Source organism: Megalops cyprinoides, chromosome 11 (genome assembly GCF_013368585.1).
Source record: "Megalops cyprinoides isolate fMegCyp1 chromosome 11, fMegCyp1.pri, whole genome shotgun sequence".
Lineage (NCBI taxonomy): Eukaryota > Metazoa > Chordata > Actinopteri > Elopiformes > Megalopidae > Megalops > Megalops cyprinoides.
Genome location: NC_050593.1, coordinates 19,537,160 through 19,822,226, shown reverse-complemented (window position 1 = coordinate 19,822,226; position 285,067 = coordinate 19,537,160). Strand labels below are relative to the sequence as shown.

Sequence of the window (285,067 nt, the reverse complement as noted above, 5' to 3'; positions counted from 1 at the left end):
GAGAGAATCAACTTCAGTCATTTAATTTCTCTCAAGAGATGATTAGAGGAAGAATGCATAACTATTACAAAAACCTTACAAAATACATAGCTTCATAACAAAAACCTTACAAAATAGAATTTATAATTTCAAAAACAAAGGACAGGAAGGTGGAGTTCAGCTCCTCATGAATTACCAAAGAGGGCTGTAGGATCCTTCACCTTCTGAAAATATTGGTGGTGGGGGTGTAATAAATGTTCATTAGAGGAAAAAACCCTCTAGCACAAGAATTGGGAAAGGATGTTTCAGAAAAGATTTTCTGTGTTTTCCCCTTTTTCCATATGCTGGTAGATCTTTATCATTTGTCTACCAAAATGACTGTAATGTGCAAATTATATTGCCAAAAGCTGTTTATATTCAGCCCAACACGAGTATCACATTTCTCAGAGGCAGCACAGTGACTGATTCTGACTTTTGCCTGTGTTACTTTTCCTGTTTTAGCTCATCAGTCTCTATAATGAAAAGTATGCTCCAGGGCCTACGATATGGACTTCAATGGCACAATAATAAATGTAACCGTGATACCATCTCAACAACCAAAAATAACCAGTTTTGCAAAAAAGAAAAAAAAGGCAAATATATTTCGCTTACTCCACACAACAGTGCACTCATTATTCTTTCAGCTGCTGATGAAATAAAGACACTCATTTATGAGAGGTACAGAGGCGGTCAGCAACATTGCAGGTCTGAGTGTTATTTGTGAGGATCTCATCAGGAAAGCTGTCGCAGGCCCTTTTCGCAGCGCACCTCTGAAAATTTAGTAACAACTACTCATCTGCTTTCCCTGGTAAGGGACTGCAGCTGCCAAATGAGCCACACAAAGATCCACCACAGGGACTCTGGGACCAATAGACCGTCCATCTTCCCCCTCTGTCTTTAGAGATTTTTTTTATGTGTATGGATGTCAGGGTCATATGAAGGGGAAACCTGTCTGAAGTGGAAATAAAAAGAGTGCATATTTCTTGCAATAAATGAAGGTGAAAGCCCAAATCTCATTATTTTACTTTTGTGGTTCAATATGATTTTTGCAGATTATTTTTGTTTGTTCCCCAGCAATTATGGAGGAGGGTGCACTCGGCATGCATCAGCTGATGTGGAGTGGGAGAGAGTAACATAGCCAATTAAAATGAGAGATTATTATTTGGCCAGATTGAAAGAGCCTGATTGGGATTTTGGCCAGGACACGAGGGAACCCTTGAGTCAGGACCTCAGTTTATAATTTAATTCAAAAAACAGTGTACCCTACAGAACTAAATACCCACCTGTCACGGCAGTGTGGCATTGGTCCAGAGTGAAGACTGCCCCTTACTGGCCCACCAACACCACTTCAATTTGCAAAGGCACTAACCTGACCTCCTGAGAGGCTTGAAGACCGGTTTAGCTACAATGTTGTGAATAAGGTTATCTGGTGTAGTGGCACAGACAGGAAGACAAGCCAAGAGAGAACTGTAGTAGTATGTAGTGAGAAACAGTAATGAAAGAATGTATTCTTCTAATGTTGTCAAGGAAGAACCTTGTAAACTTACTATAGGACATGCAAAAAAATCAGGTTTTTAATCTAGACAGTGAGATTTTATTCAATCTTATGCACAACGGAATAGACTATTCAACAATAGGGGAGCTCAGAGTGAAAAAGGCTATACAAGATGATTTAGTGTTTGCTATTTTAGGAATAAGCACATGGCCACTCACAAATGAATCGTTATAAGGAGGTATTGCAAATTTGCAGATTCAAGTCAATTTAAAGCCTTGTAAGTTTAAAGGAACAGAACAGCTATGTTATTGGCAGCGTGTGAAGCACTACTAAAAGTCATTAGTCATCATTTCGATAAAATATAAAATTTTTTTATTTGGTCAGGAAAATGTCAGTGTGAAATTCAGAGGACAGATCAATGCTAATTGTCACCCACATGGCTTTCACAAACAGGCTTCTAAACAGGTTATATTGTTTAAGAAGGTTAACTTAAGGAATTTAAAGGCCTCCAAGCTTAATGTCCTTAAGATATTATTCCATTAAAGAAATATATACATCTTCACCTGGTTTCAGTCAATTCTATAAAGCTGTTTATCTTCTGTGTTACAATGGGAATTAACACATGTAGGTATGGATAACAACTCCAAGCAGCAGGTATAATGAGAGGAGTACAGCCTATAAGTCTGACTCCTGCAAGATGGCATACCAAACTTGTCAGAAGCATCTTGATTTGGTTATAAAAGCTGAAATCTGTTGGATAGGAGAGGCATGAACCAGGAGAGAATGCTTTCTCTTAGACCAAATGTGCTTTCAATTCTACACTAAAGGATCTGGTAATCTATCATGTCAAAGACAACACTCAGGTCAAGGAGCATTAGGATAGAGAGACAACTGTAGATAGTGGAGTGGAATGGAGTATGATAGAGAGAAATTTTTCTCATGTCATAACCAGATGTTTTTTTATTTAAATTTTAAACAAAACCCATCAGGAATTTTTGCCGAGGAACTGATAAAATGCAGTACTGAAAAATTTTAAAAAGGTCTTCATTGAGCACACTGAGCAGCGAGAAACAGATCATTCCCATCAATATCTTCAAATGTGTATAAAACATCATCTCATAATTGATAGAAAGACAAACTTAAGGCCTACAGTAACAGCTTCCACAACTGAACCAAAGATCAAAATAATAACATTACAATGTGGTCATTTTGACAGTTTGGATGAAACAAACAACACAAACACAGACAAATTGCATTGAAATGATCCAATAATAAACAGTACATTTCTCCTGCATGGAATTTCTCCTCACGAGACCAAAAGCTTTGGAGTGCAAGGCTGGTTGGACTCCATAACCGCTTTTTATGCTGAGCCAAAGAACAGTGGTGCTGGTATTTGGCAGCAGTTAAGGGGCAAACACCTTTTTGGATAAAAAAAAAATAAGCTGCTTGAGAAATATTTGGTCTGAAATTTGTCTGCAAAAACATTTCTGGAACAATTCAATTCGCAGTCAAGCAATGTTCATCTCTGTAGTATCCCCTCATTCACAAAGCATCAAAACAGACTCAATTAATACTTAAGGCAGCAATGTTAAAACTTTAATTCTGGGTCCAGTGGTAAGGCACATTGTTCTGTGAACACACAAACATTGCACAATTCACAGAGAGATTTTGAGTATGACCTATCTGGACAGGTTCTATAAAAAGGCCATCAGAACTCGTACTTGAAAATACATATGTACTGTAAATATATTCATATAGATTTATGTCAACTACATATTCTTTACAACATTACAAATAATATACACAACAGTTTGAATGATCTCTGGAACTTCTAATGTAGAATTCCAGAGGGAAATTGTGGTGGGCAGACGTATTGGTCAGACATTTTATAAACAAAGATCCCTTTGACAAGTCAAGGTCATTCAGCAACCTCTGGATTTGAGCTGCTGGGCAACCCTTCATTTGGTTTCTGGATTTCTGAGAGCTGACAAGGCACTTTTTGAAATGCTAATACCTTTACAATTCCAGAAAACAACTCCGTATTCATGGCTACGAGGGAGTTGAAATACCTGGTCTGTTGAGCTGATTATTTTTAACACTGATGACACATACAATTGCTCAATCAGTGCAAGTTACCCTTCCCCAGTGAAGGTATGCACCTAAAAACTGAATCAATATTATAGTCAGCATTAACCCATTCAACCAACAGGCAAAACATAAGAAGGCACAATATCCCTGGCACACCACTGCATATGCTTAAACTTTAACCTGGAATTCTCTACACGACCATATTGCCCTCTGTAAAGCAATGCAGAATAACAATCCGTAAATTAAGCATAAGGTCCAGATTCAGTATAAATGAAATGCACAACGTGCAATAACAGAATTAAGCAAGAGTTCCTCTTTTGTTGCTTACACAATGTTTTTAGGATCATTTCAGCAATATAATGTAGATTACAATAAAGAAAACTTTATTTTATACATTGAAGGTAAGGAAAAAAGTTAATTCCAGTTAGACTAAACCAAAGCTATCCTGAAACATCAGTAAGCAGGACATTTTCTTCTCTACCAATGTTTTGCAGAATCACATTCCGCGTAGATATTTAGCACTATTTTATATGAATGATAACAACAGACTCTTGATAATCTAACTGTCATGCACTTGACTGAAGTTCAGTGAAGAGTTAAAAGAAGCGTTACGTTCTTTTTAATTCTTACACAGTGTTTGATGGTACGAAATAAACTAAAATCATTTCTAAGTGATGAATAAACATGATGCTTGAAGTACAGTATTTGTATTAAACAGAGGCCTTGTAGTGCCTCCACAGTTCCAGGGCTCTTTGGGGCCTATGGGTGCACTGGTGTGATATTAGCTGTGGTAGGCTGCACGTTTCAAGGAAGTTGCCGGCTGTGCCTCAGTGGGAGAGTTTGGGGTTGCACAATGACACGCCACTGTGGTTTGAGGTTCTTTGAAGGCTAGTCATAAACACAGGAAGCCCTTCATGTTTCTCCCTGTGACAGGCAGAAGAACACGATCTTCAGTAATAATACTAATAATAATAATAATAATAATAATAATAACGACTCATTTAAACTGTCTCAATAAAACAACCCGTACTTTCACCCTCCCACAAAAACACAACCAGTTCAAAGGAACACTGTTGGAACTATCCCAAATGTTTTTACAGGTTACCTACAGAAGACGGTGCATGATGGATGCACAATTTACAGGGCCCTCCATATTTATTCATACCCCTGACAAAACAGAAAAAAAATAGAAGTAAATTTTTTTATACTTTACTCTTAAAAGGACTGCACAGTGCAGATTCAGATTATTCACAAGTAACAAATTTCCATCCAGAAAACATGTAGGTCACATTTATTCACACCTGTAAGAACTCTAAAACAAATGTACGGCAACCTTTCTCCTTATTAGATGTTCAGAGGAAGCTTCTGGAGCTATATAAAGGCATCCAAGGACTTCCTGTTTCCCAGTAAGATGCATTATCATGTTTAAGGTCAGAGAGCTCTCTGAAGACTGCAGGTAAACAGTCACTGACCTCCCCAAGTTGGCAAAAAAACTTGGTTTCCTCCACCAAAAAGCTCAAATTTGGCTGAAAATGGACATTCCAGCATGAAACCAATTCAAATATATTCATCCAAACCTACAAAGAAAGGGTTAACTGAACATAAAATAAAGGTTCTCAGGTAATCATCTCCAAACCTCAATCGATCATTAAGGGTTGAAGATGAGAACAGGTCATGTATTACTGAAAAGATTGGAAGACTCTAGAACAATTCTTCCAGGGGACATGATCAAAAATCCCTCTAAGAAATGCCATAAATTCATAAAGCACCACATACTAACAGGGACCACCGGTACTAATTGCATGGATGTGAATAAATGTAACCCTTGTGTTTTCTGGAATAAAATGCACTACTTGTGAACAATATGAATGTTAAAATGTTATACTTCAATACAATTAATATTTAAGTTTAACATTTCAACATTTTTAAGCAGAAAAAAAGATAAGTACATTTTTCGTTTCAACAGTTTTTCGTCCTATTTAGAGGCATGGATAAATATGGAGAGTCCAGTAAATAAAACCTGTGCATTAATTAGAACCCTGTTTATCCTGATATCCAATATAAATGTTGAGCTGTTTCCTGTTAGGACTGGTTCCAGTATTTATATCTTTTTTCTCTGACAGGAGAGAGGGGCGTCATCACAGACAAATGGATTCAACAGACCAGAAGGGAGAGAGACACCAAGTATCGGAAGTATCAAATGTCCTTGACATGGTGGCTTCATCCTAAGTCACACAATTTTGTATGGGGTATACACATTCCGGAATACAATTTAAAGCTCTACAGGTATTCAACCATTCATCGCAATAAGAAAATAACACAAAATCACCAAATACTAATATGACACTGGGCTCATCTGAAACTGGATCCCAACCCAATCATATATATATTAAAAAGAAAGACCTTTCAGATGTAGGCTGCTCTATAGTTCTACAGCTGCAACTCAGTCTTACTGCTGAGTTCTCTTCCCTCGTTTTAAAAATTGTACTCCAAGATACACGACTCCTACTTTTCTGGAGGGAATGACCACTGCAGCCTTCAAACCTATCAATCAGAGAAATGTCTCCAGCTAGAGCTTGTCTGGGAGTTGAAAGAGTCTTTCCTTTTTCAACAATGACTTTGTCGCTAAGGCCCAAATTCAATCTGACCAAAAGATGTTTGCTTTGTTTTTAACTCTGAATCATGACATTTAGCTAGTGTTAGTTTTGTTAAATAACATTTTTTGATTAGTTTCCTCAAGCTCGGTGTAGAGTAATGGATAGAGAAAAAAGTTCTAAATTCTTCATTATACCACCACATGTGTGTTCAACATCAAAAGGAAAAACAAGACCGCTAAATGTAGATTGAACTTGGGCCAAAGTGTGGGTAAACTACAATACATGGACAGCTTTATATAAAAAAAAAGATACTAATGAGATTGGTAATTAGCTGAGCCATCTTGGTTCTGCTACTATACTAATCATTAAACGACAGAGATTACAGAGTACAGAGAGATTTTGGTTGCTGATCATACGGCATCAGTTTGATTAAGTGACCATTCATTAATGACTGTGATAGGCTTTCTGTGAAACTATGCCTCACAGTCTCCCACATCATGGGCTATTGTTGTCAGACTGTGTTTAGCTGTAACCTACTGCCACGTTTAAAATGTCTGGCACTGAACACGGACTACAGTAAAGTGCTTACTTCATCCAACCTCCAACACACAGATGCCACAAGGCACTGCTCTCTTGGTAAATGGGGCATGCCACTTAATTTATTTTCTGTTCTGTCTAGATTTGCACCAAGCTTAAAATCAGCATCTTAAAAATAGGTTAAATTATCCAGTCAGCTATACCCAGTCAACTCCCTATGTAATGCAGCAAAGTACATAGAGCAGCCAGTGTCTTGAGTAATGAATGGTCAGTAATGAATGGTCAATAGATTGAATTGATGTCAAACCCATTTAAAGAGCAGGCAATATTCACTCACTTTATTTTTATAAAAATGTGCGTGCTGAGTCATGTGTTTGTTTTGATGCTCAGTATACAATATAGCTAAAGAGATATTTAAAGGAATGCATATGATACTAAAGCCAACTTATTGTATCACCAGTGATATTTTTGCATAGGATAAATATTAACATAACCATTTCCAAATAAACTGAGAGCAGAAGACCACTTGATAAAACATCTACATTTCCTCAGAAACACATTCTTCCTCTACTCTATCCAGTTGCATAAGCTTTCTAACTCTCAAAAATACTTTTTACTTTTAACATAAAATATATATATATATAGTACCTATTTGTAGCTTTATAAAATAATCCTCCCGAAAGACAGAGTTTGATACAACTAACGTGCAAATTTGAATTTGAAAATCATTTCAAAATATCACAATAGTGTTGTTTTTAGGGAGCCCTCTTTGGTAGAGTCTGAGGCGTGGGCCCTGTTTGGCCTGCCCGCTTCTGAGCAGAGCTGTGGTCTGCACCCCTCCACCTCCTCACAGTTCAGTCTGTTTGGGGTGCTGGGAGGGGAGCGGCCAATCGGAGGTGTTTCCATCAAAGGCACGCAGTCTTGCTGGGTAAGAGGGGTAGACGTCACCCAGTTTACAGGACTCAAGTCAGAAGGGTTTAAGACTGGGTTGGGTAGGACGCTGTCCTCCACGGGCTCAGGAGGCTCTTCAGGCTGGGTGTTTGCCTCCGAGGCAGAAGGGGCACTATGGTTGGGACCCCCCTCCTTCTTTTCTGTTGCCCGCGGCGGATTGTCCAACCTCAGCCTGCAAACCTGTCCCCTGTCTATTACTTGCTTTGGGCCTTTGGGACTGTCCCACTTCTTGCAGGGGTGGGACTCTTCAGCCCTGTGATTGTAATCCTTTGGAAAGGGCCTGGAGAAAGAGTACGAGGGAAGCTTGGGACCAAACGGCGACTCTATTTTGAAGTTCCCTTGGCTGAGGATGCTCCTGCGGGATTCTAGGGAGAGCTTGTCCAGCTGCCGCCCTGCTTGAACTGGACTGGGGAACAGAGAGCCCTGACACGCCCGGTAGAAATATCTGAGGAAAGGAGAGTGCAGCCAGATCAGATATATCATGAAAAACACTAAAGACAACAGTGCGACAGAAAGACCCAAAAGGCTTATTGGCCCCAACATCAAAGCTCAGCTATATTTCAATAAACTATGGCTTTTACTACAATGTAAACCTGAAAGCACCTATTTGGGACAGCCTTCCGTTGTTACTCTAAATTTTCAGAGCCTGAGGATGTTTCAATATATAATCGCATATTCTCATATTCTTATGCAAGCACATTTCAATAGGTCTGCTTTGCCTTGGTCCTGGAGGTCTGCAGTATCCTCAGGCTCTTTTTACATTCAGGTCCTTACAAATATAAAATTTTGAAGCTGAAAAAAACAATATTACCTTATGGTAACCTTAGTTAAACTTAATATTACCTCATGGTAACATCCAAGGACTAAATTTGTTTTTCCTAAACAAAAACAATTACAGATCTGACTTGAAAACAGAAGAAAGAAAACAGCTTTTAAATTTTGAACATTGGACAAAAAAAAAAGAAAAAAAACCAACATGGTTTCAACATGCTACTACTTGCCAACAGTTTGTGAAACCAGTGTAATAATTTCATTCCACATTTTTGCCTGTTATTATTTAATATTAACAATTCAGAGCTCAACTGTGTGTAATAAGAATAATCAAATAACTGTAATACTGCATAAAGTATATGAAAATGGAGGCTTATTTATATATGTGTGCATGCTGTGATTAGAAAAGGCATTCATCTGGTAATCTGTAAATCAAAGATAATAATATCCATACAAATGGTTTATTTTCAAGTATTCAACTCACCCTGAAGTGGCATCAAGCTGCATGAAAAATTAGGATTTTATGGAATTAAACATGTCACTAATACAAAAAGGCAGTAAAAATTCCAAAAGAAATACGTTGTGGCTGACCACAAGCTTTCAAAGATTACACTAACCACTGTAATTTTACTGTAGTGTGACTTGAATTCCAAGGAAAACACTGATGTACAGATTAGCATGTTTAGAGTGTTTATAAAAACCTAAACTAAGTTTGTGCAGACCCGTCTTAACCTTAAATGACAACATCCATGACCTTGAAACCAACCCTGGATTTCCAATTTTACTCTGCTAAAATTTTTTATCTATGTTCTGTATAAAGGTTTAGCTCCATGGATAAATACAGTTATAGATAAAGAAAAAAATGGAAACATTTTTATTTTGGATATGAAAAACATGAGTTAACCTATGCATACTAGAGTTATGTGGTACCACTTAATTTATTGGTTTAACAATACTTTTTAAACAATGCAATTTACAAGCGTTTGTTTTATGTGTCCCAGACAAACTGTGGATTACATGGAAGACCTGCTGACCTTTAAATCCAGTTAAAAAAGTAGAATTTTACTGACAAAACTGAGTTGTATCTCGCCAGCAGCCACCTCCATAAAGCACAGATGCCTGGGATGAAGCTGCATTTTAATAAATGAATGTATTTGCACAATAAAAAATACTTTTAATGATCCTTTTTTACTTTGAAAATTGAACATTTGTAGAGATGCAAGCACACACCAGCAAGATAAAATGACTACTTTTGCAAGTACCTGATTGTGAATGTCAGGAAAAATACACTAATATAGGCAATTTAGCATTTTATATCCACTGTATGTTACACTTATGGTGTGTACTTGGTTTTTTCCCCATTTGGTGCCCATAGGCACAAAGTAGCAATTATTCAACCAGCAATTGTGTTGACAATTTAGCTTCCCTCCTATGTTTTGAGGAACTAGTTAATGTACAGTAACAGACAGCATATTCAGGACCAGCAGGCAGCATCACCTACAGTTCAGTAGCCCTGATGTACTGCTGCTACTCACCTGGGCAGCAGGGCAACCACAGGAGTGATGACACACAGCAGGTAGAACAGTGGATCTCCCAGCAGCCTCTGCATGGTCCAGTAAGGGTTGGAGGGCGAGTAGCAGGTGGGGCAGGATGCATTATAACACAGAGCCACAGTGAAGAACAGGGTAATACTGAAGACAATCGAGGCCCAGTTCAACCAGGTCTGTGGGGAGGGAATCACAAATCCCCAATCAGTGGGGATTCAGGACCCAATCAGGACTGCATAAACCATACCATTTCCACAACATGCCAGTGACACTAAAAACAAGTTGCTGGTTAATTCACCATGCCCCAGCATAAGTGAGGAGAGCACAGTTTTTTCTGACACACAACAGAATACATGCTTAACAGGGAATAAATCAGCATGGTCCATTTGATTTACCTTGGGCTGTTCCTGCTGGTTTTCCTACCAGGGCACCAGTCATCATGTATTTTCCCTAAGCATGCTGGGAATACATTCGTGTGCATGTCTAGTGTTATAAACTGACACTTACGTAGCCTTCTGCGATAAATAAGACCTTCTTTGCAGAGGAGGCCATCAGATCAAGGACAGCAGGAACAGAGGGAACACTTATCGGTTAGGAAAGAACGCATGGCGATAAACTCATGTGTAGCACTGTGTTTCTGTTAAAATGGTTATAAAACACAATGCGGTGGAGATGGTTTGGGAAAATCATTAAGGCTCCACACTCTGCTAGTAACTATGTGGACGTTATGAAAAAAAATGTGTTGCTTTATGTTCCTTACATAATTACAATATTGTTAAAGTGGAACAAAGTAAACCATTTAAAGGCATTACCACAGAAGCTGATGGCAGAAACATTTCTTAGATAGAATAAGTTCCATCACTGTGGGCCCATAGTCAGAAATGGGAGCAGCCTTAAGAATGGTAGGAAGGTATGCAGTTCATGTAGTTCAAGGTAGCTAACCTGAATTGCCTCAATAAATATCCAGAGTAATAAATAGTTATGTAAAGATGTGAAAAGTGAAAGGACAGTGTGTAGCAATGCAGGCCTATATAAACACATTTTAAAAACCGAAGTAGTAAAATATGCATTAAAATCTAAATTTACACTTACTCATGGAATATTTAAGGGAAAAACTATGACGACATGAGGTGCTTTATGAAAATAAACAACAACAGGGTGGCATGAGGCGGCCCTGAGGCATGGACCGATGAAGGTTATTTTCATACAACACCAAAGCCAGGAATTTATTTTCTTGTTTTGCCGCATTATATATTCTCCACTTCCCCAACTTATAACGTTTGAAAAAGTGTTAAATAAAATCAGACACCACAATGTACCTATCTTATTAAATAACACACTTGAACACACTTTTTAACTGTCTAGCTAGCTACCTGGTGAGACCCGCCTTATTGATTTTGGTGAAAATGTAGCCTAAACAGTTCAATCCCACTGCTTAACATGCACCACCGTTTAAAGCTCCAATTGCTGAACTTCTAACAAATTAGTGCAGATGGGCATCTAGGATCACTCGGCCTCACAAATATAAATTCCAGCAGTTTCCCTTGCTGAGAATAGCAGGGTCTTTATTCTTTATTTCAACATGCTTTACCCCATGTTCATCTGTTAAAATGGTACACAAGGTTCTTATCCAGTCATGGACAGATTCATCTAAGCATCTAAGCACACCTTCCTCAAAAAGAGTATTTTCTTGAGTATTGATTTAATGTATTATTTCAAGGACCATTAACACCATTTGCTATGCTGTTGTTTTTGTTTTTTCTTCATGTTTCCTCTCTTCATTTTCAAACAGATCCTACATATCAACACTAACATGTCCTTTTCAGCAGGACATGTTACACTCACCCTACACTTACTCTTTCTTCAGGGCTGTCAGGGAAATAGGCAGCATCAGCTAGATGTTTAGCTAACATTCACACATGACCTCTCATGTGAAATAACCAGAAATAAAAAAAGGTGTTGACTTTTACATCAATCTATGTAGGCACACCTTTGTCTAAGAAACCAGGTTTCTCTGTACCTGCTGATGTCATATCCTTTACTCATCTTATACTTCATACAAGTATATTGCAAAACCAATATCAAATCAAAGGTAATCTAAGCTGAAGACGTTGTGTTCTCTGACCAAAGTCACCGCCCCCCAGCTTCACTTTAGACTGCATGTGGTGCTTCTTTGACTCTTACCCATGTTTTGGTCTCAATGCCCAGATGCAGCAGGATGGTGAAGAGGGCCAGAGTGGTAATGGGAGTTCCCCATGTAAACAAGTCCACATCAGAGTCTGCATAGGCCTGGGACAGGGAGAGAGTGGAGACAGACCAGAGTCAGGAGGGAACCATAGTCATGAAGAAAACATGAAGAGATAAAAAGCAAACTCACAAAATAAGGAATGAAGAAGCAGACAAGGCTTTGGTAGAAGGCATCAATCATATTCATCCAGAACATGTATGGCTTGTATTCCTGAAAAAGAAAAGACATCCCAGCTTTTCTCAGGCAATTCTACCTGACAATGAACAGAATCTCAAAACGCAATGCCTAAGATACAGTGTGCATGAAATGCTCTCATAATAAATATACAATTCTCCATACCCAAAGAAAAATTGTAATTTTCAGAGACAATATTGAAAACCATATTATACAATATATAATAGCACCACCATGGCCATAAATTTGAGCATCTTCATTTGGCTCTGTTTTTTCCATACTTAGCGCTCAATCATGTCAGAAGCATGAGCATGTTATCACTATTACACAAGATATGTTATAGCCCAGTATAACTTTCTTCAGCTAACACATACCCTGACATAAAACTTCCACACAATTACACGTAATGGGAATGAAAGAACTGCCTGGGTAGGGGGTGCGGAGGTAGAGACAGAAGACCTACCTCGCACCACTCCCTGAATTCAAAACACATGTGGTGTGTCAGCACCACCACTACTGTTACAGTTACAGACAGGGAATTCACAGAAGATGTAAATCCTCTGTTTTGACACATCTTCCACTGTAACTAAAGCTGCACTGGGGCAAATATGACTATAGTCTACATTCTACAGTCCAAAATGTGAAATCAGGTCCTCATCAGAAATAAGGGGAGGACACAGCGGGAGAGAGGACGAGGAAGTGTTTCAATTCAGGATAAATGTATACTGCAAGATATTAGTCGTAGAAATTCTGAAGAAGTATTTACATAGAGCACACACACATAAGTCCGGGCACAGACACACACAGAGCTCCTGTGGCAGGTACCTCTGAGTTCTGCCCATTCATATAGAGTTGAGGTAGGTCTTGGAGGGTCTCTGCCGACACATCTTTGTCCAGGGTGCCAGTGATGAGTTGAGGGAATGCAGAGAACATCAGGTTGAAGAAGATAAGATACCACTGGTCAATCATGGCTGATCCCGAGAACCCAGAGTAGAACTGATACCAGAAGATGAGGGCCACAAACATCTGTGATGATGAAACCAGTGAAAACAAGATTGCATTAAATTGTAACATTCACAAAATAAAAAATCAAGTCTATCCATGCCGTACATAATGGATTATTTTCTTACAAGGTGTGCATCTTCATTAAATTTTAAAGACTTCATTAAATCTTCATTAAATATTAAGGCTTTGTGCAAGAGAAGCAAACATTTATCTACATCACCAAGTTAACAAATTACAGCATGTAGTGTTGTCTATTTAGGGACAATCTCTAAATATAAGTTTGAAAACAACCAACATTGGGAAAAACAACCCTGGAAGTATTCCAGAACATCTTTAAGGCCTCCAATTTTGCTTTACTAAGCGCTAGTCACACAGGCTGTCATTGAAAATGTGTCTTGCATCATCTTCCAGGCAGATAGTAACTTACATTTACAATAACTCACTCTGTCTCTAAACACAATGAATGCTGCTCATGGGTTGCTTGATCCTATGCCTAACCTTTAATACCTTACTGGAGCATGGTTTTTTGAGGCTTTTGTGATGTTGCAGACATTTCTATTACCTTCCATACAATGGGAAGTTGATGCAGTTATTGAGATGTTTTCAGATGACAATAAAGTACGTGAATAAATCTCTTAACTTTTTTTTAAATAATACAACCTTTTGTCAATTACTCACAGCATTCTTGTAGAAGAAATAGAGGATCATGTTGGCCAGACGGGAGTAGCACCAGTGCCCATGGACCAGCAGAAGCTTCTGCAGGTACTGAAACCGTGGGATGGTGAAGTCGCTGGCCATCACAGCCTTCAAAACAAGTGGAAAGATTTTTATCTACTGTGATATTTACCACTACCAGCTGTGATCTGCTCATTTCCCTGTACAACATGTGGATATTTACTTCAAATGCAAAAAGGGTGAATGGTGCAGAACATTGGTAAGCCTTCAGAAAGATGACCTTCCATGGTCCTGTTAGGCAGTATAAACATGCATCAATGATAAGAGCTCTATATCATAATGTAGCTCTGAATCACCTTTCAATATTCAGATTATCTCAGAATTAATTTAATTTCATTTGACATCAGGAGCCCTTAACTACTGTCATTATCTTATCTTTTGGTGACAATGAAGTGAAATTACAGAAAACATTTTACAATACTGTAAAGACAACAGTGAGAGGGAGTAAAATATTATGCGGAGGTTCAGTAAAAGGGGATGCATTCTGAAAACCTGAATAAACAATTAACAGTAGAGGAGCTCATTCATAATATTGCTCCTGTAAGAGCTCAGGTAAAGACACTGCAGCTCAGCATACTGTGGACTGTCTCATGAAAGACAGCAGACCCATTTAGCTCAAATTTGAAAAACTTTCATTTGTAAACTTTTAATTAATTGAGGGCACGTTTAAGCACAGGAAGCTCAGTCTTTAGCAGATGTGCGGCACTGTGCCTGCTGCAGCTTCTTGCATGGGGGGTTAATTGGGGGCTCTGCTCATTGACATGCATGATCACCTCTCCATCCACGTGTATGCGGATTGGTGTCGGCTGTTAGTAGTGCTCCCCTTGCTGTTGAGACCTCATTATTTAATAGAGCTCCTGTGTTGAGACAGGGCCAGAACAACCCACAATCCCCCACTTTTGCTCCAAACGCCGGCATACGCTGTGTTTGAAGAGCCGGTGGATTTTCCTGTGTACAGTTGGGACCCCTGAGGGCTTTTTGACTGCTTCATGCTTCAAACACTGCAGCCGGACAAGATGTGGCCTGCTCTGTGTGATGAGGCATGACGAAGCAGGTGTAACAGGAGCAGGTCTGCTGTGTTTAGAACAGCTGCCCTTGCCATCTGCATGCATGCCAACAGGCACGATTAATTCTTAAGGTCCCCAACTCAGAGGACTAATCGTGCAATCGTTGTGGGTCTAAGGGGTGATGTCATCTTCTGCAGCACATGATCAGGTGCTTGCTCACACTTCTGAATTTCACCACACAAACCTATGCAGACCCAGATTCTTGTTTTCTCTATTGCTTTATTGCTCTATTGCTTTATTTTATCCAATATGACTCCCTCCCTTTTCTAATACTCCCTCCCCGTCTTGCCCTCCCCCACTCACCTCTCTGCCCTTTGCAGTTTCATGTTCTGCCTCAGCAACTTACCTGCATGCCCTCCTGTCCAGAGATCCCGACTCCCACATCGGCTACCTGGATCATGCTGACGTCGTTAGCCCCATCACCTAGGGAACGATGCAAAACACAGGAAAAATGCCTTCAGCCCCCACTTCTCTAAAGTCATACGGGATAAGTGCAGATACAGCAATGAAGACCGTAAAAAAAAAATCCTCATCAGCAGAACTGTAGCTACAGTGCACAAAGAAAGCACAATCAGCCACTAGAAAGGGAGGGACGAAATAATGCAAGTCATAACGCCGCATTCACATCAGCTCTCTAACTCTGACAGTCTGGTAAGCAACGAGCTCAGTGTGCCGTGAACAACAATTTTCAAAATTACTAAAGGCTTGAGCTGACTTGTACATTTCAGGATGGACATGATGATACTAAGAACAATTGCTAGTCCTGCTTGAGCATCTGCTGTGGCTACGGTGATGCCGAATGTAAGATCACGTTAATCTACTGAGGTCATGTTCAGCAGAGCTGCTCAGGGGGAGTCTCAACATCCAAAGAACTCAAGCTGTCATGCTTCAGGTAAATGGAAGATATTTCTCTGAAAACAGAACAGGGGATTTGTCAGGGATATGTGGCCCTCTAGTTTCTTTAAGATTCTGAAACAATCCAGTGGTCATGTCCTCAATTGCTTTCAGAGAATTGCCAGCTTCAGCCACAACACGCACCTCCTGTTTTGCTATACTCGACAAAAGAAATTCATGGAATCAATGATGTCTGCTCTGGGAAAGTATCACAGCTCTGATTCGAATCACCAGCTGACCTCCATGATCTTATTCTGCCTTAATCTTTTAGAACCACCACACACAATGAATAAAGTCAGCTTTACAGTCATTTTTTAAACCTGTAACAAGATGTCACAAAACGAGGCACAGACAAATCAGTACCCTAAGTTTGACAACAAAGACAAACAACCCCAGCGAAGAGCAATTGTCCATTTCTGTACTTCAAACATTGAAAAAAAGTCAAAGTGTCCTTTTTGACAGCCACTACGAGGTGAAATTAAATTCGTTGAAATAATGAGCAAAAGGATGACAATGTGGCATAATGGCCATGGGGTTAGACTTGTATCATAAAAGTTTTCATATCAAACCATAGTTATGAGACTGCTGTTACACTCTTGACCAAGATAAATTACCCTGAACTGTTTTAGGAAATATCTACTTACATCAGTCATTGTGCCTTGAGAAGGGCTGTGGAAGGGACTCTATTGGGTATGGTACAGACTACAAAGTAACATGTAGACTGGCTCATGTTCCTGTAAGACTACATTTCATACTTAACATCACTCTTCCACCTTACATGTGCAGCACTCAGCAATGTTAGGCATTGCTATAGCTCTCCTGAACTTAAAGAAGTGGTTTGTATGCAACTTCACACTGTTGTAGGAGGGCAATAAATAGCATTGTTTTGAGTGTCTGTGACTTGTATGGTTTTCTCAATACAAAAACAACCAATCAGCACCCTTCAAGATCGGACCACTTTCTTTTGCCTTTGTTTTATTTTCCATTTGTTTAAGAGTGGCACGGTCATTTCTCATTTGCTGAGCCAGCAGCCCACTGAACACCACATTAAAAAAAGATGAAGGAAAAAAAATAATCAAGGTTCCTTTGTGGCCTAAAATAACTTCTTTTCATGCTTGCGTAGCAGCTGAAATAAGTGCTTCAGGTTCCCTGTGCAAGGAGGTGTGGCTGGGGCAATTAGGAAGAGAATACCCCTGTACCTTGAAAAACTCAATCCTCCAGGTTAGTGTGGGGTGTCCTTCCCTGTCACACCTCAGAAATTACTTTTAGCTGGTTTTATCTAGAAAGATTGATATTAGAATCCAATTTGGGATGCAAAAGAAAAAAATTACCATCCACTACACATAAATTGCATCACATACAAATCTTTTCTGTATGCAACATTTTTAAATTGATTTGCATTTCAGAGCTCTTGTCACAAGCCCCTTGGTGTCAAGCCAGAATGATGCATGCCACTGTTATAAATCATCTCATCCACCCACACAGGGTATTTTATTCTCATTTGCACAATGTAAGATTGAAGAGATGGAAATGTACCACACCTATGGAAAAGTGGAAAAAAATGGAGAAGCCTTTTGGGGAAATTAAAGATGCTTTCTATGTTTGGTTACTAGCCTGGAGATGATCAAGTTGCAACCAGAAAAAAGTTGGTGTGGTGTGTCTTGGCTTAACACTCGTCAAAAAAGGACTGAACTTTGTCAAAGTTCATGTTTACGACTCTGGATTTGCTTCCCTCAAGACTATCTCAGGAGCTACCCTGGAGCCAGGCCAGCAGCCCCTAGAACAGAATACTTTTTACTTTCACACATGGCCTATGCACCTCAGCTCTGATGTGAACTGAACACGAGCACGCACCTATGGCCAGGGTCATGACCTTCAGCTTGTTCCGCACCAGCTTCACCACCATGCTCTTCTGCAGGGGTGTCGAGCGGCAGCACAGCACAGACCGGCAGCTACGTGCCACCGCCAGGAACTTGTCCTCCAGGCTCTTGTCCAGGGCATAGGCCAAGGTCCTCCCATCAATAACCAGGCCTAGCCGATGGACCAATGAGGCGGAGGGCGTGGAGGCGGGGGAGGAGGAGGAGGGGTGGACCTCGAAGGCCGCAAAGTCGTCACGGAAGGCCCTGGCAGTGTGCTCTGAGAAGTTACAGAGGAATTTGGACTGGATGTAGTGTAGACTCTCTTCCAGCAGCACAGCACACGCTTCCTGGGTCAGAGAGAGACAGGGGTCAGGGTCGACAGTCTGAGAATCGTCACGCGATTTACTGCATAACCATGGTTGATATGATTTGCACTTGAGATGATTTACAATTTATGTTTTCATTTTTCTGTCTCACAGGACCTCCCTCAAAAAATGTTCCATCTCAAGGAGTTTATCTTGTACAAGTTTCTAAATAAATAAGTCAGTAAATAAATAAAAAGCTGGCCGCTAAATTAAAGTGCCAAGCTGACTGATCTCTGTTCAAAGCTACCCTGCTGGGCCTTGTCCTCATCACTCAAGTGTTCTTTCCATTGCAATGTATCAGCATAAGTAAATGGTGAACTAACTTCCTAAACATAAATACACAGATGGACTGTTTTCATGACACATTGTCCAAATATATTTTTTAGCAGACCCTGTTTTCAAGGTGTTGACAATGGTAAATATGTAAGATGCACAAACACAATGTCACAAAAAGGAAACTCAACATGAAACAAATCAAAAATGCAAATGGCATAATTACAGTCAGCTTGGATCATACACACAATTCTGTACAAGACCTATACTGAAAATTTATACTGTAACTATACACCATGTACTCTTAGACACTTTGATCTCTATGGAACACATACTGTATATTGATACTGTACTGATAAATGAAATATGCTGAAGAAAAAACACAGGTGTGCTCGGCCACATTTACCTGCGTTTCTGCATTGAGGGTGATGATCTCCTCTTCAGGATCCAGTAGCCTGCAGGCGTAAGCAATGTTGATTGCTGTCTCCTGCTTGTCTCCAGTCAGCACCCAGATCTGCAGCCCAGCTTTCCGCAGGGATGCAATGGTTTCAGGCACGCCGTCCTGCAGCCTGTCTTCAATACCAGTGGCCCCTTTGTACACAATAGATACACGGATGCACACAAACATTCAATTTCAGCACCCAGAATAAGCTGAAAGTCTTTGGACCTTGGTATCTCTAAGAAACTTATTTACTGTATTTCAGCTAATCATCTGAAGTACATTTAACTGGTGTTTGAATTTAATTTCAATATTTTGGAACAATATAAAAGAGTGTGGGTTCTCTAATATTTTATGCTATGTTTTAATATATTTTATGTATATTCTTGCATCTCTTTCTGCTTAGGAGAGCTAAACAGCATCTCACAAAAAACAGACATTGAAAATAAACTATGGTAAACTGTGGTAAATAGAATTTCAGACATGCTAGAAATTAACTCCTAGATTACCAGTACCTGCAACAACAATTATTATCTATTAAGCACCCGAGACACCGCAGTTTGTAAAATTTTAAGTCAATATACCAGCTATGTAACAGCTATGACTAGGCCTAAAGTGTAAAAGTGTTGAAAACATGCTGTGTGTTTTCAAGAACTATTCAACCCTGATTTTAGAGATACTATCCTGTATCATTTAGTCAGTAAGATATTGTAAAAATGACTGATTTTGATATTTTTTTGCATGTTGTGCAATGAAGATTCATGTATATTAATGGAACAGAACAAACAACACAAAAGACTATAGTTAGTAGCTACAGTACAACATTAGTAGCTATAGAAAATTGCCAGTTAGCCATCTGTTGATTACATTTCATTTCTTATATCTCTTCCAAGAGACAGTTTCCAAATGTGTCTACCGATGTGTACTTCTGAGCATCTGAAATCATAGTTTCTTTTCGAAGGGTCACTGTCTGATGATTTGAACGCACAAACCATGGGACTGTGTGTAAATAAGCTGTGACTCTGTGGAAATGTTTACCTACGAAAGGACTGTTCTTACCTAAAAGATGGAGGTTTGTTTCCAGTCTTAAGGCAGACTCAAACAGCAGCTCTTCTCTTCCCTGAATGGCAGTTTCTGCCTCTAAGTGGCTTTTCAGCCAGCCTGCATATTCTTCTTTACTCAGAATCTGACAGAAAACACACAGATGAAGCTACAGTGAGATACATACAAAGTCAGAGAACTAGAAACTTTCAGATGAGTTTCCAAACTCCGATACAAGGCCTTTCCAACACATAAAAAACAGTAGCAACTGGTATATGAATTTATGTGAGACCTTGAGAAAATATTTTCTCACATCAGATGGCAATGGGGCTTTGCATGAGAAAAGCAAAAATACGGATATAATGAGTTTTGGCGGTGGAGAACGATGAACAGCAGAGCATAAATTAACAGTGTGACAAAAAAGCACAGCTTGAAGCTGAGTCACTGAGACCACCACATTGGAAGGGTGATTTTCATGTGATCTTTTACTCCAAGCTGTGGGAAACGTACAAGGAATAACTGCAATTAGAGACTGGATTAGGCTTTTTTTTTTACTTTTTCAACTGTTTATACATCATATACATCAATAGCAAATGAAATCTGAGATAGATGGTATTAATGTGGAGATGAGTTCAGGTATGTATAATCACAATCTGACATTGAGTTCCCTCTATGTTTCAGCCCAGCGTGAACCTTGGTGCTAGAACCTTGCCTCTACATTTCTTAATTACCTTTTTGGCAATGCAAAGTGTCCTGAGGCCATCTGCAGCATAGAGATTGAGATAATTCTGTGTTTTATACAGGATTTTTCTCTGACGTTTACCTTTGGTGTCATCTGTAGGAAAAACAAGATCAGAATTATGCACAGACTATATCCATCTTCTCTACTTATCTAAGAAATGTGTAATATTTGCATCAGGGGAAAAAATACCAGCTGTGCTTATCTATTCCATTCCTAACAACTGATTTAAACCTATAAATACACATCTGATCTATGACAACCTGTAGCCAAAGTACCCTGCAACATACCTCTATATGTATATAAAAAAAATCTGTTTTATCAAGCCATATTTCAGATGTCTCAGGCAGTTGAAGCAGTGTAGCACTATAGTTAGGAAACTAGAAGCAGAGCATTACAGGTTACAGGTTCAAATTCCAGGTGTGACACTATGATAAGCTTCAAGCAAAAAACGGTGCTTGACCTGAACTGATTAAGGAAAAATGTAATGTATGAAGTAATTTACATAAAATCTATGCCAGAGCATCTGATGAGCAAATAAGCAGTGGAATACAACCATCATTCCTCATAGTTCTCACACTTATTAGCATGTTCTCCATACTTTGAAGGGCACACAATGTCACATTATTTGGAACACCTGCACTACAAAAAGAAGAGCCTGAGGAATAAAACCTACCACAGTAAAAACTGGCCAAGGGTGTACTATGTTCTGAGGTCTGTTTTCTGGCTGAGTAAATAAAATAAACATCTTGGGATGATCACTTCCCCACATGGCTGTCTGACTCAAGCTACTTGGCTGAGTCGCTGGAGAAGCACCAAGTCTTTTCACATTTTCACTCCCGTAACTACAGCCTTGGTGAAGCTGCCACAGATTCCTCTTGTTGTAAGACCGAGAAACTGACAAAAGCACACTCCAATTCGCAATAAAATGGCAAACATCTTTTTTTCCTCTGCACATTAAATGTGACATCTGCAATGGTTGATTTTGTCACCCCTGTACTAAATTCAGATCTCTCCTTTGACGTGACATCATTTTCCAGAAGAAGCAAAGCATCAATTTTCCCTTTACAACTTTGGGATGAAAACATCCTTGAGACTGGCAGGTGATTATCAGATTAATGGCTTCCCCAGAATGCCTGGGATCCAGCACCGTGCCAGAGCCAATACTCCTAATTAGCTTTAGTTCAATATTACGGTAGAGGAGGAAATGACTAGTTTTGACTACTTTTTTTAGAGGATTCAGAGAAAAAAAAAAAGGACAACGGAATCCTTTTACTCTCCTTGGGCTTGGAGTCGCTTCAGGAACATTTGAAGCTTGCCTTGCTTGAGAGAGGGTGAAAAGAACAGGAAATGAAGGCTACACTCTTGAGTGACATGCGTGTTTGTTTTTCGACTCCTTGCCAGTGCCTAGCAAGGCCACAAAACTGCGTTCTTACAAGGTGACACGTGGCGTTTCATACACCTACTCCAAAGTGACAAGTGACTGGCGAACACAAACTGCCCACACGAGTGTATGGCTGTGTTGTGGGAGAAGCATGTACTACTTCCTCGTGTCAGTGAAAGGGGGCATTGTGGGAATGCGTGCAGTGAGATGGATGAAGTGCGGTCTGCAGTGGCTCTGTGTCAGACCCTGTGCCTGCAACTCGACTGCTGGGCAACGCCTTGGAAACACATATTACAGACTGCAGACCGGGAGGAGGCCCGGCATTCAGATCGCGTGAATGCTCTGCATTTTTAATACAATTACCACAGTGACCACACCTTTGCCTCACACAGAGATTGGGTTTGTTTTGAACCCTGAAATGCACTTTGTCCTTAACTTTGAGCAATGAAATCAAAGAAAAAATAAATAAATAAAAGGAGGAAACACTGGCTGAAGTTCTTGGCTCAAGGTTGAGGACAAAGTGCACTGAACTGAGAATGAATAGTTTCCACATCTTCAGAGAGGTTTTGTCTACAACAAGCTGAATTAAGTCATCCCAAATACAAGATTAGCAGCAGATTCTTCAATGGAAAATATCAATCGACCACAGTGGAAGCAGGTTATATATTTTAAAGATGGCATTACCTTAGCCTGCCTCGCACATTGTAAGGTGCTTAGTAATTCATCATCATTTTAATTTTAATTTTGAATGTGACTGCTCTTGAAAGTAAAATTTAAGAGACGAAAACAATACCTTATGTGAATGCCCTTATGATTATGAATAATGGATTCTCAGATTTCAGTAAGGTTATCTTGTACTCTTGCAGTGTACTTCTCAACCAAAACATTATACAGCTTGTGACACTAAATCCTTCGCACGCTCTTCATTTTGGAACAGAAGGTTTTACATTTGTATTTCAAACAAGAGCTACAACACCCAGAGATAAAGTGAGAGATGGAGATTCACAGACAGCTCAGATTTTCTTTAGATCTAAAGTATCTAACAATGCTTTGCCATAACAATTTTTATTTTTACAAATATTTCAGTCTAAGGCACCTTTGCAAGGCACTCCTGGATGGGTGCATTAATAAAAAGCGTCAGTGCGGCTCTTTACATGCTTAGAATACTAACAACCCAGCGCACTTTTCCATGAGGCCACTGAACAACCTCTGTAGCTTTCACTGTGAAAGTCATCACTTTGGTAAAAATGTCCTGGCGACCTGCATCATCATGTCACACGGCAACCACAATGAGGTCTCATTGCCAAAAACGAAGAAAGGTCTGCCAAAAGGTTAAGAGGTGGTACTAACTAGGCGTGCGATGATCATGGGAAGCATGAATAGGTAAGAGAACCACTAATTTAAATTCACAGTCAGTTACATAATCATCCTCTCCACGTCAGAGCTTGTTCTACTTTAGGCCTGCATTTGAAACATGTCACAACAGGTTCATCTTAACCTGTACTATTAATCTATGGCTCCGAGACCCAGCTCTTTAGACTGCATCTCGGTTCTACCTCAGTCCCCACCCCCTTACACCTGCTACTTCTATTGCATGCTGCTTATTTTATATGTTGTATCAACATGTGTTTTGGATTCTGTTGCACAAGTTAACTTGTGGTAGGACTTGAACAGTGTTATGCTTACACTCACTGGTCTGGGAGAGTTGTTAGCCTGGTCTGACACTATTGCTCATTCAACTTGGATACACTTCTGCTCTTTTGTGCTGGAAGTCGCTCTGAGCATAAGAGCATCTGCTAAGTGAATGTAATGTAATCAAAACCTGAGCTTATCATAAAAAATGAAGAAGCAAACTGCTTCCTTGCAATGACCCATTATTCTCATTACAACATGTATTGTTAAATCGTGATTGTAGTATCACTGCAAAATTGTAAGAACCTTTATTTCTAGTTCTTTTATCATAATGACCGGCATTCATCTCCAAGGCCTTAATCTCCAAGACAGGGTGTTGACAGCACTGCCCTTCTCAGCCAGACTGTGTGTCAGTTTTTAAAGACGTAATCAGTTGCCAAGAGATTTCCACAAAGACAGAAATGTAGACATGGGTTGCACAACTAACCCAATGTCACAACTTTAACAACATGACACTGCACTTTTCTAACTGTTGCCCAGGACAAAATATGACCAAAGATTAGAAGCAACTAACCACTGGGGATTTACCAGATTTACTGAAAGTATCTTATTTGCTAAATGCGGGCCCTGTTACTTTCTGGAGATGATGTGTATAAAATGTATGGTCCAGAGTCAGGAGCCAGGAACGCAGTTTGAGAATCAGCGGTTATTTTCAAAGATTAACACTCTTATCATGGAGGTTAAAAGGAGGCTTTGGTGCTGTCTGAATTGTTACACTAGATATGGATGTTCTCTTTTAGACTATGGACCTTCACATGGAGCTGACTATCTGGTCACTGTACAATATCTCTGTAGGCATACTGTTCAACTCTCTCACTTCCAAGATCCAGTTTTCTGAGAGTCTACCTGAGGAGGGAGGCCTGATCAGGTCCATGATGACCGAGTCGGCTCCTTTGGTGTAGACGGTGATCTGGTCCGTCAAAGGGTGCCTGACCACCACCGACATGCGCTTCCTGGTGGAGTCAAAGCTCAAGGTGTGCAGGAGCTCAAAGTGCAGCCTGCCCAGGTGAGGCAGCTCCACGGCCACCTGGTCTGGCAGACGGCCCACCAGAGAGCACCTGTAAGCCCTGGCGGCGTAGACCAGGGCGGCCTCGTCGGGCGACTCCGCCTCATACCGCAGCTCGCCCTCCTCGGCATCGCACGTCTTCCCCTCCATATCCAGGGGCACGGGGCTGAAGGCGTTCTCCAGGCCCTCGTGGTGGGTGGGGTGCTGCTCCTCGTTCAGCCTGATGAGGGTGTTTTCGCCGCAGGGCGAGGGGAGCCCGCTGGAGCCGGTCCTCTGGGCCGAGCGGTTGGCGGCGAGGCTGGAGGAGCTGCTGCTGTTGGAGCCGGAGGTCAACCGGCTGGGGGTGAAGCGCTTAATGAAGTCCTCAATGGTCTTCACGGGGGACTTCAGCTCGAACCTCATCCGCACCTTGAGGGGAATGGAAAGAGAAAGGAGTTAGAACAGCATCACAGAAAGGCTCTCTTTAATGTAAGCCCTCCTTCATTCGTTACTGTAGTAAACAGTCTGTTAAGGTTTAACCTAATATAGCACTGTTAACAGGAATTTCCATGAAGCTCTTCACAGAGTGTCCTGCAAAAGGGCAAAGCACATTATAGCAGACATTTCAAGAAAAGTAAGAGCAGGGACACTTTTTCAACAGAGAAATCAACATGAGCAAAAGCAGAAGAAACAATGAAACTTATTCAAACTGCCCCACCATGTGAACAGACAGATGTTCTAATGATACACCTTACAGCTACATTCAGTAATGTGTCATACGTTCCAGGAATAAGAAACAATGTCTAAAGTAAGATGATACAGCTGAAAAACTAAGGAAAAATAAGGGTAACAGTCATCAAATATGTTATGTAATACTTTCCAAAACACATATCTTTTCAAAATGGTGTAGTGCTGAACCATACATAGTTTCACTTTAACAAAATGGGCTCATGGCATGGCAAGAGGAGTGGGTTTGACTGTACATCAAGTATGTACAAAATCTCAGAAATGGTAATCAGACTGTTTAAAAGGAAGTTGCGAAGTTGCGCAAAAGGACAGTCGGCAGCAGGGAATGTGGCTAGCAGATATAAATGGCAGCGATGACCTCTGGTTTATCAAAATGCTAAAATGCTACCAAGTTGGGCTGAATCTCCATGCATGCTAAGGAGGAATGGGGTTTAATGTGTACACAAATCAGAAAACAAAAATATAATAAAATCCACAGGTGCTACAATCTTGGTTTCATAAGAGGGAGTAGGTTCAACACAAAAAATCTGCAAACTTTTCATACTGACTTTCTGTGCACAAAGTTTTTCAAGCATACTTTTTTGACTTCTTGTCATTTGAAGTATAAAACTTACTTTAATAAAACTTCATAAACCCTTAGAAGAGACTTTAATCAGGAATACAATTTGCTCTTGAGAGGATGAAAAACCACACAATAACCATAAATGAAGGAAAAGGTAGGAAAGTAAGTAGAAAATGAAGGTAACTAAAAATACTATACGGTGTAGCCAATGTACACAGTCAGCTATGTTATATGTTAACAGCTGACACAAGATAAAACTGCCACAGAACCTGTTATTCTCCAGAATCAGGGATTGAGGTGCTTTGCATCAATCCAAAAAAAACGTCTCCAGGGGCAAACTGAAGATGTTTCCTTCTTCCTCCATTTTTTGCTTTCAGTGTAACAGAATCAATGTAATCATGGTAATTTGGAAATTCGATGAATTCCAAATTGGAGAAGCAGAATGCTGGTACAAGGACATTGTCATTATCATGGTTATGTTGGTTGACAGTCAAAACTTTCATGGGACATTTGCAGCATCATAAAGATTCACTGAATTTCCAGATGAAAACCGAACCGTGAAACAATATCACCTTTCCTTCTGGTCCAATGGAAATCTGGACACAGCCTGCGCATGCTCATCAACGATAGAACAGACACAGACAAAAGGGCTTGGAGGGAGGACTAGAAATGGACCACAATCAATAAATGAGGACAGTGAACGTAGTGTAGTTTTATTTTAAATTATTATTTCAACAGCAAATATCCGGCAAAAATGACACATCACAAGTCTTCAAAAAATGACAACACCTACACCTTCCATAACGTGCATGACAAACACATTGCGTCTACGACGACATACTGCTGATTTAAGTAACAGCTTCATATGCACCTGCTTGGGCTGGCAGCACTCTGCAGTCATAAACCCCGTTTACAAGAGGTATATAGGTGCATCAGTTATGACTGTTGAAGGTGGGTCAGCTGCCAGAGTGCAGCTCTCTGGCAGGCCCTGCCTTGGGGTCACTAGAAAGAGTGGGCAAACACTGGCAGGATATCCCCCTCCACAGCTGTTCTCTCCCAGGAAAACACACACCCATGCTTTGAGAATACTGAAAGGCACACCACCGCTGGGTGGGACAATGAAGGGCCGGCTACACAGAGCATGCTGCCGGAAGCACACAGTCACAATGGACATAACTTCTCTCAAAGACCACATAGGGACATTTTCTGAGAAAGATATAATTCATTTACCCAAGAACTACCACTTATCATGTTTATTCCACTAGACATTTTTCTGGAAAAAGTCAATGACATATGTGAGTGGCTGGAAGTAACAGGCACACGCCAGGTCAATGGCAATTACAAGCCTGATTAACATCTACACTTTGACCTGGATTAGATTTTCTGAGGTGCACTCTGACAAGGATATTAGAATCTCAAATATACTTCATTAATTGCAATTAAACTATTGAGGAACAGTTTTAATTTCGTCAGCTAAAACTATGACCAGAATTATTTGTCAGTTACATTTTTTCCCATAAAGAACAGCTGATGGTTAGTAGACACAACAATGGAAATTTTCACCATGCTTTTGCATGGTATCTGTTCAGTGCAATCATACAAATACACACCTTGCAACAAGTAAACCATTCGCTGTGTTCTCCCCTTATGCCATTCTTTCCAACTCAACTGAACAGCTGCTAAAATTAACTGTTGAAGAAGGTTCAATTTTTCAAAGGTTCTAGGCAACCACCCAGTTTCAAAAAGTGAAGTGCTACACTTACTATGGAAAATGAATATTCACATTCAATGAGCTCTAACTGGCTTGGGCTCGTCACTGCGTATGAATCACCAGACCACTACTGGCAAATTAAAACACACAATGCAGATGAAAACCCGCACATAAATTTTTGGTGAATTGACTGAATCTGGATCTACTTCCAACTAAAAGATGCAGCTTACCTTTTGTCTGGGCTGATTGGGGGAGGAGACCACCACAGTGTTGCAGATTGTGAGCGCGATGAAGAAGTCGATGATGTCAGACAGCTCCGGGGTCAGCTGACTCAGGGGCTGGCTGTCATACCGCATGCAGTCAATCTGGCTGCTGCAGTCATTTACCTTGTCCAGAAGCTGTGGGTCAGGAGTGATGTCTTTCTCCTGTTCAACAATCAAGAAAGCACATATTTCCAAGGCTGGAAGGGACAATATCCAGAAATGAGCATGCATATATTTCACACACAAAAGCATCCGAGGTCAGGGAAACTGTTAGGAATCATGCATCCTCCAATATCAAAACAATAAAACAAAATCATCCCACAACAATAAGCAATCACAATTTTTCCCAAAAAATCATTACTACACACAGTAAGTCTGAGGGGTGGTACTACGGTAACCGGCAGAGAGTTGGTCAAACACTGACCATGGGGCTGCTGAAGGCTGTGTGCTTGGACAGTATGCTTGCTCTCTTGGCCTCCGCTCGGCTGCCTGTTCGGCGGTGGGACTTGGTGCTCTGGGAGCGCAGCACCACCCTGCCGCTCTGGTGGCTGGTCACGCTGTCCCGACGTGGCAAGGTGTCCCCATGGGAAGTGCACTCCTCCTCCTCGGAGTCGATCTCCTGGTATGTGGCAAGCCTCCTCGCTAGGGCGATACGTTGCATTGAACTAAATCATTTTAGCATATTTTCTTAGCAGATGCAAGGCAAATGATAAAGCTTACATCCAGAACACTGTGTAACCTGTTAACACGGATACACTTTTTTGAAGGTAATGCTCCTTACTCCAGTGTCCCACCCCCACAACCTTCTCACAAGGGCAACACACAAATGGTCGACATCCCATGGCAAAAAATTCAACAGGACATCATTCATAATATGAACTGTCATCACTGGTGATGCAGTCTAGCTACCACCATGCCTTAATTTACAATAAGAGCTTCACTGTCAATCATTTTGGACAATCCTATATCCCTTTTACATATTCAAAGCAACACTTCACTCTTCTGGGAATCTTCAAGGAAACAAAGTGAATACTAACATGGAGACTGAGAAATCCACAGCTCTTCTTTGAGACTGGACCCCAATGAATCATTAGTCTGAGGAAGCAAGCACTGGAGCAACGGTCCTTTATTCACACATGCCATTTACAGGTATACAGACCATGCATATCTTAGGGGCCCAAGTATTTAGAAAAATCTATTTTATAAACACCAAGAACCCTATGGTTTGTGGTCTTCATAGCTATTCTTTGAAAATGATCTAATTTTTATAGACAATGGAAGCTCATAACCAAGGAATGCCACTTTTCACTTTTAGTGAGCACTTGGTGGACACATACTTAACAGCCTCTCCACACTAAGAAGAAAGTCCCTAAAGAGCCAGGACTGGCGATTCTTGGGGAAAAATGACCATTCTGGCATGGTACACAGCAGGGCAAACAGGACCAATGCTTTATTTCCATCATCTGCACTGAATCTGTGCTGGACAAAACAAAGACAAAATAAACACTCTGGAAAAGAGCGAATCTTCCAAATTCAAGGAAAAAGAACTTACATTGGTCAAACTTCATACATTCCCGCTCTGTAAACTGCTGTACTGGTGAAATGTGGGTAATGGGGAAGGCTGAGAAGGAAAAGTAGTGCCACAGACTTCTCGATTTTTCTCAAACAACGGTCCACTGAACCATATAATTTGAAACAGGGCCCATATCATGTGCCCATTTGTATTGCATCATCTGTGTAAAAGCAATCCAAATTTATGGTGGCTTAGACTGATCGTCAGACTACCTCACAAATGCTTTGCCATTTTTTAATCAGGAATCCCTTCAATCAAGTGCTGTTTCTGCTACAAACTTCATGTCACGTGGAAGCTCAAATGGCCCAGTCACACCCTCCTCTCTTATCAACTCAGCGGTAGGATGTGGTATACTGGCCATCAACCAAAATTCTAAATGTGCACCCAGTAAAGATGGTTCTAGATTGTGTCCATACATGACCAACTTGGCAGATGGGGTAGGTTTTCTGGGCTGGGTTATTCATTGCTCACAGTACCTACAGTTAGTCATGTTATTGGCCTTGACCTTGGTAGCAGTCAGAAAAATCTAAACTCCAAAAACAAACCTAAAATTGATTCTAACGCTTAACTGAAGTCACTACAAACTCCAGGCTTATACACAAATACAAATTAGGAAAGAAAAAACTTAATATAAATGTGATTTCTTTTGTGAAGATCAGAACAAGAATGCAGATACATACCCTTCCTCATTATATATTTGCTTGTCCCCATGCAGTCTAAGAGAGCATTTAGGAAGTCAGTCCTGTGTGCACTGGCAAATTTTGTTTTGCATAAAAGCAAAATGGACGCCCTTGAAATGCAAGACCTGGCTCATAGGTGTAAAGGCCTGTGCCGTGATTCACGAGTGACAAATTACTCTCTAACCACTATACAGATCATACATAATGAGAAAGACTGCACATTTCTATTCCAGTTAATTAGACCAGATTGTACTTAAAAAATATGCATTTGAATTACATCTCATTGGGATGAGCTCCTTCTGGAATTACAGCTTATATATTGCTATGTACACTGAAATATTGCTGAGCCAAGAATTCACACCCCACTGAGTGCCTCTGTTAGTGGGCCCCAAGGACACTGCATCTCCACTAGGATTAGCAGCCATATATGAAACACACATTCATTTTCTTACCGTTGGCATCATGAGAATATTCAACCCCAGCCACGGTGCAACGGCGGAACACCATCTTGTTTTCGGTAAGGGTTCCAGTCTTGTCTGAGAAAATGTATTGCATCTGGCCCAGGTCCTCTGTGATGTTGAGGGCACGGCACTGTAGATGTGAGTCGGTCTCCTCGTCGTAAAGGTCTGTGTCTTGATGGATGAAGTACACTTGACAGATTTTAACGATTTCAATTGACACAAAGAGGGAGATGGGGATCAAAACCTGTGATGGACAGAGAAACAAATCACAAAAAACAACTTTGGTTTGGGAATCTGACTAGTGCAGATCAAGCTCAAAATCAATCAATCTCCAATAAATAAATCAAATTTAACTTAACACTATCTTCCTAACAACTGAAGAAGCTTTGAGGAGTTCATTCCATGGAAACAATCTACATTATCATTAATATAAGCTGGATACAAGCTTTCAACACCTTAACGTCTGGATCCACCAGGTCTGTTCACTTACACATAGAAGGTCTACCTATACTAACAACAGGCATTTCAATGCACAATAATAGCTCATGTGAGAATGATGTACTGTCCTAGCAACATCACTGACTCAGCTAAACCCACTGAAATTGAAAGCTGGATTGGAAAATTTAACGATAGATGTTAAACACAAACGCACTCTAAATAAAATTTCAGTTGGCAAAGTCCCAAACGCTTGAATGATTGTATGCAGCTTTGAAGAAATAAATGTTTAAGGGCTCCCGAAAGACACCAAGCTGTTCACTGGAGGCTGTCAGCCAACTCTGGCACTAAAAAAGCACCGGACACCACATTCTATCTACACACAATTTGCATTTTTAAAAGGTGCATAAAAGTTATTTACATTCACCAAGCTCAAGAAGCAAATGATGATGGAATGAAATGGAAACACACTCAATATTTCAGTGGCTTGGCAGAAGCATCCACTCTAGTACAAGTGAGCGAGAGCAACAATGCTGATGAAGAGGGGTGCAACGTCATAAGCAAGGATTCTACTCGCTGCATACTAACAATGTCCGAGGTATATTACATAGTCATTTAGCTGACTTCTTCTGAGGAGGCTCACCTCAAATTGAAGGCAGTGGCTTTAACATCTTTAATGTTGGCATTGGACTCACCCAAACTAGTGAAATAAGACTGATGCAACCAGGTGGGCAACATCAAGGACCAGCTTAGGCTTTACACTGAGGTCATCAAAAATCCCCACCAAAGAGAACACATCTCAAAGAATAAGCAACCATCCACCTCTGACCTAAAACTGGTCGAATTATCTGAACTGAAAGACAAGGCATGCCAGATGTCATATTTGATGCGTGCAGTTTGGCATCATCCATTACAAACATCAGACCATTCACAGGCCTAACAAAGCTGTCTGAAAACTGAGGGAAAATTTTGTCACCCGATATGTAAACATCTGGGACAAGATAATAAATTGAGGTTTGTCTTAAGTAGACATTGTGTTGATGAAAACGGAGGGAAAGTTCTCAACACTCAGTATTGAAAAAGGATTAGATACACTGTTGGAAGTACTCATTCAAGAGAACACCCCACCCTGACCTGGCTGATGGGATTTGCAACAAACATCTCGTAGCAACTTTTAACTGAGAGTTTATGATTGGACAGGTCAACCAATACATGTGTAAATGACAGTAATTCACCTGTTTGATGCTACTAAGCCCACAAAATCTGTGACTGAGAAATGCCAATGAGTGGAAATAAACACTATCAAATACCATTATATACCAAAATGTTTTAGTTTAATATTTATATGTGCATCCCCTGCAGCTTAAGTATGTCTTTACATCTACCTATCATGTTTTTGGAATGAGGCATATCTGTGGCAGTGCATCCCATGCTGTGTTTACAGTACTCTAGATCTCCCACCATGTCCTCTCTCCAACATGTAATGAAGACTTAACACAGAGCAACAAGTGGCAACATCCTGGTATGTCTGCCTCGAAAACCTTCTGCCACCTATTTCAGGAGGGTCTTCAAGTCACTTGTACAGTAAAGGTCATAAACATTGTTTAGTATATCTATCATTTCTATTATGAGTACTACTGTAAGTAATTTGCTGCCAGAGCACTGTATTGGCATTCAATGTTAGGTTGCATGTACATGCATCAAAAGTACAAAAGCCTATACAGCAAAAGGTGTGGAGAATATATACTATTAACATAATAAAATAATAATTAATAATTATTAATCTGTGTGTTTTATCCATATGAATTTGTATGTCACATTATAACTTTTCCAACAGTATGTGAAGGTCAAGCACGTCAGCACAGAATATCACGGTTATCAATATACATGCAGCATACTGACACCTATATGCCAAGGACAAAGAATCTATTCCATACATTAAGGTTATTGTAGAGCAGGCATGAAAAATTTCAAGGTCATGCTCTACGTAGCCTTGGAAGCATATGAATTTGTGTGAAAATGCATGCAAATATGGTATGTCCACATGCTACAAGAGCCAAGGGAAAACTGCTGTGTGCCAAAGGAAGACTGCTCCAGAATATTTCATATGAATCAGAATGTCACGATAAGTTATGAGGGGGAGAAAAAACAGGCAAAAAAGTACAAGTAGAACAGATTTACAGTTCTTTGGCTTCTAAAAAGTCTAAAAACAGCCCATGAACATCAGAGCAGTGGGCCAGATTAACTATTCATGCATACAAATGATTTTATGCATATGAATTTGTGCAACCCTCATATCCTTATTATCTGGAAATAAAAAAGTCCACTGCAAGAAAAAAGGTTGCTTGCAAGTGACATGCGAAAGTGCAGAAAGTGAAGTTCACATTAGAAAAAAAATTGGTCAAGTGAACCTTCATCAGTGCTATTCTGTTTTAACACAGTTTCCTGCTGGAACCCTGGCTGATGACAGTGCTGGTCAACCTGCAGACACCACGGAAGGCTGCATACAACCACATACTGTGCACTTGCTCAGTGATGGAACACACTATCTCTGTGCTAAAAGACTGGTGTATGTGTTCGGCAGCAGCAGACAGCACAGTTTTGTACACAGCTCAGAACATGTGTAAGATTACACTGGCCTGCTGTGTGCTCCACAATATGTCTATGACAACAACTGTCTTCTCTAACTAGATATTGCAGTTCTTTCAAAGTCATGCTTATTTAAAACACTAATTTACCAATGTCCCAGACACCCACCTGCTCACACTATGAAACATATTCTTTCCCAGAATCCAGCTTGGAATATATTACAATCAATCTGAATCCTGAGAAAGTATTTTCCTTTTTTCCCTTTTGGGAGAATTTCGTTTATACCTGGATCTCAGAAATAAGAATGTCCTTGTATGGGATTGCCAGGCTGTTTACTCATGCTAATTCCCAAGGTCTGGGAAGCCTACTAACACAGTTGGAAAATGATGAGTGATTTAGCACTGTTCTATTTACAAATAATTTTTCATGTCATGTAGGTATTATTCCTTCAATACAATTGTTACAGTATTCTGTATCTGCAGCCTCAGAACCACACCTGAAAGACAATAATCATGGTAAGGAAGAGGTAAATCGCTGACAGGGCTGGTGATAAGTCAGTTCCTTCTGGGCTCAGGACATCGAAGACAGGCCTCTGATCTCCATACTGGAACATCCACAGTCCATGACCTGAGAGAATGTATCGAACAAGGTCCACGGTCAGCAATGACATTTGAGAAAATGTTTTAGATCACAATGAGCAGTAATGCCCGAAAACAAGGTGCAAAAAACAAGCAGCCCTCTCAGCGTCCCTGCCCTAAAGATGTCATGAAGTTCAGAAGCCTTTCAGGAAGGTACTAACATGTGGCAAGAAGCTGTGAAGCAGGCTTGACAACGTACCAATGGCTGAGAACAGACACATGACGAGCAGGATGATGACACACCAGAACACGTCCACGTTCATCTGCCTCTCCAGCTTGCTGCGCTTGTACCGCGGGCCATTGTTGTTCAGCATGGCTTTAGTCTCATGACCTGAAATGCACCACACATACAAAGAGGTGGGTTTGCAGAGTTGGGGGCAGCCAGCTGCTGAGTCTTCAGGGGCCTTTGTGTGTGTGTGTGTGTGTGTGTGTGTGTGTGTGTATGCGTGCGTATGTGTGTGTGTGTGTGTGTGTATGCGTGCGTATGTGTGTGTGTGTGCACATAATCTCTCACCTGCGTAAATGACAATTCCTACAGCCTCTTCAGTGTTCCTGACAGTGCAGCCTCTGAGCAGCAGGTTGTCTTTATACAGTCCCTCTCTTCTCCCATTCTGATGAATTCTGTCAAATGACAAATTCAGTCTGTCTCTGCACATTTGACATTTGGGTAAAATATAACAGACATCAAACAATGTTAAATACTTACCGAAGCTACTTTTATTCACTCATATCACTGCACAATTTGCTTTATTGGATAATTAGCGATTATGCATATTAGTACTTTATCTTCTACAGATACAGTAAGTACTTTTACATCTCAGCAAAAATGACTTACACATTTGAAATAAGACTGTAAGAAGAAAATGACCTACTTCAGACAACAGTATTTGGTGTTAAACCCCTAACCTGGTAATAGTTTTACAGTGTTTTAGAGTGATATTTCCCCACTAGGGACTATTATCTCAATTCAAAATTCCTTTCAAGGGGATCTACTGATGGCACTAAAATTCTGAAAGAAACCAATTGCCAAATTGTACAAGAAAGTACAAAGGACATACAAAGGAGTGTTCAATCAAGACATCACTTTCTTTCCAACCTTTGGATAAGAACAAAAAAAAATATTAGGATCACTGAATACACTGCCTACCCATTTTTAGGTTTTATTTCCCATCATTGACAAAACCAGACCACCAGGAAAGTTCAGAAAGTTTCCAGGTTTCATCAGGCAAACAGGAACTGGACTGTATCCAGCATAGCTGGTGCTGAATTTCCAGGTGTGAAAGAGCACATTTTTACCACCTAACCCCACTGCTAAAACAAGGATTGCACTGACGTTAGTTAAATAGCCCATGAATCTTTGCTGATTTCAGTCTGTAGCCGTCTGTTCTTTAATCGTTAGTTAGTTCAGCTTTACACAGTCAGCATGTTTGCAAGGAGATGCCGGGCTGAGCGGTACACTCTGAGGATGAGCAGAGTGCTCCATTTCGGCCATTAGGGATTAATACATATGTTCCTACCCCTTTATAAGTGTTTTCCATGGTTCACAGCCTGCCCGGATAATCAAATGGATCACACTCAGGGGCATTAAGTGATTTCTCAGAGCTTGATGAGACCTGGCCCCATGGCTCATACTGTAATAAAACACATCTGACTGAGTCTCCGTGTGCAACGTTCCTTGGTAACCAGGCAATGGTAAACTACTTGGACATGGCTAGCATATGGGATCGGTGAAACCTCAGTCTAAATGTCATCATCATTTGAGTTCCCACTGACTGACTGCTGGGCCCATCTGCCCTGTAGGCCTTTACATTTGCCAGTTATGACAAAATAAAGGGATTCCCAAGCATAAATAGGAATTACATTCCCGATCCAATCACACAGATTCTCCCTACTAAGTTCTGGGGACAGAATATATACAGGAACATTGAGTTGGTCAAGGCTGAGACGGGTCCTGTCTTGGTCTGATCTGATTTGATGAGCAATGGTTACCAGTAGGGATGTAACGATACCAAAAGCTCACGGTACGATAATGCAATGATAAAAAGTCCACGATACTATATTTATCGCGCTATTAAAAAATGAAGAAAAATGATGACTTGAAAAATGATGACTTGAAAAAAAATTATATAATAAATCAGCATTTTTTATTTGTATAAAATTTGTTTTTCATTTAACTTAAAGTGCTTCAGCTTTCCTTCTTTAATAAAATAAAATAAAAGTAGCCAGCCATGACCTAAGCATGTGCAAAAATTGGCATGAATTGTCTTTGGCAATGAATGATTGAACTATGTATGTACAATTCAGTGGCGGCTCCTGCCAAATCTCTCAGGGGGGCAAATTGTTGCGATGATGGCTAAGGTGACCCGTTCAATGGCTAAATTAACAGCTAGCTAACTAGACATTGTCACATTGCGTTGTGCAAATTAGTCAGATAACTAACTTGACATTGTCACATTGCAAACAAAGTGTTAGCTGCTTCGCAGCTTGCTAGCCACGTTTTCCGCTCATCAGCTCTGCAAAATTCCCGGTTACACGATCCCCCTCCCCCTTTGTATATACTTGCTTGATGTTTAAATTTGGTCTGGGTGGTCCTAATTCAAGCATTTTTATTACACACCCCTATCCAGATCTACAAATGTTCTGCACATCCTTTCTAGCACTACATTACCCGTAAGCAAATTCTATTTAATGTAAGCTCTACTAAGACCTTAAGGACTTAAACTTCTAGCACTTTTGGGTAATCTCTTTGGTAACCTTTAAATCAACCCACAGGGGCTTTTTTTTTGAGAAGATAAAATAAAGAATAAATAAACAAATTAGATAATTAAATTAAGAGGCACAGCTATGAGTCCAAGTCGGGAGACCTGATCTGGGCTCACACTCAGATTCACTGACCTTGCTCCTTTTTCCAATCTGTACCCAGCAAGAGAGACCCCTGAGCTCTGAACTCTGCAGCACAGTGGGTGCATTTATTCAAAACGACGTGCTGGCACCCACTACTGAACATTCCATGTCTCCTGGTACAGCTTGTTTCTAATAAGACGACCTGTCAAGGTTTCCCCAACAGAACACACACCCAACCACACTAATCAAAGAGTTTACACCCACTTCCCAGTCCTAGCAGATTTCAGCCACTTTCTGTATAACTGAGATCCTATTACCATGACAAAAAACTGGTAACTTTAAGTCTTAAAGCCTCAAATAACCTACTGCACTGGGAAAGAGACATAATAATTAACTGAAAAGTCATTTAACTATGCTTGTACAAAAACGTACAAAAAAGTGAACTGAAATTCAGTATGCAGGTTAGGTATTCACATTAATTTAATCGCTTGGATTTCAATCACTTGTGGTATTCTTATCACAACTGGGTGTAAACTCAAGTAAGCTCCAGTGGTTTTCATTTTCATTGCAGACTTTGTGTCTGAATGGGTAAAAATAAATATCACACACTTTCATTCTTTGTTAAAATACATAGTTAAAATGAAAGCATGAATCTTCTCTCAAGACACCCAGGTTGTAAAACAACTCATACTTACATGTAACCACGAAACCTGTTCAGGTCATTATTTGGCTTTTCACATTCTATGATGCTGTTGTATTTTGAGGGGTCAAAGTCGCAATCCTACAAAATCAAAACAGAAAAACAACAATTATAGTTACATAGTACAAAATGCCTCATATACTGCAGTAACAACTACATGTACATCATTTTAAGAAAGGGCACAGCATTTGCTATAAAGACAACTTTACATCCCAGATGTATATCCTCCCTTGTGCTTGAATGATTCAAGTGGTCTGGGGTCAAGTGTCAAGTTCAGTCAACTGAAACTAAATGTAGTTTATATGGCTGTTCAGAAGTCTTTGTGTACAGTTTTCCAAGCAAAATGCCTTGGTAATAGAATTGTCTGCACAAGGAGCATGTAGTTAATCTGTGATGGATGTGACCCATTTTTTAACTACAAAATACCAGACAACACCAGCATAAAACAAACACTACTGCGCCCTCAAGTCTCCACTAAACACAGTAGGCTAAATCCAGAACCTCCGCACATTCACTTAAGAGCTTCCCTAATCCATATGGAAAACAATCTTTTAGAAAATTACCACTGCTGTCTTCAAGATGGATGGAAAATATGTCCTTGTGTCACTCAAAAGAAATGATTCCCCAGAATAACTATTCTTCACCAGAATGGCTAGCGTTAAACAAAAAGGTCTTCATTTCAATTATTTGTCTTCATTGTAGTAAGCAAACGGAACAAGCAGGTATAAAGAGTTTGCTGTTATGCATTCTGCATGATGTTTGTGTAGAGTCTTAGGTCAGTATGCATATGTATTCACTGGAGGAGCTTTGCTTCCACAGTGCATGTGTTAATTTAAGTAATTACTCAATCAATCTTGAACTGATCGTGGTACAATTTCAGATACTGGACAAGATGATGAAAGTCCCCAGGCTCTTGCCTCTTTTCCAATATAGGTGACACAATATCGCCTTGTTTTCTTCTGCTTGACAGAAAGATTATGATCAAACTGTCATTGCTGCTTGTAGACTTCCATTTTTGTTTTTTATGACAAGAGCTTCTTCCCGAACAATAGAAGCAATGCATCTTGGTGAATGGTTTTGTATGTCAAATTTCAGATATAAATATTTTCTGATGTTTGGAATAAATTTGCACCAACACCAGACTTGGTATTCTAAGGGCTTTAAACCTCAAATGTGGTCTGCATCAAAGCTTATTCCAGAGCATAAATTTCCCCAAGTTAACTTTGGGTTTTGGAAATGGCACAAAAATGCTCCCTCCAACCTCTCTGGGTACCTTGAATCACGAAGTGCCCCCAAAGCACCATTTAACCATAATGTTTAATCAATGTAGTTTAACCTGATAACAAAAAACTCTGCCTTATATGACGCAATTCACTAGAGATGCCATCAGAATGATTCACTGTGCAAGCCCTGCATCCATCCAAGAAACAGGTGAACGTCATGAACCAGCAAACGATGAAACATTTAATACTACTACTGACACCCTGCTGCCCTAATATCTACCCCCAGCTTCAGCATGCCTTAGACCTACACCGAATATCCATGCAATACTTAAGGACTACTTTCTTTCTTTTTCTGATATGTTAATGTTCAGTATGTTAATGTGCTAATCATTTTGTAACCTATGCTACACAAGGAGGCATTTTTGGATCCCACTTACCTTGGAATCACCTGGGTAAGCTATGGCATGTTAATGGAAGAGACTGGCAGGAAAGAATTACTATAAGGACCCCAAGACTGGCATGCCCAGAAGGGCTGAATACCCTGTCCCCTTCATCAGACAAGATACTGTGATTATAAAAACATTTTAAAATATCTTCTGTCTGATCTTCTGCACTGGTGGCATCTGTGACATCTACCATATATGTAAAATGTCAGATTAACAGTAACAGCACATGCATCACGCTGACAGCCGGACACATTCCACTTCCAGATTAAGGTGGGATAGACTTCATCCAGTAAATAAACTGCTGTGAACATTACCCATCAGTGCAAAGGTCAGTCAAATAGGGGAATTACAAGACTGATTCCTTTCAAAATGTAATGATGATTTAATCGATGACACCTTTAGCAGCAGAATAGAAATATTTATAATTTCTAAGCCCCTTGCCCATTTAATAAGCACGGCAGCACCAGCAGACCTATGACAACAGAACATAATTCTGTGAAAGTAAATTCATGTTTCCAAGAAATGTATGGTAAACTAGTATCTTATGACAATAAATTCAATCAGAACATGAATGGTTGAAGTATGGAAGCACAAGATTTCAAGACATTTCAAATCAAATTAAAGTGGAGGAGTACTATCCTCAATCTACATGATGACAGAAACATTCTACTTTTGCCTGGGCTGCCAGCTAAAATGTGTTCTCAGGGCTCCAGACTAACTTTTCCACTGGTAGCACTGGTGCTACCAACTTTCTCAGTTGGTCGCACCAGCACATGATTTGGTCGCACCTTTTTTTTTTTTTTTTTTTGGTACCCCATGGTATTAATCAATGATCTTGCATGCTGATGAACAGTTGTCTTAATTTGCATAACCTAGTTTTGCATTGATGTAAAGATAGTGACAGTGACTCGAGACTTGATATTTGCAAAATATTTTAATCTGAAAATTAAGTTTCCCTCGTACCGCAACCACAGGTACTGCGTTAGCCATTGTGGTTTAAAGTAGTACTTTTTCTTCACTGGCTCAGTGGGTCTCTCCCTGCCTGCACCTGTACTCTCATCATCAGTTGTGTCTGAGTCGGGCCCTCTCGTTGGCTCTCCCTCTCCACCAGCCTCCTCTTCTCTCTCTCACATAACGAACCATGTAACGTAACACACGCGCTGCATAGCATAAAATAAGTAACATGCGAGAGGGTTCAAATAATTAGCTATAAACCGCTTCATCTTTGGAACACGGTAACAGCTAAAATCCATTGTTTTTTCGCGTTTCATCATTAGTGCACGTGTACAGGCAGGGAGAGTGCAGGTGCAGGTGTGGAGAGACCGACTGAGCCAGTGAAGAAAAAGTACTATTTTCAACCACAATGGCTAACGCAGTACCCATGACGGAGGGGCACCAAAACAGCCTAATGATCATCATGCACTCGCATGAATGCAACCATGTGAAATTTTAACTCGCACACTGTCAAAAAAATGGTCGCATATGTGGGCATATTTGCAAGTTGCACTGGTGTGCCTAGTAGTAAAATTTAGTCACACTGTCTCCAAAAATGGTCGCAAAATGTGACTAAATGGTCGCAGTCTGGAGCCGTGCTTCTGGTTTCAATCAACAGCACACAGACCATTAAACTTTACAAACATTGTTTGCAGTGAAGAGCTATTTTGGTAATCCTTGAAAATTTTGTCATTCCTTAAAAGAACATCTTAGTACATTGAAAGAGTACCATGCACCTAGAAAATGCAAAAAACCTGCACTTTCACTATATTTATGCATTATGCACACAGAGTACATAACCCAAGTCAATTTTCTGTGACAAACCCTACTTTTTTCTCCCCTCAGTGAGTAAATGCTGAAGAAAGTTTGGAACTGTCTGAAGAAACAGCTGGAATCCAAATCAATCTAACCCTTTTAAAGACTGTAAAAAGTATGTTTCATAATATTTACTACAGTTGATATATAGGTTTTTTTAATAACCATGACTGATAGGAACTAGGAATTTGTCTTCCTTAGAAAACCACAGACAGGTTGCCTGAAACCCTTGATATAATCGGTTCTGCTTCTGAACAGCTGTGAGGGCCATTAAAATATGTTATCCTCTTGTCTAGATTGAAAAATCTTGAGTGCTACTGGGTAAGCCTGTCACTGATTTTGGAACATGGATGAATGAAATATACAGCCTCTGTGGATGGCGATGACAATATAGTGCATTAGCCCTAATGATAATGGTCAAATGATCTATAATACTAGGCAAATATAGATCATTTCACCTTATTTTAGAGGTGACACATCTCTCGGTGTGGAAGTCCCATTAATGAGATGCCAAGTGTGAGAGACAGGAAAATGAAGTTCGTATTTTTCCTTCATTCAACAAAGAATATTGCTTACAGAACATGGTGTGAAATGTTTTATAATTAAATCTTTTAATCACAGACCACTCTGACAACAATGTAACTTCAAGGACAAGTTTTGGGGACACAAATCTATTGAGCCAAAACTAACTAAGTGACTAACTCTTTGAGATAACTTTCTGCTTCTCATTCAGATCAACTGATCTACATGTAGCTGCAGACAAACTGTAAAATGACCATGATGTTCCTATGTAATACTTTAATGACATTTATTCTATGAAACCTTCTCCACTAAGCTATTAAGTGTTGAAGCCTCTGTCTGTTCTGGCCCTAATATGGTGGAACCAGTGTCTAGTAGCCAGCAGAACAACAGAGTCATAGACCATGTTCCATCACAAACTGAAGACTCACCTCTTTAGAATGTACCTTGGTTCCCACATGATTTCTGTTCCCCCTTCTGTCCCCCTTCCATCCACAGTTTTGCTACAATTTTAACATTTTTCCTCTTAGGTACACTGTAGCCTTACTATGGAGTATCTGCATATAAATCAAAGCATGTACTCAGTAGTTATCTCTGCAGTGTTAGGGGCTGACATATATTTGAACGTGATCAGTGGTGCTGGTGTCCTCTGTGTACAGCCGTCCAAGCCACTCAGAAGCACTTTGTGCTCACACTTTGTAAGTCGCCCTGGATAAGAGAGTTTGCTAACTGGCAAAATGTAAAAAAAAAAATAAATAAAAATAAGTACCTGGTCGATGAAGCTGCGCACCACCTGCCTCTGCTTTAGGTTGGTCTCCCCGTCCAGCGTGGCGGTCTCGATGTGGCATAGGCGATCCGGGTCGCTCGAGCTCAGCAGCAGGACATCGGCAGGAAGGATCTCATTACACCGCAAGCGGATGAAGTCTCCCACATGGACCTCTTTCCAGTACTTCTCTATGTACCTCCTCTCATTCCTGCAAGGTATGGCAGCAAACCTCATTGACTGCATGACCAATCAGGCCTAATCAAATTTATGCTAAAAAACATTTAATTAACTGTATACTTTATTATTCTAAAATTTACATCTCTAAACACAGTTCTAAGCTTGAGGCTTGATATATTCTTAGATAAAAAACCCAACTTACATTAGAACACCAAGCCCTGCCAAAGGTCCTGAAGGTGTCATTTGACTAGCACTGTTCATGCAAACCCAAAATCCTTGGAGAAGCCTTAACACATATGATTGCAAGTCTAGCTACACCAAGTAGTGTGGCACACTACTGCTACCATCCACCACAGTCATTACACAATGTGACACTACGAACAGGTGGGACAGGAGGAAACTGGGTTAGCACTACAACCCTGAAAATAAAATAAAAATAAAAAGGAGATTCCCACTGAGTTAAAGTAACACAACAGAGCTTGGCCACACCCACAGCTAACCAAAGTGAAGGCTCTCCACAATTCCATCAAAAAGCGAAAAAAAAAAATGTTTGTAGATCCCTGTCAAAATGATTTATTGCTTGCAGTACATGGAGCACCATCTCCCCTCTTCCAGTAATGAGCAATAGGAAATCTAATCTGAAATATTTTATTTACGATTTAGACACCGCTCAAAAACTAACAGAGAGAAACATTTTTCTGCAACCCACCTCCCACCCTGCCAAACCCTGTGCACTCTTCTCTGCCACAGCGGAAACTTCTGAAGCCAAACTGAAAACTACTTTCAAATGAGTCAAAGGGTGTCTGGGGAGATGTCATAAATGCACCTATTGTTTCTTTAGAAGTGCAAGAATAAAGATTTATGCAAAAAAACTGTGTCTGGGAAATATCCATCTTGGAGACTTCATAGACAACAGTCACACAAAGAATAAAGTTTTCCTGTGACATTCTTTACAGTGAGATGCACTTTTTTGCATTTGGTAGTCACTCATTGCTCATTCCTTGACATCATGCTGCTTTAATCATAACAAAAGTCTCTGAAATGAATTTATTATGATTCTGAATTTAAAGACCAAGAATCCTATAGTCATGTATATTCGTATGAGGGTGAAAAATTAATAACAGTTTCCAGAAGTATGAGTATGAGTATGCCTGAGGTCAAAGCCACTGCATGTGTGCTAATGCATCCCACAGAGTATCACAATAACATGCCACCTGTGGTTTCACACTCCTGTGCATATGGAATGTATATCAATGCAGACGTTGCCTTGATATGACAGAAAAACTGCTGTTTAGGAGTACATAAAATCATATACCTGAAGTTTAGGCATTTGACTAACCACTTTCCTTATTTCTGATTTGCACATCATTTAAGAGATACACATTGTCATTGTCAGGATATTACTGTAAAAATCCAACACATAGCCATGACTTGCTTTGAGCAGGCGGAGGGCAGCAAGTAAGTCTGGAACAGACAGCTATGACTTGACTGTTTGCAGACTTTCAAGAGAAGTGATCATTTGAAGTAGCACTAAATGAAAATGACCATAAATAAAGTAAACAATAGTCATGTTGCAGTAAATCTCAAGATAATGGGTCAAACTACCGCTGTAGCAGAGCATGACGCACAGAGACCTGTGTTTTCGTGAAGCACTGTGCACTCCGGTGTTGTGCACTGGTCAGTGCTACTGGTATACATTTACAGTTGAATGTCACCCTGCATATGGACTATCGCTACATTAAGCTGCACTAAAAATGCCAGTTCCACTCTCAACTAAAGAGGCCGAGGAATGATATTGCAGATATTTGACAGGCAATACCGAGCCACACCTTCACAGCAATTCATAATTCATGGACCTGAATTTATTGCCAAATAATTCAACGCCCTATAGACAGAAGCAGCAGCCTAAAACTCAAGCATGGTGCTGATTTATCACCTCGGTATGAAAGCACTTATGCACAATTTTTTTAAAAGCAATTTGACTGGTGCCCAAGAGTTTCGGCACTGAAGTACAGGTTTCAATGTGTAAATATAATGCTAAGAATTTTGTCATTCATATATAATAACAGTAACAAATTAGTACTGGAGATATGAATGGAGACTGAGGGGCAAGGAAAATGAGGAAATGTGGCCATCAAGCTGTCACCTCATGCTCATTGATAGACTTATAGGTGTGTGAAAAATGTACCATCACTACCTACTCAAAGGAGAGAGGAAAACATCCTGCCAGATCCCACTTTCTACAGAATTCATTTGCAAATGCATCTCCTTGCGGGAGGCCTAGACTTTTATTTGATCAGACTGCGCAAATGAAGTTGCAATCAATTAACATGGGTAAATGTGAAAGTGCACTTAAAAGTTTTACAGAAACACCTCAAAATATACTGACAGTCAATCCATAACTGTCCACGTTTGTTTGTGGACACTGCCATAATCTTTTGCACATATCCAGGAAAATGCACAATAGCCAATGTTTGTTTGATTGTCCATGAAAAATGGGGTGCCTAAATCGAGCAATGATGTGGATGACCACACAGATTTTTTTGTGGCATGGAAAGTTGTTTATGAATACCCAGAACCAGATGGTGGTGACAGATAACTGTGACAACACCACACCCATCACTACCACCTCAACATTACTGTAGTGTGATGTTGACTGTATAAACCCACCCATGTCCCAGGAACCGCTTACTGGATTAGATCAGACTCTGCTTTTGAAAGTGCAAAACCTAAGCATTCATTGTGTACTTTTAAAGAAAGTCATATGGTAGACTATTATTCAGTTTATTCCAAAAGACAGTTTATTCCAAAAAACCCCTGATAAAATTCTGTGAAATGATTACTCTTGCATGTCACTTTCACAGCCTTTTGAAAAATCTGGAAATGATTCTATGAATGAAAGAGACAGACAGGCAGATATAGATGGATAGATAGATAGATAAATGGATAGATGGGTAGAGATATACATTCGAACTGAAATACGAAACATGGACTGTAATTTACACATCATTCATACAAAGGGTGGAAAAAATCATTTTAGGGCTGTGCAATGGGAACAGTAAGAAAAAAACATACACAATATGATTTGATCTGTGTTACACTTCTTAAAGTCAAGACTTATCAATTATGAATAAGCTACAGTGTAGGCTGCAGTTCAGATACACAGGTACTGACATCATGATAACCTTTTTTAAAAAAAAAAAAAAAGATTAAATACATACGGCTTCATCTACTGCATGGAATCTGTAGATGAACTTTGAATGTTAAGTAAAAATCAGTCAAATCAGCCAGCTCATGATGAAACCTTCAAAATAGTCACTCCGAGGCAACACTAACACAGAGGGCTCTTCTGATGGAATAAATCTTTCAAGATAGTAGGTACTATAACTGTTGGTTTGCATGATGCAATTTACTTGAGCTAAGAACTAAAGCTAAAAACACTGCAGGAATGTTAGAACTTCTAATAGTGTACGACCATCTACCTGAGATGCCTTGAGTATTGGAAACGAATGCCCCCGGCTTGCCCTAACATTCCTCTCCATGCAAGAATAATGATATAGCGAGTACAGGAGTCATCACATGAACACCAGGCAAAAGTCAAGAATTCAGCCTCAGGGCAGAGTTGAAATGCTTTGTGATGTGTCAATAGCTTAAGGGGTAAAGACAGGTTATCATGTTGTCTTTGTGTATGTATGGGTGCACGTGCATGTGAGTGTGCTTGCAACATTCCTTAGCTGCAAGGCTTGTTTATGCTGCTGAGTGTGAATGTGTCACAGAGATGTCAGATGATACAGATGTTCCAGCATGGCCAGCTGTCTTTCTGAAGGAGAGTAAAAGCTGTTGGTGTGTGTATGTGTGTGTGTGTGTGTGTGTGTGTGTGTGTTGGGCGGGGGGGAGCCGGTTGTTTACATACTAATGCTTTTACTGTATAAGGTATTTGGAAAAGCAGCCAACTGATTACATCAATCTAACCACAGTAGTTGTTATACTTCAATACAAGTAAAGCTGATGTGGTAGGTAGCATTAGATTGCTATTTCACTGAGCTAATGTGCTGTGTTCTGCTCTCCTTTTGTCCTTGAAACTTATTAACTAGGTGTATAATAGTTAACAAAGTTCACCGTTTGGTGTGTCCCTCAGTAAACCAAGTTACATGTAGAGCATTAAAAATATACAGGTCTACATCTGGCCGCGTTTCTTGAAACCATATTCCATGAAAAGAGAAACAAATCCCATCAATCAAAAACAAACAACCAAGTAAGCTATCTATCCATACATGTAAGTAGTATTACAAGCCATTCCGCCTGTAGTGTGCAGTTAGAATATCAGCAGAGAATGTTAGCTGAGAACTGTATGTTCTTTTTGAGATCATTTATAACCATTCACCATCCACCATTTTGAAATCTGGTCTGGTCTGAATAGTTAGAATAATTATGAATGAATAGTAGGAGCGCAATGAATAATCAACGTAGTCGACTGAAATCGATGACCAAATTAGTTGCCAAAGAGTTTAACTGATTAGTTGGTGACGTCATCACGTGTGTTTTTCATGCTGACCCAGAATGCTCATACATGTAGCCTAAGCTACATTGCTTTACTGGAGCGAACAACAGAGATGGCAACACCTTCATGACCAAAAACCTCAAAAGTGTGGCAGCATTTCACTCTTAACCCTTTCGCACGTAACTTATTTTTTATGCTACGTAGCGCACGTGTTACGTTACATAGTTCGTTATGTTTTCATTAGCATTATTAAGCTTCTCATAGTTTTCAGTTAGCATTTGCTATATTTTTATGTTAAATTGCTGTTTCCTCAAAGCTAAAATTAGCTAGAATTTTTCCAATCTAGTTTTCTATTCACACTGGTGCTTAACGGCTTACGTGCTTAACGGCTAATCACACTGGTATGACCGTATGCGTGAAAGGGTTAACTAAAGGTTGTGAACTGCAACATTTGCAAACCGGACTTTGCCTGGCATGGGAGCACAGTTATGCTCGAGCATCTGAACAGGTGGCACGTTGACTCTTTGGATGATGAAGACTCATCTCGTTAAGTCAGTTAGCTAGCTTAGCTAATGTTAATGTTAAAAGCCACGTTACTTCACATTATGAGCTGTAACGTTTTCTATTTTGAAATACATTTTCTCTTGATCAATATATTATTAATAACATTGAACATACAGTGTAGCAAATAATAACCTATTATTCACAACAATCCTGTTCACATTCCAAATGTGCCCTAACTTTACAATATTAAACCAGAGCCTGTCTGCTGTTTAGAAATTCTATGCTTAAACGTTACATCGTTGTCATGGCGATGTTTATGGCTGGAGATAGTGTTGCTGCCGAGTGCACAAGTTCAGAACACCGGAGAATTTGATACTTTCTAAATCGCGAAAGATTTCTACAACTTGTGCCTATGCGTGCATGTCCAATGTGGGTTGCATTCGAATTCATTCAAACGAGTTATGGTTTTTAAAACAACCTCAAGCTAAATTTAACAGCTGATAGATAAATAAGAGCCACTGAGTAATTCTGCGACTCATATAGTTGATTATTCATTTCAATAATCGATAGATTATTCGAATGTCGAAACAGTCATTAGTTGCGGCCCTAATGAATAGTGAGAATAATTGCTGCAGCCTGACTTCAAACACCAACAGAAGTTTCATTTCAAAAGCATTTTATTACAGAAGAAAAATGGAAATCCTGGAAAAGAATGAAAGCTACTTGGGAGGTCTACAAACTGCTTCCATGGAGACCCCTTTTTGGGTCAGCAGTGTAACATCGTGTTAGGGAGCAGGGAGTGTAATTCCCAAGTGGGTCATTACTGTTGTACCCTTGGGCAAGCCACTCAATCTGAATTAATGTTCAACTTTACACATGCATTACACAGATGTGTAAAATATTTTGCCATGGATAAAAATGTGTGCTAAATGTAATGTAATGTCATGTGTCACTGTTCAACACCCTAATGCAAATACAAAGTCTAAAGACATGTAAATATTCAGATAAGAAAACTGAGTTAAGTTAAGCTGGTTCTCACAAAAGATCCATTACCATTGCTGGAGTTACTGGTGTAAAAAGTTATTGAGATAAACAATAATTAAAACACTGTTGAATAAATCATTTAAAGTGTTAAAAATTTTAGATTTTGAGTAACTGTTATGAAACAAAAATTCTCATGCACAGGGCCTACAGCTACATAACCTTAGTGAATACAGGTCACCTCATCACTGTCACCTAGCCTGCTAGGTGTATTGGCAATGCTATTCTGTGTCTACCATAAGAAAATTTATTTATTTTTTGGCAATGAATTAATTAATTAACAAAACACATGGAAATAAATGTTCATTACAGCCAATTTTCCTGTTGCTCGTTAATAAGCAAAAACAACAGAAAGCAGCAGACAATCTCAAAACAATAAATTAATGAGGATTCAGTCCAATCAGAAGTGCAATCAGAAGTGATGGGTTGAATCGCCAATGAAAATGTGGAACTGACCTTTGGAAATTGAACATGCATTGTGAGACTGAATTCTGCTTAACTACTGAAACAAATACACCATATGGACAAAAGTATTCGGACGCCTCACCATTACACCAACAGGGACTGTAATGACATTGTATTCAAATACATATACTTTAATATGGAGTTGGTCCCCCTTTTGCAGCTGTAACAGCTTCTACTCTTCTTGGAAGGCTTTCCACAAGATTTTGGAGTGTTTCTCTGGGAATTTGTGCCCATTCATTCTGTAGAGCATTTATGAGGTCAGGCACTGATGTTGGACGAGAAGGCCTGGCTCGCAATCTCCGTTCCAGTTCATCCCAAAGGTGCTCGATGGGGTTGAGCTCAGGGCTCTGTGTGGGCCAGTCAAGTTCTTCCACAACGAACTCATCAAACCATGTCTTTATAGTCCTTGCTTTGTGCACTGGGGCACAGTCATGTTGGAATAGAAAAGGGCCTTCCCCAAACTGTTGCCACAAAGTTGGAAGCATAGCATTGTCCAAAATGTCTTGGTACACTGAAGCATTAAGATTGCCCTTCACTGGAGATAAGGGGCCCAGCCCAAACCCTAAAAAACAGGTGTGGCCAAATACTTTTGTCCATATAGTGTAGGTTCCACATATATGTAACGTACTGTACAGCAACTAGTCTAATACAAATATGGGGAAATATGCAACTGATTCAACAATTAATAAATGTAATACATTAACTGACTAACTTTGTGTCTGGGCTTGGCGCACAACTTCCTCAGTACTGATACAATTACCATGTCATTTCATGTAAACATACATGCAAACATATTCTTCCAGTGACTGACGACAGCAATGGCACCTAAAAAAGTGAGAGCACTTAGAGCACTCAGACTCCTACAATACACTGTCTGTTTCTTCTCTTGAATGGCCAAAGTATGTTCATTTACATACCAACCAAGCAAAAGCAAGCTGCAGCGCAGGGTCTTCGGAATCTAAGAATTATACTTCATAAGGTTCAAGTAAGCCCTACTGCGCATTATTTTAAACAGGAATTCATTAGGACACAGGTCATCATCTGACAACTAATACTGATGCAAAAATATATCTGCAATGGCAAGCTAAAAAGAAATAACCCTTCAACCTCTTTAGTCATCACAAGGGGACCCTGTCTGCATGCCGATGGTACAGTCAGGGCTGCATTAAGCCTCCCTGGGGCCCAGGGCTAACACACCTCCTGGGGCCCTATGTCCGCGATTTTCAACTGGAAAACTAAAACCCAAGTAGCAAAGCACGTTATTTGAACCAAAACCAACATTTGATTTGGGTTGTATTTTGGTGTTCAACAAAACCGACGTGTAAACTACGTCCACCAAACGTGTTTATTGACACCAATGGAAGGAACCCAATAAGAAATGTTTCTTAACATTCTATTCGGGTGTTAAACACAACATTTAAAAATGAACGCATCTGACAGACACCGATTCCAACGTTTAACAAAGGTGTTGATTTGGTGTCAACTTACAGCAACTGTGGAAGCCCAATAACCGACATAACTGACACATTCTAAATAAGTGTTAAACACAGCGTTAAATACAGAAGTGAAAAACCCTGGCTTCAGAAAGTAAAAGTCCTGCCACGTATTTGTTCCACCCATGCACTACACCAGCTGAATTTAATTAGCAGAACTCTTCAGCCAGGTAGAGGAGCTAATTTGTGAAATCACCTTGTTTAGTGAATGGCTAGAACAAATACATGGTAGGACTTTTACTTTCTGAAGCCGGGGTTTTCCACCTCTGGTTAAATAACGAACATATCTGAAACCTATATCTAACATTTAACAGTGGTGCTTATGTGGTGTGATTTTTAGACAGAATACCGACGTGTTAAAAAAAGTTTCATAAACGTGTTTACCACATGTTAACACGTTGATTCGGGTTGTCAGAATCGCGGACTGAATCTTTAACCCTTTCGCTCATAACTTATTTTTATGTTATGTAGTGCTCGTGTTACGTTTTCATTAGCGTTATTAAGCCTCTCATAGTATTCAGTTAGCATTTGCTGTATTTTTTATGTTAAGTCGCTGTTTCCTCAAAGCGAAAATTAGCTAGAACTTTTCCAATCTAGTTTTCTAGTTGCACCAGTTTTAGCATACGTGCTAAACGGCTAACCACACTTGTGTGGCCGTACGCGTGAAAGGGTTAAATTTCTTGAGTTCTTTTCGTCTTGCAGCAGATGAACACATACGTAGGCTACTTATGGTTGAGTTGATGTAGATGCACGTACTTCCCAAAAAGGTCATCATGTTTTTGTTAGAATAATACTTGAGAATTGAAAGTTACTCTGGCTACCCCACATACACTGGGGTACAAAATTATTGGGACACTCACTTTTTTTCTGAAAACCCATAATATTTTTGCTGCATATTCCATCAGACATTGGGAAAGTCATATTTATGTCAATATCAATTTCAGCTTCATCTTCTGTGACCATGTTCCAACCTTGTTAGGTTTATACAAGCTTCAGTATGAGTGTTCAATTAGGGGGCAGGGGAACGTTCAATCAGGCCTAATTGAAGTGATGGTCATTTTTGTTCACTTGTCTGCACTCAATAAGTATGTAGGTACCTTTTAAAATTAAGTTAATGTCATGGAATTGTCAGTTTGTTTGGCAGAATTCATGTCATACATATTATTAAAATGTTGGAAATAAGGGTAGTCATCAGGCAATCGTGTGCCAACCACATAAAGAGATGTTTTGAAAATGTTAATAGTTGCCAAAACATGTAACTGTTTTTACCACACCATAAATTAGGTTTGAGTGATAAAACTAATAGCTACATGGACACATCCACACTTAACCACAAAATGCCCAGGTGTCCCAATAATTTTGGACCCTAGTGTACCTACAACAGACTGAAGACGAAATAAATGAATCACATTCCACACGCATAAGTGAAATGTCTGAATCAATGCAAGTGCCAAAGAACCTTTTATCATATTTTCTAATAGCCTCATGAGACATCGCTGTGAAGTGATTTGCTTACAAACACCACTCTCACTGACACTGACAATTAATTGTTGCCACAAGACAATGTAGGCTACTCTACAGGTGGGAAACTGGACCAACATGTGCAGTATACAATCAAAACACCATAAAACCCCATTAAAAAAAAATCAACGTAATCTGCTGTTCCCAGGGCCCTGGGCTGCAGCCCATGTTGCCAATAGGTTAACATGGCCCTGGGTAGAGTTTGTGACAGTCTGTCATTTCCCCACTCAGTTTATAGTGTTTCATCTATTCCACAGCACAATGATGTTTTCACTGTGACCACACAGGTCAAGGGTCACTAAAGAGAGCAAATATGTTCACTGCATCAACCACTCCCAATCAGCAGTGGCAGACCTGTTCTAAAGGGCCCATATGGAGCAGAGTTTACTCTGGTCTTAACACAGAGATGCCAGACAGAAATCAGACTGTCACATTATCTACTTAGATCACACACGTACACACACAGCTCAGATCATGAAAGCACCTACATTCCCTCTGCCTTTATCTGACAGGCAGATGAGGAAAATTAATAAGCAGGCCTGATGAGATCTGAGACCAACCATGCCAGATGAGATTCCTTGGGGAAAGAGCAGAGTGAGGGCACTTTCACACCAAGTTAACTTACAACTGACTTTCATCCAGGTACACTTTCACAAGTTAGCCTTTGCATTAAGGTATGCTTCAGTACAGATCAGGGGAATTTAAAGAAACTTGACTTCATTTGCAAACAAATTCAAAGCCCACTTGTTGCTACATGCTGATCAGAATTCCACTTGTTTAAAATCACATTATTCAATTGCTCAGGTCACTTTCTGCCTACTTGTAGTGGCATTTGTTTGAAGAATCCAAAGGTGTCATAGAGAATACAGGCAACCTTACAGATACTTGCGGTGTTCTGACTTATTCTGTGTGCTACTTTACCTATTAACTGCAAGACACCTAGTGTTCTGACCGTATGTGGACGACACACTTGTTTTTGGAAACATTTCAAGTGTGACATCTGGAGAGCGTGACGTGGCAGTAGGAATGTCAAATAGAGCACCTCACTAGCTGTCACTTCCACAGTTTGCGGGCTTTTTTGAGTGACTGGGTTTCCAGTAGAACCTAAATATATTTGCCTGCATAGTACACCAAAATTTGTGGGCCAAAATTGCTTCAGTCAACTTTCTGGTGGGACCAAATCACTGTCAACTGTAACAAATGCAACTCCCAACAAAATGCACAAAATTTTAACTAGAATCAAGATGCCAAACAAACTAGTCATGGAAGTGTCCTGATTGTCTAACGTCTTCAAACTGGCATGATAAACACTGTTAATGATACAATCTACTGTCATCAAAACTCACTCAGCTGGTTAATATAGCTAGTTAGCTAACTACCTACCAAGTTATTTTCAGAAGATGAGAAAAGAAGAACTGACTTGGTTTTACATACAGCTGGTTTAGGCACTGATAGAGGCTCTGTGTGCACTGTGGTCTGAGATTTAAGGTCTCAGGTTAGGAACCAAACACCCTTTCTCTCAGATGAGGGGAGTGCAGTGACAATTCTTTAGGTGTTTTTTTAAAGAAAACAATTCAATAGGATTAATCATTTTCAGCAGAGTTTGAAAAATTACATAAAACAAAACCTAGAAACAACCCTGGGACTATACATCCAATGAATCTCTGCATGGGGAGAGTAAATCATGAGGTGACCGAAATTATGACAACCGTCACTTTTTACATGCTTTAAATGATTTAAATTATGCCATATCCGGGCAAGTGGAAATTTAGTTTGGACAAGCAGATTTCTGACCAACTTGCCCAACCGGACAATTGAGAAAAACCCTTAATATTGAACCCTGCAGTGCTCAGCCATTTCTGGCATGTACTTTTTCAAAAATAAAATCCTTTGATATGTGAATTCAAGGCTAAAATGTACAAACAGGCTATATAATGTAACTTTTCTGTGAAAAGGTCACATTTAGACTACTACAATACCAAGAAACAAGCTGAGTAAGACAGCTTATTTACAGCAAGTTGCAGGAAAAAAGCCCCAGGTTTTGGAATGATAATCCAGATCTGAAAGAGAGACAACCAGCTATGTGCCACTGCTAGTGGAAGGAGAGAAAGAGGGAAGGAAATTGGGAAGGGGACCAAGAGAGGGAGGGAGAACACTTTTGTTAAACACACCCCCCCAACATTTACAGAAACACAGATGTTTTGAAGAAACAGTAGAGAAGGAAATGGACGGAACATTAAGCAAACGCAAGTCAGTTTGCTTCAGCTGTCAGCCTTTAAACAGGACAAATTAATTCCATGGGGCTCTTATTTTTCTGTGACTGCAGAATCAGTTCATTACTGGTAACTCCTGCAGACAGTGCCTGGTGCGCGTGACCCCTCCAGCACACAGAGAACCCGCTGATGGCAATTACCGTGCTGTTTCACGGGACACTCACACGAGAATATGGCCAACTGTCATCATCTGAGAGGCTAAAAGCTTGACCGCGGTGAGGGGGAGATCACGCCTCTTTCTCCTAAACCTCTCAAAAGGTCGTGTCCAAGGAAGGGCAATTAGAAGCTCATTATACCTTCAAAAACTTAAAATGACTGTTTAATATTACATTTCAATTTTGTATTTCAAGTAAAGTGTTTAAGGTTTGATATCTTATTGAAATACATTCCAATGTTAGCAGATTGAGTACTTGACAGATGTGTCTTAAATGGGAGTACAAGTGTCCTGTTAACACTTGCTGTAACACTGGGAATAGTGTGGATTTGTTGTTAAAACTGGAGTTTATATGCTACAAGCTTGCAACTTTTGACTAAAAATCACCTTCCCATATTTCCAGCAAATATTAAAGAGAAACTGCAGTCATATGGCCATTCAGATCATAGCCTGCAACAGTCAAAGGCTGTAATGACATACTGATTCTTCTGGATCTTAGTGTGGTCTGGATGCAATCTTCCTATTAACACTAAAAACAATTGAACTAACTGAAAGGAGTCTTTAAATCATTGTAATAAATGATCCCATTTTCTTTTTTAATCATAATATCTGCATGGTTGCTATGTGCTTTCCCCCTTATTCATAAAATATCATACATACATCCTAAACAAATAATTTCATATTTAAAAATCATATAAAATAAAATTATCCTTATAGACATTCATTTCCATATTTTATTTTCAAGTTTAACTGCTGTAATCAGACTGGCTGCTTAATTAACTTCAGTTTTGACCTTATAATACTACCCTATATCTTATATATTTAGAATTTCATTAAAAAACAGAGGCTGCTAATCCCTAATTTTTTCTTTTAAGTCATAAATATGATTATCCTTCAGCTCTTGAAGCCAAATTCTTATTCACCAAGATCAGTGATTACCTGCAGCAATGCTCATACCTTTCCCTCCCTGTCAGGAAATCACCTTGAGTCACATTTTCACTAGGTTGATGTCTCCAATAATACTGAAGGTTATGTTCAGAAACCAAATTATGGAATGATGCTCTGACAATAAATAAAGGCAAGGTCAAGCACTGCAATGAGTCAGTCTGTCTTCATGATGGAATTATGGCTGCATGTATATCCACAACCCAACTCAGGTGATGTTTATCAGCCAGATAAATTTTGTGACTAAAGGTGAAATGAATCTAATGAATCTAATCTAATGTTATGTTAAAAAAATAGAGGACAGGGTGAGTGTCTGTGCTGCATACAATTTCTACCAGCTGAAATTTGCATTTTTCCTCCTTTTGTGTTGTAATTTGTTTTGTTTCCATCCACTGATTTTGTTTGTGAATTTCAGACTGTTTAATGCACTTAAAAATCTTTTACATGAATACTTTAAATTGGTATTCAATCCAATCCTCCATCCATCCTACAATGCACTCCTCCAGACTAGCACAGAGGAGCTTATCATATGGTATGTTTGTTCTTTGGGTTTACAGATTACACAAAAAGCTTGGCCCCTTGGAAATAATAATCTAGAGGGCTGTAAATAGGACAATGGACACAAAAAATGTGGACAGACAGCAACAAGAATTAAAACGAGTACGCACGTCAGGGTGTTTAAAAGGAATAATTATAGCACACTGAAACAAAGGGGAATCATTAGCAGAGCTATTAACCAGTATTGGGTTGGGTGGTGAGATGTCGAAGATGTGTGCTTTGTTTTGTTTAAACATTACCATACAAGCATAGTGGTGTACCACCAGCTACCCAAGATCATAAGAGCCATGACCTTGAATAGCCCAACACTGCCACAGACTCCGCAGGAAATTAGAGCAGAGAAACACTTTGAATAATTTGTTAATGAGAACAGTTGTTTTCAAGTTTAACTCTATGTTGACATACAACAAAACACAAAATACAGTCTTAGCACCTTTTAGTGTCATGCCCCATTTACAGAAAAATACAGGAAAAAAATGACTAAGGTAGTTCTATTCATCTTGCATTTCTATGAAACTGCTGCAACATGCAAATTTCTCTTTTTTCTTTTTCTAAGCATGATTGTTCCGTGTGTGAGAGAAGTGCAGACTTAAAAAGAAATGTTGGACTCATTGATAAAGATACAGTGCACCCCTGTGAGCGATATTTTCTGCACGATCAGCTGAAGGTCTCCATCTCAAAATGCACCAATGTTGCTGTGGCTTTTCAGCTGCAACCCCACCCCCCTGGGATCTCTACCACAGAGGGCAAGGGCACAGTGAACATTCGGATTGGGCCATGAGAACATCCTGTATTTCCAGCAATGGTTTTGGCTGCATGTGGCATTGGAAACTCATGAGCTCTGCCCGAAACATATATTTCAGCTAAAATGAAAAAAGTGGCTGATTTGAAACACATATCAGATACACATCATTGCTAACACAGGGTAGCATTATTGCCACAGTCTGGGCTATGTGCAGACAAATTCCTTGCAGGAGTGGTTTTATAGTTTTGTAAAAATGAAGCCATTTATCATATGGATACAAAATCCCATGTGCCCCTTAATTTGCTTTCAGTTTGTTTTCAAATGATACACTATATACGTTAGAGCAACTTGAAAGTAGTAATTTATGTATCCTGCAATAGCAGCATTGCTGCCGGTGTATGCAATAAGCACAGGCGATCCCCAGCAAAGCAATGCAACTGGAAAATTGGGAACTAACATTTAAATAGCCTATGTGAAAAAGTAATTATTTGATGCAATTCCCTAAGATAATAAATCTTTGCACACACTGCACACTGCCTGGTGGTTCAGGAATTTCAGGACAGAGCAGACAGCAACACAAATCTGTGGACAGGAATTTATTTTCAGGCCAAATAAGACAGCCCACACACTAAAAGGATAAAACAGGTAAGTTTCTGCTAACCCTGATGAGCCCACTCAATGGAAAAGACGCAGAAATAACTAAGCTAATTAAAATGAATTAAGTCATTAAAACAAAGACTCCCTCTCCAGATTGCTTTTTTTCCTTTGCTGCTCTTCTCTTGCTCTTCTTCTCACTCTTGTTCTCACCCCCTAGTCTCTCTCTCATAGAGAATCAGGAGTTGGCGTCATAAAACAATTAATGTCGGCATTTGTATAAACGGCAAATGCAGACTGCTGTAAACTGGATTTCTGTAAGAGCTGGACAGCTTTTAAGAAAACCAACAATAACTTGTTTGGAAAATAAAACATCCTTATGACACAAAATCCTCCTAATAAAAATCTTTCACCATCCATTCAAACCACCACACAGTATAAACTTTAAAAAGAAGGGAAAACAAAACTGCACCAAAAATCTTGAACGACCCTGACAGTAACTTACCAAGGTTCCACATGAGTAAGTGGTTCTTTTTAAGAGTGCAAGTGAGTTTGTGGGTTTACAATTGTTCTTTAAGGCAACATTACATCATTACTGCTCACCAGCATACAGTTTCCTGAGATACATGTGATTAATTGCATTGTTAATTTCATCAATTAAGATCTGATCACACAAACACACTATTATGTAGAATGAATACATAGCTAAACTGTTGTTTTTGTTCCACTAGATAACTGTAATTATTTCTGTCTGAAATTACATTCCACAATCCAGGGAAAAGAATCAGTTTCAGGAGCCCAGTACAGTTTAATGGACCCATATGCACTTAGTTTGATCAGAAAGATAGATATATTAGTCCCTTGCCACCTAAATTTTACCACATTAAAACTATATTTGGGTTACACCACCCGTAGTCTCAAACTTCAACCATCCACGGCTCAATGCGCATTCAACCAGTCCAAATCTCTGGGCCCAGGCTACTTTTCCTCAGTTGCAGACTCACAGTTGGGCTTGAAACAGGATATGTTTCAGAACATAATTCTGCATTTATAAATGGAATTCAACACAGGTGAATTCCATTGCCAGGTAATTTACTGCACTGACATTAGTTATACAACCCAGGAATCAACTACAGTAATTTTAAATTACTGTAATTGATTATAACTCACACAATCTATATCTGTTTGCTTGACCAATTATCAAAAAAACACATTTGGAGAACAAGATCATATATGATCAATCTTGTCGAAAACAGATGGGAGACCAACACGACAGGACCTTGATCTTGGTAATCTATCCAATAAAACTAAATATGTAAATGATATAATCAATAGAAAATTTCAGAACATACGAAGCAATCCCAGCCCATAAGACTGGACTGCACAGCGCTCTAAAAAATCTTTCTTCATGCTTCACAGTGTGCTACAGGGCAATACCTGTCATTATCTTAAGAGTGCACATCAATATTATGTACTTTATAATCAGTTTCATGTAGTGTTACTTCACTACTTTCACTAATGTGACTAGTTAAGTCACTAATACCTACACTTAATTATCTTTAAAATCTAAAACATTTCACATGTAAGTTAACTTTGTGGCCACTCATCGTTAATTTTTTTAGTAATGCTGGAGGGGCAAATAGTCTTTATATTTTAATATTTTCCATATATTGCTACCATGCTTAATGCATTTCTTCCTTGAAATTTTCTACTAGGAACTGGATGACTGATGTGTGCCGCAGAAGTCAAATTTTCTGGTTTTCACCTTATAGCTAAGTCATTAAAAATCTCTCCCTATATTCACTACAAAAACATACAGATGTTCACAGTAATTTTCACTTCCATCTCCCACCGAGTGCTGAGTACTTCGGGTGGGACCAAAATATTGACTGTGACATAAAGCACAAAAGAAAATTCAATTACTTCCAACCTTGAGAACAGCCTCGGTACAGTCCAGGCAAGAATTGTGGAAAGCTACAAAACACTGACTCCTTTGATTACCATGAATTCATGCCCTGTACACAGCTGACAGTGCTGCTTTTCATTAGAAAAAATACAGTCTCAATAAAGATGTCCTGACTGCTGTAAAGAAAGAACATGCTTCATGGTCAGGATATCAGAATGTGTCCCCTTCCAGGGACATTTTTAAAGTGGTCATTTCCTGGTGACAATAAAACGTTTAAAGAATAACACAAAATGCTCAGGCTTAGTCAGTGAAAACATTAGAGCTCAATTAAGTAATTTACCATGATATTCCCAGAGACTCCTTGATTCCTGCATCTCTACCAATGACTAATATGGATGTGCCGATTTAATTCTCATATCTCACTGAAGAGGGGTTACACTGGTACTGCGGTGACAGCGGCTGGAGGCTAGCTCATCTATCCTGACCCATGTTCTCCACCAGGGGGCAGCTGGATGCACAAGGTTTTTTGCTAATTAAATGCTGCGTCTCTACTCTCGTTTCCACTTCAGAATCCCCCTGAACATTTTCTGACATCACTGGGCCACTGAGTCAGCAAATAGTGGGAGGGGGGAACGCAGGAGACCTCCAATCCTTACTCAACATTTAACAACAACTGCATTCTCCTGTATGACAGACTTGTTCAAAAGGAAAGGCTCTGCTAAATGTGTTTACATGCAAAAATACAGAGAAAAATATTCAGCTTAGCAAATATCAGGCAATCGCTGGCTTGCAAGCCACCACCTGGTTACCATCTATTGCTAGCAAGCAAAATTCTGACTGCTGTTATCAATGAGCTGGATAGTTAACTAGGCAGTTATTATAGCTAGCTAATTATGTCACAATTTAGCTAGACAAACTGCCAGCTAACTAGAAAGCTGCTGTAACCAGACAGCTAGCTAGGGAGTGAGTTCACAACAACAGCTGTTACTTGTGTGTCTATAGCTAGCAAGCTTATCTGGCGAGGTAACTACTTTATTTCTATAACACGTACTACACATAAGTAAAATGTTCTATGTGGGTGGTGAATTAGTGAATATCATACACTATATATTAAACTCATAATGATGACATAATGAACATTAACGGCTCATATGCTGCATTTGAACAAATATCCACAATGTCTGATTTGAATTTTTCTGTATGTTTATGCTACTGACAGTAGATCAGTGGATTGAGTTGCCTCCACTCATAATGTAAAAGGTTATGGGTCACCGTTCCTCTCCCACTGCATTCTGCAGAGGAAGCAGTACGTGGAATGGCAAGACCCCTCCGCAATTTTTGGGATGTAGCAAAAATTTGAATTTATTGGATATCCTACTATGTGTTCGAGTATATAAACTTTATTGATCAAAGAACCACTTAATTTGAATTCCTGGAGTTATGTACAGAGCATAACTGCTTGTAATTTTCATAGTTTATTGAGAGAGCGACAAGGTTTTGAGCACACTTCATTACATTTGCATTGCATTTGCTTAGCAGATGGTCTTACCAAAGCAACGTACAAAGCTTACGGTTTTTACAGGTTACGCATTTACATAAATGGATATTTACTATGACAATTCAGGTTAAGCACCCTGCCCAAGGATACATACAGCAGTGGCCGATCTGGGAATCTAACGAACAACCTTTGGGTTATGAGCTACGCTCCTTGTCTCTATGCCATGGCACTGCCACTTTGTCTGTCTTAAGCTTTTAAAATGCATTCTTTTTCAAATAGGCTTTTACAAATTCTTTCAATGACTTTCAATGGCTTCCTTTGAATGTGTCACTCATTTACAAATGAAGCTTTCCATCTTTCTCATCTTGGGATTTTGTAACAACACCAGTCCATGTTTATTGACTATTTTTATATTGATCCAGAGTGAAGGTTTTGAATAAATTATGAACATACCGCTGTGGACATAGTATAATTAAGAACCTTCGGTTCTGCAAGGTAAAGGGTATAATAAACAAAAGTTTTAATCCTTGGTTTCAAAACCTGTCCTTGAAGAAAAATATGTGGAGAAAAACTTTACAGATGCTGTATCAACAGTATTGAACGCCATCACTAGTACACCACAATAAAAAAAAGATGTTATTGTGATGTTATTCTGATACTGTTATTCTGACTACAGCTGGAAGGCTAATCAGCATGTGATATCTACTCGTGAACACCGCTAATTAGCAAAAATACCAAAACCTTTTATAAGTAAACAGTACTGGTCTTCTGCCACTGATAGTTGTCTTGAAGATGGATGCATGGATAACAGATCCTGATTGAAGACATCTTGCTGTTCAAAAGCCATAATAACACTGAGGCTTGACTGAGGTAGCAAACAAGCCAGACATTTCACCCCATCTCCCACAGACACTGCACTGGAAATTTCACCGACAAATGCTTTCATTTTCTACGCACCCAGTCAACTATCAGCGACCTCTCACCTCTTCCTTTACCTTGTGTTTTCTCTTGTAGAAACGCAGTTATTAATTGGAGTATTAAATGACATTTCTCTGGTCTGAGACCTAAAAAGTGCAAAATTATTTCTCTTGTCGCTCCTGCATAGCTCAGCAGTTAAGGCCCAAGTTCGATCCCAGCAGTGTTCTGCCCTGGGTAGGGGTGGGTCGCTCATCTGCCTGCTCTTGGATACACAGTTTCAACAGGTGCCTGCAGGTTGCAGTGATGACATCAGTGAAGCCGCACACATCCTCAAATAGACATTTAGCTCACCATAGTGCTTTGGGCAACTTTCAGTGATTGCATAAGTGGACCGCATTCGTTACCAACTGCTCCTGCATAAAACCAGTGGACACCGCGGTGAAAGACAACAGTGTCTAACTGGTGATTCCAAATACGGAGGGGTGCATAAAGAGGGAAAAAGCCAAAAATATATAGTGTAAAGATCATTTAGACTGATATCATTACACTACCATATCACACCTCAACCATTCCAGTTTGTAAAACTTGAGGTGTTCATGATGTTTGAAACACGATTCTTACACTGAATACAGACATTTGTGCTTCTTAGATCCACAAATGGGAATTGTCATATTTTGCTTAGTACTAACTCAGTAGGTTTCATTATGTAAATAAAGGACGGGGTAATTCCAATCAAGTAAAACTTCACAAACACAGTCATATACATAATCATACTTTAACTCAGAATTCAATTAAGTGTCTTCAGTTTGCTAATGCCTGCACATACCTGTATGAAATATTATTTTGTATGAAATAATGAAATATGAGTTTAAGAGTATATACAGCAGTGACAATAACAAAACAAAAAATGTTAAACAATATCCTCTGAATTTAAATGTAAAAAATAAAATGTTTTCCATACCATGCACACTGATTTATCTGTAGACTATTCATTGTGAGTAATTGAGAAAACTATCTGTCTCTGTATTATAGGGGTGCAACGAATAATTGACGTAGTTGACTAAAATCGATGACCAAATTTTAGTTGCCAACAAACTTAATTGTCAATTAGTTGGTGACGTCATCGTGTGTGTTTTTCGTGCTGACTCTGAACACTCAGACATGTAACCTAAGCTACAGTATGTTGCTTTATTGGAGTGAACAATAGAGATGGCAACACCTTCACGACAAAAGACCTCAAAAGTGTGGCAGCATTTCACTCTTAACCCTTTCGCACATTACTTATTTTTATGCTATGTACGTTGTTACATTACATGGTTCGTTATATTTTCATCAGCATTATTAAGCTTTTCATAGTTTTCAGTTAGCATTTGCTATATTTTTAATGCTAAATCACTGTTTCCTCAAAGCTAAAATTAGCTAGAATTTTTCCAATCTAGTTTTCTAATCGCACCAGTTTTAGCATATGTGCTAAACGGCTAATCACACCAATAATCAATCGATAATCAATAGATTATTCGATTATCAAAATAGTCGTTAGTTGCAGCCCTACTGCATTATGTGTGGAGTTGGCAAAAATGTCCTGCTGATTACCAGCTGGGAAAAAAACAATGCGTTTTTGTAGCATCTTATTGACCAAATCATGGACAATTCACCAATCTGGTATGTCACACCTTTTCCCAAGAACTGATGCAAGCACTGCTGATTCTCCAAGTTTTAGTCCCTTTAGTCTAATGACACCATTTCCCATAAAACATGTTTATACATCTGTATTTTTTTCCATTTCATTTGCAAATTCTTTTCAGTGAGGGAGGAGAAAGCCCATCTGTTACAAATGACAGAAATTTAAAACTTCATATTTTGCCAACAGATCAGACGTTCCACCCATCTGATACACTAGTTTACATTACAGAGAAAGATACAAAAATAGCGTCGAAAATGGCAATGAGCAGTTGTCATACTTTCCAAGGCCTTTTGTCTTCATAAGAGTATAACTGATTGACCACAAAACTGAACTGGGCCAAAACTGAAAAGCATTCTTACTATTCAAGCAAACCAAGCTGAAGTGTGAAGTGCTAGTAACATTAACAGTTGGCAAACATACTGTAGATATGGGTTCATTTCAGTTATATCTCATTGCAAATCTGCAATGCAAAAAAAGAAAAAACAGCACAAATTCTTCAGTTACCAACCTCACTTCACACAGGGAGTACATCTGTTCTCCCCTTTGACTGTTCATAGAAATGGCTGAATATGTTTGGTGTCAATCAGCAAAACATTTGTTCATGCAGACCCAGGTGCAAAATTCTTCATCCATGTCAGACATGCAGTGTGATTTCCTAAGGACTTCTCTTTTCAATTGAACAGCACAATTTGGTGATCATCAATATCAAGCTGGGTGAAGTAACTGGTAAGAGTAGAAAGTTCCTGCCTTCGTATGGGACCTGGCCTTTTAGCACTGTAGTAATGTCGCTGTGCTGTATACCGGGTGACAAAGGTTGGTTTTCAGCTCTGACATGGAGGCTTGTTATCTCCCCTAAAACTCCCACTTGCCACACAGGAGTTAGGTGTGGGATGTGCCCACATGAATTAGCAGCACAGAGACATGTTCAGGTAAAGGTGTGGGTGGTTTAGCAGTCAAATCTGTAATACCTTGATAGTATTTCTGCACTATCAAGTGGGACCAAAGTTCCCAGCTCTGGCAACTCTGGCTTTGCATCTTCAAAAACTCCTGCTAACCACAACGTATTTGAATGTGTAAAACTTTGAAGACTAAAATAATCACACCAAAATGAACAAAAGATATTGCTACAATTCTTTATTGAAAAGAGGTCAACACAGCAACAGTGGTGCCACGAAATCTTGGAAAGAATCTTATTTTCCCACCACTAATTCTAAACAAACCTGAAAAAGCTAAATCCAGTAAACACAAGGTACTCAGATCAACAGGCCATTTCACAATTCTGAAACGATCTCACACTCTTGCTCTCTGCCAGTGTCATCACATCCAGCCTGACACAGCTAAGACATTTTTTTCTGGAACCGGGTAATTTACTGCACAGCACAAGGACAGATGCATCTTTATTTCTCTCTCTCTCAGTCCAGTATGTAAGTATGCATAATTCTTTGCAGCTTCCAACTTGCGAACTGCTGACAACACCTCAGAAATGTTACTGAAAGAATTTAAGTTATTAGCAAATGAGGCCCCTGGCCTTAGATGTATGCCAAGGCCTTGACACTAGCTTCCAACACCATGAGACTACTGAAGGGTACTCCATGCTTCAAAAAGCTGATGTACAGTCTGTTTCAGTTCCCAGTGAAAAGCAAGGGACATCCATAACAAACAAAGCCGGTGAGACAATGCACTGTCATCATTTCACTTTCTGCCGGGATTGAGTCATTCGACAAATGGGTGTCTGCAGCATCATCTCTGTAGCCGACTTTGGTTTGCTAAGCAAAACTCCAAATCTAGGGTGCCCAAGGACTTTTTCCTTTATTGTATGACAATATAACTGGTACTTCTGCGACTGCTTCTACCACTACCTTTGTTATTACCAAGATAATAATAATAATAATAATAATAATAATAATAATAACAACAATAATATTATTATTGTTGCTGTTCTTGTTGTTACAATATATACAACCCATTTACAGAGCAGAACTTTTCCTGACGCAATTGAAAAGGATATCCCTGAAGAGCCTGCAGTCACGTTGCTTCCCAAAACTCAAAAGCATTACGTCCAAAGTTACCCGACCACCACTCCTTACAGCTCCTTGGCGTTATTATGTGGACGTGTTCATCATAATTATAGTTGACTGTCATTTGACGGTATGCATAACACAGTGTGCTTTCTGCATTGCTTAGAGAGAAAATAACACCAACCGCTGTGGACCAGATCCGCGGTGACACGTTCTAAAACAAACGGACTGTATTTGCATGCGCCCAAATATGACAACGACAGCATAGGTAGATGAAACCGCCGAGGAGACGTGTCCAGCGTTGCCTCTCTGCCTCGGGGGACATCGGAAGTCAACCAGCTACACTTAAACGTGGATCGTTGAAACAACAGGTAAAGAAACTCTGCTCCCCCCGCGAGCACCAAAGGTACAGGACTGAACCTGAGGCCTGAAACGGAGTACCGCCAGCTCGACTAGTTAAAACTATGGGCTTCTAATGTCCACAATGTAAAAGCGATCACTTTTGTCAAAGCGTACCGAAATACAGGCTTGGTGTCATACAAAAAACATTAGGATTAGTGAACATGACATTTAAGTGTTGTGTGTTAGGATCTGTCGACAAAACACTGAAACAGAACACAATATAACACGATTAAAATACTTAAAAGCTTAATAAGAGGAGTGGGCTGGTGATATTGGTAAGTAAATCACTGCTACTATACATATTAATGTCCAAAAAACTCGGAAGATAAAAATAAAACAATTACACGAAAACATACAATGACATTATGCTAGCTACACTGTAGCCGCAATAACAATGTTTGAAAACAGCAGAAAGTAACAAAACTTCTAAAAGAACTGTTTTTATGTATAGCTAAACGTAACGACGGCACACAGCGGTTCAGCCAACCAGACAAACAATGCAATTATTTTACCAACGATTAACACTTAGACACATACCTGCTGTAAACCAGACAATCCATGTGATTTATTTCTTTATCCGACCGGTGTCTTCTGTAATCTTCCCATAGATCCTTGATAGCGGTAACTGACAGTATAAAAACCACCGGAGCCAACGCTAGTTCCGGCTGGAAAGCATTGACAACAGGCACAAAGTTCAGTAAAGCGATGAAAACAAAATACACGTTGGCAAATCTGTGGAACTGTTCGAAAAGATTCTTCGGTAGAAAAGAAAGCAGCGTATATTTGGTCGTTTTAATCTTATTGTCTGCGTAGTGTCTGTTCGGGTTATCGTGTCCTTTGGGATGATCGTATAATATGTTTGAGTACACTGTCCTGGTTTTATATTCTTTCTTGCTTTTCTTTTTGCTCCGCTTCTTTACTTTAGACCGTTCGACCCCTCCAGATTCTCCAAACTCTCGCGCCATACTTTAGCTACCCCAAACTGCCCAAACTTTTCTTATTCGTTCTTTCGAGTTTAAACAAAAGGGGAAAAATGCTACGTTATCATGCTGCTTTGTGTCGGTTGCGATGAAAATGCAAGGCTTTTCCCCGAACTAACTTCTCATTCTTTACCCATTTCGATTTTCCGTTGTTTTCTCTTATTAGCATTGGAACGTTTTCATTGCATCCCTTTTTTCATATGCAGCTGGGGATGCCTTGAAACACATATCCTCTCGTCATTTCTGACGAAATCCGACCCGTAGGCCCGCCCCCACTGAAAGTCTCTTCGCAGCCTTAGTGCCACGCGTTATCATGGTTCCATGTCCTTCCGTGTAGCAAGTCCGTTTTCACGTTATGTAGCCTACTAAAGAACGTCGACCAGCGATGAAGCGTTTCATATAAAATTGTTAAACACAAATATAAACACTTTTAAAAAATTCTGAAAACAATACGTGTAATACCTACACGTATCCTATGTGAGTTATTGCAAGTGTTTCATGCATACCAGACTCCTTGCATATGTATCATTGGCTCCAGGGTCATACCTCATTCCAATGTCTGTTGCGTGACACAGCTTGGTGTATACAAAGAACAACCCAGCACATCAAGTTAGACACCTGTATGCCCATGTAGAACTTGCACAGCAAATTCTGGGTCAGTGCATCACCAATGTGGCAAAGGCAGGAAATTAATGGATGTTACTGATTTTATGCAATATTCTTGTAAACATATTTTATGCTTTTTGGGGCATTTGCTCCTTTACATCACTGCTTAACCATGGCATACTTAGAGGGCATCAGACAGAGGATGCAAAGGAGCCTTATGTATTTGTTTATTTATTTATATATTTGGTGACAAGGCATCTGTGTTGCAGGAAGCATGTTGTTATTGTGTGAATATCCCTAATACTAAAACACATATTTTTAAAGTATACATTTGCAGCTTCCACCATATTAGAATTTCCCCAATTTTGAAAAATTAGCTTAACAAAGACTTCCAATGAACCTCCAATAAACTGGGAATCCTGTTCCCACAAAACATTACATGTACTCTAAGGGTGTATATTTTATTTCTTTATTAGCTAATTATCAAATTATTCAGTCAATACACCGAGCTAAATTGTATTAAGCAGTATGTATTTAACTGTTTTGGCTCATATTTATGTCTGTGTCATTGTCTATGGTTTGAAGCATATTCATGTTAGCTAGATAGATAGCTAGCAAAAATTGGCTATTTTACAGTTACCCCAAAGATGAAATTCTTATTTTTTCAACATGTCTAACACTATAGCCAAACTCAAATTCCCTGACAGCAAAATCTAAATGTCAAAATATATGTAACTTGTAATCAGTCAGGTAGGCAAAATGATTAAATAATACCTGCAAGTTGCTCATGTAACATTAGTGGAGTAGAACCCATCCTCCAGTTAATACCCACTTCACTGTAGTGCACTGAGAGATGTGCAACAAAAAATGTCATACTGGTGTGTCCGTGTGTGTATTGGACAATTGCATTTGCCTTGCACTGTTGCCCCACATGAAATCAGAAGTTGTCATGTGTGGGGGAACATAATGTATGCACAGCTGGCAATCATAAATGGTTAGATGAAAAAATTGATTGAAAAAGAAACATGATAAATAGCAAGTCTTTCAGATCATCAAACTCCAAATTCAATAGAATATCAAGTCACAAAACTTCAAGTCAAGCCTCACATTAAGATTTTGGGGCACGTCAAGTCCAAAGTTGTCTAACGTGACTTGAGTCACACTCTAATCCAAGTCATGTGACCCAAATCCAAGATCCATATCTGATGTAGCACTGGCGTACAGCTCAAGATGGCCACAACAGGCTACAACACCAATTTGTTTGTTGATGCAATGCCTCAGATTTCAGACAGATTTCACCTTCCCTTGCTATATGCAAGTGAGGTAGCAGTCCCAAAAGATGGTGACCATAGGTGTACAGGTTGTGTTACTTATCATAACAGATTGCATTATATGTAATTGTGGGAAGAACAATTACATATAATGCAATATAAGAACAAGAAAAGTCTGTTTGATATTATGTATCTGTCTGTCTTATATGGTTAGAACTGTCTCATTGTGGAACTGTACACATCCTGTCCCCGTACTGTCGCTATACTTACTGTCGCTTTGGATAAAAGCGTCTGCTAAATAAATAAATGTAAATGTAAATGTAAATGTTAGGTTGTAACTTTCATGTAGCTCAGTGAACAATAAACCACATTTCAAGCTAATGAACAAGGCCAGGGTAACCTTTGCTGAATGGAATGTATGAGTAATCAATTCCATAATAAAGACATCCAAATTTATCAATATATTAAGAGGCTGCTTTCAGATTTGTATATCTATTGAAGGAATCACACCTAAAATATTTAGATCACTGAAAATAATCAGTTAATTAAGTATTTTGAATATATGCACAATCTTCAGTATTGATTCCAAAGCCTTAGACAACCAATTAACAATCACCAAACTCCAAAGTGCAATTTTGGCAATGCCTTACTGAGAATGTGGAATGTGGAAAATATCCTCAGTCTAGTTTCCAGTCAAATCACAGTACTGACACAGTCATCATTAAGGTAGATAATGACTGTTTAGGATTGCTGAATTGAATTAAAGTCCTGTTTTTGCTCTCAGTCCAACATTTGATACTGTTGATCATGATCATGTCATCTTAATCCATTGTCTGAAAATTTGGTTGGGTCCTATGGAAATGTACTAAGATGATTCAGTTCCTATCTGTCTGGTAGACAGTGTCCTCTACTGCTCCGATTACCTGTTGAGTGCCTTGGGGATCCATATTAGGGCCAGTTTTGCTCTATGTTTACAGTATTTTCTGTGTTTTTGGCAAATTCTCTTAAAGCTTTGCACTTCTTTTCACTTTTCACATGCCACACACAGCTCCTCTTCAAGCCTGGTGACCTCAGTAAAATTACTGTTCTGCATAAATATCTTAGCAACATAAAAATTAGATGGCGCAGAATTTTCTCCAATTGAATTCCAATAAAACTGAAGTTCTGCCAGTGGGTACCAAGCAACAGTCAGATCTTATTCATGCGAGACTGGGAACCTTAATCCTCAGTGTAATGTCTGAGGTAAAGAGCCTTGATATCATCTATGATTCAACGCTGGGTCTTGAGCAAAATATTAAGAATGCATGGCAGGTGTGCTACTGCTGTTTAAAAATATATTTAGAATGAGATCTTAGTGTCATTGTATAACACAGAAAAGACATACATGCTCTCAACACCTCAAGACTAGACCATAGTAATTCAGGTCTAAAAGGGATTGGAATGCTGTATCTCACCTACATTTTATTCAGAATGCTGCTAAACTATTAACCAAAACAAAAAGAGTACTGAAATTACTCCAGTTTTATCTTCTAAACTGGCAACAGATCTTTTTTGGAACACATTTGAAGTTTGTATTAGTTGAGTTTAAGGCACTAAATTGACTTGCCCCTGACTACATCTGTGAGCTAGCTACTCACTCCCTATCAGAAATGAGTCTTCAGGGCTTCAGAAAAGGAATTTCTGTGTCCCTATGATCAGCTGAAACAAAAGCTTGATCAAGCTGTCTCTGCAGAGGCTCTCCCAGAGAGTATCAGGACTTCAAACTCCATTTTTAAACTAGCCTTTTCAAACTTGCTTTTTGTTCTTAGTAATTATTATTTGTAATTGTTTTCATTTTATTCCTGATGTGTTTATTGTATAACATGTAATTACCATTGCTCACTATGCTTTCTGATGTTTTAATTTGTCTTCTATTTGTTTAGTTTTTGCTGTCAACTTTTATTTTATATTTACTGGAAAGTACTGTAAAAACCTGTATGAGAAGCACTCTATGAATAAAGTTAATCCCCAGCATGTTTACACATCTTTTTCCACAGCAGGAAGCTTTCATTGTAGGAACTGCAGCGTAAATTGAAAGCGCATGAAATATTTTCAGGATATTACACTACAATAAAATTCAAAAAAAGCAAATTATCAAATGAAATGAAGCTCATATACCCTGAAGTATCAAGACTGGTGTCAAAAATATACCATTTCCTTGCAAATGTAGATGGCATTTCAGCTTCACTTGAAAATGGGTGAGAGATACCAATGTAGCATACCATAATGACTACACTACTTGGAACAAAATATTCACTAACAAGTTAACAGACTCCAAAAACTCCAAAATCGAAATAGTTCAACGCAAAGTCATCCGCTGAGCACTACTCTAACAGAATATTATTTATAATGGGACATTCAAGTACACAACTCTGCAAGAACTGTCAAAGAAACACAATGGATGACTACACCCACACATTATGGTAACGTACTGCTTTTATGCACTTGTGCAAGGCACTTAACCTGAATTTCTGAATTGTGAAGAGTAAAATATTCAGCTGTATAATTGGATGATATGCAAGTTATGCAAGTCACTCTGGATAAGGGCATCCGCTAAGCAAATCATGTAAAATAATGCCATGTAATGGACAATTATATGAAATTACTGGGGGAAAAGTACTCACTCAGTTCACTTTTCAACATTCTAGAAATGCATCAATCACTTTTACCTGGTCGATGCATACTTGAGTGCCACACTAATGTTGAAAATCTATTAAAAGAGTAAAAAAGAAGTCATTCAACTCCCTTACAATAACAAAAAAAATCATTCTGATAAACTGGAAAATCTAGGTAAGCATCATGTTACATATATTTTTGAACACTTTTCTCCTAGACAATTAATTGAAGAGTGCTGATAGCAACTTGTAAGTGTCACAGAAATTTTGTATGTGCGTTGTACTTGGTTGGGGCACAAGGTTTAGCAACCATACTGCATGTGGCAAGTAGTGAATGTGCTTATTGCGATTAATCCTGTTTCTCTTTGAGATCATTCACATAAACTTTTTACCTTGCAGAAGTCTCATAATGTTATAAAGGCATGGTTCAGATTTGGCCATGGGTGGGGTCATACCTTTTGGCAAACTATAGCAATATGGTGAATACAGAATAATGGGGTTATTAGTCCAGAATTGTTACTTGCATTATCTGCAGGCTTTGAAAATGCTTTCCTAATATTATATCATTTTGATGTCAACAAGCGTTTGATATGTATTATACAGTTACCTGTGTCATAAAGTATTTAAATTGTATGGATGCCTATGAGTTGCTTGTAACCTTTTGTTCTCCTGTTGAATTCATTGTGGCAAATTCCATGTGCATTCAATTTTTCAGATAGTGAAAACTGCAGTATACTGTGCCAATAACCTTATTTGGAGCAAGACGAACTTAATTAACAGTGTGGTCAGAAGGAAATAATTCAAAATAGAATTTTGCTGTACAGAAAGCACATGCAACAGTTGCTGATGAGGCAGCAAGTGTGTTTATTTATACAATTAATCACTTGTTATTGTTATTGGAACGTGTATCATGGCTAATTTCCTTTGCAAACAATGGCAAACAATAAGGGAGCAATACTGCCTGAGTTTTGGATGCCTTGCATTTGATAGTCAGTCAGGATGGTCCATCCAAGACAAGCAGAAAATGAAATGCTAGCCCTCCTCTTGCCAACAAGATAAAGGACAAGTGTATTAAAAATTGCTGATTGGTCCTTTCCAGGCAAGGGTGGTGTGGCGGGCAATCCCCCCAGATGAATAGATGTCCATATTTTACTCTCAGTTCCCATCAGCACCACAGCCAGGAACATGACTCAATACCTCCGCAGGCCTCTCTCTAGCAGGGATCAGCCTCGTAATTCAGGTCCAGTCCTTTTGTCATCCATCAAGGGAAAACCAAAATGCTGCTCCAAGACACCGCTGTGCTCTATCAACTATTTGGTGTTAAGCATAACAGTAGGTATGGAGGAAGGTAATATTCCATATCACTGGAGATATCCTTGCAATCTGTCTGTGATTTATTTCTTCTCAGACCGCTGATGGGCTAAATGGCTAGGCTCTCTACAACTTAAGCTGCTGATATTATGGATGTTTTATTGCACAGGAAATTCTTACTGAAGTAATTCCTGGACTTCCATTTTTCATTATTTATTTCTCCTTTAAATTTTAAAAAGGTCTTCTTATGAAATGTTATGCATTTCGGCCAGTGATTTCAGTATGCACCAACATGAGGTCATTATTACCATTATGTCAGCAACCATTGTAATTGTAGCCCTTTTTTGCTGTCAGCAGGTGGAGCGCTATAATAGTTCTATTATTATGTTCAGGTGACATTTAAATAATAGGTGCCCCCTAGTGGTGTAGTAATTAATCACCACTTACATGGCACTCTGGCCAATGGTTGTCACATGTTATTATCATAAATATGCATTATTTATCTCTCTAAGATGAGGAAAATCTAAGAATCTGAATCTGCATATAGCCTGATAATAAATACAGAGGCATTTAATGAAAATGTACCACACCACACACCAAAACCATTTATGATTAATCATTTATTGTAGGATGAGCTGCAGACAATACATCTGATGCTTGCAATGCACTTTCTGCTGTTCAACTGCCAAGTCTGATACCTTAAGAGAAGACTTCTGCAGAAACCACTTCTCTGATCATTCTTTTTTTCATTTAGCTTTGCAAATGAACATGGTTTGTTTCAGCAAAGCTGCACTGTTTGTAAAAAAGATATGTGTTTTCTGAGTCAAAGTATGTACTGTAAATAGCAAATGTAATTAGTCTCAGATGCAACAGTTCACAGTTCAAACAAACACTTCACACAAAACAAACCATCAGCATGATCGTACAATTAGAATACCATATGGTATATCTCCCTTAGTGGGACCTTTGAAAGAATATGATGAATAGAATAGATGCAACTGACTAATCTTCTAGGAGACTGCAAATATTAATACAGCAAAAAGTGGAATAATTACTCACAGTAGCATTCCATGAGTTCCTTGGAATGTATTCCCAGGAAATGGGAGGAATCGTACTCCAAAGGGTAATCCTTGAGCAGTTCCTTTAGAGAAATTATACAGGGAAATTTCAAAGAAGCAACATAATGACCCCATAAATTCAGACTTTTTAGGGGGAAAACCAACTCCTAATGATTAATGACTGACATACTTTGAAAAGACATAAAACTACCATTTGCCAATATCATTTGAATTCATCATGTGTTCACAATAAGCTCATTGTTGAACAAAAACACAAGAATAAATGTTGAGCTCATTAAAATATTTAATTAATGGAAAATTCAGAGCCTTGGGGAAGAAAGCTTATTTTCTAAATGTCTCCAGCTCTCAAGTGGGACTGTAGCAGTGCCACACACCTAGTCTGGAAGGCTTACAATATTTATATTTTTTTGGAGTGAATGAACAATTTGTTGGATCAATGAAATTTCAAATTAGCTGATTAGTTTTTCAAGCATGATGTGAGGTAGTTGGGTGTGTCACAGTAATAAATATATAATGAATATGAATGGATTAAGTAGCGATGGCTTTGTGCTGGAAATAAATTGGTTTTTTGTTTACTTTTCTCATCTCAGATGACACTGTAATTGTATAATTCTGTATTCTGATGAAGAAGGATTACATTCTGGTAAGGCCACATAGCTAATCGTATCATGTTTGGCCCTGGATGTGTTTCAAAATGCAAATTTAAGTCAGTGTTAAAGGGTTGAGAAAGTGCAGCCTTATATAATTCAGGTACACTGGTTTCATGTCTTTTCTTTTCCTTTAACATGAATTTCCCTGTACTTGTAATCTAAAACTGTGAATCAATCAAAATTTTCAACACATATCTAAACAGAGTACAAACATTTGAAAACCAAGTACTTAACTACAATGAAGACTTTCAGTATGTTAGTAATGTACATAGAAATCATTTCACAGTCTGTTCACAATATATATGAAATTAACAAACGGGCCTAACAGGGCCCACACAAGGCTGAATGCGGCCTGCCCACATTAAGTGAACAAACTGAAGGCTGCCCGAGGCAAGTCTGGGGAAGGTGTGGGCCTGGTGTGGGATACCAGAACTGGAAGTTGGAAAAAATTTTAGCTGCCCACATGGGCCTCCAGCCATGGTGTATGTGGTGTGCATCTGTGCATGATGTCACAGTATCATACCATGGCATATCGTAACATGGCGTTTTAATGGTTTAAACAGCAGCCATTGGCAACAGATCTGTGTGTGAATATCACTTTTAATTAAGTCTTTATTCTTCACTTATCACCATGGCAGATTTGGGTTTATCTGCTGCATATAACAGTAGTACATTAGCATTACTAGGCAATTGTCATGTCCTGCTCAGCCATGCATAATGATTTTTATTTCCTGTTAATAATTTGATTTAGTCTGCAACATATAAACAGGGAGGAAAAGGATTGTTCCTGGTCAGTCTCTTCCTTTATGAAAGCTGTCATTGTAATTATTCCAACAACTGAATAAAGGATATGTAAGAAATAATATTAATGTGTTGGAAAATAATGTATTGGCTCTAGGGGCCATTTGGGACTATATTTATTTAATAAATATTGCACAATTCTTTGTTATATTGAAAGGGGGCACAGAGATCACTTTCCAATCTGTGTAGCCTTAGAGTGGACTCTAGGAGACAATTAGTGGAACGGCAAAAAAAAAAATCACCCACAGATTGCAGTTCAGAATTGTTCATCTACTTGGCAAAACAAGACAGGCATGTGGTAATTTAAAAATAGTTCATACCCCAATCTTCTCGATGCCATATTTTTCAAGCCACTTGTCATGCACCATCTGAGGCCATGTTTTTGAGTTCTGTTGTGATGGTTTTAATCCAATATCCAATTTTAATACATGCGGATAATTACCTCTACTCTTTTGCATGTGCTATCTTCCTTTTCCCCTAATCACATTCAAAGCATTACTGGATCCATGATACCACCATGGAATTATCCTTGGATTTTGTGTGGCCTGAATCACATATTTAATATTTCATTATGTTGAGTTTGTGCTCTTGCAAATGCAGCCCTGTATGGTAATAAAGAGAACTAATCATCTGGCAATTACAGGGGAAATCAATGATGCTACGGCTCTGAAACTACATGATGGAACAAACATGTGAGCAATAATAACATGCATAGCATTATCAGCAAGCTTCTCGCAACCGAGGCACTAGCACAATTTTAATTAATGTGATTTTATTTTTTTTTTGTCTAATATGGTCGATTTTACCTGAAACACCTGATTTGCAAACTATTCATACTCATAAAATAACCTTGTTTTCACTATTCTAAAGACTTATAAATTCAGTGCTTGGAACTGACTAATTGCTTGTGCATGTCTCGATCACAGAGGGAATTCTATATTGCAGTGGTAATATTTCTTGTTGAAATCTACCCTGCTTTTCATATGATTTAAGTTTTAAGTCAATGTTACAACCTATCATGAATCACACCCATGTCAGCATTTATAATGAGCAAAAATGGTGAAGGCAGTAATTTAGCTACCTGAAGTTATTGGTCTCGTGGAGTACTTGCTAGAAGATACCCTTTGGTTCTCTCTTACTATTCTGAGAGAGGGGTTTGCCCTGTCTTGGTTTGATCAGGGGATCCCCATTTATCTGTGATATGGGCTTGAAAGAGAAAACAAATTTTCCTTCACCTTCTCTGGCTATAACAATGTGATCTCAAGTAAAAAAGGTTTGTCTTTGTCACATTGTTGCCTCTATTTTATTTCCTTTAAGTTATTGCAAAGAATTAGTATGAATGACATTGCAGTTTAATATAACTAAATATATGTGATGTCATGATGGGTACGAACACAACCATATTTCTCGCCTGGAACATAATTTGAGTGTAGATATGGGAAAATTGATCATGGGTTGCAGTAAGCCATTTCCTCCTTGAAATTGCATAGTTGCAGAAAAGGTAGCATGTTGTATATGACGTCATTAGAGAGACAGTGGATATTTCAGAGGTATTACAGTGGAAAATGATGGAGGTTTTTTTTACAACTTTCTGTTTGAGCTGAGGAAAATCAACTTGTGTTAATCTTTAATTGAGATGTTCTTAGAGAAATGATGAATTGGAAATATTTGCCCTGCAATTTGACCTGATGTAAAGGAGCTGAAATGGGTAATATGTGTACCAAAGAAGTAATCTACTGCTTTTTAAAAAATGTTGCTTCTCAAGTGTGCTGATGTATGTATCCTCAGACACAATATACTCCGCTGTACTGTAAGAGAAAAAAAAATCATTTAAAAACATGTTTCCATGGTTTGCATCATTGTGCTGTTTCTCCATCAAGTCTGAGAGAAATCCTCTTAGCATATTCCCTGATGTTACAGCTCTGATGACATAGCTGCTTTACAAAAGCACCACAGATTTTTTCCCACATATTGTCAAAACTACCTAATGTTGAATTTGCAGGCATATGTTCAGGCAAATGAGGGATATGTTCCACAAATGAGGGATGGATGCTTTTGTGTTGAATGACTGGAATGCCTGTCTTCCTGTGTCTCTGTTTGTTGGTCTGATTATTTTTTTTCCACCTTGGTTTGTAACGATTAATATTACTGTCTTTTGATTTTTTTCCTATCTAATAAATTCAGCCATGTTGACTCATCAAAACTAACTAAATTATTTGTCCTCTGAAATATAGGACAAATATAGGACAAATATAGGTTTTTCTAGAGCTTGTATCAATGTTTTATTGAACCAGGTCTGTTGCAGTGACTGTGACAAAAACAGAAATTAGTGAACAGAAAATATGTGCATCAACAATATTATAATTTTTGTTTATTCTAGTGTCCTTGTTCTATTTGTGTGTGTTTTAAATCACGGCCTGCTTAGACTGCTGTAACAGTGTGCTGTTACAAATGTCATTTGACCTCATCTCAGAGAAATGGATGAGGAACAGCAGGAAATGTTCTTTCATTCCAGGAGCAACATTATTAATACTGTAAATGATAATGTGCTAAATATTTTAATACTCCGAATTGTGCAGATTTTTATTAATTAATCTGATTTAGTGTGTGATATTTTGACAATACGCCTTCTTACCTACTAATTTATGATAGCATCTGTGTATACTTATACTCAATTGACAGAGAGACAGGAAGAGAGAGAATAGGCTTCCAGCAGAGGGAGTAAGACTACAGACTGTCTGCCCTTATCCCCCCCTCACACACACACACTCATAAATTGTTAGCCACTGTTACTGGCATTGTACAGAGTTCAGATTCATCTCCCTTTTGAGTCTTTCTCATCTCCTCTGTACTGCAAAATCTCTTAATTCCACAACACACTGATTCTCAATCCCGCTCCTGGGGGCCCCCTGCTCTGCACATTTTCCATCTTTCCCTGCTCTACCTTCCTGACTGAACTCATCAGTGGCACTTTTGATTAGCTGAGCACACCAGATTTAATCAAGAGCATGCACACTAATTTCAATCAGTTGTGTTTGGAAGGATAGATGGAAGATATGCAGGACAGTGGGCCTCCAGGAGTAGGATTGAGAAGTTATTTTGACAGTTGGTTGTTCCAATTAATTTAGAAAAAAAAAAACGGAAGAACTTGCATTTCAACCAAGTCTTTTAGAACAGATAATGATGCTGCATATTTAAATAGTACACTCATAAATGTGCTCTTGTTGCCTGGAGACTGTGGTCTGTGTTGATGTGATGCATGAAAGCTACATGCAGTTGGGTTGGTTAAAATAGGCCTAATGCAATTTGAGGGTGCTTGAAATCATCCTTAGAAAAAAACATTAATGGCTTATAAAAACAGAACTGAAAAACATAACTCTTATTCTGTATGCAAATGTATACTGCATGTTGCTTTATTCTGCCACAGAGCTGTCAAATATTCATGCACCTGGTGCAAAATGAAGTGGCACATTCAAACAACTTCTAGTTTTAAAGTAACTTAAGAACTGTTTATGGATAATATTCCCATTCTGCCAAAGCCGGCATGGCTACAGCTATGTATTTATGTAATAACTTACTCAACTAGTCACCCATGAGAACCATAAAATAACAAAAGCTATATTTCAGAAGAGCAGATATGTGTATTATTAAATGGCCTGGTTGCTTTCAGTATTGCACCTGTTTATTTTTCACCGCAGATTCTCCCAGTATTGTACTTTAAAAAATGCAAGATGCAGGCCAAAAAGTGGGACTAAGACTATTATAGGCTAAATGCAAAATCTTGAATTCAGGAATGTGTTAGACAGTGGAGAATGTATTGGAATGTTACTTTGCTGTGCCCTCCCCTTTGTTTGTTACCCCATAGGTCAGATTGCTTTGCAAATAAAGCAGACAAGTTTTAATAAAACATAAGTACATAAAACAATTCTATTTATAATGCATAAACAACATTCTGTAGCCTAACCCTCGGGGTTACCCAAAGATCAAGCCCAACTGCTCTCCTGCCGTCTGTCTACCACCAGCCAGAGCATGTCCCCTTTCAGGAAAGTGTATAACCACACACTACTCCCATGATATATGGTTCAAGGTACTCCACACATATGTGATTAGATTTCACTCCACTACAAGTTCAACTCTTACCCACCCCCTTCAGGCCCCCCCCCCCCCCCGATAGTCTGGCCCCAACTGGCCACTGCAATCTACCAAAGCATACACACACAGAACAAGAGGCAGCTAAGGCTGAGATCAGACCAGGCCACTGCAACAATGAATAAATAAATAAATAAATCCAAAGTCGAATTCCTGCAGTGCTGCTGCTGACAAGCAGTCTCTGGTTCCCTCTCTTTCCATGATTTGCTGCCGCAGGACAATGTCTAGATCCCTTTTGCGTGATGGACAGCCCTGATGAACCTGCAAAAGTAAGAGACTTTTCAGAGGAGGGGTAGGTTAATGGAGGTGGTACACAAACTGAGTAAACAAAGAAGTCATTCCTTATCTGCCAGGTCACAACACTTTTGATGCAATATCCTCGGCTTCCATTGATTGTTACTGGTGTACGGCCCTAATGCCGTCAGCTGTCTTGTAGGTTTCTCTGGCTTCCTGCTGGTTTCTCCCTTCCCGGCTCTAGCACTGTGCTGACGCAGTGGTAACTGTGGATTCTTGGCCACTGGAATTACACAACACATAACATTTAACAGAAGGTAGACTTGCATACTTTCACTTTTAAAAAAAGGCAATCTCAAAGGCTGTTGGACAACAGCTTTCTCACTTACCAACCTCTCTACTACTGATGGTCACTCTCCTCTGTTTAAGATGTGCCCCATCAATCACCACAGATGGCCCACACAAGCCATACTGCACATGTGTCCCTAGTAGCCACAGGTAAGTCTGTCCCATTTCCCTCCCATTCTCACAAGTCTTTATCCATCTTATCGGTCGGAGATACTTACCTCCTGACAGGCAGTTATGAGCCCTTTAGTGGTATGAAAGTTGTGTCTGCTTGTTGCGTCCTGTATCAAATTCGCTACCATTGTTTTTATTGTCTTAACCTGAACGCTGAGCATCAGACGTGTGCTGTCTTGGTGCACTCCACCTCAAAACAACCTATCAAGGTGGCTCTTCATGTTCTACTACTGATCATCAGCATTTAAAAGCTGATATTTACCATGCACTAAAGAATATATGCCCCCAGCTATTCATAGACACACAGCATTGTAGGTGAGTATTGTAGAAAGTTATGCCTGGTGATGGTTTCATGAAACACAAATTCCTTTCAGCGTAAATGACAGGCTCGGATTCAACTTGCCCTCTGAGAACAAAAATGAAAACAAGCAAAAAAGTACATTGCAGGCTTTGTGGCAAACTGATCTTTTTCATCCTTTCCAGCTATTGTTCTTTTTTAAAATTTGGTTTCTGACACACTGCACCATGGTTCTTGCAGTTCTCACTGACACCACAAATGCATATTAAAATGACAAACTACAGTAAGTAGAGTCACATCAGTCAGAAAAACACTTTCATCAATCAAAGTTGAGGCAAAGGCCTCTTTCCACCCTTTTGCCTCAACCACAGTGGAACTCCCTCTCTGGTCACCCCCGGTGAACTTTGACCTCAAAGCTTAGAGTGCTTTCAGAATTTCATTTGGAATTGGGGCGTTAAAGTAAAAGGCAGAGGTTTCTCAATTCAGCTTGTCTCTGAACCCTCAAATGTGATACATTTTAATGCATCACTGAACAGTGGCTTTACATCAGGGTAAACTTTGATGCATATGCCCTGGGGTGTCATTCATTTTCCCACATTTTTGCACATTATAGAGAGCCTTTGAAGTGTGTCTAAGAAATGTCCCAAGCTTGATAAACAAGCTTTCATAAGGTTATGTCTACCTCAATATCTATTTCATACATTAAAAAAATAATAGTAATAATAAATAGGTGTGATACCAAATACAGTGTAAATTGTTCTGTATGTAATTAAAGCATATGCGGAAAATATGGCCTTATATTCAAGTTAAATCTTGTCTTGTCGCTTCAGGAGACACAGGAGTATCACTAACAGAGATGAGAAATCAAAAAGCAACAGTGTGAAAAGGATACATCTCCAATGAAGGACACATCAGAGCTCTGAAAGATGAGTTCTGCAGCAGGCAGCTCCCTTCACTGCACCAAAGCTGCTCCATGGAATCAAGGCTGCGGCTGGCACTTCAGGTGAGTGGTAGCCTTGTGCTGTGCTGTGCTGGATGGCCTGTCTGTGCCATTTATCAGCTCTTACTGCAGGAATAAATAAAACCAGCTGAGTCTCCACCGACCATGTCTCCTCCACATTCCTGCCAAAGGAAACAAGCTTCCAGCATCATAGTGACAGGGGTTATGGTAGAGCTTCTAATTGGATTTAAATTAGGGACCATCAATGGTAACCTCCTACCTAGGGCAATGCACATCTTGAGATTAGCTATTACTCATAGCCACACATGATGTACTGTAAACTGCAAGTCAGTCAAACAAAACCTCAGAATGAGAGCTTCAGAGTTTGAATCATAGTTAATTTACATCAATTTCCCTGGCAACTACCCTTAATTAGCTGGCATTGATTATAAAATGAGCAAAAACAAATTGTGCATAATATTCATTTGATTATACAGTCAATTGATACTGACTCTGGATGTCACAAAGAGATTTTTCACTTCAAGAAATCTTCAGCTCATCAATTACACTAGACCTATACTCTACACCTCACACACGTGATATAGTAATGATATAAAGTGAGCACATCAATACCCGTATCTGATTACCATTCTGTAGACTGTACCATGTGCTGTGGGAATACTTGTGCCCAGCTGGCCTGCATCTGGTACTTTGCCCCATGGAAAAAAAAAGTTGGTGGCGGAAAACACGGACAGATTGACACATGAAGATGCTGGAGACCAGCGGGGGAGGCAACAGATGACGATCCGCGCGTGGGAGTGCTGAAGCGCTGCATGAGAACAGATAACCGGCTTTAGTCCTCATCAGCCAAAAATGAATGGGAACGATAATGAGATGCTGAATGCGCCGCGCTCATGTATGGCCGTCCCTGGAGAAGCCTCGCAGCGCTTGTGTCAATCAAATTACCCAGCGCCCCAGCACACTCATGCCTGCGAGAAACTGTAATCGTCTATGACACAGTAATACAGCCAGGGGTGGGTTTCATCTGGCCATGAAAAGGTGAGGTTTTAGACTTAATAGACACATATAGGTCACTTGTAGATTTGTTTTAATTCATCGCATCATTTTTAGTTAACTGATCCTCTCATCCAGCCCAGTTTAAATGGTTTACTCATCATTCATTTGTACAGCTAGGCATTTACAGAGGCAACCCAGATTGAGTGCCTTGCTAAAGGTTTAAAGGGGTGATATACATCTGGGATTAGAACTAGCAACCTTTTGGTTTATAAGACTTGCTGCTTAACCACTACACCACACTGCTGACATCTTTTTATTTTCATTATTTGTGCTGCCTATTGATACTGACCCTCAGGTTTAACGGAGATGTAGTCGGAATCAGACACTCAAAGTGGGAAACTACATGTCTGAACTATAAGTGAGGCCCCAGATAACTGTTGAGTATGATACACCCTGGCCTGCGTGCCCCCTCCTCTGGACACACATAAGCTCGTTTGCTCGGAGTAATCCAAAAAGGACTGTCATTATGAAATGCTGCCACTGTGTTGAGGAAATCATTTGAGGGCTGAATGTAATATCGGTGGTTGGCATGTTAGTTCAAAACCTCGCCAGGTGCAGTATATCAGAACAAGCACTGCACTGTGAAATTTAGAGTGCAAGATCTGCACTCTGAGCTGTCTTTAACAGATGAACAAGACACTGCTGTTTTCTGTCGCTCTCAGAGTTAAACACATTTAACAACAAAGCCTTGCTAAATCAACACATCTCACTATTTTACATTATAATATTTTATTTATTTTTTTATATTTAATGGGTCAATTAATGATTTTGCCAGAAAATGTATATTTGAGATACAATATCAACAGTGTTGGCATCTCAAAATTTCAAAATCTATAGCTTTGTTTCCACTGACCTGCCTTAGAAGAATGTCAGCTATACTTGAGGTAAGCTAGAGGTATTTCCCCAAAATTCAGCCAGCCTGACACTTTGATGGCCATCCCCAGTTAGCATAACAGGGTCAACCTGTGCCCAGGTAAGTCAAGCAGCAGTATATTTATCCTGTAAAACAACCAAAAAGTGTCTTTAACTACTTTGCTTATTCCTGCATTGGTAGCACTAACAATGTTTCATTGACTCACATACCAGCAGTGGTTCATGATGGAACTAGTTCATGGTCTAATGCTTTATAATAAATCTGTATATGAGAACCAGAATCATTAATTGCAATTTTTTATTGTGGTCTATCCACAACAGGAATACCAGAAGCACATGTTTAAGGATTTCTACAGCATCATAAGAGAACTAGCAGGTGAGAATCAGTTACTTAGAATGTAAAACATTGGGTCATATTTCAATGGCTTGCACGTTCTGGCAGGGCAAAAAGTGGCTTACAGCCAAATGAATCAGTCTTATGTGTCAAACATTGAGCAGCTTGAATCAAAGGTAGCAGTATAAGCAGTGTAATCTATTAAATTGATTATGGTGATGATTAAGATTAGGTCACAACAATATTGAGTGAGAATGTCAGAGGGAAAAAAAACATACTTACAATTTTGTTTTTAAAGCAAGCCATGGGAAAAGATGTTTGCTTCTGAGATACAGTGACAAATTCATCACTCTCCACCCAATGTTTTTCTCCTGTTTTATTTCAGGATAGTGCGGGAAAGAAGGATTGGAGGGAAACTTACTCTAATATGGAGGGATACATGAGAGGCTATCACTGTTGCTGTCAGTATTGAGTGCATTCCAGTGGCTGTCACTGTAATCTAGATTGATTTGTTCCTGATTTATGGCTGGTATTTATCAAGACGTCCCTGAAATAAAATCCATCGTCACATTTGTGATCCTGTGGAAACACCTTTAAAATGATAACACTCTGCTGGTACAATGTTCCCTACCTCTGGAACTTGGATTTGCCATCAATAATGATTTATAATGATTGATGGAGTTGTGTGGTCTGTGCCTTAAGAGGGGTCAATACCACTGGACTTGTATCAAATGCATGTTAGTCCATTATTCAGGGGCATTGCTTCAAGCACTTTAAATCAAAGCACGGTAAATGCAGGATTCAGACAGCTTGATGCATGCGGTGTTGGTGTTGACGGCTATATTTCTCTAGTACAGCTTGTGATCGGAGGGAACAATGATTAAAAAATGCAAAACAGGCCAAGAGCTCGTAAAAAGGGTGACTTGCAGAGATCCTCTGCAGTATGGGTTAGAGGCCTCCCACTCTGCCCACTGGCATCATGAGGTCGTGCCATAAATTAAGCTGGAGACATAGGGTGATGAAACAACCAAGTGATTGTGACTAATTTATGGAAAATTACAGCAGAGACAGCACATTGATTAATGGCAAGAAATTGATTTGATAAAGCCAGTCCCTAAAGTGATCACAGCAGCAGCTATATCACCTCTAGTGGTGTCATCACCTGAGCTGACACCTCAACACTGGGGCACCCAGCACCCTGAGTAAGTAATCTGCCTCTATTTTTTGTGGGGTTCCCAAAGTGTTTGCAGGAAAAGTGCCTATTAGCAGCGATATTGAAGTTTAATGAGAAAATGCCTGGGTGGAATGTGTCCCTGTGGGGCTTATGAAGCAGTCAGTGGTCTGCTTAATTAAAGAACTATATGCCCATTTAAATTGAGCTCAATTGTAATACTACAGGGTTCCATTTACCAGTAACTATCCATAATTTACCAAATTCTGGAATCTAGGACAGAAAAAATAAAAGCCATCCATCATTTGAATTGACAAGAAAATGCCTGAAAGATGTACTGATCAGCATGACAAATGATGAGCCTAAAATTCTTTGTTTGTCTTCATATACTCCTTCCTGTCCCTCTTCTCTTCCTCTTTGCCCTCCCCATCCCTCGTACTGAGGCTCACTCTTTCTCGAGAAAGAATGGGTTTGGGACAGACACCACACCAGACTTAAAATCTAGGCTTCAGTACTTTGTAAATGTGTAATGTGCCCTGAACTATATCTTTTCCAATGTAAAATGATACTAACACATTCTGAAATTCATTCAAGAAACAGTGTGTTTTAGTACAATTCAGGTAAAGATCTATGTCCAAGGGCAAGGAATCAGTGCCCCATTCAGGTACTGAAAATGAGCAAAGGAGACTTGACGTCAGCTTGGGCTGCTGCTATCTGACATTTGAATCTGTAACTGCAGACCAAAGATAGAGGTATAAGCCTGGATAGGATGGGAGAGAGGCTATAAGAGCAAAAAGACCAGAAAGCTGAGTAAAATCAGGATTAATCGGATATTCAAGAGGCGTGTGGGAAGGCAAATTGAATGAACAATGAGAGCTGGTCAAAACACAGTGGTGGAGGGGCTGGCAGAGATGCATTTAGGTTGAATGTTACAGTGTCAGGCACTATTTATTTTACAGGCTCAGTATGATAAAACAGACATTTTGTATTTAATACAAAGGCAGTGTTCCCCATGGAAGGAGTTGGATTATTTGAAAGGCCAGATGCAAATTGTGGAGAGGGGGAAGATGGATCATGGGTTCTGGCTCATTTGAATGGAGAATTCCTGTTGATAAATGTGAAAAAATAATATGTTTCTTTGAAGGAGGAGAAAAAGGAAACAAATCCTTGAGTCCTAAATGTTCAGGATCATCTCTTTCTGATATTTTTCCCATTTGTTGAATAGTTTGATGACCTTTACAGCCTTTCCTGCACATACACACTGTAACTGCTTCCCTAAGATGTGTGCATAATCTGAGACATCACGCTGCCAAAAGTTTGTAACATTAGTCTGTTGTTATGCATATGAATAAGTTAAACAATTTTAAAATTAATACGCTGTATTACATCTGCAGGTTATTCTGGCACTGTGGTTCTCAAAATCATTGTACTGATTAATAATCCATACCCCAGTGCTCTGGTGTAGCTGTTGATCCACAGCAATTGAAAAGCACCAGTCAATCGCTGTTGTGTGCATGATCTGGATACTAAAGGATTAAGTCCCCTGTGTCTTGAATACATAATGCGCTAGAACATTTCCAGTGCAGAAACCAAAATAAATTAAAGTAATGAACTTTATAATTGGTTTTCTTTCTTCCCCCTCAAAATGTTGCCATTTGACAAAATCTGCAGAAGTCCACTGTTTGGACAGTTTAGGGGAGCTGAGTAAAATGAGGTCTTGCATAATCAATCAGAGTATTGCTGAGGGGCAAGTCACTTTTTAATTATATACCAGTGGTGCCCAGGGACATGTAGCAATGCCTTTAATCAATGCGTCAGGAGCTACCACATGCCAGACTCGCACGCCAATCAGTATCAAAATGAAGGACTGTGTATTTGTTTCCTGTGTTGGCTGCATATACAATATACCTGATTTGTGAAGCCCCTATGAGTCAGGTTTGTTTTACAACCTGGGCAATAGCCTTTTTTCTCCTTCCCACCATCCTTACCCACGTCCTTCAGTGACAATAATAGGATCTGATGCGCAGCTATTCAAAACAGGTCTGTAAAGCTGCCAAGAGACCAAATAAGGCCGAATAAGAAACTGAACCAGTTTGAAGCTGACAGCTCTGTGCACCATTGTTACATTGCTATGCAACCTTCACCCAAGCTTTACCCCCATGAAGGATCATTGACTATGCTGCTGTAAGTAGCAATTGCAGTCAGTTGCAATGCTCTTTCACTGTAAGCCCACAAAGCATACAGTACATTTGTGTTTGTGTGTGAAGACTGGCTTTTCTTTATCACACACATTTTGGTCAAAATACATCAAGTACATGCATGAAAAAAAAACACTTTTTAACATTAGAAATGTTATACCTTACTGATGTGGGCCAGATACCTATAAAACTGACTCAGACATAAACAGAATGGGGTATTCTTTTTTAATAACTTGCATGAAAAAAATATAAAATTCAGTCATGTCCTTTGTGCACTAAGCAATATCCGACACAAATGTTGTCCAGGAAATAAGTGGTATTTATTGGTTGTATCATACCAGTTCCATGTCAGGGAGACCCAGAACGATCATCACATCTGATAGGAGTAGAATCAGATGATGTCATTATGAGTCATAACATGTGCCGCTGTGTAGTCATTTGTCATATCTCTTGGGAACCTAATGGCCTGGGCATGTGGCGAAACAATGAGGCTAAGGTCCTTTCTATTAGAACCTGCAATATCCACTTTTGATGACTGGGTTCCTCACAGAAGCCCTTACCTCTCACTTTCTTTATTCCAAATTGCTCATAGCAGGTAATTTTTTAAATACTATGAGCCAGCAGTTCCTTCTCTTTCTATTTTTTATGTCTTTTCCACTTTATGCGCCACCATTTTAAAAACACCTATTGTACAATGTTGTTTGTCACTAACCACTGTACTCATACAGGAATGCAGAGCTCAGTAAATGCAATTCTCCAGTGCACCCACACGCCAACCACTTCTACTTTTCATCCTGCAAGTTTCCCAGCTCACTACAGTGAACTAAGTGCCTATGGGAGGATGAGTGCAGCTTCACTTATATCATCTGGACAACATTTAATATATATATTTTTGTGCAGTATATATTACGAGGCACTGTATGACATCTTTCATATGTTTGCTGTGCTGTATGGCATATCGTGTCAGCATACATCCTGGATCCCAGCCTCCATGCTGTGCCGTCTTATTTCAGGGCTGGGGGGTGATGGGGGAGCACATATTGAACACAGACTTCATCCCATGGAAATGGACAGATTGTAACCCTTTTCCCTCTGTCTAGTGAAACAGAAACAGCCCCTGGAAATGACAGTGACATGGGAGTAATTTAGTGCATACTGCAGCTATGGGAAAAATTATTTAATAATTAAACCTGGAAAAGAAAAACCTTGAGATGTCTCAAGGGTTACTCCAGTCCCTTGGTCCTGTCCAGCAAAACTCTGTCTCTCTAAATTTTTAATTCTTTACTGTGGTTAAATCTAAATTATATACAGTTGACCTTCTTGTGTAATTAGAGTGTCATATCTCAAGGTATGTTTTTAGATATACAAGGCATCAAAACTACTGCCAACACAGCTGACACTTAGGCTTAAGGGACAACCACTAAAGTTCTTGGTACAGTACATCATATGCCAATGGTGTACATTACCACCCCACTGCACATCTGCAAAGATTACTGTTAACACCATCCAATGTATTTACCTATGGTTTTAACAAAACAATGGAATGGCTATCAACTTTGCCTGAATGAACTAACAAACAAAAACAAGGTGATGTAATGATGTCCTAATTTATGTGATGGTGGAGGGCGGCGGGAAAAATATGAAGAAATAAAACTAAATATACATAATCAGAAATTAATTATTATGTGTCTCTCGGGGATTTCAGAGGAAACACAATCCTGCAATTAACATACTTTTTCTGAAATAATATTTAATCCTGAATTCCTTAATGTTATGACAGCTATTGATTCCACCAAGACATGGTGCAGTTGCTGTAAGCCAGTCATTAATAAATTAATGTATTTTGTCAGACTTGAATTCCACACAAATCTTTGTGTGAGTGCTGTTTTTTTCTCCGTGGAAATGGAGACAGGGTACCTTTTCAGCATGGATGGAATGCACTAGCTCGATTGTGAGGAAAGCAATTTATCCCTTTCGCTCCTCCATCAGCAAATCTGACCCTGGAGCTCACGGATAAATCCATGGCCAGGCTGCACGCTTCCAGCACTATGTGAGGATGAATGATGACTCTTGGGAGTGTTCATCGACAGCGCAGTGATCAATCACTCTGCAATTGATCCTCTAATGAAAATTGCATGCTCCCACCTATGGTCTTAAATTATCACCAATGATTATTTTCTATTTCTTGTTACAGTAAAAGTAAAAAAATCTCCCATTTACAGCAACTAAACTGTGCAAATGGCAGGCTTGACCAGGTGATGCATTCCTTGTCTTTAGACATAGTGCACACTAGATGTTTTTTAAGACATAATGATCAGTTTTTTCATGCCCAGGTAGGTGACAAACACAAGATAAGTCTTTACGAGCTTAGCTGACTGGAAAATCCCCTGAAATGTAAAGACATTTAATCTGAACTGAGATGTGAACAGTGAATGAGATATCATAAATCCTAGTCACAGTCCTATGTTCTTTGTGTTTTACTTAGCACTTTGGTAGGCCTCATAAAAACAATTTTATCGCTGTGTCTGCAGCAGAATGTATACTTGCTACAGCTGTCAGCGCTGCACCTCAAAACTTACTTTGAACAGGTTGCATTGTGCAAAAAAGCCAGTTTTATTTTGAATAGTGTCTGCACAACATGTTTTTTTCTTTTCTCTTTTCTTAACTTTATCATCTTAAATAAATAAATGAAATAAATAATCGATACATAAATAGTCAAAGACAGCTCTGAGGGTGTGTGAAAGAAAGGGAGTTGAGAGATCGGGGCTTAATGTACTGCTTTTGGGCTGTGCCACCACCCATATAATGCTGATTCTGTCTCTGTTCCGGTTAAATGCAGGGGAATTCCTTCTATGATAATAAAGTCTTGTCATGTTATTTTAGGTTTCTACAAAGCCTACACTTAACATTGGGATAAAATGCAGGGAAAAGTTCATGTATATGAAAAAGGAAGGTGAAGAACATAATTCAATACTCAGTAACTTACTTTGAATGGAAATATACTCCTGTTAGGATATTGCTACCTGACATGTAACTGAGCAAGAATTCTTGACATGTAGCAACAGTCAGCAGTGCATTTATGAGGAAATGAAAACATTATGGACAGGCATAAAATGGCTTTTACCCAGCTGAAGTGTGTCATTTTGTTCCTGAAACAAAAATGTCATCAAAAGAGAAATGAATGGAGAATGTATTCCCACAATCACAAAAAGAGTATTTAATGACGGAGAGTTTTTTTTTCTCCTCTCTCCTCTCCTACTCCAATCCAGTCGAATTCAAAAAAAAAGTCTGTTAGTTTGGAATAAAAAAACATGATGAGAAAGTTCAGAGACAATTTATTCTGCAATGACCTCTGAAGTCACAGAGCTCTATTTCACTGGCACGAATAAGATTGTTGTTATCATTATGGTGTGACTCAGGCTATTCCAAGGCAGTCTTCATGACTTGATAAATAGGAAGCAGTGGTTTAATAAAGGAGTCAAAGGCCCAAACGAAATGCATTAGTCCCTTATAATGTTAGTTTAATTTGATATTATTAAGGGATTAAAAATAATGGCAAAAATTCCACAAGAAAGGATAATGCAGATTACAACTGGCATATTAAAATCAAATACTATTATTTTGTTTCAGCTGTTATGTTCCATAGTACAAAGTACAATAAACTAGGTATCTTCAGTACCAGGTTACATATTTTCTGGAAATATACAGTAGAAGAGACAGAAATATGTTGATTATGTGATGCTAAACAATATAGTATCTAGCAAAATAGTTACATTATTACTTTACATGTAATTTTTAATAATGTTCATCAAAATAACTTAATGGTAATTCTTGTTAGGGAGGAATACTATCAATATCATGGTTTTGCTCTTAATACAATCAAACAGTATTTCAAAGAAATACCAAAGATCAGGTAATCATTTGACCAATGAATCTTCTCCATTTATTTTACTTTACTGTATGTGCATGTAGTGTATGCTTAACTTATCACCATTACTATATCATCACTTGTCGAAGAGGTACTTGAGAAAAGACAAAAGACACTGAAGGGTGTAACTATACGTGGAAATATGGTGCTAGGTGACACAGACGAGTTGGTGCTGGCTTATAACAAATAAGCCTGCATTTAATATGTACAAATCCTATTGGTTTTATATGCAAAGATGAGATGTTGTCTTCTTTGTGTAAACTATTTAGTTGTGTGCGCGTGTGTGTGTAAGCAAAATTTTATGCATTTCTGATAAGGATATAATGTCTTGTGGATTTTTGCCCAATAAGCAAGAAGACATGTTGAATGCAGCTAAAATTTGTGTCTGGTCGGCCACTCCTGGGATGAGTGCAAATACGTAGATGTAGTTTATAAATCACACAGCATATTTCAGCCTAGAGTGGGTCTCTCTGTTAAGGTTCCCACTGGTGCATGAGGCAAAACTTCATTAGTCATAGTTCTATTTTGTCACATTTCTAATACATGATCGTGGCTCTGAAAAAGAAGCCCTTCCACTTGGCACAACCAGCTATGGCTTGCTCGGCTCCACCTCAAAGCTGGTACTTGCTGGCTTGACTAAGTAGCTCCCCAGAAATGTGCACACCAGAAGGCTGTTTGTGAATGAGCAATCAAATGACAAATTTGTCTGAAGTTCAGCCTTCAGGCAGATCTCGTCTTATTTAAGAGTACATGGTTGTTGTACAAAACAATTTCAAAGATGAATAATCCCAGCTATGGCAAAATGCATTTGTTCCATGATTTTTGCTGTTGTATGAAAATTTGGTATGTAAAAGAGTTGCTGTGGCTGTGTCATGCGTTAAGTACTGCCAGATCATCTGTCTGCAGGCAGCAGAAATGAGGAATTAGGCTGGCATTGTAAACAATAGCAGTACTAGAAAGAGAGTATTAGTAAGATATTAATGACCATGGAAATATATTCAGAACAAATCTCTCAGGATAATTCTGTATAAAAATACCAATATTATTGAATTGTAGCCCCACATTGTTATTTTGTGAGCACACTATTTGAAGACCTCACACAAAATAATCCTGCCTTAAATTCCTATTACCCACATGTCATTTGATGTTGTTAAATTTAATTTGCTACATTTGCCTGTCTGGCAATTTAGCCAATTTGCCATTTGCTAATTTACCAATAAAATATGATCTGATATAATCAGATGTATAATTATGCAAGTAGTCCCCTCCATATTTATTTATGCCCCTGATCAGATTAAATAATGAAAACAGAAACTATTCATGTGTGGGAAACTGCTTTTCGGCAAACAAAACAAAAAGTGAAATGGTTCTCCAAACTTAATACTAGAGAGTAAACTCATATTGCAAAAAGACCATTTAATTACAGAAAACACAAGGGTCAAATTTACTGAAACCCCCACAGTTAGTATTTTGTAAATCCTCCTCTGTCATGGATTACACTAGTAGAACCTCAGAAATCCAGAACCTCCACCATCCACAGGCAGAGTTACAGGGAGATAATTATACAGCTTGGAAGCTCATAGATATTTCAGCAATGAAATATCTTTCCACTATATTTCTTTGCAAAAATACTTTAAACATAGTGCAGTTACTGTTCCAAATGTAGCATTTAGAATTCATCTTGGCTCCAAAGGTGCCACAGAGGAAAAGAGGAAACTGGAATCAGATGAATTCCAAATGAGTAAAAATGTCTTGAAAGTTCCTGTAGGCCTGGAGCTATGATGGCCAATCAAGAGACAACCTAGGTCAGCAGTATTGCATAAGGGTAAGGAACAGGACATCTGATTCCCATGTGACACACTGCTATCATACTTCTGACAAGGTACTTAACCCATTTTGCTTCAGTAAAACATTTAATTGCATAATAGACGATATGTAAAATGTAAGCTTTTTCAAGTTTCTCTGGATAAGCACATTCCCCAGTCCAATGGAAAAGCATCCATAGCAGTAGTGGTTGTCCTCTCTATTATTAAGTCATAAGATTCTCACCCCTGCTCATTACAAAGTCTATGGAAAGAGCCAAGATGGGGGCTCTTTGGTTACATTTGTATAAGCTTCAGCAGGACTACATTTAGTGGCAAGCACTATAGTTGTGAAATAATATGCAATCTTCTCTGTATAAGTGAATGACAAGATGTGGGTAAACAATTATTAAAAGCTAGCCTCTTCATTGTCTCTTTCCTCCCTGGAGAAAAAAAGGGCTGTTGGCTAGCTAATTGGCTGGACTGTTACTGCCATGAATTTCAATCAGTGCCACTGTCACAATTAGAGTTGCTAAAAATATCTAGCTAGTATGTCTTTGTCACTGAGAAATTGTCCACAGAAATTTCACATGTTTAGCTAGCAGATAGTCTTTGACTGCTGGCATGGCTACAGGCTTCCTGTTTCCTTATGATATAAAAGGAAGTAGCACACAGAATAGATTTATTTTTAGCATGCATCACCCAAATTAAAGTTGCAGATCTCAGAAATGAAAAGAAATGATCATTTATCTCAACAAATTGTGAGATGGCCTTAAAAGAATTCATAAAAAGCTGAGTACAACTTTTTCTGAAATGTTCATTATTAAGAATTTTAAAGCTAGTAGGACAGTGATAATACTGCTAGAAAAAAGACACAAGTGTCTTACATTCAGTAACTATGAGAAAAAAAAAACCTTTTGCCAAAAGGCAACATTTAACAGCCCAAAATAAAATGGCACCTTCAGGATACAATGTGTGAGAAAGTATGACTGAAAGTTACATCCAGTACTGTGCCATTCCTGCAGGGTTGTGAGGAAGAAGCCTCTTATGAAGATAAACCAGAAAAAGATGCAACTTGATTTTAGCAAACTACATCTGAATAGCATCAGATGATATAATAATATGAAGTGAAACAAAACAACTGAGCTTTTTGGACATGCTAAGCAGTGGCTGTTTGGTGTAAAAGAGCTTATGTTGAGAAAAAAACATCTCAATTGTGAAATTGGTTTGTACCCACAGGTCCTGTAGCCTTTTTTAATATAGAGGATGTCAGAAGATCCAACACGTACTTGGAAATTTGAGCAAAAACATGGTTCCTTCTGCCAAGAAGCTCAAACTTGGCTGAAAAATAGACATTCCAACACATCCTAAGCATTCATCCAAAGAAATTGATAAATGAGCATAAGATCAATGTTAACAACTGACTATCTCAATTTCCAGACCTCAGTCCAATTTAAAATTTGTGGTTTGAATTCACGAAAGTAGTTGTAGTGAATTAACACCAAAAGATCTGAAGATCTTAGAGCAATTCTGCCAAGAAGAAGTGCCCCAGCAGTTTTAGCCATGCCAAAAGAGGATTTACAAAATGGTGACTTCAGGGTTGTGAATGAATGTGATTCTTCTGTTACATCATGTTTTGGTTATTATTTAATTAGGAGTACGAATGAATATGAACAGTCCTGTAATCCTTACTTCGGACACCCAGAAGACTCATTTTGTACTGATTCACAAGTTAGCCAAGATAATCACAGTTCACTTCATACACTGACCTTGACACATAACATAAGGGGAAGCAATTTCTGCGCTCCTGAATCTTGAATGAAATATTTATACGCATGAAAAATGAGGAAGAGAGAGAGAGCAAGCTAACTTTAATTATTTTTGACTACTTTTTACTTGTTACACAGCCAGTATAACATGAAATTAAGCCATCCCTGTAAGTGTTTAAATGATTTATTCAAAGTCATCCTCTGCCCTGTATTTAGCCTTGTAGCTAATATTGTCAGCTATGGTCATACCGGTTAGCACACATACTTAAATATACATGAATATGTATACAAATGCCTTTTAATGATCCATATGCCTCAGGTAAAATATTCATGGTTCCTTACTCCTCAGTATATGTCAACATTTATAAGCTCTCCATATTATACATGTACACAGATATGTAGGAGTAATCACATGCTGTAGGCCAGATGAGATTAATTCAATAATGCATTCTGGGGTGATTTTATTAAACACAGGTTAACTTTAGGTCACAGTAACCTTAGGTCACTGTACTGAGAAGGGCCTGGTGCACTATAACCTCAAGTCTTTCATTGCCTACCAAGCCCACTCTTATCTGTGATGAGGGCTGACACCCAATCCATCAGGATTTCCAAGCAGTCCAATGGTCCAGACTGTTGTGGCATAGTCGGCCTTGCACAGCACAGACACTTTAGCATTGTACTTTCATTAAACTACATTTTTTATTGTTTTGTGTACTTTGTGTTGTAAAGTGTCTTGAGTACTTACTGATCTCAGAAATATTGCTATTAAAGGCTTCTGATTTAGATTAGGATGGTTTTGATATATAAGCCCAGGGCATCCTTTGAGTGTCCCTATCATCCCATTGGCTGTGACAGGATGTCTGTTTTCAGCAAAATTCTCTCTGGGCATCTTTAGAAACAAAAACAGCATTCTAGGTATTAGGAAACACTCACATTCAATCCATTAGCTCAGCAGTGACACCACTTCATTATTAATAGTTAACATGAAAGAGTTATAATATAACTGTATTCATTTAAATTCATTTTTGGGAATGCAGTCATTATTAGGCCTTGTAATCTTAATGGCCACAAAGTTTATAACCTAGGAATAGCAATGTAATTCAGTGAATATAAATAATTGATGTTGTATCTGTATTAGTTTCCTGGAACCTAGAAACTTGAAAATAAAATATTCATACAACATAACCAAACACTTCTCAGCACAGATCTAAAAAGGCACCTTGAGTTGTTCAATGAGGAAATAAAACATAAGGAAAATCTTTTATTGGACAAGTAACAAATTTAAAAAAAAATCTCATCAAAAATCTCATAAGGACCATTTACATGAGGTTTGCTTGGTTTGTGTGACAGGATGCTTTCACACAGCTTATTGTAGGGAGCAAACCCCACATCCCCCACCACCATCCCTTTTTGGCAATAATATATGCTAATTATTATACAAAATGCATAGTCCTATTGCATTATGCATACATTTAACTTTAAAAACTGTTTTGGTTGAATTCTGAGATCTGTGCTTGAATAAAACTGTTTTCTTCTGTACGATTTGTTGTTGCTGTTTTTGTCAATATTTACATAATATGAATGTAGCTACTCTTTTGTCAGTCTCTGGCAATAAAAGGCATGCACGTACATCTACAGTATGAAAATGATCAAGTTTTAATGCCTATTAATACTGTCAGTCTTGTGCCTCTTTTAAAGTGTAGTTATTACAAACTACAGTGCATAGAAAAATTACATTTGGTCTCAGAGTTATCTTTGTTTGGCACTAGGGGCATGTTTAACCAATAGTTGAGATAATTTTGTGTCCCCTCAAGAGCCAGTTATTTATATTATTTAGATAATGTAACATGTGTTCTTGTGGGGCATCCCCTTAACTGTTTATATCTGTAAAGACAAAATAATTTTGTCAACAGCAATATGTCAAAAAAAATGTATTCATTGAGCATACAAATAGCCCTGTTGCTTTTGTTTTCTTGTTTGCTTCAGTTTCATGATTGAAAACCTTAAATGATATGTAGTACCTCTATGCATTAAATTGCTGTGCTCAAAACTTGCCAGACTTATTCATGTTTGTTGTATATTTTCCTATATGCAAGACTCACACACACACACACACACAAATTATTCACACTTCACTTCTTACCTCAATTGAATTTCATCATCTAATTTACATTCCACACAACACTACATGCCCTGAAACACAAACATGAAAAAAGAAGAAAAAATTATTTAAATTTGTGAGGAAAAAAAACCCACAGCAGAACCTATTTAGCAAATGTCAAACCTTGCAGGCCACTGTTAAGAAGATGAATACAGTGGTATCTGCCACCACATGTGGTTCCATATTCCCTGAAGTACAGAGGAGCCTTTCTCTGGTGGAGCTGTGACCTTTCAGCTAGAACAAACTGAGCTCTGGTTCTACTTTTCTGGTATGACCCTGCAGGTAAATTAATGGTGCTGACTACTCTGGTTAAGAATGCTCCCATAAACAACACAGAACTGATACGGCAAGTGAAAATTAGTCAGGTGGTCTGCTTCTCTTGCTGGTGGTCCGAAAGCAGCACTGACATCACGACTTCAGTCAGCATGCTTAACAATCAATTGACCAATGTTTTAGCCTGGAAGCCTGTGAACAGATGACCATATCACAATCCTGACACAGTTAGTCTGGGGTATAGAAATACAAATTTAGATCTTCATAAAAATACATGAAAGTTTGAAAATGAAACTACATAAAGAGACTGGGGTTTTGATGTTGAGATGTTATTTGTTTATTAGGTGTATGTGAAATATTAAGGTATTGTGCTCTACTGGGAAGTGAGTATGTGGTTGTAAACAGCAGTAGGTTCAGAGAGATGTCACATGATGAAAAATATTGTTATTTCAAATAATGTGAATAAGGTAGTGTTTCAAGGAAGGCAGCACTAAAAAGACAATAAAAAGACAAAATACAAGCCAGTCAGATATAGTGGTGAGGTGTCAATCCCATCTCTGACACCAGGATCTGGCTTCCTGTGTTGCAACTCTGATTCTGAAAAATGCACCTTATTTCTATGCAGTGACAGATCTGTCAAGCTTTGTATTTGTATGACTGACTCTTCCCTTAAAACGACATTGCATGCTGATTGAACCCAGGCTTAAATGCATCATCATGTTTCTATGCAGCCCCCTCTTTCAGGTGCTGTTATGATTATTGCAGTCATATCTGATCACAGTGGAGAAATGTATTTTGGAGGAATTATTTCACAGTAATTTAAAAGACAGCAATGCATATGAATAATGTATGAAATTATTGACATACAGGTTGTTGTATTTCTGAAGAATATATCAGTGATAATAAGTTACTGGCTTTTTTGTCAAGTATATTTAAATGTGCTGGAGGAGAGTGGAGCGATTACAGTCCCTGTAATTTTATGCCATGAGAAAACAAATCACACACAGCAAATATATTATAAAAGCAGTAAGAAATTTTGTTGTAGATAAAATTCAGCATAAAACTTTTATATGGATTACATTTTTATGTTTCTTAAATGTGTTTTGACTTTACGATGACTCATAACAGTCAATAAAATCTAGTAATAATTATACAAATCACAGTGTAATTCTGAAAGTAATGTTATATATAAGTAGAGTATAACTGCAAGTAATAATGAACAATTTCAGAGGACTGTGGCTTTAATATTATAGATTGCTATACCCTACAGCACCTGTAAGATAAGAAGCTTACGGAAGGGAAATGCTTTTCCAACCTCTAATTTGACAATTTTGTCATTTTGGTCCTGTGGGACAGTGTCTTTTTTACTTTAGTTTTTTTTTTCTTTCTTTTTTTAATGGTCCTTGGTTTTTATTTAGCTGTTGGGAAGATTTTATTTTATGAAAGAAAACTTAGCTCAAGGAAAAGGTAAATTACTTACTTCTGGCAGGTCAATGTGCTGAATTGAGCTTTTTTTTAAAATGAAATAAAGATATGTAATATACCTTCGGGTTCAAGATCTATATTTCCATTATGAAAGTTCAGGAAAGAAAGATTAAAAATCCATCAGGAGCCACCCAGGGGTTTTGTAAGACTGGGGGAATCAGCTGCTCTGCTGATGCCAGCACGTTTTCCACATAATTATTCATTTATTGGTTATTACCTGAAAGGACCGTTATGCTGCTATGAAATTAATCAATATATAGGTGTCAGATCTTAGCTCAGAGGCCCTATCAGTGCTGATAGAGGAAATATATTATTCTCGACACAATTAGGTCTGATAAATCTGCTTGTTTGTCTCTTTCCATGGAAAAATGAAAAAGATCCTCTGGGGTTGCAGTGAAGTAGTAGGTTGGGGATTCCATAAATGTGCCCAAATAAACATTTTGTTTTAATTACCTAATTTCAATATTAACTTTCAGGCTCATATATTGTGATGAATGGCTCTGTGTTTTATGTGGTGAGTTCACATAGCAGAATACAGGCAATGAACTAAAATAATTAAGTTATTTAAGAGAAAACATTGATCATTATAATCACTAGTAGTGGGTTTGTTACAACCAGATGAAACACATCATTGCACAGAGTGCTGGATATGTTTCTATGTTTTGTTCCACCTGAGCTCTAAATTACATAATAAATAAGTGTGCTAAATTAATCCAGTGTGTTAGTGTAATGCTGCACAGCCACCAGTACATTCGAATGCCATTGTGACCATGCACTTGTCAGTCTCCAACATTAATGACAACTGTTTTTTACCCCAATTTTGTTTCAATTCTGTAAAAGTTTGCAAGGACAAAACAACAGCGTCATGCACACCAGCACCAACCATTCCTCCTTCCATCTGAAATCATGAAAGGAGAGCCAGTCCTCAGGTTCTGTATTCTGATGGACAAACATCTCATCCTTCATCAGGCAAGCACTTCATTAGAAGCTCCTGGCAAGCTTTTGAAGGCTCACTCTGTTGCAAATATTATATTTATTACAATGTATATATTATACAGTATATATGACCTAACAGACAATGAATCACTATGCAGAATACACATGCATACAGAGCAGTTACAGTGTAATATTGATGTTGGTTGTATCAGGGAAAGTCTAAAGGTAAGAGAATTCATTCTATTAGTCATTATTTAGAGATGCTAACTCAAATTAGTAAAGTGTCTTACTGTTATGACTCAGTGAAGTTGTGATTTTGTGAAAGTACCTAAAAAAAGTTCAATCCAATTCTGATTTTACTTTTCAACCATGCTTTTGTCAAAATGTATGAATCACTGTAAAGGGCACTATACATTTCTATAGTAAAGTACTGGCTATGTTGAGTCATTTTGTTATTTTCGTGTTCTGATACAGTATATACTTCATAATAACTGTCTTAACTTGTTGAGATCAACATTACATTTCTATGCATCTAACTATAATGAGCATTTTAGTTCACTGACATCCAGAAATACACATTTGTCTAGTTTGGTAACATTTCATGTACTCAACTAAGAGTCAATCTAAGAGTGCAGATGACAGTCACAAGAAGTCTAGGTTGTATATGCTTACCTTAAAGTGCAACAAATATTTAATAGAGCAAAAGAGCAATAAAGAGCATAGGCATGCAAATGTGACATTCACAAACCCCTTACGTATGTTTATGTGATGTTATGCTGCAAAACGAGGTTGAACGCATCAAGGGTATGGCATCTGGGTCACAGACATTTTGTTACAGAAAGAAAGCTAAAACATTAACTTGAGGTGGAGTAAACATATTTTTTGGCAGTCATGCTTATCTTTGGGTATATATTTTGGGCCTTTTCACAGTAAAACTGCTTAGCAATAATATGTTAGCTAATAGCACAATAGAAGATTATGTGTGATATATTATGATGTAAGATCTATGCTAACAGAAAGAGAATATTGGTAGTGTCATAGAATGCATGTAATTCATTTTTTGGGAGAGAGCATTGTTGATTTGGTACTATTCTGTACCACAAAGTCAAAAGCCTGCATACTCTTTTCAACTTTAGAGGACATTTCCTGAGGACTTGAATGGGTAATATTTTTTTAATGAAGGGCCATTTCCTGCCCATTTATTATAACATTGCTATGGAAATCTGTGTAGGTAGATTGCATCTAAAAATATTAACCGAAGCATGTGTTGTCAAACATTTTTTATTGCTTATCTGCAAAAAAAGAAACCTTCCACTCACATCTGAGTTACCGACAGTGTATTTCCATATCTGCAGTTCATCCTTCGTACACCACTCTTTGCTCAAAGGGATTTGTTCACATAGAGACAAATAAATGTAGTTTTGAAACTCAGTGACTAATGTGTGCATAAGGTAAGTACATTCATTCTCTTGAGATTTAAACCTGAAATCTCCGCCTTACAATGTGACTTTGCCTTGGTTTAATAAGCAAAAATATATATATTAATCCAGTTTTAAGAGACACCTTTGATAATGAGTACTGCTGTGTTCAATATTACATTTTTAAATAATGATCAAACTGTATGTTTGGTGGGATTTAATTTTTCCCCCTGCTGAGTTTAACTACTGTTAAACTAAGGATATTTTATTGCAAATGATAACACTAGCAAAGTTAAACAAAATTGATGTTATGGCTTTCTTTGTTTGCTGATGTCAAAAAAGTAAATGAAACATACAAACAATAATATACATACAGAGGTGTCTACATCTGACAACATCAGTAAACATACAAAGTTGTTCACAATTGTATAATGGGTAAAGGCCATACAACATCATAAAACAGCAACAATGAATGCACTTTTTTGTACAAGACAATGTGAAGCAATGTCTGGGTCAAGATCACACCAAAACTGACCCATCCAGAAATGAAATCAGATGGCTCTGCCCTAGAATCCTTCCTTTTGTTAGAAGCCCATTGGTTTTGATCTCCCCAAAAATGATAACTTCTTGAGTTTTGTCATCATCCAGGCTTGAAACCCCATCATACTGTCTTATGAACCCAGTCTTTGCTGAGCACTCCACATATAACAATGCAGGTCATGTCTTAAAGTAAGTGCTTTACATAGTAAATATATAGTTATGCATCAACGTTTTACAGTATGTCATCTGTTCAAAACAACTGGGCATGTCATACAGACATGGCTATATTATGTGGTAAAGACAAAAGGCATACCAGCGAACTGAGATACAATTAATCCCAAACTTCACCCCACCCTTAACACCCCAGTACACACCGATTGAGGGCTCAGTAATCAATGAGAGAGTAGCAGTTTATCAATCTTTAAATTCCTAGAAACCAGTCAAGCAGTTCACTGTTTAACAGAGAGGAGGGTTCACTGGTGGTGCTACTCTCACATTTCAATGTAGGTGTGTGTTACTCTTAGCTCTCATCTATTTTTGTCTTGTGAACAGCAGGTTGGAAAGGGGTAGCTAGCTATGACTATGGCCACCCACTCTCCAAATATCACCATATGTTTCTGGCAACAGTTCCTAACCTGTGATGTCAAGGGAATATCGTATCATGTGATGGACTCTATTATGGTATCAGCCATATCTGGGATAACTTGCCTCAGGTGAAATGTGATGATTACTGGTCCCACTTGATCTGTTAAAGAGATCTGTAAATCTGTTGTCTTGTATCCTACCAGGCTCCTGGGGAAACAAACTAGGGATCCACTGTCATCCTGTAAAAATTGCATACGATATTTTGGTCTGCAAATTGCACATTGTTGTTGTTCTGTACATCTGTAAATTTCTGCTTGAAAATAAATGTGAATGATGACATTTGGGTTAATGAATAAACTGATCCTTCTTGACACTGAATGTTGTGGAAACTGACTTTCTGAAATAGTTGACATATGTGAAGTGAATAATTAACTGCACAATAAATACAGAGTGAATGAATGGATAACAAGATGTGACAAGTCTTTCTGATGGTATTGTCAAATTTTTGACTGTATTTATAGTAGATTTTTAAAACCTGTTGCAGTGTAATACTCATACTTGGGTACAGAAATATTTACTGTTGTATTTTATAAGACATGATGGGGGGAGGATTTAGGATTAAGGTCTGTGACATTGCTACCTGATGCTTACTGTACTGTAATTTATGGCATATTTTACACTGGCTGCAGTTAGGTTTAGTAGCACTCTAAGTATTTCAAGCAGTTCTACACTGTATAAAAGAAAAAGCATTTTTCATGTATGGCTGCTACAAATTATAAGTGCATCTTCATATTGAAAGAACATAATGACATTTTCAAATGAAAGTAATGCATTCGGATTCTTTCCTAAATAAATGAGCTCTTCATTTACTACAATTCTGTTTGAATTTAGACTTAAATACTGATAAGAGCAGATTTTGAGTTTGGTCATAATGATACATAATGATAAAAATACCCACGGAAATGGAAGCAACTGTTATATGCTAACTAACAAGGTCTTGATTTCAAATTAGCTAGCTAACAACAATGGTGATTTTACATGAATCCAGGGCAGACAGCACAGTGTTTTTTCACATCTGGGGCATGCTTTTTTCAAATAAAAAATTTGCAACATTATTAAAAATAATTTAAAGGGCAATCCAAGCTGAACTTTGCAAAAATGACCAGTGGTTTACCTTGCAATTATCATTCAGCACATTACTGGAGCCTGAAATTAGTTTTAGGTTCTCTGGCATAAAATCCATAAATGTATGAAAATGAACCACTGAGAAAGTGTATAGTTGTGCACACCAAGTGCGTTCCAACTACACGGCCCTGACAAAGCTGAGGTCTAACCATACACTTTCCCAGGGTATTACTTTTACATAATACACAACAAGCTTCCTCAGCAGCAGTTCACCTTTGTAGCTTTAAATCAAGACCTGCAAACAGATAAAACTTGTACGAATACTATATAAGAACACTATGGCTATTGCAGGGGTATGCAATCCATTGCTTAATTATTGGACCTAAAGGTGCTCAGTTGGTATTGTTTATGATGTATCTGACCATAATCATGTAATGATTCATAGGAATAATATCAAAATGGTACTCTGCAAAAATGCACCTCATATTGTTTGCACCCATATCCAACTGCTTATGTTTCCCTTCACTACCATCCTCCTCTGGTTGTAATTTAAAGGTATTCAGGAAAAACAAAAAAAGTAAGAAAAACAAAAAAAAAGATCATTTATACATTTCATAAAATGGTTCTTTGTTTTCTTATAATTGCACACAAACAGAAAATGCTTTTCATGGTTGATAAACTGAGACGCTCTCATGTTTACAGCCATAGTTCCATTCCAGACTGTGTTTACTTTTAGTGCAATGAATTATATTATTCCCCATCTCACTTATAAATGCCAAATATCTCATGATATAGACAGAGGACTTTATGCAGAATTAACAGAATATGATTTTGCTTTTTTTAAGAGAAGAATTTGTGCAATGTTTAAAATATTTACAACATATAACAGAAATAATATCAGTAATACTCTGTAATAGTCTATAATAATGTGCAGGTGCCAATATGACACCCGTTTGTGAACATGGAAGAGGGATAGGAAATTATACGCACAGCATACAGCACTGTTCCAAAGATTAAGTACAGAACTGTAATTGTAAAGTTACCAGTGTCAGCTTTTAGTGGACGTTTAGCAATAACATTAAAACAATATAAAAGGTCAGCTGGAAGAAAGGGTTTAATCTGTTTATAGTCAATATGAAAAAACGCCATGCCCTCACAATATCAAGAACAGGAGAAAGTAGCTATGGAGTATTCATGTACAGTATATGCATGCTTCTATTTAAAACTGATTGCAATGAATGTGGTTACTGGTAACAAAACAGAACAGTACATTGTATTGATGCCAATAGATGACAAATTCATAACCTGAGACAAGTCATTTCTTTTAAGCAATATACACTGTGTATTTCAAAGTAATAACAAATTAGTTCCACTTTTTAAGTGGCCTTATACTTGTGTAACAACACTGTGCTTACCTAGCTAATGTTACAGCAACTGTTAAACAGTTACACTTTTGAATATGGTTCATAACTGCATCATTAAATTACATTGTGCGTAGTTTGTGAGGCTTGGCAGGAGAGCTCACACAAAATAACAATATGCTTTCACAGCAATGTTGTATTTATTCCCTTCAAAACACTGCACACTGTAAGCATGTGCTGAATATTCTTAATATTTTTAAACTGGCAGCCCTTCTGCTTAACATATTTACTAACATTTACTACTGCTGGGCTACACAATATAATGTAATGATGTGTATTATATATGTATACTTTACATGAGCATTCATTATCCAGTAACTACAGTGTTGTTATACAAGGATACACAAGGTTAACCTCCATTCTGCGTTAACTGGACAGTTCTTGTGTAGATACATTTGGTCATCACTTCCTATGTGTATTTATGCAAACTACAACCTGGTTATTTCATATTTATAGAGTACAGAAGCCAAAAAAGGAAATCATGATCTTCATAAAACAACATAAATCAAAATAATGAAATGCTTTCCAAAAATAACCAAATAATAATGTTTTTATTAAGCAAAAAAAAAGTCTTTTGATGATAAAATTTGTATGTATGTTGTTGAATGGCAGCACTCCTTTAAAAACTACATGAAGATCACATGTACAGCAACAATAGAACTGTCCTCATGAAAGCAATGTCTACCCGAGGCAATACTAATAAAAGTACCTTCACAATGAAAATTATGTTCCAAAAGAATTCCAGAATATGGGCTATGTACAACTGATCATGTTAACGAGAATATTGCACATTTTTACAATGAAAGCATTTATGTGACGTTTCTGATTTAGATGTCCATTTATAAAATCCATGAAGTTTTATTCAAACACACATCTCTATGTATTGCATTTAAATATTGTTATGGACACCAAAAGACTGAAAGCGATTTTTTTTTTTTTTTAATTCTGGCTTGCATGCAGTCCCAGTGCTTACAAATGTCAGAGGAACCCATTTAAACATTTCTTTACAAAAACAAGTATGTGAGAAAGTCTGCAATCTGCTGATGTTAGGGGGTTGAAGGGAGCAGGATTGTAGGTATAAAAACTTTGACAAGGAGGACAAACAATGACGTCCTTGGAATACAGACGCAGTCTTTTTTCTTTTTCAAAAAGAGAAACAAGAACAGCAATGAAAAAACAACAACAATCCCAACCTGCATCTTAGTGCACGTAGTAAAGCCAATAGATTAAATTGAAGAGAGAAAACGCTGCAGGGAATATTATCCGTGACCATCTGTCGATGGCATTCACGTCTGTCAGGTCGGGGATTTTTATTTTGAGCTGCGAGGACCTCCTGCGGAGGCGTGGCTTCTTCGGATGGGCGTTTCTATCCAGGCTATGGCGCCCTGCCTCCCGCGGCGCACTCTGCTTCCTGTACTGGACCCCCAGATTGTCAAACGTCATGGAGGAAGAGTTCCTGGTCTCTGTCACGTTAGTCGTGGTCTCGTTGCCTGTCACCTCATTGTGGATTTCCAAGGTTGTCAGCAAAATGTTCCCATGGGCATCAACCTAGGGACAGGACAGTTTCAAATAAATATTCTAAACTTTTCTGTTTGTATTTCAGTAGTATCCCTTAAGGCCATTTGTTAAACATATGTAATTGAAGCATGAAAATGAAATTCATGTTTCCTGGGAGAAAAAAACCTAAATGAACTTAAGAGGAAGCGGTTTCTAAACATGGCAAGCATATGCTACATTGTCAGTAGGGATTTGTGACCAAGCCCAGCTGGCACTGATGTTACACTACATGCTAAACCACAAAAATTGTTCATATACATGACGTCACAAACAATTATGCTCAATTTTCTTGCCTTCCTATTGTGACCACTCTTTCCCATTTTTTCTCCTTTCTCTCTCTTACCGTACAACAAGTGCACAACTATACCTGTGTCCCAGCCTCCAGCTGCCAGAAAGACACTAAAACATTCAACCCACATGACTGTACCACCCTGCAACATTGGGTAGGCATAGCCCCGCCTGACAAAGGTTATCCCTCCACCCACTTAAAAATCTCTGCATCTGTTCAGTGAGCTGAAAGATGTATTATTTCACAAAACAAAACCACATACAAAACCAAAAAATGCCTCCTTCAGCAGCCACACTGCTGAAGCAACTACTTAAACAAGGCTAATTGGACAGGTTAAACTTGATAACCAATGGCTGGCTTCCTTTCCAAACACATTCTTCATGCACAATTACTCAGTAGGAAATAGTTTGTGGAACAGTTTGTGGAAAAGAGATTTGACATTGGTAAGTTTGTTAGTGGAAATGTAAGGCCCCCAGATTAAACACATTCATTCATTACTGCTTTCACTGGATTTAATATAAAAATATCAACACAAAAAACTGACTTGTTTCACAGAAAATTAATTTCAGGACAGTTACAATTTTCCAATACAGATGAAGACTAATCCTTCACACAGAACAATACTACCTGGAATATAAGTGATTCAAATGACTGACCACATAACTATAGTTATAGCACTGAGACAGAAGCACTGTGAGACATGCATACATATATGTTGAGATGGGGAAGAGGAAAACAGATGGATGGAAATACAGACAATAAGGTGGAAAGGTAAAGGCATAATGATATGGCTTAGCAAGAGCTTCTGGTTTTCAGTGTTTCCTTGTTCAATGAGCATAAAACAAACTTTGCACTTATGCAAAGTTTTGGGGTAGTTTCACAGATCAGCCACTTAGACACACTCACCGCTTGTGAGTGACGATGCCCTTGTACCTGATTGGACTGTTTAACAGATGATGCCTTGCAATTGCCTCCTTCCAGAACAGACTGGCCAGGAAAGACACAAAACATACCTTTTCATCTGAGCTGCAGTATACTGTATTGTAACCTCAGGGGTAACCCTCGTCATTAACTGCTGATCTAAATGTCAAGAAAGTCAAAGGCCCTACTGACTGTACATTATCAAGAAATGCACCTTTTGAGAAACACTAAATGGTTCAATAGTGTATAATTTTGCAATGCTCCCCAAAATAACATAATATCTATAGTACTTGTTTCCAGAGCTTACAGGCAAAGCTTCAGTTTTGGCATTATATTATATAGTTTTGGCATTACAAGGGCCTAATGAGTGGTTTTCAATCACTTTTATTAAAAGGCAGTGAGAGTTGCAAAACCTAGTTGCCCAGGGAAAACTCCAGGAAAGAGATGGATTTCATGAACATTTATAAATCTGACCTTTTAAAGGCCACTGAGTTGTGCCCCTGATATATCCAACTAAAAACCTTCCAGGTTTGTAGGGTTACTTTACCTTTTGACACTGTATAAAAAACATTTCAAGTTTCAATATAATGTACATCTTAAATAGTAACTGCATGGAAAAAAATGCCAATAAGCTCACAGGGAACAGTCTTATATGCCCTTTAAGGGTTTGCAGAATGTTTTTAAACCTACCGTTGCCCAGAACTTCACAAGGCGTGCCTAGAAAGCTTTATTACAGACTGATTCACAAGAAAATGGAGATATTTTCAGTGATAAATGGTAAAAGATGGTGCAATCTCACTGTTCAGTTCTTGTGATAGAAGCTGTTCTATTGTTTCATGTCTCACCATTAACCAGAAGAACAGTATAGAGGATTGAGAAGTCTGGGCTAAATCTCCTGATCATATATATTTTTATACCGAACAGTTTGTTCAGATGTAGGGACTCATGTTGCCTCAGATTGAATGTAATTTTACCCAGCTGTTAAGAAGCTATCCTTTGCTATCCTAGCAATTATACTGATGAGCCTCAGAGACCTAAACAGTAGTATGGGCATACAATTGCATATCCTAATGTTCTTAAATTACAACATTGTTTATGTTTTCTCTTCCTACAACCAGCAGGATAAGTCTTACCTTGTTACCGTCATATTTGGCACGGTCATTATTCGCCTTTGCTGCCTTCTCCGCCAGCTTCTTCTGCATCTGAGGACCTCTACCAAAGAAGATGTAGTTGACAAATGCATACTCCAGTAAGGCCAGGAAGACGAAAACAAAGCATCCCATCAGGTACATGTCAATGGCTTTGACGTAGGGGATCTTGGGCAGCGTCTCTCGCAGGTGCGTGTTGATAGTGGTCATAGTCAGCACAGTTGTGATTCCTGGAAAACGAGCAGACCATTGGTTAGTGTGCATGTCAGTCTGATTAAAAAGCAGAAAGCAGACTGACTTATAAGGCAGTGCTTTTAAGTCTGCTTGAAAATACAGAGGTTGCTGTCTTATTGGTTGGTGATAATAGTGAGGCAAGTTTGACTAACTATAGATTTTAAAGCCATTTTTCAAAAGTGGGAAAAATGAATGAACAAAAGTACAGGGTTATAGGATTCAGAATTATTATTGTTATTGTGTGTGGCTCTGAAGTGATCAGAATGGCACAGAAATATTGTGGTTAGCAAAGACGAGACCCTGTACTGTACTGTTGTCCTTCTGAAATTATTCTACCTTCTCTACTAATAGTAATGCACTTGGAATGAGATCTTAAGGAATCTTCTTAAGGAATGAGAAGAATCAGTTTTGATTCAAACATTTGTTCAAAATTTGAGAACATTATACTTTGATTGATATTTTTATTCTAATTTGGCCATTTCTCAAAATGTATATCAAAGTGCCATTCGGTATCTTCACTCCTGATGAGTTTATTAATTTGGCTTTGAGGTGATTGCACTGCCAGGAGATTGCTATTTTAAAAAGTGTCTTGCTTCAATTTAACTGTGAACATTGTGATTGTGATTGTGATTGTGAACATCCTCTGCTGTGTCCTCATATGGTGTCTTCATAGTAGGTCGTATGCTCACTTATTGTTTCTATAGCATCCTTTAATGCACTGTGAGCACTAAAACCAGTCTAATCTGTACACTTAAATATGGTTTACGATTTTCAATATTGCCAGGGCACTATAGCTTAACTGTCTTGATCTCTTGTTTAATGCTTTTTAGTTTGCTTGCATTTGCTGACATTATGCTTTGTGCTTAATGTTTGTGTTCAGGTACGAAGTGAATTACTTTATAGTCCAGTGCCAAAACCGGCTTTCCTATATGGGTTTTTAACGCTTGGGAGATGAAATCTTACAGTTTAGTGATCTGCACTAACCTTGAGTCTGATTGGGCCATTAAAATAAGCTCAAACTGCATGAAAACTGGCAAGGGCTTGATCTGGCATTCAGACAAAAACCCCACCACACTCATCTTATGCTTGGCTATGGACGTTGCTCCAAGTTAATATTGACGTTAGCTGCATACTTCTTTGATAACAGCTCTTGCAAAAATATTCCAGTTAGAAGTTAGATGCGTGCAAACAGATTAGAATAAACCAAGCTGTGGGACAGAGAAATGGCTGTCACTGTTTTGGTGTTGGACATTACAGTGTACACCACCATTCACTCAAGGATGGGTAGTTTCCTATTTACCTCTACAGCAGTTTCCTTGGTAATTAAAAATTATTGAAATAACCCATTTTAAGTTGTTTTTGCTGTTGCCATTTTTTAAAATATTTCAGTGAATGACCTTTAAAACCATTAAACCCTATGCCAATCCTTAAACATAATATACATGTACTGTAATGTCACCAAAATTTACTGTAATGTCATAAAGTGACACTCGATAAAGGAAGTAGACTGGACCCTTAGGTAGACTTATACCCTTAGGTTCACCTCTCTGGGGTTTCAAGTTTAAACACAGCCATGTTCTTTGTATTCTCTTCCTGATCACTGTCCATCCCCTGCCACACATTAAAACAGAATCATTTAACCACATGCACCTGTGACACTCCCTCCAATTTTTGGAGAGGCCACTCCAGGGATCAAACTAGTCTTAGTATAAGAGTATCTCTCTCTCGTGTCTCTCCAGTTGCCAAATATGTGAGACCAGGGATGGAACTTGTATCGCAACCCTCTGGTGTTTTACATGCTCTCCTGCCACGTCAATATCCCTACATGTATTGGCTTTTTTCCCATTTACTTTATTGCATTATCAGTCTAATGCGAAATGTTCAGCAGGAGATGATCCTGATCCCCAGGGAATGAATCTCTGTTCTTCCTCACGGATGATGGAGCCCTCGTTAACATCCACATGCATGCCCCCATTTTCAACAGAGTAGGTGCTCATTTATTCATGCAACCTGTGTATCTGTGCTGCAAACAAACCCCATTTGCATTTTTAATAACTGCCATCTCATTCAAATGTAGAAGACAACATTGAGTGTTTGGCAATTTCAACATTGCTTCATCTGAACCTTGTGCACATGAGTATACACAGATGGAGACACACACATATACACTTGCAGGAACACACTTTCTGACTGGTAGTGGGGGGCGCAAATTAAAACAAAGATGTATAATCGGACAGGGAAAGAGCATCATTGCGGGGGAAGATGTTAATGGCGTTTACTACTGGTTAAGGGTGGTGATCTTCATTTGAGCTAGAAAGTCCCCTGACTAATTTGGACTGAATCACATCTTTGCCCTGGGGAATTTCCCTATATTCATTATGCAACGCTACTTAGTCAATGCAGTCAGTGATGCCCAAACGGTACAGCTATGGATAGCATCACAGGCTGAACTGTGCTGGCAATGGTCATTCATTGGCAAATACCTTTCACAAGATTCAAGGAGTTTTGAAATTACTCTGAAATGCAGAGCAATCATGCAGACTTTTAGGACATTTCACAGGAACTAACATGTGTCCTTAAGAGTATGATTCAAGTCTTACAGACAATAAGTGAATTTTTCATCATTTTATATCTGAAAACCCACATGTATAATTCTCTCTAGTTATAGTCTACCTGCAGACAACACTTGGTGCATTTCAAATTTTTTAGATGAAAGAAGTGGGTAGCTGGTTTCAGATCTAAGTTTTACACAAGAGGCTTTTTTTTAATTGCATTTAGGTGCATGATTCTCTTAGTTAAACCTAAGTAAAGGCATCATTCATTTCATCAGCTAAAGTTATAAATGATCCACATTCAAAATTAATCTATAAAGATAAGGTTAATGATTGAAACCTCTCACCATAACTCCACTGACATGGCGTTATTCTGTTGAGAACCTTTAGATAATCAAACGATTATGCTGTCATTTATGCTTAAAAACATAGAGCAAAATCATTTCAGTAATATTCTTAAATGATCAACACTCACTTTTTCTATAAAGGCAAGACTAAAGATTCAATGTATAAGCATACTGCCTTCATCAGTGAAATGGTGTTACTCTTTTGATTACTTTTACAACCTGAACTCTACAACCTGTAGAAGCTAATTAGATAAGTACTTTTTTCCTTCAGCAGCTATGCATTGTCAGTGTGCACTGTTAAATTCTTTCCAGGCTTCACAATAATAAATCTGCACTGAAACACTTTTTTAGACAAATATAGTTTTGGCACACCATAGTTATGCATGTCACACAGGCTATTTTATTTACGCCTTTCTTGATATGGGTCATTCAGTCTCACAACAAACATGGAAGGAAGTTGGCACTCATGTAGATGAAAAAACTGGCAGAGCAATTATTATATGTATTGTTACCAATACTAATTTCTAGTCTTTGGAATAACAAAGAAGTACCCAAAGCAACTCTTGCCGCGGAGGCGTCGTAATTGATCCAGAATGATACCCAGGACAAGATGGTGATCAAAATAGAGGGCATGTAGGTTTGCAAGATGAAGTATCCGATGTTTCTCTTCAGCTTGAAACTTAGAGACAGTCGTGGGTAGGCACCTGAGGAAACACAATTTGAAGAGAAGCAGAAAAAAAGGCTTTTATTTCAAGGAGCACACAGGCATACTTCAAGTGTTGTTTCAGTTTCTATGGCAATGGCAGCATGGATTGGGCTTATCCCCATAGCAACAAGCATCCATGGAACAAATTGCACAATGATTAGTTCTAAGCCTTGAGCACAGGATCTATAATATTAAAGATTAGAAAACTAAAAGTACATACTTGTTGATCAATAGATTTTACATTTTAATATTATTTTAAAATAATATATAAGAGATATGTATAGCATTTAACATGACTACATCATTTACTGACCTGCAGATACAAAATAAAGAAGACAAGGCACAAAAGTTTTCTATAATCTTGTAAATGACTGTACATAGCATTAATCACATGTAATATCCTCATTGGTAAAACTAATCAAAATGTCCATAAATGTCCCAAATGTGCCCACTATATCAACATAGGAATTTACTGTAAGGACATATAATGAGAACTGATCAGATCAGTCCACCTTCGCTCATCATTTGCCTATAATTCATAGTCCATAGTGAATCCATCACTGACTTGGGTTTGTCTGAGGGATTCTCTGACTCCAATGCAAATTACAGTTTTATTAAGCATTTATAAAGTAAATGTTTAATTTTCTTTGAAGTAAATGCCACATGTGGTCTCTCAGTCTGGATTGCTGTTGGAGTGTCTCTGTTATAAAGGTAAGAATCTAGGCATGGGTCCTGTGTTAATCTAATCATAGTAAGATCTACATGTTTTGATTTTACCTGTGGAAAAAACAACGTTCCTCGACACCAGCTTGTAATCGACGATGGAGAACTGAGGCAGCTCAATCCTTGCCACCCCGGTCACAGCATTGTCTCCCCCTTTCCAATAGAACTCGATATCATCTGTCGTGTAGCCATCTGCACCGCAGAAACAAACAAATTAATATTCCATTTCAGAGTGCATGAGCTGAGCAGAGTGCAGTCTGTGAAACCTTGACTCATTTTGCAAATGTGCAAGAAAATGACAGCGCAGGGATTCTAACACTTACAATGTATTCATGCCATCGCACTCCAAAGCGTATCTTAATGCAATTTATTATTCAGACATGGGAGGCACATTCAAATTCAATCAATGAATAATTCATGGTAAAAAAAGTGGTGCAAATGATCATGTTGTACAATGTCTTTACTACTTGTTTGTTAAACATTAGTGTGTAACATACATGAATTTGCAATTATGTTCTTTCACATTTGCAACTGTAACTGGAAAAGGACTGCGAGAATGGAAGGGTTTATGAGAAAAAGCCACTGAGACCATAATATGATACACGATCTCATGTAAGAGAGTCTACTATAAAGAGCGTTTGCCACCTACATCCATCATCAACCTGGGAAGTCATGATTTTGAGGGCTAAGACCTCCACAAACTTGATACACAGAAATATATTAATAAGTTGACATCCGTCCAGTCACCCTCAAAAAAAGTTGTGAGGCTTGTTTTGACACAAAGTTGTTCTGACAGCTATTTCAGAAGGTGGATTACATGGATTGCCCTATACTTTTCGTGTCTGTGCATAGTTTATCAGTCATTACTGTGCATTACTTGGAATGACCTATACAGTACATGCCTGTGCATTGCATGGAATCCCTTATAGTGTATGAGTCCGTGTGTTACACAGAATGCCTTATGCTGTCTATAGATTACATGGAATGCATTAGATGGTACATGTTTGCATTACATGGGAAGTCCAATGCAGTATACGCTTGCGCATTACATTATATGAACAACCTGTCTGAAGCATTGAACCTTAACTTCATTTAATCATGATGTGCCAGTTTTACACAATTGGCTAGTACTGCTCGAACAAGACCCAATCATGCATGCAAAAAAGCAATGTGCCATTGCAGTGCTTGACTCACTGTGCCTTTTTGGATGAATATATGCACTTGGGTCTGGAAATAAAATCCAGTGTTGAGCGATCAAAGTAGAATTAAATTTATTTTTAAATCACAGAGAAACAACCTTGGTCAAGAATAAATCCCTCTAAACGCACAAGTTAACCTATGGTATGTAACTTCAACATAAATGGAAGTTTGTCTTACATTTATTCATTTGGCAGATGCTTTTATCCAAAGCGACTTACATAGGTTATAGTTCTTTACAATGTTATCCATTTATACAGCTGGATATTTACTGAGGCAACTGTGGGTTAAGTACCTTGCCCAAGGGTACAGCAGCAGTGTCCCAGCAGGGATCAAACTAGCAAACTTTCGGTTACAAATCCTGCTCCTTAACCACTATGCTACACTGCATTCAATAATGACAGGATTGAAAAAGAAATGCCAGGATGTGAGTTGTTTCCCTTCTAAGCCTAACTGTAAGAATGTGTATGCTTGCATTAAAGCTGACATTTGGGAAACCACACACTCTCTTCTGATTCACGGATTACAAAGCCTGTCAAATCTTAAATATCATTGTGTATAATCTTTTTAGATTACATGAGCACAAAAAACTGGACTAAAAAGATTTTTTTTAATTTTGCACTTCTGATGACTGGCATTATTAAGTATGGTCATTTCTTTACTGTCCTAACTTTAACAATCAATTCTATTATGTCAAACAGCAGACTCTATTTACGGAGACATACGTCCATACATATGATGGATGGAGGATAATTGCAAATGGATAATCTGATGCCGTTTGTCCTAATGTTCTTTATTAATGACAATAAATTGAGAGTTCAAATAAAACTGATATCAAGACAGTGTTTTCAGGTTGTCTTCACGGATCCCATTCAGGGTGGAGATTACTCACAGCTCTCAATTTCCAAGGTGCAGTTTTGTTCATCCAGCGGGTATCTCCGTAAGTCCATCATGCAAGCAGCAGTCGTGGTGATCCTGAATCATAAAGGGAAAAAAAATCTGCTTTCTCACCTTTTTGAAACAGCCTTATGAACAGACCTACTTCATGAAGCTTTTAATAGATAAACCTTGAATTTAAACATTGATTTTTAGCTTTATAAGACACATCTCTTTTGATATTTTATTACCTTTTAATAAAATATTCTTTTAACAGAATCTCATCCTACCAGGGCGGAGAGTGGGGCTATATACACACAAATATATATATAAATATATATACGCACCGATGAGCCAAAACATTATGACCACCTGCCTAACATGTTGTTGGTCCTCCATGTGCTGCCAAAACAGTAAGTTGTGAGGTGGAGCTGTGTGGATTGGACTTGTCGGTCCAGCACATCCCACAGATACTCAATCGGATTGAGATCTGAAGAATTTGGAGGCCAGGGCAACACCTTGAACAATTCATCATGTTCCTCAAACCATTCCTGAACAATGTGTGCAGTGTGGTAGGGCACATTATCCTGCTGAAAGAGGCCACTACCATCAGGGAATACCATTGCCATGAAGGGGTGTAACTGGTCTGCAATAATGTTCAGGTAGGGGGCGCGTGTCAAATTGACGTCCACATGAATGGCCGGACCCAGGGTTTCCCAGTAGAACATTGCCCAGAGCATCACACTCCCTCCACCGGCTTGTCGTCTTCCCACAGTGCATCCTGGTGCCATCAGTTCCCCAGGTAAACAGCACACACATACACGGCCATCCACATGATCTAAAAGAAAACGGGACTCATCGGACCAGGCGACCTTCTTCCACTGCTCCAAGGTCCAGTTCCGACGCCCGCGTACCCATTGAAGGTGCTTTCGACGATGGACTGGGGCCATCATGGGCACTCTGACCAGTCTCTGGCTACGCAGCCCCATACGCAGCAGGGTGCAATGCACTGTGTGTTGTGACACATTCCTCCTGTAACCATCATTAAAAATTTCTGTGCCTTGTGCCACAGTAGACTTTCTGTCGGTTCGGACCAGACGGGATAGCCTTTGCTGCTCTCGCACATCGATGAGCCTTGGGCGCCCAACAACCTGTTGGCGGTTTGTGGTTTGCCCCTCCTTGGACCACTGTCAGTAGGTACTCACCACTCTTGACCGGGAGCACCCCACAAGCCTTGCCGTTTCAGAGATGCTCTGACCCAGTCATCTGGCCATAACAATTTGGCCCTTGTCAAAGTCGCTCAGGTCTTTACTCCTGCCATTTATCCTGCATCCAACACGTTGACTACAAGAACTGATTGCCCGCTTACCATCTAATCTACCCAGACCTTGATATGTGCCCTTGTTTGGAGATGATCAACATTATTATGGTCATAATGTTTTGGCTCATCTGTGTACATATATATTCTCCACTCTTAATATACAATACATGTATATATTATAAACAGTATGCAATATGTAAGATATGTATTATTAATATTTATGGACAACTATTTGACTATAGTTACTCATAGTTGTCCTGACAGGACATACAGCAATGGATATTAAATGTCTGAGCCAGTACAGACAGTGAAGCAGAAATCAAAGGAAGCCTGCGTCATTCTGCACATGATTAAAGCCAATGTGATTAATCTTTTATTGTGTATCACATCTGATGCTTGAGCACATGCAATGTGTTTCAGTGGAAGCCTGGAGGTTTTTCTCTAAAAGCGCTGCACAAGAAAACCTGAGGCTGCTCATTGCCCCAGGCATCAGTACTGTAACGGACAGAGGTCCTTTGTACTTGTTCTTTTTAAAAATGTAACATATACATATTACAATAACAAATACAAAATTTATGGAATATATTGCTGTGTTTTGCCATATATGAATAAATTAGAATGAATATTTTATTTGCTACAGCTTAAACGTTTCATGTGCAGCAGTGTGATGTAAAGACAAGGCTCCATCTATAGAGTATGTTGGTTTTTAAAGCAGAACTTTATGTCAGTGATGAAAATCTGGGTACCTTCTGTACCTTCTTGTATTGCCTCATTGTTTCATATCATTTGATCTGAGGTTCGGATACTCAGATGAATAAAGGCTACAGTGAATGTTTTATATTTATTTGAGACCTTATATGAGACTTTTTACTTTTAAAGGTACAGGGACTGATTCAATCTAACCACAGAGCTGTTCTGTCTTTGAAGAATCTGGACACATGCTTGTCACTTAAAAATAATGTGACTAAAAATGAAGGAAAATGTTTGACCATAATTGTGAAACTTACATTTGTATTCACAAACATGTCTCAGTAAATGCAAATTATATTCTTTCATTTCTATTAAAACTTTTTTGTTAATTTTGACTGCAAAATTCATAATGTTGTGTGTAAGCAATCAAATAGCACTTACTTATGTTTGTTGTTTAGACAAACATTTTGCCTAAATTTGTCACATAGGTATCTGTCACATGCTGATAGAAGACATTCCTGATGGGGCACACACAGCTGCACACACATACACTCACACACACACACACACACACACACACACACACACACACACACGCACACAGAGTGTCCTCAGATTGGAAACACATCCTGAGAAATGAATTACAGGAGAGAAGTGACGTTTCGAGATATACCAACCTCAAGCCATAGAGAACCGTGCCATCTGGGTGGAGCCGAATCATTCTATTCTTCACTGTCACGCCATGCACAAAAGACTTCTTGTCATTCAGGAAATAGGTGTCCGGGACCCAAAGCTGATCAGCCACCCGGTTGTCGAGCGTCAGGTTCAGTGGGATTCCTGCATAGGCTAATCGCTTGTCTCGCCAGTATTGTTGAAAGTACATGGTCAATGTGTAGTCCTAGAAGAAAATTAACATACGGTTACTATACTGAACAGTAGAGTACTGAACAGTACTAAGCTAATTATTTTAACAGCAATATACAATACATGTGATACACCCAATTTTATAAAACATGAACCATGTTCAGAATCCCTTTTCTAATCATAATAAACACAGGTAGAATGATTATTGCCCTTCACCATTTCATTTGATCATTTTTTCCTTTCTGGCAAAAATGACCTGGACTGAAAATCTTTGCCGCACGATATAGCTATTTATTTCTACCTAAGGGAGCTATACATAAATAGCTAGTTAGTTGTTATAATGATGCATCACAACACCAACCTGCAATATTTACACTTGTATTCTGGGAGCTAGCTAATGTAGTGGTCGAGCAAGCCTTCTTTCCCAGATATGTGTCTCCAGCTTAGTTTACATTAAACACCACCTTGACTTTCTGATATTAAGCCGCATGAAGCCATACCTTAACACACCAGGATTCCTTAGAAAAATAACTGACAAGTGGGTAATTAGCTTGAAAAGAGAAGTTAACATGTAAGTGATATTTATTAGCTCATGAGTGACCCCTGTCTGTATTTAGAGAAACTACAGCCTGCACTAGCACCAGAAAGGTGAATCAACAGCAAACGCTGTGACAAAATTATAGCTGGTACTCTACACATTAACTACAAATATTCTAACAAGACATTGCCCTACCCTAAATCATATTTCAATACACTGCACTGTCACAGCAGCTTTGGATTCAGAGGCCTTCCACTCATTTTGCAGGAGAATGCAGAAAATTACTGGAGTGAGGGCCTGAGGTCACAGAGTGAAACCACAAAAACATTTTCTGTTGTCCATTATATAAATAGAAATGGCAAGTGACGGACTTACAACCCCCTGCCCTTAGCTTCCACTTTCCCGGGGGCTCTCTACAACAGTAACACTGCATCATTCCTGAGACAGCCCACAAGGCTGTCTGACAGAAATCTACCATGCATCGTGCTTGATTCCTGGCAGCTATGCTGATGTTTCAACTCAGACTGCTTGTACTCTAACAAACCTTTCAATTCAATTATTTTGTAGCTGACCTTTTTCAAACAAGATTCCTTATTTCAACCTCACAAAAAACGGTGATAATCTGAGATAAAATGAAAAATCATAACTGTGATATTTAAGCAACTTCTGAAATGTCAAACATTCAAATAAGAAGCATAGAATGAAAAATACTTATCCTTGGTGACAAGACTCCTCTGTGAAATCTTTTTTACATGGTGATTTTTGCAGATGTGATGTGTGTGAATATGCTAATGTGGGTTGGGTGGATGGCCACATAAACATTGTTATTTGGTCTGGTATACATCCAGAGAGGAACTATTATTCTGTCCTTTCAGATGTTGCAAGCAATTAGTTTGTTATCTATAATGTGGCAAAATGAAACCTTCTTGAGAAATGTGTCTGACCAGCCCTGGTGTGGGAGCTTTAGGTAGAAGTTAAATGATGGTGTGGGGAAATAGGTGCAGTTGGCAGTCATTTAGAGAGTCATGCAAGGATCCTTCATGTCCATTATCTTATCAAAGAGGAAAAAAGTTCAAAAGCTTAAACATTTAATTTTCAAATTATTTATTTTCAGCATTGACACTTTCTCATTTTCAGTAAAATCCAATATGGCCACTCTGTCCAACTCCATAATTCAGTTAAAAGCCGGGCATTAAACTATAAAACTGTGAGCCTCCACATGAGCAAAGAACCTACATGTATTAAAGGTAATGGCCCTATCAATGGTGATGTCACTCATTCAATTAGAGTGCTCCTGAATGACACACACTTTCCAATCTCAGGCAAACAACCCCAAAATAGGCATTTGAATACATCAATAGAAGTGTCATGATGCATGATAAAAGTTCAGGAGGAAATTCAGTTTTGACAGGACATTTAGTTAGGTTTCATGAAAGCCATTGAGAGCTGTGTTTTGTCCAGTCCCCCAAGCCAAAAATAAATACTTTGTGTGGGCTAAACATGAAGGGAAGCAGAGTGTCACAGCAGCTATGGTTTGGGCAAAACTGACACTTATGCTGTTTTAACAGATTTCGTTGCTGTTATGTTTTTTGTTCATTTTGCTTATTGCTATTAAGTTCCCAACCCACTCATTTCATGCATGGTGCTATCAGTTAATAGTGCTACTGTAACAGAACTTTATCACTCCAATTGTCATTTAGTTGCTGTAGTTTACCAACTTACTTACTTTTAACAGCTCCATTCATTACATACAACTCTCCTCTGTACATGTAAACCGATGCTGTGATTTCTCTTTTTTATGCAGAAATCAATACATAAACTAGCTATATTAACTTGACTTAACTACCCAGGTACTTGGGAACAGTCCAGTGCAGGCTTCTACTATGGCTTTACCTCTGTAAATTTACTTTACTTACATAAAACAGCTTAACAATGTACAACAAGCCCTCTTATTAGTACCTTGCTCATTATCACATTTATATAGCTAATGTATAAGCTATAATTACATAAGGGACTTGAGTTTAAGCAAGTGGATTGTTAATTCAGATCAATGCAGCGTCGGGATGAGTGTTCGAATCTGTCACGTAACCAAGAACCAGGCTTTGTGGATCTGTCAGTTGCTCATAAAACAGAACAAATTTTTGAATACTGATAAGGACAAATAACTAACTCTGGGTAGGGTCAAATAGCAGTTCACAGAGGTGGAATTTTGAAGAGAAATGGGTGCTGCATGTCGTCAAGGACCACAAAACTTCACAATTTTCATTCCATGTGGAATGCTTTCAAGGTCTGTGGTTGCAAAAGGAGATTGCGCAGGGACTCCATTTGTGACAGATTTAGCATCAGTCATTCCACTGATCAATAATAGTCCTGTCGGGTCATTTTATTAAAAATAACAACCAGCAGCCTTTTTGCATTCACCTATCCATATACTGAATTCATCTGCATACCACGTTTTACATTACTGTCGTTTAACTGTGACTGTTCTGAATGATGATGTCACTCAGGAGGTGATTTGGGGCATATTACTTGAGAGAATGTATTTACCTTGATCCGCTGACACTTTCAGAGGATTTCTGTATGAAATAGAAAGAACTATACTTTTCTGTTTCACTCAGATTACTGGCCATGAGAGGAGCTCACCATACACAACCTAGGCACATTCAGAAACTGACATTTTTCATTTCAGGTTTGAACGTAGGCTTGAATAAAAGTGAAGATTGGTTAAATAAATGGATGACTTTGTGTATAACAGCACAACAAATATGAATATTGTGTTTTGGCTCTGTTCCTGTGCAAAGGTAAATAAATGACAGCATCTTTTTCATGTTGCACTGAAAGATAACTAGGGAGTTAAATAAAGATTTCTAGAAAATATTTAAAATCTTTAAATATCCTAAAAATATTCATCATGGTGACACAAATATTTAAGTATGCCATATTTAAATACAAAAAGGTTTAATATAGCACAAGGCATTTTCTTGACCTTTATGAAGTTACACATCATGTTCTTTGCATTATATAACAGCTGCAGAGAGTATAATCCTGCATTAACAAGTGTGGGTCTATGTTACTTTTCTGAATATTTCAAAAATGGCACTGCATGAAAGAAAAAGAAATGCATAGAATATATCTCACAAAACAGTATTTCAGATCTGAATGTCATACTGGGATACATTCTAGTGGTGTTGTGCATAACTAAAATATCTAACTTTAATTTTAATCTTTTTGTATTATGAAGGTGATCCAGGGGTAATTGACAGCCTCTGCTTTATAAGCTTTAATTTGAGCCTTATCGCATAATGACAAAATTGCTCGCCCTGCCCCAGACCTTCCCTAATGGTGGATAACTCCCCACGAGTGGTTTTGAATTCCCTTTATAAATATCTGTAACCTGCCTGTATGGAATCATATTAAAGGCCTCCTTTGGAGAGTTTCCCATTTGCAGAAACAGTGTAGGCAGGAACTGGATGATTCACCGTGGGCGATTAAACAGCGATTGCACAACAGCTCTGGTGAGGCGGTGCAGGAGCTGAATCGGACGCCTACGTGCCACGCTCCGAGCGCGCACTCCCACCGACCGGTCACACTGCCTCCCCACACACCCCCTGCCCGAGTGCGCTCTCTCAACTTGCCTTTAAAAAGACGTCTCAGAAAACATCTTCAGATGATTCTGAAAATCCGAGACCCAGAGCCCTCTGTGTACACCCTGCTTTAAAGTTCACTTTTATTATGCAAGAAAGAGCATCAATCATTTAAAAGAGTAGAACTGTGTTCTTGAAATATTCATTACTCTTGTACATCTACAACCGCTTTGTATTTGGAATGAAAGGGCTATCCTGTGTTAGGCACCTCTGGGAGTAAGTGCGAGATGTTTGTATCAGAGTTAATAAGTTTATCAAGGGGAGAGTGTTCTCATTATGTGGGTGTTACAACTATGGTCTTCTTGGAATTTGACTCTCAAACTAACCACAAAATAAAAAGAAGCTATCCAGGCTGTTATACAATACAAGACATCTTCAGAGATGCAATTTATCCAATAAAAGCTAACTTGATTTTCAAAACATTGTCTTAAATTTAAAAAAAAAAAATGAAAAAAAAAACATCATTTACAATTTCTGCTGCAGAAATCGTTGCACAGGTCATTCATTTACAGTCCATGGTATCTGCATCCACGCAGCAGTCAGTATCTAAAGTGATTCAGACTATTTCTATTAAGATGCTCTTGTAATAATTAATATTCACAATGGAATATATTTTTGATACATTTTGATACTATCTTCCAATGTCATGTCTATGTGATTTATTATTTTTAAAAGATATTTCATTCCCCAAGACAACCTGTGTAGCATCACAATGCTATCAATCTACATTCGATGTAGGATTCGTGTATGTCATTGGTTGATAGTTTACTCAACCTTATTTTCACCTGAGAGTGACTTCAAATCTTTGCATCACACAGTACACCTGAAATAATTTTTCATAAAAAATTACTTATGCCAACCAAAGGGGTTCACTGAAATGGAAAAGTAGTATGCTTACTAGGTTAGTATTTTTGATAGTTCGTCTTTTCAAGGTGCACTATAAGCAAGCCTCTACTTTCTCATTGTTTAATTTCTTTGTTTTATTTCAACTGTTGCGCACAGAGAAGAAGAGATTCCTGAATGTGATGTGGGCATCCAAGCGGAGCAATCAGATGTTGTCGCCCATTCTGGAAGCTAACAGTCTCTTGTAGAGACATGGTTACTGTGCGCCAGTCAGACATCATTTAAGTCAAGTTACCACCGACATGTCTACTGGGAATCTGGGAATAGCAGCAAAATGCACCCTCCGTCTGGCAGGTGTTTCATTTGCCAGAAGCATTTCCTTTGCATTTTCACTCCATGTCAGCAACTGATAGGGATGCTTAGAGTATTCTGACATGTGCAAAGCACCCTGAACGTGCTCTGTTTCATTCATAAAGCCAACAGCCACTAGTTTTCCTATTTGGGTGAACTTCTAAATATTCAAGGCTGTGCGGTTCAGTTCTTGTCAGCTGGTAAATTCTCCAAATAAAATCTTAATGCTGTGGTGAGCCCTGAAGATGACACGACTCTGGAATGATTCATAACATATTCACAACATTTCTTCAATGTTGAAATAACAGCACGCATACTGGGCTGAAACTGTAGCTTGTGAATGCCAGGAGGGGTGAGCAGCAGAATGTTGGAACAGGCCTCAATGAACTCTATGCACAATGTGCATTTAAATTCTCTCATCGATATTGCGATGTTGCATTGGTGCTGGATATAAAATGCTATTCATGGTGAGAGTGCGGGAAGGCTGATCTTTTAGCCAGCTGCTTGCCATGAAGTTATTAACACCATAGATTGTATGCTACTGGATGTGAAGTAGTAAATTTTTGTAATCTTAGTGAGAGTTGTTTAGGTTGGAAGTGTACTGAAGGGTTACAGTGGTTTGGGCTGGAACTTTACCGAAGAAGGAGAGTTTGTTTTGGTTGGAACTTTATCGAAGAGCAAGAGTTATTTGGGTTGGCACTTTATTGAAAAGCAAGAGATGTTTGCGTTGGAATGGTACTAAAGATGGAGTTGTTTGTTAGTTCTTTTTAAACCACAAGTTAAGTTATATCAAACTGTGAAAAAAAGAGTTCACCACAAAACTACCTTTTACCAGTCTTGTAACACACACAAATATATCTCATGTTCCCATGTCTGATTGTAACACATCTTAAGAATTTCCTATTGAATTCAGATAGCTGAGCCTATTAATCACACATATACATAAAAATACACATGTAATGGTTGGATGTGCCCTACATTTAATGATCTGAATAAACTGTTTCATCAGGCCCGTGAAGCTAAGTCAAACTTAGGCACAAACCTCATAATTGTGTGGACATTTTAAGACCTATGACAGCAGACTATAAGGTTGTTTTTGAGGAGAATTTGATGTATAATTATCTAAATTCAGCATGAGAGATTCAATGTATTTTCATTTCTGAATTCATGACACTGTTTTGTACTTTCAACCAAAAACAATCCATATTACCATGTTACAGAAAACATATATAAATAGGTATATATAGGTATATAGAAATAATGATATTCACAGACAGAGAGACTGGCAGATAGATAGATAAGGTAGGAAAAAAGTTGGTTAGATACTTGGTTATAAGAAAGTGTAGGAGGTGCTTCCAAGTGCCCTAGTAACCAGTTATATGTGCATCATTCTCACCACTTGACTTGTGACATGTTTCACCATCCATCAGACAAAGTATGAACTGACACAAAGATGTTGTTCAAATAAACAGAAATGAGAAAACATGACAAGTTATTTTTGTTACCCATTGTGGCTAATTTCAAAGAGCACTGCATTCTTATTGTTGGTTAAGTAAAGCAGTAAATAACAGCTCCAAAAGCAGTAAATGACAGCTGCAAAATACAGTCTTTCAAGGTTAAGGACAACAACTATTATATAAGGACAAAATGCATTATGGGTATATTAAGTCTGAACATGAAAGTGTTACACATTTTAATGAGTTTACAGCCGAGTGACTGTCTACCTGTAAAATGAAATTATTGCAGGACAGTAAGACGTGTTCATGGTAAGATGTGGCAATATGATATCATTTTTACAAATTTCAAAGTGGAAGACAAGCACACCTCCATGAATAACAAAATGCCACAAAGCAAGACATGAACTCACAAACAGAGGGCAGCCTGCTCTTAAATTTATCACTGAAAGCTCTGCACTTGTCTTATTTTACATATCCACATTGCAAATGAAAAAAATACAACATTTTTCTATTAAAGCATTAGCATTGATACAGAGCAAGATCTTGCCCAAGAGCATTGAAAGTCCAGAATCATATACCTAATATCGATGTTCAGGAAAGGGGCAGTTTAGAATATTGTCTCAGTTATAAATATATAACGGTGACACGGGATACCTGATGTAACATTTCAAAGTGAATTCACATATTCCTTTTGGACTGTTATGTATCTATTTCATATCTTTAAGCCATGTCCTTAAACCTAACGTCAACAAGTGGTTTTTTGGGGCACTAGGGATAAACATCCCCCTAGGGTCTCCAAAGAGGACGTAAACATGTCAGAATGTTAGCTTTCATGTCCTGTGGCAAGCCTTCAAGTTGCTATAACTATTATTGACTGGATATCTAATTATGGCACAGAAGAGAAGGGTCCCACATGCGAGCTCTAGTTCAAGCTTATAAGATTCAGCAATGTTTCTTTTCCATGAATCTCCTGGTGAGGTCAAGATTTTCTCAGCAAAATGCACCTGTTCCCACAAGAAAATACAAATTTGTCTGCCCAAGAAGCACAGAAGCAAGTGTGTTTTTTTCCCATTGACAAAGCTACAGTATGTAAATATTAAACCCTTTACTGTATGCACAGGCGAGATGGCCACATGAACAACCCCAGATTGGAAAATTACAGGGAGCTAACATAGCTATCAAGCTATAAATAAATGAATAAGCAAACACAGCAATAAATATATAAATAAATTCCATCTTGATAGCACATTTTCTGCATAACACCCACTCAGTGGAGGTGATTTTCTGTTTCATAACGGTTAGACACCTTGTCATCCACAGATCTTTCTGATAGATGGAGAGTCTTGTCCTACAACCTAACCCCCCCCCTTCACATTCACATTTTTGTCCCATAAATCTAAACTAATCTGGTAAGCATGATTGGTTTATTTGATCATATTGATACCGATTCAGTATATTCTTGAGCTAAATATTTTAGTGGTGGTATTTCAGTGTACTGCTTTAGTGTGGCCATCACAAAACCTGTATGACTAATAGTTTACATTTCTGGGAGAAATAAAAAAGTCCAGATGAATAACAATAGTGTGCATGCTATTCAAATGCAAATTAACAAATGGTATGTCACACAAAGTGCAGATTTAACTGCAGTTATAAAATGCACCACCACATAAGAATTTAATACTAGACTGCTTTCATTTTCCTGTTGGGTGTCTGATATTTATGCTGTTTGCAACTGAATGAGATTGGCTCGAAGACAGAGAGCGGTGTTCCAGTGGATTTAAAAGTCTTTTCAAAACCTCTTGATTCATAGTGACACACACCACTTGCTTCAATGTGTAGAGGGAAGAAACTGCAGCTGTAAGATCAATCAATCTGAGCATAATCAGGGCCTGAATAGCTGATTGCATAAGAGCTGTCTTGTTGTCTGTTTACATAAATGATTTGTCAGCCCCATCGTCACCTGTTCTAAAATAATGATTAATTAAATCCATTTCCTGCTGGTTGAATAGGAAACACTATTACAACTTCAGGTGATGTTGCTCTTTGGCAATCCACTGACGGGTGAGACAGCGTGCTTTCAGTGTTTTGACACAACCCTCTTTGAGCTCCATCATATTTCCCCAAACGTCCCCCATCACCAGTGGAATATTACAAACATGTCGTAATGCTGACTGAAAATGATGACGGTTGCCAAGGAAACTGGTCGCCACAGCGCAAATCCTGCCATTAATTCACATGCTTGTGAGCAGCTTTTCCTCTGGTTTGTGACAGCAACAGCACTCATGCAGCTCCCTAGGAGCAAATGTGAGTTTTACTTTTGTGTACAGACAGCAGGAGATGCAATTCATTGCCTTAGAGGCAGCTACAAGTCTGAAATAACTGTCTCTATAAAACAAGGCCTCTGGCTTCCTAACAGTTTTTGTGTCTCTCCAAGCTAAGGGCATTCAGCATAAATTATATTGCAAAAATGTTTTATTGGAAGCTATGAAATATTTAATTTAATATTTATTTCACTTCCACAGTGAAGTAGATTTGGGATATCACACAAGGCAGAATGTAATCCAACAGCTTGTTACCTTGCGGACTGTACAGAAGCAAACATTCTAAAGCAGCTGTACCAACACAGTTTTAAATAAATCATTCTGCCATTCTAAAAATCTTATTTGTTGACATGTCTGGGAACCTCTAGAGATAAGAATAATTGTTCTCACTTGGTGGGATACAGAAGGCTGACTGTGCTTTTCTTGTTCGGTAATTCTTGTGGACACAATTCTTGTGCTGTATTAATTGTTTCCCTGTTTTTCAGTGTAAGTGATTTTTTTTTTCAATTGTGTTTTGATTTTGGAAAAAGAATCAGAAATTCTAAACATGGTTGTGAGGCACTGCATTAAAATGGTCCTTACACATTGTATCTCATTCTTGCTGATAATAACAGCCACATTACCTAAAAATAATACAAATATACTACTGTCACGGGTTACAAAAATGTGGTCATTACAGCTGCTATACTTTGAGGACACTGGTCCCTTTTTAGTTTATACAGCTGAAAGTAGCATTTTTTTCCACATGAAACTATTCTGACCCAATGAAATGTTTGTGAGATATGTAATGACAGCATTATTTAACACCTGATGAAGTTAAGATAACATATATTAATGTTGCATGCACAAATGTACTTGGTAAGGTATAAAGTTCTACTTGATGTGTGCCTCAAATCTGTCAGCCACATGAATGGAATGGTGTGCCATTTTCTATGCTCATTTATGCTCCATTGTGTTTCACATGATACTGCAACTCATTTCACATGCACCGATTCCAGAATTGCCTGTGTTAACTATGCTCGGTGGTATGGGACATCTTCAGTAAAAATGACAAAATGCCCAAACATTTAGCAGGTTGCAACCAAATCTATAACAGTTCACACAAAACATCAATTTGCTCATTAACATTCATACAGACATCAAGCCATCTACTCAACTCAGTCTAAGAGCAATGTAGTTTGTCCTGTACTCCTAACATCTTGTGACAGTGCGTCTTTTTTGTTTCCTTCACACAGACATTTGCCAGTTGTAAAAATTAATGAAAATGGCAAAGAAACAACAAAAAGCTCCACTTTCCTCTATATTTATTGATATTCCAGATTAATGAGTAATATAAACATTTAAAAAGTTGGATATTGGATTTTCTTCTACTGAAAAAATGTTATACATTAATCTTAAAATTGCTACACAGAGCTAAGTTGTTCTCATATGATAGATTCTATCCCAGAAAGCATGAGGGTCACATTTATTCACCAACCTATAGATACTATTGGTAAATCCTCTTCTGGCTTCAGTTACACTGATATGAAGCTTCTGTTAGTGTTTTGAGGTTCTATGGAATTCTGACAGAATTACTCCAGGTTCTTCAGGTATATTGTTTTTTGTGAACTATTTTTTTGAGTTCAAACCATATGTTAGATCGGAATGAGGTCTGAAGATTGAGATGGCACGTTGGAAATATTGATTTTATGTGCAGTTAACCACTTAACCACATGTACTACTATGTTTTGGATTTCATGACTCCCTTTATCTTAACGAGGGTTCCAAGACCTGGAGATGCAAAACCTGTAGGTGCAACCCCAAAACATCATAGCCACTCTTCCATATGTCACAGTTAATATTTTTCTTAATATCAGCTTTACTTTTTTAAGCCAACAATAACACTAATGAGCAGGTCCAAAAAGCTCAGTTTTTGTTTCAACTGATGATAATATCAGACATCCAGTTGTTAGATGTGCATCAAATTAAAAATGCCTCTTTTGTTGTCTGACTTCAGAGCAGGCTTCTTCTTTTCAACCTTGCCATGAATGCAGCAGGCATCCAAACTACTATGAACGGCCCTTTTTGATACTTTGTATCCTGATTATGCCTTTGAATTAACGTTTGACTCCCAAACCACTTGTATCATACCTCATGAATGTGAGACAAATTTCTGTCTTCTTCCTAGCAGTTGTGGTATAAATAACTTGACCATTGTGTTTTCTGGAACAAAATACATAATTTGTGAACGATCTGAATTTGCTCTGTGCATTCATATTAAAATTAAAGGTTTTATTGATTAATTCATTTATTCATTAATTTTCAAGCAGGAAAAATTATCCATTATGTAATTTTTTCCCCTTTTGCCACATATGTGTTGTGCCTGTTTAATCAAATGTATGAATAAATGTGGAGGGCATAGTAACTCCAATGAAATGTGTTATTCAACACTGCATTGGCATCTTTTCACCACAACAGCTAAGCAAACCTGTGGTAGAATATAAATAAAACAATTGAGATAAATTTCATAGCGGCACCTTTCATTTGCCAGTGGGGGCGATTTCTCAAATACCATATCATTCCTTTATAAGAAGTATGAAAAAACAGTATCTCTGAACAGAGGATTCTGCCACAGATCCTTGTAAATCCAGATGTAATTATTTCTGAGGGAGATCAGAGCAGCAGGCGCAGCATGCTGAGCAGCTCCTTGGGGGGGGGGGGTTCAGGGACTAAAGGCAGAGCTCTGAAGAGATTGGCTCAGCAGGGTTTAATCATGGTCCTGACCACTGGGACTGCACCGTGTAAGCCAACACATCTTCCAATAGGGCTAACGCACATACATTAGTTAAACACCAAAATTAGGAATTCTGACAGATGAAAAAAAAAGTGCATCAAAAGCTTAGATACTTACTGAAGGCATCAGATTGAATTGTACAGCAATGACATTTAAGCTTAATGTTGAACAATAAAATTCATTTTACTTATTTTTTGAAGTTCTTTAGTACTAAAATACTATAAATATGGCATCCACTGAAATGATTAAAACATGATATAGAATAAAGGAAGATAGATAAGATATAGGAAAAATAAACCCTTTGCTTAACTGTGCTGTTCAAAGTTCATGAGGAGGTCAACGAAACGTTCACTTTTAATGCATGTGTTCTTTCCTCACCCAGTTTCTCAAAGTAACATGGAGAAGACACATCTTACATTTCCTTGCATGAAAATCTGATTTTGCTCAAACTGCCTGTTTTGTGTGTCTTTTGAGTCATCCTTTAAGCTTACCTCACAGGATATGAAGAGTTGCTGTGAAGAGTTTCTTACATTTCTGGGGCAATGACTTGTTCGGTGTGAACACAAAGGTGCTACAAGATCATCAGGGGCAAGCTAACCGGATTCCTGTCACCTCCTCCGGGGCTTTCAGCTGCTGCACACAGCAAGCACAAGCAGCCCAGACAAGGCTCTCACGGGGGTTTAGACCTTATCTCACTTCAGGATTAATACAAGTGTGTGTCATCAGTATTTTCCACATACAAGTCAAGCTCTAGTGTGAACAGATGTATCTTTGGTGATCACCCTGTTTAATCTATTTGTCAGTGACCTTGCACTGTATCATGCAGTCAAAGGTATGCCTCTCAGTGGCACTAGTTGGCTTGGTTAGCAGAATGGATGTAAGATCTGTCAGGATGGACACTCTAAGCAGAGAGAAAGGAGGACAAACAGCAGAAGTGGGTAAACAGAGAGTCCCAAAGGCCTCTGAAAAACTGTAAAACTGAGCAAGAAATAAACACATGTCTCTAGGGCTGTGTGAGTAAGCTCTCTTCACATTATGTGTCTCTAGGGGGGAGGCGGCATCATTGGCAAAATACCATGTTTTTATATTCGATCATTTCATTTTGTTATTCCCCTCTGTTCATAAGGACATTTATAAGACATAAAGGGGCTCTTGCAGTAACATAAATATTGTTTATTTTACATATCTTTTTTCCATGTTACACTCAGATGACCAATTTTCATGAAAATCTGCAATAAATAACAGCAGTCATGCCAGTCATTATTTTTGGCATATAATCAATTTTTCTACACTGTCCATCTACTTTAGACCAGATTTGGCCAGGTGTTAGAATCAGGGCTCCCTCTCTTTTCAGATTTACATTTTGAGTGACTTTTACATTACTTGCTTAGGATAAATGTTATATCATTAATGATTATTTTTGACAAATATGTTCACAAAACTTGGCAATTCCAAGGAAGTGGAAATAATTTCTAAATGTTTCCTGTGGGGGGCATAGTATATATATATCTGCAGGGCCATTGGCAGTGATTGCTGGTGACCTCAATGATAGTAATGGGTAGTGGGCATACAGTACAAGCCTATGACCTAGCCAATTCTGTACAATATCAGCACACTGACATTGCTAGACTTGATAATACATGACAGCATGCTGGCAAGTTAACAATATCTAGACTCATTTCACTATCCATAAAAGAAAAAAGCAAGAATTAAATAAATTTTTTTGATAGGCATTTTTTAGGACAATGGGATAGTCTCCCAGTTTCCAGGACTTTTCCTCGTCTTTTCAACATGAAAATATTTTCAAGGATTTTCGAGCACTGTAGAAACCCAGCACATTTTAAATGCACTAACTTTCCTATATCACTAAAAACACATGCAAATCAGAAATAGTAGCATTTTGATCAGTATTGCAAATGCCAAAGCTGCTGGAACTCCTCTCAGTATAAGCTTTCAGACAACACTAAACATTATTTACATTTACATTTAAACCTTTACGCAAACACCCAAAAGCATTTCTAAAAAAATGATACATTGGACTACTCATGGCAACTTCAGATTGACCAGAATAGACTATTGTTTTGTGTTTTTTTTCTCATGCGTTACAAAATGAATATGAATGCTGCTGGCACAGGGTACCTGCCCAGAGAAATATCAAACATCTTGTTAATTCACAAATCAAGTCTCTCTGTCACCTCTCCACTGCAAAAGCTGTGACAGGACATCATCTAAACAGGAGAGTATAACAATGTAGTAGACATGAGACAAAATATTTTTTGTTCAAATTTCGCCAAATCAGAAAATGACTAAATGATTTGTGGCCCTGAGAACATGCCACAAAATCAAATTACTGCAACTTCAATTACAACTGGCTAGAATGTAGCCTAATCCACAATTCTTTACCCGAAAAATATCATGTCAGTGGAATTTTAACTTGTTTTACTCATTCTGTACATTAGTATTCAGCAGTGCTTTGTCAAAAAGTATAGTAGCACGAAATACATAATGTTAGGAAAGTTACAATGCATATCATAAAATGCTAGGTACTACTTTCATTGGCTGTTTCATGTAACCAATACAGTACAATTTGTTAATTTGTTTTGTATCTTCTCCTACTTTATGTAGCTAAGCAGAGTTCAGCCAAATATTGATCCATTTTACAAAAGCAATATGGCACGCAAATCTGTAGTAGGCCTATATCATGAATACTGGCATGGCTAGGGGTGTCATACCTGAAGAAAGGAAAGATAACTTGTGCAAGCACATTGTACTGTTGTTTTCTCATCAGCCTTATTTCATGGGAAATAATGTTTCACAGTAATTTCTTCCCATAAACTGCTTTTCAAAATATTTCCAAGCAACAATGGTATACGGCACCCGATTATTGTTGTTAGTTTTCTTGTCATACTCCCTATCATTGTTTTTTGCGATGGTGTGGGTTGTACCTCCATTTTATACCTGTTGATCTTGCTATTTGGCAATCTGTATGACAGTCAAATGTTGGGCTGACTGACATAAAATTAGGCATACACTGATGCTCATTTAACCTCCTGTTTTGCTCGAGCATTTAACCATTCATGCATAAGAAGTGCTCCAGCATTAAGTACAATGTTTTTTCTTCTGCCTACAAAATAAATCAGTCTGTAACTGTCCTTGTTTAGTGATACATGCTGCTATGGTCATTTGTTGCATTTTTAATGCCTCACAATATAGTTGCTGCATTTATTCCAGTTTTGCAAACCCTTCAAAGCTTGTGAAGAGACCAAATGGCTGACCAAATATATAACATAAAATATATACATTTAAAAAATAAGATTATAACATTATATAAATAAAAAATATAATGTAATATAAATGCAGCATAGATGCATTTTGTAAAGTGCCACTGCTTGACATACTGTAATATGGGATTGACATATTATAAAACTAAACTGGGACCTGCCTTTATAAATAATTGAAAAGTTTTAAAGCCTTTTGTGCTGTCACATTCTATGAGTGTGGTTCATTGGTTCTGAATGTATTTAGAATCTTCCATTTAAATTACTAAAACCAACAGAAAGATGGTTTGTGTAATATACTGCTCTATAGAATCAAAAAAGCCACATGTGTGCTTATAAATGGATTGGGCTCTGTCTTCATACAATATATGTAAAACCAACATCACTTAGTTGTCTTCAAACGCTAAGTGATATGCAACTATATGGACAGAAGTATTTGGACGCCTGACCATTACATTGTAATGACATTGTATTCAAATACATATACTTTAATATGGAGGTGGTCCCCCTTTTGCAGCTATTACAGCTTCCACTCTTCTTGGAAGGCTTTCCACAAGATTTTGGAGTATTTCTGTGGGAATTTGTGCCCATTCATTCTGTAGAGCATTTATGAGGTCAGGCACTGATGTTGGACGAGAAGGCCTGGCTCGCAATCTCCGTTCTAGTTCATCCCAAAGGTGCTCGATGGGGTTGAGGTCAGGGCTCTGTGCGGGCCAGTCAAGTTCTTCCACACCGAACTCATCAAACCATGTCTTTATAGTCCTTGCTTTGTGCACTGGGGCACAGTCATGTTGGAATAGAAAAGGGCCTTCCCCAAACTGTTGCCACAAAGTTGGAAGCATAACATTGTCCAAAATGTCTTGGTATGCTGAAGCATTAAGATTGCCCTTCACTGGAGATAAGGGGCCTAGCCCAAACCCTGAAAAACAGGTGTGGCCAAATACTTTTGTCCATATAGTATATAAAGCTCAGGGATATAGTCATTGTTATGAATACACATGAATACCTGTGCAAGGTATATAATTACAGTTAGGCATTCCCTACTTCTGTAAAACCATCAGGAGTGTCTCCCTGTCTCTTCAAGTAAGATATATTCTTAGACATTCAGCATAAACGTTCTGAATGTTAAAACATTTCGTAATGTGGCAAAAACATAAAAGTCTATCAGTCTAAAGTCTATCAATACTTTTGTCATGGCAACTCACTGGAATGTGTTCAACAGTCTGACATGATGTGTTGTTTTTAAGATTATAACTTTACCTGAACTACTCAGTAGAGTAAATAATACATTATACATGGTGCCTTGCAACAAAATTCAAGCTTGTCATTTATATACTGTAATTGTAAGCTGCAATGGCTCTGAGCAGCAATATCATCTACTTATTTCTGTTCTCTAACCTTGCAAAATGACCTATTTTAACCTGCAGAAAAAGCAAAAAACAGGTACCCTTACCCAAATTCCTGCACAATACGTACTCTAGAACAAATCAGCATCAAGGCATTGCTGTCGATTAAATATTTTTAACTCCTTTGGTATATTCTTTTCTTTGAGATTTTTTTAACAAATGAATGTTAGGTTTAGTAGCTCTACACTATATCCAAGACATCTTATTATAACTCTTATTATAACTGCATGGCACCATTAAGTTTAGCATTTAACTTAATCATTACTTCCTCATACATTATATCGGTAGGATCACAGAACTATCATTGATTTGTTACTGCCATCAACAATCCATTTCCGTTTCCATACAGCATCATAGCTATAATGACACACAGTTGTGAAGATACAGTCTAATCAACTCTTGTCATTCCTTTGAGATTAGTCTGTGTCTCAGAGGGGTCATTACATACAGTAATCTGTATGGGTGGAACAGGTGGTTCTTAGTGAGTACTGAGTAGTGCAGAAGATTGATTTCACTACAAGAATAAGCCCGCCCCTCAACACAAATACAGATCCTTAATAGCACTGATCTGTCACATTAAAATTACAGATTATTCTAACTGGATTATGCTGTCATTCTTGAGTAAACTGAATAAACTCTTGTCCATTCAGTGATTTGAGTGACTTATAAAAGGTGATGCATTCATTTTAATCAGTGTCAATTTCAACACTTCAGCAACATCACATAATAAAATGAGTATATTATCTGGACAACACTGTTTTTCTCACATTTTAATTATGTTTTTTTTTTTTAAATGATGAGTTACTTGGCTATATTGATATGAACTACAATCTCAATTTTCCGTCAGAAAAAAATATTTAGAACTTACTGAAAGTTTTATGGGGCACTGTGCCCATATTCTTTTCTGTATTATACGATGATTGACTTTAATTAAAACATGATAGTATTTTCATTGGATTGTCATACTCTTCTAAGTCATTGTTCGCGAAGCCCGAATATATATGTAATACTTGATAAATCGATATACCGCAAACTTTCACCCAAAAACACTGTATAGGGAACTACAGGCCACCATGCCTAGAATTAGTAACAGAATACAATTTGCAGCGAAAGCAGTCGCCGTCTGATCTATGCATTGATGACATCTGCTTAAGCGTAGGCCTCATGATTGCATTTTAAATCTTGAAGTGACCGCAACGAAAAAGGCAACTATATGCGCAATGAAGAAAAAAAACTTTTTCACACAAACGCGCCAGACTGCTTTCGATTTTGCATGACCGTTTTCGCGATGCTCACACCTCCCACCTACACACGCATAATAATGAAGTCTTAAGTTCTTCGGTTGGTTTGAACGGTTCCGTATGCAACACCAATAATAAGAACAACAAAAAATGTCATATGACATTGCGGTTACATTTAAGTCATCATCTGCGCACACACCAATGCACTTCTGTGATGTCACGCACAGTCATCCCAATACACAGTTGCAGCTGTATCATTGGCTAGTGTGGAATTTGAATCAACTGTGCAAAATGCAATTCCAAAGAACCTCACACATCAAGCACCTTGCACATCATATGTGTTTCAACAGATGCTGAAACCAAACCGATAACGCCCGTTGCGGTAGCCTATAACAAAAAATAAATAACTTAATGATTGGAGCGTGGAGTCACATGATAAATCAGTCACATTATTAAAAAAAAAAAAAAAAAAAACTTCTGTCACAATAAATGATAGCATGGATAGGAGTGAGCAATAATTGTACTAGCTAGTTCAGAGAATGAGCGACTGCTGTACATTGGCGACCTGCATCCATACAGTTGTGCCCACACATAGGACATGAAGGTCTTTTAAACTGACGCGCGTGTTTGTCATCTGTATAAACGAAGACATGTTCCCATTTGATTCATGTTGCACAACATGTTAGTTTTCAAACTGACAATCACAAAAATGTGCCGGTCACTCAAACCTGAATGCCGAAGCGTTCAGCACTTTAACTTTCCAGCAAAATATCACAACATGGGGGTAAGGGGGGAAAGGATATGCGAATTATTTTCCTCACATGTGGTATTCATGTTCCTATCTATGTTTCTGTGACATAACTATAACTGCAACACTAATTACAACACAATCGTTAACAGAGTAACACATTAATATTGCCTGCACAATGCGTAAAAAAAAAACTATGTACTTACCATATTGACTTCGGACACCATGTCTATACTCGCCACATCTATGCTCATGCCAACTGCAACCGGGGCCCCTTGAATACAGGTGAACATTAATGAGACATACGTACCAACAGCGGCTATGTTAACTTATATGTTAACTCTTTTTTCTGCGACATCTTAACAATCCTTTGGCACCTTTGTACTGACAGGAGAGAGTAAAAGTTCCATTTAAAATGAGAAATGACGTACCACCAAAGTCTGGTCGAAGGCGAATGTCATATCCCTTTAAAAGCTTGTCCACGGTCTCTTTGACAAAAGACATATTGCCTGGCTCATTGGCGCTGAAAGGAAACAATGAGAGGGGTTATTCCCACTTTCTGAACCAGACAACCACCCGCATCCTATGTTTCATTACCAACACCAGCACTTACCTCTGAGCGCAGCACACAATCGCGACAATTACCGGTGCCGAGAGAACCCCAAACAGCCTTCCTCGGTGGAATCCTAACATTCCTTATAGTTTTAAAAAAGGACTCGAGTGATAAAAAACGTTCGGCACAGACCCTTAGCCCCGTGGCCGATCAAATGGCTAGAAATGGATGTACTCCATTAGCAGCTGTTTGCTGAAGATGCCACTGTTTGCTTCTGTGACTGCTTGGATCTGTATATTAGGTGTAGCTGCAATCCAGGTTTGTTCGTGGTCTTGCTCTGATGCTAAGGGTCTTATTAGGAAAAACACTCGGAATAGACGATGCATTTTGCCCGAGACATTGCCGGCGGGGGCTGGCAGCAGGCGCTTTCGTGGTTTGGTCCGGTAGACCTTCACTCCATCTCCCCTTCGATTTTGACTTGAACTGCCCTGTTATCCAAGATGTATTCCCTGCTTGTACATTACAAATCCTGTGGTTCAGAAAAGCGCGCACGTCGATTCCAGCAATATGGACACGCAATAAAACGCATCACCTAATTAATTCCTACAGGATGTCAACTGACAAGTGCTTTTTCCATTTTCAAATGGCTTCATAGTACGCATTGGAACAGTGCAATTGATACCACGTTGCCTTTGGTATATGAAAATCGACGTGCCAGGTATAAACGACTCACAAGCAAACGTCCACGTGATACAGTACTCTGCGAGCTCGTGTCTGTGTGTGTCAGTGCTGATTGGTAGAGCAAAATCTTTCTTAAAATTTCGTGAGAATGTTTATCTTGGTTTAAAAGTTGATATGAAGTAAGACAATTGAGAAGACTCAGGTGAGTGTAAGTTTTGCTTAACCCTGTGCATGGGTTAAATACAGGATTAAAAACAGTAGGCTACAAGAAGAAGCCCTCTTGAAATGTGAAATAATAAAATCGTTCGAATGCGTGCATTCCTACATGAGTATAGCCTATAGCTTAATTAGGGTTCATCGTATAGCCTAATTTTAAAAGAATGGCACTGCCACACAGTTTTAGCCAAGAGACGTTAAATCACGCTGTGTCCCAGCAAGAGAGTGGTAGGGTTACAAGAAATGCAAAATTAATTTAAATGGAATATGAAATGCAATTTAAATAAGTTCAGGTATCGCAATAAACGCCCTTTATAAACCGTTTTAAAGCGCAATTAAAATTCCTCCTGGCCTCAAGACACGGAATGAAACGTAGAATGCTCTGTGGCCAATTGCGTTTCAAAAGGTGGGCACAAGGTGTTTATCTGCAAGCAATTACATTATGTTTAAGTGTTATATTACCGGCATGGGTCCATTCTTCGTCCATTCAGGTGATATAAAATCTTATTCTGAAGGGTCCTTTGTGTTAAATTTAGTGCTGAAAATGCGAGACACATTCAGACATCGTCTTCCTTTAAGTGTCACAATATTTTAAAACAGTAGAGCATGCGTCTTTTCAGTGTCATCAAAGTAAAATGTGGATGCACCTACTGTTGTCAGGGATGCTAATAAATGCAATTTTTTAGATGTAATTTGTGAAACTGATCATGTTGCTGTGTGGAGTGATCTCATTTGCATAGCATATACCCTTATCCAGGGACACCTGGATTACTTATATTTGACACCTTATCTATTTATTCAGATAAATAGGTTGTAATTATCCATATATGCGTATGCTCAGATTCAAGTTATGTATTCCACCATGTTTGAGGAGACTGCTTAGGATCTGAACCTGCGAGATTCTGGTTACAAATGAACTTCCCTACCCAAATTGCCATAATGACACCTTACAGTATCTTCCCCCCTGTAAGACAGGCAGGCTGAGAGAGATGAGAGCCCATCTGTTTAAGGGTATTAGCTGGTCAGTTTGCTGCCTCTCTGCTGTGATGAATGATTGAACCCAGACCCAGGGCAGCTTAGCTTGTGGCACCCTGTGGGCCTTTGTGACACATACACATATCTGCAGTGGCTGGCCTGTTCCTTTATGACGCATAGTTATTAAGGTTTGTCTCTCATTACTGGCTGCCAAACTGGGCAGCACTAAAAGAAAGACAAATAATACATATTTTAATATGAAAAGTGTTTCGGACTAACCTACAATGCTACAATATTGATTTCCTGTGTCATGCTGTTTATAAATCTATTTTTGTCGTGACAACATGGGGTGCATTATGTTTTAAGTTTACTGTTAATGAGTATCCCAGCACTGATTAATGTTTGAAATGGCTTTAACCATCCATTGTTTGAATCCCCAGTGATTATATTACACCGCAGACCACCCTTGCTCCCCAACAATCTGAGATATTCATAAAACTGAGATATTCATAAAACTGTAACAGCAACAAAGAAATATGAGAGCTTTAAAGAGCTGAATGGCTTAAGTAACCTCAGTTATTACTTGTATTCACCTCAGCTTTATTGATTTATGAAACATGGATGGGGGAGATGATAGATATGTGGTGCAATACCTGAAATCCAAGCCTCACAAATTGAATGATGTGAGTTGTAATATGGTAGGATCCATGTGCTTCCATCTTACTGAAAGAGCACGTATGCTTGGAACACTTTGCAGTAGTTCAGCTTACAATTGTTATGTAGCATAGCATTTACATCTTACAAACGCTTTCCCTTATACTTTTTTGAGTGGGGGGTGGGTGTTGGGTGCAACAGTGGTCGTTCCTGTTGGACCCAACACCCACCGCCCACTCAAAAAAGTATAAGGGAAAGCATTTATAAGATGTAAATGCTATGCTATAGGAGAATGTCCCAGGATCTACACCACTGAGGTCAACAGCTCTCAGAAAAGTTATACCAGTTTCACAGGTCTTACTGGTGATGTTATGTCAATCCCCACTTATCCAAGTGAGCTGCAATGGAATCTGTTTATTTTTAATAATGACCACTGAGTAGATAGTAGTCAGATTGCACAAGTCAACTTGTCTTAGGCCTTGAATGGTGTTATGTTCACACTCACTGGTCTGGGAGTGTTGTTACTCTGGTCTGACACTGTTGCTCATTTAACTTGAAAGGATACACTTATGTTCTATTGTGCTGGATGTCGCTCTGGATAAGAGCATCTGCTAAATGCATGTAGGCCTAATACATGTATAAGTAATAAACTGGGATTGTTTCAATTATTTTAAGGGGATATGTGATTTATATGTTAATTTTAGCCATACCTAAAAGCATTTAAACTGAGTTTCTCTTTTCTTAAACACATACTCTACTGAAATCGCTTGGGGCTATAGGAAAGTTCAAGATGAAGTAAACTGCATCCTCCAGAATAGCATCCTGAATAGCTGGAATATAAATAAAGATATATACTAAACCTCACACTTACACAAGCATGCCTACCTACTCTCATTTTTATAAAAGATTGAGCACTGTTTGGGGGGGGAAAAATAATAATAAGAAAATACAACATAAAACATTCTCTATAAAAAGATCTAGCAAAGGCCAGTGTTTATATTCCAGCTATGTTTCCTGACTTAAAGCTATAGTTTCATACAGAGCTGGAGCAGACTGAGGTAACTAAATGGGTTCAGCATGTTTGACTTATGGTTCCATCACATTTGTATCCATTAAATAGCAAAAATATGCAAGAGCATAGAACAATGGTAGATGAAAAAAGTTCATACAGAAATTGACAGACCACATTTGAAGACATGTCAGTGAGTCACACAGTGGAACAATAACCACTGAAAGTACTGACCACAACAATCAAATACCAACCCCAGCTAGTATAGGTATGCAAATTAGTGCTGTGATAGCTGCATAGTTGTGGTATTCTATCCAAAAAGGCAAGAATTAAGTGCTACAGCAATCAGGTAAAGAAGACAGGATGAGGCTTAAAAAGTGTGTTTTAAGTGTAGCATGGCCTGCCATTCTACTGTTCTGGCCAGAGCAGAGAGAGGACATAACCAGGATGTGCAGCTCTATAAGAGACAGGCATTTTAGGCACTGAGGTCCTTGCTGGTGTCTCAGAGTTGGTGAGACAACCACCTGCTTCAGCTGGGTCCTGCTTCTTACGGGGTGGGACAGTCTCAAAATGCTTTCATAGCCCCATCTCACAGTCATTTTGCACACAGCCCACAGAATTTTCAGGCAAATGCTACTATTTAAATCTAGGTGTGCCATGGAAATTCCTTGCACTAGTGATGTTCACAAGACTGAAACTTCAGAATTACTAGCAACTTAATGCAATTGCACATTATGCAATTTATATTTTTGGTGTAAATAAAAAGATGTAATTTCATCGTGTAATCTTTAATAGTTGATTGTAGTGTGCAAAATTTTGCCTCTTGAATCTACCATCTACAACCTTACTCACAGCATCAGCTGCATGTTGCCACAAAAACAAACAAAAAAAAAACACAACATTCTAACAAAGTACTGTTTTTAACTGGATTAGGTCACTGCGAGAATCTAATCTCACTCTGCTAACTAATCTCATTTCTGTTAGTTCCTCTGATATGCCATTTACAAAATTCTTATGAAGGAAATACAGTAGAGCTGGTTACAAAGACTTGAATTGATGAATTTACTGTTAGCTAGCCACCTAGCCAAACATATGTATGTATGATTGCCTCACTAAAACCCTGATTTCCTATTGTTATTATATTTATGTGTCCCTATTACTGCAGAGAAAGGCTTAATTACTTAGGCTAAGAGTTGGGTAATCCCATTTGGGTGGTATCCCTTCTTGGGAAAAAATCCAAGTATCACTTCTACAAGCCCTGCGCCTCTGAAAAATACAGATCTGGACCTAAATTTACTCTGCATTTAAGAGTATATATTACTGATCTTTAGAATTAATTTTAAACATTTAGACATGTTGCAATGCTTTCAAATCAGTGTATAACACAGAAATAACACTGGCCTTACTCAAAACATGACATTTGCACAATATGCCCAGCCAGTTTTCCAAGTTACCTAAAGATAATAATTTACTTAAATTAAATTTATCCTAGCATTGATATAATTGGAAATACAATTCTTACCTTGTATCATAGATTGCATACAATTTTTTGTTTCCAGCAGCAGCATTCCTGCAAAATATAGAAGAAAGAGTATTATTTTTACCCTGCTTCATGCACAAATTCTACAATCAATGTTTCAATGATTAAAGAATCAAGAATTTTTTTGTGTATATCACAGGTTGGGTCAACCTCAACCTACTCAGTAGTGTGGGGCAAGGCACACGCAATCCTCTGACACACACACACGCACACACACACACACACACACACACACACACACACACACACGCACACACACACACACACAGTGATTGTATCACAGGAGCTCTCTGATGGCACTGTCGAGCATTTCACATGTTCATGTGACACATTCAGCTTTTTTTTTTTTTCATTTTACCTTTTAAGAATGTTTTAAAATGTCATACCAAGTATGTTTGTCTTCAAAATGCAGGTTGATACTTTTGTAAATTCAAAAACATTTTCTTGTTGAGATTAACACTACAGACCCAGAAATTGTATATTCCTGGCAAGCTCAGTTCTACATAACAGAACCGATAGAGAAGTAGGATAAGACATTGAACTGGAAAATATGGGATTGGAGCACCCTCAAATGGTTGTCTTAAAAATTGCTTTCTCCCCTCAATCTCTTTCTCCCTCCCTCCAAAAATGGTAGCATAGCATAGTGCACATCAAAGGCCTTCAAGCATACCTGTCATGTATAGTCAGATATTTCCCCTGAAATATGGTATATCTGTAAAGAATATTATTGAAAGTAAACCTAATTTCTTTAAAGCATTGTATATGCATAATGTTTAATGAATATGTAAGTGATACTGACTTTATTATTCATCTTATAGTCTTTTATAGACATATATAATAGCTTTGTTGCTCACAGTTGTGAAAATTGTGTTGTTCCCCTCCTACATGGTAATAAATAGGTAAATAAATAAATAAATAAATAGGTTAAATTCTGTCTTAATACACGTGAAGCAGGAACATGCAAATGAACACACAGATTGTCAACCCCCAGAATAGTACAGGGTAAAAGTGCAAAACAAAATGAAATATCTATGTAACCCTTGTGTGTTTTTACATTTGAAATATTTACCATTAATTTAGTCAATGGTTTTTTTAAATAAATAAATAAATAAATAAAAAATCAAGAAAATAAAATAAAGGGCTGTGCGTCATTGGCATTCTGAAACGTCTACCTCAGGCCAGCGCAAGGCATCATTTGTGATGGGTAGGGCTGTCTATAGCTGTAAGCATTATGAAGTAGCCTTTGTGGTTTGCCGATCATTTTGCCCTCCCCATCAACATATTTTGATAATTTGGCAGTTTTTCTACCCAAACCAGATATTCACATTTATACAAGAATGTGGCTTTGCTTTACAACAATCTTCACCTCTCATTTTTTAAACGTAATATGGATACCAAACTCCTGCAGCATCCCACCTATAAATAAGGGCTTCGTGGCCTTCTTAACAAACACATTCACTGTTTCATATAAAGTTCAGTATCAGTGTGTTGAGATTAGTGCATGTACCCAGGTGTTTATACCTGAACAGGTTACGGGGACAGTGGGGCGGATGTGTGGCATATCCATGCATGCAGTGTATGGATTATTTACATGCAGGATAATTTACCATGCTGACTGGCAATAAAACGTGTTTCATTCCCTGTTACACTCTACAAGGCACAGCCCACATGCTCGCGTTTGATTCGCGATTCTGTACTTCTTCAGTTATGTTTAATCTTCGCAATTGACTACAAGGAAGATAATTGCCATCAGTGGCTTCATTTAACAGTGCACTTAACACCAGACGGAAAATACACAATTTATTAATTTACTGCGCCTGCAAGAGCGCGCGAGTTCTGCTGAATGCTTCCTTTGGTATTTGTATGGAAAGCTGACGTATTGGCGAAGTGGAAGAATGCTAAGTAAGCAGAAGGGTCCGAGAACTGAAGAGGCACTCGTTCCTCTTTCGTTATCGTCTGCGGCTCTGTGATAGGTATTTCTCTGCCTGACTTGGAAGGATCTTCGCGTGCTTTTTCCACCTCATCGTGTCTTTTCTGTTCTCCCCAGAGAGGTAATTATGGCGCGCGATAGGAGGTGACGTCCCTCACTTTGATTTCCAATATTAATAATAACCATCACAGTGACAGCTTCACGGTGGGAATACTGAAAAAGAACCAACGGCGCTCGGAACGTCAAGAGATCCGGTAAGCAAATGTTCATCTAATCCACGCACGGGTGACTGTGAAGATGCTGGATGTAGTGGTGTACGTGGTGCACTGGAGATGGAAAAAAAGAAAAGAAAGTCGAGCGGCCAGTACAGACTCGACAGTCGTCAGTGGTGTTGGCAGGAGCAAGATTAGGTACAGGAATTAGGATAACCTAGATGGTATCATTACGATATCACGGACCGTTTTAACATTTCATGCTCTTTGATATTGAGCCTGCTTGAGGAGGCTCTGGGGTCCGCGAGTTGTGCGTCCAGGCACCGATCGTAAAATTGGACAAAACAATGCAAAGAGCATATCGCTGGTGGTTAATCAAAGTGGAGTATCTGGGAGGCAGCAGCGCACAGCTGCTCTGAACATTGCGGACTCGGCACTTCAAATGGAATTCACGCCAGTTAATTTCAGCCATTAACGCGCTCACGAAAGGATCCAGGTATTGTTCTCGTGTTTAATATTGATGGTAGGGGGAAGGCAGCATTTCTATCTCCGTATTGATTGTTTAAAATTTATTGTGTGTGTGTGTGTGGGCTGAGGTGTAGGTGTTGGGTTGGGGGGGGGGGGGGGGGGGGGGGGTAGCGTGACGAGGGGGTTACAGTATAATAGTAGCTGTATCCAGTGAAATCTTACGCCAAGGGGTCCCCATAATGCTGCAAACATTTGCAGCAATCTCAGCGATCAGGTTCGCCGCAGCTACAGTTATTAAAATGCATCCGTGGGAGGAATTCATCGAAAATCCAGAGCACTTCAGTTTTATTCCTAAGGCAAGTGGAACGTACATTCCTAACTTTAGTAAATCAGTAGGGTTTAATTGCCGCAAAGCGTGCTGTCTCTCAGTGAGAGACCGAAGACAACTATCAATGTAGCAAGGCAATTGCAAATTTAATTGTTGCGGACCTCTGATCCAAATATAATTGAAGAGGACATTAAACACTGACGATGTATTGGGGGTCATTTGTACACACGTTGATGTATCCTGTTATCGGAATTAGGAATTAATGGCATAGTAAAAGTATGGTGTAGATCTCATGTTACGATAATGTTGGTCGTTGTCCGTCGTAACGGCGATGCTGCGTCGTTTACAGAACTGCGCGTGTGTAAATATCTGGTTTGACAGACGCAAACCGTATCTCTCATTGTCATATTGTGTTAGGAATGGACGATGGAATGCTCCACGTTACTACAATGAAAAGTCTGCTGGTGTCCGTTTTGCTTTTGAGCATCACCTGCGGTCAGAGGTAAGGTACAACTTTAAATACCTAATTTGATCTGTTTTGTCCCCTGTTTTGTGAGAGAACGTTATGGCTGTTTATTCTCGCGGTGTCAGTCTTGGCTACAGTATTTCTTTTAAATACATTTCACTATTATATCCTCTACGATCTCTCTACAGCCTCTCTCAGACCATGGCTGGAACGCTCAAGGACGCAGAAACTAATGACAATATCACCATATTCACGAGGATCTTAGATGGACTGCTGGATGGCTATGACAACAGGCTACGACCCGGGCTGGGAGGTAATAATAATATTAGTGATAATTATAAAAGTAATAGCATGAAGCTTCATAGTTGATCAGCATATTCATCATTTACAACTCCCATATTTGGAATTAAATACGAAAAGTAAATACATAAGCAAAATCATGGTAGGTTCACTTTTTCCAGAAATTGTGTAATGTAGTGTTCAGGGGCATGAATGAAAAGTCATAGAAACCAGGGGAAAGATGTGAGGTTAGGTGCTTTTGCTGTGTGTGGTTGCCTAATCCTACATGCTCTACACAACATTTCTCCATGGGGAGGAATTTGTACACAGGAGGCCACTGGGAATGCAGATGGAAGAGAAGCATGCAAAAGTGGATAGAGCTATTTACAGTGTCAGTTGTGGAAGTACTATTTACAATGAAGCAGGTCCCATAGGGGCAGTTCCTAAGTGATCTGTAAGAACTGCTATAATTCATATAGTGAGTTACATTCACAGTTTATCACTGTTACAGAATTCATGCCTATAAATGTGATGCAAATATGTATATTCTTTTGTACTAAGAGACAATTGGGCCAGGCTCAAGCAGATGAAACAAACTGTTGCAAAACAAATTTGGTGTTTCTGAGAACATCGAGCTCTTTAAATTACATCCAGGCAAACTAGAACAGTCTTCTGCAATGCTGGACCTCTTTTTCAATTCATGAGCAAATTTGTTGGTGATCATTCAAGTAGCTGGAATATTTCATGGAGCACAGCAATCACTGCCATTGATCAAACCCATGTGCAAATGAACTGCCCTGCCAACATTTTCTGAATTACTGCTGTCTTGAAAGCACACTTCCATCTGCAGCAGATGACCTTGGGAGTCCAAGCTCTTTTCATGAAGTGGGAGTTCATTGTGCATTTGCTCACACAAACAACAGCCTGGCAGTGTAGGAGAAAACATTGCCATGGTCAGTTCTTGTTACAGAAATGAAAGAGCATTTGCACATCTAGAAAAAAAGACAGCCTCTTTTAACAGAGGTAATGTTCAGTCATTCACTGACTTGGATACATAGGTGGATAGATACTAATTAATTTCTTTTCAAATATGTACAGTTTTTCTGGATGTGCTGATTAGTATTAATTAGTGTCTGCATCTATGGTGTCACTATAAGGAACTCTTAATCAGAGCACTTTCATACAGAAAGACTTTTTTTTCAACCAATACAAATGCTCGGATATTGAATAAATTATTCCATCGCGCACAACATCAACAACTCATTCGTGATTGAATCTCAAGGAAAGTGAAAACACAAGAAAAAAAAGAAAGGGTCCAGTGTACACAGGTGATCATGAAAGCAATAGTATTTGTGTGATGGAGACCAGTCTTAACTCAGCACAATGTCACATTTTTGTCCAGCGTGTTCAGAGCATGAAACTGGTGACCTGGCAATACTTAAGAGCAAAACACAGTTGGCCAATGATACGCCACCATCTGGGAGGCTATGAGTCACAACATCTTTTCAAGACTGAGACTTCATCATGATCCTTGTGTGTCAAAAACACCAGGTCGCAACAACCCACACATCAGCGGCGTAACTATGAGGGGGCAGCAACACGCTTATCATTCGCTGATATGACAACCACTAGCTCCTAGTCCTCACCTATATCAGAGCAGGATGGTGTTAGAAACACCTCAGATAACATCAACAATGATGGAACCAATGTACAAATGTTGGTTGACGTATAAATGTTTTGTGTAGACAACCCTGAGAGACCTCTGTGATGTTGTACACAGTGTTAGGATAAAACATGAATTGTTGTGTGCAGTAGGCTTATTGATGGGGACGTCCTCACTTGCTGTTGTTCCTGGGGAGTCATCCTGACCTGATAACATTCCTGTAGGACAGTACATCTCCACCTGTTGCTGATGTAACAGCGTCTTTCAAGATGAGAATGTATTGGTCATGCAATTGATGTCCTGGTAACTATAGGACTCACTTTAGTCCCACTGAACATTTGTTAGTGTAGTGTGCCATCATGGACCAGAGAACTGGTACATTTTCCAGGCTGTTCAAAAACAATGGGGTACAATCCCACAAGACACAACCTGAGGTAAATCTGGTAACAGGTGTACAGGTTATATTGTTTCCAGTGGTGGCCACATACTGTACGATATTAGCCTGTTAATTTCATACTTTCACACTTGACCCCGTGATAGTCAGTCTGACATATTTTAATCAGCAAAATTAAGTTATCTGTGCTGTATCCATTCAATAAAATTGATATTTCATGTTCTACAGAAAGGATTGTCAATTTTTCCTTGTAAAAACTGTGTGAATTTGTTCCAATTATAAGGGATGAATTTGTTTTGATGGTTTTTAATTATGAGTATATAACTATAAAAATAATAAAAAATAAAAAATCTCAAGAACCTCAATAATTTGTTCAGCTTAGTTTTTGGCTTTAGAACTCATTTATGTGCATCTTATGTGGAGACTATCCTTGCGGTATTGTTTAACTAGCAATAGGCACATATAGAAGGCCTGAAACATACATGCAGGATATGATATAATAAAATCCAAGATTGTTTTTACTAGTTTATGAGATTTTTTCATAGTTATCAAGTTTGCATAATTGAAAGGAGCTATGTACTACATATAAGCAAAACTAAAATAAATTAAAAAATGTACATCTTCCATGAAAATATAAAACACATTTTCAAAGTGATAAATTGGAGTCATACAGACCTTAAACTCAAGCACTCAAGTGTCATCCTTGTATTACAGCTAACCCTCTGTCTGTTCACAGAAAAGGTAACTGAAATTAAGACAAACATCTTTGTTACCAGCTTTGGCCCGGTTTCAGATACTGAAATGGTAAGTCCTTAATTAAAACAAATGGGTCTTTCACTGCAAAGTGCTACTCTGCATGCACCAGAGCATACATTTACATAAATAAAACTTAAGTATGGCATAGTTTTAAAATTACACATAAAATTTTCCATTTTGTGATTATTTTATATTTTGGCAGTATGTACTGCGGATGCGTTGCTTTACCAGCTGACCTAGTCACACCAATATCTCTGTGCACTAGGAGTACACTATCGATGTGTTTTTCCGGCAAAGCTGGAAAGATGAACGCCTGCGTTTTAAGGGACCAATGGAGATGCTCCCTCTGAACAACCTTCTCGCCAGCAACATCTGGACCCCTGACACTTTCTTTCTCAATGGAAAGAAGTCCATCGCGCACAACATGACGACTCCCAACAAGCTGCTTCGTCTGAAGGATGATGGGACCCTGCTCTACACCATGCGGTGAATGTACTCTGCGGTCATAGCTCTCTGTTCAAAAGGCAGAGAGTTGTGTTTGCTATGGCAATAGTTTAGAAATCAGCGGATCAGGGATCATGTGTCAAAATTAGTGTTAGTCACTCACAATTTAGCAGCTCCATTGGTGTTGCTGAAATACTTTGCAGTTCTTTTACTATACCTGAGTTGACATAAATTTTAAGCTTCAAATAGATATACGTGTTGACTGTAAGTGAATCTGCTGATTTCTTTTTTTCTATTTTTAAATTATGGGTACTTGAACACTGCTCTTGAAAACAGATAAGCATGAAAGCAAGAAGCCACAGTCCACTTGCTTTATATTTTACCTGTGTCCTATCATGAGGTGTATGTGATTTTGAAAGTAAACAGTTCTGCTTTGCTAGCAGATTTGACCTAATGTTTGAAGATGACTGCAGTGAGAGCAAACTTACTAATTTAAGGTCAGTCTACATGTACTGTTTGCACTGTTAACTGGAACATTCAGGGAGGCCTTGGTAAAACACAGCTCCTCTTCTATATGGTATCATAGGGTGTTTCACTATTTGCAAACCAGTTCTCTACTGTTTTATTAACATTCAGCTGATTTGCAGAAATACCGCTCAGAGATGAGATACATTACCCGGATGTTTTGTAATGCATTAGTACTTTGATATATGGAATATAGTTACAAGAATTAAAAACAGACCCACATAAGCATCTGCAAAGGTGGAATTTTAAGAAAGAGAACTCATAACTGTATGTTGTCTTAACAGAATACGTGACACCAGAGAGGTCTGTTCCAATAGCATTAGATTTGACCACAACGTGACCTAAGTATTAGGCATTCTTCTGCAAATTCATCTTCTTTGTACTAATATAAATGATGTCTTAACTAGGAAATGAAAAGGAATGTATCTGGGGGTACCAATTCTAGAAACAAATTGATCTGCTTCAACTTTTACAATATAGTGCCAATCACATCACATTTTATGGCACTGCCAAGTTTTTTAAAGGCTCAATAATTGACTCCTTAATGCATTTCCAATACTGAAAAAGATGTTTGATATGCATTTCATGCACTCACTGCCATTTGGGATCTACAGTGAAGAAGCAAACCTCCCTCACTGCAGTGAAAGGGTGCAATATTGCATTTTCCTCTCCCATGTAGATTCTTCAGCTACTGCTAAATTCGAGAGCATTTGGTCAAGACAGAGCTATGAGCAAAATGCAACGAGTTTTGAACAGGTTACATGTTGCTTATTGAGACAACTGTGCGTGTGTTTAATGTGTTAATTTAGGGTTTTTTACTGACTTATGTAAAACAAGAACAAAACTCACTTTTAGCATGACAATTGTGTCTGTGTTTTTACCAAAGAAAGTCTGTATTCTGAATGTTTTTCAGAAAATAATCCCCTTGTAAACATTTTTAGCTGAGAAAAATTTACTTCAGTGCATTATTTGATCATTCTACAAGCAGGCCCTTATTAAAATGATAGAACTTTAATAATATATGTATGGATTTTGTTGGAAAGAAACTAGACCATTTTCTAATATAAGTCCATAAATATAAGTCCATAAATTAAGACTGTTTATATTATTTTATTTACCTGCAGGTGTGGTTTACCTCAACAGGGCAGTGAAAGTGTATTGACCTGGTTTCTTTAAATAAGCTTTTAGGATGATACAGTTCATAAGAACATGTGAAATGTGCACAGTTCCTGTGTGGATATTACAATTAAACTATTGAACTACATTGTTAAAACCCTTTACATTTTTAAACCAGCACAAATATTATTGGATATTTCTGGTGACAGCCTTGTTGCATGGCATTACTCTTAACTTTACCTTTTTTCAATAGTCAAAGGTAGTAAAATAACGAGCACAACATAAAAACAGGGGTTTGCTCATTGGAGTGATAGCAAGAGTTTTATTTGGCTAAATCGCAACATACATTATCAATGTTTTTACGTTACAATGCCTAGCATTGTTATCAATAGAACAGATTTAAGTGATGCTGCTAAGTATCTGTGCTCCTTCAATCCTCATACTGTGGAAGCAAGAAATAACATTGTGAGCACTGCTGTTTCCTTTGTCACAAATGAAGGTGGACCACATTTTCCCTGCAATCCCATCAGATGTAAAGGCAGGAGTGGGAAGAGTTTGAAGTATAGCTAATTAGAGAGTTAAAAATGTGGATAAAAAGTAGATAAATGGTCAGAAAGCACAAATTTCATATTTACTCGTAAATCCTAATTTTTATTTGAACCTTGAGCTGCAGAATATGTAGATGTGCTCAGATATGTAGCACTGTCCATGGAATAGAAAGCATACTCATGTCTCAAAAACATGCTCATGTTTACATTTATACATGTGTGTGTTTGTTTTTAAGATGTCAAAGTAAAATGTCCATGTTTCTACTAATACAGTAATAATTTAAACAAGGATGAGTTCTGCACAGCCAGTGCTGTAATTTAATTTGATTTAGTTATCAAAACATGTACAGGCTGTGGTGATATTTCAGAATTTGTTGACTTTAGTTCTCTATTGGCAGAAAAAAATATTAAACAATTAAATGATGACTTCAATTAAGTAATTATGAATTGAGAGGGAATGAGAACCAGAGTATTTTTTTAGAACAGGAGCTGCAGAAGACCCCAGCCTGGTGTGAATTAAATGATGCCATTAACATTGTCTTAATATTGCACTTTTGTTGTGTTTAACTTGGAATGTATCTGGGTCTTATTTTGAAAGAACAGACTAAACAGGTGTAATCCTAATACAAAGATAAATAGACATATGGTGTTTCTTAGACGTATGGGAATAATTATGGTAGGATATTGTAGCAACCACAAGGTGGCAGCATAGTAGTAAGATTAGCAGCCTGTTTCACAACAGAGTGGAGGAGCCCCCTCTTCGAGTGTAATGTATAATGCCATTGTGATAATGTAAACACTGAAGGAACATATAATTCTTAAATACCTAAATGCATGCTATTTAATGGATATGGAAAGATGGATGAAGGGATATATGTGTATTATCCCTGTTTGCTGCTCTCAGATAGACAATGTGGACTTAAAGGAGATTTGCTCGTGGTTCAGAGAGAGTGCTGTTGCTCAGTGCACCATGGGGGGGTGCCCTTGTTGTAATGTTCCCTAAATCAGCGCAGGGAGAGGTGTGTGTGCAGACTGGGAATCTGATTAAGAGGCTGAATGTCTGAAGTACAGTAGAATGGTGTCACTGTGGATATGATGTATTTGAGGGTGATGATGATAGTAACAGAGAATATGGTGATAATAAGCAATATTGCTATGATCATTGCTATTCAGTCATTATCATAATCAACAATAATAATGATTGTAATTAATTTATTATCACGTAGATGTTAACAACATCAAAGCAAAACAATATTATGATTATCATTATCTTTATGACTATTATGGTTACAATTACTTCTATTATTATTTATCATCACTAATTTATTCATTTATATAATTTAATTTCAGATTAACCATCTCAGCTGAGTGTCCCATGCAGTTAGAGGATTTCCCTATGGATGCCCATGCCTGCCCTCTGAAGTTTGGAAGCTGTGAGTAACCACCCGTGGTGGAATTCACTTCACACACATTTAAGCACACATTCTATTTAACTGTGGTAATGAACAGAAAAAGGAGAATTGTTTTACACCTTACACAAATCTTCTAAATTATGACACAGCCACAATTCAGTCAACATTATTACATGCATTGTGTCACAACATACATACGTAATATACTTAAGAACTGTAATTTCAGGTTCAGCTCTGGGGAAAGATGAGGCACTTCTGCATATTGTACAAAATATTGAGCAAATCTACTAAAGAATTCTAAATCACTCTGTCCCCTTTCAATAATATTCCAAAGTTTTGAAGTCTTTTTACTTTAAGGGTGCTTTCAGTATACTTTTAGTCTCATACTTCTATCAATTGACAGCTCTGTGATCCCGTTTACCTTGACTTGGCTTACTGGTGTTCACGAAGTAGTATAAATGATGTTAAATTATTGCAAATGTAAGGGTACTCGTTAATACTCCCTTAAATCCAAATTCTTTTGCTACTGTGATATGACATGGTTTCCATTGACCAACAATTCACATAATTTATCAGATTTTGTAAGCTCTCACAGAAGATGTTTAATCCCATCTGTCATTTCCATGAAGGAAAAATACCCTGAATGAGATTTGTAGAGAATGCTGTCTGTGTTGCTGCACAAGATTTCTCATTGGGCATCTAGTCAAATTCACAGTTTTTTTATTATTTCACAGCCACCATTTAGGCATTGAGACAACAACTCTGTGTCCGAAATCAAAGGCTAGGTATCTACAGTTAACGTCTACAATTTAGTACAAGAATATGCCATAACACAGACAAACAGGTTATGATAGCTGTGCAGAGGTATGGAGGACAATGACTTTATCATCTTACAACAGCATTGCGGGTTGTATTTCAGAGTGCCTGTGATAGATTCAGTGTATTAAATGTTGCATAGCAGGAAGCATTTAATAAGATGATTGCTATCAGATCCGTAACAGTAAAAATGTTGTTGAACATGTCATTTCTGGACTTAGCATTTCTTTTTCATCCCACTTTATTATTAAAGTATTCATGTTCAAAATTAATTTTGTAAATTATAGTTAAAATACATGAAAAGTTTTGAATTCATTTATCACTACTGAATTGTTATTTATATATTTCAGAACCTCAGTACACGCTGTTGCTTGCAGAACTCATTGTGAAATTCAATGAATGTTAAGGCGTAGCCTAACTGAAATATTTGTTTTGGAACATAAGAATTTACTGGGATTGACAAGAGTTTGTGGAATGCATTAGCATCATGTTTTTCTGGTAATACTCTGCTTGTTACTAATGAAACAATGATTTTCATTGTTAACAAACTAAATTTCTTAATTACATTAAATTGGCAACACTTTCATTTTAACAGATAAGAACTTAGTGAATGTTAAGTAGCAGCAGAGGATACACACATACTTAAGAAAAAAATAGTTGATGAGAATAGTGGTCAGAAGAAAACCACACGCATTGAAACAGCTTGAAAGAAGTCATTAATGTTTCAAAATTTATACAGAAACTGACTTGATTCTTTGATTAGATTATGTTCTAAGTACTGTTTTGACATTGTATGTCCAGAAAAATGAACATGAGTTGAAACTGTGTATTGTACTTCCAATAATGAACTTGTATTCCTTTTTAAGTCTTTGTAAATTAAAGCAGGGCCCTTTACAGATTTTTGTCATACTTCATAAGACTATTACTCACTCTGAAGTAGGACTGTATTATAATGTGGCATCGCCACTGATTGACAGAGAGATTAAGATTAGCACCTCTAGGCGCATAGACGTTGCTGACTTTAAGGAGGGGTGACATGGTCTTTAGTAAGAGGCTTTTCTTACATCACAGTAACCAGCCATTGTCACAGTGGCAGAAGGCACATCAAGCTACATTCTGAGGACACACCCCTCATCTGTCTATATTGAGATATGGGCAGTGTTACATCCCATTTGCAACTTGGGTTTGTGCCCTGCTTAAATGTTCAAATGAGGACAACAGGAACCCTTCCTGTGGGTTCCCTCCACATGGGACTGAGTTACAGTGAAGCTCTTGCCTGCATGCCTCTCTTTCTAGCTTTCTCTCTGCAGTAGATTACAGCTGTAAGAACTGGCCTACACTGGGTGTTTATTCCTCTTCCAAATGTTAAAAGCCCATTTATTGTTACAGTGGATTTTATTTTTGGTTGTTCCCAAAATTACAACAGCCATTTCTTTTAGGGTTATGGCATGCTATTTTTGGATGAGGTAAGATTTTAATGTAGGTTATTTGTAAAAATAGAAGAATATCTCTGAAGAAGCAAGTTGGAGCATAAGCCTACCTTTAGTCATTGTTAACAGCTCTTTTGTCTTATATTTTTTGCCATGTTGAATGTCTCCCCAATATTTACAGAAGAATAATAGAACTGGCTATTTCTGCATCACTTGTCACACATTAGTAAGGTGTTTCAGAACACTGGATGACTTGCACCATGTGTCTACTCTGGAAACAAGGGATTTAGAATCAAGTTAAGGGGGGTGGGGCAGAGACTGTAAATACACTCAGGTTAAAATGGTCCAATGAAATCTTAAGCTGGCGGTGGTGAACTACCATGTGTGCTGCCATTTTTGTCTGCTCTATTTTTTAAGTCTTGGCTTCCCTGTCTTAATCCCTATGAGGTTCCCAGTAGGGAAATCCCTTTACTTGGTCATCACCGGAAGCAATCAAAAGGGCCTGTATAAAGATCTGTGTATATATATATATATATATATATATATATATATATATATATATATATATATATATACACATGTATGTGTGTGTGTGTGTGTGTGTGGATACTCTTTCCAGGGGAGGGCTGTATTACTATGATTAGGAGAATGCTTGATGTATGTGTTGGTTTACATGAGGGATTCCAATGAATATTGGAGAGGCTCATTTCTCAGAAATGGTTCTCTACCTTCATACCTTCACAAGCACTATTAATCCCATGAGTATCTTAGGGCCTCCTGATTTGGGGCCTCTGTTTGGTCGACAAAAAAGGGACTTATGGGGGATGATGTTTCTGGGTCATTGAACAGCAATACCCTTACTACTATTACAAGTGGCTACAAGCATATAGCCCACTGTGACCCACTATGGACTGACGTATTGGTGCCATACGCCACGCAGTGGGTCCGGACTCCCCTCCATTCCATGAAAGACTGTATTTAGTTCTTTTCTAACCTAATTTGACAGACTGGTTTGGGCCAGTAGCTAGGAATCAGAGGCATTGTTCTATGAAGGTAGGTGTTATTTGCTCAGAGAGCTGCTGAATCACCCTTTTTTGTTACTTCTGCAGCAAGCTGTGCAGTCTTCCAGATGGACGTGAGCAAAAATTTTTTTCACTGTCAATTTCTGTTGGCCCACATATCACTATATTTGCAAATAATATGGGGTTAATTATGTTTAAATACATAAACTCAAAGTTTATTGTTAGCAAGTAACTAAATACTTGAACTAATACTTGAAACGGATTAAGAGAATTGTTAACTGTCATTTACATTCCTCTTGTGGATGTGATCCCATTGGGGCACTGGAACCTAGCCATTTCTGAACAGATCCTGAATTTGGTTCAGCCTGCTAGACCTGTGTGTCTCAACCCTTCACATTTGCCTCAGGAGTCTAAACTTACTATCTATTCTTCTGTAGGTCTGCATGAAGTCAACAATTGAGGTTATTTTTTAAATGCAGATAAGGGAGATTGGTTACGGTATAGCTCACAGGACTGTACTGAGTCTTATCTGACAGAGCTGTCATCCTGTACGTCTCTCTCCCTCTCTCTGTGACAAACATTTTCACTCCCTCATTCTCTCGTCCTCTTTCTGTGACAGGTGTTCTCACTCACACCATCTTTGTCCCTCTTTGCTGCCATCTGGCTGCACCCATATTTTATGCTTTCCCTTGCTTTTTCACATATTTGTTCACAGACTTAACACCAGAGCTTGTGTTTCAATACAAAAAGGACATATAAATTATGGCTGCCATTTAACCTGAAAATACACACTGCATATGCAGATCTGTAGACTCCAGATGCTTTAGTCTGCCACACATCCATCATCAATAGACAGACGGTGTCTGGTGTGCTGGTTGACCGTCAAGAGAAAGGTAGTGATGCTGCTATTTGAATATATAGTTTGATTAATATAGCAGTGGATGGTATGAGTACATATGGTTTTGTGCAGCTTTCTTTGGTTTTATGCAGACTGAACATAATAAAACAACTGATGGTATGCCATGCTCAATAAATACTCTTTACCCGTGATCTTAATCATAGATCTCAACACAACCTTGGTAAAAGAGTTCACAACAAATACGTCTTCTCACCTCCCTCCACATTACAATTTTCATTGAGCCATTGTTTAAGGATTACCTACACACTGGTACACAGATGCAACAAGGACACATATGTAACTTTAAAAACAACAGGAATAATATCGACTGCCCAGACAACGGGATGGGGGAACATTGAGGGTCTTGAAGCAAGTAAACGCATAACATTATATAAAATTCATTAATACAAGACTCCAGAAAGGTTGTATTAATTATAAAAACACATGCCCCTTAACTAAGGAATACCAAAAAAGGCATTCCGCTTCCCACAATAACTCACCACTAAACACATTGTCCAAAGTACACTTCTACATCGCATCCTATATCCAATATCCAACATTTGGACTCATATGATCTGACCTGCAAACACTGTCAGAGTACATGCACAGACAATCCTAATGAGCTTTGGAATAGAATCTTGTATAGTAATATTCTCCCAAGCCGAGGTGATTGAGGTTACTACTGTGGTTCACATTACTTTACATTACTAAGGCCTTACTTTATGCTCTTTTGTACCTTGTGTTGCAAGTCGGTCTGCATAAGTGCCAGCACTTCTACAAAGGAAAGAAAGTGAAAAAGTTGAAAATGGCAGAAAATCCAATATGGTGTCAAGTGGAAATTGCGAAAATTACCATTAGGAAGAAATACATAACTGTCATGAGAACTGTGAATCTATTGCGAATGTTGTGTTTGCGTAATGTATCATAGCATTTGTCATAGCATCGGGGATTTATGAACATTTTCAACTGTGGAAGCTTAATTATGGTGCCTTTTGCTTACCCATAGTAATAATAATAGTATTAACAATAATGATAGTGTCTGTGTCATCAAAACATAATCCCAATTTTATGAATTAGGCACCCTCAGTCCCCTGTTGTTATTTCTAGAGCCCCTTGCTGGCTGGGAGGTGAAAAGGGAAAATGGTGTTAAACCATAAAAGACAGCTTATTTGTTCACTGTCACCCAAATAAGCTTTTTTTGTATATACTGTAACTGAAAAACATTGCACTGTGGGTACCATTCTGCACTAGCATATATTTGTGTTGGGAAATCATGTTAGATTAGCACCTGGATGTTGAAAGGTTATATGGTTCCTAGTTTTCAGATATAGTGGAAGTGGAGGAATGTAACTTTGTTGAAATATTGCATGAATGGAGTTGGAGAAAATGACATTTCCGCACCCGATGACACCATGAATCTGACCTTACAGTACAGCAGAAATACAGGAGATGTTTGTACCTTATTTTTCCACATATCCTAAAACACAGCAGATTTTTATACCATGCTTTGAATTCAAAAAGTAGCCACACAAAGGTAGAGCTACATGAGTAATTTAAAGAGCTCAAAGAGGAACAACTGCCTTAATTCTGGACTTAAGAGGGATAGACTTTTAGAGCAAGTTCAGAAATAAAGCTCACAATGATTAGAGTGCACACAAATGCATAGATGCAAGTTCTAGCTGAATTCATTTTGTACTCCAAAGAAACTGATACAATTTCAATTTTACTTTGTAGCATTTTGATGAAAGTGTAGAGAGACAGAATGACAGAGGAGGAATTCAAGATTAAAAATGACACATTAACAACAAAAAAATTGTATTCAATTTCTACTGTTAGATTTGACCCAGTTTCAAACAATGTGAATTTATGACATCAAATGCATTCATAAATGTGCTTTCCTTAACCAACCACATTACTTGTTATACATTACATTTCATTCAATAATAGTCTTAAACAGGCATAATTTTATACTTTAAATGAAGTATTTTTTCTTTCTCACAGGGGTAAAGGAAAAATGAAAAGTACTGTAATCTTAAGAGTTTGCAGTTGCAATGTACACCTAAAGTACAGGCATACCCTGCCATTGCTCTGTATTACTACAGTATATTAATCATGGTTACATGCAGACTGGATTACACCTTCCCTCTTTTTGCAAACTCAGAACATGTCACTCATATTGAAAGGTGCCCTGCTGGCCACATCTGTGCTACTTCCGATCACCAGGTATCATGTAATCTGTGCCAACCTCAGTCAGGGTGTTTGTCCTGTGCTTTTTAAAGAGACTGAGGTGGCAGATGTCATTTTTCATCTGCATAAGATGAACATTTGCACTCATATTTATCATTTAGATGTCTTCTTGGTATGTAAATACTCTCTAGCTCCATTACAACCACATTACCCGTTTGCTTCATATATACCCTTCACCAAGGCAAACTCCCTTAAACATTTATACACCTATAAAACTGATGACATTTAGCAATGTATTTAACCTGCTTTAAATTTTATATACCTATATATTGTAGAATGTGTTTCAACATGTAATTTTATTTACTTCATCTTCTCTAAATCAGAATGCACATATTCAAATAACAAAAAAATCAAAAATCACATTTTTATCTTGTGCTTTAACATATATTTTAGTTTGTTTTTGAGTATTCATTGAAGACAATGCACATTTAAAAAATCTTCTAAAAATGTGCTGCTAATAATAATGCGCATTGTTTTGCTGTAACAGGAGTCAAAGCATTCAGACAGTTTTTTAAAGGACCTTAAATATGTAGGCCCCATTGTTGGCTTAGTTGTACTAGTGGCACAAGAGACCTGTGAGGTTAAGTAGTTTGACCAGGAATAGTCTAGGGATTACGATGTGTTTTAGTCCTGTCGTCCCCCATAGAGCTTCAAGACCCCTGTTAAAGGTCAGCTTAGAGGGTCTCAATGTATTAAGAATCCCAGGCTGGGGTGGGCTTCCGTTTTCTGGGCTTACCAGCCCATCGCTGTCCCCACTTCTGCTCAACCTCTCCACAAAGTCATTACATGATGAAGGCTGTGTACCCATAATTGTGTATGTTGAGGGAAGGAAGTTCTCCAGAGTTGCCCTGATCTGTCACAGACAGAGCAGACACAGAGCACAGTGGGCCAATGTTTGAGTTGACTGCAGCTGATGGCTGACATGGACACAAATATTCTGGCTGTATGAGTAAAGCCAGTTGACAGTTTTCCTAATAACATCTAATAAGATAAAAAAATATATATATATATATATATATATATATATATATATATATATATGTATGCTGTTGGGAGTTCAACTGAGGTCATGAACCCTCTCAGTTTTTTTTTATTGAAAGAACTTTAACAGACCAAGCCCTCCAACTTACTTTGCTGTGATCTTCATGTACACTGTATTGCCAGGCATATCATCCCACCTCCACCTCTGAATCGATCTGATTGAATAATGCAACGCGGATGGCACTTCTCTGTGTGTCTGCATTTCCTTTTCTCATGTCTGTTTGCACAGGCATGGTGTGTTGCTGTAATGTTGCCTATCCAGCACCAAGCTGATGTGCATGGTCATGCTTATTATATGGGAGCTGGCCAAAGGGACTCCCAGGTATCTCTGCAGCACTTTGAGGTGAAGGAAGATGTCAAGCTCAGAGACATCTCAGTCAGACATACCAACAGCACTTTTGCTTGACCTATGTCATGCTAGTGTTTTGCAGCACACACAGCTTCATTAAACAGTACCACAGCGGATGTGGCTCAGCGCTTCAGAGGTCAATTAAGTGGGTTACTGAAGACTCAAAAGGCCTAAAAGATTATCCTCACAGGAGTGTAGGATATACATTTCTATCCATGCTCATGATGTGAATTATAAAAACATGATTAAACTTCACAATCACAATTCTTTTTCATGCAGTGAAATGGTACTTCAAAGTTGTTTCTCAAGGATTTATGCTTTAACCTGAAATCACTTGCCAGGAGGACCATACTAGATCTTACAGTATATGCTCAAATAATTTTGAATATGTTGAAATTGATTTTTTTTAAAAATTGATTTTTATCAGGGAAAGTAGTGAATGGATTTAAACTGAGCTTGTTGTCCATAACCCCTTCTTAATATATGTCAAATTCTGGCACATTTTGGTGCTCAAACCTCAGAGATACATAATGACCAAACCTATATTTAAGAGAGATGGAAAATCACACACTTGCTTTGTGGTACACACCACATAATATTCACCCATCAGGACAACAATCCCATGTACTAAGAGCAGTATTAGGTGGATGATAACCTTTTACAGTATCAGGAGAAAGTCCACCACAATACAACATCCCAGCTCTGATACTGGTTTACCAGGGGGAGACAGCTGTGTTATCTTCTATTCCTTGCTCTTATCTGCCTGAAAATGTTATTACTCTCCAAAGCATATGTTGCTGTAACCTCACTTTCATGGAAAATATTGCACAGAACTAAAATTTTCCAAGAAATTTTGCAGAATTAGAGCAAATAGCTATTCAACAATTATTGAATGATTTTCAACCAATATGCATTTGTAGAAATGTGTGCTGTTCTAGGTTGTGGAACGTGGAAGTCATAAGATTTTTGTGCATTGAAAACTTTTTGAAAATTATCATACTTTGTAAGTGATATTCTGGTGGTCTGCAGTGTACAAGGCCTTTTTCAGATGCCAGATTCACCCAGACTGTAATCTTATATATAGATATTCCTACCGACACACAGAATCATAATCCTGGCTGGCTCTGGAATGTCACATCATTGACAAAGTGTACAGGCATATTTAAACTCTAGATAAGTGCCTATAACGTGTCTATCACCAGTGGGCCACAGGGCTCTGTCTTCTCTGTGAGAGACAGACAGATGCTGGGGTCGTTCCGCATTCAAATGAGATGCTTTGTGTTTGCAAGTAAATTTGGACAAAATACACAGTTACAATAAAAAGTATCAGCAAATTTCCCTTTTTATTCATGAGTTGTAACAATTTTTGATTTCTTCATCATCCATTTCTCCTTGGAGTTAAGAGACTGCTTGGATCTAAACATGTGTTGTGATATGATGTCATCTACCCAGGAAAAATCAGCTGATGATTTGCTTCCTCTCAGGTCATATGTCATTTTTGAGCACATAGTTGCATAATGGGAACTGTTGTTAAAGTTGAACTCACTGCCCTATTTAGCATTTTAACCAGTGTGTAACCTAACACCACCAACAATTTGACACCAGTCACCTGCCTCCTATCCATTCTGTGGGAGTCAGGGATAAATGCACAGCACTGCATTCATCATTGATCCTGGCTAATGTGTCATTTGACAGCAGGGCTTCATGAAAATGGGGCGAATTCCAGCTTTTTATGGAGTCCATGGACCTTAAGAACAAGCTTAACATTTAAATGGCATTTAACCAAGTTGCTTGCCATAGACCTCCTCGGTCTCATTGACATTGTTCATCTTGGGATTATTCCTTTTTGCAGGACCATGTGGCATTGTGTGTTACATACAATTTTTTAAGTAATGGATATGGAAATCACTTTCACAGCTTTGTAACCCCCAGTGATGTTGAAGTGTGATTAAAGGGTCCTGTGAAAGGCACATGTTTGTTGATTCTGCTATCACTTACTGTATGTATTTCCATAACTCCCTGATCATTTGCTTCCTTTCCCAGATGCCTATCCTGTCTCAGAGGTGGTGTATACCTGGACGCTCGGGGCAGCTAAGTCTGTGGTGGTGGCTGAGGATGGATCACGGCTCAACCAGTACCATCTGATTGGGCAAACTGCAGGCACTGAGGACATCTACACTAGCAGAGGTACACCGTGGGACTGTTTCACCTTGAGGATCTTCTTCAGTGCTGTGTCATCTAGCATCACTTGAGAATCATACCTTATAGTCTGTCATTGGACAGTTTGCTATTTTAAATAATGCATCATTTATCACCTAAACAATCAACCTCATCAAATGCAATTTGTTTGCCTTTTATAGGGTAAATCAGGTATAAGGGCTTCAAACCTGAAACCTATTGAGTCCAAGTCCAACTTTCACCGCTCATGTTTCTCGTGTGTACTACTATATATCTAGCTAGCTAGTCTTTGTGGCTGTTCTTGAAATACCAATAATAATATAATTCTTTCATTTTGATTGTACAGAGCAGAACCCAAAGCTACTGTGCAGAGTAAAGAAATTCTTTTTGAGCACAACACAAACAATAAATGAATCTCAGGGATTGGAGAACAACTCCCACACATGGCCAGCTGTCTCTAGGGCAGCAGAGGGGAAAAAACACTTATCCTTGTTCCGAGCCACTGGGAATCTAGGGTTAATCCGAGCGGTGGGGCCCGTCAAGTTGTGCTTTTAGAGGATGACGTCACCATGTTGGGATTGGCCAACGTGGCCATGACACGTGGAACTGAGAGGCATCTGGCTTAATTCCGTTATATAAAGAAGCAATACACTTTCAGTCATTGGCAGACGGGGTTATGAAAGGTGTGGATTTCTCTGCACTGCGTGCAGTAACATGCGTGCGGCCTGGATGTTTAACCTCTGCTTGCAAAAAAGAAAGTTGTATCCCCTCCTCCCGACAAAAAAGCATGCAGCAAATATAAACATGGAATGCTAAGCCTCCACATGGTTGCAGTCTGTTGAGGTCACTACATCCATACTACAGGTGATTATTTCGTGCCGACTGACTCATAGAGAGTAGCAGAAGAGCTGTTCCTTTGCCAGGCTGGCAGGGCTACACATTGGAAGACACAGCCCTGAGTGACATTGTCAAGCTGTCCATCTGCTCCACTATTCTTAGCAGACGCCCCAGTTGTTATCCCTCATGGGAATTGGAGTGGGCTGGTCTTAATTAGCAACCTTAATCTGAGGTCCAAAACCTCTTTCAAGTGTCAAGAATAGATTGTAAAAATGCTCACAGTTGCTAAATTGGGAATCAAGCCTAAAAATATAAATTTTACATTTTTTGTAGCAGATGCTCTGATCCAGAGCGTCACGCAAGAAAGACAACAAAGTAATCTCATGAAGGGACATGAAAATTGGTATGTATAGGACACAACTGACCATGTTCAAACAGGTGTCAGCCCCTTGCACAATACTGTGATTACTATTGCATGCAAGCAATGCATATATTCCAATACAGCATGTCCAACAGTAACACTATATACTCTACAGGAAAACTACAGTATACTATATTGTAAAATTACACAGATAGGGAAAGCAGAGTTATGCTTGGGAAAATACACATGGTGGAAAATATATACACTTGAAATTGGCAGTAGAAAATGAACTGCAAACATCACTTACACTGTCAAAACAACTCCCATGGCTAGGTGTGGAACCATTTTCCTGTCATTTTTGAGACACTCTCATCTCAACACAAACTGTTGCCTGTGATTACAGATTGATTCCCTCAGTGACAGCTGAAGACAAACTAAGAACTACTTTATTTGATTGTAATGTCCACATAAAGGGAAAATGGAATGTTATTTTAACCCCTGTGTCAAGAAATTTGTCTCTCTAAATAGGTATAAATGTAGGTACCCACTTTACTTACCAATTGACCAACATAGCAGCATTGTTCTCTGCAATGAATGGAAGTTCCCCATAAACGCTCCAAGCTCCCAGCAGAAAAATCCAACAAATGTACATATTTGCTGCCCTCAAATTCCCATCCGGCTCCATGCATCCAGATTCAGGCTCCCAGCGTAGGGCAGGGACAGTGAGTGTTAGTCATTGGCATGCAGGGAGAAGACACACTCACTCTCAGAAAACATGGTTCCCATCGTCCCGCAGAGCAGATACTCTCAAACTTTCCTTCGTATCCCTGTTACCCCCTCTGCAAGTCATCAGATCCCAAAATAATTCATTACCGGTATTTGTTTTTCTGCTGGGTTTAAGAGGTATGTTTCCCCAGCGAATGTGTTCAGGAGGAGCGGGCAGGACTGTGTGTGACGTGGACCTGTCACTGCAGGATGCAGATTGTGACAAGGGATTAGCCAGGCTCAAAAATCCGATTTTGCCAAGAGAAAGCAGAAGCCATCAGTGGATTTTCTATAGTTTATCAGACTCCACAGTGGGGGGCTGGAGCGGATTTTGTAAAAGCTTCAAATGCAATCTTCAGTTGGTTAACTGGATATTATGCTTTTTTCCCCCTTCTCTCTCTTTTCTATCGTTAATGAATCACCTCTTGCTGTTGCTGTGAAGGAGTGTGAAACCCCCATGTGCAGTGATATCTGACACATCTGTGATCTCTGTGATCAGACTGTATCCTTATGTCCTAAGCAAGTAACTGATAAAAGTTGTTTGTTTATGTACAATAAAGGATTTGGTTTTGAAATCATTACTTGTCAGGAAGTCAAGCCCACAGTTAAATCCTATTATTATATTGTTACATCCTATTATTACATTGTTAAGGTATTTTTTCTTTCCTTCTGATAAATTTAATCTGCCTCAGCTCCATGGGTATTCTGATATTACAAAACAGTAATCAACCGTAAGGTATAAAGCCCTGAAACTTTTATTTACATTAGCTGGTTCTACCATCTTCCACCATTTTGGAAAATTAGCAGACAGAAATGACTTCTTTTAAGCTGCTAACTCAATTTTCACTGAAGCTGGTATATACAGTATCATATCGACTCTCATACATCAGATGTATTACAGTCATATTTTTATGTGAAATCAAAACATGACTAATCAATTCACAGCATTGCAGTGTTAGATCAATAGTTGATCTTGAGAAACTTGTATGTAAAAAGACATAAACAACCCCCAAAAACATTTTTGTTATTTTATATACAGGTCTATATGTTTGTCAACGTTGCTGTTTTTACAGCTAATTGAAGATGTGTGGAGCATGCACTAGGTGGTGCTGAGGCTTACAAGCACTTGTTTTTTTTTGTAAAAGAGAATGTTGACATTGTAATGTCCTATTTAAGTTTTTGCTTAAATAAACCCACAAAAAACCCATATACACTCAGTATTCATCAAATCTGCAACATATAGATATTGTGGACCATACTTTATCAAATTCCATTGAAAAATGTGGTTGCTAGGACCAAAAGAATGTGTGTTATTTTCATATTTATTTTTGATGTTCCAAGAAATTCAACAATTCTTTTGTACAAACTGATCTGTAAAACTTTTCTTGCAGTAGTCTGTAGGTGAAATCTGTAGGTAAAGAATATGGCCTCTTGAGTGATTAATACTACAGGTACAGTTAAAGGATCAGAAATCTTGTAAAATTTATTTGAATTAGATAGATAGCTGTTCATGAATTTCTTGATGGTAACAAGAAGACTGTGGTGGTGATGAAGATGATGATGATGATAATGATTATTTGATTTAAGGCATTGGCATATTCCATATGCATGAGAAGCCACTAGCTCTATGTCCTTCTACCTGTTCTGCTCTGTCTGTGTAGATCTGTCATGCAGAACCTCTTATAGCTGGATGATCAGGGCAACATTCATTTTGACATGCTATGTTAATACATGCTTGCATGTTAATACAGTTTTGTGACATCACCAAGTGTCCATTGGAATACCGTTATCTCCTCCTATCTGCTGCTGTATCTGACCAGTTCTTTTGACTCCTCAGCAGTCTCAGCACTCTTCAGTAGTTTTTTATTTATTTTTTTTCGCTCATACCTGCAGGTCAATACACTGTGATGATGGCGCATTTCTACCTGAAGAGGAAAATCGGTTATTTTGTAATCCAGACGTACATGCCCTGCTTCATGACGGTGATTCTGTCCCAAGTGTCTTTCTGGCTGAACCGGGAATCTGTGCCAGCTAGGACTGTCTTTGGTGAGTATGGTGCACATAAGACACAGTTTTATAACAGCATAGTGGGGAGAATGTTAAATGGATCTGTTGTCACACAGGACCAGTTAGCAAGTGTAACTATGAAATAGATTTAAAAAAATGTTTTTAGTTAATTTTGTCCTTTGATGTACAGCATTATTGCTTATTATATTACAGTGGAAATTAGAATGGACTGATGAAGATGAACAAAGTTAATTCTTTATCCTTGTGGGCTGCTATTTTAAAGCAATTTATCAATTGAATGCTATGTTATTGCTGAGCTGAGACAACACTTTACAGGGAAATGGTTTTATTTCACCACCCACCAATAACTCGGCCTCTTTTCTCTCTCAGGTGTGACGACAGTCCTGACCATGACCACTCTCAGCATCAGTGCCCGGAACTCATTGCCCAAGGTGGCCTACGCCACAGCCATGGACTGGTTCATCGCTGTGTGCTATGCTTTCGTCTTCTCTGCGCTCATAGAGTTTGCCACCGTCAACTACTTCACAAAGAGGAGCTGGGCATGGGATGGCAAGAAAGCCATGGAGGCCCAGCAGCCAAAGGTGAGTCTGCAGTCCCTAAGACCTGGTGAATGAGAGTTGGGTAGGTATGACACAGGCAAGTGTGTATATAGCCATCAAACCCACCCGAGCATCTTATGATATATTGTTTCACACATATTGTTTCTTATTTTAAGGTAGTATATCATGGAATCGTTACTTCTGACACATTGTGTAATTAATACCATAATCAGGAGTTCTAAGTTCTACTCATGTAAGTTCAGTATTCGGCATTAATGTTAAAGGTATCTGTCATCTACTAAGGGAAACAGATCTTAAAAATTAATTGGTAATATCATGTCAACCAGAAGGAAACCCTTAAAGGAAGTGTACCAAGTGGCACAAGTTATTTCAAACCATGTGGAATGTAGTTATCTATTGAGAGTAGACAAAAGGCAATCACGAGGCAGATTTCAAGTCATCATGTTTGTTCTAAGTCATACACAAAGAATACAAATGTAGTTGTGAAGATGATTCGTCTGTTCTAAAATAATTTATGGCATGCATGGTCTATATAGTCAAATGTGTTCAGGTTAAGCTTTACAATATGCTTTTTATGAATTTTTATTTAAAGTTGAAACAGTTGTTTCAAAGAGAAGCTGATTTCCTTCAGCTTCTTATTGCTATTCAATTAATACAACCATATATTGTGTCCAGAAATCCATTATGAATGCCTGATTTTCAGAGGTTGAAAAATGTCTGCACAGATATGGAGCTTACACTTATAATTGGCTTTAATAATTTTAAATCCTCAAACTCATTTAATTCCAATGAAGCATATGGATAATTGCATAAGTATAAAGGGCAAAGGTACGTAGCAACTCCATCCCTAAGAAATGGTTCTTAATTGCGATTTTTATCAATTATGACTGGTTGGTAAATGTTATATCCCGTGTACTCCTTTACTTTTCCTTACTTCTCACAATGCACAAGAAATACTTAATTAAATACTTTCTGGGTCTGAAAGTCATGTCAGTATGCCTCACATATGCAACAATGTTATTTTGAACAGAATGCTTGAGTTTAATGTGTAGAGTCACATGAAGCTGCATTTAAAGACATTTTGAAATTATTGTATTCATCTATAGCTCCTCCCTCTATTTCTGCTCAAATATAAGAAAACACTTTCACTTTCCATTTTCAATATGGAACTCATTACTCAATTGACATAGACACAAATATTATATATCACCCAAAAGATGAGAATGTTGTTATGTATATCACCATACAGTGTTTGTCAATTCCGAAATTTTCTATGAAACGCACATTTGTGAACTGTTTGAGGGCCAAACCGATTGTAATCATCTTCATTGAGGGAGTGTGGTAGTTAAATTGCTGTTGGTCTTGAAGTTCAGTGTCTTTTACGATATTTGAGTAGTGGGTGAACTGCAGGTGATGAACTTAAAAACAGGATCAATAGCCTGCTGCACAAACTCACAACTCGGTGCCCGTTTTCAGGTCTACCATCGGCCACTTAACATCTTTTATGTAAGTCTCTTCTGCCAAATGTATCTATGTCTCTGTACATTTTCAAAAAAGACAAGCTTGCTTCTGTGTGTTTTCTGTGCCATGCAAGTCCAAAAATTCGGAACGGTGTCACCTCTGTCACTCGGCAGTTGCATTACATCACAAGTCCTTTGTTCTACGCAGAAAAAGGATCCCCTGGCGCTGTCCAAGAAGCCGAACAACACCTGCTCAGCAGGAGGGGTGAACTACACGCCCAACATTACCAAGGACACAGCCGTCGCCACCATCTCGAACAGCACTGCCGTGCAGATGAAGCCTGCTGAGTCCAAAGCACCAGACCCCAAAAAGACATACAACAGCGTGAGCAAGATCGACAAAATGTCCAGGATTGTGTTCCCGGTGCTCTTTGGAACCTTCAACTTGGTATACTGGGCGACATACCTCAACAGGGAACCTGTGATCAAAGGGGCGAAGTAACCCACACAAAGAACCTCCGCTCCAACCTTCAGCAAACTTCAGCCATATTGTTTGACAGACTGGATTGCCATAGAAACCAAGGCCATGCACCAATGCCTTGCACTGAATTTAAGTTAAAAGAAACTTTCCTTTTCATAAGTTGCATGATAAAAGCTAAATGGAAATACTATTGCCATGTTTGCCTTGGCTATTTTTACTGTACAATAGCTTACTAGGAATTCTTAAAGAATGTTGCATTTTATTCAATATGGCAAGAGTTTCTAACTTTGCTAATTAGTTCTTATTCTCAATGACTTTGTCAGCACTACATGGCATTTACATTTTGGTTATGAAATCAAAATGCTTTGCGTTAAGAAGAGAAACAGAACCAAGCCAAATGATATGCAAAATGCAGTTTTATACTCTATCAGTTATAACATATTTATGCCAATTAAAAGTGGACTTAAAGCTTCACAGATTTAGGATTGAACTCATGGAAGCTGGAACCAAGAGTTCCTGCTTCAAGCCGAAGAATAGCCATGTTAAATGTGTTGCCTTGAAACTGAGCGGTTCATTTGGGTGTGTGCACTGGAATTTTGTGCAAATTATTTTGAGAAGCCATCTTGCTATTTATCCATCATTGTGCAACTTATGAGTCATTTTATTTATAGTCAAAAGGCCAAACTGCACAGGACAGTGAAGGCAAAATATTTTGCTTTTGCAGTGTTGAGAAAAATGTATATTTTGTATATAATTTTTAGTTGTGGATCGAACTAAGCTTTTCATATATATGTGCATATGTATGCATTCTGCATTTAATACTTTCTGCTAAACCCCATAAATCAAGTGTTAAAGAAGGTTTGCTGCCACGCAGTGTTAAGTCTTAAAGGCACCTATGGTTTGTTCTAAAAAATAAAACCCAGGAAAATATTTTTGTCATGTATGCATGTATACATGTATACATCAGTGTGTGCTTGGAACATTCCAGCTACACTGTACCCATGGGGTTACTTTTCAGTTTTTATAATTTTCTCCAGAAAACTTGAAGTATTTGTCATTCCCATTAGATGTTCATGTTACATGATAATTATAAGATATATTACTTCTTATTTATCAGAGGACAGTCCCGGGTGGCCTTTAAGTAACACAAATGTAAACAGTTGTACAGAAAGGTGTGAAAAACGACAGTAGGTCTTGATAGCTTTAAGTGAATCTGATGCTTTTTTGATTATTGCTGCATCATGATCATTTTTATTGTTCATCAGAATTTTGTTCCTTTCCTTTATATTGTATTTTGGTAATACTCTCTATTGATTATTTGCACATTTAGTGCAAGTTCTGATGCTCTTCAGGTCTGGATGTATATTTCTCTTTACCTTTCTCTATATTGTGAAACCATCACAGTGTTTGGTGTAGTGTGACGTGAGGTTCCTGACTTTTTTGCCACTTTGCTTGGGAGTAGAGACGGAGACCTCCAAAATGGAGGATAATGGGGAAAAAGGGAAGAAGTCCTGAAAAAAGACAAAATGAAAAATAACTGTCATGTCTGTATTGTTTTGTTGTCTTATCATCACAGAGGTAGACTGAACCCCTGAATTTTGGACTATTTTGTCCCTTACCTATTCTGTAAGAACAATGACAATAAATGACTATGAGTATCTCCTCTTGAAACAGGAAATATTAGCTGTGCCAGTTAGAACCAGAGGAGAGAATACTCTGGATAAGATTACTGCTGATGCTTGATTCTATTGATGGGGACACTATTGGTAACTAATGCTATTGATGCACATACTATTAATTCCTAATGAATGGAGTTGAATGCTGACTTCAAATGCTGTTGATGGAGGAACTATTTATTCTTAAACGCAGTAATGAGAATGCTATTGATATATATTCCTATATTGACTATATATTCCTAATGTGATGGGAACACTGTTGACTCTTAATGTGATTCAAGGCAATACTGTTGATTCCTAATATGATGAGTGGGAATAGTATTCATTCCCCCAGGGCTTTATGAGGATGATATGAAGCCAGCCTAAAAGTCAGAAAGGGATTTTGATGGATACTCAGGATCTCCCTGTGCTGCTTGCACAACTGGGTGATTGATGGGTACCTAAGACCCCCCCCCTCCCACCACCCTGCTCCCCACCCACTCCTTTCTCAGTTCTGTGTCCCTGAGGTCTGGGACAGAACAATTCTGCCAGGCTACTTCTCAGTCCAATAAAGCTTTAGTTGTAAGGTATCTTCCCTGAGCAGAGACCATGTCCAACAGCGTTTTTTCTCCATGCATGGTACATGGAGTCAGGGAGGAGGTGAGTGAGATGGGGGTGCCTGAGCTATTTTATGGCAGTGGCTAGGCATCAGCATGGACAGGATAGCAGGAGCTTCATGTTTGGGAAGACACTGAAGCATGCTCAATTAGTGTATGTCTGAGGCAACCATGTATTCCTGCATCATTAATTTTCAGTGAATCAATGTACAGCTCTCATTTAAAATAATTAAAGCAATAAATAAATGCTTAATATGTTTGGTGACTGGGCTCTTCAATTTTGTTTATAATGTATGAAGTGAAAGGATGCATGGTTTCTGCAGAGATGTCATAAAACAATACTTTGTGCTGTTTTGGTATGTAGTTTTATGTTGGTGGGGTGAACCTAGAGACATATATTTTCTGTACATGGTAGAGCTTAGATTACAGTATGATTTCTGAAATTCATAAGCGAGTACCCAGCATCTTAGATATGTGTCAGCATCTTCCTACAGATAGCGTGTTGATTTATTGCTAGCTTTTTTCACAAGTCTTAAAGTACAGAATATACAAAGTACACAATTACTGTACACCTTCCCATTTCCACCAAGCCATCTGGCCATTTCTTCCAGTTATCATGCATGTCTCGATTATTGTGGTATGTGTCTGTTGTTATATATCTGTTGTTCTCATCAAAGCTGATATAGCTCTGCATCTTTCACTTCTGTCCGCTTTGTGTGTTTGCCTTTATTGCCATCATGTCTTCCTTTTTCTATAGCTCTCTTGCTGCATCCTGTCACAATGCTTGTTGGAAATGACTTCTAAAACAGCTGCTGGCTGATACAAGCCACAGAATGTGATTGCTGGAACAAAAATGCCATGCCAGGACAGCTTGTAGCTTCATAAGAGTAATAATCATAACTCATAGGCACCACAAAACCAGTGGGATTATGTGCCAGTGTTCAATGATAATACCAAACTAGTTGTCATCAGGGCTAAATCTGTACCTATGATCTTTTATGAATAATGAGAATGTACATATGACTCTCAGCTGTGTGTATCTTGTGCACACTCCATATCATTCCAGGCAATGATGGCTATGTTGTCCAGAATCTTCTGAAAGGCCAGTTGGGATACTTTCCAAATTTATACTGGAAACATGTTTCAGGCTTTCTGTCTTCATCCAGTGGATGGTAGACATAATGTTTCTGATATGGAGTTTTGGATTTTCACAGTAGGACAAACTGAAGAGCATTGTGCATAAATGAATATTTGACCATATTTTACAAATGTAAAAACAAATCTGTCTGTGGTGTTGCCAAAGAGATTTGAAGAGAGAATATTACTGACTGCTCCTTTTAATGGTTAGAATAGCACACATCTCAGGATGGGTGCAGTGGGTGGGTGAAATGCAGAATAGGCCCCATGGTTTTGCATGACAGCATCTGGCTTATATCTCTTTGTCCAGGGTTTAGTTTTTGCTTTTTCCGTTTAGCATGCCTGCTCTTTCCCTCATCTTAAGATGTCACCAGTGGCACCAAATTACAGTGTTTCTGTACAGCTAACAACAAGGCATAAGACCTCTGGAATGCATTGTTTTGATTCTGGGTGGAGATAAACTTCAGGCTGTGTGCTTTAAACACATCTTTACTTTTTTACTGATTCCTCTAATCATGTGTGTTACCCTAAGTGATTGTTTTACATGTACATGGACAATAACATGTCAAATAAGAACATGCCAGCAATTTCAGGGCTTGTGTGCCATCTGGGTGTTCCATCCTTTTCAGAAATTCTTCGTAATAACATACATATGCTAGGGATATGACCATTTATTTTTTAATTTACTATCTGGATGTTCAGCAAACTGTTAAAAGTTGAGATGTTACAAATTCATATCCTTATGCTTAATCACCGGATAAACACTAACATAAGTAAAGAAATGTTAGTACTACTTAACAGAGCCTTTATCTCTGGTAGCCCTCCTAGTCGACCTCGTAGCAGATGTACCTGCCCCGTTAAAAATGTTTTGTTACTTATCCATAGACTTACCAATGCTATGCAATTTCACTTTAATCCAATCAAATCAATCAAAGCAGACTGGATAGGGACTTCTGCTGTCCAGTCACCACAGGAGCTTATGATATCCAAACTAAGTCTTTTGGCACATCTTATACACAATTTTGAGACATCCCACAATTTCTGAACTAACCTTTCAGGAACATTCAGTCATTTTGGGCTTATACATATCATTTGCCTTTACCTAAAATAGAAATGTGTTTTGCTTTTGCCCGAAGAAGCAAAGCATTGCATCAGTCACATGCGTCATGTGAACATTTCTGTAGCAACCAGTGAACTCGTGTTACTCTACAATCTCAATACCTTTTCTATGTGTCTGGGGCTATGGGTGTGATTTATGATGAATTAGCCAGTGGGGTACTTTCTATCATTCCAAGTTACAAGAAGTATAGGCGGTGGGTTAGAGCACTATATGCTGTTTACACAAATTAGGCTCACCATCACCAATACAGGTGGCTTCTATTAATGTGCACTCACTCAATAGAGTAGCTGTATGACTTACTATAACCACTTGGAAAATCACAGCGTTTCTGTTGGAACTGTACTGGGTCTTCTCATAAACATTCAACAAAGCTAAAATCTAACATAGCATGTGGACTTATCTGATCCTCAGTAGCTTTGTTCATACAAACATTTGGGTCAACAACCGCAGTAACAAATGCACTTGTTTATTCACACTTAACCAGTGACTGGAGAGCAGGCAATTCTCATATGCTTAGCGTACAGAGCTCACTCTGTCTCACATTTCAGACAAAAGTTGTGCTAATGCAGGCAATGTGTCAGCCAGCTTGTCCATATTGATCCCATCATACTGAGCCATGCTGCGAAAACATTTTTTTCCTTCTCTTAAGGGGTGTAAAGTGGTATCTGGGTTACAGCTAGCAGCAGACCAGGATCTATTCTCACCTATTCTTGGTCACCAAGAGGGTATAGTGTTTGCATCCAGTCGGGCCTTGGAGGCTTCGGCAGCTGTGTCCACCCTTTAAAGTTCAGGAGGTCAGTTGTACCAAGGCTGAAGCAGGCAATCCATTGCAAATATTGGTATGCTTCAGTAAATCTGAAAGATGCCTATTTCCAAATACCTTTATGGGGAGCACACAGATGCATCTCATGCTTTGCCTATGAGAGCCAGGCCTTCGAAGACAAGGCGTCTAAATTTTAGTTCTACTTTTCAGTTTATCGCTTGTACCTTGCACCCTCGCCAAGTACATGGATAAGGCATTGGGCCTATGGCATCAACAAAGAAAAAAATTATAAGCAGGGAGTCCGCTACGGTTCAGTGTTGCAAAGGCAATGAGACAGCAGGCATTTATCAGATTGGATGCACCTACCCCTTCACCAGTGCACTTAACTTCTCACTCTTGTATTGTAGCCTTGAGGAAAGTCTGCAGAGATTTACCTCATGCTGACGTCTATGCAGAGTTGACATAGTCCGTGAGTTATATGTCTCAGTTGGCCAGAAGTTGTTTACTGATAACACTTGAACCCTGAGTGCCTTTTGACTTTGCGAATCTGTTTATGAGTACACACCAAGTGACTTGTGTTGATGTCTCATATACAGCTGGTTCCATCCACACTGACATTGACATTGTTGTCATTTAGAGACGCTTTTATCCAGAGTGACATACAGTTTTATCCATCCATACAGCTTGATCTTTACTGAGGAGATTTTTAGTTAAGTAACTTACCCAAGGATACAACAGCAATGCTTCAGTGTGGAATCAATCCAGTGACCTTTCGGTTACAAGCCCTACACCTTACCACTACGCTGCACTGCTGCCCGCAACTTACCAACCAAACAACAGATCAACTTGGCAGACATCCTCTCACCCCTTGTACCTCCATTAGTAGAGTACATAGTGCTCACAGTATTTTACTTTGCAAATGGCATGCCTCAGCAATGACTTGTGCCATGGCTTTTTAGGTGCAAAGCATGATCTGGTTGTCCTTGTTCTCTAGGGGTATTTTATAGTTGCATGTAGTTCTCCAGAAACTGCCATTGTATATAGTTTCGTCAGTTTTGGAAAGTATTTTAATGAATGTTATTCAGGTTTAAAAAATGTAAAAATAAATAAGTAAATAAATGCGCCAGATTTTTTTTCTCTCCGGTGAGATTGACTCGAGATAACACAAGTGCCATTATACGGATGTGTAGTCTAAATTTCACTGGGCATTAGCCCATTTTCCGAGGTGGTAGCCGTTTTACCCGGGTGAATTTCTCACTGAGGAGGTGGAGAAGCCGTTTGCCAACCGCATTACTTCAATCAGCCACAAGAGGATAGCCAACCGCTTTCTATTCGCACAGCCGCTGCATGAGCCGATTCGGCCTCAGCTTCTACAGTAACATCAGTGGAAACTGTAGAGTTCCCCTAAACACACACACACACACACAAATGGAGAGAGAGAGAGAGAGAGAGAGAGAGAGAGAGAGAGAGAGAGAGAGAGAGAGAGAGCACGCACCCCACACCCCACGTAACGAAGTTGTCCCAGATGCTCAAACAATTCATTCATACATTTTTGATGTTGATACGTGTATTGTCAAATGAATATACGGAAGGAATAAATTGAGTTATTCCCGTCCAACGCCCAGGGAATTTGATGTGAAGCTCTGGCTTTCTTTCCTTGATGACAAATTTATCATCATGCCAAGCCCAACCATTTTGAGATTCAGATCCAAGTTCAATTGAAAAGGCCAATAGGGTCCAACATCTTGATGTTTGAAGTTGTTAGGTGCCAGGTCACACCTGTAAACATTCATCGGTGTATGCAGTGCATCGTCTATGGTACTAGCAGTGGAAATACCACGGTGAGAAGTTGTCTTTATCTGAACGTTATTAATAGGCTGGTACTGAGAGGAGAAAATATAACTTTTTATTGAAATGACAAAGTGTCATGATTTCAACAGCCAAAAACTCCAATACTGTAACGGTAAAGGCCTGACAGGAAATGAGGGTGATGTTGTGTGTATTGCAGCCAGAACTTCACCTAATTATGGGAACAAGTGTTCATGTGCATATCCTGGATACCTATCACAGCAGGTTATCATCCTCTATGAATCAATAACATACTATAGATATGTGCACTTTCTCTCCTAATATTCACCACAGACTGTTACTCACTGCTCATCACAGACAGGTGTATGACATGTATTTGGCCTGCGTACTGATATATTTAACTATATCAGGTGTGTGGAGTGTAATTTCAGTGTAGCAAATAGTTTTCACAATGCAAATGAATCACAATGTCTTTGCATGATATAAATTGTAATGTATTATCACAAACTACGAAGCAAATGATTATAGTGATTATAATTTTTCTCAAGATAATGGATCTGAAATGTTCCAGAATGTTTTATGTTTGAACTCGGTACGCTGTATTGACATTACAGACTCTACAATATGTCAGAATCAGAGAAAATGCCCTAGACTTAACCGTGGGCGGTGGTAAAGGAGAAAGCAATCTCTAATGAAATGTCGACGACACATGATTTAATGTTCAAAATTAAATTCACAGAAGCCGATCTAACTACAAAGGAAGAAGACGGATGATGAAGAAGAGGATAACCAAGGATGTTAAATTGGGATTGCCAGTGTATACCGTTCCTGTGGAAAAATATGACGTAATACGAAAAAGGGGGCTTCTAAGAAATGTATTAAGAGGTTTGTAGGTTCCCTGATCCGGGAGTTGGTACCCTGCCTTTGTGAACGCCAGAATGTCTGTACATGCGGTGGTGCACTAGTAGTCTAGCGCAACTTTAAGGAGCAAGAGGGTCTGGTCTTTAAGACAATTGATATATCGACGTGAAATCGGCGGAAGACAAAAATACTTAAAACAAGTTAAAAGAGGATGAGTAAATCTTTGCTGGATTATAAAGTCTCTGCTTGTTTTCCAATGCTCTGTAGTGACAATCAGTGGTAGTTTGGGCTTGGAAGAAAGGAACGCCGGTTTTATCAAATTTTCCTCCTCAACACAGCAGAAATCTCAGCGCAGTCTGTAACTCATCTCATAAACATGTCGACCAAATTATTGGTTTATTTATTACTCCTGTCATCCCCCCACGTGTGGTAAGTGATGTTGCGATTATTCATTTCTGTGGTTGATTTCTTGATTTGGAATCGCCTCTGAAAGATTTGTTTTCATGGGGATCATTTCGTCGGTGTAATCCATCGAGTGATTCGTGTAAACTTTATCAAGATTACAGCTACTTTTGCATATTTTGTTGAAGTTTAAAATCATTTTTTACATATGGATAAGTTATTAATCTTTTTTAGGACGCTAGTTTGCAGCTACTTGCGCTAATTAGCTAGCTTGTTATTGTCCTGTCATCATGATATACCAGCCAATATTTGTTTGGATAATTTCTTCTCGAAAACAGGTGATGCTGCTGCGTTAGTTTTGCACACGGGAAGCACACTATGTTTAAATGTATCTTAATTATGCATGTCAATCATCAGTCATGGAAATACAAGAATCTGCAAATGACTATGTCTTGTGCTGATGCCAGTAAAGCATTCCCCTCCCTAATCACCACTCTTGCTTACAGAAAGAATGAATTGAATTAAGATACGTTTCTCTGCATGCAATAGCTAGATATTAGACTAAAACACCTTTTTTTTTCAAAAACTATGTAATTTGAATTGTTGGATGTGTCAGCCTGGTAAGACGTGTTTGACAGTGCAATCAAGCAAAAGGCTGCATTGTTCAACAGTTGGTTTGTCGTACAAAACAATGCAGAAAAAGGCTATCGATTTTGGAAATCACTGTAGTGTTGTTAAAAATAATTCAGGTTTGGGAACCTCGGTTCATGCTTTCCCCTCTGTCATTTTAACAAGAGACATATCCAGTAGCTATACATATTCTAGAGAGCATGCATGTAGGCTTAAACTTGGGGATGAGTACTAATTCTCAATGTGTGTGTGTGCGTGTAAACTGTAGCCTATGTATAAACGTGTTTTAAAAACCTTTCGTGATATCATACGTTCCTTTGCAGCTCCCAGACAATCGAATACGAGGAGGAATACGAGGACGTTACTGTAAACCAGATGCTGGCGCCCAAAACTCAGGAGACAGACGCAACACAAATATTGAATAATTTACTGAAGGAATACGACAAGAAACTTCGACCAGATATCGGAAGTAAGTTACTTTGACCGCATTGTTTTACAACAAGAAATGCGCACCGTGCAGTATATGTTGGAATTCTGAAAGTGACGCTCCATTGCGTTTGAATGGGCAGAGTGGATGACTATGATAAAAAAAAAAAACAAAAAAACAATAACGCATCTGTGTGTGTATGTGTGTGTGTGTGTGTGTGCGAGAGAGAGAGAGAGAGAGAGAGAGAGAGAGAGAGAGAGAGAGAGAGAGAGAGGGGGGGGGGGGGGGGGGCGGCGACTATTATTCTGTAAGTGGAACTACAGAAAATCCATTTAGCATTTAGGCATTTAACCGATGTGGCACAGAAACACGGACATGTTATCTATTTTTAATGAAAAAGGCTACTGTGAGTACTGGAATATATTTTTGGAATGGATGCTTTTTGGAATCACAAGAACTACATCGGACCGAGCAGGCGTTCCCCATTCCATGCATGTACTAGCTGCTTGCGAGGTGAAAATATATTAACAGTTACACTGGAATTGTTACTTCTGGTCAACACATGATACCATCCAGGACGTACATGTGTTCTACTTATTCTTACTAACACAAGTTGTGAAATGCCGCTTTGACAGTACTTACTGTTAGCGTGTACACATGCTTAATACCCGCACGCTTCCTACTGAAGTCAAATACACATTGCTGCAATTTTTATGTGTTTTGGGCGATTTTGGTCTTGCACAGACACATTTAAAATATATGTTTGTTGGCGCAGAAGGCAGTAGCATATGGACGACCAAAAAAACATGAATGAAGATAGGGTTGGACGGATCCCGGGCAAGGCAGGGGGCTACATTCGACATGGATCCTTTATATGTGACACAGAATGGTATCAGTGCTTCAAATGCTTTGTCCTCTTTTATATAATTACAAACTTGTTTAAACAAGTGTTCTTTCTTTTTAAATTAAAGTGGAGCACTTTATAGGTAGATGTGTTATATGTATTTAAAAGCAATATATATATGTAAAAAAGCAATATATATAAGGGGCCTAGCCCAAACCCTGAAAAACAGGTGTGGACAAATACTTTTATACAAATATTTTTATTGGCACCCTCACCATAAAAATGTGATCTGGGCTGGATTTGGTTTTTGTTTAATTGCTTTACTCAGGAAGAGTTTTGCTAGCTTGATAAACATCCACAGTCAGTTCTGCTGCCTACATAAATACTCAACTGCTCAACAGGTTGTGAGGGCACAGCCAAGCAGTTTTTTTCTATCCATCCATATGAACAGTTCCTAATTTTCTCCATTTTCCTACTTGGTTATCTTAATTATGAATAATCTGTATGATTTGATTGGTGGTTGTTCTTACATAACATGTGCTACCTGCAGACAACACCATGTGCAGTGGTTGTTAGATTTCACTGTTGTGCGCTGTGTCGTTTAAAGAAGCAGTGATACATTTCTCTCGTGTAAAATGCAAGGCTGTGCTTTTTAAATGTAGATGAGAAAATCTTACACAGAACTTCTTCAGTCTGCAGGGGGAAGGAAGACTTCCCAATTGATTGAACTGACTTCAAGATACAGGGAACTCCTCCTCTTGAAATCCAGAATTTAAACACAGTATTCATTTCTGTCTGTTTACATAGGTCAAGAACAGTGTAATTGTGATCATGTTCAACTTTACATCCACAGAAACAAGATCAGACAGAGTTGCTAATATTTCTGAAGGAATCTACTCATTTTCCAGTTGAACCGACATGAACCAAGACTGGTTGCAGCCAATGAGCCTTTTTGTGCCTTTGTGCCCCTAAAATGGCAGCTAAAATGTTGGATGCATTTATCTGCATTGCATTGATCCAGGAAATGAATTTCTAAAGACTGAAGATGAGCTTTGTCCTCTGAATAGTATATATTTGTGGATGAGCCATGCCTCATATCTCACCATGTCATCATTTAGTTGGAAGTAGTTCTTATCAAGAGCAACTAATAAGGCACATTTGGCAGGATACATTGAATACATTGCACAGTGGTACCATTAGGTACAGAACAACAAGTGCATACTATCAAGTCAAAAAGCAGTGTTAAAATACAAACTTGCTGCAGTGAAAACATAATGCATAACAAATATGCAAAGTGCAATAATGATACTACTGTGAACAGAAAGCTTAACTGACCTATAAAAGCAAGAACCATAAGAGTAAAGTAAATGAAAAATGTGAGGGGCAGTGGATTTGTGGAAGGAAGAAAAAGCACTATGGACCTCTGTAGATAATTGTGGCAACCTGAGTCCAAAAAGGTTTAAACAGCTTTTATTTCTTTCAGACACCCTCTAACAGACTCTTGGACTCTTCTCTAGACATAAAGAACATAAATTAACACTTAAACATCATGACATCTTGGTATCACTTCTGGACAGTTGTGAAAACCTTCTTCTGATTAGGTATCACAGACATTGCACAAGAATACCAAAGGCAGATTTGACTCATAACAGCATATTGAAGCTACTCCATGATTCATGTATCATGTGCATTCAGCATCAAATGAAATGTACTTTTCTTTTCATGTATATTTTTTTGAAAAGTAATCATCACACAGACTGAGGATTGAGGATTGATTACATGTGTTTGACATTAGCTTGATCAGTTTTAATGACATATGCTCATGTAAGTCATTTGTCAAAGAGGTAATTAGGCACAGGTGATGAGGTGATTTAACCTGCTAAACATAAAGCCTGGTTGGAAATTAAGAAATAAAACAGAAAGAAACAAATATGCCCCAGTGATCAAGAAAAGGAAGCCTTTCGTGCTGTTGGAATGTCAGAACTTTGTCTGTCCTCTTTTGCTTGAGGCATAGGGTGTTCACAACCGGCAGACTCTAGCCTGGCAACTTGTTACAGTCAAACACATTCTGTCAATAATCTTGGAGAGCTGGGTTCAAAACACCTCTTCAAGACTCAGACATCATTATGCTCAATCTTTTTAACAGTCATGGCATTGCCAGTTCCATTGCATCAAAAATCCCATGTCACAAAAATTTCTGCATCAGTAGTCCAGTTATGAAGAGGCAGTTATCATCCACAGGCCAGGTGGCCACACAGGAGCCCTTTGTGATCGATGCAGAATAATTAAATGGTATCTGGAACAACCCAGGTGGACACATGAGTAATGGGACTAGGTCATCTTTAGCAGTGAATAGAGATTTTCTGTAGACCATCCTGATGGATATCACACTGTGAAGGGCAGAGGTGTAGCACATTATGCTAATTGTATTGTACAACAGATGAATTGATGTGGAGGTACAAATGTGATTGGAAAGGTAGGACTGTCTGAGATCTCTGCTTTTGGTGATTGATGACAATCTGACTACACACAGAACAAAGTACTGTATCTTCACTTTCAGTTCCTCCTGCAGTCGCAATCTGATATGACATCAAGCAGATAATGCTGCCTATGTGATGATGACTATCTGTGAGATGAGAATATGACAGTCATGCCATGAATCTGGGAGCTAGGATGTGTTAGGCATCTATGGTTCAGAGACTGGTGGACAGGAACATATTTGCCCAGGATCTACTAGAGCAATGGAAGAGCATTTTACAAGACAGCATCTTAGACATAGTATGACTACTGTGTCACATATATGGAGATCACATTGCATCTTTTGGTTGCCATATGAGCTATTAACGTGTCTTTCCCAGTAGACCCCATATTGATCCACCTTGTTGATTACAAATGTAAACAACATAATGAACCTTGATGTTGCAATCTGAAAGGTACATCTGTACAACTTCATTCCCTCACTATCTGATGTGTTTATTTTTAGATATCTCTCGTAGTTGGCTGCTTAATTGTTGCTTCTATGCTGCAGAACACAAATGTATCAATGGAGATAAAAAGCATTAGATAATCTGTTGTGTTAAATACGTACAACAGTACATGATCTGTCTCTCTCTATTGCCTAGGTGATTGATGTTTTTACTTTGTGGTGTATTGTCACATCCATTGAATCAAACAAGAGCTTTTGTTATTAATAACTTTCTGAATTTATTTAAGGCATAACCAATATGTTTGTTTTAATGATCAGGATACCTTTTTAAAATTTGACTTATGAACAGCAACTCTAGAGTGGGATTGTTGGATTGAAATGGGGGTGGAGATTTTTGTGTAGTGAAAAAAGCGATCTCCACAAATCACGTGAAGATGGTACTGATGGTTTTCCAAATGATGTTTTGCAACAGAGAGAGCAACATCAGCAACAGACTAATGACGACTCTGTTGTGAAGCTAATCAGTGTTGTAAATCAAGACAGCTATGAGAGGAATGTGTCATTGTGATTTTTGAGAGCTTGCAATCATTTCCTGCCAATGAAATGTCATATGATTATACTAGGGTGTTAGCAGATGACTCATGAAAGCACACTGTCGTATGTTGCAGTCCAGATGGGACTTCTGTGTAACTCTATTCCCATACCATTTAATGTGTTTGGCACTTTATGGATGATGTCGGGTGAGTTGACAGTTTAATTATTGCTTCTATCCTGCAGCACAGATATGGAACAATGGAAATATTTTAATCCAAGGAGTGGTGCTGGGGGGTGTTACAAAAAAACAAACAGGAAACTTTTTTTTTTTTACATATTAACCGTAAGCAGAGATGGCAATGTGCCTCTATTACACATTATATTATTTCGAACTTGGTGCTTGGATAAAAGTGTCTGCCAAAAAATACATAATGAATAACTGTAAAATGTATCTTCTTTCACAATGACTAAAGCAGTATCTGTTATGTGACGTGATACTGTAGAGAATATAATTGAAAGACATGTGTATTCCAGCATGGTTGAAGTCTTTTTTTTTCTTTCCACATGTGCTTGTCACCTTATTGTGGACTTGTGCCCATGCCTTCTGTTGTGTTCGCTGCCTCAAAAGCATGCAAGCTTTTCTCATAGTTTGACAATACCCTCAATAAATCCCATACTGTGTATTGGCACAGTATTGCTGTTGAATCCCCTGGCATTTTTCTCTGTATTTTGGCTGTCAGGAGAAAAACAATGTTCAGGAATTGACAAGACATTCTATAAAAGAACAAAGATGCTCACAAATGCATGCTGGCATGCTTCTGAAGGAAAGAAATTCAATTTGTACACCTAAGAAATGACATAAGTCTGCAGGGCCTGATGTATGTGCCCTATTGTCAAACAGCCCTGCATCAGTGACGGAAAAGGCTTGCAGTAACTCTAGCCTAACACCAATTGTTCCTGAAACCATTATTTTCCACATTTTTGTTGATGTTACAGTATGTATTTACAAATCAGATGACCTTATCTAGAGCAACTTACTTAGCTTCCATTTCATATATAGTAGCATTCATTTACAGAGTTGAGTATATACTGGGACAATTCTGATGATGCATCTCAGTACCTTAGAGAAACATCAGTAAGCTTTAGCAAATACCATTGGAGCCAAAGAATTCCTGCAACCTTGTGATTACAGCCCACTGATTCCCTGTGTTCTGCACCACACTGCCACAATAACCACTGGCCCACCCCTGCGCTCTCTTTGAACACACAGGCAGAGAGGTGCACCAGTATAGATGTGCAGTATTCTGTTATCTGCAGATTTTTAATGATTCCGATGTTGTAGAATGTTTCTGTGCAAGTAATGGCAAAAGGGATATTGCCATGATATCTGTGTCCCGTGTTCTTCCTAGGAGTACGGTCACTTTTGTTAGGGTAGTAAACAGAATAAATGGAAAAAGATATTATGCAGGATACATCCTCAGTTAAGCTTTGAATTAAATCATTTCTATGATTTCTACTTCCAGCTGCTTGGTTATTTTATTTAATAACATTCCATTCACTCCAGAAAAAAATGTAGATCACTTAGTGCAAAATAATAACCATCTCTCATATTACTAAGACATCTCAATGACTTTATCAGGGTCATAATTTTTCATTTTGTTGGTTATTAAGAGACAGAAGAAAGACTGAAATATAGTCTTAAAACACACTGTAAATAGACAGGCTTGAAATATTGCACTTGGAGAAGCCGATCCTGGAGTGATAGTTCTGGGTTTATCTGGATGTAGCTGTATATCTGACTTTTTTTTCCCAGAAAACATATAGCAAGCACCCTCTCAAAATGTGCAGTCTATTTTCAGTGCTCATTGAGTTCTGCATGTAGTGATATGCATTAAAATGCAGCACATCATTACATCTCTGATATGACTAAACAAGAACAAAATACCACTATACATTTTTTAAAGGGGGGCAAAATGTACTACACATAAAGTTGAAGTACACAGCACAGTGTTCAAACTCACCATAAAATCAGAGGTGAAACACCAAAGGGCCACATTTTTTTGAATGAACATTCAATGAGCGCAGTTTCTCATATGTCTTCTGTTTGCGGCTAGCACTGCCTGCACCTGATGTGGCATGAACATTACAACAGCTTTTATTTCTCAATGGGAAATCATATTCCACTCAGGATGGAGGGTTGCTCTAAGCTGAAGATGCATACGTGCTGTGAATCCCAACACACACACACACACACACACAGACTTCCCGACTTCCTGATATGCGTCCCAGAAGTTTTCTGTTGGGTATATGCTTGATAAATGGAGCTGCCATTCTATCATATGCACATTGTACTAGGAATGTGCCAAGAATATCTGCCTGATGAGAAATATGTGGCTGCATGTTTTTATGTGTAAATGTGAGAGCATTATCTTGCAAAAAGAAACCTGTGGGGCAGAATCAATTCTCTATACTGTTATATGGTTAAGCAGCCATCAAACAGTAAAATCTATGTCCACATTGTATTGAAGCCCATACACTTCTCTGTACTGGCCACTTGTATATTGCAGTACCATTCCCTATGTCTGTAGTACACTCTCTGTCTATCATCATAATTGAACTGTGATTCAACACTGTAAACCATATTGCACCAGTTTTCATTTGGCCAATACCTGGAGTCCTATTGCAATTTGTGAATGTAGCCATGTTGCCAAAGGGTTTGCAGAAGAAATACAAAAGCAGGAAGTTTCAGGAAACACCAAATGGTGTATTTTGTTAACCTGCTAAATGAGTGTTCTTTCCTGGATTAGATCAAACAGCCATGGAACAGAAAAAGCCAAAACAAAGGAATTAAAATTCAAATCACAGATTGCTATAAACACTAATAAACCGTGAGAGTTGAAGTTGGGTGGTCTGGCCTCCTTTGTTTACAGCAGCTTCCGGCAGATGGGAAAGCAAGGGGCGGCACTTCCCCATCTGTGGAGGAATCTGCTGGGGACCAGTTTTCGTTATTCCAGTACGCACAACTTGTTCTGGTCCCTCTCTGAGTGTGAGACTCTGTGAAGGCTAATGAGCAAAAGAAAAAAAAAATGCTGATGAGCTGAGAGCGGGGTCAGTGTTGGTTGTGATGCCTCAAGTGATGCTTAGTGGACAGTGGTTGTCATTGAAAAAATTAGGTTAGTCATTTGGTTACTTTAAGCATCATTACCTCAGGTACAAGAAACCCGAGAATATGACATCATTGTCCAGACCACCCTCAGACACTATGGTATGTGAAATCTGGCTTTGAAGGTGATGGAACAATGCCTTACTCTTTCCCTCAGAACAAGTGTTTCTGATGCATTGTTTGAGGAGGGTGTTTGGGAGTCAAAATGGCAGCTTGCTGTGAACCATATGTTCTTGCTGGCCAGCAAATGGCAATTATGGAACAAAATAAATGCAGCACAGAATAAGTTCTGCCAGCAGTCAGTAACCAGTGAAGTAATTTTTTTTTGTTTGTTTTTGTGTGTGGACTTAAACTGCACATACCACTGATTAACAAGGGGCAACCCAATACATTGGGCCACCCTAATTTCTGCACATATTCCCTACCTGGTGCTTCTGAAGTGACTGTAGAAATAAACTCTGGGTCACACCACAGAGTGCAGGTGTGAAATCTGACACCTTCTCTTTTATTTACCAAGGCATGACTAAATCTATAAGTGGCTGTTCCTCCCTTGGAACATGATGATGTACTTAAGGTGCACCCATGTTACACTCAGCTGGAAGCAATTCATAGTTTCATATTAGTTATGCTAAGTGTGCCTTCTCAGCTGAAATGTTTCATGTGAATTTGATACTCAGGGGCAAACCATGTCACTGAATTCATGTGATAAACATTTCCCAATTGCCATTATATCATGAATTAATTCATGAAATAGGAAGCTTTTTCTAAGTAACGAAATGAGGGGTGTACATATACATATACATAATGTTAATTGCAAATCACATCTACTCATTATGTTGTTGCATGTATAATAAAGTGAGTCATATGTTCAAGCACCTACATTAGTGGTTTCTTGAAAATGTCTATCAATGCCACTTTTGGGCCACTGACTTTGCACAAAATAGTTTCCATATCCTACCCTCTACACCCCTCACAATTTCCAGATTTTAACCACATGAAAAAAGACATTGTTAAAGCAGTGCATCAACAGAATAAATGAGCATGTGTTAAGAACAGACTAAAGTAGAGCCTGAGCTAGACTTCCTCCATATTTCATTCCAGTCCCGCCCCCACCTGCTCCAAATCTTCCCACTGCCACACCCCTGGAAAAATGTTCTGCACTTATCTGCAGGAATAAATCCAAATCTACCAAAGATAAAGTCATATTTGCTACCCATATTGAATGAATACTGTAGGCTGTGGCCAACAACCAATACTTTGCATCACAATGATACTGTTCATTCTTGTTGTCAAGTTGTATACACCTGTAATCCTGCAGCTAAGTGTGTGACTGTAATGCCAGACCTCTTATTTCATATGTAAAGTCTCCAGCAGTGCACAGCTTCATATAAAATGTCTTGAGAATCCATTCAGATTACACAAGGGGAAATAAAGCATTGTCATATTCATAACTAAGGAGCTAGGAATCCTGATGGTGATTTAAGAGAACTAATTAATATGCAAGACTCATTCATCTAGACTGGTTTCACCCTACTATGCTAGAAACAATCAGTCAAAATTAATAGGCTTCAACATATTGCAGCATATTGAAATTTATAATTGTTAATTTCCCATCAATGAAGTCTCATTGATCAAAAATGTATTTAGACATATTTAAGTGTTTGGTAATAAGTACTACGTTATTGGTACTGTTTTGCCCAGCACCAATAAGCAAATTGTCTTGATTTGATACTCACAAACAGTTTAGTTTTCAGTTTTCAAGAGACTTAATTTAGGTAAATCTGCACCCCTCCGACAGTTTACTACGTCAGGCAAACATTATCATGAGAACATAATTCAAAATGCACTTACTGAGGTGCTAAGAACACATTACAATATTTGACATGAGCTAGTGTGTTCTAGTGTTTTAGTGTTAATCCTAGAGAGACAGTAGGGTGTAGGAATCAAAATGTGTAACAAGGATAAAGGGTTCAAAGACATGTTCTTTTGAGGTTACAGAGGGTATGACAAGTGTTAACCAGTTCTGAATGGACAGCTCACAAGATTTCTTAGTCAGTTTGGTTTTGTTCTATTTCTGTTCCCGATAGGATCTGAACATTTGAAGGAGCAGTATTATTGGACAATATTTTACTGATGTTTACAGTGTTACCTTAATTTTGCAAGCGAAACATATGTCCCACAAAAACCATGTCTGCTTTTCTGGTTACTTGCTCCAAGAGCTGAGGAATTTTTTTTGTGGGGATACACACATGTGTATCCCCACAAAAAAATGTTCAGTTTGGGATCACAGCTCAGCAAGTCCCAGTCCCTTGTATAGCTCTCCTCCAAAACTAAAAATTGAGTCATGGAGTTTGTGATGGTGATTGTTTGTGACACCATTTTAATTAATCCATGAATGGTGAATAGAGGCTGCTCAGGGGAAGCAAGGGAAGCCAAATCTATTATAAAAATTCATAATTTTTTCTTAAATATTCCACCTATTCCACCTTTTTTGTTATGTACTATTGTTAAAAATAGGTACAGTTAAGTAAATGTAAGTACCTCCAGTGCCATAGGGAGTTGCAGTGACAGCTATATGATGGCAAATTAGAATAGTTTATCTGGAGAGTGGCATTTAAATTTTTGGTAATTTCTCTTTAAATTGGAATATTGACAAATCGGGGTGTGTTGTCTATGTTTTGAATTTTGTTTTTACACAATTACACTTTTATTTAGCTTGTTAACTTAACCACTGCCTTGGCTAGCAGGATAAGGATAGTTAGCAAATTGCCTATATAGCTGCAGTAGAGAACATCATAGATCAGATTATCACATAACTTATCTGAGCGAGTAGTTACAAATAAGAAATTGTATTAAATCAGTGCATAGAAAGAAAAAACCTGCTGTTGACTTGGTTCAAAAGTCAGGATGTAGAAATTTAGCTTCTCAGTCCTTCTTGCATTCGTTTTTGACATTTAAGGTTGTCGCGATTCTCAGGCAGGGATACTCAGGCAGGGTTTACTTTTGTGCATTATTAGCCTCATTTATTTTTACACCTTACATGCTGTATTTGCTTTCATTGACAGCAGGTAGTTTGCAGCAAGAGGACAGCATTCAGATTATGGGAGACACAATGCATTTGAGCATGAAACAGACAGTTGCTCCATTTCCAGAGGTAGGACTCCAGAAAGTAGTACCTTCATCAAATGGTAAACATTTTGAATGCTTCTCATATTCTCAGATTGTAATGGTTAAGGGGTATAAGACATTTCCAGCTGATGAGGTGAGAGCAGAGTCATTACTGTGGTTAAAAAGATGGGTTCATTGTTAGCCTACTTTGAACATCATTACCTGGGGTATAACATACCTGAGGATGTGATATCCTTGATATGCAGCATCAAAATGTCCTTCTTTATTCTTGGTAGAAGGGAGTTTTCCTGCTACTGTCACACTGACCTTGCTTGTGTGGAATTCCTTTTTGTTTTAGTTTTTTTCTGTCTGACAAGCATGTCATGATGTACCACAAAATGTTTGTGCAAAGTAATTAAATTTAATTTGAACTGTAAGCTATGTGCTTAACCCCCACCACCCCTACCTGGCCTCTTCAGGTTGACAACCCACCAGCTTCCACTGAATTGTTTATGGTGCCTGCTACAGGCTTGCACACCAAGGTCTGTTCAGTAGTTGCCCATGCTCTGTGCAAAAACAAAACCCTGCAGGTTATTGGGCACATGAAACACGGTGGTTTCAATGGACTTTACTGCTGAAGGTTGCCAATTTACGCCTGTCTTAATTTTACTGCTCCTGATCACAGTGTAAGGAGGCACACAATCACAGGTATAGTGGTGAGCAGCAGGGATTGGAGCACAAAGGTTGCTAATTCAAATGTGGGCCACCTCAGTTGTACCCTTGCCTATGGTACTTAAACTGAATTGCATCAGTAAAAATCCAGCTGTATGAATGTGTAACATGTAAAAATTGTAAGCTATGCAAGTTATTCTACAGATGATTGTCTGTTAAACAAACACAATGTAATGTATTGTGATGGAGTAAAATGGACTTTGCTTTCTCATTCTGTGCTGCCGTGGTTGGTTATCTGATCCTGCCCTGTGGTTCATACTAATTATATTTGGACTTGCTGGCTGTCAAGGGTCAAGCAGTCACCAGCTTTCAATAAGTGAGTCTCTTTGTACACCATTTTTTAACACAACCAGTTGCAGGCAGCAGTGAGACTCACACAACCTGGTTGGGATGGCAGCCTCTCACTGAAAGGCTTCAGCAAGGCCCTCCCCAGAGAGGATCCTCAATATTTCACAACTCCTCAATGTTTCATTCCTTCATACCTCTGAAAAGAGGAAATGTGCTGATTCTGGTTCATTTGCAGGAAGTTCCCAAACGTGATCACTTTTTTACCTCAGCATAGAAGGAATTAATCCATACAAGGTGTCCTTCGTTTTGATTTATTTAGATGATCCTGCAGATGAGAGAAATCCCTTATTGGCTGATTAGGATGGCCAGACAGGTGTAAACAGGGATAATACGGTGACAGGGATTTGTGTGTACGTAACCTGTGCTTTCTGTACTCATGGCATTGGAAGTAATCATGCCTGTAACCAGCTATGAGGTCACCGAGGTCTGGACCTCTGTAATTTTTTTAGAGCTAAAGTGGTTGAGAACCTCTCCTCTGAGATGAATGCATGCTCAATTCAGTTTAGAATTGTTATTCAGTGTCCGCTGTGTGTGAGAGTTGTGAGAGAGGGCGCTGACTGCATCATCAGCACTTCCACTGACAGCAGCAATTGGAATTTACGCATGTTGGCAGCAGCAGGTGGCTTGTGTGTGAACTGGCAGCATACCATTCGATAAGACAAAGCAATGATCGTTATGCCTTTATCTGTATGAAACATGCAAAACAGCATCTGGTACAGCGTCTGGAGTAAAGGCAATTGTATGAAACATGTTAATTATGAATACTCTGGCCATGATGAAGGCTAGGCTATTTCTTTCATATTAGAAGGCTAGCTACCGTTTCACACAACGCCATTGATTAAAAAACAGCTCATGTAGGCGACGGTATCAATAATCGTAGGCCTACGAAACATTTCAAAGCAAAATTTGGAAATGAATATAAGTGTATAATGATGTTAGCTTGTAATGGTGTTACTCTCAAGCATTTTTCTTTTATTTTTATTGCTAGATAAGTTTACAAATAACCTTAGCTTAATTATCATGCTTCATACCGTAGACCTATGTATTTTGATGCTCTAGATAATGTTGTTACGATATATTATTCATTCAGCAATGCATATTAATATGAAAGCTCCACACGAGAGATTATTCAGTACATTCCAGTTCAGATGGTGTACCTCACAATTAAAACACAAATAAAATTTGTTTCTTGTAAATAGCAACAGGTGTCTTTCTATGTATGTAATATTTATATGTATAATTTTGACAAAAACCTAAACACCTAAACGAATACTGAATAAGTTTGAAGCATTTAGATAGTGATTTAATTAAAAATCACTTTAGTTGTGTGAAAGGTTTTTCTTTACACGACCTAGTTGGTGGTGTATTCTAGTTCACTGATTGCTTTCTTGCTAGCTATCCCATATAAATGGCTAGCTCTGTTAGCTACAATGTGAGCAAGTTAATTGGCTAGCTAGGTAGATTATAGTTCAATCAAGTTTTTTTTTTTAAATTTTTGTCTGCAAAATCCTATCAAAAGGTTAAACAACTTGTCACCATTACTTAACGATTGAGTTTTCAGCCATTTATTAATTTACAGAAACATCATTTACATCCATACTTAATGCATGTATGATTAAAATGTTTTGGTTCTCCTAAATATAAAATGACTGATGAGTATTATTATGAATGTATGTATTAAGTGAGCATACATAGTTCATTTAAGTTTTCTTTATTTAAAATGGTTCATTTTTCTAAAAGGTTATTTTATTTTCAACACTGAAAAAAAAAAGAAAATCGTAGCAATTCTTTTCAATAATGACGTTTGCTTTGTCATGTCTGTTAATATGGTAGTCAGTAAGATAGGACCCAAAAAACTGATGACTTTATAATGAGACATAGGCACATTGCAGGGACAGGACCCAGAAAATTAAAGTCACATCCTAAAGAAACACTTGCTGCCAGAGGTGCAGGGTTTTAATTAACAAGTGGTGCCCCCCACTCCATCTTTACACACAGTCCTTTGTCTGTTACCTCTTCTGAGACATAAAAAATGTATTAATAGCCCACTGAGGTCACAACCAAAAGGCAGGGGGTCTGTCTTCTGTAATACCGATGCTAAGGGGGAAGTATGGCAAGCTGTTGATTTGGGCTGGGAGGATTTTCCTTTTAATTTTCCTTTTCATTGGTTTCAAGAACAGTCTGCATCAACAGTCTGCATCAGTTGCTGTTGTTGCAGATCGAAGGATGAAGGTGCTCTCTGAACACAGAGGACCTCAGTATTTCCTCCCTGTGCAACTCAAGGCATCAAATTGTTTTACAGCATATTAGTGGTTGAAATAGTTCCATGTGACTTACAAGATGTGCCAACAGTTCAGTCTGTTTTTACTTTTCTAAGGTTGTGCAAAATACATTATAAAATGTCAATGTTTTATCTTAAAAGGGGGAACTAAGGGACCGAAAAAGGCTCAATGAATGCCAAGGAGCACGACCTATTAAGCCAGCTCTTAAGAAGTCTTACAGAATGCTGTTTTTGATAAGGTTGAAGAGATTGGTGCCCCCTTGTCTCTCCTGGTGAACCTTGGTCTCCCTCAGCCTCACAGGTCATGTTCCACAGTAATCTTTCTGGGGAATCTTCCTCTGTTTTCTGCAGATGGTATCAAATTATATTTATCTAGCAGTCTACTGCAGTGACAGAACCATTCTGCAGCACAAAGGGAGTGTGTGCCACAGTATGGAATCAAGCTCCAGTGAATAGCAAGTAATTCCCTTGGGATTCATTTCGGTTGCTTGTTGATTCCGAAATTCTGTGTTGCTATGAAACATGAGATTGCAGTTGGTGATGTTCGCTTTCCTTTCTTAACCATTTTTAGGGAGAGGGAACCATAGAACCACAGAACAGAACAAGCATGCATAGTAAAAACATTTAGTTCATCCTAAATGGATCACTCTTAACCCAAGCTAAAAGTCACCCCTAATGTGTTATTCATACATCAAAGGAAACCATTACTCTCACAGTAAATGGTCTGATGAGGAAAAAAATCACACACACAGTTGGAGGTCTCCAAAACAGGCTGGGATCTGCAGGATACAAAGTGTCAGAAAGTACCATTTAATATTGCCTGTGTGAATAAGGTGTTTGTGGCTGGGTGGCAAAGAATAAGCTTCTTATGAAGGCGAACCACAAAAAAGGTGACTTGAATTTGCCAACAAATATCTGAACGACAACTCGAAGCATGCGTTATCGTCAGATAAAAGATGAAACAGCAATTGAGCTTTCTGGAAATACTTGTCAGTATTGTGTTTGCTGTAAAAAAAAAAAACTAGAGATTATGATGAGAAAAAACTCAACTGTGAAATGTGACAGGGGACTGTTGTGTTGTGTAGTTATTTTTCATCTGTGATCTGTGAATGGTTACCCCCAAGCATGCCCCCTGCCCCCACAGAAGTGACAGGACATCATAAAACACACAAGAGGTGTTTTGATAGTGTAATACTTGCCAGAACAGGATTTACACAAATACTAACCACAGGGATGTAAATAAATGGGACCTTCATATATACTTTTTAAATGTAATTCATTATTTATTGACAACATGATTTTGCTCTGTGTAATGCTCTGTGTAATGCTATTAAGATGTAAGTATGACAGTTGATATATTTTTAAGCATAAAAATAAATATCCACATATATACTTTGTACATATCTTGTATCTTGAATTAGAGATATGAATACATTTGGAGGGAACTGTAGACAGACAGACAGACAGACAGACAGAAAAACAGATAGATCCTTTACAGATTATTCTGTGCATCTAATTATGTATATAATGGCATGGAGAGGGGGTCAGGTGCTTTAGATTTGTTACTGTTTTCAGTTTTCTTGTAGAATCCAGGCTGCAGAAACATGCATATTTGTTTAACAGCATTGAGGAATATTCTCCCCATAATTCGTCACAATGCACTGTCAGTTCAATGTCTCTGAAGAGAAGCTCCAGCAACGAAACTCCCCCTACGTGGGGACTTAATTGGACAAGGCGCAAAGCCTTTAAAGACGGGGCGATGCATGATGATAGACGTGCACTTAACCATGCAAGAGTGAATAGCTCATTACTGCAGTGTCGCGGAAGAATGGATGCCGATAGATGTATAAATAAATGGGCTTTAAAATGATGTTGGAAGCTAAGCATAAAATCTGGGGCATGAATTGTTTATGACATGTAATTCAATAATGGGAGTGCAGCGGGTGAGGAAAGCCCAGTCTGATCCACAAGGAATACAGATGACAGCTCTGGTATTTGGCAGTTGCTGTTGCAGCTGGTGGAGGAAAATGCTGTGACAGAACTGGAACTTAACCCCCAAAAACCACATCTTGTTTCAGAGAAAGTTAAAGAGCTGTTAACTCATCTCTACTGCTGTTTCATCAGTTGCAATGATAAAATATTCAATATTAGTTAGAGGACTTTCTCATTAATCAGATCACTCCCTAGACTTGATTGACAGGTTGAATCCTAAATGCTGAGTGTAAACACCTGGTTGCTAATGAGCCAAACCTGAAAAAGACCAAGGTTATAATGAAGGCACATAAACACGTGTCTTTATTTACCTTAAATGATGGTGAGAAGAAGAACCAGGGCACAAAGGAGGCCCCCGGACAGAGTAGTCACAGAAGACAAAGTTAGAGGTGATTTTTTTTTTTTTTTTCCAGACTTCAGCTTCCTATGCTGTAATTTCCAGCAAGACTTCACAATGTGATAATGTATGCTGGCACAAACATACATTTTTATTAAAATGCTTTTGTTTGTTAAATTGTTTTTTAATAATAAAGATATGGCAACTTCACACATATATCTTTATATTTATAGACAGCTTAATTACACTGTCACTAGATCTGGTGAGAGCTTTGATAAATTGACAGCTTGACAGAACCCGAACCCATATGTTTAGCAATATTCACTGCTTTTTATTTGCTTATTGAGTAACTATGTGTGCATGCTACAGACTGCCCATCAGTATAACACTCACAACCCGAATGTGCAGGGCTCTGTTTGACAACACTAGGAAATATTTAATTTTTTGGAAAATTAATGTCAGATCTTGGAATGCCCTTGTCATCTGTCACATTATTTTCCCTAGACAAGGTTAGCAGAGGAAATTCCATGACGGACTGTTGTGTCAGTTTCATTTGACCTGACAGGTGCTGTTACAGTCAACAGGAAATATCAAGCTTGTTAACCTTACTCAAAAGGACAGGTGAACGCTTCACTCGTAAGATGAGATGTAATGTTTTCAGAATTATTTTTGTTTACATGGTAAAGCCAGGGTAGATTTGTATGGTTTACTAGTGGGTACAGTGATTGTTTGAGTACTCTAAACCGAGTAAGATCTGGCATGTTAAAAAACTGTATAAATTATGACAGAAAGTAAAAAAAAAGATTTCACTTGAACTATCCATCTAAATGCATAATCACTCTCAAGATAACTGTTTTAAGAGAGTCTTAAATGTTCTTGACTGGTCATATTACATAGGGTATTTTGCTGAAATGATAGTTTTGATTTAATTAACCAACAATGAAGGAAAAGTAAAATCTGACTGACTAACCATTCACATTCTTCCTTAGTGGCGTTAATGAGTTAGTGGGGCTCCCAAGTAGCTCAGTCAGTGAAATTCAAGTGCAAGGCTCAACCCGAAAGCCTGTGTTCAATCCCAGCCATGTCATTAGATGACAATAACAAGGAGCCCATAGCGGGGATATAGGGTAGGTCAGCCAGGGGCTTTCTGTCTTATAGCTCATTAGCAAGTAGCTGTGTATGAAGTGTCTTCCTGCGAATCATGTCCACAAGCTTGGCATGGTGACTGCAGTGTGTAAAGGTGTGAGTTAAAGCTACAAAGCGACTTCTGCAACACAGCTGGTGGTTCCAAAATTAGAAGAAAAATGAGGAAAATACATAAGACATAACAAATTAATAAAAATATTTGTGAACATTTATTTATTTATTTATTTTTAGCTCAGAAAGAGATGGAAACCCCCTGGAAAATATACACAGATTATGTAGAACAGAAAATAATCCACTCATTTTGTGATAACACCCCTCCTGTTTCTCCTGGAAGTGGAGTCCTGGTCTTATAGTGTTTGCGCTGAGTCTCCTATTTTCCTTTAGTTTAGAAGAAACACATTCAACCAACAAGTGGTTCTCCTGTACAGTAATGAAAGCTCCTCATTCTTTCTAGAATCACAAACAACAAACTTAAACAACAGCTTGAACATTAAGTAAAAATATAATTGATATTTTGATGTTGTGCCTGAGCTGTAAAACTGTAAAATTGCTAGTTTCTACTTCACAGGATTGCTGAAATGGTGTTGTCGACAGGAAGGGGCTGTTTTCTGTTTGATGTTTATGTGATACACTAAAAACTCACGTGCAGAAATGATTCTTTCATCCTCAATTTCATCAGAGAGGTTTGAGCCTCAATTCATGAAGGGGCAGAAAGTGTCTCTGCCTTCTAGTGTACTCAGGCTTTCAGCTCCTTAATTATGCCTGATGATTCTGTCTGTTTGGAATAATTAAGTGCTTCAGTTCTCTGGAGCTTTGACATGTTCAAGAGACAACTGTAGACAGAGTGATGAGATTTTGTTTGTTCCATCTCTCTTGCTTTCTTTTTTCATTGTATTATATTTTTCTGTGTCATTTTATTTTGCCTTCTCAAAGCAGCAAAGACGTAAAATCAATTGTTTATGTTAATAAAATCATTTCAGCTAAGAGCGCTGTGACTGACTGTTCAAAGGGAAATTCACAAAGAAGACAAAATAAATGTTTCAGTGTTCAACATGTAAGATGAATGTTTTTCTTCAGAACTTAAATGACATGCTTATCAATTAGTAGCACTTTCTATGATGAATTCTATGAAAATGCAACATAAAGCATTTATAGCAATGAACAGCACGTTCATAACCAATACATAAGTATTCATAAAAATGTGTTCTAACCGACACACTGTGATCAGATGCGATGTCACCACCCATGTCGAAAGTGACATTACTGCAAAGATATTAATACCGCAGGCAGACTAAGTCAGAACACAATGGTAATGAAACCTTCCGCTTACAAACCCTGGTTCCTAACCACGGTGTCACTCAAACATAACCAAATTTGTTTTAATGAAACACCCCTTTTAACCACCTAATCATGGGATGAAAGTCTCCGACAGATGTTAATGAAGACATCCAGATGGTGCAATGTCCCTTTTATATCGGACTCACTCTGAATGAATTCTGGCAGGAAGAACAAATGGCAATGGAAACAGTGATCCAAAGCAACTTACTTGGCTCAAGCGGAGTCTCAAGCCACCACAGGCTTGGTGTAGGAAACTCAACTAAGAACAGGACGCTCATTACTATTACAGTCCATGGTTTTGTTTTGTTGAAAACATTTATGAATTAATACATAATATATAATTAATATGCAATATATTTGGCCATTTATTTATGTGTTTATTTCATGGATATGTATGCCTACATACAGCAATAAGCATAAATAAATCAGAAAATGAAAGAGCCATATGAGTAGATATCTTTTCCAATGACATTTATTTTATTCTTCAATTCGCTCATTCTAACTCCTGCCTACATTTTGACCATGTTGAACCTTGATGAGTCAGTACAATCACCCATTATACCAACTGACCGTAGAGAAATATTTTTTTCATCTCAAGTTTAATATTTTTTGTCTCAAGTTGATATGTTGTGTTCATGGAGTATCTAAGGTCTAGACAGCTGTTTGAAATAATGAGATAACTGAAATAATAAAAAAGGAAGGTGTATGATTTCACTGTTATCAGCTCAAATGCCTGTTGCAGAAATAAACTGTGAAATGGGTTGTCTCTCTCTGGCCCTCCCCTTAATAGGCCTGAATAAAGTGATAAGAAAAGAACAATCTCCAAGGCCATCAGATAAATATCTTTTATTTCCCTTAAGGTGTCCATAACTTGTTTACAAAGTCTGTTCACCTGCCTAAACCTGACTAATTCCCCGCCTTCTAAAGCAATATCTATGCTGCTGCTCTGGGACTTGACATGTGCCAGTAATAGTTCTGATGCTCATTATATCCCTGGGGAATAGATGTCAGTTCTGTGCATTCTACACCAGTGTTTGGTCCACACTGCAAACTGCTGATACTACTGAATAGCATTTAGGAACAAGAACTGGATGCAGTTGGTTATTACTTGAGTGATGCATGAAATCAGTGACATGGGAAAAAGACTAAAGGAAAAACACATAATACTACACAAGCTGTGGCACTTGGAACCCTACTTGGCATAAATCTATATAAATATGACTTTCAGCAGGGTTCTCCTTTCAAAATACATTGTAGGACATCTGAAATTTGACTTGCATAAGGTATGAACTATGGAGCTATGCATCAGCTTCTGGTTCAAACTCTTCAGTCTTTTGAGATAGCTGTATGTGGTGTGATGCTAAACAGAGAAAATGTAGCCACCTCTGGACCGAAATGAAATTCTTAGAACCAGATTTATTGTAGGATTGCATATACATAAAGCGGGGTAAAGGCCCACAAAAATGTATGTGGGATTTACTAACCAGATTTAATGAGGTGAATGTGCAGTCAAGAACTGTGTATAGTGGATAGCATCTTTGTGCACCTTTTCTCTTGATACATCTGGCATTGTTCATATACATACATATAACTTTGATGAACATATTAAAGTTTTAAGGGATTGAATAAAATAATTTTATAAAACTCTAATGATTTGTTGAGTTTCATGTTGCCAGTTTGGTCAGGGGTTTGTTAATTTATTTTTACGTACGGGTATATATAACTCATTGAAACTCAATAAACTGTAAAAGTATGAAAATTTTTTTTCTTCAAGTGGACTACCATCTGTACTTTTGTCTGTACCACATTTACAATAAAGCATTTTTATTGGAGCACCTCTGACTAACACATCAACTTCACTTAAGCTGTTCTTTCTCTAACGCAGAGTGGGTTCATTTTGTGCATGATCATATTTCAGGTTCTACTTTCATATTTCGTACATCATAGGCTACGTTTTCCCAGTTACCCTTTTTGTGGTCACATGACTCACACCAGGTAACATGTTGGTCATTGTATTCTATGATGTGTTCTGTTAACACTGTCAATAGGGTGCTTCTCTAGAATTACTCCATAGTAATTGCACCACCAATCTGTATTATAATGTATCTAATAAGATTCTCTCTACTACTGTTTGCAGTTAAACCAACAGTCATAGACGTCGACATATATGTGAACAGCATCGGACCCGTCTCATCAATTAATATGGTGAGTGAAATTACAACATGGCTTGTGATGAATACGCATGCACACACGCAACTGCAGACACAAGCATGCACATAAAACACACATTCGTTGTACAGCTCTATCTTGTGCTTTTTTGGATGTATGCTTAGTTCTGTTTGACTGGGCTTGTGAAATGGGTAACAGACATTGGTTATTGGAGGTGGAAGCTGAGAACTGGGCGTGCTTAGTGTGAGCCTCTCAGTCTATTGATGAGGTTTGCCGCCTGGGAGCATGGCTGAGCAGTGGGTATAATGAACACATGGATCTGCCAGCCAAACAGACCGTAGCTTCCTACAGAGAGCTACAAGGCTCTCATCTGCTCCTGCTCATCCACTGTGATGAATCTGTAACAAGGAATGCCCCGTAATAAACGAAGGAGGACTGAAAGCACCCGTGGGCATTGGTCATTATTTATGGATTTGCTGATGCAGGATGCTGGAATGTAAGATTTTTTTTAGGTGGTAATCAGAGCAGAAGTGGGCTTATCTCACATGTGTATGCATATGCCCATATCTTGCATTGCAAATCTTGACAAAAATTACCCTTTGTGCAGTGTGCCATATTCAAATGGCCTCTCAGTAGGGATGTGATTGCTACATCACAACAAAACTCTAAAAATACCCAGCGCTTGGGGGTCCCAGGAAGCTCCTTGATTGTAATGAACTTGAAAAAAGTACGAGTTCAAGTTATATTTTTGTTTACTGGTGTAAGATCTGTTTTCTCACTATGGTTTGAATTTTTTTGAATTACTTCGCAAACACAAAGTATCAGTACTTTTTGGAAATATACAAATAAAATAGTTGGTGACCCAGATGTCCACAAGCCTACAGACCACTGGTAAGGCATGAATACCTGTGTTTAGCAGGATCCAGGTGTATAAATGTTGAAAAAGCCAGCAGCGCTCTGGAGGCTAACAGTCAATGTCATCACTCTCTTTAGGGGTATCCTGTGCTTTAAATAAGCCTTTATCAGTAAATAACTCAACTTGTAAGATTCTGTTGATCTCAGGCTGTGGTCAGACCTTAAAACTTGTTAGATTACTGTCATCTACCATTTTTATTTTAAATGCATTTCAGTTTGTCCTGGTAAGTGATCCTTAATTGTTATTATTGGTGAGAAATGTGTGTTTTTTTTTTTTTAGCTTGGACAGGAATTGTTTAGCAATGTGCTATTTGTCCAGCTCAGTAACCACAGGTGTTGATTTGAGGTAGCTTAGCCTTATGTCGATTGTCAAAATCAACCATCCTGTGAGTGGGTAATTTTATTTATTATATTTTAAAAAGACTTTAACTACTTATCTAAACTCACCAATCTGTCTTATTCTTTCTTTCTTTCTTTCTCTTAATCTTTCTTTTAGTTTAATGCGCCAGATCGCTCTCATGAGCTGTCACAGAGAGTGCTTCAAAAAAAGAAAATGAAAAGAAGCTAAAATTCTAAATTGTTTTCAGACATAATGTATTGCCTTTGCTCTATCTTACCATCTCTCAATAGCTATCTGTTATTGCTCAAGACAGTTTAATTTTCTGTGAAAATATCCCAAGTATAACAATTTGGTGGATGGAATTTATTGCACTGTTGTCTCAGTCAGCAGTCATGGATAACTTATTTATCAATTTATCACTGTTCACACAGCCCTGATGATCTCACACACAAGAAACAGTAATCTCTTTACAATGCATCATAGTTTACACACCAGAAGAGAACATGTATTTTACGTTTTTCATGTGTGTAATTTAAACATATAATGATCAAAGCGCTTTTAATGGTACTAGCTAAATTTTCTGTCTCATTCTCTACTATGACTGGCTATCAAATTGTCTGGGCATGTAATTGGCTAAAAAAAGTCCTTACTTCACCATATTTATCTGTATACAGTACAGGGAGTGTTCTGCAGAAAAACGCCTGCTTCATCCAGACCGGTGCTGGGGTGAAGTTATCCCTCCTCACTGTAATGTGTTCTAAGATCCTTGAAAGATGTTGGAAGACAATGTGTGATTCCAGTTCATTTTCATTATCATAATGATAAGTATAAGGTTGTAAGTTTGAATACTTGGCGGGGGTCGTCCCTTTGAGCAAATGATTTGGACTGTATCATTTCAGAACACATCGAGCTATATAAAATAATTTAATTAAAGTTTTATACTTTGCACTGGAAACATGTTCTGTTGAATGAGTAAATAACACAAGAATGAGGGAGCAGTTTCACCCATTTACTGGGTTCTGGGTAATGTTTGTCTGTCAGAACACTGGATCAGGCATACAGTTCAGTGCTTTTTTGAACGTGTGCGCATGATTTTCATGATTTTTTTAACAATAATATTGTGTAGAATCATTTGATTCTCCAAATGAAGAGATAAGCTGTGCAGCTGGGCCTACTTCATTTGCATCTGTTTTTGCAGATGTTTCAGAAGATCTCTCCAGGCACAGTGGTATGGCCTGTGTCTTAGAGTATTAACACATTGGCATAACCTGTAATAAAGTACTATGCCTCTGATATTGGGCTGGCTGAGTAGTTAAAGCTATTTTGTGACAGTAAATAGAAATAATCTGTCATCCACCCCCAACGAACCACAGTCCAATCAGAGACTCGCTTTGTCTGGTATTTACAGTTTGATTAAGCTCAAGGGCCACGGTTAACATGCAGAACCCAAAATGGCCCATAGATACCATTACCCGTGCAGACGGGATTCCAGCTCAGAGAGACTCTGCGTGGGCAGGGAATCTGTCATCTTCTCCTGTTTCAGAGCACACACAGTTTTTAGCTTCCATTAAAGGACATGCTTCCCTTTCTTTGCAACTTGACAACCTAATTTTCTAGAACTGATTTCGTGGGCAATTCATTTATTCATTGTCATAGCATTTTTTTGTCATTGTTTTGCTAGTCAATTCAAAGCACTGTATAATTAAGCACACTTTGTGGTGTACTACAGTGGCAAATGAAGATGAATTGTTTGTGTAGGCAGTGTGTGGGAGTATTAAAGGTATACGCTATTAAGTGAATTTGCCATGTCCTTGGCAACTGCTTGACAACCACTCTTCTATGCTTGCACTGCCCCTGCTGTGGTTTTGCCCATTCATTTCCTCAATAATGATGTGTAATTGTTGTGACTGTGAAAAAACACAAAGCCTTAAGATGGAATTTTTTTTTTCTATTTTTTCACTGGCCCTGTTATCTATCACCCACCTTGTCACTTATTTTAAGGGTAAGAAAAAAGAAACCTAGTCTCAGTCAAGATGTGGTTAAGTGGGCATGTAGCAGGGCAGCTTTAGAGAGATGTTTGACAGACAGGCTCTACGGCATCTGCGTAGCTAGCTACATAGTTACAGCTAATGATAAATTATATATTGCATTTATATATCTTCATAAATCTAAAAGTGCTTAACATATTATATATGTCAAACTGAATTATATACGGTCAGACATACTGTATCAAATTGCTCACCACACATGAGCTGATAGTTAGAGAGCCAGTCTGCAAGAGCCAGGTTGGGAATTTTCCCAGGGCACTAATGACACCCATAGACTCTGTGACAGGTGTCAAGGAATCTTTAGTGACAATCGTGAGTCAGGACCTATCATCTAGAAGAGGGCTATTTTACGAGAAGTGATGAAGGATGAGAAGTTAGAGGAGAGACTGCTAGATGATCAGGTCAGCAGCATTCTTTGATTTTCTCCATGTCCCCTTCACAACAAAGCAGTGAGATAGTGTCAGGAGGATTTTGGTTCTGGCCTGGAAGTGAGTTAAAAAATAGATGAGATAGTGAATGAAAAGGTCAGTGGGAAGATAAGACCTCACATCTGACTTGACACAGAGGCTGGCCCCATCCTTGTTCAAGGTGTGGAATTTCACCCAGTACTACTGTGATTGGACAGAGGAAAAAGGTGTGGTTGGGGAGGAGTCACGTGATGGTGGTGAAGTGTATATCCACTGTGGGTCTGGGTATGTGCCAGGCTAGGATCTGCAGGTGGATCCTAGCCAGATCTCTACCCACATTTCAAGTAGGCCAGATCTCAACTACAAGGAAGGCAATCAACTTTAAATTTTAAAATGTATTATTCTCACTGATATGATCAGGAAGCTCAGTTCTGACTATAATTTAGAACAATTCAAGTGTGATGATGATGTGACTCTAGCATATAATTGATTTTTGTCTTGAACATGTGATAAACGATTACTGCATCTGTGATGTATTACTGAAACTACTTTACAACCTGTTGTGTAACCAAACGGTTGCATAATTAATGTATGTAAAATTCAAACATTTCTTTTAAATCTTCACCTGCAATTGTGCTTACGCTAAGAGTTTTACCTTAAAACAAACTTAAACTAACTTAAAACAAAAGGAGCAGTGGAACTGTGTTCATCCATTGATTTCCAAGTGATAAAACACATTCTTAACATATTGCTTGAAACACTGGGTGGCTTTATGAAAGCAACAGATAATTCACTCATTATTCCAAAGCCTTTGTTGTCTTAATATTCAAAGAACTACAACAGGTGACAGAAAAAGAGTAAATAAAATTTAATTTGAATGTGATCAACATGGAATGCTACATTTATGTAATTTGAGGCTAATTAAGTAATCAGGGAATCATTATTCAGGTACACGTGGGAACAGCGTTCAGAGGGAAATGAATTGATCGGTATTCTGATCATGTGCAAATCATAAACATGATGCATGGTCGCTCTGTAATTTGTTACATTAAAACTATAAATTAGGGTCTGACCCAGCCACAATCGTGTGCTGGAGAGAGCTGGTATTTGCTGGGGTGAAAACTGAAATGATGGCTCAAAATAATGACTGCACATGAGATCACAGTATGATCTAGCAGCCTGTAAAGGAAGAAAGGAAAGGCAAGCACAAATCCTTGGTTGATCTTGACAGGTATGTGTGTGTGTGTGTGCGTGTGGGCTTGTGCAAGAGATATATGACAACTCTGAATGAGGCTGATACATTACTATGGCAACCAATTGGGCACTGCAGCACCTGTAGTCACAGTGCATGTTCAGAACAATTGAAGACCTATAATCCACTAAAGGTCACAGGTATTACAAATTTCATCAGTAACGTTAACTAGGATGGCAGGTATGCCAACCAGCCATAGGTTTGAGCTCATAAATTAATATGCACTGTACCTTTATAGTTATGGTGTGCGGAAAAAAACATAAATGACATGAGGTACTGACAAATAGAGAATATATTCTTTATACATGTCAGTAACTAAGATACACCACTAAGGCTGACACTTCCTTTGTGAGACCAGGTCAGTAGTTGGTGAAACACCAGAACAAGCACAGTGTGTCTCCTCCACTGTGGCTGCCTTAGTCCTGCCACGCTTCATTGCCCACAGGGCTTCCCTCTTTGAACAGTGTAATGATCCATTCCATGACTTGCAGTGCTTGGCTGCCCATTTAGGATACGGATCATCTGCACTCCTCTCCTTCAGAAGAAGAAAATAAAACTAGGTCACTGCACTTCTTATATAAATCCATACAATATGTATTGGAGATGTTTGTATATTCATTGTAAATGTAAGTCACCATCCAGGTAAATAAATATCTTTCATCTGGCAACGATTAGGTCTCGGGCGAATGGGTGATTTGATGTGAGAGTTGAGGTGGAAATAAAAACCAGGCGGGGAACACCCAATGGTCTGTCAAGGGGTTTAAAGGACTTTGGTGATCACAGAAGCAGCAGCATTTCCTTAATAGTAGTTTGTGCCATCATGCTAGCCACATACTGTCATAGGCTTTCTTTACATGAACAATTTATTCCATTCTGCAGTAAATTCAAAATGTGAATGCTGTCACATTTAATTTCTACCAGCAAGAAACTCCTGTCAGTGGAAAATAAAAGTCACAACACATCTCAGTGAAGAGGCAGTTCAGTACAGGTCAGTGTATACATCTGAATGAGGCCTGTGGTGCCCTCAAGAGACAGAATTGTTTCATTAACAGTAATGCAGTTGAAATTCAGCTCTATTGACTGACGTGAGACCTTTCTAGTGCTGCTGCAGGGAAATAAAATTCAGACACATTCTAGGCCATATGCTTTGATATGTATAAAAAATAACTGCAATGGAACCTGATTTCATCAGTTTATTTGAGAAATGAAATATGCTCCATAGTCAATACAGATTAAATCAGAGATAAAGCATGCTTTTTCTGGGTTGTAGAAAACAACACATTTAAAAAACTAGTATAGCCTCAGATCCTACGTGGTCTATGCTCAAGAGTTCTCCAGTTTCTGACAAACAGTCATGGAAGTTAAAAAGCCAGAGCAATTTTTATGTCAGCCAACAGTGTCTGCCCAAGATAAGCGCTCGATATGATGGTTTGAAAAGAGACAGCAAGTTTAGACCTGAAATGTCTGTCAGTGTTCATAACTTAGAAATTTGAAAAGGTTATGTAATTGAGAGAGTGTATTGCTCCCTACAAGAGCAGAGTGGACATACGAGAGGGTGTAGTTCCATACAGCTAAGCTTGTGCAGTTTACTATTCTCCTCTATCACTGCTTAACATATGGATTACCCTTAAAGGGCACCTTGTACTATCATCTGAAAAATTAATAATAGCCTAGCATACGCCATTTAAAGTGCATACCTAATTGGAGCTTTAAAATGAACTAGAAAGGTAGGTCTGAGGGCAAACTTTAAGTTGGCTTGAAAAGGCCTAGCATTGTAGTTAGTAGTTACCAGATTTGCCAGCTGTGTTCAGCTGGCTCAAGTGCTCATTGAAAATGTATTTCTTCTTTGGCTTTACATTACATTCATTGTCTTGATTTAAAACTTCCTTAACTGGATTGACAGCAAAAGATTTTAAAAAAAGATTTTCTGCATCAGAAAATGTTTCTTTAGATGCCATGAGACTCACAGAGATGCCAAAGTGCAAAAGCAGTTTATGAATAGCCTTAACACAGTTGCAGTAAGAGATGTTTAAGAGTGTAATTTTCTGCTTTTGGGAGGCTGATTTAGGGGAAAAGTTGTCATTGAAGCTACTGTGCTTTCAAAGTGCCATTTGACTTTCAACTTTACAGATGGTAACTGTGAACAGAGAAAGCAAGTTGGCAACTTGATTATTTTTTACACTCTCTTCCAAATGTGCCATAAATTAAGCATTTCTGCACTGTGTGGCAGCCGTTGGGAACTGCTGCAATAGGGTATTATTTCACCTCTTCAATTTTTAACTGCACGTCTGAATCCACAATGCAACTGGTTACTACAGCAGTGTGTGACAGCCTGACACATATTTAAAAGTAGCATATTGTTTTCAGTGTGTACCGATGGTGTTCTGATGTTAATGGGCCCTAATTATATCCATATTTGTACCTTTTCTTTGTAAGACATTGTGGATAACAGCGTCTGCCAAGTGACCAATGTAAATGTAGCAAGAGAGCCTTCTACTACCTGTATTATCCCATTCATTCACAGAGTTGAACATGGCACCAAGAGACAGGAAGCTCAGTGGTGTTGTGAATGAGTCATAAAAATGTGTACATTATATAGCTGGCAACACTCTCTTTTTTTCCTCATTAACAAGCCCAAGTTTGAAAGACGGCTTTTACATGCTCGCATGGAAAGAGGCTATTTTTAAAATGTCTGGGTCACTGTGTCCTAGGCAACAGCGTGTAGCTGAGGAAATACCAGCTGCACAGGGGAGACTGCCGCACGAGCAGGAGCCCTTCCCATGCTGAATCCCTCTGGGTGGGGAGTGGGGGTGTTGCCGCCCACTCAAATGGAGAGTTGCCGGAGTTCCAAACACAATATGTAGATCAGTTCATTTCTCTCTGCATCCAATCAAATCCCCCGCCAGAAAAAAAAGCTGTTTACCTCAGATGCTGTTCTTGATAAAGAATGTGGTGCTCCCTTGACAGTGACTATAATTCTTAAACAAATAGTTCCAACAGAACAGCAGCCTTTTCTTTTCTATTTTGGAGTCTGAAAGAGGCTTTGTTTGCTTTTGCATACGCCATTTTGCCTGTCATTATGAGTAGATTTTTCATTATGTATTCACAAACCATTGAACTATAAGGTTGAAGTCAGGCTACCTGTGGCTCAACATAAGGAATACATGCCACAATGTAAGCTAACAAGTAAACATCCACTGATTAAATAATCTACTTGAAACTACAGAAAAAAAATATTATATAACCAGATATTTTGTTTTGACACAATAATAATAAAATGTTCATGATGCAAAGTCATCTTAGCATACTATGCTTGGCTTTATTACCCCAAACCCTAATACCCTCACTCTTTTTTGGATGCAAAAACATTTCCTTAGTAGGTTCAAACACTGTGTTCCACAGACATTTGCCAATTGATTAATTTGTTCGGTGTGATTTCATCAGCCGTGGAGTCTGGAGACAGCTGCCCCTGCACCGCCACCATTCTGCTCAAGTCTCTCTCTCGCTCTCTTCTCTTCCTTCTCTCTCATTCTCTCATTTTCTTGCAGGGGAGTGGAAATACCAAGTGGGAGAGTTTTAATGCAGGATTCAATAGAGTGAAGCCAAAGATAGCACTGGTAATCCCCTGGAACGAGGGGTTTCATTTATCATTTGTGCGTAGTTAGAATTTCATTTTAGTTCAATTTAAACTGCATGTACGCAAATTTCCACGTAAAGTGGGCCTATGAGATGTGAGCAGATTCCAATCGGCTTGAAGCATTTGCAGATTCATATTCAGGTTTGGGGTTCACAAGTGGTGACAGACTACCAAGAAACAATGAAGAGTGACCATTCCATAATGTAATGTGCCAACAAGAATCAGCTATTTACTGTAGCCTCTTTTACCTGCAGCAAAAAGCAGATATGAAATAAGCTGTGTTCAACAAGAAAGAGCTAAATGCTCATCCAATGGGTAAAAGTGTATGATGGGGGAAGTCATTGAGCTGTAGAAACATGAGGGTTTATTTAATCCATCATAAGACATCTATCTATGGAAATGGAAGGATGTGAGCTACGTTAAGGAAATAGCCAGGGCAGTAGTACAGTCAATACAAGTATTTTGAGTTTACTGGAGTTCATGTAATAGGACAGTATCAATGACTAGTACTATGGCACTGTTTGGTGTTGAAATTAACACTAATTCCCAAGGTTGTGACATATTATATGATTCTCTGGTACAGCAGCCTCAACTCCATCTATTCTGTATAGCAGTCCAGTCATATTGTGCTTCCAATCTTGTAATACAGTGTACTTGACATTAGGGAAGGTTGTATTAGTGTTTGCTCTTCTATGACAAGTGACAGCATAGTTCACAATACGCCCCACTCCTTCTCATATTATGTCCTTTGATGAAGCCAAAATAAAAGCACATATAATTTGCAGCCAAGTAGTATCTGTAATCTTTCTTGCCACACCACTGCCAAGAAATTTAAATAATAATAATTAATAAAGACCCCACCAAAACATGTCTTAAGTCTTAGACACTATCATTTAATGCTTGCATTCTGAGAAAATCCTATTCATTTCTTTTTACTGCAACCACATTGTCGTTTATAGTGGCACACCTAAACTCCAAACAAGTTCATACATTTGCAATATGTTTTAGAACACACTGTAGGTATTTATATGGTTGATATTTGCTTAATTTGCTGCCTGTTGATGGGAAGTTTTACTATTTGTCCCCACATCTTCTTGGCCATTTACACAATAGAGTAAATAATTCCAAAGTAGAAATCAACACAATAAGAATGTTTCTGTTTTCTTCTTATTACTTACTAGCAGTTAAAAGACTCAATTAAAATTGTTGCCATTTCTATAGAATCAAAAGGTGAAACTTTACAGATGAAAGAAGCAGATGAGTTGGGCCCCTGAGCATCTCAGTCAGCAAGGAACTCGTCTAGAGAGCAGACTGGGCGTAATAACCTGAGTCTGAAACCAGTTCTGTCATCCACCAACAATAACAGGGAGCCAATTTTGTAGCACTGCCTAATATCTGGTGCATTTTGAAATTGGTCTCAAGCAGTTATATAATTAATGTTACAAAAGTAAGACATTTGTTTTGAGGCCAGCTGCAGATAAAACTTTTGTTAAGGTGTGAGAGAAATTAAATGTTAGATTGTTAGATTGGAGAAGGGAATTGTTTCACAGTGACCTGATTTGACAAGCTGTAAGCCTCCAGACAATGAGCACAGATAAAAAATGAATTACTTTTCAGATTCATGTGATGGAGAATTGTGATTATCATTGCTGCTATCACCACTCAAATCTTTTGAAAAGGATTGTTTAGTAACAGGGAGCTGACGTCACTGCAGAAGTATATAACCGATTCTGATTTCTTAGTTGACAATCTCTTCAGGGATATTGACCAAGGCATTGGAATAAATGTCTAAATTAACCTAAATAGTTCTGCAAACAAATGGATGGGGTGAGGTTTGTCCTGTTTGCCTTTTATTTTGCAACAAATTTCAGCCCTGTTATTCCCATTCAAAAGGAGGAGTTTGTGGTACTGTGGCACGTGACAGTCGGACAAATATATTTCCCTTAGCCATTATCACTCATTTTCCATTGTTTAAAAACAATCTTGTTAATGCATTATTGATCAAAATATGACTGTTTTCAATTTAATTTCAATTCACAATCCTTTTGGAAAGTTTTCATATTTCATTTATGTATGTATATTCCTTCAGTACATTTCAGCTGTGGGAGAATGTTTCACAATATCGCAGATCACATTATGTGGAAACCTTCTGAAGCTGCACATGTTTTTTTTTCTGTCAGAATCATCTTGTTTTGCCATGTCTTAAAACAAGTAAACCAAAGCCATGGAACAATCAGCTCATCTTAAATTGTTTAATTAATGTTTAAAAACAATGATTTACCTGTATGAGTTAAAATTAATGTGTTTTGCCAAGATTTTCCCAAACGTTCCTATCTGTTCCTATCTAGTTAAAATTAGGCCATTGCCGCAGCATTTCAAGAGCAAGCAATTTGCCTCAGTCTTTGAGAAGACTCCCTGAGTAATGGTTGCTGTGCTGGTGTATTAGTGACGGGCTGTGCGGTATCACCTGGGGACAGCTGTCAGGATGCAGGATGGTGAAGCTCAGTAGCTGTGACTGCGAGGAGCTGACGAGGTTAGTCAGCAGATCTGCCTACAGACAGATGGAAGAGCCTCCTGATCCTGTCTCCCCAGCCACCCAGCCTCATGCTACCACTTCATGCCCAACCCTCAGGCCAAAGATGCATGTCTCATTCTTGCACAGTCTGAAATCACAGGGAGATTATAAATGTTATGCACATCTCTGCATGGTTTTGGGAATACATTTTACATTTGGTCTTTCATGTCTGGTGTTTTCATGAGTGCTGAGACTAGAAACTTTTTTTATGAGTAAAAATGTTAATTTTTCTTAAAAAACTAGAAAATCTGGAAAATCACAGGCACCAGTGCAAAACAGGACAAATGCACTTTTTAACAGTGAACAAATTCCATTTGTTTATGCTATCAAAAGCCATTTGTAATACACTTTTTATGTGAATGGCTGTTCATTACCTGTTTTCTTATTAAGTGACTATGGAAATAGATTGGTCATTGAAAACCACTTCAAATCAAGCAGTAAATACTGACTGACTGATGCAGCATCTTGGGGTAGTGGTGGTTATGGTGCATCTGATGTTATTTCGTTTGTAGATTTATAATGTTTCACTAATTCCTCCCATTTTCTGTCATACAGTGCATTACTATATATGCTATATTATTTTTGTCTAATTTCTGATAATGAAGTGACCGTATGGGGAGCATCTAACACCGCTTTGCACCATGGTTACACCTCTGTACCTAAGTATACTGATGTGTTGCGTTGCCTGTTATAAATTGTACATGTCTCATCAGAAAGGTGAAAATGCAGATCAACAACAGCAGTTAGCAGAATGAGGGAAAATTGTTCAGATGATCACAGACAGTCTACAGGAATGGTAGCGTGGGGTCATCTTGGCTAAGTGAGGCGAGGGTTGGAAAAATGTACACATTTGAAAATTACTATTTTATGTTTAAGTATGCTTTCTGTAGTATACTTATACCAGGGTGTGCTGTGTTGACAGACCACAGTTACAATGAATTTACAGCAAAAAAAAAAATTGTAAATGAGATGTTGAATAGATGAGCCTTCTAATGATACCAGCTTTATCAAGCTGTCTGCTTTTTTGTCTGATTCATTACATTTGGCTTTTAATGGAGGAGTTTTTTCTATGTACCTTAGCATATTCTCTCTCTACAGGAGCTGGTGATTAAAGTGATGTCTGATACATTATTGTCATATTACAATATTATGTTTCAGATTTCAGATAAAATGTGTACTCTAGTGTCTAAATCAAAACAGGAAAAAGACATAATGTAAAAGAAAGAACATGAAATGGATGTTAATTGTTATTTCATGGAGATACAGAGATTTCAAATGACTATAAAAAAGACAGATGTATGCTTTTCTCGAAGTGCATGTTTATGTTTTACATTATTGCTATTGCATTTTTGATAGCATGTGCCATAGAGGATTAATTCAATATTAAATGTGGTTGTACAATCAGAGATCAAAGAAAGTTTTCTCAAACATTACCAAACACTATCTCACCCAACAAATGGACTAGTGTATGACTACACATGTGTAACTTTGTTCCTTGACCTATTTTACATTTAATTATTTATTTTCATAGCAGACATAATATTCATTTATATAACTAGATATTTAGTGGAGCAATTCAGGTTAAGCACATCGCTCAAGAGTACATCCCAGATGCTCCAATCAGTTTTTAAACCTATAGTCTCATGGCAAGCCTCTATAATGCAAATGATACAGTGGCATATGCAACTGCACTTCATCTTGCGAGCCTATATATTGCAATTGTTTATGTCAGCAAGTTAAAGAAAAAGAATTTGTATTTTTCTGGTCCACTTAATGCTTCAGCTAATGCATCTGTAGCCTATTTTTGCCTAATTTTGTGCACTGTAATACTTTGTCTAAACCACCCTCTGTCTGTGCAGTACAGATTCACCAAAATTTATCAGTGAAGCACCCATAATGAAAATAATACATATCCCTTTTTGGAAATGGAACATTTCTATCACAGCAAGGAACATTAAGAAAATGGCTTTCCTTAAAAAGGCACAAATGTAAGAATACATCAATGGCATTTCATATTTCTTCAGTACCTGCCCAGAATGGTGGTTAAACCACTACCCGATACAGTTATTACTCCCTTTCTGATGTTATTGATGTTGACATTATGGTGGTTTCCTTAGTACCTCATGTTAAGATCTCAGCAGTCACACAATTCTACAGTTAAGATGAGCAAGAACAATTGTTCTTTTGAATGGATAGTGCCAACTCTAACTCCCATGTGTATATGGACCTGTTTGTTGATTTGGCAGTCAAGTCTGTTGATGTGTATGTAAAAATACCCTTAGGGAACTGGAAAATTCTGTATCACAAAACAGGCTTGATGTGGTAAAGCACAACTCTCCACATTTTGTGCAGGGATGTCCACATTAAATAAAAAAATACATTTAAAAAGTCAGTCAATAGCTCTTTCACCCCAAGGGTTCAACATTAAGGTTTCTCCTCACTTGCCTGGTGGGGAAAGTGGGGTCAGAAATGTACTTACCTAAGCTAAATGTCTACTTGCCCATATATTATGGCAGATTTTAACTGTAATATACAACATGTAAAAAAATGACTGATGTCACATGTTTGATCACATGTGTATTTGCTTTGCAATTGCTTCCAACCATGGAGACTTCCCACCATCTATTACACCTGCCCTTGGGTTGTCAGTCCTTTTTTGTATTGCAATGATTTGTCGTGGTTTTCTAGGTTCTGTTTTCTGTAATTGTACAAACTCTACTCAAAATGATCTTAATGACTTATTTTTTTAAAAAGTGGCTAAACTGCACTCACCCCATCCTCTCCTAGTTTGGATGTGAGTGAGGGGATGCCTGGTTCCAAAATGGAGACCTTAAGTTGCATATCAGGGTCCAAATTGTTAGGTAGATAGTTATTGTGTCACAATAGTTCTCACAATTTTTATGTTCTAAGTAGAGCTGCAGAGGTGAAGTTCTAATTTACTACAATGCAATACAGGCGGGTCAGGTATCATTCAAGTTGCATCAGAGAGTGACACTGACTCCACTTGCTTGTTTTCACATAAACAAGTATGGAACATCAGTCATTGACATCAGTCAGACACGTGCCAATGTTCTGTTTGAATGGGATGAGCAGCAGAGGACATAAAAACTGAATGTGAAATACCCACATTACCTGGCAACTCCAGTAGACATGACCTGCTGACCTGATCTGAAACCGTTACAGCACAGTGTTGCACCTTTGAGGTCCACCGTGCTGCAGATGCAAGGGCTGATGCACACCACGGGGGCTGGATGGCAACTGTGGAAAAGCAATTTATGCACCCATAACAATCCTCAATGCATTTTAGGTCTATCCATTTGGCTCTATGGGTTCACTCTGTTCCTTGTCACACTGTGGTTGGGTTTACTGTTGTTGATGAAGACATTTATGAGGGAAACAACAATATTAGCAGGACCTTAGGAAGAATACACTGACACAGAGCCAACAGCATGTTAGCTGGTAGGTGTTTATTTATTCCTATGGTGAGGAAATGAGGGGAACAGAATGAAACAGTGCACAGAAACTCCACCAAGCACGTATTGCACAGAGGAGGGTTATGAGTAATGAGGGGCCAGGCATTTCTTCTAGCTTGATCTCCCCACAGGTACAATGCAGTCAAGCAGTCTCAGTGTGGGAGGAGAGGAAACTGGTAGTGAGCAGACTCTGTAGTGAGTAGAAAGCAGATTTTTTTTTTGCACTAATAATCCCCACACAAAGCACCTCCTTCTGCAGTCTGCTTAGCTGGTCTGGCTGTTGTGGATGATGAGCTGAGCAGGAGATGGTTTGCAGCTGTGGTATTGGAAGCTACAGTCGTATTGCTGTCCAAGATAGGACAGGCACCTCCCAGTGTTGGGACTGTGGGACCATGTTGAACTGTGGAGACCCTCTTCGGATGACTTATTAGACTTGTTACTTCTCACCAACCCAGATTACAGTAGGAACAAATAATACAAATTAATTTAGGCGATGGAAACACTCTAATAATACATAATAATGCATGTATGATGTGTCCTGTTTTCATGGTAATAAAAAACAGACAGGGCAAGGTTGTCTACCATTGATACACTATGCAAAAATGGAAGAAGATGTCAACGCGAGACAGGAGTTGGACATCACTTAAAAACAAGAGGGAGGTGAGGAGAGGGTGCAACTTTTGTGCAAGTCACAGACAAGTGCATATTGGGAATGATGAGAAAAGCCACTTGTCCCAGCCAATTACATTTACCACAATCTGCTTCTGAGTATTAATACCTCAGTGATTGTATTATTTTAAGCAACACATACCTCCCCATGTTCTGCATATTTGCAATGGATGATAACTGCTTGAAAATGTTTAGAAATATATACAGCTTTATCTCTGAACTGATCTTTCACTCAGGAAAAGCAAAAGCAGTTGCTAATATGCATGTCACAGGTAGGTGAATTCACAGATTTAACCAACCAGTCATCAACATTTATATTGTGGCAATCCTGCCTGAACTACATGACTGAGTCAACTGTCCTAATTTATTCACACATTATTGTGAGTGAATGAGTCAGATACCAGGTAGATCAAAAAGTAAATCAAATAAAGGATGGGTCCCAATAGGTGAATATTTTTGATATTATCTATATTTTGTGTTTTGTGTTTTGTGTCTAAATATAACTCATTCATTATTTATTTTCACCAAAGAGTCTAATGCAGAATAGCTAATCTGAACTGGTGACACTGTTGCAGACGCCATGATTGTCAGTAAATTGAAATCAGTATAGATTATACAAATGTTTTTGTATTTTATAACAATGGAATGGTAATGGAATGATAAGATTTCACATTTTGAGAATCAAAGCCTCCTTTTCACTTTTGGAGAATCTATAACAAACATCATTTCACCTGTATACCCCCCCCGCACACCCAACCCCCCCACCCCCCAATTTCTTGTCCCCTTCAAATCAATTTTTATTTGATTTTATCTATACCTTGTTGAGGACAACACAGCCCTCCAGGGCATTACTTTACGGATGCACCTGAAATTGCATCCTGCATCCTGCATCCTGACATATTTGATATGGCTACAGCTGTGACATCAGAACAAGCAGCACATCTGCAGACTCTGTTTACACTAGTTCAGGATTTCCCTTCCCTTCCTCAATTCCCTTCCACACTGGCTATTCTGCAGATAAAAATCTGAAACTGGAACAGCAATCAGGGGCATTTCCTAGCTGCAGACCTTTATTAGAGCTACTGTATTGCAAAGAAACCCTAGTTTTGTTGACTGCCCCCAGCTATGAAAGGTAGATGTGTATATCTATAGGAAATTTGTGAAGGGAGAAAATTATCATTTTGGATTGATGAGTCAGTTTAAGCTACTGTTAAGTCATTTGCCATGAAGTGACACAGGCAAAAAATAAATGTGGAGCTCTCAGTCTCAAAAGTAATCTGGATTGTCAAGTCTGATGTGATAGTTTAGGGAGGCAGAGTAAAAAACATATTTGCCCATTAAAGTCCATTAGTTACCTCTGTCAGGAGTTACCTTCCAGCAGATTTGACAACTGGAACTCTTTCCTGTCACAGATTCTTGGCTCATTAAAACTAATCGCTCATTGGTTTCCACAACTTAATGCAATTAAAAGGTGGACAGGTTCAGACCCAGTGGGTGGTTTTGTTTGAAATCCAATAACGAGAGGTAGCTATATTGTCTATGCTTCCTTCTTTACTTTCACTTAAAAAGTGGTCACTGTAACAATGGCACTCGTGAAGCTTTTACTGGCTGGAGGTGTTGGCAGACAGTTTGTGCAGGTGAAAATTAAGAACCACATGCCTTATGCAAGTAAGGGAAAAGAAAGTAACACACAGATGCATGACGGCAGTAAAATGTGTGAGCGTGTCTTGGGTTCGACTCGGGAGCCATTTACTGCAGCCTTACTTGCACATGGATATGCAGATACAGCTCCAGCGACTCGTGAGCAGACGTGTGAAACGAGGCAACAGCAAGAGAGCAAAAACATGACAGCTTGCTAGCAAAGAAGGCATGCACAGCAGCTATCCCTGAGGAAGAGGAGGCAAGGGTCTAGGAAGAGGGACCTGTTCACACAACAAAGGCGCATGCAACTCGATCTGGCAGCTCCCAACACAAGGAGACAGTTTGGAAGCAAGTGACATGTATGATTCATGAGGAGATGCCAGAGAGAGGGGGGAATATTGTTGTCTTGCAACATTATTAACGAACACAGACCTCTGAGTAGATGTGTCTGTGGGGACACCGAAACTCCCACACATGACAGTGGCGGGGGATGAGGTGATCAGCGGAGGAGGGCAGGTGTTGCCATGGACGTCTCACCATTTGCACGGCAACAAGTCAGAGAAAGTTTTATTTCATATTTGGGAAGTTTGCCCATAAGATCAGGCAGGCTGTTCTCACAACACTTGGAAAGTGTTGTGGATTATATGATGGCCGTTTAGAGCTCCCCAATAGCCTATCCACCCCTTCCTGCTATTCGTCATCCTCCTCTGTCCTCTTTGTAATATTATTCACCTTTCTTTAAAATTTGACAGTCGAGTTCTCAAAAGTTGGTTCTGATCTTCTTTATTCTCCTTTCAAACCCCTTGGTGAAACGATAGTCTTTCCATTTTTAAGCCCTTATCAGAAGAGTGAAATCACATTTAATATCTTCTACAAAGTGTTCAGTTACAAGGTTCTCAGTCCTCAGTCTCAGTTCGCTTTGTTTTAGTAGAGAAATTTGCTGATGATTGAGTCAAGATTTCTTAAACCACAGCAAATATGAGGTCATCTCTTCATAATGGCATTCTCTTCAAATAATTCAAAAAAAAGTTCTGTGAAATGTTTGCTCTGGTGGTTTGGATATGTCTGTGTTAATACCGAACTTGTTTGCCAAAGATGTGTCATTCAGGTCTTGCAGAAATAAAGGGTGAATGGGTGGTCTTAGCTGCCTTTCAGATGACCTACATTCTGCAAACTGAGGCAAACTTGTATGTATATACACCCCTTAAAAGTGTAACAGAAAGGCTACAAAAACCTTCAAGATTTTTTTTCAAACATATGAAAAAAACAATTTACTAGTTTATCTTAGACTAGTTTGTCTTTGTTTGATATTATGTCTTTTCCCCTTCATCTCTTTCAGTACTGGCTAACACAGTACTTGACCTTTAACATTGCATCCCGAAAGGACCTCACACTGCACATTGTAGTCTTTGTACTAATTTTACAACATTTCAATGGTGACTTCATGTCATGAAAGCAAATCATAATATGATTTCAATCAGAAAATGTTTACCCAGCCAATTGCTGAAAAGTCAATTGCTGTAGCTGTAGGCAGTTTCATTGGACAGTAGCACTCATTTGCCCTGTTAAGAGCCTGTACCCCTATTCTCAGACCACTTTTGAGCAATATCTTTTTCAAAAATTAACAGATGCAGACCATCTTTCTCAAAGGCATGAACATACTGAAAATACTGCTGAATGAAGTTTAATTGTATCCAAAGGGAGCTGCCAATGCACAAAAACACTTGATCAACAAAGCTGTCTCTCCTCTGTGACATAATTAATGGACATGCCTGACAGTTTTGATTACTGCCAATGCAAAGTCACAAATGCATCATAGGGTCAGGAAGAGAGAACTGAACAAGTTATTATTGCTTTTGTGTACAGGTACATGGTAATGTCTCTGGACCATTTATTGAACAAAGCATGCTTGTGATTAAGAATTCAGCATGTGGAGCATGGATTCTGCAATTGCATAGGATCATTTATACAGATGTAGAAAGTGGTTGAACTCAGTTGTATATGCCTTGAACTGTGTCTTGGAAGCCTTTTTGAAAAGAGGGGTTGACATACATCACATGGATATTACCACAATCATTCTACATTTTTTCCTCTAATGGTAGGCAAAATAAGGATTGATGAATACTTGACCACTTGATGAATACTTGTGTAAAAACAATTTAAACATTGCAGGTAGCCTCAAGAGTTTGACGATTTGCCCAAGACTCCAGCCTTATCCTTTGTCTGGCTTCGTTATAGAAGGTCAAGACAATGCTGTGTCAAGCCAAGTGTAAGGCGGAGATATCGTTCAAAATGAACTTCCCTGACAACAACAAACAGCTGTCAAACATTCAGTCCCGTCCAAGGGTCTGTTAACTTTTCACTCCGTGCCACCAGTGGAGTGAAAATGGATGCACTGGGGCTGCCCATGTTATTGATCCCCAGGGGAACATTTTATCTCAGTTTCTGCAATGGTGATTAATCAGGCATGCCATGGCAGGGGATGAATTTCCAAATGAATCATGTTGACAAGAATGAATCATGGCACATCCCAGGCTGGAAAGCATGTCGCTTCCGAAATCAGCTTCATTTCCTTGTGCTTTGTTTTGTTTTGTTTTTTTTTTGCCATGCACTGAGGTCTTTTTCAACAAAGATGTTTTTTTGACAGAGACTGGCCTTCTCACTTTGTGATAAAGGAATTAATGAGGCAGGCAGTAGGGTAATCTGACACTCCTGCTCAGTGGTACCTAGGGTTGTGTCAGCATGTTGGTAAGATGTGAAGTAAAGAATACAGTTGATTAAGACTTTCTCTGGATAAGCTGACAAATATCACCCTGATAACATGCAATTCAGTGCAGGTGTTTATCTAGTTAATAAACTTTGAGTCTGCTTTTCAGTTTAGTGACTTGAAGCAAAATACATCAAAATACAAAATATATCTGCAGCATACATCAGATGTTCAACATTTATTTTAGTTTATTTAGCTGGCATATCTGGCACTGGCAACAGCTAATACCTGAATTTTGAATTTGCAACCATCTGGTGACAAAAATAGTTTCCACATCACGCCATCACTCTATTCAAAACTGATTTTAAAATGTTTGATGTCATACAGGATCCATCTATTATCAATCTCATTTGTCTCATTGTGATACATTTGATGCAGATTTTTGATGTATGAGTCTGGAAGCTTTCTAAATGTGCCACTGTAGGCATCCTCACCTTTTATCTGTCTACCTTTCATTGTCTGCTGTGATCAGCAATAGTTGTGTGTTTTTTTTTTCCCTTTTTGATTATGACCCCATTTGAAGAAAATAAAGAAGAAACTCTGCCTTGCAAGAATCACTGCAAATTTTATTCATATAAACAGTCTACTGTTTTAGTCACAGAGTAGTGTCAGAGCTCTGATGAAGGTTTGTGTGACCAAAACAGCTTCCATCAATAAAATAATGCAAGAAGTATTGCAAGAAGCGGTGTGTGGGAGTGTATTTATTTTAGAAAGAAGTGGGTCAAATCAGATGCGAAAGTCTTTTTTCTAATCATTGTAATTTATAGCTTCAGAGATGACTTCCCTGTTTTATTGTGCAAATATATGAGTAAGGAATATGGTAAAGGAAAACAAAAGACAGCAAGAGAGTAAGGTAAAGAGTAAAGATGCACATCTAGATTAAAATGGCAAAGAAAAATATTACATTCATTGTCCAAAAAATGTCATTTTACTGACCAAAAAAATCTTTAGTGTAGAGGCACATTTGTGTTGAAATGTTTCTAGCTCCGCAAAGTACATTTAAAAAAATACATTTTCGACAGTGTATGAGTGTGTGACCTTTTTTGTTCCTTTTAAAAAGGTATCTAGGGTTTCCTGTAGAAGAAATAAACCCCAGGGAGAGTGTCTGGATGGGAGTGCCAATCATTTATGAATGGAGCTTATTGACCTGGAGTGTGCTTGGCATGTCTGGTTTTTTCTTGCATGCTCAGACCTAATGCTCACGCTGGAGGAATGGCTGGAGTTCTACTGAAAAGAGCAGATAAGCACTACATGCATGGACAGAGAAGACGTATACCCCAGGGGTAGAGGCAGGGGACGGCCGGAGCATGTAGTTGCCCCGTGCTGACACAAATAATAAGCCTCAGACTCAATGCGGTTGAGAGATGCTGAACGTGCTCAAACGAAAACCGGGGACGTACGAGGAAATCATGCATTTCGATCACGCTGAACAACATGTAAAAGTAGGTCAATGCTGAGACATCCTGCTGCTAGTCTCAAAATAAGCATGCGCAGTCTCAAATTCTCAGGCGGACAGACCTGCCTTCCAGAGTTATTACATTATAAAGAAACAAGCTGCCCCCTGTACAAAGAATATATGAAAGCACCCTGTTGTGAGTCTGTTAACTCCCTGAGGAGTTCAAAACTATAAATGGTGACTGGGTCCTGCAGACTATCCCTGAGCAGTTAGCTATGTTAATAGGGGACATGAATCTAATGATCACCTTCACCTGCTACCTGATGTCTTATTCCCATGCTTATAGTACTGAGGAAGACTCATGTAGAATGTATACAGTGCATGTGGTGATATAATAGTTAATATTACAAAGAAATGTTTGTATTCAGCATTTCTGTGCTCTTGGATTTATTATACAACAATATTACCATATTAGGGTCACACTTAGTATTTTTTTATTTATGGTCATATAACTGATAACAGTACATACAAAATAATTAATGGTATGAAGGAAAGTTCATATGAGATAGTTATAAGTAGTCTTATAACAAGTAAATGCACTAACTCTGACATTTAGAATTCAGGTCAAGCAATGTTTTAGCAAAACAAGGAAGAGGAATCAGTGTGGTACATTTACGCTGAACAAATATAGGTCAGCACTCTGTGGAAACATTACTTAAATTCCTTACCTTTGCGACAAAAGAGTCTACGAATATGGGGATGTCGCACTGCTTTTTACTAACAGTATTCAGCTCACAAAAAATGAGTGCAGTTAAAGATTCTAGAAAATTGTAGAATAAACAACTCTGTCTCTAGGATTGATGGTCAGCTCTTCTTCCGAGTTAAGATTAATGTGATTAAATTACAAAACAATAGCTTATCTTTAAGCTCTATAAGATATGATATAATTACGTTATTGTCATTTAGCAGACTCTTATCCAGAACAACTTACGTTAGTTACAGTCAGACATGCACTCCATTTATACAGCTGGGTTAAGTACCTTGCCCAAGGGTACAACAACAGTACCCCAGCAGGGAATCAAACCAGCAGCCTTTTGGTTACGAGCCCTGCTCCTTACAGTACCAGTATCCTATACTGCCGCCCCTTAAGTTTATAACTAAAATATCTGAACCCACAAAAAAGTGGCATTAGTTATGAGTAACGGCAGGGCAATGCAGGGTCCTGTTGAATGGATAGAAAAACAAATCTGTATGTATAGAGATGCTTGTCTATTCCTATGTGTTTTCAAGTTTGAATTTGAATTAAACTCACCAAATCATCAGAACACATCTTTGTCACATTCAGTTTCTTCAAGAATTCAGTGTGGAAAGAGGAACATCTTTCTTTTGTAATCCACAACTGAAGCACATCAGTTATTCCATTACACTGCTTGAAACAAAAATGGGGAAATAGTTTCAATTCACAATAGTGAAGGTTTCTTCATGATCCTCAGACAAATATTCAGACCTTTTTCTTTATATGCAGGCATTGTTGGCAGTGGACATCTAAATAGGACAGACATTGAGTTTACAGTGACATCCAGTTGCTGTCAGATAAAGTCATTACTCATGTTTGACATATTATGCACAGCTGGCTATTTATAGGAGCAATTCAGGTTAAGTTCCTCAATGTTCAGGGATACAAAAGCGCTGCCCCACCCTAAGAACCACAGTGCAAAACTAATTATGTTACAAGCTACAGTTAAAATAGTTTTCGTTCAAAATATCATCCTTCATCTCATTTGTCATTGAGATGCAGTCTCAAGTGCTGAAACATACACCCATGTTTTAATGAATGATGCGAATGGTGTTGAAGACAGTATGACAGACCTTGTGTGTTAAATGTAAACTGTTAAGTAGGGGTGGGCGATATATCGAATATACTCGATGTATCGCGGCTTGAGAGAGAGCGAAAGAAGTAAAGTGCCAAAGTGAGTTTATATGTGTTGAGTTTGGAAACAACAGAAGATGGAGGCGGAGGAATTGATTCCAAAAAGAAAGAGCACATACATTGTTTGGCAGTGGTTTGGGTATCGCAGGGAAGATGTTGAACAAAAATCGGTTATCTGCAAAATATACAGCAAACCATTGCCTGGTTTGAATAAATACTGTTGTTAAATTTAACTTGGTTGTGATCAGGGACGTTTCTAGCTATTGAAAAGATCCGGGGCTAAGTCAAGTTTGCCTGGGGCTTGTTCCTTTTTTGAAGGGAGATCGGCATTGGTAGGTTGGGGAGGTTATAGCTACCTTTATAATAAATAAATATTATCACACCGTCAGACACTGCAAGTCAAGTTCTGCTCTGTTACACAGTCTGTTGTTTTGCTATAAACACCTCCTTTTTCAGGGCGAAAATATTTGGGGCTAGGCTTAAAATATTCGGGGCTATAGCCCCGAATGATCGGACCTAACAACGGAACTGGTTGTTGCAATAGAAACCACTAATGAATATAAACAAGGATGTTTTAATGCAGACATATGTTGCAGGCAGGGTTTCCGCTAGGATTTTTTCTTGCTGGTCCGGTGTCCGGAAAGAAGTTATTTTACTGGACAAATTTTAACTTACCAGTCACGTTTCAATAGTAGTCTATATTACAAATGCAAATATAATGTATACCTAGGTTGACAAAAGAATGAAAACAACCTCAAATCAGTTTGACTATTTAATGAACAGTAATGATTAAGCAAAATGAACAGTAACGACTGAGCAAAACCTCAACATTAGCCGCTAAAATGTAGGTTATTATGAAACATCTGTAACCTGTCACATCTGTAGCCTGTTTAAAAAAAGGCTAGGCCTACATGGCATCAAATGTAGCCTATAGGCTAGCAGGTTACATTTTATTTTCTCCTTTTTTCATTGCAGCAAAGTCCTCTACTGCCGACTTGAAATCAAACACGTCCAATGTGTGTTTGCCGCTTGCAATGCACATAATCCGCGTCATTCTCTCCTCCTCCAGACGACTTCTCAGCGCCGTCTTAAATTCGATTCTGCAGAGAGAAGCCCCTCTCTGCTGGCACGCTTGATGCAGGTAGAACACAGGCAATTTTAGCAAGCGCAGCCCAGTCGGGGTACAGCTCGCTGAGCTCATAAATAAGCATGTTTCGCTGTTAAAACACAAATGTCCTGTTTAGGCATAGCCTTCGTTATAGCTACGTTTTGTGTGAGTAGTATTACTAGACATTTTGACCAGCAAGTTTTTAATTTGGCGGTTTTTTATAAATTTTACCAGGCAAAATCTGGTAATTAACGGAAACCGTGGTTGCAGGGACTACTTGTCAGCACTCCAGCCTGAGCGGCTGGTTTCTCCCTGTCTGTCAGTGTGGGTGTGTCTTTTGTTTGTTTTTCCTGTGCATGTGCTTTTGTTTTGTTTTCAGCCATCGCCCCACCTCCTGTCCCGCCTAGCTGCCCTGCTGCCACGCCCACCACCTGAAGCCCATCCTGCACACCTGTTCCCTGTTCTCTCATCACCAGCCCATGTATTTACCAGCCCTTGTTCTTTGCCTGATTGTCTCAGCTTTGTTCCTGTGTTGTTCTCGCTGTTTGTTAGTGCTGCTCTGTCTTGGGTTTTTGACTCTTTCTGTTCCTGATTCTCCCTTTTTGCCTGCTGTTTTTGATACCATGTTTTTCTTGTGGATTTTTGGTCACTGCATTTTGGACTGGTTTTCTTCATTTTGACTTTGCCTGTGTGTTCTGGCCTGTAAGTAAAGGATCTCTTTTACTGCCTGTTTTGCCTGTGCCTGGGTCCTTTCCCTGTCTACCCCGATACTACTAGAATCATCATACTTTTGTCATTGTATGCATCAGAGGGTTAAATCAAGCATTTATGAAGTGCATTAGATTTCAAGAGATATATATAATGTATCGCGATAGCCTAAAAATATTGCAATATTATTTATAGGCCACATCCCCAGCCCTACTGTTACGTGGAGGCTTTTTCCGTTTGGTTCTCTATCAGATCTAGTGAGAGGCACAGACCTTACATGGACAGTGTCTCTACTAATGAATGCATTCAGAGGAGAACTTGTGTTGGGCACCTCATGTGAGCTTCACTGAGTCAGTATACAGTCCCTGGAATGTAGTTTGACATTTCAAGGTCATGTAACTCAGCCAGCCTATACTTTGATTTTTCAAACATTTTTGATGACACTTGAATTTGGCCATTTGAGTCATCAGTGTCACAAATGATTTGCATTGCAGAGGTGGCATTGAGTTATGTATTGTTTTAGCACAAATTTCAATCATAATTTGAATGACCCCCCCCTGTCATGTCTTATGCACATAGTCCGTGTCCTACTTTTCTCCCACTCTTCAATGTTTTTTTTACTTTTGATTTCTTATGTCTATTGTCAGTTCATATAACACAAGCATGGTGTACTGCAAAATTTAAGCCTGAAATTTTAGTATTGGGGAATTTCACGTTCACATGCTGTACACACTGAATTGGTTCACACAGCTCTTGAAAATGAATTAACAAATAACTGTCCACTCTAAACTATACAAATGCATTACAAATAGAATTGTATGTAGTCTCCAGTCAATGTAACAGGGTATTTCTGTTTATCCTCAAACGTAGCTACTGGCAGTGTATTTATATGGATAATTGCAGGAAAATGATAAGCAGGTTTACTCAGCTGAATGGTTGGATGAATTTTCTCTGCCAAAGACTCTGATAGTAGCAGCACCTTTAGTTTCCATGTCTCAGGTTTGAGACCTTCAAAATCATAAGCCCTTGGTCAGTGGATCCAGTAGTCATGGCTCACACTCGAACTAATGAGACAAGGATAGGCGTGAGGTTCTGCAAGACACCTTTCTTGATCTAGCAAAGGCTAGAGGCAGAACCTCTATGGTTGTCTTCTCTAGAATTCTGCTGGTACCATGCTCTCAGCCCAGGGAATGATTTTTTTTTTTTTTTTTTGAGATTTAACCGGTAGCTACAAAACTGGTGTAGGAAAGGGGATAACAATACCATTACATTAGATTACATTAAGTCATTTAGCACACACTCTTTCCCTTTACCAGTGAAGGCACCTCAAACGGCGTGATTCTGTCAGAAGAAACTGTTGGGACAATATTGGCCAATTTGTGCAGGATTTTTTGGATGTTGGAATGTTAAATGATATATATATATATATATATATTTTTTTTTTTTTTACATAATATATATCACCTACTCTGCTAGAGGCAATTCATGGCTTGACATGTTTGTTTCCATTAATCCTGATAGAATGCATCTCATCACTAAACCTCATATGTTTATGTATACAGCTAGATAATGTTACAACATATGCAAGGGAAAGTTATGTATGCTGTATTTTGTCTGTAATCTCACTCTGTATGAGTGAGAAGCAAGAAAAATTTGTGTGCAAATTCTTTTATAGTAATTTACGGGATGTGATGTACCCTTGGGCATGTAAACTCTCATTCTGTCACGAAGAAAACGAGTGACATGATATAGAACAATTAAAATCGTTAGTAATCTTAAGTGGAAAGTAACTAGGAGTGTTTTGACATTTATGGACTTAGAATAGCTTAGTATAGCTCTGTCATACCATGGATTTTACACAGTAAAGAGTGAATGTGGAATAAAACATATTTTGGTATACTTATGATGTGAAATCCTCAAAGGTATCAAATAGCATAGATAAAAGCATCAAGGAGTCTGAGGTGAAGGCAGTTTAAGGATCCTACATTTAGTTGGGCAAATAGGGTAAATGTATATTTAATTGGTGTTCAGGGTTGGGAGGGTTACTTTTAATGTTTTCTACTACAGATTAGAGTACTTCACCTAAAATGTAATTTGTCACATATTCTGTTAAAGTAAACAAAGGTAAGTAACGTAATCTAAATACTTTGGATTACTTTCTGAGCACTGTTTTTTATTTTTAAGTATATAAGTAAGTGTGAATGTGGCTTAAACTGGTTGGGTGATTCTCACAAACTATGTCCAAGTGATGTCAAAAATCTATATAGCTAAACAAGTTGATTTTTTTTTTTTTTTTAACTCCAATACATATGGTCTTTAAATTAACATTTCACATGAAAGAAAGACATTTCCAGCATTTTATGAAGGTTTTAAGGACGTGCACCAGTATAATTCATCTGACTAAGGTTCTGAATGGTTATTTTTAGAATGTTCAGTTTTGTGGCTAACATTTTGCCACCTCATTTCATTGCAGTTTCTTCAGAAATGTACATTTTAATTCAAAAACTGTACATTATACGAAAACATGAGTTAGAAAAGGCATGAGACACCCTAAATACATTGAGTGAGAAAGGAGTAGCTTAACAATTTAATGTATAATATGCATAGTGTAAAATTGTTGGAGTAGTTGCAGTTTTGTAAAATGTGAAATTTCTACACTCTGTCACTGTCACCATCTACTCATTAGCTAGTTAGCTTTAATACTATACCTACTAGCCTACTAGCTAGCTGCATAGCTAATCCAGTTCAGCCAAACAATGTAAGATGGCTAGCTAGTGATCAATATTAGCTTAAATAATGAGAGAACTTCAAGATGCTGCTTCAGTTTTAGGGGTTGACTCTTTTGAAGCAGATAGCAGTTTGGCTTCTAGCAAACACAGCCTGCATTGTACTGTTATGTTGCGACCTTTGCCAAATTTGAAAGTAAAATGGTCCCAGTATTTACATGACATAAATGCGTTGCACTGGTTGCTTTCTGTCTTACTCTCCATTCTACTGTCTAGTGAATCAGGCAGGCTGTGCGCTTTTTTCCCGTGAGGGGCATATGGGGGAGAGGCAACTCCGGGGGGTATCATTGAATAGATTTTCTAACTGAATAAACATTAAATGAGAGAAATCCAATGTAATCTCTTCAGTAATCTAAATATTTTAAAAATGTAACTGTAATTTGATTACCATCATTTTAAATGTTAACTGTAACAGAATAGTTACAGAATAGTTAAATGCGTAACACTGCTACATGTATTCTGTTACTCCCCAGCCCTGTTGGTGTGTATGTTTTGGCATTCTGACATGAAAACTTTGTTATTCCTGGATTTCCTTGAAGATCATGCACATTCTGAAAGAGTCACTCCTCTTTAGATATCTGAGGTCTGATGTGTCCCTCATATAATTGCAATGAGGAAAGAAGGGCTTCGGGGGATATGTACTGTACTAACAACTAAAATGCAATTTCAAAAATACAAGTAATGGAAGCAAACATATGCGCAAGTTGAAATATTCATTAGTTCATTTTAAACCCAGAAATATCTATATTTTGCAGTAGGAATAAAGTCTTCTAACTTCATTTCTCAGCAGCACTGAGTGTAATAGGGTCTTGCAAGTGATTGCATTTTTTAAAACCTTTTGGTGCAATAGGAGGTCTTGAAATTTCTGATATTTCTTTGTATTGCCTAGTAGTCTAATGAGGTCATGTTATCAAATGAGTACATCTTCCTGGTATAAACTACTTGTGCTGGTTATTATATGGTTTGATATGCAGAGCAACACCCAAAGTAATCATGATACACATTATGCTTACATTCAACCATTACATTTCATACATTACATTCTGACACTTACATGCTTAATTTTTTGTGCCTGCAAAATACATCATCTATAAGTTTGAGTAATGAATTTAAACAGGTGTTTGACAGGCATTGAAGTTAATAGAAAAGGTGTTACATTTGCTTAAAACAGTTTTCTTTTTTGTGTGTATTTGCACAGTCTTGGTCATGGCATTAGATCAGAGTTAACTTGGACAACTCTGCTACTCTGCAATGGAGAGCTAGCACTTAGATTCTGTACAGGAATAGTTTGTACCTATTTCTAAAGTTGTGGAGAAATTGCTGGCACAGCAAAAAGTTGGCGTGAGCAATAAATCACTTGAGACTCAAAACAGACCTATGTTATAGGGGAAAAAATCATGAAGGAGTACTACTGCTCCTGCTGATAAAATTTTCACTATTCATTCAGATAAATTACTAGTGTCATTATTTAATTTCTTGTGGTATGAAAGAGCTGCTGCAGCAACATTTCACCCATATCTGATTCATCTGTAAATGAAAAAGCATTAACATGGGTAAACAGTTGATCAATGTGCAGAGGGGGTATGCCACAAAAAGCAAAATTCAGCCACCAGAAGTATTAGTTTTGACAAGCAAACACTCTGCATTCCAGTAGCATGCAACATTTAGAATACCATAGGTACAACTCAGTAAATATAGTTGGTAGAATAAAACAAAATGTAGATGTTGAAACCAATAAATTGAAATAAAACTGAAATTAAGTTTCATGCTGCGTGCAGGCTGCTTGGCATAATTAATTGGACTGACAGAAGAGTAGAAATGCCATTTTGACTCATTCATATGCAATTATTATTCAAGTAGGATCATTGGTTGTAGGTTAATAATACCAGTTGAAATATACAGTACAATGCGCTGGTAAGTGCTCTGGCAATAACATCCTGCAAAAGCCAATCCAGATCCTCCACCTGCTGAGGTGCAACCATTAACTGCAGGATAATGCTGTCTAGATTTTACTGACACTTCAAGTGATATTTTATGTGCTTGACCAGTTTCAGTCAAGTTTTATGGCTGTATATTGGTAAAGCAATAAATGTTTTCTTTAACATTTTCTTTAAAGTGCTGGCCAATATGCTTTGTGATTGCATTGAACAAAACAGTTAAGTAAATTATCTGAAATATACAAGTGATCTAAATAGAACAGCTGTGAAGATGACATTCTAAAAACTACACAAAACGTATTTAAATGCCTCCTGTGGTCTTGCATAGCATGCACAGGTTGTCCTCATCAGCATGCTTATCCACCTCCCACTTATCTGAAATCCTTTGCTGCACAGTATAAAGCACACAAGAATCACTCCTAATACCTTTTGGGGCTGTGTAAAAGTGCTCCAGTGTGATCCAGGCATTGAAATCAAATCTTCAGCATCCCAATTGTGCATTCACTGACATCCTCACTGTAAATAGCTGTTATTCTCCCTGTGCATGTTTTGGTTGTGAATTAGGGTCAGGATTCATAGGGTAGCTACAGTGACTTTTAAATATATGATAATGATAGTGGGTAAACTGATGACAAAAGCCTAGCTGAAAGAGACAATATTACAAAGTATTTAAGCCAAAGCAATTGCGGTTACAAGAGTAGTGATGGATTAAGAATAAATAAATGATACATGATCAATTGATCAGCTGCTTAAATAATAGGGTTTGAATATGAAATTATATTATACATTCCACTGGGTACACCACTGTGTTAGTACTGTACTGTGCTATGTATGTATATATGGTCATTGATTGTGTCTGTGGAATTTTGGTGCAGTCAGTTTAATTCCAAAAAAATTTTGAAAGCTTTCGATGGCATATACATTTTCTTTAATCTTGTGGATTTCTCATCTGGTGTTGAGGAAGAGAATGTGAATGTACTGTACTTCCAAGCTTTGGTTTCAGCACCACAGAGTAAAAGGAAAAGCGAATCTGGACAGACCAACAGGAGGTAGTACGTAAGTACTCTTAAACCTTTCCTCCTGGTTTTCAGACAGCTTTATCATGCAGTAATGAAACCCATACCTTCCTCATGGTTGGATAAATCTTATTTTGATTAATGATTTGATCCGATATTATTTCACCCACACTATCAGAACAGCCTCAATTCTAAATGAACTGCAAAGTACAAAATTCCCCTCTTCTCTGACATTTAATGTGTGCAACTACCAAAGCTTGTATTTGGCATTATTTTGCATTATGAAAAGACAAGTGAGTCTACTCCTCTGTGTGAAAATGGTGAAGGCTGAAGGCACTCAGGTGATATTCTGTAAGGTCAATGCAGGTGGACAAGTGTTGAGGTTTTCATAGTGAAAAGATCAGAGTGATTCAGAAGGACAGTGAAACCATTATGTATTTTATAAAACGTATGTTCTGCTGCGCATGTAACAGTTATAGCCTCACTAAAAATGGCTATAAAATCAAAAGAAATATTTTTATATGATATGGCACCTTGGGAATTCCTATTCAGTATAACATCAAACATACTTCTAAATATTATGAATATTCTCTGTCTGCATTAGTATGCCCTTAGGCACTAATAAGTGTTCTTCAGAGCTCTTGTCAGAAAACAGCAACTCTTCTTTCAGGATTTCTCCCTGAAATCTCCCTTTGCTTTAGCAACTGTAGTTTTAGAGGTTGTCTATTGGCTCAGGTTATGAAGCAGCAAATGTTTACATTGCACAATTATTTACTACTTAGCTATGGGGCATTTTGATGGATTACTGAGACACTGGGAGTATCCAGGGCTGGAGGGGCTGGGGGTGGGCTGAGTCATGAACATGCTTTGTGCTGATTCTCAGCTCTAGTTGTTTCTGACTTCTGTTCCTGCTTCATAGCCTTTTCTGGAGTTATTTCTGCTGCACGATGGAGGATTAAGAGTGTCAGTGGTTAATGAATAAAGGCTTACGAACTGGAGAATTCCAAAGGTTAAGAAGGCATTTGACTATTTTGAGAGGTCAGATGAATATTCAGCAAACAACCTGCAACCAGATGAGAATAACTAATCTGCTCACTCATTGGAGGTGAATGAATTGGAGGTATGGCTGAAAGGCAACAACAGGGTTCACATTTTGTGATGTGCAGGAAACAGCATTAAAACCAATCACTTCATGTAAAAATGCCTATGAGTTTACATATAATAGATGGAAATCACTCTGTCATTTTGCCTATAGTCTAGAATGCAGCTAGCACATTGTCAGGACTGGTCTTTAACAATCCTATGGTCTTTGTTTCCATTACAAGTGCTGGTAAGCCATTACATGCTTTAAGAATCCTTTTTGTGAAAAACAGGTTCTTACTGTTAGTGTGAAATTTACTCTAGCGAATTTATACTGTCTTGTATTGTTCATATGATTCTGTAATCCACTTTATCAGTCCATTTTAAAGATCTAAAAAACTAAAATCAGATATCTTGGGAGAATTAAGAGGTTCAGATTTACTAAATATTTGCAAACCTGCAAAACCTGCCACAGAGCACCTGTGTATACTTACCCTGCTGGAGCCTTGGCACCAGTATGTATTAAATGAGAGAAAAGCAGAAGCCACTGCTTTCTGTGTGTGTCCTTGATGTATAAGTATTTTCAGGAGCGCTAAAACACTGGGAGGAAACTATACAAATAAATGAATGATCAATCAAGGGTGGAGGCATGCGGTGACTTCAAATACATTTTAAACATGTGAGAAAAGCAGATGTTAATTTTGGTCTATCAAGAAAGTATCATTGTGACTGCTGGAATTCTTATTATCTGCACTTCCCTGCAAATTGTACTCACTAAGCTCACTAAGAATTGAGCCACTGCAGGTACTACAGCTACAAAAATTATTTATCCCCGTTGTTTGTTGAAGCAAAATAGTGGCCACAAATATAGGCCACTTATCCAGTAAAGCAATTTCTACAAGTGATATGGTACCTGTATCAGAAGTGAATTGCTCAGCCATGTAGTCCAGCTCTCATTACTAGCCAGTTCTCAGCATAGATTGCCAGCAAAGCACCCCAGCACTGTTTCGGTTGGGATATGGACTCTCTGAGACATAAATAAATGCACCACAGCTGCTGTATAGCTTACAGCATTATAGAGGGTACATTGTGAAATGAACATTCTAGGTTAGCATACAGTAGAGACAGGTACCCAGCCAACAAAAATGAGTAACAGTAATTTAATAACAATAATCGAATGCTCTTTTGCCATATTAGTCATTTTTAATCATAAAAATATGTCATGGCAGGCATTTTAAGTCAAAGTGCACAGAAATGAAGAGATGGGTCTGACTAGATTTTGTTCTGTGTAGATCTTGTGTGCACGTCAGACTGGAAAGCTTTATGTGTCAGTGAGACTGAGCAATACCATAATGACAAGTTGTTTAAGGACTCTCTTGAACACTTAAGTATTAAGACATTTTTTTCCTGAAAATGAGCCATCCTGCAGTGAGTGTAAAGTCTTATTTGAACACCAGTCATTTTTCATTATATAAATTCTGATGTAAAATTATTTCTTACACATCAGAATCTGAACTAAATCATTTACAGTAATGGTTACATTTATTTCCCCACTGAAATAAGTGTTCCACCATTTATGCAAATATACTGAATATGCTTAGAATAAGTACTTATAAAGGCAAGACTTTTTTTAATAAGCTATTACACCAAAAACATCCTGTTTTAAATGAAATGTTTGTGCATTTAACTTTTGCAAAATAAAAGTAACTATTTGCAATAACACTGAATGGCTTTTGTCTTTGCTAGTCTGTGTGCAGATTTTAGCACTTGATTAACTTTTATTTCACAATTTGCAAATTGACTGTTGCTTACTTATGTGACTTGACAAGCCTATAAAGCAATTTCACCTCAACCTGATTGCTATTTCATTATTACATTTACATTACTGGCATTTAGCAGACGCTCTTATCCAGAGTGACTTGCATCAGTTACAGTTGTTTTTTTTTTTTACAATGTTATCCACTTATACAACTCGATATTTACTGAGGCAATTGTGGGTTATGGACCTTGCCCTAGGGTACAGCAGCAATGCCCCAGCGGGGAATCAAACAGGCAACCTTTCGGTCCTCCTCGGCCACTATGTTACACCGCCGCCCTAAAAACATGTTCCCATACCGGGAATCGAACCCGGGCCGCCTGGGTGAAAACCAGGAATCCTAACCACTAGACCATATGGGATACAGTTACCCAAAAAGTTAACTTATAAATTATTGTGGAATTCATGTATTTCTATGAAATCACATTCAAAGTACTTCCAACCCCTAAGCTAAAATGTTGAAATTTGAAAAATATCCACCACACCAATATGGCCACTATACTATGTGACCTACAAACATGCAACCATAGGGAACTAAGAGTGTTGTATACTGTCAAAACTGGTCTTGTAAAAACAGCTGAAGAAAAAGAGAAAAAAAAAACAATTTTAATTAAAGCAGTAGAGTGAGTCATAGTAGGTCCAGGGTAAAGGAGGGTGTTAGTGTGGAAACATCTTGACTTGAATGTAGACGATCCTTACTTTGAATTACTTCAATGCCTCCAAAGCCTTCCAATGCCTTCCTGGATAAATTACATTAATTACATTACATTACATTCATTTAGCAGATACTCTTATCCAGAGTGACTTCCAGGCATGAGAGAATAGGTGGGTGTATAACTTGGGTGTATCCACCCAAGTTATAAGTGTAAGCACTTATTATCATTTACTACTGTTTAGAATATTTAATTGAGCATTTTAATGATGCAGGCATGTGTGAACACTGCTAGTACTAATGCTCCTGTTTGGCAGCCTAGCATTATTACATTCAAGGGCATGATCTTTAAACTCATACCCATTTTGCCAACAATGGGGAGTGTATGATTCCACTATTGAGAGAGTGCCAGTATTGACTATGACACACTCAATATGCACATCCAATGTGCAGATTACAGGTTACACTCTGTATTATATTTGTATGCAGATATGAATTTAGCAAAAGCAAACTATGGTAAATGCATAGGTAATGTTTGAAATATTGAAACACTCGCCTCTTGTGGGCTTACAGAGCTGTTAGGAAAGCCCCCAGAGTCCCCTCTGGTATTTTTAGCTGTGTGTTGTATTTATTTGTCCATTGTGTTTGCAACACCATTTGTGTATGTTCTGTGTGAACATCTGTGATTACTTATATTCCTTCTGAGGCAGTTTCTCAGCACTGTTCCCAACGGATCTTACATTACATTACATTATTGTCATTTAGCAGATGCTCTTATCCAGACCAACTTACAGAGATTACAATTTTTTTACATCATATCCATTTATACAGTTGGATATTTACTGAGGCAGTTGTGGGTTACGTACCTTGCCCAAGGGTACAACAGCAGTTCCCCAGAGGGGTATCGAACCAGCAAACATTTGGTTACGAGCCCTGTGCCTTTCCATTATGCTACACTGCCACCTTTTACCCTTTCAAAGAGAACAAAGGTGTAGAATGAGTGGATGAATTCATTTCAACTCCTGCAATGCTTAACAAATCCTTGTCATGACAGTTGGATTCTTTGATATGAATGATGTCCACTGGGGTACACTTTACATTAAGTTGCATTATACCTGTGTCGTTACACTGTAACTAACAATTCTGATCATTATGTTGTTACTGTGTTACACAATTAAAGAATGCAACTGACTTCTTGAGCCCAGTAAATAATGGGTGTAGTTAATGTGTAATGGCATGAAGTTACAGTTTTGCTTCAAAACTAGTGGCAGAGTAACTACACTGTATACATGCATCTTAGATCTATATTCTTGTATATTCTACTTCATCACGTTTTTTTTTTTTTTTTTTTACATTGAGCTGCTTTGTTGTTGTTCGGTTCTTCCATGAGGATGGTCAAAGCTGAACTGTGTTTGTCAAATGATAATTTCATGAAGACCTGATAATCTTGTTAAGTGAATTGAAATTATGATGAACTGTTTGTTCATGGAATGATCGTTGATATGGATCCAACAGTGCAATGGTGAAAAAAAAAAACTCAGACTGTAACAGAAAACATACTCATTACACTATTAGGATAGCATAAAAAGCAATGTTTCAAAAAAGTAACACATTTTTCCTCCACAGATTTTTGATTTAAGTAAATTGAGAATATTTACTAACATGTTATATTTTTATACCTAGACTGCTGTTGTATGTGTTTTGTATCTCTGTAGAGGGTGTAGAGCTTGATGGTTTAAAGGAAAATATCCAAACATAATATTTTTCAGATAAGGTATCTGTGAAATCCCCCCCAAAAAATTGATTTCTTTTTTTTAAACGGTATATGCAATTTGTATATAATAATTAGTCCGTTGAAGACTAGAGGGATATTCATTGCAGTGAAATATACCTATAAACATATATCAAACATCTAATCTAATAACATCTTATTGATTATACATCATAAAGGGGTATCGACTCTGGTGTTGATGGTGCACCTCCATCTATCAATTCTGACAGTTTCCATATGTCATTGTTATACATGTAAAATAAAAACTGTTTGGGATATACTATGCATGTCTTCCTCCCCTTTTGTGTATGGATATTTTTCTTTGGATCAGCAGGTTAGTTTTGAGAGTAAAATATTTTTTCTCTATTGCCTCAAAATGCACACCATCTGTACATCTCTGTATCCAGATGTAGTGACATCAGCTCCAATTAGTTATATTTGTTGATGTCTCTTGCCTTTTTCCCTTGATGGTTATTGTACCTCTGGTAATTTTCTGGTTCCTTCTGTGCTTCCATTGTCTTTGACCACAAAAGACCACAATTATAGTACTGTATGTTTTTGGTGTTTCTATTTTCTCTCTCATCAATTTCCATGTAATGGAGGAGGAGGGGCAGCAGGCGGTATTGAAATCAGGTTCTGAAATGTTAACAACAGTTCATTTCGAGATACGTGTCATTTGGGGGAATGGTGATGACCGTGACTACTAACTGAGGATTTAAAGGCACTGCTTAATGTTCTTTAGTAGAGAGGTAACCACTGGCAGCCTATAAGGAAGAAATAGTGAGGACAAGAGCTTACCTTTACAAAATAAATTGTTGGTAACCTGTTTTTGATTTTTCGTATTTAGCTTGGGGGCAGCTGCTTCATTTTTTTACTTAATTGTGTGTAAGGCTTTTATGCACGCCTTATTAAAAATAGTACAAAAAATGTCTTTCTTGAATTGTTTACCTCATTTGGGGGTCAAAGCATAATGTGGCCAGAAGGCAAATTCTTCTGTGATTAATTAATTAATACGTCTTTTTTCCATCTGCTTGTATTGATCAAAACTACATTGGAAGGGTGTGATAGAAAAAACTGATATTTGCATAATAAACAAATAATCTGGCAGGAAAGTCACCAGGGACTCATCACATACAAAAAAAATCTCTCAAAACAAGCAAATATGTTTATTATGGAAAAACAGAAATTACTAGTGGATTTTAGAATATTGAGACTATTATCTTTACACAAATATTGATACTGCACATGTGAGGGCCCGTGTTGTAACACTGATATTTGTGGACTTCATAATGTCATTTTTTTTTAAAGGTTTATTTTATTACTTTAAATGATCTGATTTATTTGTTACAATCAAAATAGTATAACCTGAACTAGATTTATACAGTAATGCAATTATCTTAAGTACAATTAAGTCAAATGCAATCAGCTACAGAGGGCTGATCTTTACCAAAATTGATGTGCTAATGTGCAATTTTTTACATTATTACATGGCTATTTACTGCTTAAGCCCAATGATTTCAGTAATCACATAGTGTGGTTTACCACACTGTCATCAGTTATTTACAAACAGCATAGTGCTTTAAGAGCGTGTCATCTTATATACAGTCTCTAAAAATGATTAACTTTAACTAATAACTCTTCTTTCATTTCTTACAAGATCAAGGATCAAATAAACAACCAACATATATGACACTACTGTACTAAAATAAATACATTAATCAATGATACAAACATTACAAGAGTTGGGATATTCCTTGAGGAGATGCTAATCAGTTTCATCCCTATATACTCACATTTCTTGTACTTGAAAACAAACATGTTTAACTCTATATAATACTATATACTTTTTGTTAGTTGAATGACTAAACAACATTCACTGTCATTGTTTTTCACAGACTGCCATGATGACAAATATAGTGTGATTATACTACATAATGATGGGCAGTGAAAGATTGAAAACTCAGACTAGATTCCAAATCCGAATGTCATGTCCTTTATGCCACTATATAACTCATCAAACCCTTTTTTCATCATGAGACAAATGAGATACGCATTTTCAATTTAACCATATTCATTTGTAGTTGAATTGCTCTGTTAGCTTAGCTGTGAGCAAAGAATTCTTCTCTTATACTACATCATCAGTCAGTCCCTGAAATCACAGAAAAATATTGGGCTAAAAACCAAAGAGTGAGTGTGAGTTCATGGAATTTATTCCTCAGAGTTGAGGACAAAGCAGAATATGAATAGATTGTTTTACACTTCTCTGAACTTTATTTTAAAGTTGAAGAGAAATTATTAAGTTATAAGTGATGCTGGTCCAAATACAAATTGCCTTATTATTGTATTACTGTTTTTTGTTGTTCTTCATTTCCACAGATTTGGAATTTTATCACTCTCTGTGTAGAACGACACACTCCTCTATACCTATTTAATTTAAGTTTTTAGCCAATTTTAAACATGAATTTTGCTGTCATTTTGCATATGTAAAGCCAGACCATGGATGAAAAAAGACTATATTTTTGACTAACTATTTCTCTCTTTCTCTCTCAGTAGAGGGGAGAAGGATGGCTTGCTTTTCTTCAACTGAGATGGCACAATTCTAATGACTAAGTGCACTATTTGTCAAATTAATCACTTACATCAATAGGCTGTGGTAATTAGATGGTTGTAATTAGCAGTGTTAGATCACTTTTAATCCTCTACTTGAATATCACTGAGGTCAACATGTTCAAAAGAAATAGAAGGAAAACAGAATAAGGGAAATCAACTTTGTATGGTTTTGAGGCCAAATCATGGAGCCTGGACTCTGGAGAAGGTCAAAGAGGTAGTGGATAATGAAGCAATTAGTTTTTGTGCCTCTTGCCACCCAAAAGAGGCCACATGCATGTGCATATTTTGTGGACATTACAACATCAAGGGCTTCTGATCAAAACTGATGTTTGAAGTGGAAATCTGAAATATGTATCCTCACCCTTACCTGGATCACATTTTTGACTTCCAGAGAAACTGGAATATGTGGTCCATAGGCAAATGTTCATACAGACAGGGCTCGAATTACGGGGAGGATTGGGGGAGGGGGGGGGTGTCAAATCCCCCTAATTAAGACTTGGACCCCCCAAAAGAGGCAAAAAATACAGTTTGTCGGGGGGGGGGGTTGAAAGATTTATATATCCTTTTTACCTGTAATTGTAAATATTAAAAAAGTATGGTCCACTTTAGGGGTGTCTGAAATCGTATTACAGGATTCTTCCAGGCATGAATATGGGAAATATATTGTAATATTTACAATTACAATTACATCCTGAATATCATTATGACTCTTAACGTATCAGTCCAGCATAATTATCCATCTGTGACTGATTCGCTCATTCGCTCATAGCAACTCCCAAATTTCATCTGTTATGGTCAATTTCTGGTTATGTGACATCCTGCCTGGAGAGGTACTTATCAAGACAATGCTGAGCTATGAAAGAAATGTTTGTTGGCTTTGTCATCCCAATAATCATTTCCCTCAGTCACAAAATGCTGAATGAGTTTTCTGAAAAGCAAAGGCAGCTTGAGTTGCATGCTCCAGCATGAAGGATTTGTTCAATAAGCCTACCAGATAATATACCATGACTTTGTTAAGTAGTATTTTACACTTGTAGATCATTTATGCTGTGAGAGTTATAAAATATTTGGTGGAATACCACTTTAAAAATCAGTGTCTTTCAATCTGACAAATATAAAGCATAGCAAAACACAATAATATTTATTGTGCTATTTATCATAAAATGTAAAAAAGAGAAAACCATACTGTTATGCATTATATGCAAATGGAGTTATTGAAATAGTGTTGACGATTATCAAGTTTATTACATCAATGGAGATTTTACCTTTTTCCTTATGTGACGCCAACTTTACTGCTTTGTTTTAATTTAGCTTTTTATTGCAAAATTTCAAAACATACTGGAACCGCAGAAAGAAGTGGTTCCTGAAGTTCTTTAGGAGCTAAGTCCAAAGTTTACTTTATTTTTTTTCACTTATCACACCCTTTGGTTTCACAAATAAATCGACAATAAATTGTTAAATTGATGTACGCATCACCTCAACAAGGACTTAATCATAAATCTACCTAATATCTACCTAATATTTAGGTTCAGGTAACTCACGAAGTGTAGCCTTCAATGAGGTTTCACCTCAAACTGCCATCTAAAGGTACCAAAATGAGATAGTCTCAAGCAATTTCCTTTCTAATGAAAATAAGCTGTGACAGATTAATTATGACAAGTCAAATTATATTTAACATATCTAGATCAGAAACCTAGAATAATGCACTGCTGAGATATTCTTCAGAGGCAATAAAGACACTTTGGCCCACAAGGGCCTGATTAAAACTATTAAGTGTTTCATAACATTATGTTTCATAATGGCCGCACTGGTGCACTCCAGTAATTGGTGAAAATAGTACAACGGAGAACGGAGAGTGATTTACACTAAAGTCAGACAGATATAAATGTGCCACGCCATGTCCTGGTCTTCTTATCCACAAACACCCCAAGCCTAAGCACTTGACTACATAAGCCATATTTGAACAACTAAAAGCTAATCCTGACCTACAGCCAACTAAGTTATTTTGGAGGTGTTCCACCTCTGTTAAATTGGGAAACTATATTTTCTAACAAAGCAATATGTCTTTTAATTGAGAGGGTAAATAGAGAAGCATTAATTTTTTTGGTGAATTAAAAGGTCAGAACAGCTCAGATCAGACATAAACATGAATCAAAGCAACACTGAGGCTGTGTTATCCTGGGTCATCACTCGGACATGACATTTGCTCACACATCACAGCAATGCTAAGGGCTGGTCTTGCTCTTCCTTTTCTGCTTCTCTCCACACAGTGTCCAATGCAAAGGGTTCAGAGTAATGTTTTCTTCTTAATCTTTTCAGTTTAATTTCCTCTTGTATTGACTGAGATAATGGAGATAAGGTTGGGCCATATCTTCTGATGGACTTCTATAATCTTGGTGCCCTCCTAATTTCACATGACATGGACAATTGAATCCTCTCCCCTGCTAAGTAAGGGTAACCATATTTTGTCTAGAGATCTTAGCTGTACCTGGCCTGCCTCATTCACTTTACTGTCAACATACCTGGTGAAACTTATAAACCTATTCATACCAGCTAATGTTCCACCAAGGTTTTTATCTACAGACTCCACAGAGTTTGATAATACGGTTGACTGATCCATGGTTACCAGAAATATCCTTCCTTTTGTGCTTTTCTTGATGGCATGTCTTTAACTGCTGTCATAATATCCCTGGAGTGAGTAGAACCTGAGATGATCAAGGGACTGAATGGAAGACCAACAATTTAGTACAGATAAGCATCCATGACTCATTTCCACTGTTGTTCTTCATGACAGTTCATGGGCATTTTGTTATCATGTTCCACCTTTTGATGAACTTTACTGCCATTTACATTTTTTTTAGTTTAGTTTTTTTTTTTTACCATTTATGAAGAGCGATTATAAAATGTGATTTTGTTAGTACTACAGTCTGCTAGCAGAAATATCCATTTCACTGGCTGCTGCTCAGATGCAAGGGAAGCAAAGTGTCTTCTAATAATTAATCTTTTTTACACATTTTTTCTTGTTACATAATTAAAAATGTATTAAAATATAAAGTGGCATTGTATGTGCTCACTGCTGTCATTTTAATGTGAAATATTTGGAAAAATTGGACCAACTATTAACTATCATTTTATCATCCCCTCTTGTTCAGTCCAAGTCAAACCACAGAAGCAGGGCTTCTTTTGAATTCCTTTAGGGATCTTTGCTGACGCATCTGGCCATTTTTGTTTAATTTCTTCAAAAGGTAGACACAGACACACGTCAAACTTTTGGTCCACTGCCATAGATGCTGACTGAAGAGTTACCCTGCTCCCACCCTGAGCGTGACGTAAGAGCAAAATGGCCGCCATGTGAATGTGGTTAATTATAGTACCACCTATTGGAACTTCTCAGAATCTGCAGCTGGGTAGGCTACTGTTGTGTGAGTCAGACTGCAAATAACCAACACAACAGATACCCATCGGCCACTGCCATCGGTGAATGTCATCTTATTTGAGTGTGTGAGAATAATTTATCTTGAGAGTGGAGTTATGTCATAGTTTTATTCTTGTTTAAGTGGAAAATTGACAAATTGGTGTGGGAATTGGGGCCTGATTTTTTATATATATATATAAAATTGCAGTTGTTTTTAGCTAGCAAACTAGCTAACTTGCTAAGTTAACTGTTGGCTTCTCTTGCTTCTAGCTACCTTGCTATTTTAGTAAATGATGGTTAACAAATTACCTACATGGTACACCATGGTGTACCATGGATTAGATTTTATGTGACTTATTTGAATGCATTAGTTACAAAGTTACAAAATCAGAGTGTAGACCAAAATTTGTTTGGTTCAGAAGTTAGGATGTAGAAATCAGTATTTTCACTCCTTCAGGTAAAAGAACGTGGCTTACTAGCAGCATGATTGCTAAGCAAAGTGTACTGCCTGTCCAATCTGCTGACTTGGTCAAGAACGTGAATTTATGATCTTTGATGCATTCATTTTGACAGAACTTTGCAAAAGGAAGAAGAATTCAAAACAGCATGTCAGTGGAAGCTGGATTGAGTCTACCTTGCAGAAAATTGGTTGAGCTTGCAAAAGACAAAGGCTCGCATTTCCACAAAGCAAAGCATCAGGAAATGGACTGTACACTTGACTGGTGCATCTCTTTTTGTCAGGGTAACAGGAATTGACTTTTATACAATATGATGAGGGAGAAGATTCTGACAATAAGGGCAACTACATGGAGTAAATGAAAGCAATTGGCCAGTATGTAGAAGTTCTGGCAGTTCTTTTTCAATCTTGAACTGTGTTTTCTGGTGAAAAACAACCAAGAATGGTCTAATTGCTCCCATTTTGCTGAGGTACTACAGAGACTAGAATTAGTACAGCTTCTTTTTTGCATGCCAGTTGGATGAAACTACTTACATTTCTCAGACTCCCGCATTCAGCTCTCCATAATTTATGTAGATGCACTGAGAATCATACAAGAACTTTTAATTTTTTGGTCCTTTGAACAATTGAGATGCTTAGTCAGTGTTTACCGTTGTCAGTGCATTATTTGCCTTGTTTTCATGCCTTACGTGTGGTATTTTCATTGGGAGCAGGCAGGTTGCTGGTAGAGGACAGCATTCAATTCAGGATAGATACAATGCACAGGAGCATGAAACAGACAGTTACTCCATATCCAGTGCAAGACTTAGAAAACTGCTAAAAGGGGCACCATCCTCAGATGAAAAACTGTTAGAATGCTTATCAAATTCTCAGATTGCAGTGGTGACGGGGTATAACATATTTTTTGTTCAAATGATGAGTTGAACACTGTGTTATTGTCCTCATTTGTGCATGGTGGAAGGGTGTTTTTTTTGTTACCCTGTCACCCCGGTCTTCCTTGTGTCAATGTATTTCACAGTGTATGGAAAATGAAAATTCATTAATCCACTAAATTTTGCCATTTTCTTTCTATTTGCAGGAATACCAAATTGACATCATCTTTGCTCAAACGTGGACTGACAGCCGCCTTAGATACAACAGCACTATGAAAATATTGACTCTGAACAGCAATATGGTGGGACTTATTTGGCTTCCTGACACCATTTTTAGAAACTCCAAAAACGCAGACTCTCACTGGATTACAACACCCAATCAGCTGCTCCGAATATGGAACGATGGGAAGATACTGTACACACTAAGGTAACGGCAAAGTCAAATGATAAAAGATTTTATTTCTCAATGAAATAAAAATTCAATAATGTTTATAAATATTTAGGATGAATGTTTGAATTGTTTGAATTGATAATGTCTGAAGACTTCAGGCATAGATTTTAAGTCAATCCATGACATACCTTTTTTCATACTGTTAAGGGCACTGAATGGAAGTCCAAGTTAGCACCAGATTCATTTAGCTTAGCCTTAGACAGTGATCTCTTTTTTGTTCTGACAATCAGGGAATCCAGATACAGATACAAAGTTTACAGTATTTTATTTACCAGGGTTTACAAGATTAATGTCGAAATGGGACTTGTATGAATACATCTGATCCATCTTGGATCCTAGATTCTATTAGTGGCTTGACACATTGACAGAATTATTAGTAAAAGAGGAAATGTTTATATTGTAGCATCATCTATTTAACGGCCACTGTCTCCGCAGCAATATCAGCTTTGAACCACAGTACCAGACCAAAAAACAGATAAAAAATTTGTTTAATGCTAGGGAAGGTTTCAAATATGCTGGGACCCCTATGCTTTAAAAACGTGTACATTTAAACTATTTGTTTCGCTGTTGTTGTTGAAGTTGATGTTTACTTCAAGGTCCTTTCATAGAGGACATAAACTGGTAAAGAGCTGAAATGTCACAGCTACTGAACAATATGCTGCAATTAAAATTGATTTTTGTAATGGCACTGGAGAAATGTCAAGGGGCTTTGCTCTTAACGACAGCTCTCTGATGTCCTGAAGGTTTGCCTTTAATAATAATTGATTAATTTCTTTCTGTTGAATCTTTGATAAAAATCCATTAAAGACACGGTCTACTGGCATTGGTCTATTTCACAAAAGTTCAGCAAATGTCCAGTTATTTATTCTACAACACCTTGGCTGACAGATTTCCTAATTTATTGCTTTCCAGACTCAACTTATTTTCCCAGGCTGCACTGTATGAACTAATTATTTGATGAAACAGCACTCTTTCTCTCTATTTACTGTCACTGAACTGCATGCTGGAAGAGCTCGTTTTTCATGGTGAACTTATTCAATATAGACCAGTTCAAATTTGGCAAGAGAAAAAAGGCAAAAACAGATCAAGATCTCTACATGAGATACAGTAGTTATCCAGCTGGAAAGTACTCAATGAGATGCTCAAATGGGATCACACAAGATGTGACTTGACAAGTTAGTGTTTCTAATGCTTCACTTTGTTTCATGTGTACATTTACATTCTGTCACTTACCATATGCTCTTCTCCAGAGTGAGTTACAAAATAAGTGGACAAAAGTGCTTCAAAGTCACAGGAACACAGTCTTACAGTTAACTCTGGTTGGGTTTGATACATTCAGGTAAAAAGCAGTACTGTAGTCTCATACATATGAATGCAGAATACAAATAACACCATATACCTGTATGAAAAATAGTTTTTGTAATTTTTTGACTGATGTAAATCGAGGACTGATTATACATTTAAAATGTTTTAGTAGCATTGACACCATTACAGCCTACAGTTTCCTTATAGTGAAAAGAAATCATAAAACCATAATAAAAATTATCTTGGGTGATTCATCCCTTAACATATAGTTGATTTGTGGATGCAGCTATATATTCCTATCTTGGCAGGTTGAGACTCCGTACAGTACAAGTGTACTAGACATGAAATTGCTTTTTTTCTCTGAGTTATACTTCTAACCATCTTTATAAATAATACATAATATTTTAAAAACAGACCTTAAAAACATTACATCTAATATTACTGAAGGTTGCCCCAAGTCTAAACACAACAGCACACCTTAATGAAATTTTCCAATTTAAAGTTACACATGCCTCAAAGGGATGTTTAAACCTGCACTGACTGCAGCCCCTATTTAAAAACCTAACGCGGGAATGTAGAGACTGAGGTCTCTACAACTACAATAATACAAATCCAATTCTGTAAGTGAAAGGAATACATTTTTGGAAGAGCTTAGCAGTCTTCATTTATCTGTCTGAGTGAATATGCATGCCAAAGACTGTGTACAGCCACTTATGTAAAGTCCAGCTCCACCTCCTACCAAGCAGGTAATGCGGACCTGGGGTCTTATTGATCAACCATGCATACACATTATTTTCCTTTTTCATGCAAGCGTATGATTTAACAAAGCAGGAGGATCAGTGGAAATTTACAAATTTACACACAGTTGAGAGCGTGCTTATCAATGCTTCTGTTGTGTTTGAATAATGGCACTGCAAGACAGAAGCACAATACCGTTTCCACTTGACAGTAACTGCACATCTTGTACGGTTAGGCCATATCGGTATTTTGGAGTGAGTTTTTTTCAGGTAGGTAAAAAATATATTAAACATTTAATTCAACTGTGTTGACCAGCAGAATAGTATCTATTAGACTGTGTGCATCCATTTCAATAATAAATAATTGAATATACTTACTGGTTGTGCTGTTTGAGTTGTAAATGTCATGTCATTGTTATCTCAGAATGAACCATTTTAATTGTTATTTTGTTAATTTAAATGACTCAGCTGTTTCAGTGTAAACAGTTTATACCTGTCAATGTACCCTCAACGAGTAGTGTAAAAATGTAATTATCTTATGTGCACAATTGATAAATTAGGAAGATGCTGTTTAGAGTGATTTCACAGTTTCCTGTGGAACATTCAACCCCATTCTACAAAGTGTCATGATGCATTCCATGACAATAAGGGTGACAATTGCACAGTTATGACTCTCAAAGAGGACAGCTCTGCATGTCAGAAATCATGAGAAAAGACTGGCTGGAATCTCTGGAATTGTATAGTCCTAATGGAAATCAATATTCATGAATGCCAGAGAAAGTGGTTCAGTGGTATTAGATGATTAAAGAAAAGGAACAAGAGAATGTCACTCTCCATATTAATATCTCCTATTGCAGTCGGGTAAATCTGAAGCAAACATGGCTGGCATTTGGGGCAGCCTCCAGGGTGTGCGATTCTCTAGGAAGGTATGCAGCACCACGTCAGCCCATCTCCATGCCTGGAACTGGAGACAATTTGACTTGCGATTCTGCATGAAAATGATATTCTTAATGCCAGGGCCACTCAATTTTGAAACTGAATAGCTGCAATCCCTGAGATTTTACAGCTCTCCTCAAACCAGTAGTACTCACAGACCTGCGAGGGAAGCTGGTTTTAGCCAATAGAGGTAATGACTGGTTGAACCAGGCAGTTCATGGACTTACTGCAATGAAATATTGAGGCTTGAGGTTGAGTAACAAGGCTTTTTTCATAACTTTATGCTGCAGAGTAACTATTTTATTCTTGAATTCCTTTTAAATTTTTGTGTATTTGTTTTATTTGCACTTTTACAAAAATGGCAGTTTAAAAGATTCAAAATTGATGAGATGGACTCATCACTGTCCCCTCTGGGTGATCCAGAATGTGATAAATATGAGATTGAAATTCAGGTGGAAGAGACTGAGACAAATGTCAGACTGTCATTTGTTCATGGGGAGACATTTTGGTACCATCCCACTGAACACCTGTTGACCTCTTCTCCTTTCAACATAATGAGGAGTCACATGACCACAACATGCTCACAAATTGAAATGGCAGTTATATTAGCAGGTTACTCTTTACCCTTGCACATCACCTTCAAGAAGATGGCAGATGTTCCTTGTCATACAACAAACCATACAACATCACTCAGTAGTTCTGAAAGGATCCAGGGTGGTTACACAGACATTGAGGTGAATCCTATAGCAAATAGCCTATAGCATATGAAAATGGTCTCACCCTAAAAGCAGGTATAAATTAGAAAGCACATTACATTGCCCGAGGGACACCTGTAAAATACAGCTATACTTTCCTTGTACTATTCTTATACTCTTTACCTACATTCTTACAAAATAGGTTGACGTGAAGGTTGACTCAGATACGTGCAGCTATTCCACATCATTAACCTGTGTGTTTCAAACTACAATCCCCACTGACCTCACCTGAGCAGTTTTTCCCTGCTCTTAACACCCGAGGAGTTTCAAATCATGTATTTTGTCTCAAGCAAAATTTAACATTATTTGCCTCACAGCCTCCCCCTACCTCCACCTACCTTCAAGGTGACTTACAAGTGGGGTAGAATCCTGAGCCAGTGGGATCTCTTTTGAATTCTTTCTGGCAGAAAAATTACGCAGCATGGGAGATGGAGCAAAGAGGCTGCTGTAAGGTGTGCTGTCCCTCCTCAGAAATGCTGTGTGTCTGTTAGTGTACAGGTCATCCGTTGATCTTGTCTGCCTGTTCACCCAGGACTTCTTACAGGAAATAACAGAGCCAGGGAACTGCAGTGATGGTGTGCAATCACCTAATTTAAGTGTGCACTATCGCTGAGTTAACAGAATATCAGGGACTCTGACCCCATTATTACCAGACCAGAAACACATCTTTGTTCTCCTCTCAATCTAACTCAAGGATCAATTGGTTTGTGGACGCCGGTGGTATCTATGCATGGTCCTAGAGATCATGAGGTATGAGGATTTTAGAAAAGCCTTTCGATCTCATTGACACCGGAGATTCAAGGTGATGATTGAACTTCCCATCCAATCAGTGACTCCCATTAAGGATTAAGGATTGTTTCTGTCTTTTATGGTCTGATGGAAACTATTTATGTGTAAGTCCATTTACGTTATTCCAATTGGCATCCAGATATATAGAGAAAACCCATATGGTCTAGCAGTTAAGATTCCTGGTTTTCACACAGGTGGCCTGGGTTTGACTCCAGGTATGGGAATATATTTTTAGGGCGGTAGTGTAGCATAGCGGTCAAGAAGGAGGATTCGTAACTGAAAGTTTGCAGGCGTGATTCCCCACTGGGGCACTGCTACTGTACCCTTGAGCAAGGTACTTAACCCACAATTGCCTCAGTAAATATCCAGCTGTATAAATGGATTGTAAAAAAAAAACAACTGTAACTGATGTAAGTCACTCTGGATAAGAGTGTCTGCTAAATGCCAACAATATAATGTAGTGTGTGTGTGTGTGTGTATCGGGTATATGTGTATATACACTTAAAACTCTACTCTTAAGTAAATGTTATTTTAAGTCGTTATTTGTTATTTTGCGTTTTTCTGCAAACCAGAATCAAAGAATCCATCTCTCTTTTATTCATAGACTTACCATCAATGCTGAGTGTCAGCTGCAGCTACATAACTTTCCAATGGATGAACACTCCTGTCCCCTTATCTTCTCCAGCTGTGAGTACTGCCTGGATGGTTTGGGTGGGGTGGTGTGGGGGATCTGTTTAATGCCAGGGTTTAATTGCTATAATAAAATAATGCTATCAAATACACAAGGCAACAACAATTGGATTGTTCTGATTTGGCAGTGATTTATTTTACCAATGCAAGTGGCTCTCTTTAAACCACTTATAAACTCAATATTCAGGAGGTAGATTAATTGGTTCAATTTGTTGACTCAGGTGGCTATGTGCCCAGGTGCAATAAAGGGCTGGTTAGCATGGTTCTGTCACATTACAGTGACTATGGCTTAACAGTTTATATATTCTGCCATGCATCCAGTGAGGTGCAGGTTCCCACTGGCACTGAGAGCAGAATGTTGTATAGTTTCCAGGATTCCTTTTTTGCTCTGTATTCTGCATTCTACGCTTGGGACGTTACTTTGGTGGAATGTGAAATTTTCCATTGCTTTGTTTTTGCCTTCTTTGTTTGATCTCTCTTTCTGTGATACAGATATTTACTTCCGTTAAAGTTAATGTTCACTGTTCAGTGCTCAAAGAGATATTTTGAATGATGAAATATTCATAGAACAAAGAGCCATTCATGTACTGCAGCCTTCATCTTTATGCTTTCAGAATGATTATTGATGAACTTGCTTGAAGAGATGACTAAGAGCAACCCAGTGTGTGAATAATGGTATATCTGCTAATTAAAGAAAATTAATAAGTCAAGATTGTTAAGAAACTGGATTGAAAGGGTAACAGTTATACTGTATCTCTGTATATTTCGCTGTTAAACCTCGATAGATCAACATTTGCTATATGCACAACAGAAATATGATTGTTGTTCTGTTGGAAGTCCTGTAGAGTGATGCCCCATCTGGCCTTTGTGGCCTTTCCTGATGATGACAAACCTTAATTCCTCTCACCCATGCCTCTCAGTAGATTTCTTACAACAATGACTGAGAGGTGTGTCGAGTGATTATGTCAGATGCAGTACCAGGGAAGTGACACCATGCTTGAGCATTTCAACTAAAATGTGCCAAAGTAACATAAGTGATCAGCATACAGCACACTCTTTGTGATTAGCATCATGGGATCACTGCACTTGGGTACTGGTGTCCTGTTAAGTACAGAGGGAACGCTGCCCCCTATTGGCCCATCAACACAGCTGCCTGCATCAACTTGGTTTTCCACCCAAGAAACAACCAATCCCAGCCCTGCTTACCTTGCATCATGAGGCAAAAGAAAATTGCAGGATGGTATGGCTGCTTGCAATGCTGTGGCTCTCGTATAAAAGGATCTGAGGAAATGGAGAGTAAAAATCCATTAAATTGAAAAAGTAGTGAGATGACAAGCAGTGAGGACTTTCAACCAGCAACTGACTGACAACTACAACAACAGGTCATGTAAGATACTATGCAATCAATGGCTGCAATTAAGTAATAAATACAAGAAAATCTTTGGGTATCAAGTGGACACAAATAGACCAAAACAGTATAATCAATTCCTGAATGAAATGTAATCTCCTATCATATTTAACAATGAGTTACAACATGTCTGTAGAAATCAACCCCATCTCTGACAGTGGAAACAACATCCTGTGACATGATTGATATCAACTAATACACATAACACAAGTGTGTGTCACATTCTAAAAAAGAAAGCTGTGATTATCCTTTTACAGAATTCATTTTCAGTTGCATTTGCAAGAGCACATAATCCCCATACAAACACATGCTCCTTGAAGAATAAATGTAAAATCTAACAATGAATCTATCAATAGCGTGAAGTGAGAGGAAATATTCTTTTACTCAGGAGTGTATCTGCTCTGGAGAAAGGCAGACATTTAAGGCATTTTTCTATGCACAAAAAAGTTGTTTTATTTGTTTCACTTTTTTTTCTTTTTTTGCATCAGTGATTTCTGTGGCTCATTTGATTACTGTCATACTTGCTTTGAAGATGTTTGAGTGACTTTCTATCTCTGGTTGACCATGAAGATGCTCTCTGTTTCCAATGACCAAATGATGACAGTGCCACAGTCTGTGACATTTTAGCATGTCACAGTTGTAAAGGTGGAGCGAAACAGTGATTGTTGTAGCGGAAGGCCCAGTTGGCTATTATTGCTGGACTAATGTTTCCTTGTTTATCATCCCAGCTTCTCTCTGTGAAGGACAGAAATAGCACAGCGGCTACATTATTCATTCTTTGTGGCTTTGGGCATTGTCGTGTGCTTTTTTACCCTTCCTGTTGTACCATGTTCTTCTTGAAAGAGTGTTCTCTGTAAGTTCACAATTGCTGAGGACTGGGACAAAAACTTTGACCGGCAATGTCATCTGGGTTGACATCTCATGAAGAGACTACTGAAATATCTCTTCATTCTTCAGAAAGTGGAGGGTTACGTTTGCCCACGGGAAAAAAAAATGTATCATGAAATTTAAGGCATTCTCTAGATTGGAAATAGAGACTAGGTGCCAGGCAGTCGTGTCTGATAATAGAATGCGTTTTAAGTCTCATTGATCCATAGTTTGCTTCTGAGGCAGGAGTGAGAACTAGCAGTTAGGCAATTGGACTTCAGAGTGTTGTGTGGTTGAATTCTGGGTTGAAAACAGCTGTGTCCTTGAGCAAAGAAGACTAGTATGATAAGATTTAAAAGGTGTGGCATGTCTGTGTAAAGTAATATCAATAAGCTATGAAAATGTTTAATAGGGTAAGTGTGATGTTTTAAGGGCTAATTATAGTCAGCATGGTATGGTAGGTAATTCATAAATAAGGTGTTGTCATGGTTTGATTTAGGTTGATGTTAGCAATAAACATTAAACATTTTGGATCTTTATTTGTAATGCTTACCCTACAGAGTCATTGACCACAATATTGAAAACTGGCCAGTAAATGAGTTAATATTAATCACTTACTCTGTTTAGTCATTGAAAAAAATTGTACTGCATTTCTGTTTAGGTTCATGGTCATATTAAACATTTACATATACACCACACTATGTGACCTAGGTTACTTTTAATTTTCTGGTTAGTTCATACAAAAAAAGGTTTTTAGAAGAAAAAAAAAGAAATATCCTGCCCAAAAACAATAGTTTGCTCACTATTCACATATAAACTTTTAAAAATTTTTAAGCTGCTTTTTTCTATTAATTTATCTGTAAGAAATGAAAGTTTTAATATCACATATTATAATGTCGAAGTGAAGAGGAACAGATACTCTTAAAGACATCCACTTAATCTGTCAAGACCTAGTTTTCACACTCCATTGCTTTAAGTGTAAGAAAAGGCCTTGTAAGAAAGAGGTTCTGAACCCTGTAATATTTAATTTACTCATACAAAGGTTTTCTCAGAAGCAAGTCACCACAGCCGTTTGGTACCAGGGTAGTACTGTATAATGTAGTTTTTTGGATATGAGACTGGTACTGTATTTGGAATAAAATTTGATCCCTCATGTTCATGTCAAACCTTGCACCCATTTACCAGTTACAAAGCAATGCTATTTAATTATTAAAGCAGAGATGTTTTGGGGAGACATCGCCGATTATGGCAAGTCATTTCAATAGTAGAGAAGCATAGATTCCTTGAAGAATTGAAGAATATACTTCTACTAGGAACTCTGAAAGGATTCTTTACTACACAGTATGTTAAATTCTAAAATCATTTATAAGTGGTTTTTCACTGTACAGGTAGCTGAAGTAGAACCTTGACCCTGATCTTGACCTCAGCTTCAAAATCAAATTCATCCATTTGAACAACTCACTGTGCCAATACTAAAACAGTATTTTTACATTTACTTTAACAATGGCTTTCACATTGGCTTTTCACATTGGAGACTCCCAATGTCCATTGTAGCAACAGACATGGATCATGTCATCACGGATTAGCGTTGTCAGTTGGCATTTGTAGACCTTTCTGAGTAAGCTTTCAAGAAAATCCTATTACAAACATCCACAGCCAACCTTCCAGTTTTTATGGTGCAGCACAGGTAAAAGGAAATGACTGAAAATCATTAAAGAACAAGAATGCTACTTTTGTAAGCATTGATGTAGATAGACAATGAAAAAGCACAGAGCCTCATCTGTGTAAGAAATTGGAAAGCAAATTATTACTAGTTCACCTCACAACTACCATTTAACTATTTAATGAGAGCTTGAAATTCATTGGAAATTGTCTGGGAATGTCCAAGTATTTACAAAGTGCAGACCAAGAAGTCCATACAAACTTGTTTTATAATGTCTTGGTCCAACTATAAACGTCTACATTTTCATTTACCTCTGAACCTTGGAGCAATTAAATAATGCAAAGTTTTCTATCAGTTTAACACAATGGAATGAAAGGTTTGCTTTTTCTTGTAGAGGTATTGCTGTAATGCCGGAGTTTTCTGGAATTTTTTTCAGGGATTACTACTTTTGTGATCAAAAGCATACCCTCTGTTAACCTCTGTTAAATGGAATATAATTTTCTTCAAGATGGTCATGCATTCTTTCTGTTGTTACTGAACAGTACTTACAGCTGTTACTGAAAAGCACAGTTTATTTGTTATCATAACCAATGGCGTTGTACTAATCTAAGTAAACATAGACATAATTATACCTTTGTAGTATTAACTATGGATGAATCCCATTACTATGTCCAGGTTGGTCTGTTTTACTTGTAAAAAAAAACTTATACCAAGCAGGAATATTTCCTTAATAATGGAAGTGTTGAAATGAATGCTTTTTCACTCTTACTTATTTTATCCTGGTGCTAGCAGGTTGCAGGGGATTGCAAATGACTCAAGCAATTTATTGTCAGAGACATTATTTTGATATTCACATCACAATCTATAGGGATAAGAGACTATGTGTTATTCATTATAGGTCTCTTTTGGATTTTGTATTATTGTTATTATTTGTGATTCATCATTATTTTTCTCCAGCTAAGGTCATTTTATTTTTGTGCCACAAGCTGCTTTGTCTCACCTTCCCCACCCTCTTCCTCACAATGTGAAACTTGAATCAAATCTGTTCCATTTGATGGAAAAGAGCCCTATCAATGATTGAATGAACTCTGTGAGATTCAGGGACATCAGAGCAAATGCCCAGCAGACAGCAACTGATCTGTTTTAGATGGGACTTGATGTGTCAGGAAACTGATCCAGGATCAGGGAGGCACAAGTACAGAAGCTGCAAACCTGTGTAATCCTGTTCAAAGTGTTTAATTTGCTAAATCTTCCATGCAGTGCCTCAAGGAGGCATTCTGATGAAGAGTAGAATTGATAGGCTTTACAGTGTCAGTGCATTATGGAGGATATACTGAAGAGGAAAGCATGGATTAGGAAATGCAACATCTGCTTATGTGTTTTTTTTTAAGTGGTGGAAATTGATGATAAATTGATGCAATTCGAATTTCCTACCAAGGGTGTTTGTCACCATTATATTTACATTTGCATTCATTTTTCAGTAACAATTTATAATACAGGCTGGTTATAAATGATTTATAAAGCATTAATAATGGAAATAAAAATCATAATGAAAATACATTCCTGATTTCTTATTCCAACAAACAAATTTATTGTCACATGCATAATCAAGGAGGTACCACAAAACAAGACATACTTTTTGATATGTTTTCTGGTGTGTGCATCTCTGCAGTGCATATTTATTCCATCTATGATATTTTCCTAACTTCGTTTTTCGTAATGATGTATAATGTGGTTGTTTACATTTACTAAGCATTTATTAAGCATTTGTAGCCAAACCGTACAATAAAGTTATAGCGTATTACAAAGGCTGATACCTCCAGACACTTATGCAAATCAAGTCTAAATAAAACATTTCAGCATTGCCTAGTGCTGTGGAAACAGACCACAGTTAGTTTTTATGTGTGTACATAATGAAAACAAACATCCATTCCCAAAGCCATATGTTTTAGAGGCTATCGTATTTTAAGTAAGTGGCATCAGTGAGGTACCCAAGTAGATGCTGACTGGTTTATTAACTCTCAATTTCTGAATTAGTTCGGTGCTGGCCATGATTACAAGTCAGAGAAGACAGCTATAAATATTTGCACACACAACTTCAGCTAGCAATTGGGGAAATGACTGTCATCGTTCTCACCAATGATTTTTTTTTTTGATAGATCTGTTAGTAATACAAAAACTCTTTACATGTTCTGAAAAAAAAACCTTCACTACCTTTTGTTAAAAAATTGCCATGACATATGTCTAAATGTCTCAGACGATTATCTCACATTGTTTTTGCTGACAACATATTTTGTTGCATACTGCCACAATCTTTCATGTCATTCTTGTCTGCCTCTAGTTCCAAGCATGTAATGCAAGGTTGTTCCACCCAGAGACAGAAACAGACAGCAAAATGTATTCTTGACACAATTCTTTCACAGTTCTGTTCCTATCAGTATTCTATTAAAGGTAAATTTTGAGAAAAATCCCCCACCTTTTTATTAAATCCAATAATGAACTGTTAGTATTTGGTCAAGTATTTTACTTTTGATAATGGATTTACAGTTTAGTTCTTTTCCATACAAGTAGAAAACTGCAAATGAGTATGATTTTCCTAGGCCAATTTGAGGGGGAAGGAAGAGTGTTCTCATCAGTATAATGCCTACTGATTGAATTTTGGCAGCAAATAGCATTTATTTTTATTTCATGAGCTCTTTCTGTCCTGTTGATATTGTTTACACTTCTCTTACCAACGTGCTACGGTCATGAGCGTAAATTTATGCTGCTATGATGTTCTGTTTTTGGCAAAAATAGGCCTTGCAAGTCCCTAAAAGGAATGAATTCACATGGCGGCTGGTATTTCTCTCGTAGGAATGTTATGCCATGAGTAAACTGGGCTTGACAGAAGTGTGAAAAGAAGACAGAACTGATTTGTTTGCCTTCCATTCATCAAAATGCATCTTGAAGTCCAGTTATGTTTGTAATAGAAAAAAGGTGTCTAAGAAATTTGGGAAAAAAATGCTTAACGTCCATGTAAATATGCTGTACCATGCCTAACATGCAAAAAGTCTTTGTTTTGAACAAGACCATGTTGCCGACATAAAACTCCAATGTGCTTTTTTTCCATCCTGTCATTGTCATTTCACCCACCTTTGTTCAATGCAATTTAGCATGGATGCACCATTTCTGATCATAATTCATTTTCACACAGAGAGGGAAAATGCACTTTCTTCAATGAAATTTGATTTCTACTTTCTTCTGATTCTTTTGTGAGTCATAGGAACTCTCAAGTTTATTTCTGTTCATCCCTAGGAATGAAGTTTGATTCCGTTTTTCATTATGTTCAAAAAGAAACAGACGGTTTATTTACATTTCTCTCTACAGAATTACAGAAAATATATGAAGCCACAGCACTGTGGAAGTTTTGGAAATTATTATTCGGCATATTCATAGTCATAGTGTCTATTTTGGCGTGATTGCTCATCTCATTATAACCTATTTAACTAAATGCAACACTGGTTGACTTGATACAATCAATACATGTATTTATGTACTGTCAGTACCCCAAGGCTTCACTGTATGTTCAATGTTTACAATGTATTTATCTGTTTATTCAGGCGATGAAGTAATATTGTAGATAAACATTGATTCCTCAGGTGATGAAGTAAACCTAAACCAAAAAACAATAATAATAGCATTGGTAATAATGAAAATAATGTTGCCTCTGTTCTCATTTTAGGGCAAATAAAACAGATTAGTATTTCTTTCCAGAAATTCCTCAGAACAGCTTTATTGATCTTGAGTAGTTGGTTTAAAAAAAAGAGATGGTTTTAAAACAGTAAATGTAGAAACTGCAGAAACCACTCATCAGAAGATGAGTGGATCTGCAGTCTAGACAGCTGCTGATAGCTGAAGTGACAGGTGTGAAAATGTTGAATGTCGTCAGAACAAGACTAATGTAAAACCATGGGTAAATGTAACATATTCATGTGATTTGTTGTCCAGGAGTCTAAGCACTGAGCCCCGGGGAACTCCTGTTTAGAGAATGAGAGTTTGGGATAGACTCTCTCAGTGAAACGGTCTAAGACTCAAAACAGTTCAATACAGTGCCAGGGTGGACAGGAGGATCTGGTGGGCTACTATGTCAAACACCGCTGAGACATCCAGAAGGATCAGTGCAGTGAGAAGGGGAGTTGTTTGAGTAGCAAGAGGTGTAATCTCTGTGGAGAGTTCAGACTCCAGGATCAAGGAGTCATTGTAATAAGGAAGAAAGTCACAATAATGCATTGTGCACAGAAGAGAGCTGCTGTTATACATTGCAGGACAATCTGTGATCTCCATAAAATCCATCAACATAAAAAGCCAGCAAACAACAACAGAAGAAAAATAAATTAAAAAGAAATGAATATACTTGAAATATGTGCAAGTCAGTGCTTTTTCAGCTGTTTCACCAGCCAGCATAACTCAGCCATTCCCCATATGTTTTCTTTTAAGAGCATGCCCTTCGCTCATTACTGAGTGCAGAGGTGGTGATTTAGCTGTGTCATGTGTGCTCATCTGTGACTAAACAGTTTGCTTGCTTCGGTTTTGTTTGCTCATTTTATGTGGATGAAGCTCTGATTTACAGGGTAATTTTTCATAGTTTTTTTTTTTTCCCCAGATGCTGCCAGTCAGGATTATTGCATCAGTGCTTTGATTTCACTTAAAACACACTCCCTCCCTACAACACACACACACACACACACCATTACCACTTACCAATGAAAGACAGAGAATGAACTTGAATGTAGGTTTGTACACTGGAGGCACATTAGCATTTAGAGGGGGCATAGAGGGCACAAAGGCCTGTCTTTGAACAATGTCAAATTGGAAAGTAGACAACACTGGCTCTTTCCAGTTTGTTGCAATTAAGATCTGCCAAATATTACTTTCTACACATCTTTTTAAAAGCCGAGCAGTGCACTAATTGTATGACTTTTTTATGCATCTACTCCTCATCAAAGACATGTAGATACACGTTTTAATTTTGATTATCAGTAAATGTTGTAAAAAGAGGGAAACGCACTGCAATTTTTGGCTTTTGTTAATGCGCCTTCAACATTACCATGCCTTCTTTGGGTATGTGAGCAAATGCAAACAAAACAAGCAGAGCCAGGCAAATCAGAAGCTGTAGCTGCAGGTCTGCCACACTGTGATTTGTAATCCGCCTTGGGAGAATTGATTCATTAGAGCACTGAAGGACCTGATTGAACAGCAGCTGTTCACCTGCCATCAGACTTCTGAACAGCCTCCCTCTGCTATTTTAGCCCCTTTCGCCTGTTCACCTGTGCAAACAGCCAATAGTCACTGACTCAACTAACACACTAAAGACCTCCCTGGGGTGGCTTTAGATGGGGGAAAAAACCTTAAAAAGCGATGGATGGTTGGACCTACCAAGCATTGGCAAGCATGCTTTGTTACTTGCTGTTTCCAAATAAACACATTCCACCAGGTTCCTTATTCTAATTATTCTAAACATTATTCTAATACTTACAATGGAGACTTTTTTAGAAAATGTGAGATTACATTAAATCTACTTAGATACACATGTTAAATTAAACTTATAAAACAGTAATCATTTCTCTGAGCCTGAGGTGCCTCTTAAACAAAACAGTACCCACAATCAACATTTATAATTTCATCTAAGTAATTAGACATTTTTTCTTGCATAGTTTATTTTTAAAAAGCATTTTAATAATAAAACACATATGGCACAAAAAAGCTTATATGGTACAAAAAGACCAGTGAATGGATAGGGAAAATATAGGACACAGCCCATTTTTTTTCTAAATCAATAAAACCCTCTGCTCCATGAATTATTAAAATTACAAGGTGATTTGCTGGGATGGGACTTTGCAGCCTGTGCAGACTATTAAAGCCTTAAATTGTGTTGCTCTCCTTGCCGCTTACAAATTCAGTGCCTCAGGTTTGAATATACTGTGGTCCATTTGCCCTGTTTCCTTACAGCCAGAAATCATTGGACAGTAGTTTCGTTCCCATGGTGAGAGCTTAAGTCAGGCCTGTTTTGCTTAGGCTGTTGTCTAATCAAAAAAAAAAAAAAAAACACTCACGTATATACGTGTATATATTATATTACACACACACACACACACATACATACAGTACATACTGATGAGCCAAAACATTATGACCACTCACTGCCCTGTATTTCAACCCTATGTTGCCAGACACCCCTAGCATAAATTTGTAGGCTAAGCCTACATAAAGAGGGAGATGGAAAGAATACTTGTATTCTCTCATACTTTGTTTACCACAAGATTAACCTGAGGTAGATATTTTCATCAAAAGGTGTACCATTACTCATAACTGTATTTTCAGAATACAGAGAGGTTCTGCTTATGTCTAAGAGTAGTTTATCCCGCAGTTAAGGACAAAATACAGAGTTATGTTGTCCACTGAATTTGTACTGACGTATTTCCAGATTAATCCTGCTAAGGGGATCAAGGAGTTGTCCTGGCTCAAAAAAATACTGGTGTTGTAGCAACACCAGTCCTCTTGGTCCTAATAAGTGTGTAGAGTATGGTTATTTAACAGGCCTGCCAAATGAATACATTACATGTTGTGTTTTTAAATTGAGTCAGCTCAGCAAACATTTGCATTCAGAACTAATTAGTGTGCACTGATTCACTGTGAGCAAAATCAATATGATATTTGATGCATCATACAGCATGGGCTTATGCCATGTGTGAATGTAAAGGTATTGAAAAGAGGACTTTTGATCATATACTCTTCTTGGCTGGAAAACTCTCCAGCCATTATACATCCCAGATGAGAGCATCTGGGGAAAATCACTGTTTGCTGACAATGGACTTTTCACAGTCTTACATCGAGCAAATTAGCAAATGGCAAGGGGTCCTTGGGGGTGTGAGTGCAAGCTGCAGACTGTAGTTGAAAGAAATAAAGTGCTCCAACAAAATGCAACTTTGATCCCTTAATGGGAAAGCAACTCTATCATGAGGAATCTTAGGAGCTGAAGAGGAAGCAAGCACAGTCAGATGCATTTGGTGGGTTGCACTATTATACATTGACAAATTATGTGGACTGTTAAAAACATTCACAGGGCTGGATGCAGCCACACATGATCTGTGTCCACCTTCTGGAGGCAGAACCCAGATATTTGTACTTGTATGACTCACGAACCCATAGATATAGGTAGAAACATATGGTGAATGAGGCATGCTTAAGATAAATAGGCTCTAGCTTGACATGAACTAAACGTTTTTCATATAGTCGGTCTACATAATTCATAATTTTTGAATCCTGCTTCTATCCGTCTATTTTTTTTTTACCAGTACTTGCCACAATAACAGGAAACATGCTAATGGAATGATCTTAAAAACTGTAAGAGCACAATTAGATAAGGATGTTAATGGTATTGACTGAATGAGGAAAGTTTAAAAACAATTAGCAATTAGGAAAGCCTGCATCAACCACATACACACACACATACACACACATATATATATATATATATATATATATATATATATATATATATATGTGTGTGTGTGTGTGTGTGTGTGTGTATATATATATACACACACACACACACACACACACACACACAGACATGCACTTAATATGTTTGTTGTGTTAAATGAATATCTGTTGCCTCTAACAGCATTTAGGAATGCCATTAATCATTTTCTGCAAATAGAGTGAAGGCACACCATTGTAATGAAATTGAGTCATGCTGCTTCTCTAATGAACAGAATAAACAGCAAGGCAGTGTAGGGTCCAGAAACGCAATTTTAGGAGGAGTAGTGTCACATCTGAGGTCATGATAGCAAATCTAAACCCATGGTTCTCTTTGGATTCTAACATTAATCTGTATCACTTCTTGCCCTTAACATAGTGTGGAGTGGAAACTAAAGCTGCTTTCCACATTTCCATCCACATTAAGCCATGTTTTGTGTGCAGACATAGAACACAAAATTGAAAGATTGGACATGCAATGATTGTTGTATATAATCTGCATATCTGAGGTTTTGAAATGTAGGGATCCTAAATGATTAATGTCTTCATTTGTTTATTTTACAGTGCTATTGCAGTTACATTATGTTACTGTTTTTTGTCAAATTGATTCATTGTTTTTTTACTATGAAGCAACTTTAAAGATAAAAATATCTCACCGTGTAATACTTCATGGGTGTAATGCTGTCGCCTTCTTGCAGCAGGGTTCAGTTCCCCACTGTGTTGCATGGCTCAGGGGGTAGTTTTTCGTCAGCCTCCCTTTTTTCACCCCGTCCTTGGAATTACCACCCCGATCTCTTCCCTTCTTGTAGCTGACAATAATAATCAGCAATACAGTCATTTCACATGCTTCGGTATTCTACTGAATATCTAACAGTATTGAATATTAAAGTCAAACATATTTTAAAATCTACATATCAAAACAATGAAGTACAACCAGTTGTCCAATTCATGTAATCTTCCTCATGAATGGTGTACAGGTCTCAGATTAGTTTCTTGAACAGTGAGACACTTGACTGAGGAAAACCACAGGTGAAGGTCAGGTGTAACATCAAGATTAATTCAGTGCGTCATTGAATCAAACCTTTCATCTATTCTGTTTTCCTTTTGCCTTTTTCTTCACTCCAAACTGGCTTTTTATTATCTGGGCTACCAGTGAAAGACAAATGTTTTCTGAGCTCTGAGATATGGGGATTGGGCCATCTTTCATTTGACAGTGCTACCGCAGGGTCATGCAGTCACACTCTTTGTGATTACAGATGGGTACCCCAGAGATGAGATGATTTACAAATGGAGGAAGAACTCAGTGGAAGCTTCGGACCAAAAATCCTGGAGACTATACCAGTTTGATTTCATGGGGTTGCGAAACACCACAGATGTAGTGAAAACAACAGCAGGTAGGCCTTCTTTCTTCATCTCTTTATTATTCATATTAATGTTATTAGTTAGGAAACCACTTTCTTTTTTAAAATCTGCCACTATTTCCATTCAGTACAGTCTGGGAATGAAGGTTATGAATAATTTGAGACTATTACCTGCTTCAGCAGTGTGAACTTTGACATTGTACCGAAAGAACATATTGGTTTCTTCCAGGAAATTGAGAAACTCACTCATCTAGTACTTGTCATCCCAGTGTGTCCCAGGAATGCTGATTCAGTACACAACAGAATTTCATTAAAATTCCAAAACTGTCTGCAAAATGTAAACCTCACAGGTCTTGGCACTTATTCATCCAGCATGTCAGAGTAGGAACTAGGTCCTTGAAATTGCTGTGCTTGAAATTTCTGAGAGTGACACCAGTTTGGCCTTAGTTTTACTCTTAAAGCAAGAGTAAAAGTGATTTTTCATGGTTTATCAAGACTTACATAAAGTGGCTCCTACCTTGGCAAGTATTTAGGAGTCCTTGCAAGCTGTCCTAAGTTGTAACAAGTTGCCAATAGGTGGCTACATCAAGGCAGTGTACACACATTTTATATAAGAGCAAATACATTTTACTTACATTTCACAACATGTAGCTGTTGAAAGATTTTTCAGAATAGGGGAGTATTTATTTTGTCTCTGATTTCATCAGAGACATTGTCACTCTTTCTGTGAGAAAAACATCATCACTTACCATTTTAATAATAATTTAAACCTTGTTTCTTGGCAATGGGGGAAAGGTTTTAATTTAAAACTATTTCGTCCCAATAGGAAGTCACCTACTCAGTGACAAAGGATTGATCCAAAAACCATGGCTGATGATTCCATTCCCACAACCGCTTGCAAGTGCACAGCTCAAGTACAGCTAGCTACACAACTATTTATGCTGCATTTCAGTATTTATAGCAATATATTACAGTGTATGAAAACAGTGCATGACTTAAACAATATTTCACCTATCAATTGGGACATCTGTAAAGTTCATAAGATCATACTTAATGTTATGGAGAGAGGCTTTGGGCAGTTGGAAAAGGAGATTTCACATTCACCAAGAATAAATTCAGCAACAGCCCCATAAAAGCCATCATCATAATAACAGCTTGCACAATTCTGCACAATATCTTCAGGCTGATATTAACTGTAATGAAAAAATAAAAACAAACATTTTGTTCATGTGATTTACAAAAACAATGTTCAACGTAATGTAATGTAGTTGTGCTTGTTGATTTCAAGTTGACTCAGAATGGAAAACATCCGTGCTAATTCGCTGGCATTTATTCACAATTATGAGATATTTGTTCATGTTTACAAATTGCAGTGCTATGACAACATTATTGCTTTCAATGATTGGGCATTTTCTCGACATATGGGAAGAAGTTCTTCCGAAGAACAGTGAAAAATGTCATCGCTACCGTTCATTTGCAGCACTTCACATACAAATCAACTGAAATCTACTTGTAGGAAATGATCTTACTCTCAAGTGAGAATAGGAATAGTAAGTTTTACAAATAACTCCCATTGCCTACTCTGAGGTAGGATTGTTTTTACTCCTAAAAGTGCTTTTAGCAGGACTCTTGAGTAATTCTGAGACGCTTGATAAATACAGGCCATGATACACATGTCAGAGCTTAAGCCTTCTTGAGAAAAGTTTGATTGAACAAGGTTGTCAATGAAGCGATAGAACTGAAGTGGTAGAAAACTAAGATTGACTATCACATTTATTGTCTGCTTTTAATATTGTCTGCTCTTTCTCTACCCTATCATGGACATATTCTAATTAGCCAGCTAGGCTTTCATTAATGTCACAATCTGTAAATTTACAATTGATGATTTTTTATGTTCTGGGATGAAAGTGTGTTTGTGCATGATAAAGGCTAGGTATGCAGGGATGACTCAAATTCTGTGGGATACCTGCAATCCTGCACCAGAATTCCGCCCTGTCATCATTCATTGCTTTCAGCTGCAGGAAACTGAATCAGAGAGGTAATCACTGCTTCTAAATGAGAATTACTGTTGGTAATCCATTTTTGGCAAAGGGGCATCCTTTTTTGCAAAGACCGCAGATTTAAAGAGACAAACAAGGACACCACCGCCATGTTAAGCAGATGATGAAGGGAGAGCATTGTTGCTGTAGACTGAGAGATAAGACATTTCTTAAAATCCTCAGCCTCATTCCTTCTCTCAACCTTTCTCTTTCCAGCACTCCAAATAAAAAATTTCTTATCCTTCGGCACTTTATCCCTACCCTAAATTCTCACAGCCCAGCTTTAAAATGGTGTAATCATCTTTTCCCTTAATTCTGCCTCTTAAAGCACAGGTTTGAGTGCGTTTCCATTCATAAAACATGCTTGGAACTCACTTCCTGGCATTTCTATTTTATGTATTTATTTTGCAGATACAGGAGAGTGAAATTACACTAGTCTTTCTGGTGAAGAATATTTTAGTTTAATGATTCACATCAAACAAGCTGCCATACCCCTTGCTGGTACTGCTGAGCAACATCAGGCTCTAGCAGCTGGTGGTTGAAGGAGTGGCTTTTCCTTCTGCCAAATTAATTGCTTTGCAAGGTTGTAAATGGCTACAAAGCACAAAATGCCTTCATTTAGATGTGCAGCGACGTCCGCTCTGCTGCATTCGATAAGGATGACATTAGTAGAGGAAGCCAAGTAATAAGAGGATAGGTTTGTACATTTGGAGGGTTCATTGGAGTAAGAAACCGGAGTTAATTAACCATGTTTCACAAGGCTTTTTAAATGGGCTTCCAAAGAATGAGATTAATTGAATGAGGTCAAAAATGTAATAAAAAAATGCAATAAAAATTGAATTGCTCTACCCATGCAGATTTGTCATAATCTAATTCTCCCTAAATTCAACTGTTGCACATAAACTTTTCAAATGGTTATTACAATGTTCTGTCAAGTAAAAACGGCTGGCTTTCAATAAAAGGGCAGTACTTTACATCTTGACTGCCCTCTTGTAACCTTTGACAGATTGCAAAAATCAAATGACACTATGAGGGTATACACATAAAATAAAAAAAAATATTAAAAAAAATATTAACCAATGTTTAAAATGTGTATCCTTGTGCATCCTTAGGATGACAAGAATATTACTCAGTGTTTTTGTAAAATAAGCAACTTAACTATCTTAAGGCCATGCTTACTGGCATAATGAAATGCCGTATGAGTATTTGGCGGAAAATTGACACTTGCCATTTGCAATAGAAGTATTATCTGTTAGAGGAAGTTAAGGCAGTTAAAGAAATAGCAATGTTTACTTTTTTACTTTATGTTTTGTTGTGTTTTATCCTTGGATATTGTACGACCCACTCTGAAAGGTAGCTGTATACATCTGTCATGAAATATCTGCAGATAAGGCTGTAACAAGCTCAAACCACTATTTCTTCCCATTTTTTATTCCCATTTGCAGTTTCTTCCAAGGTGAAAATAGGAGAGTGGGTCTTATACATGATAAAACATGATATGGATTCGGTAAGACTTAGTTCACGCTAAAATGTTAAAAAAAAAAATAGTACTTGAGCAAATATAATATAAAATCAACTAGATCACTTCTGCTAACATAGCTCATCCGAACAAATGATTAGATGATATTCTGTTGTCTGAGGAGTAGTTATTTCGTTACAAATCTTCATGTGTGCTGCCTTTTAAAAGGAATAAAACTAAAACCTGAGTGGAAAAAGTGCCAGGAGCTGTAATTAACCACCAATAATCTTATTTGCTGGTGACATAAATGGCATTGTTAATACATTACTGTATTAGTCTCTTGGGAACAAAGCTCCCCTCTCACTGTATCACTGAGGATTAATGCAATCATAATGTTTCCCAGGCTGGTATCCTGGTGATTCTGAATTTTAAAGGAAATAATAAATAAATAAATAAATAAATAAATAAATAAATAAAATCTCCAGATTCCTTGATAATTAAACACTCCCTTGAAGAGGAATGCTCACATAATTGATCATCATGAAGATCTCATCTCCATTTCATGAAGGGTCTGCTTGATGGCTGTGTGAAGAAGAAAAAAAAAAGAGAAATTTCACTTTCTTTCTTAATTTATTAATTCTTTGTGAAGCTGCATATAAAAATCTTTTGGTATCATGCTAAAAATAGTCTTGATACAGTTCTAGGCCTTCAGATAAGTCATTATTGTAATGAAAACAGACTGGGATCCAAGTGCGGTCAAAGATTTAATCACAGAAGCCAAAACGTAGTCAGGGACGAAACAGGTCAGCAACGAAACAGGTCAGCAACGGGAAGCAGCAGTACAAAAACGAGATCCAGAAAACACAAGCAATGTCCAAAGAACAGGTGAGGGTCAAACACAGTAGTCACAAATCAGAATGGCAGAGAGCAGGCTTGGTAAGAGTTGCAGGAAACAATATCTCACAGTGAGGCAACAGAAACTGAGTCCTTATGTAGCCAGGACTTGATTGAAGAATGAGTCACAGGTGCACTTGATGAGTAGGTGTGGTTGAGCCGGGCTGAACTGGGCGTGGCTGAGCTGGCTGACTGGGAGCAGGTGTGACAATTACTGCCTGTGATATCACTCATGATTTCATAAATCAATTCAGGTGAACCTACACTTCAGCTCATTTGTAAGGAGTGCAACTGTTCAATATAATTTCCATCCAGTGCAGTGTGTGCTGACTGGATTAGTGTGTTTGATTTTGTGAAGGGCCTGTGCTAAAACAGATGGATCAGTAAACATAATGACCATTTTTATATTTACAAAGAGGACATAAATTAACATTGTGAGACCTACAAATTAAGCCTTTTTAAGACAAAGTAATCCAGTTTAGTCTGATTATCAAGTCTGAACTTTTCACCAGAGTATTCTAACCATAATTTCATCTGGCTCAGAATGGTCTGTCAGCCTGTTGTATGAAAGTCCTGGAAGAGTTGAGAGTCATGGTTTAAAAGAATATACAGGTAACATATTTGTGATCTGGGGCAGTCAAATAAGCCATATTATTCATATATGTGTATATATATACATATATATGTCAGTGATGCTAAAATATTTCCAGCGGGTTCTAATCATAACTCTTTTTTTATTTTTAAAGATGTTAATATGTGATGGTAAGTGTCTTTCACCTCACTTTTATCCATTTTGTGAAGATCTGGTCAAAAGTGTATAAAAAAGAGCAGTTTGATAATATCATAACTCTGCTGTGTGTTACGTGGAAAGATTTAAAAACCACAGACTCAATACATGCAATGCAATGTTACTACAATGCAACTTAATATGCAATGTAATGCAATGCAATACAACTTAACATAAATGTTATGCCTTAACATAGCTTACAACTCACTCATGTTATTTATTTAATTTTTGGGACTCATTTCACCACCCCAGGCCACACTTGATTTTGTCAACAGCTGTGGTAATCTCACTATTGATTAAATACATTTTAATCTTTTATTTCTAAAGGTGATCCATGATCCATGATCCATGAGTAATGATTTACATAAATATGAAAATTCCAAAAATTCATAAATTTCAGATGATGTATCTTTATTTATTACTTACTGGAGATGTCTTCTTCTTCTTTTTCGTCATCACCATGTAGTATTTTTCCTGCTAATGAAACATAATATAATGATTTTTTTGTTTTGTTTTTCCTATCACTGCAGGTGACTACATGGTGATGACAGTATACTTTGACCTCAGCAGAAGAATGGGCTACTTCACCATTCAGACCTACATCCCCTGCATCCTCACAGTGGTCCTGTCATGGGTGTCCTTCTGGATTAAAAAAGATGCTACTCCGGCCAGGACAGCACTAGGTATGTTTGTTTGCGCACATTAATAACCTATGTACTTTTCAGTGAAGTATCAGTATTCACAGACCAAGGACGTGTTCAGCTAGAATGGAGAAAAACCAAATAGACCTCTCCTTAGGTTCTTTGTCAGTTGAAAGAGTGTTGAGCAACCCAGAACTGTGAGTGCCATGAATGGTGCATCTTCAGTTTCGATGATGCACAATTTGTAATGTGACCTTATCTCCTGTCAGAAGTACTGTTTCATTCACCTGGACTACCTTTCATGAGGCATTTGTGACTGAAAGGTCATGCTGGATTGTTTGTCGATGATGAATACATTTGTCTGCACCCAACAGTAGCATCCTAGAAGACAAGTGCTCATGTCTAACAACTCTTTTTTTATTTTTTTTTCTTTAGCATTTACGGCATTAAAAAATGAAATTTTTTTAAAAAGGTTTTAGGTTGTTACACAAATATGAGGTCAAAATAACTTAGGTGTAATTGTAGGTGCTTTACAAATGCAATTTGTTTCATATGAAACCTAAAAAGTTAAGTACAGTGTTTAGTATTTCTGATAATTAACCCTTCTCAGCATGTGCTCCATTCTTAACACTCACTGTCTGTTGAAACGAATAATATCTGTGAGGTCCACTGACTAACACATTGTCTTTTCATGTTTTCATTTCTACATGGACATGAATGTTGGTCTGTCTTTCTTTATTATTGTAACATTAATCCGCTGTTGTGATTTTTTTCTGTAAGCTACGTGTTCAAGTTTTTATTTTCTTTTCTGATTCCTTTGTACTTTTTACTTTGCATGCTACTCCATTTGTTCAAATGAAGTCCAGTGGAACATTCAGGCAAAGGTAATTGTGTTGTGTTAATTTTTCCATACCATGTTATGGTTTTTCCTTTTGTCATTTGCATATGTCCTGGTGCTTTCGTGTCCTGGTTCAAATGTTGTATTCTGTAAACTTAAATTGAGACCAATCGTTCAACTTGTCTCCACTCATTAAACCTAAAACAAAATGCTTTTGGTTCAAGGTTGGTGTGGATCACCAGTAACAATACCGCAGCCTTCTCATGCCAAACCACTCCTACTAAGTGTAATTGGTGTTAATTGCCACATGGATGAAAGACCTCAGAAATCCAGCTTGCTGATGGGCCAGTAGAAGGATCTCTTCCCTCTGGGCCAATTACATCTGATGCCCCAGTATAGTGGTGGGGGCACTGTGCTTTAGAAGGTAGTGTCCTTTGGATGATGTTGACTCACTGTGGTCATTTAAGATACTGAGCAGTTCCTGCCTTCAGTATCCCATTGGATACTTTCCTTTAACCTTGTGGCAGGTATGGTTTTTTTGAGCTTTGAGTGCTATTTTCCTTTGCTTTTTTGCTATTCACTGTACATCTATATTGTAGTATAACTATAAAACGTATTCCTATTTTGTATTTTATAAATATATTGCTATTACACATACAAAATAGTAGTATGTTGGGGTCAACAGGTGTATAGGAATCTGTAGGACTATTTGAAACATCATTACATTACAGACACCGCCCCACCCCCATATGACATGACATGACAGCCAAAGTGTAATTTACAAGTACGGTAGGATCAGTTATATTTTGAGGGGTGATCATTTGTTTGATGGGCTTTGCAGATCCTGCATTGTCATGCATAAACACTTTTTTACAGAGTAACTGTATCAGCAGAAGGCAGGTGAAGAGGTCAGAGTAATCACAGCGGCTGAGAGAGAATGGGGGGAGGGAACCAAGTGTGAAATACCTTGCCCAAAATAGATTTAGCCCGCTTGTTTCTATAGAAACCTCTGGAAAAACAGCACTCTGCTCAACCGTCTCTCCCAGGGTGACTGAGATGGGTGTTCTCATGAAGGGCATGCACCTTGTGTCAGTGGGCATTGCAATTTGTACTTTTTTTCATTTACACTGGACAATCAGAACTGAACAACTTAAGTAGAGGAGAGACACCTCAAGCTTGCAGAGAGCTCACATTTATACTTAAACAGAAGGGAGACAGCTGGAAAAGGGGTATGCTCTGCACAGTTGCTGTCAAACACAATTCCTTCACATTGTTGACAAATGCCGTGGAGAATTGTTAGTGATTCTTCTGTCCTAAATGTTTCAGTGATGATGTGATAATTTCATTATTTTGATGCAAAAGCGTTCAACAACTTGATTCATGAAAAAATAAAAAGCTGGCAAAGTGATGGGTTTGATTCACCAAGAATGAATAAATCTCCAGCATAAGGGATATTGACTTTCCCTGTGGTTCATTTTTATAAACTTGTTGTTTTCCAGAAAACGTCTAATTAATTACAGACTCCAGTTGGATAGACACAATAAATTGTAACTGTAAACTTCTATTATATTTTTCCAGAGACCAGTCCAGCACATAGGTGTCCTTTACAGATGATAGTGAAATGTGACAGCACTGCCCTCTTTTTGCCTTCCAGGGATAACAACAGTGTTGACTATGACTACACTCAGCACAGTGGCCAGGACGTCTCTGCCCCGGGTGTCCTACGTCACTGCCATGGACCTCTTTGTCACCGTGTGCTTTTTGTTCGTCTTTGCAGCTTTGATGGAGTATGCCACCCTCAATTATTATTCTTACAGCGTACGCAAGCCGAACTACGCCAAGGCAAGAAGATCGGTGAGCTCTTGTTCATTTACTTGCAGTATGATAAATACACACAAGACAGCCGTGGTGATGAGGGACACATGAGTTCAAGTCCGTTGAAACAGTAACTGTAACAAGTCTCTTTGCAAAGCATTGGCTCAGGTGGGAGCCGTCTTGGTAGAAAATAACATTTCTTTGCTATTGTGTCTTCAAATTGTTCTGTGTTGTCCTTTGTCAATGTTTGAAAACCTCTTTTAGGGTCATCACAAGAGCTATAATATAGGCAGTTCACGTAAAATACACTGACTTTTTAATAAGACAACAATCCCCATGGAATTTCATTGAATGCCCTGATTATGTAGCTCACATTATCAAATCCAGTCATGTTTTTAAAATCCATACCAAATGCATTAAATATTTCATATTTCCATTTGCCACTCAGGAGTGAAAATACATTGTGTATAACAGAAAAATGTTCAAATTTAAGTAAGTATGCTCACTTATAACAAACAAATACAAATTAAAGAACATACTGATTTTGACCATAACTACAGATACAGTATACTGTAAGATGTTGTGATCAGCCCTTTAATGTTATTTTTGTGGACATCAGCTGTACATAGTAAATTCTCATTTTGCAGCTGGAACTAATAGTGGGAAAGGCCCCACTTTTATTCACATGCTTGTTCAGAAATGAACATATTTTTTGAATTTACAACTTTTTCCAAGGGAATATGTGTGCTAAGTGCCTCTGAGAAATCACAAATCACATCAAGCCACCTGTCAAAGCTGTCATTTCCTTTTTTTTGGCAGAGGATGCCCCCTCACCCATGTCAAAAAGTGTCTGTTTTTTTTTTTTAAGCCAGACTATTCTTGCCTTTTTGTGTGTGGTCTAAATATAAATCACATATTTTGCAAAACAACTTTTTTCCTTTGGTGTATATTGTAGCAAGCAGATATCATTAAACTCTTTCACTTAATGTAGTTTGTGGAGCCATGTGTACATTTGATCACTCCTCCTTCAAACTGTGTCATATTATTGACTTTCAAACGAGATTTTCATAATTTTTCCTTAAAGGTATAATTGGTCACACTCCTGCACTGATAACCTAATGATTGCTGAGATTAGACCACCTACAGTGATGCCTTGAGGATACCAACTAAAATTAAGAGAAGATAAATACCTCCTTGCAGGTCACGTGGTAGGGAGAAACTCTGGGTCCTAATCATAATAATTATATCATAAATATAAATAATAAGAGGAATAATAACAATAAGAAGGGTTACAACAATACATTTCAGAATTCCAGAGAAGCACATGGCTGGGTGTTGCAGTCTTTTTATATAACAGTCATCTTGAGTTGTTGTCCACTGTGAGGCCAGTTCATTGGAAATTCAGTGGAAAAATCCACATTGTTAGTTACTGGGGAGATGACTGGCCTGGTGTCTCTTTTTTTTTTGAGGTTAGGCTATCCTCATCCCTCTACTTTAGATGTACAGCATGATAAATACTATTACGTTATAGACCATCATAAATTTTGTAAAACAATTTATCAGTGGGTTTCACATCACTATTATGGAAATATACCTATATCCTTTGTGCTGTATGTGCCTGTTAGCCTTTTGTTAGCCAAGATGTGGTATTGTTTTCTTGTTTGCACCCCATTTGCTATAAAAGACATTTTATCATCAGCGCACATCTGACTCCCTTATCATCTTTATGTGCTCAGCTATACTTTCTGCAATGTGGAGCAACAATGTTTTGTGTATGATCAGATGTCACATTTCATACAGTATTTTGGCACTGTAATACATTTTATAATTACCCTTGGAACACATTTGTTTATGCATGCATTCTCATGATTCAGAGGTAATGTGGTGTCCATCGCATTTTGTGATGCATATACCGTTAATTGTGACCATATGGCATTTCATAATATTGACTTTGGAATTACCTAATATGCATAACTAGGTTAAATGGATCTTTAACTTCAGGCTGACTGTGCGCACATTGAATCTGCTAATTTTTTGGTGTTCACCTGTCACTTTAAGAAATGTGGTCCTTAGATTCTAAAGATATTTCATAAAAATTGTAAGTCTTGCAGATACATTTAATTCAAGATTGCTGAGACCAGTCAACTGTCATTTTAATGGATTATTACTGCTTTTATGAGTGTGACTCAGGAATCAAAAGCTCTCAAGAGTGAGATCAGTAGAAACACTATCTTTTGACTGATCTCATCTGACAGGGGCAGCATTAGATTAGAAACAGTCATTTGCCTCAATGCTTTCTGTGTTTTGCAAGATAGGTTTAACTCCATTTGGGTTTATCCCTATAATACAGTAGACAAAAATCAGAATTCAGATACTTAAACTATAATGCCCTCTATGTAATGAATGTATAGTTCAGAATTTGTGTTGTGGGACTTGGCTGAATTCTGTGGAAATCTGTGAGTGGATGGTATCAGATGACAGCTGTCATTGCCATTGCTGCTGAATATGAAGTTTTGATTACCACATGGATTAAGCCATACCATATGAGTTAAAATGTGTCAGGATGAAATCACCTCTTTTTCCACACATGCAGCCAGGTGCTCTTTCCATATTAGCTGATGGAGCTTTACCATGTCCCATCTTTCAGAACTACTCAGTGCTCGACGTGGGACCACCCCCTACAGTCATTACGTTGAACAATTCCATGTACTGGCAGGAGTTTGAGGAGGCCTGTGTCTACGAGTGCCTGGATGGGAAAGACTGTCAGAGCTTCTTCTGCTGCTATGAGGAGTGCAAGGGCGGAGCATGGCGAAAAGGACGGGTTCACATAGACATTTTGGAACTGGATGCTTACTCTCGTGTCTTCTTCCCCACATCCTTTCTCCTGTTCAACGTTGTCTACTGGGTAGGCTATCTCTACCTTTAAGAGTCTCCCGTGATGAAGCGGACTCAATTTTAGGTTTCCTGAACATGAGGAGATGACAGTGAAGGAGGAGAGACCTACAGAGCAAAGCTAAACGCAACACAGACTTTTAAGGTAACAGCAACTCTACTTCAATCAATTTTGTTACAAGAACTTCAACAGAGACACATCTGGTACTTTAATAAAGAGTTTGACACACAGAGTCTGAAAAAAACAGTGCCATCAGGAAATTGTGGCCATTCTGTTGAGACTGGTAGTGAAAGAGCTTATTGTAAGCAAGTTGTTGTAAACTGGTTTTTCTTGCCAGAAACCTCTGCCTTGTACTTCAGGTACTGGAAAAAAGCATAGAAAAAAAACTTTATGTTCACTTACCCTTTTCTTGAGAAAAGAATGACACTTCAGAGAGTAATAGGTAATGGGTAAGAGGGTGGTATTTATATATATATATGTGGGTTTATCAGCTCTATGGCTTATATAGAGATGTACTCAGTGGCTAATTTTTTTTTTTCAGTTGTCAGTCAAAACTGCCAGGCCAGTTTTTGGAGGGACATTTGTAAACATCCACAGTGCCTTCTTCAGGAGGGGTGGAACACACACAGTAAAAAGAACAGTGGCTGGTTTTGACTGACTGCTGTAGTTCTCTGCATACAGCCTTTCCCTTCTCCTTATTGTGAAGAAAGCATATCTAATTTACTTCCATCATGTTATTTTGAATTATTTAGAACAAACAATGGTGGATTGAGCAAAAATATTATAATGGACACCTAACTGGGACTGTATGTAAACTGTAAACCTCTAAGAAGGTTTACTAATGATTTTAGTAACAACAGTGTTCAGATCTACTAGCCATGGGATAGTTAATGCCATGGCACTATAAGGAGTAAAATATAATTCTCCCACTTTGGAAACAATACACAGGCTTTATCTGGAAGAAGATCTTTTCTATCACCATCTTGAAATATAATGCTTCATTTTACCAGAGTCAGGAAAACAGTCCTTTTTTAAGAAAAAGAATTGATGACAATATATGGTAAATTATTGAATTAAAAATTGAACAAAATATACAAAATATGTTGAGACATACATTTTTTGCAACTTTTGCATATTTAATTTAAATTTGGTGCATACTTAAATTATAGAGTGAACTATGTAGGGGATTTTCCAGTTTCTTCTCAAATTTATACATACAATTGTCATACGCAAGTGGACACAACTGATATAATTTCAAGTATATATGGAGCATACGCTAACAAATATTCCATTTTCCTAAGGGTAAACTTGGCAAGTTCAAATAGATGTGGAGAGCTAGTGGATGAGTTGGGGAGTTCATGGTGTTAATATATTGAAGGACACTAATTAACCACTGTAATTAATACATACAGAGTGTGGTACTGTATTCCATCTAATGGGCAAATATGGGAAATATATGTACATGACAGCATCCAAGTGTCCTCCTAGTCTGATTGCAGGATTGCTAAGGTAGACAGTAGCTGGTTAATATAGTGTTACCTTCAAAGAAAGAGATAGCTATGGCAATTGCATGCTATGATGTCATATTGGCTGGATGCAATTATAAATCTGTTTTCACAGACTTGGGGAGGGGGGTTGCTGGTGCCTCTCACATGCACCATCATCAGGCCATGGCGGGTGCAATGTGCTTGGAGGTTATATAAATCATGAGCAAATCTAATTCTCCCAACCAGCCAATACTGTATTACCTCATCCCCTACATCTAGCTCTCCAGTCTATTGCCAGATTTGGGTAAACTCTGGGCTCTTTTTGGCCATGTTTCTTTACCATAGTTTTTAACCCTGTTCATGAAAATGGTATCTTCTGTGTCTTTTGTTGGAGGTTTGAATTTCCAATGGTGTGTCTGTAAAATTGCCTTAGGGTTTGAAGGAGAAGAACCTCACAACATCTGTGTCTGAGGTGCACATCATCAAAGATTTCAACAAAAGCGAAAGTATTTATGTACATGAGTGTGTTGAGTGTGTGCTTTTGTGGCTATCTGCCTAAGAAGAACCCCTGATTCATTTCACTTTTTTACCAAGTGCCAATGATTATACTACTCCTTTTTGTTACTCCTTTCTATCAAGAATAGTTACTCCCAGAATGATGTGCAGATATACCTCCTCTTTTGTTTCAGCATTACAATTACAACTGTTTCCCTTGTTATTCACATTTATTCCTTTCTCGTTGTTTTATCACTATGGCAACCTTTAGGTCTTTTAAAATGTGTATGCTCACTTAAGAGGTTCATTACAGAGGTATTTAACATTTATTAACAGTGCTAAAATCAAATTTTAATTCAGCAATCTAATTTATCACATTGTGGTTGACGTTTCATAATTCCATAGCTCTTATAGTTACTGGTTACTGGATGCCTTATTTGACATACAACAGCTGTAGTACATTTAGTATCTGTAGTATATTTATAAAGAGTTATTTGTACTGGGTTGAAAAGTGTCAAGTGTTTCATTGGAGGTTTGTCATTCACTTTTTCTTGTGCTCAGTTGTCAATATAACAAGCTCATCTCTCATATGCTGTGAATTGCAGTCTGTTACTTCTGCCTTGCCAAATAGAAATATTTTTTCTGCTGTAATGTCTTCCTGCAGCTTCCTGTTACTAAACATACTTTATCTTCTCTCCCATTTTTCATCTGCAGTTATTCACAGTGTTACAGCTGCTGTTGTGAGTGTGGAGAGTTTTTGGCATTGCCTAAAAAATCTAAAACTACTGCACTGATCCTACAGGAAGGCCTTTGGAAATGTTCTTTAGGTAAAAACATCTCATGGAAAAGTACTATATATCAACATATGGGAAAATATGAATTACCAACATATATATCATATATTGTACAATATATAAATTGTTTCCACTTTGATATGTGAAATGTTATACATACAGTATATCATGACACACACTTTTACGATATGACATATGATGTGTCACAATATATTTTACAATATATGTGTCATTGTTCGAAGACCATAGTTGATATATTTAGAATTATATGCAGAATTTTTTCATTCATCACATTTGGATTGAACTCTAATATTGGATTAATCCTGTACCTGTTCCTGAAGGGTTCCTAAATCCGAAAAAGAAGGTTTAGCCAAGCACTACATTCCTGAGAGGTTTCCTGAAATATCATCAACTGGTGATTTCATTGTGGTCTTGTTGGCAGCATCACCTCAAATTCTGCTCTGTTATGATTCGTTGGCTGGGTTTCCAGAAATGTCACTTATTGTCTGTTGGGTTCCTTGGCTTAGAGTCCAGAAAAGTCAATTACTGTCTGAAATAGAACTGGGGAACAAAATGTAACTGTCAATGTTCTCTCAAGCCCCCTGCTAAAACTGTTTTCTGTCACGTCAGTAGATTCAATGTTCAATTTCATTTAGGGGAAATAATTTTGAATTCAATTCTATTCAGCTCTTGGAATAATGTCATTTGGAGCAAACTGAATCTTCAATAAATCAAGTGCAACTCTCTCCATAAAAGGTACTGGCTGTAATGTCAGAAAGACTGGAGTGCTTAATTAATGATAACGCGAGGGGTAGAGAGTGTGAAATATAGCTGACAAGGTGCAAATTGTTTAAAATGCAAGTGACCTTTTTGAAAGCTCAAAGGGCACATTGTATGAAACTGCCTTTTTGATGAGATTTGTGTACTGAAGTGTGTGTTTGATGTAGTTGTCATAGGGCCCAGTGTAAAGGTGGAAGCAAACCTATTACACCTAATTTTGAGAATGTAAATGAAATGCTATTTTTTTACTCTTTTTGTCAATAGCATTGCATTTGCTTACTTTCAGATCTTTACATTTGATTATTTTTATATAATATTGGCCCAAAATTGCAACTGCTACTGCATCTACCATAATATCTATGTGTCCCTTCAAAGTGAGGATAAAAATTGTTGGACTGTCCACCATAAACATTTCTAAAAATCTTATTTTTGCAGTATCCCAGAGACTAGATTGGAGAATTATAATTAGTTCGTCTTCCATAACAAAACAATGTTTTGACCGTAACCACCACATTCCAATTTAATTGAGCTGAAAGATTTATGTTACCTTGTGAATTTCACAGAGATGTCTGCCATGTCTCACACAAATAGTATAATTTGTTCATACAAGTTCAAAAATGGTAACAATTAACACCATCTTAACAGACTCCCAACATAGTTCTTCTTACACATGCTTTCTAATTTAGGCAAACAAGCACTCCTCGTGAGACAGCAAGCTCATACCACTCATTATGGTTTGATTGAAAGATGGTTGTAATGAAATGAAAAAGAGAAAGGTTATTATATACAAAATTTTATGATAATGATAGGTCTTATTATGATTTATTGATGTATTAATTTAGTCAAGATTGGTTAGGATTAAACCTAGATATCTTTCATCAAAAATTATCTTAATCTGTGAAGCACAGACTAAAGAAGTGATCAAGAGTCTTTGTGTTACATGTGTTACATACTTTTTCATTACTACACAGACTCTGTCTTGGCATGTATGATGGGCAATAGCAGTGACTGGCACAGAATATGTGCATGCTGGACAATAGCACCATCCATTAGTAATTCATAACCAGAATAATACAGTCAGTATTCAAAACTGTTCAAGGGTTTTATTTCCTGTTCTTTACAGTAGGCGTTTAAGTTATTATTTGAAGAAATCATTACATTATTACAATTAATGTGGAAACCACTTAATCCACTCACAGATAATTGGGAGCTCATTGTATTATATTATTAACATTTATATCACTCAATATATTATTATTGCTGCATATTATTATACTTATATTTAACTAGGAGGATCAAATGAGTTTTCATTTACAATGACAACCTCAGGAAGGCTAATAAGGCAGTGAATGCAATGGATTGAGTAACCAGTCAAGTGTTATGGGGATGTTTGTGTGTCCTAACTGGCAGAACCAAATTTTCTGATTTTTTATTTCCCCAGCAAGCATTGTTGGATTTTAAGATAATTCTACATTGCATAATATGTATATCATAAGAATCACCCTCCTTGGCTGAAATGTATTAACACATTTGCAAATGACAGATTTTACTGTGTTCAAAAAAGACCTGGAAATAAATGTAACTGGACACAAGGACCTATGCAGGTCAGGGCAAACACAAAAGGTTTTTGGTTTGTCAATTGCTTATCATTCAGCCAAATCTGAAACCTTTTAGTAAAAATTATCGTATCACACAACATCATGAGATGCTTTTTACATGTAGAAGAAGAGCAAAACACATTTGGAATTTCTTCAGCCTTTTGTGATGATATGGTTTTGCATAGAAGAATATTTATGTGTTATTAATTCTTGAAATCAGTTGGTGTAGATTTCAGATGGAACAGAGATAAATCAAAAGGACTTAAGTCTCGCACAGCAAAATATGGTTATTGCTGAATGCCTTTGAGCCTGAACCAGGCCCAATATCAACAAATTGCTCAAACATTCAGTTTTGGATAAAATGTGCTTGCCATTGTATTGTGGACTCTATATGCAACACAGCATGTAAAACTAGCTCATGAATTATTACAAAAGTAAAAGTGGAAAACAGACCCAGTATCTGAACTTGTAAAAGACCACTATTACTACTATTTGTCCATTTTGCTAGCAAGCAATGTCAAAAATGCAACCTGTCAGTGATACTGTATATATCATTAACCTAGTTTTATAAAAGCACATGGAATGACATTATTTTCTAAAAATAATATTGTGATACATATTTGATATAAACTATCCATAACAAATTTTTGTTAAATCCAGTCTCAAGATTTAAATAAATAAAGTAGGCCTTGTGTCGCTTTTGGAAGGTTTTACATTTTTAGAAACTTTCAAATATCTTAGGTTTTCCTTATTTTTACATGGTTAGGAAAACCTAAGATTTAAAAACTAGGAGCATTTCAAAACTAAGAAACTATTCCAAAGAAAGGAACATAGAAAGAGATGTTACACCAAATTCACTTCACCAGTCATAATGTATGTAATAATTGATAAATGTAAAAAAAAGCATTCATTTTGAATGTGCTTATGATCACTTCAGAGTTAATGAGGTGATTAGAAGTGCAAGTTGGATGGTTCATTGTCAGCTTGCAGGCCTCTCATTCATGGTCTCTTTCAAATTATATTAATTGTGAAAACGACTCAAGAGAACAAAATCGTTCATTTTGTTCTGTGGGGCTAGCCAACAGTATTTGGAAGAATATGTTGCCGTTAGAGATGCAGTGATAATTTATCGTTAGGCTAAAATGCCAAGTTTAGGCAAGTGAGTGTCTCAGTCACTGAAATTAATGACAGATGTTGTTCAAGACAATGACAAAGACACTTGCTTAAATGTTTATCAGATGTGAAGCCAAATTGCATCTTTAGATTTAATGCAGGTTATTCTTTGGGGGAATTGCATTCATGGAACATTTACATTTTCTGTTTAAAACCAAAAGCTAGAGGAAGTGAAGAGGCTACTCCTTGTTTTCCGAATTACTTTTTTTTTCCCTTTAGGTCATATAATTGTGTGAGAAAGGCTGGATGACTAGTTAAAATGCTGGTATTGGTGATATCCTATGGTAACACAATTGGCAATATCCCCACTTGTCTCTAATGTTAAGGGATATATTTAAATATATAACCATATTTAAATGAAACAATAATTCTGATTTGTTTAGTCTTTTTAAAGACTTTATAACTTCTAACAAAATAACAAACAAAAATTGTTACCGGTGTGTCTTTACAGACTAGAGAATTCAGTGTGTGTACTTATGTTTTCATTTACTAAAATGGTGTAAGTAAATGCAGGTGTAGAGTCAGCTATTATCTTTTTCAAATTTTCTGTGCTATTCTGTAAGTAAGATTGTTTGCAGTGCTGCATCTGTAATTCAAAAGGAAGTGTATGTGAGATTTAGAGTGTCCACAGTTCATTTTATTCTTCATGCTATTTCCATAAATGTAATTCTTTTGGTATTGGAAATCATAGAGGAAAGGACCAGAAAACATTTTTTTTTTCCATTTATGTACATCATTGCAATCTTAATCTTGCACTTTATAAGTGTCCTAGTGAAATGTATTTACAATAAATGAAACACTATTTTATAAGTAGATTTATGTGTTTTGTTATAAATAAATGTTTTTACCTAAATGTATCCTTTCAGATCTATTAAAATTCCTTTCTCTGTGGCATTGACTGTTTAATGAAAAGAATGGTTAGTTGCCATCAAATTGCCTTGTTTGGGATATGCAGGAGCAGACAATGTTTTAGATTGCAAATGCATCAAGTGTATTTACAGAACAAATATATAGGCATAGGGGAAGGGAAGAAAATTATCTAGCTGACTACCAAAGCATTTCTAAGTCCAATTTAATATTAATTAATTAAGGCACAGCCATTCATCAGAGATTCTGGCAAAGCCTATCTCAATCACAATGAGTTAAAACAATATCTGTAATGATCTAGAGAGACATAGTTTTGATAAGGGCCCAGTGTAACAAAGCATGCTCAACTGAGATACGCTTTTCTAAAGTTAACCAGAGATAGCCAACTGCTTAGTAATTGCCATTTTACGGAAATGTATTGGTCAGTTAACCTCAAAATAGACTGTACAATGCGTACTTAATGGAGGACAGCAACATAACTGTCTTTTCCCTTCCTTTCTTAAAAGAGTGACAGACAGACTTGAGAAAGCTTTTTCCTTTTCACTTGAAAGTTGTCACACTTAGCTACTTGGATAGCAGTGTTATAAAGTAGAAGCTTAACAAGAATGGCTACATAAAAAAATCTCTTTATGTGTCCTAGAAGTGTCCTAGCATCTCTCTCTATGCTAAGAATGCAATGTCCATGTACAAGAGCATGTCATAGCAAAAGGGTCAAACAGCTCCTGTGTCTGTCCATTGTTATACAGCTAGCAGTGTTTGCCACATGCTTGACACTGTACTCCATAACAATTTACACTTCTGATATTGTGACACATAAATGTTTTCAGGGAATGCACACATGCTGTACTTATTGCAAGAAAATATAGTATGGTTGTTCAACTGTTTAGTGGATGACAACTTACACATAACCATTGTAACTCCAACTAACAACCAGAAGTTCACACTAAAAATTGATTATGCATAGTCAAAATTCAGCAATTGTGTCCAACAAAATTTGCAGTTAATTCAAATGTCTTGAGATTTAACTGAATAAAGACAAAGACTTAAGTAGGGTGCAGCAGAAAAGGCATTTATACCTTTTACTTCTTACTTTAATTACTGTATAATGTATGTTAGTTGGATAGATGTATTGGGATCAAGCAAAAACAACAGATTTATATTGTCATTGTCATCATCACAGGCAGCAGGCATTCCATTGATGCCCTGTCTGGACAAATCAATATTTTAGTTCCAGTGTTCTGCAAGCTCAATGTGTCTTCCACAACATAAAATTCCACTAAGAGGGGTCTTGATCACAGTTCAGTTAAAGAGTTAATTATAATCCATTCAAAATCTTCAAGAACACAATCACTGCAATTTTAATCATCCAGATCGACATACATTATTAACAAGTTATTAGCAATTATCACCATTATGGATTCCTACACACATTAACATCTGCATGTTCAATCTCAATCAGCATCATAGTTATTCATCTTAATCAGATCTATTCAATTTATCATCCACCCTTTGTTGACTCTACCCCATAACTGTACAACTACCACCCTTGTTTCATAAGGTGAAATTCACATGTGCATGTGTGGATACCAACCCATTACAATTTTGTGTCATATGTAATGATGTGTATTTGTGCAATGATATTAATGATACTGAAATGAAAGCATAGCATTTTATAATAACACAATAACAGTATAACTTATGGAGTATAGAGTATAGACACAGTATAGAGACCACTGTATTTGCACACTTGTGACTGAGTGACAGGAAGAATTTAGTTCTTTGAAGATTTCCAAATCAGCATGACATTCTCCTCTGAGTTCCAGACTAGCCTTTACCAGCATATTGTTGCAATTTAAAACCAGTAGGATGCTGGCAAAATGATTTTTGGGAACCTGTCAACAGAATGTTTTGCCAAGCATTTATGAATGTGCCAAAAGCACAAGGTTTATGAAGCCAGTGAAGGGAAACTGTTCCATGTTTTTCAGGGTCATAAGTGAGAGCAATGAAGGGAAATCTGATTCTAGATTCATGTTTTTACATGGCTTGGTAGACTTTGTGGAACTGCAGAGTGGATGTGGAATTAATCGGCTGAAAATGAATACATTTCCAAGGAAGTAAAAATTACATTGATGTGTGCTGCATTTGCTGGTTTGTACAATTCGATTTCAAAATGCCAGTGAAGATAAATGCACTCCAGATTACACAATCTGGTATCATAGGCTAAATGTTAATTTGTGATGTTCATAGAAGAACAGAGCATCAATATCTAATGTCTGGGGTTGTGTTACATGTCAATATTAAACTCATTTCACTGTATTTTTTTTCATTTCTAAATTTGAAAAATTGACATTTTAATCATCTTAGGAAAGTGTCATGGAATACATTATTAAGATACTTCAGATACAATTATTTATTCTTATCTTAATTTTCAATGGCTCAATATTGACATAAGTAATTTAGATCAAATGGCTTGTCCAAATGATGCAAACCATGTGCATCTGTACAAATCTGTCTGCTGACTAAAAACTCCAAAGCCACATTGCCAGCATCATGAAAAGACAAAAATGACTATTTACTGGTCAGTCTTGATGAATAACCTTTCTTTCTTCTCCAAAAACATGATTCATCATACATGCAAGGAACCTGGGTCTTTTAAAGCACAGCATACTGACCATCTCTTGTCAGGCATTGTGTGCACGCTTCAGAGCTCTGCCAGTTCAAACCCACTTTTGGGTGAAATTGATTCCTTTGTATGGGCATTGGTATTGTGAATCACAAAGCCATTCACCTGAACTTAAACGACAGTACCAGTCTCTGGGGTCACCAGAAACAAATTAAACTTGATGTGAGGTGAAGACAAGCTTCTCACCATTCTGTTACAATGGCGAGCACACAGAAACATATAGCAGTGAAAGCTCCATGACCCATGCACACCATTATCTTCCAGGGTCTCTCAAAACAGATTATGTTTTTATCAAGAGCCACTGTGACACATCATTTCTTAAATTTGGCCTTTTATTTTGAAACAATGGATGCATTTTATGTTCAGCCCATATCTCTGCAGGGCAGTAGAGGGCCATGTACTGTACTGATATCAAAAAGGTTCATATATCTAAGTCTCTGTTTAAACCAAGATCAAAGTGATTAAATGCGTGTGTTTGCGTCTTTGGAAGTAGTGATGTTAAAATCTGCCTATCAAATATCTCAAATCCGACTCCCATTTTATGCCAACCTACGTTTTAGTTCCCCAATTCCCAATTCTACTTAGCATCCCAGGAATTCTTAGTTCGCTTTGGCTTGTAGGTGATCAGGCTACATAGTCCACGACGTAGAATACCGTACCAGCACATTTAATATAACTCGCTGCCGTGTTATACTCTAAATCATAGAATATACGTTAGGCGGCCCACCTAGGGACTGCAGACTCGTCAGAATAGTGCAATACTTAAGACTGACTATGAGCGTAAGTATCAGTGGGTTTCGAGCGGTACGGCAAGAACATACGGAAAAACCTCGAATCCTGCTACGTGCGTCGTTAGAAATGGCCAAATGAGAAATCACAAACAAAGGTTAGGGTTAATATTTTTATTAATCCAAATTGTCCCAATTAAAAGTATTCCAATCAGGTAGAAGTTCCAGAATTACAGTAAACAGTATGGCAGAGTGCAAATGATGGCAAATATACACAGCCTACCTGTGCGGAGTCATGTGGCTATACGCTTGGTGCGCAGGAGTCCGTGCTAACGGTGCTCCCTATACAGACTCACATGGCTATATGCTTAATGCGCAGGAGGCCGTTCTGACGGGCTCCCTGAGTGCAGAAATCTTTCCCTTTATATACCCAAACCTTAAGGAGTTGGTCAGCACATGAGGTGGGGTCATGGACAGAGCCCCAATAGGTTTTGTCCTTATCTGGCTATTGATTGGTGCCGGTGTTTATTCTTGTCCCATTATTTGGAGCATGTGCATTGGTGTTCATTCTTTAATCTTGCTGAGTGGATTTTCAGACTAAGGGTTAGGAGACCCTCTACTGTTATAGAACTATCACCCCTTTGCTACTCGCATTGTATGGATCAAAATGAGACCAAAAAAGACGTGTACCTTGAAACAAACAGAATATACAGAAATAATAGTTGATAGCTACAGCTTGGGATTTCACCACTGGTCAGGAGGAAGGGTCCCTGAGGGATTTGGAATCATCAAGATCCCGTGCCCTCTGACTCTCCCTACCCCTGGTGGCCCATCCTGTCGTACAGTTCCTTGGTGTGGAGGAGCGGGGACACATTCCTCAGTCAGGTGGTTTGTCATTTATGGCCCAAGAATGCTTACTTGAGCAACAGTCTCTTATTTTAGTGTGCCACAGTCCGTATGTTGTCAGGCGTCTCCCATTCCCACCTTACAAATCTCAAATTCCCAAAAAATTGTCTCAACCATTAGATTGCACTTTCAATGTCATTTCTATAATAAACATTTTGTTTCTGGTTATTTTTTCATCAGCCTTTTTTCTGCTGTGAACTTGTATCTTGGATGTATATATAGAATTTAATGCTCAATGTGAGTTATGAACAAATGAATAATTCTTAAAGGACTTAATAACCATGTATTTTACTTACTTCCCCATCACAGAATATTTGACACATTTTCTCAGTTTCTGAAAATGTGTAGCCATTGTAATACACCCTTAATCATTGCAACCTGGAAGCACAACTCCTTCCAAGAAGCACACAGTCATAATTAACTCACTGCAAAAAGACCCTAACTTGGGGTCCCAGATAGGTCAGTGGGTAAGGTGCTTGCCCTGAGCAAACTCAGCTCTATCACCCAAGTTTGATCTCATGTAATTAGCCAATAATGACCAGAAGCCCACAGCAGTGGAACAAACTGGTTA

At 38.1% G+C, this 285,067-nt stretch overlaps 4 protein-coding genes and 1 non-coding gene across 7 annotated transcripts; 2 read left to right on the top strand and 3 right to left on the bottom strand.

Moving 5' to 3' along the window:
• Positions 1-7,473: 7,473 nt before the first annotated feature.
• On the bottom strand, positions 7,474-67,429 carry atp10a (ATPase phospholipid transporting 10A). The gene is made up of 21 exons (XM_036540855.1): positions 66,805-67,429; positions 42,874-43,078; positions 38,103-38,188; positions 35,078-35,184; positions 34,763-34,894; positions 34,422-34,552; positions 30,893-31,145; positions 28,612-28,829; positions 28,155-28,349; positions 24,766-25,333; positions 20,836-20,939; positions 20,123-20,249; positions 19,031-19,215; positions 17,982-18,333; positions 15,580-15,656; positions 14,110-14,235; positions 13,252-13,452; positions 12,382-12,462; positions 12,189-12,293; positions 9,993-10,180; positions 7,474-8,131 (listed from the first exon to the last, which is right to left on the bottom strand). The coding sequence occupies exons 1-21, from the start codon at positions 67,230-67,232 to the stop codon at positions 7,474-7,476; spliced, it is 4,527 nt and encodes a 1,508-aa protein (XP_036396748.1). The 5' UTR covers positions 67,233-67,429.
• Positions 67,430-105,822: 38,393 nt separating this feature from the next.
• On the bottom strand, positions 105,823-138,128 carry LOC118785452 (gamma-aminobutyric acid receptor subunit beta-3-like). 2 transcript variants are annotated; one of them, XM_036540093.1, is made up of 10 exons: positions 137,494-138,128; positions 137,312-137,403; positions 137,087-137,154; positions 118,094-118,314; positions 115,422-115,504; positions 113,387-113,524; positions 112,455-112,607; positions 108,756-109,000; positions 107,608-107,688; positions 105,823-106,403 (listed from the first exon to the last, which is right to left on the bottom strand). In XM_036540093.1, the coding sequence occupies exons 1-10, from the start codon at positions 137,571-137,573 to the stop codon at positions 106,056-106,058; spliced, it is 1,509 nt and encodes a 502-aa protein (XP_036395986.1). In that variant the 5' UTR covers positions 137,574-138,128; the 3' UTR covers positions 105,823-106,055. The 2 variants fall into 2 exon arrangements, with proteins under 2 accessions (XP_036395986.1, XP_036395987.1); XM_036540094.1 differs by lacking the exon at positions 107,608-107,688.
• A 6,291-nt stretch (positions 138,129-144,419) lies between these two features.
• Positions 144,420-169,625, top strand: LOC118785453 (gamma-aminobutyric acid receptor subunit alpha-5-like). Of its 2 annotated transcripts, none has more exons than XM_036540095.1 (10): positions 144,420-144,692; positions 145,864-145,948; positions 146,101-146,225; positions 148,985-149,052; positions 149,270-149,490; positions 152,988-153,070; positions 162,896-163,039; positions 166,887-167,039; positions 167,391-167,602; positions 169,250-169,625. In XM_036540095.1, the coding sequence occupies exons 2-10, from the start codon at positions 145,866-145,868 to the stop codon at positions 169,541-169,543; spliced, it is 1,383 nt and encodes a 460-aa protein (XP_036395988.1). In that variant the 5' UTR covers positions 144,420-144,692; positions 145,864-145,865; the 3' UTR covers positions 169,544-169,625. The 2 variants fall into 2 exon arrangements, with proteins under 2 accessions (XP_036395988.1, XP_036395989.1); XM_036540096.1 differs by lacking the exon at positions 144,420-144,692 and adding an exon at positions 145,077-145,146.
• An 8,073-nt stretch (positions 169,626-177,698) lies between these two features.
• Positions 177,699-273,110, top strand: LOC118785651 (gamma-aminobutyric acid receptor subunit gamma-3-like). The gene is made up of 9 exons (XM_036540473.1): positions 177,699-177,913; positions 178,840-178,985; positions 199,830-199,897; positions 243,346-243,566; positions 248,717-248,799; positions 261,515-261,652; positions 267,329-267,481; positions 269,932-270,131; positions 272,740-273,110. The coding sequence occupies exons 1-9, from the start codon at positions 177,861-177,863 to the stop codon at positions 273,016-273,018; spliced, it is 1,341 nt and encodes a 446-aa protein (XP_036396366.1). The 5' UTR covers positions 177,699-177,860; the 3' UTR covers positions 273,019-273,110.
• Positions 233,653-233,724, bottom strand: trnae-uuc. Its single transcript has one exon. It is a non-coding gene; the product is annotated as a tRNA-Glu (tRNA).
• Positions 273,111-285,067: the final 11,957 nt, after the last annotated feature.

Bases quoted from the DNA above. Each gene is read 5' to 3' on its own strand.
- LOC118785453 (XM_036540095.1), top strand. From the start codon at position 145,866: ATGGACGATGGAATGCTCCACGTTACTACAATGAAAAGTCTGCTGGTG. The intron at 145,949-146,100 runs GTAAGGTACAAC...ATCTCTCTACAG, and splicing joins AGCATCACCTGCGGTCAGAG to CCTCTCTCAGACCATGGCTG. The intron at 149,491-152,987 runs GTGAATGTACTC...ATTTAATTTCAG, and splicing joins ACCCTGCTCTACACCATGCG to ATTAACCATCTCAGCTGAGT.
- atp10a (XM_036540855.1), bottom strand. From the start codon at position 67,232: ATGGCGCGAGAGTTTGGAGAATCTGGAGGGGTCGAACGGTCTAAAGTA. The intron at 34,895-35,077 runs GTGAGAGATTAT...GGTGCATTTCAG, and splicing joins AGGAATTGTCATTTACGCAG to GTCATGAGACTAAAGCCATG. The intron at 15,657-17,981 runs GTGCGTGCTCGT...ATCGTTCCCTAG, and splicing joins GGTCATGACCCTGGCCATAG to GTGATGGGGCTAACGACGTC.
- LOC118785651 (XM_036540473.1), top strand. From the start codon at position 177,861: ATGTCGACCAAATTATTGGTTTATTTATTACTCCTGTCATCCCCCCAC. The intron at 178,986-199,829 runs GTAAGTTACTTT...TACTGTTTGCAG, and splicing joins ACTTCGACCAGATATCGGAA to TTAAACCAACAGTCATAGAC. The intron at 199,898-243,345 runs GTGAGTGAAATT...TTCTATTTGCAG, and splicing joins CCGTCTCATCAATTAATATG to GAATACCAAATTGACATCAT.
- LOC118785452 (XM_036540093.1), bottom strand. From the start codon at position 137,573: ATGTTAGGATTCCACCGAGGAAGGCTGTTTGGGGTTCTCTCGGCACCG. The intron at 113,525-115,421 runs GTGAGTAATCTC...TCTGCGGTGCAG, and splicing joins CACCTTGGAAATTGAGAGCT to ATGGCTACACGACAGATGAT. The intron at 112,608-113,386 runs GTAAAATCAAAA...GTGTTTCCTCAG, and splicing joins GAACGTTGTTTTTTCCACAG to GTGCCTACCCACGACTGTCT.